Source organism: Scomber scombrus, chromosome 14, assembly GCF_963691925.1.
Source record: "Scomber scombrus chromosome 14, fScoSco1.1, whole genome shotgun sequence".
Classification (NCBI taxonomy): Eukaryota; Metazoa; Chordata; class Actinopteri; order Scombriformes; family Scombridae; genus Scomber; species Scomber scombrus.
The window spans coordinates 22,082,932-22,324,458 of NC_084983.1; the positions used below are offsets into that span (position 1 = coordinate 22,082,932).

At 39.6% G+C, this 241,527-nt stretch overlaps 3 protein-coding genes across 3 annotated transcripts; 2 read left to right on the forward strand and 1 right to left on the reverse strand.

Moving 5' to 3' along the window:
• Positions 1-8,561: 8,561 nt before the first annotated feature.
• On the forward strand, positions 8,562-19,144 carry ube2b (ubiquitin-conjugating enzyme E2B (RAD6 homolog)). The gene is made up of 6 exons (XM_062433154.1): positions 8,562-8,733; positions 12,865-12,945; positions 14,298-14,323; positions 16,284-16,373; positions 17,079-17,167; positions 17,941-19,144. Exons 1-6 carry the CDS (start codon positions 8,690-8,692, stop codon positions 18,067-18,069), a joined length of 459 nt encoding a protein of 152 aa, XP_062289138.1. The 5' UTR covers positions 8,562-8,689; the 3' UTR covers positions 18,070-19,144.
• Positions 18,154-22,736, reverse strand: cdkn2aipnl (CDKN2A interacting protein N-terminal like). Its single transcript, XM_062433155.1, has 3 exons — positions 22,511-22,736; positions 20,755-20,860; positions 18,154-20,610 (listed from the first exon to the last, which is right to left on the reverse strand). The coding sequence occupies exons 1-3, from the start codon at positions 22,720-22,722 to the stop codon at positions 20,602-20,604; spliced, it is 327 nt and encodes a 108-aa protein (XP_062289139.1). The 5' UTR covers positions 22,723-22,736; the 3' UTR covers positions 18,154-20,601.
• Positions 22,737-33,562: 10,826 nt separating this feature from the next.
• Positions 33,563-220,149, forward strand: jade2 (jade family PHD finger 2). Its single transcript, XM_062433828.1, has 14 exons — positions 33,563-33,823; positions 58,634-58,699; positions 63,049-63,134; positions 90,403-90,560; positions 135,607-135,761; positions 140,433-140,644; positions 143,392-143,559; positions 147,680-147,796; positions 155,984-156,484; positions 157,438-157,602; positions 189,831-189,948; positions 204,139-204,270; positions 217,016-217,161; positions 219,358-220,149. The coding sequence occupies exons 1-14, from the start codon at positions 33,724-33,726 to the stop codon at positions 220,147-220,149; spliced, it is 2,916 nt and encodes a 971-aa protein (XP_062289812.1). The 5' UTR covers positions 33,563-33,723.
• Positions 220,150-241,527: the final 21,378 nt, after the last annotated feature.

The following is a 241,527-nucleotide window of genomic DNA, read 5'->3' on the forward strand; positions in this document are numbered from 1 at the left end:
TTTTTTCACATCTCAGACTAAATATAGTGATACAGACATAAAACAAAAAGAAAGAGAGGGAGCTCTCACCTCTATCTCTCTCTCTCTTTCTCTTTCCGCCAATTAGCATCCAGTATTGTGTCTCCAGGATACCTGAAACCATGACAACAGCAGATTACTGTTACCATTTGAGATCTTGAGCACCATCTGCTGTAGACAGACAGGAAGTCTACTGTCACTTTTAACAGACACAGACATTGGAAAACAAGAGTAAAATGCTTTGTTAGAGAGAGAGAGAGAAAAAAAGCTTTTCCTGACCAGTGTATGAAGTTATATTCAAAATTATACTGTGTGTTTTGTTAACTGAGAGCTAGGATAGAAGTAAAGAAGTACTTCTATACTAATTAATGTAACTCAAAACCTAGTAGTAGCTAGTCCCTCTAATAATAGTAGCTATATTTTGATTGTTAAGTCAGTCATTTTGCACTTAATTTGAATATGTTTTGAAGTATTGCATTGGTCCGCTTTACTTCAAAAATATATTATAGACTGGCCATTGTTCAGGCTTTCTGTGAATATTTCACTCAGAAACTGGCTATTTTATGGTAAATTAGATCCAAGCCCATGGTTACAGCTCTGAAAGCACAAATTTAGTATATGATTGAATAAAAAAGACAGATATCCAGACTACCTAGAGCTCAGTGCTCCTACTCAGGCCGCATTATCATAAATAAGCTTTGAATCAAAGCACCAAGTCCAATATGTGTCGCCTGTCCTTACCTGCATATTTCAGCCACTTCTGACATTTGCTCTGTGTATTTAGTGATTTCAGCACATCAGATGCTGTAAGAAAGATTTTCAGTTTTGCAGGCAGGTTACTAACAACTGTTTTTATATGACATGCCTCCAAAGTTTTGTCTTATTCTTTTTTGTTCTGCCTTGTTTACTCCTGCTCAGTGCCACCTTGTAGAAAATGAAACCATCAGATAACTTGGTACTGAGTCAGAAAAACAAACACCTCCTTTTCATGAGGAGAACAATAATTGATTGAGACTCGATTTCGCAAGAAAGAAAATGGACAGAAGGCAACAAAGGTGCAACCTGCAGTTTGTATTTGTTGTCTGTTGCTACAAAAACAGTTAACTTATTCATGCATAGTAAAAATGTAATATCATCCTCTGCTTCTGATACTCTGTTGCCACCCTGGGTTGGTCTTCAAGATATATACTTTATGAACCTATTGCTCCAAAAAGCCCTGGTGTTGCATCAGTAATGAATAATGAACCACAACTCATAATAATCCACAGGAAAATATTTGATTTCGGTTTTGTGCATCTTCAAAGTTTAACATGTTTCCTAATTGTAAAGACTGTGAAAAGCTTTTGAAACAGTAATTATATATAAAAGGGAGCAACCACATTCCCTCCTTCTGATTTTTCCAACTGTCAGTATGTTTTCTTCACCAATGCTTTGTTTAAAAGGATGAAGTCAGTTAAAAAAATAAATAATTAAATTTAAAAAAAACATATCTTTGAAAAACTTCCTGTAGTTATGTTTATGCTATCTATCCAGTTGTAGTAATTATGAGAAGTGTTCAGGTGATATTAATATTAGGTTACATGATAAGATAATTTTTGCCTAAGCCTAACCAGACCACAGACTTTTCATTCCATAAAATATAAAATTATTTTTTAACAGTGATTTGTAACAGCTTTGGAAAACAGCATATTACGCTCCTCTGGTTATTCTTACTATGGTCACTAGATGGCGTAAATGTAACTAAGCTTATAGGTTGTTATTTGACAGCTGAATTTTAGACCTTTACTGTTTTTTTGTATTATCAGGATGTGCTGCATAAAACAGCTTACTTGTGACTTGTAGCAGCAAAAGCACAGGTTACTGATAACAACAACTTCTCTTTCTTTTCAGGTTTCCCAGTATAAGCCATGACAATGTGACAGTGAGCCAGCACAATACCAGGACGATGAAACTGGAGCAACTCAATGGAATTCAGATATCATTACTTTTATTTTTCATGTTTTCCTACTGACACGTGTCAAAATGTCTTCTGTGAAAAAGGACTATATGCGTCTCTCACCATGAGATTGAACAGATTCACTTGTTACAGCAGGGCAAAGTCATTATCAATTTTGTTGCAGTGTCTAAAAAAGAAGCTTGTACATAATTTCTTTGACCATAGACCATATTCAATTCTTATCTCTTTTCCTGTGTTCCTTCATGGAACACAATGTTTTATGCTAGATCACAGAAACTAAGAGACCTAGCAAGACCAAGATAAAGAACATAATAACAAAACCAAAAGTCTACAGCCACATTAGCGACTCTGTGAGGCTGCACAGCAGTGCTTTTAGCTAAATGGATGACAATGTTGATGTTTGGCTGATGATATTTACCATGTTCAGCAGCTTAATTTAGCATATCCTCCTGGTACAATGAATGTTTGTGGAAATCTTCATGGCTATCCATCCGATATCTGTTGAGATATTTCAGCCTGGACCAAAGTAGCCGATTGACCAACTGACTGCCATCATCAAAGCCAAAGAATAGCATAAAGCAGAAACTAAGGAGACAGTTAAGCATAAAGAACTTCATAATATCACATAACATATAGTCTGTTGTGAACATAGTCATCCTCAGGTCATCTTATAAGAGGATTCTGTATATTAAAATTGTGCAGATCAAAAAAGGGCATCATTTTGATCAATTTAAACTTCGTCACCACCACTGAAAGCACCAGTGCCCTTCACAGATCCTAAAACACAACCGAGATGCTCTGATGGGCCGCAGGCTTGACTGGCTGCCCCAACACTCGCCCGTTCTGCTGCTGTAATTTAATCACCATGATCACCCATGCAGATGTAGAGACATTGCAGCTCTAATGAGACAATTAACTTGTACCATCTTAAAGCTTCACTCCTCATTAGGGCTGACGGCTGCTGTACAGGTTAATGGCTCCATACCAGTCCCGCCTTAACACTCAGACTGGAGCCGCCGCCAGCAGGTTTCTGTGGAGAAAAATGGGTCATTAGAGCGAGACTGATGAGTGAGGTAAAAACCCTGAGTGATCTCTATATTCACAGAACATAGGGCAGAGAAAGGGTAGGAAACAATTCAAGACATACTAAGATTCAACCAATTCTTGAATTCCAGTAGAAACACTGCTTTAGGACTACAATTGTTCAGATATAGGGAACGCAACATTTGACTGCATAAATAAAAGTTACACCCAGCATTTAACAACATTTAAACAACATACATTTAAAATCCACAGACCATGTTAAGGTACCGTAGCAATAATTGAAGAAAAACATCATAACAGAGCTTGAAAATCACTAATAACTTCTATTACGTAGGGTTGACAAGTATTTCTGTTTCAGGGCCCAAAAGATTGAAATGTTACATATCATTGGGTAGAAAATATAGTAGCTTCACAAGGCTATTTTAATTTTGCACCAAGTTCCTCACTATTATACACTATATTATACCCTATAGGTTTTCTCTCTAAAGCCGTTTTAGGCTAGAAAAAGATAGGTTACACTTAACTTCAAGTATGAAGTATTGCAGTGATATTTATTTATTATGTATTTAAAGTTATTAATGCACAAAATAAATAATGATTTTCAATATGATGAACATTTTCCAATCTGCTAAACACAATAAAGAGGAAGCATAAGTAATAAGCCTGTTGTTAAAGCATTTAACAGTTCATACACTATTATAACCCCTGTTTTAAAATATACAGTATTTGTTGGTATATTATCAGAGGGATATATCAAAAGAAACATTCTCTCTTAGCACTATTTCTGTGCTCTGTCTATTAAAAGCACCTGCTCAACAGTGAATCTCTCTTCTTGCCTATTTTGGCTGAATCCAGGCCTTTGTCCAGCTCCTGGCAGGCAGACAGGCAGGCAGGCAGGCAGACAGACAGACAGACAAACAGACAGACAGACAGACAGACAGACAGAGGTCGCCCCATATAGCAGTCAGACAGAGAATTATTAAAACAAACTATATTAAAAAGAATATGTCCCAAAAAAAAGTTGAACCTGTCAGTTTTTCAGTCCTCGTCAGTCTTCCTTATTTAATATCCATTCACCAGCAAATAAAATCAAGTTTTTGCAAGTGCTGAAATCTCTTAAACAAAACCTGGTTCCTCTTCCAAGAGCCCAGATAGCCACATGTGATGATGCAAATGTGTTTTGCATCACATAAAGAACATGCTTTTCATTCCTGGCTCTTGGGGGAGCCAGAAAAGATTTTGTGACCAAGCCCTTTTGTGTGTGTGTGACCTACATTCTCACAATAGTGAAACGCTAACAGGGCTTCGGGTCTATTGATAGCTGCAATCTGGACTCGCCCCAGGGAAATGGTCAAGAGAATGATTAAAGTAGATTAAATAGACTGTTATATTTGCTGGAGCTTTGAGTGGGATTTTACTGAAGCTCTGCAATGAGACTGCTGGAGCTCGAACTAACTCAAAGTGTGACTCACAGTATTGAGCTGTATCATGTGATCTTGGACAATATCAGCCAAAAGTCTGCTGGACCCCCCCCCCTAACACACACACACACACCGAAAGAGGAGAACAGACAATGAAGTTATACAAAAGCCTCTGGTAACTTTACCAGATACTTAACATGCATATACAATACTGCTACTGCCAACAATCTCATTACAACAACAGTGTGATCTATAAAGTCACAGTGTGAATTTAACCCACCGGGCAGGTCAATAAAAACACCCAGGCATCACTGTAAGTATGAGAACAAGAGATGAGGAGGGCTGCTGAGGAGGAAATAAATAAGTAACAATAGAAAAGATTTTTAAAAAGAAAGAAAATAATTACATGAAGTTGTGAGGGAAACAGGACACGCAATAAAAACTCAAATAATTGGGATGCAACAACACCAAAAACAAGAATCAACCAATTAAAAACACATTTACAACACTTTACAACAGCACTGGCAGACAGATATTTTACTGTTTTTTCCTGACTGCTGGCATAATCATACTAACAGAGTGTTGAGTTTACATGGGGCCTGTTTTATTAGCAGTATTGCCCTTATATTATCATTGTATTGTCTCGTGTTATTCATAATGTTCATGGATGGCTGCTGTGCAAACACACACAGGTCTGTGATCAAACATCTTCAAGTATGATGAAGATATTTGATGCTTTGAACACTGCAAGATGAATATTCTGTTTTATGTTTTGCAGATGTGATGTACTCTAATGCACTTTAATGTTGTTGACATGTAATTTCTGTGCAATGATTTCCCGTGGCTTTTCACTTACTGTGCTCCTATTCAGATTAAATATTATTACTTATTCATCATCATTCTGTGAAGTGCAACACATTCCAGCAATTCCTTTTTTGATGCCATTATTTGGGATTCTCATTTTCCCTCAAATTTTTCCCATCCACTTCAACAGCAGTTAATGATTTATTTCATTTCCCATGATACATTTTATAACTCTTCTGAGCACATGTTGCATTTAGCTGTAGGTTATGTGTATGGATGGAAAGTGCAGTGTAGTGACAGTAACAGGGGCGTGAGAGATTTTTTAGCAGAGAATACTCAAAACAAAACTTCTACCTACACTGCATGCTGATTCATAATTCACTTGTCTTTTTTATGATTGCTGTCAGTCAGAGCAAAATGGGAGGAACAGATTGACAGTGAAAAGGGATTTGTCTGAATATCTTCCAGCAAGCTATAGAAAGCTACTGAAAAACGCTCTAAGAGGCTCATTCTGAAACTGACATCTAAATTGTGTTATTCACTCTTGAGTTCTTGTCACTGAAAAATTGTTGCATTTTTCCTTTAATACAAAGGTTGCAGCATGTGCATCATTCTTGTTTAAAAGTCAGTCCATATTTTCACTGACTTGTTAATCACTTTACAGGCAGGGCCATGCGAGCAGGTGCATTAGCTACAGATGGATTATGTAGATTTAAGGTAAACCACTTACAGCTGAGTAGATTATTAGACTGGTGCACATTAATTTTTATTTTCACCTGTCCTCCCTCCAAAAGTCAGAATGAGGAGATTGTATTACAGTAGGTGGATAGCAGGTTGCATCGTCTCCTCTACCCACGTCAGGAGATGGATGACACGAATGATGCTTTCATCAGAGCAAGATAGCCAAAAAGGAAAGGCAAAATAGAAATGTTCGGTGAGGTAAATAAAGCATGGTGTACTGGAGGAGGGCTGTGCAACAAACACTATTAATGTTGTGATAAATGCACTGCACAGTGAACTACTGAGTGCCACAGACCTATGAGAACAGTATCACACACTAGCAATAACAGTAGAGAGGAAAAATTGGCTGATACGGTTTTATAAACTCAATTTTAAGCAGTTTGCCACTATAGGAATTATATTAATGATACTATAGGCATGGGATCTTCTTGGCACAGGACTAGGGGCCCAAATGGCCAGGTGGCCCCTAAGAGAAAGTCTCTGTTTGAGCCTGTGTGATTGTTATCAACATTTTCTTTGGGAAATCAAAGGTAAAAATGGGGATCCAATATCAATTTTTATAATATTTTTGTACATTTTTGATAGCAATATAGCAAAATCACATAATTCTTTTGGACATTACTTCATTTTCAGCAGGAACAAAATTCTCAAGTTCAAGTGCAGTTTTTCAAACACTGGCAGAGGCCAGGAATAACGCCATAATGTCTCCTTATCTGTCCACGAGGCATAGGAAATGTAAAAATGTACCATTAAGCATCATTTTATAGAGGAATGTGACAATACTAGCAGCATGACTTTAGAAATATCACAGAAATACCTTCAGTTTCCAGTTGAATATTGAAGCAATGCAATCCTGTCTGTTGCATAAAGGAGCATCATATAAAGGAATGTTACAATGATACTAGCAGCATGACTTTAAACGTATCACAGAAATACCTTCAGTTTCCAGTTGAATATTGTAGCGATGTAAAGCCTTTATGATTAAATTTTACACAACAGGTTTTCAGAAACTATAATGACTGCATAGTTTATAAATTCAGGGCTTCTGGGATGACAGCAGACTGCAGGTTACCTTGACTTTCAGCATGTAATAGCATATGACTGTTTAAAATAATAGAGCTGTGCAGTATTGCACCAAACTGGACACATTTTCATATCTTCTATTGTTATTTTTTGAGTTTATGTTCTTACACTTTGCAGTACTTGCCTGCTTTTGTCCTCGTGTTTAGTGTTATACATCATCAGTCCAAAGCCTTGTATGTGAAAAAACCTATTTGGCAATGAACCTGAGTCTGATTAAGACAAGATAAGATAAGATAAAATGAGATTAGATAAGATAAGATAAGATAAGATAAGATAAGATAAGATAAGATAAGATATGATAAGATAAGATAAGATAAGATAAGATAAGATATGATAAGATAAGATGAGATATTCCTTTATTAGTCTCATGATGGGGAAATTTACATCAATAAAAAGTAATATTAACATTATGTACAAGAGTAATATTGGTGTTGAGTGATAATATACCTGAGTTTGATATTGTTATTGCACAGATTTAAAGTGGGGGGGAAATACATATTGCACAGTTGAACTTAAGTAGTAATATACCTGAAATAATAATATTGCACAGTCATGTACATTAAAAAGTGCAGTTTGTCAAATAGTTCAGGTCAGGCGTGTGAGATCTACTGGGAGCAGTGCTGATTGTACAGCTGCAGGGAGGAAGGACCTGCGATTAGGATACAATGGTGTTTTATTCTGATATTGTGCAAAGGTTAAACAAAGTTAAAGGGTTTGTCATACCTTGATGCCAATAGAAATATAGTTGGCTTTCATCTGGGAAGCGTTTCTTTTTGTTTTTGATTAACATGTTCAACATCAACATCCCGTCTGTGGCATAAAGGAGCATCATATAGAGGAATGTTACAATGCTACTAGCAGAATGACTTTAGACGTATCACAGAAATACCTTCAGTTTCCGATTGAATATTGAAGCAATGTAAAGCCTTTATGATTAAATGTTACACGACAGGTTTTCAGAAACTATAATGACTGCATATTTGATCAATTCAGGGCTTTTGGGATGACACCAGACTGCAGGTTACCTCGACTTTCAGCATGTAATAGCATATGACTGTTCAAAATAATAGAGCTGTGCAGTATTTTGCACAATCCTGCACAAAACCCTTTTTCACATCTATTGTTATTTTGTGAGTTTATGTTCTTGCACTTTGCAGTACTTGCCTGCTTTTGTCCTCGCACTGTGTTGTTAAATGCATCATTAGACCAAAGCCTTGCATGTAGAAAAAAACCCAACTTAAAACCTGATTCTGATTAAGATATACAATGGTGTTTTATTCAGCTATTGTGCAAAGGTTAAACAAAGTTAAAATGTTTGTCATGCATACCAACAGAAATACAGTTGGCTTTTTTTTTTTTTGGATTAACATGTTCAACATCGACATCCTGTCTGTGGCATAAAGGGGCTGTACCTCTGCTGGCAGCCCTGTAAGCAACCAACGTCACCATAAATAGCGAGCTAGCCAGTTGTTTTGATAGAAGAAGAAAAGGGACTCACACAGGCGGAAGAAACACCGGATTTGGTTTCGGATCGTTTTTTAAGGGTTTATGATCCTGATTTAGGTTTTTTTAAAGACAGAAAAGGAAAAACAAACCAACCCCCCCTCCTCCATTTTGAATAATGTCGACCCCGGCGAGGAGACGGCTTATGAGAGATTTTAAAAGGTACGGTCATCTCCTGTGTTTGTGTGTGTAGCTAAGTGTTAGCTGCAGCGCTAGCCGATGAAGCCTGTCGGTAGCTTAGCTTTTAGCTTTTAGCTGCAAAAGAAACTGAATATATATACATAAAGACAGACTGGAGCAAAACAAACGTCAATTTACACGTTTCTGTCTCTGCAGCTGATGTCTATAAGCTTGACATTGCACAGTTTGATGTTTTTAAATGTTACTACACGATATCTGAATAAGGCTGTCTTGTTGTGTGCAGGGATAGCGTTAGGTTTTTTTTAGTCTTTCTGCCTTTTCTCCTCTCTGGCTAGTTTCTATGCTATTGTAGTTTCGTGTAACTTCAGCTAGCTGAGGTTACCTGAGGTGGGCTGATCAAAAGACTTCAGAACAATTCATTAAAGCCATTCTTTCTTCTCCTGATTAGAAACTAAACACAATAGGTTTCATCTAAACTACTCAAGGCAGTCTGTGCAAGTTGTGGGGTTTTAATTCCTGCTGCTAAGAAAACAAAAAGGCACCAAATGTCACCAGCCTGCTAACATTATGGTTTCTATACTTCCCCCTGACAGCAACGTGGCTTGCAGGTGTTGCACAACTCCCAGTGTGTCTCTATATATATATGTGTGTGTGTGTAAGAGGTCCACCTTAATATTTAGGATGTGTGCATCCTTTTTAATCCAGTATATATTTAATCAATCTTAATGTTTCTTCATCTTCATATATGGTTATCTTCAAAACTCCTGCTGTGAAGAGCATGTTTAGGTTCATTCCTGATGGGAGAATCACACCTTGTACTACCTGCTACCCCCAATCTGTTGTTGTACTCCATATGGTATCCTACTGCGCGTGTGTGTGTGTATGTATGTGACTAACACACACAAACAAACACATACACATTCACCGGTCAGTTAAAAAGAAAAAAAAGAAAGATGGTAAGCTATTCTGCTGAGAACAGCCGTTGAAGCAGGAGGGGGGGGATAAGGTGTCAGTGTAACCCTACTCTGCTGGTCCCCAGGTCCCCAGGTGGTAAACTGTAACACACTGAGGCAGGGGGGGGGGGGGGAAACAATGGCAAATTCCTGGATCAACCTGACGTGTCCACGCCAAGGCTGGCTGATTGAATGCAGCCTAGCTTGATATTGCCTCACCTCTCTCGTTTGATCTGTAAGTCAAATTATTTGTGCAATGTCTCGAAACGGAGCCGTGTGATTGTTATAACAGCAGCACCAGTTGTGTGATGTTTTGTTAGCAGTATTTTTTTTTAGATGTGAAGTGACACTCGGGGGTTTGAAGTGCAGCACTAATTTTTTTTTTGGTTTTGTTGAACTGTTGACGAACTTCATCTTTTTTGTAATTTCCACAGATTATTCTCGATAAACAATCACTTTCTTCTCCCTCCTTTTTTCAAAATAATTTTTTGAAGTTGTAAAAACACACAAGCATCGCCTTATTCGTCAATACCTGCAGTTTCTTTTATCAACCATTTTGGTATGATAATGAGATATTTTAACATTTTATCTAATCTTTTATTAGTTTTTTCCCCACATTTTCCACAGTTTGTTTGCCTGTCATTGTGTAAACTTGGATGTTCGATTTCACTAAATGAGAATTTCTTTTAGTGAAATGAGAGTAAGTTGCGTCACAGAACTGATTGCATGGTGTGTAAGGTTTCCTTGACCACATTAACAGTTATTTTCATCATATATTATAATGCCAATTATATTCATCATTTATTTAGTTGTTTGGCCTGTAAAATGTCAGTTTCAGTCCAAATTTATGTCCTCAAATGTCTTGTTTTGTCTGACCAAAAGCTTAAAAAATCCCCCAAAATATTCACTTTAGAACGATATTAAATAGAGAAAAAGAAGCATCATCATTTTTAAAAGACTGGTACAACAATTATATTGTTGTTCTGCTAATTGACTTATTGATTAATCAACTAATGGTGTAATCTTTTAAATTTATACCAAATAAACCAATTAGACACAACGACCAGTTCCCCAAATCTGCTGTCCGCAAACTGGTCAGTTATCCCCAGTTTACCAGTAAAAATGAAGTAACTATTAGTGTATCTACTAGATGGGAGGTTCAGTGAAGCGGTCCTTTACCAGCAAAGAGCTCAGGCAGATTACAGTAAATGAGGTTAATTGCAGCGGGTCTGTATGCAGCTTGGGACTTAGACATGGATCCACACACAGACGCACAAATCAGCCTACCTTGTTTTGTAGCTGTAAGCTCTTATTAAACCAGCTTTTATACGATTGTACGTCTAAATAGTCTGTTGGGGTTGTGATCCTGAACTTGGCCTACATGCTTTAGGTGATTTTGATGCCAGACCTTGACCGTGGCACAATAAGGGACCCGACAGTCCCACTTTGAAGTGTGAGGCTCATTTCAGCTACACTGCTTTTATTTGTCACGTGGGCCGGTCGACTGGAAACCTGCGTATTATCTCCCACTGATCAGAAATTGAACAAACTGGTGGCTGTCGTCGGAAACGTATTTTAAAATGTTGACGTGCGACATGTATGTGGGTTTTGATTTGTTGACGTCCTTTGTTGCTAGGCAGTTGTTGCTGTGGCATCTTTGTACTGTACTTTGCAGAGATCACCTATCAAACAGCTTTTGGCAGGTTTCTTTGTGGAGCTGCAAGTTGTGATAAAGGTATCCATTAATGATACCTCCCATTAATGATTAATTAAGATATTATGATTCTGGGCTGTAAAAAAAAATAAAGATAAAAGCTCAGAAAAAGTTCTAAGAGCCCAAAGTGACATCTTCATACATGATAGCCCAGAATGTTCTTGTATATCATGTAAAATGGAAAATCTTAGGTATGTATGTAACAATGATTTCAAATTAATCACCAACTATTTTGATTTATTCATTTTTCTGAGTCACATTTTAAGAAAAACTACCAAACTTCTCCAGCTTCTTAAATGGGAATGTTTTATGTTTTTTTCAGTCCTTTTATGCTAGTAAACTGTATATTATTATATTGTATATTTGGGTTGTGGACTTTTGGTCAGAATAAAAAGACATTTTAGGTGTCATCCTGGGCTTTGGGAAACAGCTATCGACCATATTTCACTATTTTGTCATTTTATAGATTGGACAACTAATTGGTTAATCAAGAAAATAATCAACAGATTAATCAATAATGAAAATACAATTTAGTTGCAGCTCTCATTTGAAACAGTAGCATCTATTTAGCTTTTTAAGTACGCCTGAAAAGATGTTTTATTTAATGGATTAGCCATGTAGTCGATTAAGAAAATGAAGAGTAATTTTCTGTGAATCAACATACTGAACATTACTTCTTTGAATTTCATGTTTCTTTACAGTAAGGGATATTTCTTGCTAGCCACTCAGTTCCTCTGTGTAATCCAAGCACACCAGTATTGTTGCTGCTGCTGCAGATGTGAGACACATCACTTCCTCTGCACCACATAGTCTTTCCTGCTAAAGAAATTACAGACACTGAGTTCCCAGAAATCATATAGATCAGAAATGGACAGCAATAGATACAGCAACAAAACAAACATGTACAGCTCGACCATGACCACATTTTGTCAGAAGTTATTTGAGGTGAAGGGCGACTTGTGCAGCTCTGTGGCTCTCAGGTTCAAATCCTGAAGGCTTTATAGATGCTCACTGGCGATACAGTCACAGTACAGTAGTGCTTGAGATGAGTGTTAATGGTGTATCTTATGTAAACTGACATATGACAGCGGGATGGGCAGTGTGCAGTTGATCCTGCGAGCCCGGCCGTCTACTGAAGTCATGTTGATACCGCAGTTCGTGTTATGACTGATAATTATCCTGCAGTCAAGGTGTTAATTAAAATCCTCACGCTCTCTCCCATCCTTGCCTTTTTTTTTTACTGCCTTTCTCTCTCCCCTGTGTCTCCTTTTTCCTTTTTCCCATGCCACCTTCATCTTTTTTGGCCCCTGTTTTTCTGTCTTTTGCCTCCCTTTTTCTTGCTGTTTTTCTATCCATCTCTGCCTTATTTACTGCTATCTTTCTTTTCTGCATGTCTCTTTTTCCTTTTCTCTTTTTATTGTCTGTCCTTGCTTCTCCTTGCCCCTCTTCTCCCTCATGTCCCTTTTCCTCTCCGTCTCATCCTAGACTTCAAGAAGACCCTCCTACTGGAGTGAGCGGAGCGCCGTCAGAGAACAACATCATGCTTTGGAACGCTGTTATTTTTGGGTGAGTCATGCTCTAAATCCAACTCCGCCCTGCTGTCTTTACTGTACCTCTGCCATTGTGATGCACAGATTCCCTCAGCACCCACTGCATTTTGCTCTCCTGCTCCTTTTATATTGAAAAAAAAATATATATATATTTCTGATTGCGGCACAGAGCAAGTCTGGTCAAATCAGCAGCGGGTGATGGCAGGATGTGTGGGGAGACACTGTTAGGGTTGGAGTTGATGGGTCAGGGAAGGAGAAGTAAAGATAACGACTCAACCATAGTAAAAATAATAACTTTTATTTGTATTGCACCTTTTTATACAAGAAATGCAGCTCTAAGTGCTTTACAACAAAAGAAAATACATACACCAAATGTGTCACATTTAAAAGGGCCTAAGAGTAGTATAAAGCAATGTTTAAAAAAAAGACCAAAACCCAAAACATTGATTCAATATAAAAGGGAAAATAGAAATGATTTTAAAATAGTACATAGTAAAAGTGGCAAAGCATAGAATAATTAAAATAAATATAAAATCAAGTAAAATACAACATTTTTAAAGAAGTGCAGTAGTGCATCAGGGTGAAAATGACAGAGAAAGATCATTAAAGGCTTTAGTGAAGAAAGTTTTTAGCTTTCTTTTAAAAAGATTTAGCAAGCTGGCTTCCCTGATATCATCGGTAGTTTTTGGGCATATTTGACAATAAACCAGCAACAGATGATGGCAGTGTTTTCGGAGGCAAGTGCTTAACGAAGGAGTTAGCCATGTAACTTAGCCCTAGCCCATTAATGGCTTTGTATGTAAGAAGGAGGACCTTTTCAAAGTCATTTGTGAAAGTTACAGGAAGCCGGTGCAGAGCAGCTAAAACTGGACTTGCTCAGATTTGTGAAATTAAAAGGATCACTCATTAAAAATCAAGAACGAACCAGCTCTTTTTAAAATGGAGAAGTATGAGTTTATGTCTACCAAAAAAAATTAAGAAATAAACATGAAGAACACAAACTGGGCAGCCAAAAGTAACTGAACTGATCAAGCAGAAACAAGGAGTAACAAAAACAAACCTGTTGCAAAACACACAGGTTTAAAGTAAAAATAGACTCGCTAATAGTTCCACATCCAATTCAAAGTCAAAGGAGAAGCTGCCAGAAATGCAAAACATGAAGCCAACTGTTTTAATTGGCTGCTTTTACACAGACTGAGCGAGTGTGAAGAGCTGAGTAAATAAAGACTTTGGTGTCTCCGTAGAGCGAGTCCTTGAAGGATAGACAGTAATGATGTTTTCAACAAGCTGAGGCCTTGCTGGTAGCGGCGGGGATGTTTGAAAGTTGAAAATGATTTTTATTTCTCTGTTTTTTTCTGTCTTCCACAGGCCTGTGGGAACACCATTTGAAGATGGTAAGTTCTCCATTTTGATTTATCTTGTCCGTAACGTGCAGGCTCGGTGGGAGCACATTTATCCGAGCCCCCTCTGGATTTGATTGAACTTTTCTCCTGCTCTGTTATTATTGTAGAGATTCATTATCCTATCCATCTTTTACAGCCTTCTGAGCAGTGTGTTATATAAAATATGGATGGCAAAAGAGATAGTAGGTTACAAACACAAGTAATCAGTCTTACTAAACACAAAATGACACACTCAAAAGCATCCCCATGCTTTTTTAAATGAATGTTTTTAACAAAGTAATTAATAAAATGATTACAAATAGGTTTCCCAGGGGTATTAAAAAGTTTGAAAAAACTACATTTGAAATATTTTGAGTTTCTCCCCATATAATAACAATTTGACTCTCATTAAATGAACTTGTGGTTCAGTTTGTGAGTATGGACAGAGGTTTTGTCTCTCTACTCAAACACAGCTGATTTGCAGTGACATTGCGTTTAAAGAGCTGTGAAACATCAGTCAGAGTGCCTTCAGCTCGAGTAATGTTGTGTATTTCAGAGTGACGGGGCGTCGATACGAGACGGCTTTAAATCAAATCCTCAATTCAAATCTGATTGGATTGCTCTAAGGTGGGCTTGGCAAACGCAGCACTGATATCGCAGCTGTAGAGGACTGTCGGTTTGACCGCACGCTTTTATATCAGGAGGCAGAGGATGAGAGAGAAAATCCACATTCTTTGAAAATGTAAGAAAAAATACATTGCCTTGATACATACAGTGATGTTGAGTTGAGCAATTTAACCAATCTCAAGAAAAGTATTAAATAATCTACAACTCCTACAATTTTCACCCAATCTGGATTTAACATCTTCAAATTAAAGCTTCAAATCTGCTCTTTAAACACTGTTTCACTCTCCAAATACATACCTCCACAATATTTTCAAGGCATTTGACATTTTTGAATAAGGTAAATTAGGGCTGGGCGATATGGACAAAATCAAATATCACGATATTTTAGACCAAATACCTCTATCGATATTGCAACAATATTATAGAGATGACTGTCAATGCTTTCACAAAATATTTACACTATGAAATGTTGATAAATAATCACCAGTAATGTGCATATAATGACAAACAGGGTAAAAGGTACAGAACAGAACAGTCTGGTAAGTTCAGAAAAGTAAATACTTAACTGTGATGCAGCCTTTAAAACCAGGAAAAGACCATTCTGATGACATATTACGATATCCAAAATCTAAGACGATATCTTGTCTCATATCACAATATCAATATAATATCAATATATTGCCCAGCCCTAAGGTAAATACAGATCTATTTGTGATGAAGGCAAAGAGCCAGTGTCCTGTTTGTATAATCTTCTAAAATGATATGAAATGCACATATAATTTATCAAGTTATAATGTGTGCAATCTGTGCAACTAGCAGTTATGTTTTAATCACTTCTGTAAATAAATAGCTGACATGAATACCAGTAATTAAGGAGCTGATCATTGATTAGATTCAGCTGGTCACAAACTTGCAGTTCTGCAGTAAAATACATACAGTACAGTAGAGTAGACGTACACAAACACACACTTACACACTTTTTCTGGCTTGTAATTATGACTTGGGTCAGGCAAGAGAAGTGCTGACTCAGGGTTTATTGTTTTCTCTTGTTAGTCATCTCCCTCCTTTCTTTCTCCTTTTAGCCTGCAGAGTTGACATCTCTGCCTCGGTGAAAGATTAGTTTCTCCTCCTAGTCGAGCCGGTGGTATTTTTAGTAACGCAATTGTTTCTCTCGCTTTTCTCTGACCTCCTCAAGCCTTCACATCTGTATTCTCCTCACAAAATTACACGTGTGCACCCCTCAACACTCTCCTTCTCTCTCTGTCGTTCATCCTGCCTGCCCCCTCCTCACCCCACCCCGCCTCCTTTTCCCCCTCCCTCCTCTCCTCTATATCCTTGTGTGCAGGAACGTTTAAGCTTCTGATAGAGTTTTCAGAGGAGTACCCAAATAAGCCTCCCACAGTTCGGTTTGTGTCCAGAATGTTTCACCCAAATGGTAAGAAGCGCACACACAAACACACACAAACACAAACACACATACATACAGACACGTCTACGCTTTCAAACCATGAATTTCTTTCTCTTAAAACTTTGAAATATTCATTACTGATGTCTACAGTTTTCATTTATTGGTGTATAAACAAAACATGCCAAATTTACAGTTTGGTTGTGTCTCTTTTGGCACAGTTCATGCTCACATTATCTCAAGGTTTAAACTTCCTTCTTTCCTCCCCATCCCTCTCCATTCCCAGTTCACCATCATGAAATTTATCTTTAAAAAAAAAGGTCAAGCCCAGTAGTACATTTTTTTAATTAGGTTATAAGACAACATGATGAGTTTTTGACCAAAACAAAGTTTTGCATTTGGCTACGATTGCAGTTTTGACCCTTAAGGTAGAATTTTTTCATTTTGACAGTGTGTAGTTTTGTGTGTTTGTATTTGCTGGTTCCACCAGTTATACACTTTTTAAATTTAGTTTGGCAGTTGTTGTTTTTTACGGCGTATTAGTGACCTACAAGTACAAATTTAAATCATCGTAACTGTCCCCTGGATTCACCTGTACTGTCTGTTCTGTCAGCATCTTTTCAAGATATTTTATACACTCAGTTTCAATTAAATGTAGTGAAATGAATCTCAGTGACACTGTTGTGATGCTGATCTCTGTGGTCTGAAGCATTAACACGTCTCTTTGTTTACCAGTTTATGCAGATGGCAGTATATGTTTAGACATCCTTCAGAATCGCTGGAGCCCCACATATGATGTCTCGTCCATACTCACCTCCATCCAGGTTGGTTGTTATATCCGTCTGAGCCTTCACACAGAGCACGCCTGCAGTGTTCACATGGGCCACTTGGCATCTATAAATGCATTGGCCTGATTGAAATCCAAGGAATATTATCTGTTGTATGTAAACACATAACGATTCCAGAAATATATTAAGTATATTTGAGAATCAACGTCATTCATTAAATGTTTTAGATTGCTCTCATTCATTTTATTTCACTTTATTTTGCAATTTAGACAGTTATTGTGTTGTTTTCTAGGAGTCTTAAATTGTCTTTAGGATGAAATGTTTTAGGTTTGTATTGGAGATTATATTCATGATTTATAACTGCAGTGTTTCATTCTGATATTGCAATGTTCTTTGATACATGTCTCTCTGCCTATCAAGGCCAGGACACTATGAGGTTGTCCAGATTAAATTAAAGTTAAAATAAAATCTGACAAAATATGGGTGATGGGATGTAAATTAAACTCTTTTCTAACAATCCACATTGGATGGTTAAAAATCTAATACCCAGATAATAAAATGCAGCGTAGATCTTGAGAATGATATGAGCTATGATTTATTTGTAAATTCAAAACAAACTCAAGCTGCAATACCAGTTTTCTGTTCTTTTTTAAGAAACCCAAGGTGGGGAAAAGATGTCAGATCATTGCATACAAGTACATTTTCAATACTTCACCTCATTCAGAGAAATCTGTCCTGGTTGTTCCATGCTGGAAAATAGAAGATATATATTTTCATCACTTTTTTTCCCCCTTTTCTTTCCTCCACAGTCGTTGCTGGACGAGCCAAATCCCAACAGCCCGGCCAACAGTCAGGCCGCACAGCTCTATCAGGAAAACAAGAGGGAGTACGAGAAGAGGGTGACGGCCATCGTGGAGCAGAGCTGGGTGGACGTCTGAGCTCCTCTCTCGCTCTCTACTCCTTCCTCTCTATCACCCTCTCTTCATCATCCCAGTACTCCAGTCTCTCATTTTTACCTCATCAAGAAAAGAAAAAAACAGCAACTATATCAGAAGAACTCAAGTGCCACCCTGAAAAAAAAAAAGAGAACAACCAAACCACAATGGAAGTTAACTTGCTTGCCAATACATTTTTGAGGAAATCGAGGGAGGGGAAATCAATCTTCTATTTGTGTTTCTTGTCCTTAATTTTACTTTTTTTATTGCATGATGTGAAATAAGTTATTGCTAACAGAATTTGTAATATATCTTTGTTGTTTGGTTGGATTGATGCTGTTAGTGTTTGAGTTTTACTTTTTCCTTTGTACATTTTTTTTCTTTTTTTTTCTTTCTTTCTTTCTTTTTTTTTTGTCTGCTGGTGTGCATACAACTAGGCTGTTTGGAAAAAGGGCAGGTTGATGACCAAATCAGTGAATTTTGAAAGTCATGGAAGATTAACAACCCAGAAAACATCCTTATTGTTTAGTTGAATGTTCCACACATACAGCTGATATAGAACTATACCTGATCTGTTGCAACATATCTGTTATTTTAAGAGACACTGTAATTTTAGGCTTGCAGACGTCACAGGCTGAAACAGCGCCAAGTCTCCCTTGCACTTATGAATCATGGCTCCCTGGCAAGCTGGCTCTGAGCTTTTTTTACTTTAATCATTTCTGCTCCAAGGTAGAAAATGATGTTAGAAAGCAGGTATTACACCAGGAGGGAACAGGATAAGCTCGGACTGTGAATCCATAAGTGGGGAGCAGGGTTGTTTGGAAAAGGCTCTGGGAATCCCCCGGCTGAACTGAGGAAATACTGTATTCTTTTCAATCATTACATTTTCTGTAATTCAGCTTTAAAGACAATTACAATCAGCATGAAGTTGGTAAAAAAAAAAAAAACAACCTAGAATTTGAGTATACTCAAGCATCATGTTCTGCTTTAGTAATAAATCTGCCTTATTATTTTGTTTTACAGAACATAATGCTGTTTATATTCTGCTCATTTTCTATAATAAAGATTTTATTACTTGTCACAGTTCATAATTAAATATGAATAAATAACTTAAACACAGCATTTAAGAACAAGTAACAGTTCTCAGCTCCCTCTCTCGCTCTCCTGACAGCTCATCGTAGGCTCACACCCACATGCTTTTCTCTCCCGCCCATCACAGGAAGCAAAAGTCTCTGTTGCTCTGTGACGTGCGACGGCATGAAAGATGCTGTCGGCGCTTTTGAGCCTTCTCTTAAAATGACACAGCTGACATCTAAATTAATAAAAGAAGCAGAGAATAAAGGCAGTCACTGTTCTCAGCTGTAAATGACAGCAGTTAAAATAGGAATGACAGCAGACTGCTGCAGAGAAAGCCACACTCCAATGCAGGCTGCACGACATCAACTGTTTTCCCAAAGGCCGAGGTTGTTTTCATACCTGCGTTTGTCTTTTTATTTTATCTATGTGATGCCCAGTTAAAAGACCACTTGAGTATACATTTATGACTTAACGCTGCCCAACTACAGCTAAATAATCAATGGAAGACAGTCATCATCAAACACAGTTCTTTTCTGAGACAGTAAGTCATATTGTGACTAGTGATTTATTTCACCTAATAAGCAGAAGGGATATGTTACAACATTTTGTGAATTAAAAAAAAAAAAAGTGTATACTTATAACAATATGCTGTATAAACATAATAAAACACATTTTTCAGACTTTGAGACAGGTCTTGCTTTTTTTGTTTTACTTGTTCAGCTTTGCCCTCCCACTAAAATTATATTTTATTTATCACTATTTTCCTGCTTTTTGACAGCATCACTTTGCTTGTTCAAATGGTACACTAATTAAGTTTATATAAGGTAAAGAAACAACTCAATAACAAGTGTTCATGTTCCATTTATGTCACCTCTTTTTGGAAACAGTAGCCCAGTTTTCCCCCCACAGCTGCTACTGTTTGTCTGAGAATTGTGAAGCAGCGACAACAGAAGCAGTTACGCCCTTCATTGTTTATCCACTCACAGAAAATCTGAAACGGCACAGAATTACAATGAATTGTTTTTCACGTTGTTTTTAAAAGAAATAAGGAAAATGACAATCTCACAGGAAGAAAACACAAGTCCTTTATTCTGCATCAAATATTAGGTCAAGATCCAGTGACATCTTTGATCTGAATTTATTTAAAAAAAACACTAAAAACAATGAGTACACTTAAAAAAAAGCAAAACAATCATGCGTAAAAATGGCCACACTGCCAACTGCTTCTTGCGACGTCATGGTTATACAAATAAAAACCTAAAAATACTGTTCATCCTGCTTTTGATTTTTTTTTAAAGAAAACATTTTGCTGTTTGCACTCTCATCATATATGTAGGATAGTAATAAACCATACAAATGTGTACAGCTTTGGTACAAGCACAGCCTGTATGTTCAAATCCCTCCAGTCTTCAGTCACTGATCAGATAAAAACCAGAAGAGACGATTTGCCCGAGCCGGTCATCGACCCTGTGATGTAAGAGAGGAATACATCAAGAATTATCTCAACATATGTTAACAGAAACAGTATTTTATGACTCTGTGTGTGTGTGTGTGTGTGTGTGTGTGTGTGTGTGTGTGTGTGTGTGTGTGTGTGTGTGTGTGTCAATATACCTGTTGCTTTTTCATGATCTCATCTCTTGTCTTGAAGACCGGTGCGTCCTCCACCACGACGCCTTCTGCCATTTCTTTCACTTTGTCCAGGAGCTCTGTGCTATACCTGCCATCACAGACGACAAACGTCATGTCAATACTGTGACACACTTTTATTTAGCATCCTTTAATTCATCTGTGATTTCTAATAAACAAAGTGGTGTGGTGGATTAGAAGACCCCTTCCTCTCTTTCACTGTGGTAGCTTCTTTTGGGCTTGTTTCTCTCGTGAGATGTGGCAACACTAGTGACGAGTTATGACATAAGCATGAGATGAAGAGACTTTTTTTTTTAATCCACCCAAAGTGGAGATTCATGATTTTTTTTAAGAAGTAATTCAAAACAATATTTCTCACTTTTAGAGGAGAAAGGGCTTCATTGGTGAGGGCTAACTAATTAGATGGTAAATGTATCAAACTTAAATGCCTCAATTAAAGTCATTACTGTCATAATGATTGTAGACTCAGGAAGCTGTTTATCATCTCCATCTTCAGAAACTGAGAAACAAATCTACAGGCCATTATCAAACTGCCTTTATCTCAAAAAAAGTTGTTGCCAAACAGCTCACTGCTGACATGACGGCACGCAAAATTGAAAATAAATTCAGATAATTTTCCATCTGATTTGGTTTCCATCAGAGGCATGATAGTGGACTGGATGACACTCTTTTTATAGCTAAAGGCAGATAAGACTGAGGTTCTTCTCATTGCTTCAGATGGTATGGTTGCATAGTGTATTGAGTCCCTTTCTTCAGCTGTACAGGCTTATGTTAGAAATATCTACAATATTTGATGAAACCGGGTAGAAAGGCAAGACATGAATTTGGGAGGTGAAACGTGGGAGTGCCATAATGAATCTCAGCTCTGTTGAAGATTGATTGATGGGTGGATGTCATGACATTACTGGTTGGTTCAAGCCTACGTAGGGCACACGTCATATTCTGTTATACAGGTAGAAAACAGAACTGGACTTTGTTCTGCTACTTTAACTTAAGAGAATAATCCTGCAGAATATGTATCTCTAATTTTGTTATTCTTTATGCCAATTGTGTTATTCATAAACAGAAATATTCAAAAACACCTAGAATTGAACGCCTGATAAAAAAATCACTAGTAATAATTTAAAGAGCAATAAATTAATAAACCTCTATGAAACACTGTTCCCTGAAACCTCTCACTTAAAATAAATATGAACCCCCTTTTTTCTATTTTAATTATGTATTTATGTACTTAATTTATATTTTTATTATCTTTATATGTAATTTATTATGTCATATTCTTTATTCTCTCCTATATGTGACTGATCTGTGAACTGCATAAACTGTATGTGTGATGTGCCTGAATGTGTATTTCATTTCATTGTTTGTGGATTTTGCTATTAGAACACAAAGAAATGTTTTGTTTATTGTTTTGGGTTTCTTTTGCATATATTGTTAAATAGGTGCACAAGATGAACGGGGATGTAATATAAAAAGGTTAAAAGGACATTTTTCATTTCATCTCGACTGTATTGTTTGTAATTTTGCGTGTTTTTACAGTGTTTTGTTGCAGGTGTTTTATTTTTGTTTGCTTTTTTAACTGTTTGTATTATCTCTAACAGTGTTACTCTGGTGAAACATCTTGTGACCTTGCTCTGTGAAATATGTTATATTGAGTAAACTTACTAATGTATAGACTTGCAGTGCGGTGTGGTGGTCCTGAACACATGTGTTTACGTACCGACAGCCGAGGAAGACATTGTTGGCCCAGACCATGGAGAGAGAGAGCAGCTGGTCCAGCTGCTGAAACTCATAGTCATTTATGTTCCGCAGGACGAACTCTCTCCTCGGTTTCCAGTGTTTGTCACTCTCCCAGTAGCCTCGAAACTTTTCTACTTGGTCGGCAAGAACTCTATTTTGCTGAATGAAATCATCTACGTCCAGGGAAGACATCTTGCTCTTCTTCAACAGCCGAGTCAACAAAGGCAGTTTCCTGTCTTCAAAGCCGGAGAGGTTTGTGTTTTAAGCTTGATTGTTTCCAACAGCGCCGCACAGTGGCCGATCTGAGCGCTGCAGCTGACCTGAAACGCCCTCGGCACAGAGGCATCTGGCTGGTTGTTGCTGTGAAATCAGTTGGATTAAAATGATTAAAGATGCAACATGTTAATACACGCACATAAACGTTCATCCATCCATTTTGTTGAGGGTTGCAGGGGAGCTGGAGTCAATCTCAGGACGTTTCAGCATATAGTGCAGAGACAGACAACCATTCATACCTACAGGCAATTTAGAGTCACCAATTAACTTAAACTGCATGTTTTTGGTCTGTGGGAGGAAGCTGGAGGACCCAGAGAAAACCCACAAAGGCACATGGAGAACATGCAAACTCCACACAGAAACGCCCCAGACAGCCGGTGGGTTTGAGCTCAGCACCCTCTTGCTGCGAGGTGACGGTTTTAACCACTGCACTGCCTGCACATTAAGGTTTATACAGTAACATGATAGTATGTAATATACGTTGTTGGAAGGCCAGATTTGGCCCACGGGCTCCTATTTGCCATCTACTAGTGTTGTTTATGTTATATGCCCATAAATGTATATACTATAAAAGACCAGTGGTAGGCAAACAGCAGCTGTGGGCCAAATCTAACCCTCCAACAAAAATATATGGTCACCTTATGAAAGTTTAAGTTTACTCTTTTACAGATTACATCTATAATCTTTTACATGACTCTTCCCTAAATTCCCAGTAGATGAAAAACACAAGGCTCATGTAAATAAATATGAGGTTGAAACGTCTTATTCAGGTGTGTAACATAATTTGTCTGATCTGACCATAACAGATTTTTGTCGATAATATAACAGTACTTTTAAATATTATGACACCTGCTCTCAGATACAACACTTCACCTGTTTTATACAAACAAAAACATACAGTATAAAACATGTTTTCACCACAGTAATGAAGAAATCTGGTGCATTGTTGAAACTAATTGCTGACCCCTGCAAACCATCAGTGGAGCATTAATCAGTAGAGGCGAAGCTGTAAAAAGGACTGAATGGCAAATAATGATAATTGCATAGTTGATTTTTCACATTCAGTACAGGCACACAACAATAATAAAACATAAAGTTGCATTTATTATATTTATTACTATAAAAGGAAAATACAAGAGTGAGCACAACACAAACACAATACCACTAATTGCACAATGACTTGCAGATAATTATTTCCGGTTTTCAGTATTCTCTTAATGGAGAACATATGGTGATGTGTAAGCATGTGTAACCCCCCAGAAAACGCAAGAGTGGTATTTTTAATGGGAACATGTAATCTTTCAGACATTCTTGTTGTATTCGTGGTGGGTAATAAGCCTGATCTCATGGCACATTTGAAATTACTGTAACAAAAAATGACTGTATCTTAATTAGTTTGATGTCACAGAGCTGATATGCATGCAGCCTTTTGACATTACACTAAATGTAACCATGGCAACATAGCCCGACTTTACGAAAACTTTTCAAACATATACATACTATTTATTTGTTTTTATTCAACGAATGCTTTGTGGTAGGATATGATAAAGTAGGCTTACTTATAATGGGTTATATGCAGACAGCTATGAAGGAATACAGGTTGTTTTTCTTTTCGTAAGATATCATAAAATGTGTTGATGATATGTCGAGGTGGTTGTGTCATAGCTACATAGAAGAATATATAGGTGTGAGGAGTGCACATCATCACATTTAAACATTTGGATGTAATAGTCTTTTGAAAGTGAAACAGTTGTCTCTCACTGCATTTAATGCTGTCAGTGAGCAGCATTGACTGGCTATAGACTGTCAGCAGTCTAACACAGCTTTGGGCTTTTTCAGGTTTCTGCCTCCTCCTTTAGCTTGATCTATCTATGTTTCTTGCTTTGCCAGAAGATATAAAATTCACAGAGCAGGTACTGAGATGTTGAAATATCTCAAGTTCACCCAGACACACACACACACACACACACACACACACACACACACACACACACACACACACACACACACACACACACACACACACACACACACACACACACACACACACAGACATACTTTCATTTTTCTTCTTCTTCTTTGACCGGCAGCTCTCTCTGCACTTGACCAGCCTGCCAGGAATATGATCAGTGAGAAACACTGGACTTTTAACCTCCGGTCTATGTAAAGAGGCTTACAGACAGTCAGTCAGGCTCACAGATATGCACAAATACTTGAACACACACACACATACACATACATGCAGTCTCTTTCTATGTTCTCTTCACAGATGTGTGCGCAAACCCTTGCAAGATTTTCTTTTCCTTCTTACTTTCACTCATTCACGCACACACAGCAGAGCGGAGGATTTGGGGCTTGTTTTGACATGAAGTCATTGATATGCAGAGGGATTTCAGAGGAGGCAAGCCAACATGAAGTCTGACGGACAGACAGACAGATAGTAAGACAGAAAGGCAGACCAGCTCATTGCTCTGTTGCTGGTTTTGTTTCCACATCACAGTAAAAAACGATTTTACTGTAAATGACTGTCAAAATGTCTGAAGACTGCCATTAAAACAGCCAGATACATGTAAAAGAAATAGAATAAAGGGCATGGCCTCAGTGATTTACTGTGAACCCAAAATGGATTCACTTTGCACTAAATTGAAAGAATTAAGAAGATGGTTTTCTGCTTTGCCAAGTTACATTAGCAGTCATCTTTATATTCTGCGTTGAAATAAATAAACATAAACAGAGGCTCTGCCAAAGAGAAATTTTAAACTAGTAGACGAAATCAAAGTTTCCACATTAGGTATGTTGAGAAGATGATTAAAATGATGCATTTGTATGTCATTGTTATCCTTATTACAGTAATCTAAAGGAGCTGTGCATAATAAGCATGAAGGCAGTTAAATAAGACACATACATAGCAAAGGTAACCTCCCACATACAAAACAGATTATGCAAACACATCTGGTTTGAAAAGGTAAAAACAAGAGGCTTAAAACAGTCTCACAATCTCACAAGATTTAACCTCTGGCACCTTAGTTTCACAGCGATTTCAAAGGAGTAGAGGTGATGAAGCTAAAGAAAGACTCAGCAGGTTGGAACAACAGACAGACCTGCAGCGATGAAATAATGTCTGGGCAGATCAGGACAGGATTTCTTCAATGTGTGACTGAACAGATTCAATGAAGATCAAGAGCAGATCAGAGAGCTGTCTTATCTTTATACCTCTTCTGCGTTCACTCTCTGCACACACAGTGAAGTGAAGGAGCTGAAGAAGTGACACTCAACACTATATCTATATACCACTCTAGACTCCTATTGTATAGTTACCACCAATAGACAGGTCTGAGTTCAGTGGTGAGCTCCAGAAATGGATATTCAGGAATTAATTTGGCCCAAAAAAATCAATCTATTTTTGAAGCATCTGACATGAATTTTAGCTAAAACTCACACTTCCAAACAGAAAAGTTGGAATTTCAGCTCTCAGTCTCTCTAGTCTAGTCTGTTTTCAATATACTTTTTTTTTCATGGAAGACATTTTAATATGTCACAATAGGAACAAAAATATAGGTGTAAATAGTTGAATGAATGATGGCTGAATACTATTAAGCTGCTTGTGCATTCAGGCTCACTACTGGGACTAATGTTGTAAGTAACACCTGCGCCTTTCCTACTATGACAAATCAGTAATTTCTGCTGTGACACTCAAACAAATAAAACACTATGGGAAATATGTTTGAATCTTTAAAAAAGCACCCCATGATTAATCAGTCAGACTGACACTGTTTCTGTTGGCTTCATCTGAACAATAACTAAGTTGAAAAATCCTGTTGGTTCCCTCTCTGCCTCGTGAACAGATGTTCCAGCTTCGCCCTGTTTTCCGTGGAGCACAAAGCATTGTAATTCTATTTCCATGCAGTGTCAGTTTACTTTAAGTGGTTACAAAACTTCATCCCAACAGGCTGTACTCTCCTGATGCCCTGAATCGAGTGTTTTACTATCCAGCACCGCAGAGCAGTCAGACATGAACAAACTCAGTTAACACAGGAACACAATGCCGTCTGAATCTCCCCTGTGCATGCTACACACAACATCTGTGTACCTGACAACATAATATCTCTTAAAATATGCATAAAATGCACATATATGCAATTTTATACTTATGTTGCCATTGGTGAAAGAAGTTTTCAGATTCTGTACTTAAGTAAAAGTACTGATACAGCAATGTAAAAATATTTCATTACAAGTAAAATGAAAAATACTAAGTAAAAGTACTTGCAACAAGTATAAGCAAGTATTAGAGTAAAAGTACTAATTTCATCCCTCTGACTGATATATTATTATATATGACGTCATTAGTTTATTGATACTGAGGCATCAGTGTTAGAGCAGCATGTTACTGTTTTAGCTGCTGGAGGTGGAGCTAGTTTACACTACTTTATATTCAGTTAACTAGTTTAGTCCACTGGTTCCCAACCTAGGGGTCCAACCCCTCCAAAAGGTCACCAGATACATCTGAAAGGTTTTGAAATGATTATTGGGAGAGGTCAGAAGAAAAAACTAAGTTCTGATACACAAATCTGTTTTCAGTTTTTGGATTTTTTCTCTAATCGTTGTTTTTGGCTAAAATTTTGGATCATTTGAACATTTATTGAAATGAAACCATGTGAGACGTTTGGAGGGAAAAGTCACTATTTGGTGGAGCTGTTAACAACTCACAGACACCTGAAATGTGAGCCCGACTACACACTGCTTTTTGAAAGATGTCAAAAGCCCAAAAGGTTGGAAACTACTGGTTTCATCTTTAACAATGTGTTGTATTTTAAAAGCCTGTTATATTATCCATTGTATCAAATCTTCATCTGAAAAGTCACAAGAGCTGTGAAATAAATGTAGTGAAGCAGAAAGTACAATATTTACCCATGAAATGTGGTGAAGTGGAAATGTAAAGTAGCATCAAATGGAAATACTCATGTCTAGTACAAATACCTCACAGTACTTTAGTAAATATACTTAATTACAATACTGTACAAGACCTTAATTGATTGCATGAATATCATAACTTCTAACCTCTAACATAAACACTAAATCCCAACCCTAAACCAGTTTCTGTAAGAAGTGTGTCCCATAAAATGTTCTCGCCTCAGACATTTTTCCTGTTTTCATTACTCATGAGTCAGTCCTCATAAGTACAGAAAGGCAGGAAAACACACAAGTAAGCACACATAAAAACACACTTTCACCTCCTCTCAAATTCCCCCTGAGGAAAACCACCAGTGGCACTCTCGGGTATGTTATACTTTGGGCCGCTTCCAAGTCATACAAGTCGCCGCTTTATTGAGTGAACTAACCCATTAAGTTTATGGCCTCGCTCTCTCCCTCTCACTCAGCCTGAAATATACACTGATGCTGAAATAATACACTGCGTTCCAGCCTGCTTTGGCAGACGACCGCTCTTGATGAGTCACCTGATGTATGCTTACTCAGGAGAAAATTATAATCAGGAAACAACACAGACAACAGGTAGTCCTTTCAGCCAGAGTACTGGGGGAGCACCAGTGGGAAGGGATTAGCCTGTTCTGTGAAGTGTCTGTGAATACCAAGGTTACTGTGAGAAGAACAGGACAAGCAGGAAAGAAGCTTGTTAGATCATTATAAACCTGCATGCTATGAGTTGATGTGCATGTCAGGTTATTTGCAGGGTGTGATTTTCCACGTACAGAGTCAACTTTCAATGAGCTTGCAAAAGCTGACGCAGACTGTGTTGAAAAGTAAACTACAAGGAGCCAATTAAAGTTTCTTTCTTCTTCTTTTTTTCAAATCTGATATAGATCGGTTTTCTGGTATTTTTCTCCCCCTGCAGTCAGTCTTATTTGCTGCTTTTGTCCTCTGTGCATATTTTTGAGGTATGCTTTAGGTGTGGTCAGCTAGCCAAGCTTCCCAAGAAAAATGATAGAATCAGTTTTTCTTTCTGTACTTTTCTTCCTTTTGTGAATGTTGGTTTTGCCTTCATATATGTAGAATTTCAATCTCTAGAGACTTTCCTGGTTAAATAATAGGTAAAAAAAAATGTTCTGCTTCATTTTACACTAGATGTAATGTCAGGAGTTTCATTTAATCATTGTAAAGTTGAATAATAGAAAATGTAATTCTGGCTGCAATGTTACAGCTTTACTTCCCAGATCAATTATATATTATTAAAATACATTTTAAAATACATTTTGATTACAGCCTGCTGCTATTTTAGTTGTGAGCATTAGCATGTAGGAGGTAAAGCAGGTAAACTGGCTCATCCCCATGCAAAAAACAAATAACAAACATATTTTATATATCACAAAAGCAGGACGAGCATAGGGAAAAGCATTATAGTTTGGCACAGGACTATGAGAATTAGGCTACACTTGACATTGCATTGACATTAGCTCCCACAAAGGACCAGTGCTTCAACATTTTAGGCTTGGGACCCAAGTGATAAATGTAGTCTGTCACCCTGGGACCCAGACTAATTAAAACTAGTGCTCTTGACATGTAGGGATGCTGGGGCGGTAGGGCCTGCCAGCTATTTCAGGTCCTTAATCCTGACCCATTGTTTAAAAAACTAGGATATATACCCGTCTATTGGCCTAATTGCTGTTGACATGGATATCGGGGCCATGATACAGTGCATTCACCTCCTCGAGTCAGTAATGTCCCCACACCCGCTCCACTGTAGCACCAACACACAGCTGCCTCCAGAGGAATACTGTCATCTCTGTTGTTCACATATTGATCTTATTTGCTGGAATGTGTGGTTATGAAAATCAAATGCAACCTGCGTATGTCATGGAAAAATAGTGTAATGTTGGCTGCTGTGTGTTTGTGTGTGTGATATGTGTTCTGTCATAGGCTACTTTTGGGGACAGATTTCATACTTAGGACCAGGTGAATAGGGATGACTTGTCCAATTTAGGACAAAACCATGTCCATGTGAAAACCATGTGAAAAATATGATTTTTGGGTCAGTGGTTAATGTTAGGGTGAGGGTTAAATTAAGGGAAATTATGATGATTAGGCTAAGTTTCCAGGAAATGAATGTAAGTCTATGTAATGTCCCCATAAGTGACCATGATCTGACGTGTGTGTGTGTGTGTGTGTGTGTGTGTGTGTGTGTGTGTGTGTGTGTGTGTGTGTGTGTGTGTGTGTGTGTGTGTGTGTGTGTGTGACTGTGTGTGTGTTTGTTGTTAGTGGTGATTGTGGTGGTGGGAGGGTGTGCATGATAGACATTACCAGCAAGTTAACTGACAGATTTGGTTAAAGATGTTGTGAGTAATAAAAGAAGAAGGAAAATAAAAAGACATCAGTGTTTGAAACTAATTAACTAGACGAGAGAACTCTAAACCAAATAAACTCCAAACATTCAAAGTGATGGAGGGAATTAAACTTGAGAAGAATCACAAATTTCACATTTGTCCTTTGTGCTTTTTGACACATAGGACTATGAATCACAACACTTTTTTGATAACATCCTGGTTGTTTTTGGTTCTTAAATGAATACTATGTAAAAGTTGTTAAGGGAATCCAGAGATGGAAAAGACAAATTACATCCTAACAAAGTAAAATTTCTGAACATTTTGGAGCATGTATACCCTAACAATTGATTACTGAGTTGCAGCATGCACAGCAAACATGGTGAGTTAAGTTAATTATGTACTCAATATTATTGGTGAATTGTCATTATAAAAATGTAGCTTAACTTATGTTTTACCAAGAAAATGGCATGAATAGCATCTGCTTTTATAACTACCATACGGTTATTAATTGACATTACCAGCAAATTAGGCTGACCAATTTTGTTGAAGATTTCATGTCCAGTGAGTAACAAAAAAAGAAGGAAAACAAAAAGACAAAAAACATTTGTAACTAATTAAGTAGCCGGGAGTTCTCCAAACCAAATAGACTCCTGGCTAACATCCTGGCTTTTTCTTGGTCCAAAATCAAAAATTTCTCAGGGGAAACGTTGTTGAAAGAATTCAGAGATGGAAAGGGACAAATTATGTCCTAACAAAGCAAATGTTCTTAACATTTTGGATCATGAATAACCAAACAATTCAAAACTTCACCAGTGGACCTTACTGTTCTACAGCATGCACAAGCTAATTATTTAGTTAATGCCAGGGGTGAACTGCCCATTTTGATGGGAGTCAGAAAAACATTTGACCAAGTCTAATAATGATGAATTTTATTTATAGAGTGCTTTTCAAGATACTCAAAGACACTTTACATTAGTTAAAAGGATCATATAAAAATCAACACACTGTTTAGTTCGATGAACAGTCCAAAACCTAAAGAAAAACATATTATCATCATGTTTGACAAAGAAATGCATTAAAACATCACATTTGAGTTTAAATATTTGGCACTTTTGCTTAAAAAAATGACTTAAACGATGATTTGATTATCAAAATGGTTGCAGATTAATTTTCTATTGATCAAATAATTGACTAATCATTACAACTCTACAATAGTTACTAATACTAATGTCTTAAATTTGGTGTGTTTAATGATTAATTGTTGTGCTACATGTGGCACCTTTAACCACATATCAGTTATGCTCTGCTGCTGTAAACCTCACCCATCTGGTGCACCCAGCAGATTAAACAAACTACAACTACTATTTGACCCAGATCTGGGCGGATCTGCTTCCTAAATAAACAATGGGTGCATCTCATCAACCAGGAAATTGCATTAGCTCACATTAAAAACACTCACTGAGAGGGTCGCAGGCTGTTTCCTCACAGGGACACTACCTACATGCGTTAAGTGGAGGAGAAGGAGGGGAGGACAAACTGTAGGATGCTGCTGTTGCATTTGAATGTGTGCCAGAGAAATCCCTCCTCTGTGTCCTTCACCGCCTCATTTCACTTTGTGCAAAACAGCATCACAACCTCTTTTCCTCTCCCTCACCACCTCCCCTCTCTCTCCACTTTCTGAGTGACACCTGATACAGCTGATATGAGCATTTGTGCACCTGACATCCTCGCCTGTGTGTGTTCATGTGCGTGCAGGTTGGCGTGTTTGATAAGGGTGGAATCATCCCATTTGCTCATCTGAGTGACCTTAATTTCAGCATGCCTCCTGGCTCTGCAGACATTTTAGAAACCCAAAAAGCACGGCGAAGATGAAAAACAACAGTTGCTGTCTGTCGCTGCAGAGATGGCAGAATGTAAAAGCTGCACATGCTTAATGAGACGGAGAGTTTTCATGGAAGATGGATTTGTTTGCATGCACTTCACTTGTTATTAAACTTCGGACGGTGGAGAAACTATAAGAAAATGTTGTTCTGCTTGATAACAGGCAGAGGACAGTGATTTAGAGGCAGTGGAGGGTAGTAGATAATGCATTGATCAAGCACCCTCCTCCTCTTTAAATATAGATTTTAGAGAAAATGTGAGGGAAGGTAATTTACTTGCCAAGCATTCCCCTTTGGATCACTGTGAGCAAATCAATCACCGAGATATTATCACTTACAGTAAAGTGCAACTATGGGCTTTCACTTTGAACTGAAGCTCCTGCTGCCAATTATCCTGACAGCAGTTAATGGTGATGATGAAGCTGAAACATCACCTTCAAAAAATGGTAATAGGGATTGAAAATGAAATGGAAAAGGTGGCTCTAAACAAAATTACTCAGAAATAAAGAAATCCAGTCATGTCACTCATGTGCCTTTATCTTTAAATTTTAAGTGATGGAGTGATTTTTAAGGTGACATTTTTTACACAGTTTACAGTTACCTTTTGAAAACTGTACCATGTGAAGATATTGCTAAAATCTATCCACATTTCTATTTGTGCAGTCATATTCACTCTCTTTTGGGGGGCTAAAATAAAATATTTAAATTTTGGAAGATCATAGGCCTACTTCTGTTAAAAGGTTAGTTTTCTGTTTTCTGATCATTATTGGTAAGAAGTCAGACACCACATTCAGCTTTTTAATGTCCAATTTCCACACTTTTCCCCCTCACAGTGAGCCCTGTGTGCCTGGCAGAGAATTGGCAGGTGAAGGTTCAATCCCCATCCTCTCCTCTCCGAGGCGCAGTAATCTAGCATTTCTCAGAGTAGGAAGTGCAGCTTGCGGTAACAGTGAATTGAAAGTACGCCATAAATATGGCGCCAAAAGAGTTTTCAAGCTGATGATAAGAGCTGAGAGATTTTTCCTCCGTGTTGTCTTTTTTTCTCTCTGGGGGTAAGAGGGGAGGGAGACGTTGCAAGACAAGACCCGCCTGTGCATTATTTGTGCAGAGCGGCGTGCACCGGGCAGAGAGGAGTGGAAGCGAGGCGACGCAGCAAGTGAAGACGGCGGAGAGCTCAATGTTTTATTTCTGAAGGAGGGACATTGCGAAACTGGATTGCAATCTTTTCTCTGACTCATCGTTTGGAAATAAAGCATCCTTTTCTTTTCTTTTCTTTTTTTTAACACCCCTCCTCCTCCTCCTCCTGGTGATTCTTCCGACCCTCCTTCCCGTTCTGCTGGCACTGGAGAGGAAAACACAGCCGGATTTTGACACCACGTTTGGGGCTGCTTTTTGCAAAATGCGACATGCTTTCCTGTGAGTGGTATGTTGTGCGCACCTCACAGCCTGCTGCTACACCGTGAACAGCAGCAGGACCACTCCGCTTGTTGGTATTGACTTGTTTTAAAAAAGAAGAAAAAAAGGCTGCAACTCAAGTGTGGCTGCCCACTTTTGGATTTTTATTTCGGATTATTTGGACTCGGCCGTCGGTCTTTGCGGAGCTGACGAGCTGTCAACAACGCACCGTGAAGCGGAGGGGAAGGGACAGTCCTGTCAACCCAACGTGGATCCACAGTGTTTAGCAGCACTGCTAGCAGCCTGTCAGGGCACTGACTGGGCAAACTGAACTAGTGCTAAACCCACCACTGTAAAAAAACTACATGTGCCTGGCTCCCAATGATCTCCTAATCTCTGGGAATCGCCCGCCGTCCAGGACTGAGGACGTCTCTGCACCCGAAGCTGACTGCGTTCAAGGTAAAAAATACAGCTAAAAATCCAACTAACACACGGGTGTACATGATAAACCTTAAAGTGGGAGTGTTGCAGGACCTCTGAAGTCTACTTTGCTGCTGCTGCTAGTGCTATGTCAGTGCTAGGCTAGCAGCAGGGCAGCGGCACTGTACGCACTTTTGCAGCGGGCTTGTCAGCAGCCTGGATGGTGCATGTGGGTCAAGCCGAGGAGGGTGCACGTCGTTATGTGTTTTTTTTTTGCGGATGATGAAAAGGACAAATCGCCCGGGTCAAGCAAGCAACGCCTGTGCACGAAAGAGGGGGGGGGGGGGGGGGGGGTTGAAATAATAATAATAATAATTAAAAAAAATAAACCGGGGTAAACTTGGCCATGTTGTGCTCAGACGTGACGTGAACGCGCCCCCGGTGGGAATCAAGTGTGCGAGCGGGCAGTTGGAGAGTGTCCAAGTGTGGCTATTTTTTGCGCGTAATTGCAACAAATCGGCTCATTTGCAACAGTGTAGCGAGGAATGTGAGTTGTAATTTGCAGGCGTATGTGAAGGCAGGGAAGCCGGAACACACACACACACACACACACACACACACACACACACACACACACACACACACACACACACACACACACACACACACACACACACACACACACACACACACACATACGTAGGCTATATACATATATGGGGAGAGCAGGTGAAGTTGTGTGAGGGTTTTGGTCGTGCTGCAGGTTTGGGTGCAAGGTGGTGGCACCAAGCTTTTTTTTTTTTTTTTTTTTTTTTTTACAGTTCCTGGAAGAATTGCAGGCTCTTCCACTCCTCAGCAAATTTTTGGGGGGGGGAGCAGGGGGAGCAGCAGCAGCATTGCTTTTAGGAAGGCTGAGCACGCAACCACACACATACACACATCAAGGAATTAGAGCAACTCCTCTCTGCCTCCTTCACCCTCTCCTCCTCCTCCTCCTCCTCCTGCTTCGTGCTGTGCAGATCTAGCTGGCTTTAGAAGAGGGGGGAGTGGCTGTTGTTTACCTCCTCAAAGTCAGAGCTCTGTGTTTGTATCCATGGCTTGGATGAGAGTGGTTGTTGCATCACTACCTGGGACCCCCCCCCCCCCCCCCCCCCCCCCCCCCCCCCCCACACCCTCTCTCAGCCCCCCCAACAATAACAAAACCAGGACTTTGACATGTGGATGCAGATGCTGGTGCCAGACGTCAGATGTGAATAGTATTAATGGGGTGTAAGTGGGGCATTTGCCTCCGGTATGATTTTCAGCAGCGTGTTGTGGCCACCTACTCTTTGTAATTGCCTGGAGAACCTCTAAAGAATATTCCGTCTGCCAATTAGTGCTGATCATTAACGGATGGTGCAATTTATCCAGATTTTTTTTAATTTTTTTTTGATGGCACATGTGAGGCTGAGCTGGCTCCAGTCTTGAATCAATTAAGCAGGAATCGTCTGGGGACTTGTTAAATGTTCCCAGTTGTGACAGCAGCCCCCCACTCCCCCACCCCCGAACCCTCAATCCCTCAATCCCACTCTCCCACCACCATCACCATCACATACACACACACAGAGCGTCGTCATCATCACGCACAAGTACCAACAACTCTCTCGGCATGCCCCTCGCTCACTCTAAACACATATTCAAGATGCGTGTACCATGCTCGTCAAACTCTCTCTCTACCAACTCTCTTGCTCTTGCAGACACACGCGCACACATACACACACACACACACACACACACACACACACAACCCTTCTCCCGCTGGGTATGAAACCGGAGATGAGTCATGGTGTGTGGGGGCATAACGACTCTCTCTATCCCTCTATCCCCCCTCTCTCTATCTTCCCTGATGCAGTGCTATCTTGTTTTCTCTCTCCCTCTCTGTATCTATCTATCTATCTATCTATCTATCTATCTATCTATCTATCTATCTATCTATCTATCTATCTATCTATCTATCTATCTATCTATCTATCTATCTATCTATCTATCTATCTCCCTTGAGGCTTGCTTCTCTCGTCTACAGACAGTGGTTGTTTACAAGGCAAGTGAATAGGGATGAGAACTGTTTTCATTCTGCATTTGCTTTTTTTCCCTTTTTTTGACAGCATCCATCCATCCAGCCAGTCATCCATCTTTCAATCCCTCCTCCCTTCATCTCAACCATTGCTCCCTTTCCTCTTTAACTTTCACTGCTCTGTTCCTCCCCAGCCTTTTATCCATCCCTCCATCTTTTCCCTCATCATCTCCTCATCATCATCGCAATCAACATTTTACCATGATTTCTCTGTCAAGTCTTATTTAAGAGTGCAGCCAGGAGGAATGTGTGTGTGTGTGTGTGTGCCCAAAAGTATAGTATGTCATGTGAATCCCAAGCATGCAGACCTTTTAAGCCTCACATGTGTACATACACACACGTGTGTGTGTGGGCGGGGGCCTAGCGTAGCGTGTGTAGGAACTTGTATTTGTGTGTGCTGTGTTAAGCGCTGAGCTCTGATTGGATGGAAAAGGGGGTAAGGACCCCCACGTGGTGCGTTACATCGCATTAGCAGCTACGTAGTGAAGAGGAGGAGGAGGGGTGGGGGGTGGTGGTGTTGTTCATGAATGGACCGCCAACGTCACGCAAACTGTACCGTCAATCCCTCACACGCGCATGCATGCCTTCCCATGTGCACATACATGTTTTTACACACATAGCTAAAGAGGGCTGCAGGGCAAATGAGTGTGTGTGTGTGTGAGTGATTCAGAAATACGTGTCAGATAAGAAGGATAGGAACCAACTGAGCTGAGGGATTTATGTGTGTGTGCGTGTGTGTAGCTGCCTGCAGGCGTGTTGGCTAGCTGTCATGTCACCAGCTCTCTGCTGTGCTCTGCTTGCTAACTAACTAACCAGCATGTCGGCCACAAGGGTATTACTACTAGCTGAGGAGGATTTGTGTGTGTGTGTGTGTGTGTGTGTTCTTGCTGGTGTGTAGTTCCCTATATGCTGTGTGTGTTTGTGTGTTAAGAACAGCCTGATATTGGATGTGTGATCAGTGCTAATGATTCAGAATCGTAAATTTCTGCTAATTGACAGATTCTTTTTGAAGAATGACTGAGAAAAAAAATATCTCGACCAAGACAGAATAAGAAAGACAAAAATAGGCATGGGAAATGTTTTCTTAAACTTGATTGATTATCTTTAATAAAAGACAGTTATGTGTGGTATAACAGAACAGCTGTTAAAGACTATTATAACTTGTGTTACACTTACATAGAATATATGTTTTAAATAGACCTGCAACGATTAGTTGATTGATCAACAGAAAATTAATCTGCAACTATTTCAATAATTGAATAATAAGAAATCTCTTTGTCATACATGACGGTAGCCTGATGAAGACTGATGAAGCGCACCCTTGAATCAGACTAAATGATTTAACATCAGACTGACTTTTCTAGTAGATTATTCATAGAAAATGACAACCTTGAATTTACCTTTTTTTTTAATCAAGCTTTAAAAAAGTTAGAGCATGACATGTTTGAGTTAATTTGCCTTAGTTGACATCTTGTGTCCTGCAATGTGACTGTTTCACATGTGCACATTTCAGTGCCGATGCTGAAACGAAATATCATGCAGCCCCACTCCAGACATGCTTTCATGCAATAGCCTGTGTGTGTATGTGTGTGTGTGTGTTTTGTCAGTGTTTGCTCCCAGTGGATGACCCCGCTGTGGCCTAGAACCTCATTAGCTGGTTCTTGAGTGTGTGCATGCTAACCTGCTGTTCAGTGGGCAACAGATGACGTCAGACTTCAAGGGGAGAGAGAGTGTTTTAAATTCTACTTTTTTTTTTTTTTTGCTGTGCCACTGTGACTCAGACTTGTTTGTAAAGGATAATCACAAAGTATGCACACCTGCACACATCACTGTTGAGGAAGGAAAGCAGGACACACATTTCAAAGAAAGATTTTGCAGGAGTAATTGGAATGTGCTTCATAAGAACCTCTCTCTTGCTAACTGAATAGGAGCATTGAATGTTGTGGTGCAGCAGATGGCTTTATTGTTGTTGTTGTTACAGTTCAAGTCTATGGTCTTACCACAAAGATGATATCATTAGGACATGGCTCACCAAACTTATGTTTCGTTTCCTTTTTGCTTATTTCATGCATTTTCATTTCCCCTTGAAACAGCCATCCACGGACACATACACATAGTCTGAGGATATTTTTAGATGTAGAATGTAAAAAAACAGTTATTAGTTGCAGCCCAAGATTATCTTCATTTGAAGTATGTTATATATTATATTAAGTTTTGCCGCTTCCATTGAGGGACAGAATAAGGAAACTAGCTTTGACAATGGATGAAATAACATGAATTTATCAGGTGTTTTATCTCGATGGAAACATTTGTTATTAAGTGTTTGGTCCATCATAAATGTGTCACCACTTTGCCCTGAACTTCTGAATCTCTGCTGGATGTATAATGCTGTAGTTTAACTATATGAAACATACAGGCAGGCAGTAGAAAAGTGGAAGTTTTCATTCTTTATTAGTGATTTCCAATAAAGCCACTGATAAAAGTTGTTTTCCTCTTCTTCTATCTACCCGATAAAATCTCCTCTCAGGACTGTGTGAGCAAGTACAGACTGAGCTTGACTGACAGATTCCTGACTTTCTTGTTTTGTTGCACCTTTTTAGAGTGGGATAACATTTATCTTTGTAATTGGTACAACGAGTCTAGTGACCTCATGTAATTCCCCAGCATATCTCCGCCTAGCATCAACCTGCATAGACGTCTAATCAACTGAAAAAACTGTGTAGGTGTTAATCGTCTCAGAAATCAGTCCAAGGCTGCAACTAATGATTATATTCATTTTTGATTAATCTTCAGATCATTCTCAATGAATTAATTAGTTGTTCGGTCCATAAAATATCAGAAAATGGTGAAAAATGTTAAGCAGTATGTTTCTTAGCCCAAGATGATGCCTTCAAATGTCTTCTTTGGTCCTGTCCAACAGTTCACAACCCAAAAATATTCAGCTTACTGTCCTAGAAGAGTAAAGGAACAAGAACATTTTCACATCTGAGAAACTGGAATGTGAGTCTTAGGGCGTTTTTTCTTCAGAAATTACTCGAAACCTTGAATCAATTATCAAAATTGTTGGCATTTAATTTAATAGTAGGCAATTAACAATTAATCTACTAATCGTTGCAGCTCTAAATCAGTCTGAGAGAAATCTGACTTTGTCAAATGTGTGGCATTAAAAAGTAGGCTCCAGAAACATTGGTTAAAATGTGTTATTATCCATTAGACAGACACTTGAATGTCGGACTGTTCTCTCTCTGCCTGCCTGCCTTCTACCTCCTACTCTTCTGTAGTGGAAAAATAAAAAAATAAAAAGTCTGAAAGGCTGTAAGCACATTGATGGACAGGCTGACAGATGCTGCCTGAGCTCCTGATGGGAAGGTTTCAGGGGTGTGTGTGTTTGTGGGGAGAGAAAGAGAGAGAGAGAGAGAGAGAGGGCGAGTAAACAACAGACAGAAACAGTATGTCAGACCTTTCTTTGCTGTTTGAACATCCGGCAAACCAGGATGGAAATGAGCCACTGATTCACTGATTCACCATCCTTGAAGATTTCATTTGTGCTTAATATATATTTAAAGCCATCAGATATATCAAAATGAATAAAAGAAGCAGTGAAAGCTGGGCTTCAGAGGAGAGGGAGTTTGAGGTTTACATGTTTTGCCTTTTCTCATATAAAAAATGAGTGTTTGTTTGAGTTTTAAGGCCTGGAAAAGAGTTCAGAGACAAAGTTTGCAGATGGATAACATTAAATAATATAGTTTGGTATTGTAGAGAACTGTGGAAAAAGAAGAAATGAGGAAGAAAGATAGCGATGAGGTGTGGAGGGGAGATAGTTGACGAGAGGGATAGAGGCAGTAGAAGAAAAGCAACAAAGGAGAAGGTGAAGAAGGTGAAGCCAGCAGGGACAGAAGGGAGTGAGGTAGAGGAGAGGAAGAGGTGTAGGGAGGGCAGGATGAAGGATGACAGGAGGGGCGGAGGAGGGGAGGTGCATGTAGACAAACGGGGGTGGTAGCCGGGGTCGCTGGGAGTGGAGGGCAGAGTGTTCATCCTCCATCTCTGTCCTTTTCATCCCTCCTTTCCTCCCTTGCAGGAGCTAATGAACTCCTGATGGCAGTGGAGACGGGAGGGATGGATCAATCCTCCATCTCTGTCTTTGTTTCTTTCTCCCTGCCTCCCTCCTCCCACCTGTCCTCCTCTCTTCTCTCTCTCTCTTGCTCCCTCTCTCTCTCTCTCTCTCTCTCTCTCTCTCTCTCTCTCTCTCTCTCTCTCTCTCTCTCTCTCTCTCTCTCTCTCTCCTCCTGAGTTTTTGGCAGGGCCCCAGCGTTGCTGGCTCCGACTCACCTCCTTCATTGTTTGTCAGCAGATTTTGGGAGACGGAGTGGGAGGCTTAGTTAGAAAATTATTTGGACCTCTGCCTCTTCCTTCTTTTTTTCTTTTTATTCGTTTCTTCTCCCTCTCTCTCTCTCTCTCTTTCTGTTTTCCACTCTCTCATCCCTGCTCCCATAATGCAGCAGCAGCAGCAGGAGCAGTGGCAGCATCAATAAATATTGTGTTAATGTTCTGGTGGCTGGAGCCAGCAAGGTGATAAAGGAAATCTATTTGATTTCTGTGGCTCGTTTGTTTGGCCTGACGCCTCTCCGGTTGGTGTGCATATGTGTGTGTACATATTGCGTACCAGTATACAATATGTGCTTGTCAGGTGTAGTGCACAGTGTCTCTCTTAATTCTGTTTTATTTTCCTGACATCTGTTCACGCCCCTGTTTGTTAACTCTTTCACTCATCCTTTCCTACCTTTTTCCTTCCTCTGTCCTTTTTAATTTGATTCCTTCCTGAAGTTTCTCCCACTGTTGTATTGAGACAAATTCCCTAAAGGGTCCAATTCTTATTCTTCATGCTCAGCAGCATGAGGACACTCTTTCATAATATTGAGAGCCAACTACTGTATAATAGTTCTCTTGTAGTTCCTCGAAGTATAATACAAGGAAGCTACTTACTGTAGCACTGTGTACTGCAGGAAACAAACCGGCCTGTATGACATGTCGTCTGACCACATCTGCAGGCAAAAGTGTTTGTCTCTTACAGTCACAGTTGAAGGCGGGGAGAAACCCGTCCTGTCATGGATAACTTCAGTACTGATTGTTTAGATCGAGACAACTGTGAACATTTTTAGACAATCTGTTCTCGTGCATTCATTGAAGTTTAAACCCTGCTTACTTTCTCTGCACATCTGGCCAATTGTTGTGTAAAGTGGGCTTGACCATGTGATCGCGGTTATTAAAGTTGGAAAAATGGTCAGTTGTAGCACCCCTAATTCAGACTTTTTTTAAAGATATACAGTATGTGGGAAGGTTTCAGACACTGTTTGACCATCTGATAATCACTGCAGTTTAAGCATAATTATCCTTGACTGTTCTGCATTGCGGTTGGATAAGGATAAACATATCATATCATAATCATGTTTGGTTTTCATGTGTTTTAGCTTTGTTTCAGTAAGTTGGTGTTCATACCTTTCACCTCGCTGTTGTAAAATGAGACAGAAAAATAAAAAGGTTTAACATTTCTGGAAAATTTCTCTGTAACATATTTAAGTGAAAAAAAACAAGTTTCCTAAAAAAAAACCTCTACCAACTTGCTTCATGAAGATAGATTTGTGTTAGCTTTCCCCTGACAGCATAAGAAAACAACAACAGCCATCTGTTTTGATTGTGATGATCGTATTATTACATTCTGAGTGGATGCATTTCCATTAAGGACCCATCTGAATAAAGTTTCAGGGACATAAACATTTAGCACTGAAGGCAAACTCAATACAGAGACACGTAGTTTAGCCCACATGGTATGCAGAAGTGAACCAGAAGTGTAAATAAGTTAATTTTCCAAAGAGGTGGAAGCTAAATATTTAGCTGTTGTTCTAACACCAAGCTAACACGAGTCTCATTTGCTTATTTTTGATTGAAAGATTTAAGTGGTTGTACAAAAATTTGACATTGTTTTGCTTCTTGATTGAAATATCAACACAAATAGCCAGCTAAATAAAACCACCAGGGAGTGATCATGTCAGTGGAGGCTTCAAACAAAAAATCCAAAGTTACTAATCAGCTGTCTATATCTAACCCCTTCCTGCCTTAATAGAGGAGCTGGTGGGAAACACTGACATAAGATGTTTCATCTGGGAATAATCTCCAACGTCTTTCAGTTTCCCTCAAGGAACAAACTAGGTTCTTATCATTGAAGTGATCCTCCTTAAACCACGCTACAGCTAGCAGGGGGCATTTATTTTTGTGTATCTGTTATTTTACACTTCACTTAAGGAAGCTTCGCTCCCCTGAGTGCAATACCAGAAAACTAATTTACTTTGCAGAGACAACAGACTTCTGTATTTGACATGAGGAGCGAGCTTCCTTCCATCCAGCGCATCCCTGCGGAGTGTTCAGCGGGGGGGTCCACGGGATAGAGTGCTGATGGGAATGGTGATGGTGATATCAGCATCCGAGAGTGACTCATGACTGCACCTAAGTGGCTCTGAGCCTTCCAGTCAGTCGGAAGATGTTGATGTGTGTGCGCGTGCGTGTTATTGAGTGAGGTCGTTAGCACAACATTAAAGTTGCTGGCTGAGAAGTTAAGCACAGATGTACGCTGCGGTTTTTGTCTTTGCAGAGTAGTTTTATTTGTGGTTTTACACCTTTATGTTGCAGCTCAAGCTGTGTCAGTTGTGGGTTCTGATGCACAACAACTCATGTTGAAATGTATTCAGTGAAATGTCCAGCAGAGACCGGCTCTACTCTGCTTTGTTTTGCATTTTTCTCACTCCAAGAGCATTTCACACATTTCAGGTCTCAATTAATGAATATTTTCATCACTTATTCATCTGTGGATTATTTTTCAATTGATCATTTGTCCAGATGATGAATCCAAAAATCCATCCCTTTGACTTGACTAGACTTTGGAGATCCCCTGACTTCCTCGAGCACCTCTGTGAGGTTGGCATTTGTGGTTTTGAGTGAAATGTGTGGACAGCTAGTGATGGTTTGCCATGAAACTTTTGACATCCTTCAAATTTCCATCTAGTGCTGCCATTACTGTTTAAACAAATGTGTGTTAACATGCTAAAACACTAATCTAACATGGTGAAATGGTATTTGTTACACCTGCTAAATATCAGCAGTTTAGCATTTTGAGCGTCTTAGCATTTAGCTCTAAACAGTGTTGCGTTTAAGCCCAACCTCAGAGCTGCTAGTAGTAAATAAATGAATTCACTTATCAATTAATTGACTGATGATTTAAGCACACATTTCAGTTGTGATGTCATGTTGCTGTAGAGTCACCCACATTTTTAGCATTTTGGTATCAGATAAATTACAGATGGGAAATTTTATTCACACACTTTTAAGTGACACGTCTAAATCGGAGACTTACATATGAAACGTGTCCCCAAACCTCTCTGTTTCATCTAGACAACACACACACAAAATTAAATCTTCCTCTTGAACTGTCAGGGTGTTACTTTATCCATCCACTGAGTGAGAGGTGTGTGTGTGTATGTGTGTGTGTGCGCGCCTATCTATCTTTCATGTTTGGCTGTGTGAGTGGGTTGCTGTCTTCTTCTCCTGCACACCTGTTAGCATGGCCCCGATGACGATGTTTGATGTATGTGATGTGTGTCAAATGCCTTTCTCTCTTTTTTTCCCCCCCTTTCTTTTTTTTCCTCTTCTCGGCGAGCGTGTGCGTGTTCGCAGTGCGCGTGTGTACGTCCGTGTTTGTGAGCGCACACGTGTTTGATGTTGAGGTAAATATTTGATACCTGACATCACACATTCATGCACACACAGGAATTCAAAGACGCGTACGCACACACACACCCTGACATTTTGATTCTTTCAGCTCATTCATAATAGTTGCCCTATTTCTCCCTTTCTCTCCCTCTCTCTCTTTCTCTCTCATCTTTCTTTATTTCTTTCTGTTCTTTTTCTACCTTTTCTGTTTTTTCTCTCCATGGTCTCTCAACCTTACTTTTATCAATCTTTGTGATTGTTTTTTTCCCATGCTCTTTCTCTCTATATTTCTGTCAAACTTGTCAGTGTGAACCTCTCTCTTTTGAAGTTGTGTAAAATAACTAAGTACATTCACTCAAGCACTGAATTTAGATACAGTTTTGGGGTACTTGTTCTTAACTTTGAGTATTTCCAATTTGTGCTGCTTTATACTTCTATTCCGCTACATTTATCTGACAGCTTTATATACTTTCCATGGAGGTGAAACAGTCCAGGACATTACTGGGAAATACAAGAATTTCCCTTTAAGTAAAGGATCTGAATACTTGTTTCACCGCTGCTCTTTTGCCTACCTTCACTCTAGTGGCTCTGTCCAAAAATAGCTGTGTGTGTGAGTGAAAATAGGCTTGGAAGTGTGTGTATGTGTGTGTGTGTGTGTGTGTGTGCGTGTGTGCGTGTGTGTATGTGTGTGTTGCAGTCTTCCCTGCATGCCTTCTAGCTGTTGCAGTCTTGCTTGCACACACAGTGCTGCTGCTCCACACACACACACACACACACACACACACACACACACACACACACACACACACACACACACACACACACACACACACACACACACACACACACACACACACACACACACATACTCTGACCATCCCATCACATCTTGTCTGTCATTCTGTCTCCATATGAAGAGGAAGAAATATTCAATGTCAGTGAGATGAGAACAAACAGCAAGGCAGAGAGGGAATGGGGGGATGACAGGTGAGAGAGGTGGATGAGAAATGATGGACGGATGACTGGAGGATGTGAGAGTAGAGGTGGAGGAGAAAATCTGTGAGATTGGTGATGGGGAAAAAAAGATAAGGGAGACAGCATGAGAATGAAGATGGAAAAGTGAGTGATAGAAAGAAAGGAAGAACGAAGGGAAGTGAGAGCAGCTCTGCATTTCCTTGGTTTGGTTGTTGCCGAAGGCTTTTCAGACTATTTTTTTTGGGTTTTTGCTCCCCAGACAGATAGATCTTACCCTGTTCAATCAACACATACACATCCATCAGGATCATAGAGGAAGAAAGAAACACACACACACACACACACACACACACACACACACACACACACACACACACACACACACACACACACACACACACACACACACACACACACACACACACACACACACACACACACACAGGCGCATAAATAAACACACACACATTAAATGCACTGATGTACAAACCTCCTCCCTGAACACACACACAAACACACATCTACATGCACACACAGCCCTGCCTCAGAGAGATGACTTGTTATGAAGCAATTTATATGCAAGGATTCTTTATCAAACTGACTGACCTCTGGCTCCTCAAGGAGCTTCAAGCCAGCTGTGTGTGTGTGTGTGTGTGTGTGTGTGTGTGTGTGCACGTGCACGTGTGATGATTGGCAAACAGCTTGTGGTCGTTGTGTCATTTTAGTGTATTTGTGTGTGAGAATGCACTGCAGCAACAGAGAACCTTTATCACCTGATACCCTTTTTATGTGCTTGTTGTGCTTTATGCTTAAAAAACAAACAAACCAAAATGTGTATCGTAGTCGCTGTCTGTGGTTGTGTGCATGTGTGTGTGTGTCCAGATGTTCCAGCAGTCACTTAATGTCTGTTTATTGTTGATGGATCTGTCTGCTTCTCCTGACAGCCAGACTGCCTACTCATCTCTAGAGAGAGCTGTCTGTGTCTTTGTGTGTGTGTGTGTGTGTGTGTGTGTGTGTGTGCACGTGTGTGTGTGTGTGCGTGTGCATGTTGCCCGCTGGACCTCAGCAGCTACAATCTCTTAATAATAGATCACCATCATGGCAACTGGTGTTGTGTGCTGACCTTAAGTGCTGCAAAGTGCTGCAAAAAGACTACGGACCACAACACTGTTTCTGCACTGTCATCTCCAGGGCTGACTGAGACAGAGGACAGACAGACAGATAGAGAGACAGAGAGATAGACAGCCAAGCAGAGGGATGACATACTTGCAGACAGACAAACAGATGGCAGGCAAATGGGTAGATGGGCAGAAAGGCAAAGAGTCAAGCAGTCAGACAGACAGAAAGACAGATGGCAAGCTTACAGGCAGACAGACGGGTGGACAGAATGACAAATGGGACGCAGCCAGACAGACAGATTTGGAAGCTAGAAGACAAACGGAGAGACAGACAGAAAGTAGCCTGCCTTATTCATTTCAAAAATCAAGAAGATTGTTAGCCTGGATAATCTTTGACATTTTGCATTTTATGTCTATTTGAATGTTTCTCTTATCAATTTTTAGTCATGGTATAATTTACAGCTAGTATTATTGAAATGATTACCTCATAAATCAATCAGTCATAATTAAATAGTTTATGAAGTGGGAATGTAGTCAACCAAAGAAAATCTTGGTTGACTGAAATAGAGTCTACTCTTCAACCAATTGATTGGTTGATAGGGAAAAAATGCAACATTCACTTAATATAGTAAACAAGCCAAGTTAGCTTTCTGCTCTAATGTGTGCTGACTATGCTAACAACATAATGTAGTCAGCATGTTATGTGGTTATTGGATGATATCTAGTGTCAGAAACACTCACACAACCCACCACTTTTAAGCAGAAGGCGGAAGATAACGTTATTTCCTAGCTTGACCAGCCCGAACGAGGCATCTCGTCCTCTGGGCTAGGGTTTGCTATCTTCATCTCTTTCTTTTTTCCATTTTATGGCAGATTGCAACCAGTGCATTGTCACCACCTATCATGTTGGAGTGTGAACCAGAGTTATCCACCACCACAAACAAACACAACACTGTTTTCTCGCTAAACTTGGAAGCCCTGGATGCAGGGCCCGGGGGTGGGTCCAGGTTCAACCAATGAGATTTTGGTCAGACAGTCAATCAGCAGATTACAACCCTAGCAAAAATGCCAAAAACTCACAAAGAGGGATTGTCTTTCAGAGTTTTATTCCAACTTTGTATGCATATGGGAATCACAGTCTGAGTAATTGAGACAAAAGGGAAGTGAAACATTCAGATTTTATAGTCTTAGCCATGCCACAGAATGTTAAAGAACACTACATGACCCTTTAGATATACAACCTTGGCAGTTATTAAGTCGTACTATAGCTGGTCCTTTATGCATCCCATATTATAGTCTTCCTGAAAGGGGTTCTGTCCCCCCATCAATCTGCTGGGAGGATGGGAAGTGCACAGCATAACTAAAAGTTAAAGGTCGGACCACACAGTTTCACTTTTAATAACATTTCTGCACATTCCTCACACAAGGTTTATGCAAGTAAAATAAGTTTATACCATACATGCACATGTAGTATAAACATGTGAATCATAAAATGATATAGCATAAGAGGAAAAACACACATTCTCTGGTCTCAGCTTCTCAAATGTGATAATCTGCTGTTTTTGTCTCTTTTTTATATATATTTGTAAATGGAATACTTTATGGGTTTTGGACTTTTAATCAGACAAGGGGATATATCATACACATTTCCAGGTCTGTATTTATATTTTTGGTCTCACAATAAAAATAAAAAACTCTTTATCTCTTTATAAAACTTATTTATCTTCTACTGGATCTTCATGCAGCTCCTCAATTCAGATGGGCCCACTTGAGGTAGTGCACATGTTCAAAAGCCTCTGAGATTGTCACACATTCAAAAAGCAATGAAGTGCAAGTAAAAAAAACAAAAACATTCTCATGCAATTTCAAGTAATAAATGAGTAAAATAAATCAAATGAAGGTAATTACTGTTCTTATTGGCTATATGCAGACATGCTCTACAGGAAGCATTGTTGTAACCTAACAATTCATTCACATTATTTGCAAGAAACACCTGCAGCACCGAAAATTAACTTGACTGAAAATCAAAGGAATAAAAGGTAGGTCACTCAAATAAAAACCAATGTCTTTCTCAAGCCTATTTTAAGACCCCCCCTCCCCCTCCCTCAAGCAATTCAATCTTATGCATTTTCAAGTAACAAATGATGATATTTACTGTTCTTATATATGTAGACATTCTCTAGAGTGACGCAAATTACTGTAGCCTAAAGTTTCAATTTTGTTACTCGGGATATCAATGTTCTTCTCTGTAAGTTGTGCTCTTCTTTGACTGCCAATGAACCCTGATGTATTACATTTCTTACTCTGAGGCTGAGCTTGAAGCAGCGATGTACAAATACCTCTTAGCAAACGTTGCAAGGTGAGGTAAAGCTTCATCATTTATCCTCCACCATGTGAGTGAGTCCTCGTCTGCACTGAGGTCAGGCATCTTTTCATACCTGTGAACTCATTGTTGAGTTCTGCACCCTCTTCTCTGCATAATGCATCTTCTCCATGTTCACAATTTTTTCCCCTTGTATGCTTGTTAACAATCTTTCAGATCTGCTTTAGTTTTTTTTGCTGGTTGCTTTTTGGCTTCCAATTTCTGGTAAATGAACATTGTCCATAAGATTTAGTTCAACCCCATCTGTCCTTGATTCTTTGTCTGAGATCTCCTCCAATATTTTCTTTAAGTTGACATTTTAGGTTACTGTCACTTTCCTCAGCTGTCAAAATAGAAAATATCTTCCAACTTAGGGGCAGGACAGAGGAGAGAGTGGTGTGTTATTCACCCCAAGGGCATCTGTGAAAGAGCTGACAGGGCTCAGTACATCTTTCACAGCATCAACAAGTGTAATGTCTGAATCTTTAGGCATGAGGTGCCATTTCTTCTGATCAGCGGCTGGAATTGAACAGACCGCTTGCAGCTGTTGTAGAAATCTCTCCAACATTTCAGTCCCAGCGTGTGGGCTCAAATCTTTTTGTTTCTTCTTCAGCTGTCGGAACATCTTTGGTGACCTGCTGAAAACAGACACTCTCTTTCTCAATCTCGACACTGCTCCAGGCCCTCATTAATGGCAAGGTGCATGTTGTTCCCAAAGCAGAGCACCCATGTGAAAACTCGCTGAAATGCTTTGTTTGCAGAGGCATTATCAGTGGTGATACCAGCCATATTTGATATGTCAAGCTTTCATGTTTCGTGTACTATCTCCTCCAATGCCTCCCCATAAGCTGTCCACTGTGAGTTCAGCTCAAACAGCAGCTCTGCATGTCGCAGGATTCTGATATAAATTGCAGAGTTACTACCATGAATGTGGTTATGGCCCTGCTGGTCCATGGGTCAGTCTTGCATGAAAAGAAGGGTTTTCCCCCCCAAGAAGAAACTAAGAGGATTAGTAGAAAATTGAAAGAAAGAAAAAGATGTTCCAGTCTCAGTCACACAGTTTGATTGACAGTATGATCTAAATAAAGTGCAATACTTTTCATCACATTTATTCTTGCCTCAGGTTGGGTGTATGCAGCTATTAAGATGTTTAAAACCCAAACACAGGTACTTTTTATGACACTTTATTTCCCATTTTCATTTGCAGTGCCATCTGCTCACTTGATAATTACACTTCAGCTTCAGTGGCTGCACTAGTACAGCTGCAGGGTTTCCGCCAGTGTATTGCAAGCCTGACGAACCTGAGTTGACCTCCTGCTGGGCCTAAGCACTGGGCAGTTAAAAAAATAAAAGTATTTTAAGTATTTATACAAGTAGTGTCGCTCCTTTAAGTATAAGTTAGCAACAACTTCGGCCCAGACTCATTTAAGGTTGACTCCTTTAAGGCGCACCAGCTATTTTATTTGATATTTTAGTGACAATCTCAGCCACTCCTCTGAGTTTTGTTCAGGCCTAAAAACTTTTCTGATGGAAACCCTGAGCTGAAATGATAAATATGTTCCTATGATATGCTGTAGAAAACAGACTTTTCAAAATTGGTACTTGACTGGCATTGTTATCACCTGCCTAAATGAGCAAAACTAAAGGGAAGAAACACTCCAGAGTGCAAATAAGCTGCTATGAACATGCTGCAAGTGTGAGCGCACCCTGAAACCGTCATTTATCAAGGGTACGCTATTTCTCTTTGAGCAGTAACAGCTGCTCACACCCAGTGTTTTCCTCCAACATCCATACTGGGTTTCTATACTGAAGCTTACCTTTTTTTTTAATAGCACAAGGGTGTGTTACATATCCTGTGAACTTGTAAAATAGCTGACACATGATTTTCCTGCCCACCTGCAGTTTGGTGTCCAGATATTGCTGTTTGCTCAGGCCTGATCTGTTGCAGATTTTCAGAGAGCAGCCCCCTTTAATCGTTCAGTCAGACATAGTGCTCTCGGCAGTGTCATAGTCAGCCAATTAATTAGCTCCCCAGGCGGCTTGGCTTTCCCAGCATGCATTAGTCAACCTTCTCCCTGTTTGTCTTATTGTAAATGTTTTGGGCTGACACTAAACTATGCACAGAAAATGTGGCTTACACCAGCTGATAGTACGCAACTGACAGCTAGAGCTGAAAGGATCCTGTAGTCTGTGTCAGGTTTAAGTTTCAGGTTCCCATTTTTCTACAATGTTGTGGGGTGTTAAGTTAAATCTGCTGAAATATTGTTCCTTTTATTTAGGAACGGATTGAATGGAGTTCTTTTTTTCTGGTACTGTTGAAATGGGTTTAAAATGTATGTGCTGGTGATGGTTTCTGTTTAGCCTGGTTTCGGATCAGCCATCTGCATCTTCAAATTGTTCAGTTATCCAGATAGATCTGGTGTTCATTGATGGATGTTTCTGTGGATTGGAGAAACAAAAGAGTAATCAGAGCTTTGTAGCTAGGATTGGGAATTAAGGATTTCATCTTCCACTGCTAGGTAGCTACCAAGCTAAAACAGTAACACAAATGGCCACAAATATAGCAGCAAGCATGGATGTTGTAAGTCAACTCACAGAAATAACTCTTAATTTAGGCATATTTCATATTTCTTCAATCAGTGTGAAAACATTAACTGCTACGAGCAAATGCTGCCACAACCTCCATGTTCACTCACAGGGAAACAAGAAGGACAGATGTGTGATTTGGTTTGATTATTAAGATTAAAACTAAATTTAATCCTAACCCTCTTTCCACAAGTAATCGGCTATCATGAATATTCAAGCTAAAAGGATGAAGTGAAATGAAATGACAATTCAATCTGATAACCAGTGTTGGGTTTGTTTGGGTTCGGACATAATATGGCCAGGCTACAATTTGATTGGACACAATTTTTCAGGCCTATTTGATATTTTAATAGTCTAAAGTATTATCCAAATTATTGAAATTAAAAATGAACGTGTGCTAGTATAATCTAGATAAGATTAAATTGCAACCCTCTAATCAGCATCAGATTTTGGACCAGACTTTGTAAAATGGGACTAAAAGCATTCTGGGCTAGAGCTGCAACGATTAGTTGATTGATCGATTAATTGATCATCAGAAAATATTCTGAATATTCTGTCTTTCCAGCTCCTTTAATGTGATTATTTTCTGGTTTCTTTCATCTTTAGTGACAGTTAACTGAATATCTTTCAGTTGTGGATTGTTGGTTGTGACGAAACAAGACATTTTAGGTTGCAATGTGGGACATTTTAAAGACCAAAGACCTATTCTGGGCTAATGGTCACTTCTTAACTTGAAGCAGAGTGACGATTACCTCTGCATTAATCCTACAAAATCCTGCTACTTCAGTTATTAGCTACGCTGTTGGATATTTCCTCTGTTTTGTTTGCAAATGTGAGTGTGTGTGTTTGTGTGTGTGCGTGTGCGTGTGTGTGCGCACTTGTTGCATTGTCTGGCTACCACTCATTGCCCCTTGGCTGATGTGAGTCATGCATAAAAAGGAGGACACAGCTCGTCACATAGCACTTTAATGTAACACTGCCTGGCCACAGGGCAGCATGATTGTGTTTGTTTGTGCACGCCTGTACAGAATGTACTGTATACGTCTGCATGCTTGATTCTTCTATTTTTATACCCTGCCACCACGATCATGTAAGGCAGGACGTTCTCTCCCCATGGTGGCGTCTGCCTGTCTCTGGGTGTTTACACAATCCTTGAACAATACAGCACACGATATTAGGCAAAGTTGATGCTTCCATTACCAGTTCCTCGAATTAAATTTGCATTTTAACAAGGTAATACTGATTTAGCTGTTTGTTCTAGTTGCTTTAAGACACAGAGTTCATACACACACCATTAGCTTATTATTTAAATTAATGAGTTCATTAGCAAAGCTGGTTCTGTTTTATATAGCATGGTGATTACAGCAGGATTTAGGGAGCTTAAAGTTTCAGGTGGTTCATGTTTTTAGTGTCTGTTGTACATACGTCTACTTGTTTTCCAATGTGCGGGTGGGTATATATAGATATATACTGTGCATTTGTGTGCTCAAATGTAATTTTGTCTGTGTGGAGAGAAGAGCGTTTTTGTGTGCCTCTGTAACTCACTGGGCTTCCTGCTGTCTTTCTCTGGCTTGTTTGTCTTTGTTAGGATTATATAGTCTCCCTGTCTGGATGTTATTCCAGTCTAACTCTCATCTTTCTGTCTGCCTTCATCTTTTGGGACATCACTCTGTTTTTTCTTTGACTGATGATCTGTCTCCTTACTCTTGTATTGATCTCCAAATCTCTGATTCCTCCTCCCTGCTGCTCTCCAAACCTTCTTCCTTCATTTAGCCAGGAGACCAATTTTTTATTTGTCAGAAATGTTCGCATTATTTTTTACGATATGATTGTATATCATTCTATTTAAGTGTTCTTTCCCCTCATACAACATGGTTTCATTGACTCTGACAGCTGCTTGCCTCCAGCTATTGTCCTGCTTCAACTCTGACAAACTGCAGGGTTAGACAGTGTTGTTACAGTGTTGGACTGTAATACAACTGAAAACAAATAGTGCGAAAAAGCAATACAATGCCGCACAGCAATATTTTACTTCTAGATTATAATTAGGGCTGCAACTAATATTTGTTTGCATTATGGATTAATCTGCTGATTATTTTCTCCATTAATGGATTCATTGTTGGGTCTATAAAATATTCAAAAATAGCAAAAAACATCTCCCAGAGCCCAAGTTGGCATCTTGAAATTGTTTATTTTGTTCAACCAATACTCCACAACCAACATATATTTAGTTTACTCTCATTGACTATTTAGATAGAAGAAGTAATACAAATAATAATAATGATAACATTTATTGATATAGCACTTTATTTAACAAAGTTATGAAGTGCATTACAGTAAAACAAATAAAAGTGAGTTAAAGCATTTGAATTCTTGCTGTAGAGTCAAAAGCGTGCAACTCTTGTACCATCTGTTATAACTGTTTGGCAAGACAGTACAGAGACTGTCACAGACTTTACAGACTCTACTGATGTCCAAATCCAGTACTCATGCCCATCCCTAGTGCAGACCTGGAGTCTGGTTCACTGGACTGATAAAGATGAACTCGTACATTTGTGAATCTTTTCCGCCCCCCCTTATTTCACTCACTCCATCTCTCTAGAGAACAAGATATATCTCAATCTACACTCTGGGATCTGGTTCACTGGATTGATTGAGACAGGGGGTTGTGTGTACAGCGTGAGAGACAGAGGGCCATACAGTAGACATGGAAGCTAAGGATGAGAGATAGAGTGGAAGGAAAACGAGCGATATCAGGCGTAGAGAAAGAATAAGTGAGATATAGTGAGTGGTGGAGAGAGTGAGGAAATCAAATTAGAAAGTTGTCTTGGCAGTTGCAGAGCTAAAAGTCTGCCTCGTGCCGCAGGTGATCAAAAAAGAAGAGAGGGGGATTTTAAGAAGATAACGTGACATTTCCAATTACTGTCACTTCTTTTACCTTGAACGGGCCAGCAGTTCCCCTCTTACATATGCGTTTAGAAATGCCGGTCTACCACCAGGACAAGAAGTTAAAGAGACTGTCCTGTCAGCTTACAATCACAGGCTCAGTCCCCATGACAGCTCAGAGACATCGAACCTCTCGTCTGGTTGCTATAGATACCACTAAATTCCTAAAAAGAGCATACTGTAAATCAATTAGTCAGATGGATTGGAAACAGATCTTAGTAATTATTTTGTGTTGTGAAAGCTGGTAGACTAAACAACTTCAGCAGCCAAAATTTGCCCAAGTGGCAGGTGATGGTTTCCGACTTTGATGTTTGCAGCGAGAAAAGTGGAAGTGTTGCAGTATTGCGAGTAAATCATTGTAATTCTGTCCAATTTTCCTTCATAAGGAAGTATACAATCAAGCAAATGTTTGGCTACTGCTTGGAAGTTTTACACTCATCCAAACAACAGCCGGTTACTGTTGTCAGCAAACCAAATAAAAACCAAGTGTCAGCAGATAGCCACAAGCTCACTGATATGTTAGTGTGAATGAAACGTCAGTGTAAAAACATCTTCCTCCATTTGTAAAGACTAGACTAGGCCAAATCAATACTATCACGATACTTAGCTGCTGATTCGATATGTGATTCTTGTGATTCTTGTGATTATTGGGTGTGTGGAGAGATCACCTGTCAGCAGGCACTGACAGCATCAACAGTGTTTTGTAATTACTTATAATTTCAGAAAGGGGAGACAAATGTCTTGCATGACACCTTTTAAGTGAATCAATTTTTTTGCCACCTCAAGTAAAGAGAAAACAAAACAAAGTTTAATTCCAAACTATCAACCATTAATTAAATGTAAAAATCTGCCTCTGAATAATTGCCTTTAAAAAAAAAAGAAAAAGAAAAAAGCATAATAGCTACCACAGTGCTGGCCCAGATAAAAACTGCAAATGCAAAACTTAATTGGTTTATCTTTTTATTCTATCCAAAAGCACTTGAACCTTAGATACTGAGATGTTTGAAGCAAAATAAGTTAGCATTTGATAGTCAGATCTGTTAACCTTGGGAGTATAAAGATTGGGATTTTAAAAGAAGCTTTGTGTGTGTGTATTTATCTGTCAAATCGGCATGCACAATAAATGTGTCTGTGCTATTCATATTGCCTATGCATTATAGCAATATCACACTCATCTTGGCATATGCTGAAAGTAAAGCCCTTTGTGGTAGAACTTAAAAAAAAAAAGAAATTCCTCATTCAGGATGACTGGATTTAGACATGTTACCTAGTTTTTGTCCATCTTTCCTCAGTTTGTCAGTTGGTCTAGACGTTTGAGACAGCACGCTTCATGTAATTAAATTATTAATTTCTTTTTCAGATATGAGAGATTGTGTTACACAATAAGTAAAAGAGAATTTGCAGCAATAGGGAGACAGTAGGAGAGCACAACAAGCATCTTGAAACTTGTAGAAATGTTCTATATCTAGAAAAACTTGACAGTACAACTTGGATTGCAAACAAGTTCAATTCACACCTGTCAATTTAAATATATTTCTTTCTTGTTTTTGTCATTGTATATATTGTATATATGGCACATAGGTCAAGAGATGCTATTGTGCATGTGTTGTGGGCTGTAAATTAACCTGTAAATGTACTTTAGCATCTTTACATGGAATGATGGGGTGCTTTCTTTATCTGTAGTTAATACTTCCATAGTGTAGTGTGTGATTGCCCCCAGTTCATAGAGTCACCAGCTGCCTCCTTTAACCAAGCAGTTTCACCAGTGCAGTGTAATGAGTGTGATAGAACAAAAACCCGACCAACCAATCGCAGTCTGTAGCGCAGCCAGTCAGCGACACACCAGGTTTCACACGCTCGGACGGTGTCTGATCTACAGTATTTGATGGAGTGCCTTTCCAAACTGGAAGCACTGTAGTGGGAATTGAATCCTGTTGTTGTGTTGATGGGTGAGGGGAGGAAAGGAGACAAGTTTTAACCTCAGAGCAACTGTGGGACTAACGTAGCTAAAATTTCTAGCAGATCTTGTATGTCCCTCCTGTCTCATAAACCAGAACACTTGATGTTGCAGCATTTTTGGAGGATTAAAATTACTCTCAGCTCATGATAAATGCCTTTTTATAAACCTGACCTATCCATTTAAAATGGTGTAGGAGCTTCTTGTATCTAATGCAGCAAATCAAAACCATCACATTGATGGATGGAGCGCCACTCAGCTAAACTTATAATGAAAAATAACCCTGCACAGCTGTAACCACAGATAGCTGCCAAATACGTGGGAGACACCTGAGTAAATATTTCAGGCCAAAATGTTCCTTTTTTATGCTCGCTCAGTCAAGGGGTTAGCTAAAATCACAAACGAGGACCCAAAGTTCTTAAATTTGCGCCACAAATAACCCCTGTTAATGTAAATGCTTCAAATAACATTCATTAGACTGACTCCTTTGGAAATGTAACGTAAAGAATAGACCCTCAAAACTATTTTATGTGACAGTTTTCGTGAGAGTTAACATTTTCCTTTGGGTGGCCAGGAAACAAAAATTCACTGGGCTGCGTTTAAAAAAAAAAAAAAAAAAAAAAAAAAAAAAATTCGCTTGAGTGTAGTTTAAGTGGGTCGCCTGAGAGTTTAATAGGCGGTGGGGGGAAACCCTGAGATAGATACAGGCGTGCAGACTTGAAGTCAGACAGACGTAGCTGGAGGAAGTCAATGATGTACTTAACCGCTCTCCTCAAAGGCAGGAAGATGGGGGAGCGCTAGACAGATGGGAAGAGGTGGAAAGATGGAGAGAGAAGTGAAAGAGGCCGAGGAAGTCAATAATGTACTTAACCTTAGTCTGCAGACTCCCCGTGTCCCTGTTATTGTAAGGCAGGGAAGACGGGAAGAGGGAGGAAAATGGGAAGGAGGGAGAGGGTACGATGGCAAGACTCTGGAATGGAAATAGTCAGCGGCATTGAAGAAGCGGTGTGTTTTTCTGTCAGCATAAATGTCAGAGTAGTTAAGTGTGTGCAGGGCAGGCGGGGAGGCTGGGGTACAGGAAGAGCCCCATATAAGAGGGAATAGCCCAGTTTTACGGCCACATAAATCTCCGTTCCCCACACTGAAGGTTGTAACCCTCCTTCTCCTCCTCCTCTTTTGGCTTTCCTGCCTTAGTGTAGCACACGCTAAAACCTCCGTTTGACTTCTTGACTCTATATGCCGCTGTCTCTTTTGCTTCATTTCTTTCTCTTTCAGACTCTTGACCCATGCCCTCCACTTTTTCTTCTTTCTGGCACGCTATATATGTTCTTTCCTTTGGACCTCAAGCTACAGTACCAGGGCACGAGATTAAAATGTTTTTTCAGCTTTTTTTCTCTTCACTTTAATCCTTGTCAGGGACACTTCTATAATAAATCCTCAATTTTGTAAGATTTATTTAATGTTGAATCATAATGTAGCAACCTATTAGCAAGGTGAATTTGGTGGTTTGCTAATCAGAGTTCTTGTTTTCTCGCCTGAAAGTGCAGCTTAAAGGTTCACAATTGTTCAAATCTGTCCAAAAACAATAGTCAGATGCCCAAATTAACATTAACGTTTTTCTTGCTGTAATCATTCCTCCTGTTCACGCTGACCATTAAGAGATCCTTTCATGATGCACGTGCAATGTAAGCGATAGGTGACAAAATCCACACTCATCCTTCCATCCAAATATGTATTTAAAAGTCAACAGGGTCTTATCGTGCTTGCACAGTGTGTGAGTGAAAGTCATTAGTAGCCCATTGATATTTATGTATGATGGTGTGAAATTTTTAGCATTGACACTCATAATTCTGAATATATGGGAAATGCTGTTATCTGTGACTGAACTGTCAGCACTCCATTAGCATTGTGGATAATGTAGGCACCAGGTTTTGACAAGGAAGAAGAACGCATGAAATAAAATAAAAAAGACTATCTCAGGCTCTGCTGCACCGCTTTTGATACTTTTGCCCATTGTGAGTCCCTCAATGTATAGAAGTGCAATCATACATTTTTCCTGCACAGTGTTGCTTTCTTGAGTAGTTGATGAGTCGTTCGGTCTATATAATGTCAGAAAATGGTGAAAAATGACCATCACAGCTATCCAAAGCCTGAAGGTTCAACCCTAAAATGTCTCCTATTCCGACCAACAGTCCGCAACCCAGAGATAAGTTGGTTTATTATCCTAGAAACCTAAAGGAACCAGAATATATTCACATTTGAGAAGCTAGAACCAGAACATTTGGGCACTTTTTTTCCTAAAAAATTATTCACAACGATCAATGATCAAAATAGTTGATGGTTAATTTCCTGTTGATAGACTTAATAATTAATCGCTGCAGCACTAATTGCATCACAAGCCTGATGTATGTAATGAGTTTTTACGATCTCATAAATAGCAACTTGTTAGGCAACAAATGCATTAAAATGTCATCTGTATTAAATACGGTGCCAACCATGCAGTAGTTGCTTTAAAAAAAAAAAAAAAAGTCCCCTGTCACTGTAAAATACCCTGTTGTCTTCAAACTTGAAAAGGTGGCCTAGTTATCAGCTGGTTCAGAGAGTGTCATGCTTTGTTTTGCCGTTTGTTGGTTCTGTTTCACTCTATTATGATACAGAAAAAGGCATCTAGAGTATTAAAGCGGGGCAGACACATAAAGGGGGACTTGTACAATAGCTCCCAGTGAATACAGCTCTAATGCAGGATGAATTCATAGTCGACTTGTACAAGGACTCCCACTGTATGTGAAGAAACAGAACAACTGTATCATTGTGAAGTTCCCAGCAAGTCTAAAGCGCTAATGTGTAACGGTGATCAAGTCAGTTTATCCTGGCAGGCTGCCTGCTGGAGGCTCTGACAGATTGGTGCCATCAGCGCATTATTTCATTAACACTTGTGTTTTCATGGTGAACATCTTCTCACTCGTCATTTTTCTCTCTTTCTCTTGCCCCCCCCCCTCCTTTCCCTCCCTCCCTCCTTCCCTGCCAACCCCCTGACAGATGGAGAGCGAGAAGAAGAGGAGAAAATACTCCACGAGCAGCAACGACTCCGACACCACTGACAGTAAGTTGGAGAGAGAGAGATTCAGGGGTGGAGAGGGAACGTGTGTGTGTGTGTGTGTGTGTGTGTGTGTGTGTGTGTGTGTGTGTGTGTGTGTGTGTGTGTGTGTGTGTGTGTGTGTGTGTGTGTGTGTGTGTGTGTGTGTGTGTGTGTGTGTGTGTGTGTGTGTGTGTGTGTGTGTGTGTGTGTGTGAAATCTTGAAGTATCAGAAAAGTGAGTTCCTGTGCTGCTGTTGTGTATGGTGTTTCTGCCTGGTTTTAGTCAGCTCTTGCAGGGTATTTCTCATATTTACTGTCCAAATAGAATCTCTTCCTGTCCCTCCTCTGCTCATTAACACTCCTCCTTTTTTTAAGCATAGCTATAATAAAAAATATGTACATGTAGTTCAATATTACACACAACATAAAAATATAATGCGCTGTTTTCCAAAAGGCAAAATAAGTCATCATTTAACAAGAAAACTCATTCTATTTGGAAAAAATGTTGCTTTTAGAACAACATTTTGCATTTCCTGACTGTCCATAAACTATACAGTTACTTTTTCCTTTTGCAAAAGGATTTTGTTTGTGTTTTCGTCACTTTCTTATGACTTGTAAACACTTTTTGTTCATGTCTGCAGGCTCTGTCATCTAAACTTGTATTTTAACTTGACCATCAGTATCTGTGAAGTCATCACAGGCTGCAGCTGTGCTCTTCTTTCTGTATGTAAGACATTCATATTGTGTGTTCCGCTGCCATTACATCAATATTGTAGTGCGACATCAACCTTATTAAATGTTGCACTCTGAGCTGCTGGTCCTGCCACTCTTTCCTTCTCTCCACCAGCTTGTGTTTGTTTATTTGTGCCTTTTCTGTCTATGTTCAATTCTTAAAGACCTAAAGATTTTGATATTTTGAAGGAAGTAAATGAACAAAGTTAATGTTTTGGAAGATCACACTACATAATGTTTTTCCTGCGCTCACTTACATTGAGCTGACTGTGTAATGAGCTGCTGCTTTAGTAAATCAGAAGCTGAATAAATGCAGATTGTGGTAGAAAATTCAATAAAACTTGGATGGCACATTTGTGCTGTGCCATGTTCTGAATAAATCTGAACCCATGTGCTTTGGAAGTAATGTTAAGCACATGAAATATGCAATCCAAAGTGGCAAAAATGAAATGAGTGCATGTTTGTGAAATAAAAATGGACTGATTGATAAATGGATTTTAGATGTTGCCTGTACAAATTGATAGACTGACAGTTGTATTTCTAACACAGTGTCATGACACAAACTCAAACAACCAATCAGATAAACAGACACAGCCATGGAGAGATACAATGCATGCTGGTGGGAACATCTGGCCAGTCTAACACATCACTGACATTGGCGGCTTCTGCTGGAAAATCACCTTTCTAATAAACAGCCGTTAAACAGCGGTACAGTGCACAAGCACATTTGGCTCTCAAAGCTGATCACTGTCTCCAAAATGTGAAGATTTAGTCATAGCCAGCTTCAATTAACCGCAGCTTTAATTGTAAATATCATTCTTCTTGGCTTTTGGCAGTTCAACATGACTAATTCTTGGAAGTGTACAGTGTGCATTATGCAATAACAGGCGAATGCATTTGTTTGGCCATTCCTGTGTCAGGCTAGCATAGACAGAAAATTAGATTAATCAGTGAACTACAAAACAAACTGCTGAGGTCAAGAGTGGATCTCACTTTTGGTTTTGTGTCTCCTTAAAAAGCTGCTGCACTGATTGGGTACAAGATATGCTGATGCCAGGCTAAACTGGTTTAAATGGCAACTAATAATTGTAGGTGTAGGAACCCTGTGTAATATAAGAAACCTTCTTTAGTTATCTTTATTAAACTGTCTCTTTTGCTTGCTCATACATATCACTGTGTTTTTGTTTTGGAATCAATGCAAAATCAAATTTTCTATAACAGTGTAAGAAAAACCAGAAAAATGGTACCTCAGTAATAGAGAAGGATAGATAGAAAATTGAGTTGATTTGTCACAAACAGTCCAAAACTCAAACTGTTGGCTATCCTGATGAGGAATAAATAAATAGATATACAGAGTTACAGATCTTTTAAATGGAACAAATCAGCAGAATACAGTTGAAGGAAATCAGGTCACTAAAAGTGCAGAGAATGGAATAGGATGAAGTGTCCAACAATTAAATTATATAAAAAGGTGAAAATTGTGAAATAATCTAATAGAACAGTGTTCTAACCCTCTGCATATAAAATCATTTTAACTAAATCAAAGATCTAAGGAGAGGTGAATTCTGGGTATTGTAGTCGTTCAGTCTTAAACTGTTAACTGCATTTCAACCAGTGCAGGTCGAAATGTGTAATGTATTTTACAGCAGCTTAAACGGGCTGTTTTTTTTTTTCTTAGACCTTATTGTGCCACCCTGTGCTGAAAGCCATAAAATTAGCCGTTAGCCGTTAGCTTTCATGGGCTCCAGCTGCATCTGTTGACTAGAGGTTATCAGGTTTCTAATTGAAGGATGCCCATGATAATTTTGGCCGCCATGCACCGAGCAGGGCTTTTAATTAACACACAGCCATGATGGTAACCTCCAACTGTGCTGCAGTCTTTTTGGTTATCTGGCCTCAGTGATGGAGTGGTGCAGCTCATATGGTCCTATGAATGTAACATATACACACACACACACACACACACACACACACACACACACACACACACACACACACACACACACACACACACACACACACACACACACCTTTCACCAGGTGGTTATGATGTGTTAGTTCTTGGACATACTAGAGTCTCTTTAGCTCAGTGTACTTTTAAAGGATAGAGACAGGGTCACACACACACGCACTTAGAGCACACATTGTGTCTCTCACACACACACACACACAGACACACACACACACACACACACACACACACACACACACACACACACACACACACACACACACACACACACACACACACACACACACATTGATTAAATTGAAGTCTTCTGATTATAACCCACTCATGGCTGTCAATTCACACCATATTACGTGTCCCTCTGTGGCGGTGGCAGTGTGTATGTGACTATATGAGCATGCATATGTGGCAAGTACATGGATGTGTTAACAGCTCTATATACAGTGTGTGTGTGAGAGTTTGTATGTCTGTGTGTGTGTGCGAGGGAGCCAGTAATTTTCAAGACAATTCTGACAGCAGTTCTGCCCTCAATGCTAGTCGTTCAGATGTCACAAGTAAAATTAGCATGGCGCAACTGTGGTGGCAAGGGAAATATGTTGAGTGGGAGGCATACGCACACACATACACACAAGCGCAAACACACACATGTAGTCACGGTCACAATGTGCTATATTACATAGTATTGGCGAATCTATGTTTTCCATTATGCCCTTGTGATGTAATTTAATTGCCAGTATGATGCAATTTTCTTCACAGCGCACATATGAAAAGCATTCAGCTATATGTGTCGCAATGGTTTTATGATTTAAAAAAAGAAATAGCATAAATTAAATTATACACACACTCGTGCCCTCTCCTCTGTTCTTATCAGCATGGCCGCTGTTTACATACATGGGCACAGGCGCGCGTACACACAGGGCAGCTGATTGAAGCGGCGGGTGGGATATTGACTCCAGCGTCTGGTTAATTGCCATTAGGTTGCGTATTAATGAGGTTGTAAAAGACTGCAGTGGACTAACTGCTTAACAAGATGCTATTTATACTGTCATTACTTATTAAACCTCTTAATAGATCATCATCAGTCTGCTTCAATTAAAGGCCTGACGCAGAGTGGTAGTAATGCTACGGCTGTCGGAAGAGTCACAGGAAAGGTTTTTGTTGGCTGCCTTTCTTTAGTGCTTCTCTAAACTGTTTGAATCATCAGTGTAAATTACAAAAGGTCTTGAACGCCATCTTATGCTCGTTTAAAAACCTTTAATGAGCAGCCTCTTTGCTTTCTAATAAGTAACCGATCCTCTGGCGGGCCACGATGGCTACAGTGTTTTGTTTTTTTAAATTGTGTTTGTATTGTAAACCCTCTCTGCACAACAAATTTCTCCATTGGGACAATAAAGTTTCTTTGGAGTGAACTGGAACGCACATGAAGTCTGATCTACAGCCAGGGACCTGCTCTTTATTTTCCCCTCTTTAAATCAACATTCACACTCAATAACTCAGTCTTGACAAACAAAGCACAGATTAAGTTATTGTTTTAGCAGAGAATCAGCTGCAGATGAGTGAATATTTGACACTCTTTGTCTGTACCTATTGAACTTACTTATTGCATTTAGTAAAAAAAAAAGAAAGATGTTTGTTAGCGTTAATTATACTGATTATGGTTTTTATTGCTGCAGGTCAGGTGACGTCATGGTCCAGGTCATCCAAGAATACAGGCACCAGCAGCACATGGGTCCGCCACCAGCACAAGAAACCATCAGAGGTAAGTTAGTGTGGCAGCTTGGTTCAGTGACTCGAGTACAAACAGTAAACAGAAAAGTGTTTAATGCAACACAATCTCTGTTTGGCCATTATGAGCTCACAGTTTTGCTCCACTTCACAGCTGTCTGTTATCTGTTGTGGCTTCGCTGAATTGTCATGAATGATTGGATTCCAACATTTTGTTTGTTTGTTTGGCGCAGCTGAACGCTGGCATGATCTGCATCTTTTATTCAATTCTTATTCAAGAAATGTATCAGGAAAAAAAGAGTAGATCAGTAGCTAATCTAAATCCTGTAAGTCTCCCTCCGCTCAGAACTTTGTTTTGCTCATTGTTGGAAAGTGGGAAGTTTCTTTGTGCTCATCAGAAATGCAATATTTGTGACATCAAAACTAGTTTGGAAGCTAATCATGGTCCATTATGCAACTTGCACAAGTGTGATGTGGAAATTTGAAGCCTTCTGTGCACATACACTGACAATGGACTTTCCAGTGAAGCAGGAGACATCTTTTGTTAAGCTGTTAAACTTTGACAATGTTTGCATGTTTATTGAGCCTGAATTTTCCAATGAGGGAGAAACATGAGCTGTCATGTTAAGGATTTTAATGAGATAATTAGCCTTCATTACACACATTATTCCAAGCTTAGTATTTTTATATATATGTTACAACATGTCTGGAGGGGATCTTAAAGGCACAGAGTTGCTACTTGGGTGTGTCGACTTCTGCGGAGGTGGTTTCTGTAATGTTTAAGATTTGTATGCAGCAAAATCCTGCACATCGTAACATGCAAAAACAAGATCCTTCTCACGCCAATACACACACAATTAGAGTCAAAAATTGAGTTACTCAAAACGCGAATCAAGTGAATAGAGAACAGTTCCCTACCTTGTTTTAAGACTGAAGGCCCTGATCCAGCCGGTGCAGCCATATATCAGTTTTTAACTCCTGTCCAATATAAATACAGCCATCTCCGCCACCACAGCTAAATCAACCAGGCGCACGGATGGCACAGATCGGTTGGCTAAAATACCACATTGGAACATCCATATGGTCATGATGAACGATCCCAAGGGCTCTCAAATGACCACCCTGGGGAAGAAACTGGCATAACCCAGTTGGAAAATGGTGCACTGTACCAGTTGTGGCAAAGCATGGCCTGCCACAATCACACATTCCTCCCACTCTGTCAGTGAAGTGGGTTCAAATCTGTTTAAGGAGAACTTGTCTCTTGCTGTTGGAAGAGTTTCACTCCAAAAATAACTATCTGCCATTTGGAACAAATTACATCTACTCTGAAAAATTAGCCGGGGTGATTTTTAAATAAAGAGGAGTAGGTAATAGCCTCTGATAGCACTTCTCAAATTCTCAAGATGTTCAATGAAACATTTTAAACAAAGATCTTTTTTGCAGAGTGAATTAATGCCATTTTAGAGGGTAATTTGCACTCTCCACTGCTATGATTTCTTCCCTAAAGTGTCAAAAACTGTTTAAATTGTGAGAGCACAAATGTTTCTTTTTTATTTTTTTTTTAAATTTTGAAAGGAAAATGCATTAAGCAAAATGCCATGCATGCCCCCAAACCACCCTGAAGTACAAGTCATCAGCACAGCATCTGTCATGGCTGTGCATTGGAAGCTTCCTCTCCCTCAGCTCCATCCAGTTAACCACAGGCTGTTGGAAGGTCCTGTCAGCAATCAGTCTCCCAGTAATTACTACTGTAGCTCTCTGCTCTGACCCGGGCCTCAGCTGAAGAGCCAGGGGCCACGTTCCTTTTCATAAATGCTGCCTCCTCTCCTCGCTCCGGGGCACAGTGCTCTTTCGCAAAGGATGGTGTTTTGCAGTAACATCTCTGCTTTTTGGGTAGCAGTGATGGACAGGAAAGGTGGAGCAGAGAGAGAGGGGGCGGGTGACATCTGACAAATGTTCAGTGCAAAGTTTTGAAGTGAAGAATGTCGTGAGTGCGTTTGAACTGATGACAGAAAAGCTTAACTTGTTGAATATGAAAAGTGCAAATTCATCTTGGTGCTGCTGGAGAGATGTTGACAGATGATACTGTACATTATATTTTATATTATTACAGTCACACTTGCACTTTGCTGGGGGCTTGCTTGCTTGCTGACTCTTTAGTCTGGTTTGATGTGTTGTCCATGTTACGTTGATTGATCCCTCAGAAAGATATGCCATTTCATTGAACTGTGTCCATTGTATTGACCCGAATATGAGATGCAAAATTAACTATAATATTATAAGATTAACCTTTTTGAAGATACAACACACTTTCACACTCGTTCTGTTAAAAATACAAATGAAATGCTATTAAACCCTTAGTCGTCATCCTTGAAGTTTTTGCTTATAAAAATAAAGCAGTATGTAAATCCCACATTTATTTAATGTAAGCTTGTCTATCAATCACATAATTCACACTCTCCTTTCGGGTGCTTGGGAGTGGTCAAAATGATTTAGTCTGTCTGTTTGAACTCCTTATCATCTGTGATAGCAGTAATTCTTGGCAGCTTGAAAGATGATTTGGATTCCGGTCTGCTTTCGACTTGTTTTCACTCATCATGAATTTATTTTCCCCATGGCTGAAAAAAACAATACATGAGCGTTCAGAAACTGCTGCAGGTTAAATTGGGCTAACAAAAACCTTTTAGGGCTGACTGACTCTAACAGACTCAGCGAAACTGACCTGAAGACACTCTCTACACTCTGTGTAGGAGCTGCTGTTACACCGGTACACAAAATGTAAATACAAATATATTCAGTCCAATACTGAATATAAAGATCAGTGATGATAAACCTGATGATCTTAAATTTGAGATTACAGCATGTATAGTTTCATTAATCACACTGACACACATTTAATCGCTGATATAAAGGTGCAACTCACAATGTATTTTAATTGAATTTCTCAGTTTTGCTCAGCCATTGACAGAGAAAAAAAGACATTTTAAAAGATGCCAGAGTAAGATATTATATACGGTCTGACCCTCAATATAATAACAATAAAGTTACTAAACTAAATTTACTAATTTACTTAGTAATTGGAAGCCCATTATACTATAAATATGTTAGCTGTTGTACATTGAGTCATTGGAGTATTGGTAGAGCAGGAAAGCAGCTTAGTTACGTTAGTTAACTTGTTTCATAGACTGTCTGGAAATGTGTGTTTGTTGCCATTGATTGTGTCAGGACTTGAAAGACATGCAGAAGCTGCTGAATTCTTGGAAAGAGATAGGGGAGGAGGTGGGACGCAGCCAGGATGAGGCTTTGAAGGCCTTCGAGTGTAGCCATTCGGAACAGATAAGCAGTTTTGCCCTTAGACGTGGTCAGGTGACCCGTCCTTCAACCTTATTCATTTGAAGCACACTGAAGCCGTTAGTCAAATGAGCCAAGAAAATCTTCGACTACATGTGCAGTTAGTGCTCTGAGTGCATTTGTATGTTAATTGGATAACTGCTCTTATTTCTGCTTCTTTTGACAGCAGTTTGTTTTGTAGTGACATAGAAACCGTTTGCCTTTTAGCCCAAGTGTTTAAGTCCTTTAAAAACTACTGGTGGTAATTCAACACGTCAACCAAAGGTGTTGCGAACTGCTGTCAGTGTGTGAAGTGCCCCGAGGCAAACAGCTTTAACTACATGTTGTATGTTTTACAGGTCAAAGGTCCTGACCCTGATTAAATGGCATCCGTCTTTTACTAACAATACTTAAGTTGGAGCAGGCGGGCAACGGGTCACTTTTCTCATTTTCACTTGCAATTGACTGTTTTGAGCTTCGCAGGGAGGAGTGGTGCTTCCTTTGCTCACCTGCCAAGTGCCAGCATCTCAGCACTTCAACACTGACACCGTTTTGCTTTGTTCAACCTGCCAGCTTTTTTTAAAACTTAAAAGAGAAAAGGCAGCGGCTATGACACAAACAGAAAACAGACACTCTGGGAAGGTTTAACCCCAGCAGCTTTTAAAGGAGAGTGGGAAGCTCTTTTTTTTACCTGACTAATCAAAGGGATGAAGAGGCTTTCTTTGTATCTAAGAAGCCGATAAATTAGGCTAATATAGATCAGAGACCCATAATAAATGTCACGTTTGCATGTGGAATTTGTTATGAGGATGAATAAACGTCCACATGTGGGTTGATGATATGATGCTTATCGTTTTAACTTTGCCGATTTAACCATCCATCGTTGACATTTATTATAAAGCCGGTCTCATTGGAAAAACATGCAATACTTTGTAGTTTTGTCAGAATGAATACTGATATGTATTAGCTGTCATTGTGGAGTTCCTCGAGAGTGTTTGAGACATGTTTGGACATAAATGTTTGTTGACGGTAGCAGCCCGTCATCGCATCGACGAGAAATGCAAGAAAGCTGAAGGAAGGGTGTTATTTTCAGGCAGTAAAAAAAATCCTCATCAGTGCAACTCCGCCGGGAAGCAAACTGAACAGTGGCTCAGAAAGCGGACACGTTTATGGAAGGATACTCACCCTCGGTTAAGGGAGGTGTGGCGAATGGTAAACACTATGGACTCGTAATGACAGCGTAGCGCTTTGCTAAAAATGAGCCGGCTCTATTTGCGCCTTTGCAAGTCTTTCACTCCGGCTTTGACTTTTCTCAGAAGTGGTTTAGAGGGCTTTACTTGGCGGAAGGAGGACACAGTCAAGTGCTTCCTTTTTTGCGCAGCTGTTTTTATCTCCGTTTAGATGAGGACAGAGATTGAGGATTTTGAAAATTTTGTAGACAAACAGGAAGTCATTATGACATACTGTATATACACAAACGGTACATATTTGGTCTTGCGGTTAATGGTTAAGGGCCGCGTTTGAGAACAAGAAAAAAAAAAAGACGGAGGCAGTAAACAAAGTGCGTACATCCACCGTTTCAACATGAAAAAAACCGACTTTAAATAAAATGCATTTTAATGTAATGTAGCTGCAGCGGTACTGAGTCACCTTTCAGAATGAGAACTCTTTCTTCAGCATCTCTCTCTTCTGACAAAAGCAAAGCTCCCCTTCTTCAGAGAAATCCCCTCTGCTCTCCCCCAGGGGATTGTGTGACACTTGTCAAAACACTGCAACAACATGGCCAGAGGATACTCACTCACACTTGTTTGAGGGCGCTTGTCAGACTCTATATTGAGACAGAAACATGAACGCACACACCCGCGCACATACAATCACACACTCACTCATGCACTCATGGGGTTTCTTCTTCCAGGCTTGTGTTTTTGAAATTTGTACTAGCACATAGACGAGGGACTGTCGGTATTCAAATCTATTTCCGTCTGGTGATCAGTTACTTCTCAGTCTGGAAATCAGTCTCGTCATGATCAGGCAATATATATGGACTTGCCAGCAAGTGTTTGTTTTATGGTGTGTGTTGTTGTGTTTCTTGTTTTTCACAGATCAAACTAGATACTGAAAAAAGGGCAGCATGATTAACAGCAGTAATTACAACCAGCATCAATGTGCCAACTGCACCTTTTTTACTTTGGTATTTCGGCTACATTGAATGTGAGTTTTGAGGAATATACTTTATAGCTTTTCAGTTACTATATTTCTCATTAATCAATTAATAATTTAAGTTTCAAACATAGAAAACACATGTTTTTCCTTGATGAGGGTTTCATTGAAACAGTTGACAAGATCTGGTTAGTGGCACAAACAATTGATTCAGGAATTGAAGCATAAGTAAATAAATATTTGAATCATAAAGTAAATAAAACAAAAGTAATTCCTTCTAACAAAATGTTATGTTTCACTTTTCACAAGACTAACGACAGTTTATTGTAATTCTGTTAAACATTCAGGCTTTTCTGTGAGTTTCATAGAATTATTAATGAACATCAATTGTTGTTGGCCAGATTGGATGCTTTGATATAAAAATGATGATGATGCAAAATGGGTCATTTCCTGATCCTTGATGATGAATGATGGGATTGGGTGAATGAAATGATTTTCGTGGTTTTACTAGATGTCAACGTTTCTGGGGAAACCCTTTAAAAGTGGTTTTAAGTACAGAATCTGTTTCAGTACCAAATGATCTGCTGGCATCTTCTGACATATATCACAAGCTCAGCACTAATTTCCGTCATTATTCAGCTCAATTTACAAGTTGGCAATTTAGCAGAAAGGTGTGACTAGCAATTAGGGCAACATTTAATAAGTGGTTATGCACAAGAAGGTGTTAAGTATCTTGCTCAAAGCAAAAGTAGAACTCATTCACTTCCGTTTACTTTCCTTTTTTTAAGGAGCTTTGGTTGAAGTTTTTTGGGAGTTTTGTATCACAAGTTTTGGTATCACAGCATTGTTTATGTATTTGTTTGCTGGAATGAATGTATAGAGTAATATCATCTAGCTGTTTATTGTAACTTTATTTAACCTGCAGTGCAGACCTTTTACATATAAAAGAGTTTTTAATGTGGTGTTGGGTTTGACATTCCCACGCTGACTGGATGAATGCATGAATGCAGACTTGAAGTTAGCTCTCTGCTAATATGAATGGGGATAAAACTATTTAATTAAATGGATTCTAGACTTTCCAAATGCTATCGGATTGATCAAATTCTCATTCTGAGTCATTTTGTGGGGGCTGTGTGACGCTCAAGACATTTTCTCCACTGTTTGACAGCCGCAGTGGATGCGATGGAGTGGGCTATAGCAGAGCCTATGATGTAAGTCACATATGTGTCACAAGTGAAGAGGCTGTGTAGCCCTGCTCTGGCAACTAAGAGGCTATTCAGACTTTACAGTTAGTTCTAATGCAGTTCAGAAGAGGTTGTTATTTAACAAGGGTTACTTGAGAACAAGCTACTGCAGATGCACCATGGGAGGAAGGAAGTGGTATCGATCAGTGGGGATGTCTGAGCATGTGTGAAACTTTCTCTTTGTTTACTTCATTATATAAGTGTGTGAGGGGGTGTGTGCGTGCGCGTGTGTGTGCGTGTGTGTATGTGTGTAGGTGCAAGGCAAGTGTGTATGCAACTGTTAAAGTGATAATACATGACGAGATGTCCTGATATAAAAGATTAACTGCATTGCACTGTTGTATTTTTTTCTTCATATTTATTACTCTAAATATGAGACATTCTGTGAATATAATGTAATAATACAAACTAGTCTTATCTAGGTTGCCAAAATGGGAAGTTCCTTTGTATTAATTTGTATTATTTTTTTTTTTAAATCATGGACAGAAATTGAAAACAATCAATTTGACAAGAAATCACAACAAATGAAAATCATTGTGCTGTGGGTTTAACATAAGAATTAAACAGTGGATATCAGTAATAATAAAATAGGTAATCATAAGTACAGTAGTTTCTACAGAAACTAAGCGCCAGAAAAGTCACAGGGGACTTTTGTTTAAAAGTGCTGAAATTCGAAACAGCAGCCAAATGATAGAAGACACAGTGAGCCAGTTGATACTTATCTCATTTTTGCCTGCATTTGTTGGGGTAATATTGCAATCATATCAAAACCTCTGGATATTCCCCCGGGCTCCTGACGTGCTCTATGAACCATTCTCAAGTGTTTTTTTTTTTTGACAACTTGTATGCTAAGCTTAGAGTCATTGTTCCACGGCAGCTGTATATGCATCCAGATGTGCAGATGTTATTGGTGGATCACGGTCAGTGGTGATATTTATTATGTAAACTCATCAACATGTTGAACGCCACAAGCTCAAATTTACTGGAATACTGTCTTCCAAGGCCATATGTATTAATGGTTAAGTAATCAGATACATGCATTCCCAAACGTGTGTGTGTGTGTGTGTTAGCAGGCTAACAGCTGCTGTAGCTCATTAGGGTCTGGTCGAAACAGCTGTGAAACTCCATGGCAATCAGATGAAAACAGCTACAGGAATGCATGGAGTTGATGTTCAGTCTCTCTCTCTCTCTCTCTCTCTCTCTCTCTCTCTCTCTCTCCCTCTCTCTCTTTCTCTCTCTCTCTCTCTCTCTCTCTCTCTCTCTCTCTCTCTCTCTCTCTATCTCTCTCCCTCTCTCCCTCTCTCTCCCTCTCTCGTACACATACACACCTGCACATACAGACAGACACACACACACACACACTCTCACTCCGTGTGCCAAGCCCAATGAATGGATGAGCAGCCTGGATGGATGGTGGAGAGCTTTGCATGTCGACACATACCAGTCGGTGATGAGTGCAAATAACGTATGTGCACACACATGCATGCACTTGAACACACACACACTCATTTACAGAGCGAGCCTTTGTATTAAACTGTCAGTATTGCTCCGGTTGCCAACCTGCCAGGTGCTCAAAAAAGAAAAAAAAAAAAACCTCACATTATTAATACTCAAAGGACAAACAAAATAAGGATGGATCAGAAAGTATGGATGTTGAAAAGGTGACTTAAATGGACAGAGGGACAGGTGATTAGAGGGAATAATGGATATAAAGATAAGAAAGCGATACAGTGAAGCATAAAGAGGTGAAAAAATGGAAGGGGGAATTAAGGAATCAATGAAGGATGAGTGAAGGACAGGAAAGTGCATGGATGAAGGACTGGATGATGATTAAATGAACAGACCAATGACAGCAGGAGGAAATTATACAGCTGTAAGTGGATGGAAAATACCAGTTTTATGATTTTAGTATTGTGAGTTTTCAGAACAGGCGTATTTTAAAGTACATGTGTGATGCGTCATCTCTTTCACTTTATTCTTACATCAAGCATTACAGTTAAGTATGATTTAACCTTAAAGAAATATAATACCATGGATCTTTCTCACCATTTGTCCCTCCTGTAAACGTTGAAGCCCTTTATGTCCTCATGTGATCACAGTCCAGTTGTTGATGTCTGTTCCCCATATGGTCAAGAGTGGGATATTTTAGTTCTGTATTTACAGTTTACACTTGAGTCATATAGTCTTTGTGCAGGTTTAATTAAACAGTGTTGAACTCAGAATAGTTATAGTTATAGTCATAGTCATAGTCTTTTTATATCAGGTAGTTTTACAAACTTTCATTGGGGATTCACTTCCAATAACCTGCTGTTACTAGTGAATGGGGCCATTTTCAGTTAACGTTAGTACTCAAGGAGTTATTTTAAACCCAGAGCTGAAGCGTTTGTTGCCACCAGTGACTTTGGCTTTAGCGCAGGCTGTGTGGCTGGGAGGTTCCTGACCAGAGGGAGAGCATTTGTGGGACAGCACTTAACCAAAAAGCACAGCTTAAGAGGCAATTGCTTCAAGGGGGACAGCCACAATGCACAAAAGCTGCTTTTCAGCTTAGAAGTGAGTATAATAATTGCACCAAACTCCATTGATAAAAAGAACAGTTTAACATAACCATGATTGATGATGGATCGCTTGTTAACTAATTATTTAAGTTACATTTTTACTGAAACACTCAACATTTACCTACAAAATATGTGCTGAATTAAACAGTGGCTCTTAATGTCACTTTATCTTTAAAAATATCATCCATGTTGCTTGCCTTACATCTATTAACAAGGTCTACTGAAATTCTGTTTAGTTGGGCTTTGCTTTCAATGGATACACATTTCAGATTTTGAATCCTAATTTTATATACTGGGCTCAAATTTGGCTAGATGGTTAATAATTACACAGTTTTCTGTGGTGTTACACAGTTACACATTTAAGACTTTAAAGAAAGCTATTTTGTCAGTTGGCTCTGTGACTTCACACTTTATTTTGTTTGTGCTTCCCTCTCCAGGCTATAATGTTTGTTGTTGACACATAAACTAACAGAAGCAAAAACCACTTTGGGGAAAAATGAATAATAATCAGATGTTGTGTATGTTGTCTGTGTAGGATAGTGAATATCTGTGCACCCATGAGCATTTTTCTTTTTGCATATTCTTTATCTGCCTGTTGGTTTTCAGTAAACTAACACCAGTATGGGTGTGTTTGTGTTTCATGGGTGAAGTTGCCCATATTTCCCCTTCAAGTCATGTGTGATGGGTTCATGGCAGCACATCAGAGGGCTGGATGCTGTACTGTACCTGGCTGTGGTGGGGTGGTGAAATCTACAGAGTGAGAGTTGAATATGGAAAGTATTGCATGGAAGGAAAAAGTGGAAATATGCAAGAAAGTTAGAGGGAAAAGACAACAAAAAGTATAAAATGAAATAGAAAAGCTCTGTAATACTCCCCTGGCTTATTAATTGTCGCACAAAAACAGCTTTTCCACTGTTTTTTCTTAGCTGCACTACACTTCAAAGTGGTGGTTTTGAAGTCTGACCTGCGCTGGCTTCACTGTCTGTGCTGCTCAAGGTGTTTGTGTGTCATCATTATTCCTTCCTGGGCATTGGCACAGTGTGCCTAATTGATGTTCAGGATTCTTCTAAAAGACTTGTGTAAATCACGCTGCAGCAGCCAGCTCTGCATTACCTTTGCTGCCCCTGCACAAACACAGACACACAACATGACCTTCATCACTAGAGGAACAGAGACAGAGGGGGAGCGATAAGTATTCAAATGCAGTTAACTAATCACTTTATGAAACGCTGAACTTATTTTTTTTTTTGATAGTATTTGTTTAAACCTGCAGTTTTTTTTTTTTTGTGGGGGTCAAATGCCTGCTTCAGCTCAAAACTATACTATGAGACTGACTAAGGTAAACCAAAACAGTGATGTTTTTAGTCTAACAGCTAAACAATGAGCTGAAACTCACTATGATGCTCTAAAAAGCTGAGTGGAGCCAGATGACAAATCTGGCTCCACTCAAATCTGTAGGTTCATCACTACGAGTGACACCTCTCACATTTTTGTAATTTAATACTATAGGATATAACCTACAAAACTATGGATTGTAGCCACTTTAAATATGCCCTGTGGAGTATTAATGTAACAAAAAAGTTCAAGCTTACATTCTGTATTACTCACCGGAACGTATGTGTATCCTTTAGGTCTATCAAACCTGTAAAAAGCCATTTCTTGAATAAGTATCTTAAATCCTGTATTGTTCACATCATGTTGTCTAACTTGCTGTTAACTTCTGCCATGAACATGCTAGAGCAATGCTGCATGTATTGGAGCATTGCAGCCACTTGTAGATCATTGGAATAGTTTGAAATCATCGACAGGCGTGTATATGTATAAGTTTGAACACATGTGTATTTGTGCCCACGTGCACATGCATGAAACAAACAAAACAAGAACCCACTTGTAGAAAATGTTATCAGCCACTCCATAGATTACCAATGTTTTTTTGGTTAGAGAGAAGCAAATCTACCAGCAACTTGCATGTTTTACTAGTATTTGGCTGGTAGCTGGTGCTGATTTTGAGTGCTGGGAAAACCTCAACAAAGATTCCAAAGCATTCATAATGAGAGAAGTGCAGTGAATTTGAATAGCAGGGTCAACCACAGTAGTAGAATACTGGTCTTAGTAACACTGTGCAATCAAAGATAACTTCAAACATTTTCTGACTACACTGCAGGATGTTTTTTTTTCTCATTTTGTGTCATTCCTCTCATCTCATGGATAACTGACTGTTCAGCAAAAGTTCAGCAATCTTCTCATCAACACTAAATGTCGGGTTTTCGTGTAAGTCCCTCAGAGAGTGAAAGCTTTATTTTAGCCCTCAAGCTGCACTGAGACTCAGCTGTGAAACTCCATCCACAAGACATGTTGAGTACTGAGCAACTAGAAAGATAATCACTCACACTTTGACTACAAAACATTCATGAGCATTTTTATGGGAGCTGTGAAAAGTCATTCTTTTGAATGTAGTGCAGTGCATTGGAGTAGAAGCAGATGAGGCACCAACAAAAAAAGGTGAAGTACCACAGTTGAATATAAAATGACTCCTAGAACAAACTGAACATCACATATTGATGATATATTACTGAAGAGTGTATGATGGTGGGCCTTTCCTCGTTTAAAAAAAAGGATCTTTTGATGAGTGCTTGTGACTTAAAATGATTCAGACCCTCTCAGCGTTGGAGTGGGCATTAATATGAAGCCAGCTAAGAAGTTGGTGTGTTATTATTGAGCTCTGCAAACGGATTCCAGGTCGTTTATATTAGCCCACACCCCAGCAGTGGTTGCATCAGAGCAATTAACAGAAAAGTCTATAAAAACTGACTGAAAAATATTGTTCTGAGTGGCAGATATCAGCCATCTGGTGCTAATGGTATTTGTAGTTTTGATCTTCTATATTGAGTCTTTTTTTTTGGTTATTCCAGAGAAATATACCTTAGGTAAACCTGCTGTACATCAGAGCAGACAGCCTCAGATTGGGTCCCCTTTAATCAACTTAGTTCTTCCCTGTTAGTAATGTCTGCTGCTAAAAAAGCCTGACTACAGACTCAAGTTGCAGTAGATGCACACATGCATCGCAGCATTAATCATGTAGTTGTTTTGGTTGTTTTTCAGCCATGCATATCCAAAACTAGGTCACATCTCCCTCCAGCCTTTTGTTTGCCTTTTTACCAGATCGTGTGCCTGAGCCCGCCATACGAAGAATGATATTTGCATCGGACTCTGTGGGGGGAAGTTGACTTATCGCTGCTGCCTCTTAAGTCTCCTTCACTCTTTCTTGTCAGTGACCCAGTTTTTTAACCATTTTATTTATTGAAGGACGGTTTTCCGAGTGCGTTCACTGTTTATCTTTTCCTCTCCCAAAAACATCTTGCTTCATATTCATGATTTTACACGCAGTCACACCTGGGAGATGCAGAGAACAAGCACAACGTCTGGTGAGCAGTTCTGCTGGAGTGGTTTGGGTTCCTCCATGCCTCGCTCGAGCCAGTTGTGTAAAAAGCTTGAATTTTAATATAATACTAAAACTTTTCTTCTTCTTTCTTTTCTTTTATAGTTTTCAATATTCCATGGAATACTATGCACTCTATCTGCAATGTTTAGCTTAAATTTCATGCTGTTGTATGATTTAGCACTTGCAAGCTACCCAGTACAGTTAGTGCCTTTGACATATGGCCATTTAGTAGCTCCATTGATGCAGACTGGAGGGTAAAACTCTTGTCCAAGGACATTCAGACTCCAGTCCAAGCAGCTTCTGGCTCAAAATCCAATTTACTTAACCTCTAAGCTACTGTAGTCCTGCATATTGATATTTGAATTGACCTTTGTGAACTAGCTGCACGGATCATTTCTGCCTTTAATTTTTCTTAAGGATTCTTTTGTCTGTGACTCGGTTCTTTGAATACATGATTGTGAACATGAACGGAGGGCAGAATCTTAGCTCGCTAGCGGCCAAAAATCACATCTGTTCCAACGGAGGAGCGCAGTCAGTCAGTCAAAGCCTTATTCAAGCGGGAACAAAGCTTAATTGCGTGACCTTTGAGTGAAGCCTTGGCAATCAGCCTGCCCTTGGCGTGGAGGGGAGCGCCGTCGCTCCACGCATCATTCAGGCCGGAGGCTTGTGATGAGGAGCCAGCGTTCAGAGGAGTCTCAAAAGGACTTGTTCACTGTCTCGTCTCACGCTAATGAGGGGCATAAATTGTAGGCTGAGTGCCTTTTCAGAGCTCGGCAGGACGAAGCTAGGCTAAGAGCTGCGGATGTGACATTTCAGATCTAAGAGGAGAGAGGGGACTGTAGAAAAGAGCAAGAGGAAATCCTATTCACATTTCTATCAAATCTTTTATGCGTTATTTGAAAAGTAGCAATGATGTGAGTGATTCAGTTGAACATAAGGTTTCTGTGTAATAACGGTGACTCCCCTCACTGTTGCTTTCGCGCCTCTTTCCTCGCTCTCATCCGTCCTGAGCTGAAGCAGGGTGCAGCGAGCACCCTGAAAGGTTTCTTCAGGCCCGCACTCGCTTTGCCCTGCATGGTGCCTGTTCTGCAGTGCTCACACAAAGAACAAGCTGCCATCTGAACTATGACTGCCGCCATAAATGGTGAAAAAGAGAAGAAAAAAAAAAAAGCTTTTGAATTGCACCTCAAGGCTCAGCTATAAAAATCACAGGTGGGCTGTCAAAGAGTTTGCATAAATATAACCGATTACAATATGAAAAATATGTGATTTTTTTGATATGCTGTGAATATAATTTATTTTATTTTAACATACCTCTGTGTATGCTTATCAAGCACACCCACCAGTAAGACTTTTTGGTGGTTCTTTCTTCGGAGATTTTGGCATCGGATACTGTTCATCATTGCTGCTACTTGTAATGCAAAGTGTTTGTCCTGAGAGGGACAGTAAGTACTTTTAATAGCAGAGAGAGAGAGAGAGAGAGAGAGAGAGAGAGAGAGAGAGAGAGAGAGAGAGAGAGAGAGAGAGAGAGAGAGAGAGAGAGAGAGAGAGAGAGAGAGAGAGAGAGAGAGAGAGAGAGAGAGAGAGAGAGAGAGAGAGAGAGAGAGAGAGAGAGAGAGAGAGAGAGAGAGAGAGAGAGAGAGAGAGAGAGAGAGAGAGAGAGAGAGAGAGAGAGAGACTTTTCCAGTGTTGAAAACTCAGTTCAGAGAAACTCAGAGAAAATAGAAGATCCAGAATAAAAAGCTTCTCCTGGAAGAACATCAGGAAAGAGTGCGGGCCAGTTGAATTTACACGTTTTTTTTCTTCTCCATTCCTCTTTCTGCTACTATGACTACTGCGACAGACGAGCCAAATGTTTTTTCCTCTCCTTGTGTTTTGATCCCATTTCATCCTGTCCGTCTCTTAAATATATATCTTTGCCTTTTCTCACACAAAGCTCTCCTTCCCTCTCTCCTCCTCGCCATCAAGCTTGGTGAGTGGAGAAAGTTATTTAAAAGGCAGCTATTTAAAAAAAAAAAATTAATATTTTAGTTACATGTACATATTCATGTGCTTTATGTGATCTTCTGGTAAGTTTTTGATGATGTCACGCTAACCACACATGCTAATCTTACATTGGAGGGACTTCAGATTCAGATTTGTTATTTTAGTTCTCTTGCCAAGTACAGAACTTTACTGTAACATGCTCAGTTCTTCCTCATACAGCTGGCTGTCCTGAAAGGGAACATATCATGTACATTTCAAGGTCTATATTTATATTCTGGGCCTCTACTAGAATATGTTTGCATGATTTACAGCTAAAAAAAAACTCCATATTTGTCTTATACCGGCCCTTTATGCAGCCCATCAGTTCAGCCTCTGTCTGAAACAGGCTGTTTTAGCCCCTGTCTCTTTTAAGATCCCTTCTGAAGAGCCCGCTCTTTTCTGATTGGTTAGCTCCAGGAAGCTTCCCCTTGGCAGACGGTTCAGGAAGTGATTTATACAAACAGTAGTAATAGGATTTTGCTTCTTTTTCTCCCTCTTTACTCGAAATGGAAACTTCTCAGAAACATCTGTATGAGTTCAAGCTGAAATGTGAACAACCAGTGGAACAACCTAAGCAACAAAGGCTACAGAATGGATGGCTGTTTGGGGGCATGCATGAACAATCATGCCACATCATGATCAGGAAGCAGCGGTAACATTTTAGATTAATTATTCAGAGCAGACTAAAGCCCTGGCTTTTGACTTGCAGGAAGATTTATTACATACATTTACCTCAAGTTTTGGACCTTTGATTGTGTTTAATATAGACACCGACATCATAAAAGTAAAATAATAACAGAATATCACAAAAAGCATGATATGGCCATGTGCCTGTTCACCAGCTCCAATTATTTTTTTTTTTTTGTGTTGATAATGTCATATTATGTGCACACATATATTGCATTCTTGTGTGTGCATTTTATTTTAATTGTTGAAACTAAATTTTATTCACCAAAAAATGCAAACATAGCTTTGGGCACCTTGAGGGAAGAACATGTTAAAAATGCTGCTCTGGTGTTCATCCTTTTGCAAGAGAGCAATATTCCTTGTTTCCATACAGACAACACAGACTCTGTAGCAAAATGATGTACTGTATCAGAGCTGACAGGCCATATGTGCACTTGTAGTGTATTTTCTTTGGTTGAAGGCTATAATTAGTTATATTCATGACACTCTGTTGGTATCAAGGCCCCAGATTCCTGTCTGTGTGCAGGTTAAAGTGTCTGTGTCTGTGTGTCTGTGTGTCTGTGTGTCTGTGTGTGTGTGTGTGTGTGTGTGTGTGTGTGTGTGTGTGTGTGTGTGTGTGTGTGTGTGTGTGTGTGTCCACTGAAATCAGTGAGTCACTGTATTAATGCACTGATCACTCCTCTCTCTCATTCTGTTACTCTCTCTAATCAACCCCTTTCTCTCTTTGTCTGTCTTTTACTCACTCTTAATCACCCACTCAATAGTCTTACACACACACACACACACACACACACACACACACAGACACACACACACAAACACACACACACAAACACACACGCATGTCTCTCCGAGTCCTGTGGACCTTCCAAGCAGCCAATCATTAGAAGCCAGTCCCTGTGCTGTGGTGTGGCTGCTAAAATTAGCCTCCTCTCTCTGTGAGTCGACATCTGCCATGACGCACTGGAGAGCCAGGTAGCCATGATGCCCAGAGGAGAAAAAAAACTCATCTTCTGCTCATTCCTTTGCCTCTGTATTCCTCCTTTCCATTCTTTTCTTCTCCTCTGCTCTCCTCACTTCTCCTCTGCTCTCCTCTCTTCTCTTTTCTTCTCCTCTCCTCTCCTGTCCTCTCCTCTCTCTCTCTTTATATCTCTCTATGACTGCAAAAGTGATGCAAGCAAATAGTATTCAGGGTTTAAAAAGAGTGCAATATAAAACCTTAGTCTTGTTTACTCAGTCTGAAATCTATATTTATATTTCCTAATGTAAATCAGGAAACTTAACTCATCATCTTGTCTTGGCTTCTTGTGTTAAGACAACATGAAATAGTGATGCTTGGAAAAGTTTGGCATGTTTAGTTTAATGAAAAACTGAAACTAAGGTGCTTATTTGGGACTTTTCAATACCGGTACTTGTTTCAGTGTTATTTGATGGATTTATAATAATCTCTAGTCGAACAATAAACTTCTTATTGACGAATGTTGTGCAGGTTTCTATTTATTTATGTCTTCTTTTCTTCCCATTCATTTCTGCGGACGGTGCTTCTTCACTCTGTTTCACTGCATTCATCCCTCTTTCTCTGTGGCATGTTTGATACCTCTTTACCTCAGTTTCTTCTCTTTAGTTTTTAATCCTTCAGCAGGGATATATAGATATGGACACTCCCCTAATATTTTAGTTTAAGTCAACAGTTTAATGTCATTTTCTTGAACCTGTTTGAGGTATGAGGTCTAACTAACTTCATGCTGCTGTTGTTTCTGCTTGTATTATTTTTTGACAGTACAGAGTGATTATGATAAAAACTTTACCTGGCATCGTTACCTTATTTGACAGTTATTTCCTTGCAGATGAGGTGTTCTGTGTTGGTGTTGGACAGCTAATTTCCCTCATTCACTAAAAGCCGTAAGCTCGGCATCTTTCACTGTTGAGCCTGATTTCTATTCTTTTGAGTCTGCACAGACTGTGTTGAGGGCTGAGATGTATCAGCATTTCTCTGGGCTCCATTTACAGTGACAGATCTTTCCATCACTGCTCTGATAGTAGCTGCTTCTGAATGCTATGCTCATGGAAAACTCACATGCCGGAAAGTGGGCTGTGTTACTATGACAACCAGCAACCGTGAGCTGTCATGTCATTAGCTGTGGCTTAAATGCATATTTAGCATTTAGGGTTTGTAATATAGTGATGTCCATGTTTTGAAATGTTAGATGGGTTTTATGTGATGAAGCCTCATGGAAAATATATTAAGCTAAACTCATTTTCATCACCCCTGGCCCACCCTTATGGTAACCCCCTTTGGGAACCACAGATTTATAAATAAATAAAGATTCTGTTAAAAGTCTTAAATATGACTTTGTGAAACCTACAAATATCATCATGGAGAGAAACTCGGTTTCCTCTGTGACCTCCCACTCTGTTAACATGAACTCATTTTGTTCACATGGTGGCCTAATTAAGAAAAACAGAAAAACATGCTGGTTGTAGGATGTCAGCCAGCTGCAGCAGCAAACTTTGCCCGCAGTGATTTAAAAAGTATGTGAATGTTCAATATTTCATTTCCTTCCTAAAAAAATTAATTTTTTATTGTTGGCATTGAATATATTATTCCCACTGAGACAACTGGAATACCTCAGACAACGCAAAACAGATAAAGTTTGTCATCATTAAAGAAACATGTATATTTTCAGTATATATTATATCAATATCTAAGATTTTCACTTTTCAATTCAGTTTAGGGAATTGAAAAGTGAAAAGAGTAATTTAGAAATTCAAAAATGATTTGATCGACAGAAAAGAAATCGGCCACTATTTTGATAACTGAAAAATAATTTAAGTCATCTATTAAGCAAGTATGCAAAAATAATTGCTGGTTTTCTTCTTTTCTATTCATTTTATTTTTACCAGCTTATGTTAAGCTATGTTGCTTGATTTAGTTGTTTTCCACTATAATTCAGTTTTATTTACTTTAAAATTGACTATAAAGTTGTTGGGTTTTTTTGTTTGTTTTTTTGTCAAGAACATGGCAAAGTTAATTGTATAGTCATTATGTTAACTTTGACTCACCACACCACCCTGCTGTCCTGATGGGATGCCCATTAACACAGTATAGAAGGCTCTGGGAAAGTTAAGCAGTCAAATAATAAAAGCGGAATGGGAAGTGAAGGGCAAAGCATCCTCCCTCGCTTTCTATCAGTGCTCTCATCCCTTTCAAAGTCACACATGAACAAGGCTGATTGTTTTTCAAGATAACCAGGGAGTCAAACGATAGTGTGTGATGTCAGCTGGCCTTTAAAAGCTCTTAAAGCACTTTGTCACTGTGCTTCAGGGAAACTGGCTCAGCAACATAGTTATAACGAGGTCTATTGTTTGTGTAGATATGAGGTTGTGTGCGCAGTGCCGTGTATGGATGTATGTGTGTGGAGTGTGTTTCTATGGGGTTAAAAGCGTGTGTGTGTGTGTGTTATCATATTCACATCCATGTGTATGTCTCTGGTTCTTCCCTTGTTGTGAGTGTTTAGTTGTGTTAGTACTGTGTATCTATGTGTGTTCACATCTGTGTGTGTGTGTGTGTGTCCAGGTGTATCTCTATCTGCCTTCCCGAGTGTGTGTTTCCTGGTTTGAAATGTCAACTTTCAACAGTCATCATCTGTGGTTTCTGTTCTGTTTGGCTCAGGGGGAAGCAGACAGGGCTAATCTATCACGGCTCCGCAGATGGTCAGAGATAACAGTGAGTTCACAACATAAGACAGACAAGCAAACTTCATAATACGGCATATAGACAAGCTGAATCAAAGCAGTGCGGGAGCTTATAGTTTATAAAACAAGGTGTGAATTGTTCCTGGAAGATTGCAGGTTCAAAGTTTGGAAAATCGCTCATGGGTTTTGTATTTTTTATCTGTTGTAGCAATTTATTTTTCCTTTGTGACTGTATAGAAGCATAGTTGTATACTTGTGGTAGTAGTGGAGGTTACAGCAGCAGCAGTAATTATAGTCGTGTATATAGCAGCAATAGTACTTTGGGCACAGTAGTAGTGTTGCCAGCCCAGTATTAGTATATGTGGCAAATGGAGTCATGGTAATAAAAGCACCAGTTGTGGCAGAAATAACACTAGTGACTGTACACTATTAGTAGTATGAAAGCAACAGAGCAACGGATCACAAACCTCATGCTTCAGATCGTATCATGGATCAGATCCTTTTTCCATTTATTCTGTAAAACACTTACAGCAAGGGGCGTGCAGGTGGTCGAGTGGTTAAGAGCGCATTACTAATATAAGCAATGGCAAGCTTTAGTAGTTGATTAACAAATATTAATCATTAATAATTGTTACAATCGAAAATTCATTTGCTCATCCGCTAAAATGCCAAACATTCGCTGGTTGTAGATTCTCTAATGTAAGAATTTGTCACACATCGTAAACTGAATATCTTTCGATCTTGGTATGTTTTATCAGAAAAAACAAGACATTTGATGTCACTGTGAAATTATATCAGGAATTTTTGACTCTTTTTATAGATTTAGAATTTATTGAATAATCAAGAAAATAACCGGCAGATTATTCGATAATGAAAAAATGGTCAGTTTCAGCCATAGGTAGTACTGTAGCTGTATTGGAATCTGAGCAGTGGTGATAGTCAACAGTATAGTCTTCATAGAAGTAGTAATAGTGGGTGTAATTCTAGTAGTAGTAGTAGTTGTAGTTGTTCAGGACTTCCTACACATACATGCGCTGTCCCATAGACAGACACACACACACTCTATAGACCCTGCTCGTGTCATCAGTCCAGATCTAGATTGGACTTAATGAGAGCTCTGCTTGCATACAGTCCATAACACGGCACACTGACCTACTGACTGGGCAGAGGAGTGTGCATGCATGCGTGCATCAGTGTGTTTGTGTACACACTAATTTTTGGGTCAGTGGTTAAGTTTAGGGTTAGGGGTAAGTTTAGGTAAGTAATGGTTATAGTTAGTGTTTTAGAGTCTATATAAATAACCTAAAAGTGACTTGATTAAACGTCTTTGTGTGTGTGTGTGCGCAGTGTTTATTGGAGAGTATGCTTTTTCAATTTGAGAGCATGATTTATTGATTTCATGTTCAAATTTTGTAATTCTTTCCCTCGAACCCCTGCCCTCGCACTCCAATAGCCCCAGCTTGCACGTAGATTTGCTCGACTCCTGCTCAAACTGTTTGCTTGCACAGGTTTCCTGCTCCAGCTTCAGCTCTTCTCCTCGCACTCAGGCTTCATCTGTGCGCTCATGAAACATCTGCTCTCAGATTTCTGCTCTGCTCTTGGATCCTTTATGCAACAACCCTATCAAAATTCCTGAACCAATAGAAGCCAGTTTTAATGTTGACCAATGAAATCATCCCTGCCCCCTTGCGGGCATGTTCGCTTTACTTCTTAGAGTCTCCTGTGTGGGCCATTACTACACTTGGGTTTGTCCATTTCTGCCCTCCAGTGCTTTATTTAAATGTACATCCTTTGCTTTCTTGTACAACTTATGGGACAAAGGGACATTTGATATATATACCAGCACCTGCATTTTTAACTTTAATAGCTACATATAATAGTAGTTGTATACCACACTGGCCTACTGTCCATGTGCTGGAGGGAGACTCAGGAGCAAGAGTCTAGCGGATCGCCAAGTAAGTTTTTTATTTTAACAGTGCTATTACTTCCTTCAAATTGTAACGGTTAAGTCATATTTGTGGCACAAGATCACATGACTGGCTCTGAAGTGTTGTGCGTTATGGGAACATGTGTTTAAACAATGAAATACAGATAAAAAGCCACGCACTGGTGTCCATTTTTTTTTGTAAATTGCCTACCAACAGGGTTCACATAATGTGCAACACTTGAAAGCCAAAGGGTAGGAGTGGATGACCCTGGCTAAAGAGTAACTACCTATATGGGACGCTCTGAGGGCCTGATTTACTAAAGGTGTGCGTGTGTAAAAATGTGTGCAAACTTGACATCACCCGCAAAAAAATGTGCAAGCTGATCTTCTAACGCGGCGCACTGAGGTTTGCATGTTTCAAATGTGCTTCTATTGGATGGTGAATTCTGTCAGGGTAACTGCACAAAAAATCCAAGAGCAGAGCAGAAATCAGAGAGCAGATGTTTCACAAGTGCACAGAGGCAGCCTGAGTGCGAGGAGAAGAGCTGTAACTGGAGCAGCAAATCTTTTCAAGCAACAATATAGCCTATCTGAGACTTACAAAATCTGAACGTGAACTCAATAAATCATACTGTGATAGTGAAAGACCACACTCTTGAATAAAGATTCGAAAAAAGCCCCTTAAATCTCATCCATTCATAGAGAGGTCATCGATCACTCTGCTTGTGATGTAAATCAAACTGATGACTGAACAAAAAAATTTAACTTGAGTTATTGAAATGCAAATGAGCGTGATGTTTGCAGCATGACAACCTGTCACATTTGGGTGAATGAGGCAGCGTAGGCAAGATTTTTAGGATCCAGCTCTTGAGATCTACAGAAGCTGCACAGAAGAGAGCGACAGATGTTGATGATGTCTCTGGTGTGTAGATAATTGTTGAAAGAGTAAATTAACTACAGTAATTGCCTTTCACCTAACCTCACTATGGCATTTTTACTAACTAATTAGCTGCTTTCACCTTGTTGCAGCAGGAGCAAACACATTTGGTGAGCAATGGACTGAAATGGCCACAAGCAGCTGAAAACAATGGATGATGGCGATGACATATGAATTAATTGCTTGCTGAGGGGGATTTTCTTTCTGTCTGTTGGAAATTTACAGTTTCATTCCCTCCCCTGTAAGAGTTGGGCATCCACTCAATATTTTCATTTGCAAATTATGATTTATCATATTTGGAAAGCTGAGTGGAAATGGCAAAATTCAATCACATGTCCTCGGAACAAAGTTATTACGAATGATTGATGTGGAAAATCTTTCCAACGATAAATAAATCATGTGATAAATGGAAAAAGAAATGCACTTTTTGAATAATTACTGACAGAGTTTCTTTGGCCGCTCCGGGCTCATTGCACAACACTCTCTGTCCACCAAGAGCAGCCAGAAATGACATTTCTCCTGTCACTCGCAAACATAACTCTTCATTAGAGGCTCCATTATAATACAGCCAAGTGCATTTCTTTGTTTTTGTCTTCGCATGAACTACAGCAGACATTAACAGACTCTGCAGAAGATAAACAAGTTACTTAAATCTAATCAGGTTTTTAAGGACTCTGGTTTTCCATTTTCTACTAGATTTTTTTTTTTGACTCAATGAATATTAAGGGAAATATTCAGAATTTGTTTTAAATTTTGTGTAAAAATGTGCGTGATTTGTTAACAGCGACTATTCATCGCTCCTCTACCTGACTGACTTTCCGCCTGTCTACTTGGATGCCGCATCTTTTTATAATGCCCCTTTTCCATCTGTTTGTCTGTCATCCATCATGGAGGCTGGGTGACTCCCAGCTGTCTGTCACTAAAACAGTCAAGAGGACAAAGCGGGTGGGCAGAGGAAGAAAGGAAAAGAGGGACATAGAGAGGGAGAGGCAGAGAGAGAAACAAGGCAGAACATAAAACTGCAGGAGCTTGTAATAGTGTTTCCTAGACATTAATTAGCTGCAGTCATTCCTGTAAAAACACACAGTAATAAAACTGATATACTGAGATTGTCTCCTCTCCTCCATTTTCTTCCCTTCTTCTTCCCTCTCCTTCTTTTTCTCCCCTCTCCCATTACATTTCCTTTCCTTTTTCCTCACTCTTTTTTTCCTCCCCTTTTCTCTCAACTCCTCACTTTGCCTCACCTCTCTTCTCACCTTTTCTTTTCCTTTTGCCTCACCTCTGCTCATCCCTTTCCTTTCCTCTTCATACTTCTTATGTGCTCCTTTCCCCTATTTTTTCTCACTCTCCCCTCTCCTCCCTTTTCCTTCCTTTTTCTTTATCTCCACTCCTCCTTTTTCCTCTCCTCTCCCTTTCTTTGACTTCTTTCCTCTTTTTTCCTCATTTTTTCTCCCGTCTTCTTTCTTTTTGGCTGTCCCTGTTGTCTGTGAGTGAGTGAGTGATGAAGTCACACCACTGGTTGGCTGACCGACTGTTGGAGTTTCCCCATTGGCCGTTGCTCTTTCAAGAAGAACACATGTGAAATGATAGGAGTGGAGGACAGTAGCACAACGCAGAGTGACTGTGTTTCCTGCTCTGAGCTCTGACACACTTAACTTAAAGATAATACAACTAAACACTGAACACAGTTGAAGCCAGAGGAGAGAGGGTGACTGACTGCTAACCAGTTTATATAGAAGTCTGTCTGTGCAGATGAGCTGAAAATACCTGACGACCCAACTCCATCGACCAGGCTCCTACAGGTAGAGAATGAGGGTCATCACACACCCCAAATCATCCCAAGCATCTCTCTGACTGAAAAAAACTCAATAGAAACAGATAAAAGAGCTGGGGGAGTTAGCAGATAGGTCATTATAATAATAATTTGGAATAGCCCTTTTTTTTAACTCAAAAGTAGCTTAACAATGTCACACAATAAAGAAAACTGTAGATGAACATTTAATATCCAGGAATCACATTATACACGCAACCTCTGACTGTCCGTGTAACAAATTGGCCACAATTTCACACATTGACCAGAAGCGGTCCAGCCATTTACGAGGTGTTGACCTAGTCTTGTCTTCTCCTTTTACCTCTTCTCTCCTAATTTTTTCTGCCCTTTGTCTCTCCTCTTTTCACTTCATTTCTCCTCTCCTCTCTACTACTTTTTCCTCCCTTCTCCTCTCTTCTCCCGACGAGTGAGAAGAGAAAGTGAGATAATGAAGTCGGGACAAAAAAAAGAGAAAGATTAAGGAGGAGTGGATCGCCCTCAGTCTCTGTCTGTCCTCCTCTTGTATTGCTGGAGGCGAAGGCAATATTCATCATGGCCTTGGCTCACTGGCTAACACACACACACACACACACACACACACACACACACACACACACACACACACACACACAGACTTGTTTAAGCACGTGCACACACTCTTTCACGCACATAAAAACATGCAGTTGCACAGTCACTAACACACACTGAAATGCACACAGTTGCAAATGAACGCACACGGTCAAAACTTGACACGCACACAAAAAATGAACACATCGTTTCACATAAACATGCACGCACACACACGGTTAAACCCACACTCGCAGTTGTACACACGCGTGGCCTCTTGCTCCATTGCATTATTTATTTGTGCTGGCTGGCAGACAGTAGAGGCAGCCAAGCAGCAGAAGCAAGTATCCTTCTTTTTACATATGGCCTTTTCATATACTGCTGTGTCTCACACACACACACACACACACACACACACACACACACACACACACACACACACACACACACACACACACACACACACACACACACACACACACACACACACACACAAAAGTCAGAAACCTCGTCTGTCCTTGTCTTTCATCTCTCTTCCCACTTAAATTAATATCACTCCTCTTTCCTCTCTTTCTCTCTCTCTCTCTCTCTCTCTCTCTCTCTCTCTCTCTCTCTCTCTCTCTCTCTCTCTCATTCCTCTCATACTTGGTGATTTGTCTTCTCTTTCTCCTTTCTCCTGCTCCCTTCTCTCCCTCCTTTCTTCACTTAGTCAAAAATCAGTCTCTTCTTCCTCATCTCCATCTATCCTTCTACATCACTCTCCTCTCCTCTCCTCTCTCTTTTTCTCAAAACTGTGTGTTTTCCCCCTACTTTTAAACAAATAGTATGCAAAGTTTTAAAGTGTAGGGTAAGAATACGGCACGTTATCAAACCTTAGTCTTGTTTACTTAGTCTTTAATCAGATGTGTCCTGTATTAAATGAGGAAACTGATAATCTAATGATCTTATCTTGACTGATTGTGTTTAGAGCTGCAACGATTAATTCATTATTTGCCAACTGTTAAATTAAATTACACAACTATTGTGATAAACATTTCCAAATTCTCTTGATTCCAGCTTCTTAAATGTGAATATATTCTGGTTTCTTTCTGGATTCCTCCATGATAGGGAACTTAATATCTTTGCATTTTGGACTATTGGTTGGGACAAAACGAGACATTTGAATGACTGTGAATGACATTCTGCACCATTTTCTGACATTTTATGGAGCTATGAAGTATAATTGATTGAGAAAATAATGAATAGTGGCAGCCCTAATTTTGTAAAATGGAAAATGTTATCGAAATTTAAAGGAGAAACTCCCTCTCTGTCTTTGTCAATCTATCTCCCTTACTAGATCATATAATTATTCATTTTCTCCCCATTTTACCACATTTTTCCTCTTGCAAGTCTGTTTTTGACAAATGTTCTTCCTTGAGTCTCTTAGGTACAAACTAAATAAGGTGAAAAATCCACATTAGTGGATTAAATGAGTGAAGGAGGGAGGAAAAATGGAGAGGTTAATGGAGAGATGGAAGGGGGAGCTAGGGAGTAGGTTGGAGGAGAAGAGCTAATAAAGCAGGGATAAGGAGGCTTAGAATGTAATGATAAAATGTAGAGTGAAGTCATACGGTTGATTTGGCACTGCTGTGTGTGTGTGTGTGTGTGTGTGTGTGTGTGTGTGTGTGTGTGTGTGTCTGTGTGTGTGTGTGTGTGTGTGTGTGTGGGGGGGGGGGTGGGGGGGGGCTTGTTTTCCTGTGTGAGTTTGTGTGTGTGTGTGTGTGTGTGTGTGTGTGTGTGTGTGTGTGTCTGTGTGTGTGTGTGTGTGTGTGTGTGTGGGGGGGGGGTGGGGGGGGGCTTGTTTTCCTGTGTGAGTTTGTGTGTGTGTGTTCTTGGCTGATGTCCTTGACTATATGACTGATAATATCATTGCTCCAGGAGCAGACATAGAGAGAGAGACTGTGTGTGTGTGTGTGTGTGTGTGTGTGTGTGTGTTTTCACATAATGTGTGAGACTGATTGTGTCTGCTTGAATAACATCCAGTCCCTCAGGTCCTCTAAACACAACCTCACACACTCACACACACTTTTTGTTTGTTTTTATAGAATTATCCTACACATGAGCTTACACACACACACACACACACACACACACACACACACACACACACACACACACACACACACACACACACACACACACACACACACACACACACACACACACACACACACACACACACACACAAGCATATGTGTTTTAATGCCAGTGGGTGCTTTTCAGCATTTCATTGGTCTTAAATGTCTCTCTCACTTGCATCTTTTCGACCCTCCAAATAAGACGAGATGAAAAGAAAGGTGTGATTTCTGATGACAGTGGCACAGCTGGATCACCTGTCAACACAGATGTTGCTCCTTTGACCTTTGAATTTGAACATAGAATGTCATGCTCGGTCCAAACAGTAATAAAGGTGCACAGTTAACAACAGCCAGTGAGAGTGCTTCTTTTATGTCGAAAACCGCGCATAAAATTTTAGTGTCTACACATTGTCTCTTAAAATGAAGTGTGTGACAAGCATCCACACATGTACAACAAACCTTTGTACAGATCTGTCAAACCACAGTTTGTCACTATACTTACCGAATGATCCCAAAATTGATGGCAGCAATACATTTTTTAAATTTGAATTTGAATCTTTACGAACCAGATTTTGATGAGAATGTCTTATAATTTAGTTGCTTTTTCTTGCGTCCCGGCTTCCCCACCTCTTCCCGCCCTTCCTCACTTCTCTCCTCACCTCACTTTTACCTTCTCCTGATGCTCAGAGGCTGAATTTTGCCCTGCGAACACCCCCAAAACGAACAGATCAGGTATATGCCATCACTCTTTTTGACTGTTTACTAAATCTTTCTTTCTCCTCTTCCCTCCTTTCTCTCTGCGCAGGTGTTCCGTACCGACTTCATCACGGCCATGAAGCTGCCGGATTCGGCCCAGCTCGGCCCGGACGACTTCTATGTGCTGTCGGACCCCTGGAGACAAGAGTGGGAGAAGGGAGTACAGGTCCCTGCCAACCTAGAGGCCATACCAGAACCTGTGGTCAGGTAGGACAAACACCAAAGACACACACACACACACACAGCCATCAACTCATGTAAGAGTTTGATGTCAAGTGAATGACCACAGGCATTTGTTCTTTTGATCTCTAGTTCGTGTCAATTGAAAGGAGAGTCAACCCACATTGTTCCTTTAAGACATAAAGACAAAATCTGGTTTATAGCAGTAATCGCTGCACAATAGCATAGAAGGTATTGCTATCTGTTTAATAGTGATTCACTGCCAGTTCATCTTTTGGCTGCAGTGTGCTGTAGTGCACATAGACATTATGTCACCATCTAAACACTGGCAGAGTTCCCTCCTTTGCAAAGTCTGAACATTTATTTTCCATGACTAAAAGTAGTTTTGGAAAATTTTCAAATTGTCAGTGAACTTTTGAAGCAGTTGTGAAATGTAACATTCTGTTACAAAGTTGATAAAACCTTGAAAATTTGATTTATTGAAGCAGTTTCAAGAAAATGTGTTTGAGTTACAGATTTACACTTTTGAAATAATTGCTGTAAAATTGAATTATACTTAAAACATTATATTTTTGTTAACATGCACAACTACAGACAGAAATGTACATGCACAGAAACTGAGTCTCTGCCTTCAACTGTCATTCACACACACACACACACACACACACACACACACACACACACACACACACACACACACACACACACACACACACACAATTCAGATCATGGTCACTTTTGGGGACATTGCATAGACCTACATTAATTTATTTCCTGAAGACTTATCTTAACCATCACAACTGCTTGCCTAACCTTAACCACTGACCCAAAAATCAGCTGTTTCCCAATAGGGCACATGGGTTTTGTCTCCAGTTCGATAAGCCATCTCCAATTTAATTGGTCCTAAGTCTGAAATCTGTCTCCAAAAGTAGCATATGACAGACCACTATGGGAAGAAAGTGGGGATGCTCATCCAGGCACTGAAACACACACACACACACACACACACACACACACACACACACACACACACACACACACACACACACACACACACACACACACACACACACACACACACACACAGACACACACACACACACACACACACACACACACACACACACACACACAAACACACACAGAAGCAAGCTGGTAGGCAGATGTGTGCAGGCATGCACTTCGACCCACTTATATTCACTCACATACTGTAGATTAGTCTGGGCTTGCTCTTTCTCTCTCACTCTGTCTCTCTTTCTTTTTTTCTTTCTCTCTCTCTCTCCCTCTCTCTCTGTCTCTCTCTATTGCTTTCTTGCTCGCTTGTCCCAGTAGGGTGTTGTGGATCTGTAGTACTGCCGCAGCTGCTTCACATACCCATGTGGTTTGTTTGGCGTTCGAGGAACTAATGAAAATGCTCAGACTGCCTGGTAATGCCTGTTAGACAGACATGTCATACTGGGAGGCCACACACACACACACACACACACACACACACATACACACACACGCGCACACACGCACTCATACACATGTGCACACAAACACAATATCCATGCATTCTCATCAGGAGACAGGCAAATTATCCGGTCATGTGAGATTTGGTCAAATGTTGTGTATCCATGAACATTTTTTTTTTCCTGCCTCAAGAAAACCAGATGACTCGTGCAGATAGAACACAAGTAACACAATGTTTACACAGGCTGTGTAGTGAAAACAGCAGCTTCAGTCCCTAACTCTGTCTACACAGGATGCGTTCAGTCACAGTAGTGAGTGTAGGTCACCCAGGAATTGGCTGCGCTCAGAGTACAACACACAATCCCAGTAGTTACATGTGTAAAATGGTAGAGAATACACTTCGGGTTGCAGTTGGGGGCGTACAGCCAGAGTGAAAGGCGAGCTGATCCGTTGCTGTGTAGACAGCTGTATTGAGCAAAAATATTTAATAGTAAAGCTACATTTTCTTTTACTCAAAAGCTATTGAAGAGCTGAAAATAAAACTGCAGAATAGCACTGTGATAAATATTTTACACCTCTTTCATTTGAAGAGATGTTGTGTGAGCTTCTCTTGATTGGACTTTCAGGTTCAGTCTTGAAGGCGTCCCCTCAGTCTTTTCAAAAATTTGAAAATCCATTAAATATATTCACTCAGTTAGTCAAGTTTGAATAACAAAAAAAATGCTTACTTGATTTTAGAGGGTCATAACAGAGGGAAAAAATGGCTCGGTCGGTAACCAGATATGCTTAAAAGCAATATTGTGCAGTTAGATATAAGAAAGTCCTTTTTAGATCCAATATCATGAAAGAAATGCCTCAGATATCAATATACAAAACATAAATCAAATCTTGTGTTGTCAAGTAAAATAGCACATCTTGAATCTTTGACTAGCAAGAGAAATTGCTTGCATGAGCATTTTTAATTGTGATGAGAAACTTTTCAAAATAGAAAATAAACAAAATAAAAACTGACAAAATTCCACATGTGAAAAATGAACGAATCCTTCATAGTCTTAATGAGGCCAGAAGACAATGGTTATAAATAATAGAGATGGAAATACAAACAAGATTTGAATTATCTTTTATGTTTCAAGGATTTGAAAGGATAAATGCTGTTTACATTGTCTAATAGGTTAATATCTCTGTAGACACACACACACACACACACACACACACACACACACACACACACACACACACACACACACACACACACACACATAGAGAAGCATTATGGAGCTAACAGATTGAATAAAGCCTGAAGGCAGAGAGATGGACGAGCAGATTGGGAGAGAAAGAAATGACATAGATAGATAAGGATAGATGGATGAATGAGTGCTTGCCTTTTATCTTATATGTGATAGATAAAATGATGAAGTGATATACAATGATGTTGAAATGGAGTGATGATGGATAGATGGAGAGATAGAGGAGAAGAGGGGTGAGTGTAACTGTGATTGAGCTGATGGTCTATGTCAGAGTCTCTGACAGCGGTTTGTTAATCTTTTTTCTCTCGTCTGTCATCTTGACGCGTCTCTCTGTCTCTGTCTCTGTCTCTCTCTGTCTATCTCTGTCTCTGTCTCTCTCTCTCTCTCTGTCTCCCCCCCCCCCCCCCTCTCTCTCTCTCTCTGTCTCTCCCCCCCCCCTCTCTCTCTGTCTCTCTCTCTCTCTCTCTTCTGGTCATACAATACAGACTTGCATAGTAACAAATCCAAAAGTGACGTTACAAATGATCAGTCCACAGCTACCTGCTCCAGAAGAAGAGGGTCCTGTATTTTAAAGAAGTGGAACTGGTCCTTTAAGGAAAAACCTAAGGTTTCCATAGTCACAAACACCAGAGTAGATTTGATCCATTGTGTTATAACAGGATGTTCGGATATCCGCTGTGACGTATACATCATGTAGCAGAGGGCAAAAGATTTTTAGGAACTGAACTTTGTTAAAATTGAAGAAAAGCAGTGGGAGAATCCCCAGGAAACAGGCAAATGGGGTAAAACTAAGCTGCCGTTCAGACCGAAAACAGCTGCCTGCCTGCAAACTACGCAAGTGGCTACTGCATGTGTGGGAGAACGAGGTGTTTCAGGTACTAATGACATTTTACAAGTAATCTGCCATGAATGTACACTGCATTTTTTTTGTGCTTTTTTTTTGCGTTGGTAGCCACGCACTGATAGAGTGGTGTTTTTTTCACACATTGCTAAAGTTGGTCTTAACACTGCCTAAGAAATGACAGTGATTTGTGTTTGTTCAGTGCTATCTCTGCTCTCTCCATAGAAAAACAATTTCTCATGCTGATACAAAAAACAAAAAACTGGCCATATCTGCCACCTGCACCCATAATGTCAACCAAGTCTTTTCCTTCTCTCTCAGAAACTCTCGCTTAATTTATTATGATGTGAAGCAGTGCTCAATTTTTACAGCTCATTTTGATTTTTTGGACAGTTGAAAAAAGGAAAACAAGTTGAAATGGGAAATGTGGAGCGACAGAAGCCTTTTATTCTAAATGTTGCTTTGATTAAAGAGACTTTGTGAACCCAAAAAATAAGAGCAGTAAAAGCATGAATTGAAGTTGTTGTCCCTCTCTTCCCCTCTCACTCTTTTCCATTTATGTCATGTTTCTTTCCTTTTTCTTATTACATATTTTCATCCTCATCCAACTCTAATGTTTCCTCTCATCTCTTTCTTCCTTTTTCTCCCTCCTTCTTCTATGTCTTCATCTCTACATCTCTCCCTCCCCCTCCTTTCTCTCCCACCTTCCCCTCTTCCCTTTGCTCTAGTCAAGCCGGAGGCGCAGACACATTTTTCTTTCTCTATTTTTTTTTTTTTTTATGAATAATGACATCATCTCCAAAAATTGTTGGAGAGGAAAAGGGCTGTGGGCCCCGTCTGGCTTTGACAACACTTCTCTTCTCTCTCTCTCTCTCTCTCTCTCTCTCTCTCTCTCTCTCTCTCTCTCTCTCTCTCTCTCTCTCTCTCTCTCTCTGTCTCTCACTCACTTACTCTCTCTCTCTCTCTCTCTCTCTCTCTCTCTCTCTCTCTCTCTCTCTCTCTCTCTCTCTCTCTCTCTCTCTCTCTCTCTGTCTCTCACTCACTTACTCTCTCTCTCTCTCTTTTTCTCTTGGACTGAATTTGGCTGCTGCGGCATGATTTTCGGTAAAACTGTTGTGGCGGATGGTGAAGAGGTCATTATGGTTTGATGGTTTTTTTGTGTCTCTTCCTACCAAAACACTGCAGGAGAGACCCAGAGGAAGAAGATGGTCTTTATCTCTCCTTCCCTTTCTGTTTCCCTGTCCTTCTCCACTCCCTTGCTTTCTGTTCTTTCCTTTCCAGTTTATCAGCCCTTCATCTCCTTTATGATTTCTCTCTCTGACTTTCCTCCTGCTTGAACCCCTGTCTGGCCATCTCTTGTCCACTCTGTCAATTTTATTTCATCACCCCCCCCCCCCCCTTTCCCTTTCTCTCTTTCTCTCTCTCTATGGTTTTGTCGGGGCCGAGTGGAAGTAATTAGCCGTTGCGTAACACCAGCTATGTGCAGACAGTGAACAAGGCTTTGGCAGCGACTCAACAGCCTGGGTCCCCAATGACAATGTCGAGCTGGAGAGGGAAATAATTACACATACACATGAGAAGAGCTGCACCTTTTCATAAAACGAAAGAAATGAGATACCTGTCATTTCATTTATTGCTCCGACCCCTCCGCCCCCCCACTCATCCCCTGTCCCCAGACTGGTGGCCTAGATGGTGAACGGGAACCCGTTGTTTGTGGTTTAGCTAAACACGTTGGCCCTCTGAATGGCTTATAAAGCTGCGGCCACGAGAAGCGTCATATGGAGAGACTCCCTACCAAAGTGGTTTATGTACCACTGGACAAAAAGATTGACTGTGCAGACTGAAAAAAAACAAAAAAAAGCACTTTTTTGGAACATCATTCAACTGCTTCGTCAGCGTACAATTTGTTTGACGTGAGATTTTTAGTGATTGGTTGGCAAACTTAAAGAATGCATGGCACTCACCAAATGTAAAGTTGATGTTATTGTAGCAGCACAATGGGAGTGGTTACCAGTCATGGAATATCTGTAGGTCAGGTTTCTCGCAGCTGTCATCAGATGCAAAGCTTAGGTCGGATACGCACTGATGCTATGTAAAACCTTAAGTCAACAAGCTTGAAGCCCTGCCCAGAGGAGATGGAAGGTGTGAACACTGACAGAGAATTACTGATAAGGCACTAAAGCCTTTAGTGTGACTTCAAAAAAAAAGAAAGAAACATCTGTTTCGGTTAAACTGCTGCTAACGATCAGACAAACAAGAAAACTTTGCTACAGGTTGAAAACAGAGATGCTGCACTTTTAAAACATTCAGCTGTTGATTGTTGACGTCTCATCAATTTGGCCAGAGATTTTTTAAGATGCCATCTGCAGATGTGTTTGGTTCTCGGTACAAGTAGTGTACATCATCTAATATAGCAACTGAAAGACAGGATCCAAAGTCCATTTCAACTATTAGCCCGCATGTGTTATGACAATCTGACAGCTGCCAAACACTGAACACATTACTACATTACGGGGATGTCAGTTTAAACTGAGTGCTGCTGAGAAAACATTAGGTAATTTGTTACTTTTTTTTTTTTTTTCTGTGTTGGACTAAGAACTGTGGACTTGGCAGGTTCAGACTGGATGAAAATTATAATTGCCCTGGACCTTCCCCAGTAAAACTGATTGAATTGGAATGGAGCTTTAGAGAGAGGAGGCGCATATGTCAAGCTTTGCATTCAGGTGCAGGTACAGAGAGGAAGCGCTAGCCAACACAATTTGAATAGATTCATTTCTATGGAGCATCATACAGTATGTAAAAATCATGGGTTGCTATTAATTAAACAGATGGTTTCTGTTTATTTGTTTCAGCCAATCTACACACATACACAAAAACATACACAACACACCCTTTCACTGGATAAGTCAGACAGTGTTGCAGTGGGTCAGAAGGCTAATCGGCTGCTTATAACTGTGACTCACACACACACACACACACACACACACACACACACACACACGCACACACACACACACGCACACACAGATAATGGCTTGAGGACAGTAAGATGGAGAGAGATGGTTGGATAGTGAAGATGGAGGGCTGTCTAAATGTCATGTATTGCAAAGCTTCAGCTGCATTTAAAGCTTAGAAAGTCTACCTTGACATTTTCAGTTGTTGCCAGTTATTTTTCTGCACCATGCCTCTTGTCACATTGCGAGTTTAATCAACTTTATGTGTTCGCCCGCTTGCCTAAAATAGTTTTTTGGAATAGTTAACATTCTTCATTGAAATCATGGGACACAGCTAGCCACAAGTTAGCTCATTAGTGTGTTAGTGTGGTTTTAGTGAGGAATGCTAAGAGGACACTCATATTGCATTTTTATTATCTGTTTTGAGAAGACTTTGCATGACTTTTCATCACCAAGTCTGAACACTAACATGAAACAAAAATGGTCCCTGCTGATTTTTAAATGTGAATTTCAGCTCAGAAATGTCTGCTGTTAAACTGTAGTGAGAAAAAACAACAACTCAAGCCACAGTCTAATACAGTCAATGTGTGCAAGCAGATTTGAAAGACAGTAGTACATTCCTTCATAGTCAGCAATTATATATAAAAAAAAATCTTTGCTATTCTGTCACTTGCTTGGAGAAATCATTACATTTTTAAAAACTTTTCCTGTCTGGAAGAAAGAAAGTTAAGAACGCCCGGATTAAAAATGACATTGGCTTTTCTTCCTTGATATATCTGATGTAGATAAACAGCCAGCTAAAGGTCATGACCGAATACAGTACATCAATGACACATAAAACAAAAGGAAAACCAGGAAGGAAGTGTGAAAGAGTGGTGGTTAGATGACTAAAAAACTGCCTGACCCAGCTACAGCTTTGTTCACTAGCGCAAGTCCCTAAGCGTTTACCGTTTATACACGCGGTTAATCTGTGTGTGTGTGTGTGTGTGTATGTGTGTATATCTGAATGTCCACAACAACATCTGGAAATTCCCCAAAGATACTCTGTGCTCTTTCCAAAACAGCTTTTCATCAAATAAGATGACTAAGAGCAACATCATCAGCCTCATAATGTACAGGGTCAGAGGGTTCACATGGACTAATAGCTTCCACACACACACACACACACACACACACACACACACACACACACACACACACACACACACACACACACACACACACACACACACACACACACACACACACACACACCTGATGTTTTTTTGGTAATTTAATGTACCGCTCTTTATAAATGTCTGAGTGCCCTAAGTTACATGGATAAATGAATGACTAACAGGCTGAAACAGTATTTGATCCTCTTGCTCTGGGATTTGCTGCCATGATTATTTTCTCAGTTAATCATTTTGTCTATAAAATGTCAGAAAGTATTAAAAAAAATGCCTGTTATACTTTCCCAGAGTCAAAGGTGATGTAGGTAAATGTCTTGTTTTGTCTAACTAACAGTCCAGAATACAAATATAAAGAGTTTACTATCATATATGACAAAGAAAAGCATAAAATCATGATATTTGAGAAGCAGAAACCAGCAAATATTTGGCATTCTGCTTTAAAAATGACAAATGATTATTTGACTATCAAAATCTTTTCCCCCCTCACAATCAACTAATTGATTAAATGACTAATCGTTGCAGCTCTAGATGGGACATCATACTGTGATCTCTATCTGAAAGAGTTTAACACATACTGCCTCTCGCTATGTGTTGAGAACATTTTATCACAGATTCCCTGCTGAAAAACATAAATTGAGCTGCAGAATATGAAGCATTGTAGGTTCATGTGTTTAATTGATTTTTCCCGCTGCAGCTAGAAACTGGAAACTCGTGTGGCCCGACCTTCATCTCGTCACGCTTTTTAGCTTTAGTTCATTTTTGGTTAAGTTCAACCAAGTTAGGTTTTTAAAATTATTATGATTATTTTGTGGTTGACATTCTCCAGACGTCCATCTTCTCATAGAGGTTTTTGGTTTCCTGAAGTGGTCATTTACATTTTTTGTTTCATTAAAACAGACTATTGAATAGGTTTTCTAGACTATAGTAGGCTTAAGTATACTTGAATATACTTTTACTATTCTTGGTTTTGAAGTATACACATTTGCTATGTGCTGTTAATACTATGCCAACCTTTCTGGTGGAGTTTCCCACGCTAGGGCTGTGTCAGAAATCATTCCCTCATTCACTCATTCACTCTCGTTTACTCTATAGTGAGCATTAAATTGAGACTTCAGGCATTTGATTCAGCGTATATCTGACAGGTGTAACGTTTGCCGACTGTAATTATCAGATTTTGAGATAAGATGTCAAGAAATCCACGTGACATGTCGGATACATGCCATGAACAACTTTCTTTTGGGCACTCTACAGTACATATGTTTTACGAACACTCAAATAAAATACTATGTAAATATATTACACTATTGTGACTGGAGTGTTAACAACCGATTAGCTAGTTAATCAGTTAGTTGACCTATGGAACTCACTGCAACTATTTTGATAACTGAATAATCACTGTAGTCATTTTTTAAGCAAATGTGCCAGAATTGGCTGGTTTCAGCTTCTCAAATGTGATGATGTAATGCTTTTTTTTGATTATCTTTGGGTTTTGGACTGTTGTTTAGACAAAATAAGTCATAGCAAGATGTCACATTTTACTCTTGGAAATTATAACAACACTTTTTCACTCTTTTCTGGCATTATATAGACAAAGCAAATAATTCATTCATTAACAACCTAGCAGATGATCATCATCAGATGACTTGATAAAAATAACTGATTGTTATAAGCTGCCCTAATTGGATTGTATGACAGTATTTGGTCCCCTCTTTCATGTCCCTCCTGATTGCTTGACACCTACCACTTGGTTTAGTAAATATACAGTAAAATGGTTGATTATAGCCTGGTTTAGCTGAATTTTTAACTGCTTCCCTAGATGTCTTATTTGATGAGTGACTGATGGGATAACCTAACGACTTTATAAGTACAAGCTGAATTCCTTGATGATGTGAATGGCAGCCAGGCTGGAAGAAGTGCTGAGTGAATGGATTGATTAGCTGTTTACTGGATGAATGAAGAGATGGCTTTCTAAATAGAGAGAAGATTTGCATGGAAGACTTAGTGACCTGTTGATGGACGGTCAGAGCTACAGTACAACAAAAGCCAAGTTTACCCCATATTAACTGATCACTACATTGCTATGCAGGGTCAGTGGGTGTATTTCTGACCACAAGCTGATTTGGTTGCTTTTGGCTGGATGAGTGGGTGAATATGAGAACTGTATTTCTGAAAGTATGGGCTAAGGGAGCCAAATTGGGCCCTTGTGCTTGTATCTGGTAGGTCCCCATGACAAAACTAATAACATTATTCAGTGAGGAATAGCTTTTGATCTCTTTCCTCGGGGAAGGGGCTTAATAAACTTCTCAGTGAGGCTGGAGGAGGACTGTAATGGCAAATAAAGCAACATAATAATACATTTCCATTTCTGGCTGGGTTCACCAAGTCACTGGGTACATCTTTAACCACAGTTAAAGGAGACATCTTTTCTGACTGAACCATGCCTGGTTGATTGAGTCATTAATTGGCTGAGTGACTGACTAGCTTATTTACCGACTGGCTGAATGGTGGACCATTGGCAGAACTGCTTGCCATTTGGGTGACTGGTTGCCTCACTGGCTGATTAGCTGACATTTTAATGACTTAATGAGAAAATGTATGGTGTTACACGCTCTTTGTAGTACTTGCCATTATCCAAGCACAAATGTTCTTCTTCCTTACTACTTGACTGGGTCAGTGGGGCTGTCATTTACCACATTTCAGGCCTGCTGCCTTGACTGGCTGACCGACCACAGTGACCGCTTGCCTGGGTGGCTCACTTGTTGACTGCCTGGCAGAACAGCCTTTTCCCTGACTGACTGAATGGATGAGTAAAGGGTCAATGAGGGGTTGAATGAAAATAAGAGCAAAATTCTCTGGCCTCTCATCACCGCCAGCATGTGGTTTGGTCGCCGGGTGCTTTATTAATCGCATAAAAGAAAAGCTGCCTTGTTTGATGACTGATTGCAATGACTGTGTGACTGGTTTGCTAAATGGACATCTGACAGTATGGGTGACGGGAAGGACATGAGAATAGGGGTGGTTTAAAAGATTCATATAACAATCTCAACTTGTATCTCCTTTGATTGTGAATTGATTCAGAAATGTCAAAAATCTAATTTCTAAATGTTAAAGTTAATAACGTGATGTTGACAGAACGGGAAAGGCGGAGTTAGAGTTATCTTGTAGTTCATCATCAAAAAAGGCAGCAGTTGCAATAATGTTTTGACTTAATGACTAAATTATTATATTTGCGAAGCCCACAGACTAACGTTAGCGGAGCAGCAAACTCCGGCAGTAACAAACGAGACCGGTTGACCAACACATACTGCAGCATTAAACAATTTAAACCAACTCTGAACAGAGGAAAATAACTCTGAACAATCTGTTTAAACCTCAAAAAACCCTGCGCCCGCTCAGCGTGTTGGACAACAATGGCTTTCCCTGTAGCTAACGGTGCTGCAGAGACCCTGCTCTCCATTGCTGGAGACATGACTTTAATAACAACACAGCAGATCACTACGCATTCCCCTCAGTTTGTTATTCTCATACTGGCAGGAGATTGTAAGATGCTTTCAAATTAATTAATTCATTAAATAATGCAGTTAACTTTAAAAAAAAGAAAAAAGGCTGTGGACCATTTATCTTAATTGCCAGTTATGTTTCATATTGTATTTCAGAGGAATAAGGACACGAGTGAATGGTTTGGCACACAGTATACTAAATCAAGAGAAAATAGTGCCCCCTTTATTCAACTGAGAATCAGTTTTGAGTTGATAATTTATTCTGAATCGAATCATGACATTCCCAAAGATTCACATCCCCACAGAAGAACTTTTCTCTTCTGTTTTTGGCCACTAACCAACCAAAAAGCACAATGGCTGTTTGAGTGGTTCATCTCTTAACAGATTTTAGGCCGGCTGCCTGATTGTATTGACTGACCGGCTGGATGGTGACGGTTGGCTGACCTCACAAAAATGACAGAGAAGTCTGAACTGGCAGGCTAACTGAATGACTGGTTGCCTGCCTGCCCGGCTGGCAGGCTGACTCTCTGACCGCAGTAACTGAGTGTTGGCCAGAACCGAGCCGGTTTTCTGGTTCCAGCGGGTGAGTCAGACTCCAGCTAAACCCATTCACCTCTGGATGCTTGCGGGCAAAGACTGGCTTCAGCCTGGGGACTGGAACCTGCGAAATTTAAACATTTTATCTCCAAACAATACTTGTTAACCTGCTGAGGTGTGTGTCTGTGTCTGTGTATGTGTGCGTGTGTGTTGGAGTTGGCAAAGCAGCTTGCCAAAACCTAAATGTGCTGGCATGTGCCTACTCCACATTCCCCACCCAGAGATTCAGTTGGCAGTTTTTGATTTATTTAACCTTTATTTAGCCAGGGTAGAGTTATTAGGTGCCATTGACAAAAAGAAACTAATTTGGAGACTTGACCAAAAAGCCAAGTAGCTGATGTTTGTGCAGGGAAGAAGTATGAAGAGGAGGACTGGTCTGAGTTGATAAATGAATGCGGCTTTCTTAAATTACATCGGGAGAAAAACAATTCTGTGTGTGTACTTGTGTGTAAAAAGCAATTCCCCAGTTCACAACCCAGCATGTGTTGTGTGTGTGTGTGTGTGTGTGTGGCTGGTGGTGTTTAGGTTAGGCTGGTGGTACAGGCTACCCCTGAGCTCAGTGTGGGCTGATTTTGTGTGTGTTCAGTGTGAGCGTGTGTGTGTTCATGTGCCTTTGTTGTTCCCCACATGGATGTCATGTGTCATGTGAGTAAACCCAAGAGCCATGTGTGGGAGTCTGGACTGTGTGTGTGTGTGTCTTTAGGCGCCTGAGTTCATGAATGCATAGTAAGTTTATGAATGTGTGCTTCCGTGTGTGTGATACATGTGTGAGTTATCCCTCGGGTATTTTCTCGTAAATGCTGGATATCATCCACCACTTTTTTTCCCTCCTCTACATGAAAACTCTCTCTTATTTAGACACACATATACTCGCACCCATATTTTCGCTCTACTTCACTCCCTTTCTTCCCTCCTTCATCTAAAGCCTTGGTTAGCATCCACTCCTCTCCTCGTCTACATATCCAGTTCCAGTAGTTCCTCTGTGGTATGGCAGATCAAAGCCCTTTGCCTTCTGCACTGTGGGTTCGGCAACATCTGGACCATGCCGTCCGCCTTTTACCAATCTACCATCTGCCAGCTTCACTTGACTGGTGTGTATGTATATGTATGTGTGCGTAACGGCGACAGAGGGAGAGTGAGACACAGGAGACGATAGTAGATAGATAGTGAAGTCCCCCTTCTTCCCTCCACTGATCCCTCGGGTGCTCGTGTGTGCACGCTCAATTTGACTAACCGTGTCACAATTAATGTGTCAAGCAGCAACTGACACTTTCCTTTGTGTCTGTATCCCTTTCTGTTCTTTCTCTGCCTTGCTTAAAGTCTCCCTGTGCTGTCAATACCAGCCTCTTATATTTGTGCTTCTCTTTAACCTCATCTCCCTGCCCCTCCCCAACGGTCACATAAGGGAGGCTAGTGCACCCTGGCTGGCCACTTAAACTCAACCGCCTCCAGGAGAGTAAACACTTTTTACTGCTGCTTTGTCTCCCAGTGGAGCCCTGAGGCCCAGGCCCCACATAAAATCTCCTCCCTGGATTTAGATGGATGGATATAAATAAAGCAGATAAACCGACAGATGAATAGATGGAAATCGAATGACACACAAGACAATTTCTCTGTCGGTTTTAAACAGTAAGACAAAAGTGCATCTGATAATGTGACTTCCTTGTTATTTATTTAAATGGCAAAGACTTCAGGAGGGAAAGTGAACTCTGCAGATATCTCTTATATAAACAGTGATCTGATTTTATGTTTTACAGTGGAGATACAGCATAAAGGAAGGTTTTTAAATGTTTTTTTTCTGGTAAATAGTGTTCAAATGTAGTCAGGGTTTCCGTACAGGTGTTTTACTTTAGCTCCAAAGTGAAAGACCAACACAAGAATATCAGTCTGTTATTAAATAAGCAGCAAAACTCTTGATTTGGCACAGTGCAGCTAAAGAGGAGCAGCAGCAGGCGCCAGGAACAGAACTTTGTAACTTGTTAAGCAGAACAAACTGCAGCATATGTCTTTTGAATTTTGGTTTTGGAAAAATCATTCTTCACTTCTGTTTGGCTAAAAAGGAACAGATGTGACCAAAGTGGTAATTCTTTTCCATGATATAGCAACTTTTCTGACCACAACTTATTCTCAAAAGATCAATCCATATACAACTACTTGTAGGGAGTGCTGGGTCAGTGTTAATATGTAAAAATGGATTACCTCAATTAAACATATTGAAAGTCCCTAAACACAGTTTGTGGTTTTTTGATTGTACTATTTATTTTCTTGGTGCCAGTCTGACAAGTTCCAAGCAACAATGATTCAGTGCAAAGGAAGCATGCATTATACTTTTCATATCCCCCAACATGTCAGGAAATTGAGTCTGCCAAAAAAAGAAAACAAACACAGAAAAAGCATTAAAGCCTTTTTTAAAGTTCAGTTTAGTTCATAATGCAAAAAATGAAAAAACTATTCAAAAGCAAAATAATAGAAATAACCTTCTATGGAAAAAATGTTACATTACACAAAGCTAGAATATATTGATCTTTAATACACTTTAAAGGCATATTACACCATATTACAGCAACAGGAGAGGTTTTTGAGAAACGAATTCTTTTTGGAGGATTAGATTAAACTTTATTGTCATTGCACAAACTACTGAGAAGCACCATTCTAATATCTGTACAATAAACATTAAGCTACAACTAGCAGCACATTAGCATGATTTAGCATAAAGACTGGAAACATGGGTGGAAAAATGGCTAATCTAGCTGTGTCCAATGGTGACAAAACCCACCTACAAGCACCTTTAAAGCTAACTAATTAATATGTTACATCCCCTTTTTAAACAATCTGAACAAAAACCAATGTGCAAAAACTATAAGTGTAAAATTATGGATAAGACTCCAAGTCTTCTAATCTAACTCACAGCAACAAAGTCATGAAGGGTATTTCCAAAAATGTTGAACCATTCCTATAAAGTTCTTGATTTATGGGTGTACAAATGTTGGTACAAGTGGTTCCACTAATCCACAAATTAGCATAGGATGTCCCCTGTGACAGAAGCTTTGCCAAGTACGTATTTTTAAGCAGGGAAAAACCCTCAAATAGATATGAACTAACTGCCTTGTCTGTCCTCTTTCCCTTATCTAACACGAGTGTTAAAGATGACCTTTTGAATGGCCTCTATCTGTCTGACTCTATATTCACCGCCATAAGGATAAACAAAAGTGAGGGGGAGAGAAAGAGGAAGTGATGAAGAGAGAGATAAATGGGAGGGAGATAAATCGGGGAAGGAAGAGGGGGCGAAATGGAGGGATAGCAACGGAGATAGTGACGATGGAGTGAATTATCCAGAGAAGGAGGCGTAGATAGAGACACTGCGGGCAGGAGGGATGTTGATGGTGGAGGAACTGAGGGAATAAGTAAACAAACAGGTAGATGCGGCGGTTGAGTGGAGCGGTACGACTGCAGATCTGCTGGGAATGACAAAGAGAGAGAAAAAGAGAGATGGACAAACAAAAGAGCTTTGCCATTGCTTTAACAAATAACAGTGGTACCCTCATCCCTCTCTCTCCTCTCCTCCCTTGTGTTGCATCTCCGCTGTTGTCTGCTGTGTATGTGGGTTTAATCGAAGCTTTCAGGCACAGAATTAAAGCAAGTGGGAATGTACCTCTGAGGAGCAGGCATGAAGCAGTGTACTCTGCTAATGCAAAGGAGAAATTGAAACAGTGCTAATCAAAACAGCCCTGCAGCAGATGAAGATGATTTTTAAGAAAACGGGGTGAAGTATTTTCCACTACAATAAAAGAAAAAAAAAAATCCTTAATTTCCTCACAAACAAGCAAAATGAAGATGTGGGACCTCATTCTCATCTGTTGTTGGGAGTGCCGCATTAAAGATTCAGCAACCCAATTTACAGTTTACACTTTTAGGAATCACAGATATGTTTTACCTATGCTAGCTGTATGGCTCTATGGATGGCAGTGATGGTCGGTCAGCTGTGTAGTTTCCCTCCAGTGCCACCATAAAGTTGACATTTGGTGCAGACATTCAAGTCCCCACAGGTTGACTTTTTGAATTTTGATTTGTCCAATAGCATGCTGATGTTAGCATTTATTTCAAAGGTAGCCTCACAGAGCCGCTAGCATGGTTGTAGCCTTGTTTCACTTTATAAATCCATGGCATAATGTACAGTAGGGTTGCAACTAATGTCTGTTTTCATTATCAATTAATCTTTAGATCAGAATTAAAATATTAAAAAAGCTTATCACAATATCACAAAGCTTTTGTCCAGCAGTCCAAAACCCACAGATATACAGTTTGTAATCACATCAGACAAAGAAAAGCAGCAATCCTAACAGTTTAGAAACTAAATTTAGGGATTGATGAATTGTTTCAGCTCTAATGTTTTCTTGCGGAAACGAAAGTAAATTAAAATTCACCTGACACTATAGAACAGCTTTTACAAGCAGACTTGATTTATAGAAAGTAAACTGTCGCTGATGTCACAGTTGCTGGAAGGGCTTACAGATGTACCAAACCCATCCGAGGATTTGGCTGCACCTGTGGCCTGTTTTTCTCCTACTTCCCAATAAGAAGGTGATGTTTGTGTCTTGGTGTGCGACAGAGCAGCGCATGTTTTTAGCAGGCGCTGTCGTCTGGAGGGCTGGTGGTGGTGGTGGGCTGTTTTTGAAGTGCTGGTGGGCTTACTGGAAGTGTGTCAGACAGGGGAAGAATGCAGGAAGAGGGTGGGAGTCTGTGTGTGTGTGTGTGTGTGTGTGTGTGTGTGTGTGTGTGTGTGTGTGTGTGTGTGTGTGTGTGTGTGTGTGTGTGTGTGTGTGTGTGTGTGTGTGTGTGTGTGTGTGTGTGTGTGTGTGTGTGTGTGTGTGTGTGTGTGTGTGTGTGTGTGTGTGTGATGTATGGAGACAGGGTTAGGGTAGCCCCTTACTCTTGATGTGTTCATATGTTTAGTATGTGTGTTTGAACATTCCTGTCTGCGTGCGTGAGTGTGTGTGTGTGCATGCCCAAGGCTTCATTGCTTCAACCCATTATTCCACCGCCCTTGTCTCAGTTTCAAAGCCCACAGGGGTTTCCCACAATGTCTCTCGTAGTAAAGTTGACACTGGGGTGATTTTAGCGTCACAATAGAGCAATATTTTCGGGATATAAAGAAAAATGTTATTCTAAACACAGCTGGCAATTTTAGAACCAATGAATGAAGAGGAACCACTGTGTAGTCTGTGACAGTATCTTAAAAATTTCTACATGGTAAAAAGGAGAATTTTCCCATGACAACCTCAATTAAATTAAGAAAACACCGGGGTCATCTTTACTGTCTCCTGAGAGGAAATTAGTTTTACAGCGACAAGAAGAAAAGGAAGACAGACAATAGCAAACACACTACACCACAACTGATATCGCTCCCGTTTATAACTTGGTATGTAAACATCCTGGCCTCCCCTGGGCCTGCAAAAAAAAGAAGAAAAAAAAAAGAGTGATGTGTTAATATTCATGTTACTAAAAAGCCGGTAAGCTACAGCGAGCGTTTATTGTAGCTCCCTGCGGCTCAGATTTGGATCAGTTTCCTTAAAATTTGAAGCATCACAGTCGATGGCATCAAAAGAATCCAAGCTTGTGCAGATTATTAGCAGATCATTTCTAATCTTTCCTCAGTCTGGTCGGGTTGACACTTTCTTCTCTTGGGACCATCAAGTTTATCTTAGAATCCAAGCCAATTATTGGACTGTTCGGCAAAGCAGTTTATAGGAAATTACTTTCCTTTCAGCTGTTTAATACTCTTCCCAAACCCTTTCAGGAGGAGAGAGAGGTATGTTCTACCAAACGTATAAACCTGCCAATTAATAATACTTCATAAAGCCTTATTTACACTGAAGAAATTCAAGAAGTTAAAAAAGCACATTTGTCAAGCCTGCCACAAAGGATTCTGGCTAATCCTGCTAAATTAAAAATACTCCTACTTTGCAGTATGTTCATTTAAGTAGAAGTATAATTACGTGTCAAAATGATTTTAAACAAAAGTAGCTACGTTTAATCACATTGAAGGGTATTGAGTTACTGTTTAAAGATTCTTTTCAGCCATTTATTAAGTCATAAAAGTACTCTGCTTGGAACAATAATATGTCTGATGTGGTTTTCCACAAAAAAAAGTGTAATTACCATTTCTTATAATGGCATCTACTCCTTCTCCCTCATTAAGAATCTCTGAATATGTAAATGTATTACATTTCAGAAGTTTAACTGCTGGATGCAAGATGTCTTCTACTTCACTGTAGTCTGAAGTCCATTCTAAGTGTACCTGCACTAGAGGCTTTAACTTCCTACATCACACTTGTGTTAGTTGAACATTGGACCAGGATTGAATTCCAGACTAGTTGTGATGTCACAAATCATGCTTGTTGGCCCGCTTCTTAAAATTGGATATTCAATGAGCACAGACAAACTTATTTTTAGTAGATGAATCTGAAAACGGCCTTCTAGTGTGATAGGTGAAACATATTTTTAAGTGCAGTGGATCTTTAACTAAATGTACTGAAGCATATCTTTTTCATGCATTATAAAAACACCAACACCACACCTCTAATTAACTTGAACAAATGAACACAGCATTGTAGGTTCTGGGGAACCTCCAATAGTTGAACCCTGTCCCAGATGTCATTTTTAAATTTTAATACCATCTAATATTTCTGTCTGGACATACATAAATTACAGAAATATTCCAAAGATTTAAAAAAGTACCTCCAAAAATCTAGCTCAAAACCATTTCTGGCCCTCATTTCGTCATTTTATGTGCTCCTGTGCTACTTGGATTAACTGCATCTTTCGTACGTACAAGATGAAGTTTTTAAATTCTGACTTTCTAAATTGTTTCACTGTATCTGTCTGAATATGTGCCTTCTATCCTTGATCTCATCCATCATTTGTGACAGCACTTGAAGGCAGAATGCGGCAGAGGTTATTTGTGAATGTGTAGTGTCACAGTAATGAGGTTAAAGAAGTTTGTACTGTAACTGGAATACCGATCCTATCTATGAGCAGTAACTGTGATTAGATTAGACTGAAATTGGAAGAGTAGTGTCTTCCTTTATGCTGTTACGGGAAAAAAGTAATATGATCATCACAGAAACATTTTTCCCAACACACAAAACGACATCTACAAGTGAGTTTTTCATGTCAATCAATCACCAACAAGTTTGGCCTGTGCCAGTCTCCCTGTCGTATTTGAGGGTTTCATATTCTTTGTGGATCAGAGGGAACTGGGATCAGTATATCAATAATAACAATTCCTGCTATGTTGATGTTAAGACAGGAGGGAAAACTCAAGCTGTTGTGGCACAAAACTGAGTTTCCTCTTTCCAGTAACAAATATGTGTTTTATAAAGCAAAGTATCACACTGAGATCGGCTAAATGTTTTTCTCTTTCTTGGAGTGATTTCTGCTTTACTGCTCCCTCCAGCCAACTTCCAAACCTCCCAATATTTTACTGCAGTTTTCATCAACCCCCCTCTTATCCTTTAACCACAGGCCAGGTGTGTGAGTGTTTGTGTGTGTGTGTGCGCTCTGGCAGCTGCAGAGAAGGAGGAGGTGAGGCACAAACAGAAAACTGCAACCAGTCAGCCTTTCACACATTTGGCTGCGACTCCACTGTGGTCTCCTTTGTAATTAACAGGGGAAGAAGGTTAATGAGGAACTGACATTAAAGTAAAAGACATTAAATTAAAGGACTACGAAAAGCCACAATGTTTTATTTGTACAGATTTATTTTAACCTGTGACTGTTAAAGAAAAGTCATCAGTAGGACACCACTCTGATGAAATGTGTTTTAAATATGATCTACAATACATTACAGTATTATGTTGAAAGACACTCCACGGGCATTTACAAACATGAAAATTCGAGACATCACACATGATAAAGCAATCCAATATTAGCCATGTCATTTCACTTCATTCAGCCTGGCATTGTGTTCTTGTTAGTCAAGTTTTTTTTTTTTTTGCCCGACCAATCAGTTGGGATTGATGTATCTATGCCACTGGCATCAGTTTCAGTTGCTAGGAGCTGTTAATGTTTTTGATATAAATCATCGAAATGTATCATGTAATAGTTTCTTCTCTAATTTGACTTACAAATTGTACAGCTGTGTCAATTTCATCCACATTTTTTTTAGTTGATATTTTCCATGAATGTTGCTAGGTGGCTAGCTAGCTATTAGCTTACTGAGGCAGCTAGATTTGCGAGGTCATATTACAAGATCACACGAGAACCCATCTTGTTTAGTTTCAATTGATGTGCTTGTGTCCGAACCACCGGACCAATTAGCGAGATGCCTCGCAAGTTAAGAGGTGGATAGATGAAGATGCACAGATGGTTCATTCAATCACCTGCTACTTTCCATGGACGCCTTCTCACATGGTTTGGTGTAAAGTTAAGCTAACAATGTTGGGAGATGATGTTTCTTTTCTTGATCCCGCCTTCTTAGCTCTGATTGGTTGGCTATTTCGCCAACTGACTGCACACACACACGCACAGCTACTGTATATGATGTCTGAACAAATCAGAGATGTGGGCAGCGATTCAGAGAGAGGGGATCAGGCTAATCAAACACAATAGCAACTAATTAGATAGTAACATAACAATTTAATTACAGTGCATCTCTGACATTTCATCGCCTGCACCACTTCCTATTTTGTGCTGTAATACAATAACGCTTTTTGTGTGTGTGTGTGTGTGTGTGTGTGTGTGTGTGTGTGTGTGACATTTGTCTCAGTGGCAAACAATGCAAAGGCCAGTAAAGGCGACCGCAGGGGCCCTGTTTGTATGGTAATTAGACTAATCTCTCAAAATGAATACGCTAATGCTTTAGTGATGTTAAAAATGATATACTTAGTGCCTTGGATATACTAGATTGCAGGTTTGGCCTGTATTTACTTGAGAAATGTTGATTTAGCAAAAGTTTTTAAAAAAAGTGAAGGTGAAAAAAATCCCATGCGTTGGCAAAAAGACAAATTGCCAGCAGCGTTGCTGGAGGCTCTGCACTGAAGCAGCTCTCAGTGTCGGGCTGCTGGAGGAGCATAGGCAGAAATTTGGCCTATTAACTTTTGTCTTGGGGTGACACAGAAGAGCAGACATAAAGAGAGGTGGGAGTAAGTGCTCTCACTCTGTCTGTTTTAATCACCCCTCCCGTTCTCTCTCTTTCTCTTCATCTTTCATGCAACATCCGTACTTCTCTCCTTCTGCTTTCAGCGGCTCTTTGGCTTTTGTCTCTTGTAGGATTTGTTACAATTAACCAACAGACGGGATCGGTTCAGGTCAGGTTCAAGAAGGGCTCAAATCTGATTGTTAGAATATGAATTTGGCAGGACTCTGTTGGCATCCCGCTGTTTTGGAGCGACAAAACCACATCCTGAGCCAGACCTGTCCATATCAAATGTGCAGTGCTTGATATCACCGTGTGTCACTTGGGCCACTGAAATTTCAGCAATGTCTGTCAACAACAGTAAGCCAGAGTGTCATTGCAAGTTTTATTTCTTCTATCTTTAATTTTTATTTGAGTCAAAAGTCTAGACACACATTCCCATTCACTTGAATGAGGAGGTGTGCCCAACCTTTTGACCGGTACAATCTAATAGTACATTCATTCATTTTCTTTACCTCTCATCCTCTAGAGGGTCATGGGGGGCCTGGAGCCAATCTCAGCTGACATGGGGCAAGAGGAGGGGTACATCCTGGACAGGTTGCCAGTCAATTACTGGGCAAACATAAAGTATAAAGACAGACAACCATTCACGCTTACATTTACTCCTATGGACATTTTATAGTCACCAATTAACCTAACCTGCATGTTTTACTCCACACAGAAGGGCCACAGTCGGTGGCTGGGTTAAACGCCTCATTATAAAGGCTTTCCACCTGATTTTGGAACCTTTCTACAGAGATTTGCTCACATTCAACTAGAGCTGATAGGATTAGTAGGTTAATTAGTGGATTGACAGAAGATTCATTGTCAACTATTTCGATAATTGATTAATTGTTTTTAGCTTTTTTTTCTTTTCTTTTTTTTAAAGAAACAAGCTAAAATCTTCTGGTACCAGCTGCTTAAATGTAAATATTGTCTGGTTTCTTTAGGCCCCTATGATAATAAAGAGCCTCAGTGAGGGAAGGCACTGATGTTGGACAATAACACTGTTGGATGGAGATGAGCATTTTTGTGCAGACCAGTCAAGTTCTTCTGCACTAAACTGGAAAAATCATATCGTTATGAACGTGACTAAATGCACGGGGTATTGTCAAGTTGAAACAGGATAGTCTTCCCCAACTGTGTTGGCACACAGTGGGAAGCACCCTGTTGTCTCAGATATCATTGTGTGATGTAGAAATGAGAAACAGCCATAAACCAAAAGTACACTAAAGTATATGATATACTTTATTTTATACATTTTGCCATATAGTGTATATGCCTACAAACACACCTTATGATGTCCATAGTATACAGAATGTGTTTTGGGTATACAGGTTACATTCAGAAAATGGGACATGGCTTCCGACAAACATCAGTTTGTCCCCTGTGTGTTTATGTGTTGGTCTGCTACCCTCTTACACCACTCTTCCTCCCTTTTCCTTTACTTCTCTCCTACTCCTTCCCTCTTTCTCTAACCTTCACACACTCTCTCTCTCTCTCTCTCTCTCTCTCTCTCTCTCTCTCTCTCTCTCTCTCTCTCTCTCTCTCTCTCTCTCTCACCTTTCTCACATTCTATTAGACAAATTGACTACTGCGGTTTATAGACAAACTGTAAGTGTGTGTGTGTTTATATCTTTGTGCACTTAAACGTTCACACTTGTCAGTTTGTGTGTGTGTGAGTGGTGTGGAAAGTCAAGCCTAGAGGTTATTCATCTGCTGATTAGCACTAGGAGTGTGTTAAAATGCAGAGCTCATGACTCTGTCTCACCAGTGTGTCCCCCCCCCCCCCCCATTGTTAAGAGTGTTGACAATGAACCAGTTTAGGACAGTTTATTGCAGCTAATTGGTTGTATATTTCTTCCCAGAAATGGTTTCTCTCAAGTTTCTCTCTCTCTCTCTCTCTCTCGCTCTCTCTCTCTCTCTCTCGCTCACACTCACTCACTCACTCACACACACACACACACACACACACACACACACACACACACACACACACACACACACACACACACACACACACACACAGACACACACACACACACACATTACTCCTTGCTTGACAACATGACAGCAAAACCACATCTCTCTCGCTCTTTCTCTCTCCCTCAGCCACCAACTGGTTTGTGTTAATATTCATGACCTGTATATGTTTCACAGAACTGAAAACACTTGGCTGTCTGCTCCCATCATTTTTTCTCACTGGGTGTGTGTGTGTGTTTGTGTGTGGTGGCGTTTAAGACGCCAGGGGAGCGACAATTCTTCATTCTGTATTTATACCCATTTTTCTCTGTATTCAAGGCAGCACACCGGGCTTTGACAGGGAGAAGGAGGGAGTTAGGAGACTCTGCTGGCTGTTCTTCTGAAATAGTAGATAGTGGTATTATAAATCACTGACTAGATTAGATTAGATCTGATTAGATTAAGTTTGATTAAATCATCCCTGTGGGGAAATCGGGTCATTTCTGGAGCAGATAGCTGCCCGCAGCAGAAAATAAAAACAAAAATGAAAGCATTCAAATGAAAAGAGTGCAAACAGAGGATTGAGAATGGATGATTGATGGATGGAGGACGTGAGCTTAAGAGCACCCATCATTAGATAATAGAGTTGTGTTTCAATGGCTGCTTCTATTTTGGGTTTGGATCCAGATTGCTAAAGTAGCCAGATTCGCTAAACTCTGGGGCTGACTAACTTCCTTTTGAATCTTTTGTTTCAATCAGGTTGCAGGTCTCTCATTTTCTTGAAGATGTTTGGCATCTTGACTTGATTTGGTAGTGACATAAAAGATACAAAGAGGAAATTAGCGGAGCAAGTGAGAGAGAATCACATTATGCATCAAGGATCTATGGGTAGAACTGAATGGCAGACGTTGCATCTTAACCTTCAGGCCACCAGGATGCTGCAGGCTTCCTTTTTTTTTTTGGTGCTGCTGACCGTTGTTTTCGCCAGTTAAATGATAATGAGAAACGCAGCCACTAGCAGATTGTATCAGCTATGTCAAAGTAATGTTAATTGCTAAGTAACTTGACTAAAGGCCAAAATTAAACTTTAGACTTGTCTGGTTAAAATGCTCTCTACAAGCTGATGTCTATACTTGACTAAAGATAACTTCAAGGAAGAAGCACCACTGTGCAACAACGCTGTACAATTGTGCATGAACAGCCCCAACACAACCAATACAGTGATGAGTATTGAATGGTGAAACAATCAAGTCAACCATCAGGATCTCCAATAATTTGAGAAGCTTGTGAAAAATATGTTCTGCAAATATAGGCTACACTTGTTACAGTGCTTCAGGGTTTCAGTTTCATATTTAATTAACATTTTATAGCTTCTCCTCCCCATCTCAGTTTCAGGCTGCAGCTACATGTAAATAATGTGAATAAACCTTATTGTCCAGCCGAGGCTGGAAAATTGTCTTTGGTCTCACCCAGGAAAATATAAACATGTCCACAAGATAAAGCATCACATTAACAGAATAAAGATCTGTCATTTCTACAACACCAGTGCATTCATACCCATGGTGTACAGCCTACACTCTCATATTTAAGTTTACTGCCATTTCTTTTTCTTTGCCAGGGTTATTTTATAGCATCACCTTGATGGGAGCATCTCATATTCGGGATGTTTTGTCATTGATGATTGACAGGCTTTCCTGTGTACAGCTGTGCTGCAAAGGTCATTTAATGGCTTTTGTTGGCAGCCTACTATTTTCCCTGCCTTCTTTGCTGTCTTAACAATCCTTGTCAGCTTGTTTCTATTTATTAAAGTCAAGTACCCATGCCAGACAGATATTAAAAACAACGATACACTTTTTCCAAAACATCAAGATTGACCTCAAACCTCTTTACTTTCCTAATTAGAAACAGTCTCTGACTAGCTTTCTTAAAAATTAAATCAACATTTTCTGTGAAACTCAGCTGGTGATCTATGTGTGTTCCCAGATACTTAAAGCAGTTGGCCGTTTCCACTGTTTGGTCACACAGTATCAGTGATGAGAATGAATCTGCTGGGTTTATAATAAGTTCCTTTTTCTTTCCAACGTTTATTAACAACGAGCCAGAGTTACCTGAGCAAAATTATCGAAGATCATAATGTTTATGGAAATGACCCACCAAAGCCATGTCATCAGCATATTTAAATAGCTTGTAATTGCTGTTGTGTGATGTTGTTTCATTGGTGTGCACAGAGAACAGTACTGGAGATAAAACACTGTACTTTGAGGCTCTTGTGTTTAAAACAACCTCATCAGAGAGTACTTCTTTAACACTGACTCGTTTATAGGCAGTCAGTTAGAAAATCCTTGACCCCAGTGCAAGGGCTCCATCCACTCCTGAAGTCCAGAAGCTGTTGCAGGAGTACATGAATTTGTGTTAAAAGCCAAACTAAAATCATCAAATAAAATCCATACAGTCATTTGTAGGTGACTGACAGCCATGTTGACCGTAGTGAGTGTGGCGTCCTCTGTGGGCTTTATAAGCAAACTGTAATGGGTCTAGTTGTTGTGCTGTGGATTAAATGTGAAATGTCTCCATGCACTTGGCCGGTACAAGGGTTACAGCTACAGGGAGGAACTCATTCAGATCTTTGGACTCTGGCTTTTAATGGTCTGGTAATAGCTGCCTTCCATGTATTAGGTACAGATGTGCAGTAAGAAGTGGAATAGTTTGGTTAAAACTGAAATTCCTGGATGGAGTATGCTTTCAAAACACTTCCATGTAGGCCATCGGGTCCAAGCGCTTTATTGGAGATAATTTGAGAGAGACAGGTACCAACCACCACCACAACTGGATTGTGGGATTTTTGGGTGTGTTGGTACAGATGTTGTTGCTCTTGCCTTCCCAGCCTCAAGATTTGGCATCAAATCTTCCATAAGAACGATTATGTTCATTTACAAATCAGAGGCTGTCCATAGAGGGTATCCTCTTGTCTTTTGGGCATAACCCATTCTGTTAAGTCCCCCTATGCTTGTCAGGGATTCCCTGTGAAGAATCGGTTCTCTACTTTGTTCCTAAAATCAAGTTTGACTTTGTGTATCTTGGCCCTGAGCTCCCTTTTTTGTCTTTGACACCTTCAGTACCACCCTTGAGGAGTGCCACCTTTTTGTCATAAAGGCATCTTTTCAAGTGTTTGACAGCCAGGGTTTGTTATTGGGGAATACTTTGACTTCCTTGGTGTTGGTTAGAGATTCCTCACAGAAGTGTATATATGAAGTGATACAGGCTGTCAGTTCATGGGGGTCTCTGCATGAGTCAAAAAACATATCCCAGTTGTAGTTTCAGAACAGCTTGTCCTCGCTTTCTGTCCCAGACTTGAATTGTTTTAATGGCAGGGTTTTCTCTCTGTACTTGCTGTCTGTACGTTGGTAATAAGTGGACGACGCTATGATCTGATTTGCAAGTCGGACATTCCATATTGCCTTTTTGTGCATCCTTAGTAATGCTATAACAGAGATCCACAGTGTGTGATGAGCAAGTTGGACAGTTGACATATTGCTACTAAATTGGGAGGTGTGCTGGTAAGGAGAGTGTTAAAGTCCCCCAGAATGGACACTGGTTGGTCAGCTGCTTGTGCAAGTGCACTGTTAATTCATTCTAATATGCATTTAGTTGCTTCTTTGTTGTTAGGTCCCAGTACATACACCATTATAATAGCTGATCAAATTTACAGGGTAAATAAAAAAGTCTGAATGATACGATAAGGATCTCATCATCTCTTGTGCATATTTGTTCAAAAATAGTGCTGACTTTTGGTCAACCAGAGTACAGAGGCCACCGCCAATTTCTGTGATTTTACCTAATCTCTGTCTGCTCTGATTAGAGTGTATCCATCAGCGTCCACAATGCAGTCCTATTTTAACGGAGTTTCAGTTAAACAGATGAAATTTCTGCGTTGATAATCCCCCTCATATTTGATGCAAAGTATTACCTAATCCAGCTTGTTGTTATACAACCTTATGTTTGATAAGGTTTCATAATATCATCGCTGGTAGAGGATGACGGCTTCCTCACCTCCTTAGCTGGTTTTTAATACCTCCTCTGGAACCACGCTTCTTGGCTTTTTGTTTCTATGTTGTAACCCTTAATAAACCACGGGGTAAAGTAATATTAGCGCCCCAGCTGTTTGCATAACCCTTACAGGAGAGAAAAAACTGATATGGGAGGCTGGATAATCCTGTTGTCAGTATTGTCTGTGTTACATCCAGGTATCAAAGTTAATAAAACTGCCAAAGGAACATAGAAACATGTTCCTTTGGCAGTTAGAACATAAAAATGGTAGGACAGTATTTAACACACTTTAAAACATAAATCAATTAACAATAAAAATGTTAAGAGAGTGGTGAGACATTCTTTCTTGTTACTTGCAAATGTTGAGAGCTGAACTTGAGATTCATTAAGGGATTCAAAAAGATTCAATGAGTGACTGAATGAATTCGATACTGAATTCAGATTTGATAAAATGCTATTGAACTCCAACCGTATTACACACGACAAGGTCACAGGTGTGAAAAGTGTGTAACTAATGGATTGTGAGGCAGAGAGGTGATGAAAACACAACTCGTTCTGTGTGTCTGTGTCTGTATATTGATGCCTTGTATAGAAATGTAATCCTTGCTATCAAGTCAGTGTAGGAAGGGCTTAGTGGTGTGTGTGTGTGCGCGTGCGTGTGTGTACGTATACACATATCGCATATACACACACACACAGTAGATTGCATTTATTCCTGAGAGAAAATTGACTCATCCTTATCCCACAGCGGGTGAAAAGTAATTTACACACACACACACACACACACACACACACACACACACACACACACACACACACACACACACACACACACACACACACACACACACACACACACACACACACACACACACACACACACACACACACACACAGAGAGAGAGCATGTAAAATCATAACTTTCATGACATCATCCAAAACAGGATGGAATATGAGGGGTGAAATCATCAGCCGCTCTCTCTCTGTGACCGCTCTCTTTTTCTTCTTTTTTTTTCATCTCTCCTTCATCTCACTGCATTTTACTCTCCTTTCGGTTTTTTTTTCTCCTACCTCTCACTCAGTAGCCCCCTATCTCTTTTCCCTTTCTCTCTGGTCTCTTATCTTTCAAGGGAGCTTTTTAAAACAACTCCCACACGCTTACTCGGATCTGTCTTACAAAAGCAAAGAAGAGAAACACACGCACACACACACACACACACACACACACACACACACACACACACACACACACACACATGCAGTTTGCACTTTGTCTCATGCATGTAATGAGGGCCCAAGCCCTCAAAAACAAAACAGCTTGCGTATCCATACAGACACCTATGCTCAGAAAGGCCCTCACTGCAGATGTATTTTGCTTTTAGGGAAACTTGCATAAGCACTGACACGATCTCATATTCATAAACACTGCAATATTAAATACACAGACAGACAGAAGAACTGAGGCGAGGCGGTGCTATCAGACTGAAAGCCTGTCAACATGTTTTTCCACAAGACCTTTTATTTGCTCCACAGTCTATTTTTCCCCAGCGTTTTATTGAATCCGAATGAGGAGTCACATTTTTAAACCCCAGGCCGTAATCTCAGAGTGAACTAAAAGGACAGTTGAAGCTGTCAAAATATGGCATAGCAATCGTCTTGTTTTCATCATCCTCACATTGATCTTGGGACTGTAGTGCATCCTCAGATAACATGTGACAGTCCAACGTGTTTTTTTTTCTTCTTTTAAAAAAAAAAAAAAGTGGTTTTCAGCTGTAAAAATGCATTAATATGTAACAGATCTGTAGTTTCAGTTGTGGGGAATGAAAGCTATTTTTTGCCATTTTCAACTCAAAACGCCTCAACAAGTTTAAGAAGTTATGTTATATTTGGGTCATATTGGCTTGAAAAGATGACACTGATTATGAAACAACCCCCCCTTAAGTCAATAAGAACAAAATAATCAGCAAAAGTAATTTAAAATGTACTCAAGGAGAATAACAAGTGAAAGGAGCTGTACTTCAGCTGAATGATGACTGAACAGTTCTTTATTCTGGTTTTCAGTCAAATTACTCACACATACTCAAGTCAAGCTCTCTGAAGTGGTTGTTGGGGGAGTTTCTGACAATTTTAGAGACTTTTAAGACTGCGCCACCCTGTTTCTTTTCTGCTTGATAGAAATCCTTGTCGGCATCATCTCTGTGGTGAAAAGGTCGGGATGCTTCACTCACAAGGAAATTTCAGCAAAACATTTAACATCAGCCGTCAGTAAATGCCTGTGGGTTATACTGTGCTAAAACTGCGGCTGACTCAAAGCCCTGTCACACTGGGAGGTGGCGCAGCAAAATTCATATGCGCAAAATAGGTGGTTCCAGATGCTTGGTGATGGAGGGACTACTCACAGGGCTAGCTGGTAACTACTGTTAGTGAGCTAACCACTATCACGCAAGCCTGTCGGGAACAATAGATCTCCAAGCTTCTTTCTATTTTCTCTGTGCTGGACCGTTTACTCCCCTCTGGTATTTTGTTCTCAGTATTGTACATCATTTCATACAATAAAGAGTCACTGCAGTATAGCTCGTTAGCTTGGTCGCTAACAGGACAATAAGTTTGCACAGTTGGTTCGAAGGATGTATTTGTGTTATCGCTCCTGTAAATGTATGCAAACAATTCCTCTATTGTGGAGCAGTTTGTATGTCCTTCCTTAAAAGGTCAGCACTGTCAAGATGACCTGGTGTTGGTCAAAGGAACAAATGTGTGTGCCCAAAGTTCACCAATGTTAAAACTCGATGCAAAAATCTGCACAGATCTAATTCCAGTTAAGTGAATTATGGCGCTTGGTGTGACTCAGCCTTTAAGTGATATTCAGACTGCCATTTGAGCTGTGTGAAAATATACAAAGATTGAATTGGCACAGCCAGGGTGCCAACTTGGAAGCAGTGTGCTGTGTTTGCTGATCAAATACATGCACATTCCTGGTAGACTATTTATAACAATTACATTGTGATTGTCCACACAGAGGATAAAATAACTGTAGCCTCGATAACTTTTCAGAATTGTAAATGATATCTTATTGTAATGTAAACTGCTGTGGAACGTGTTCATGTCTGAAACGCATTCTTTAATCTGCTTTCTTGGATCATGTTTTATCCTTTCGCCAAGTCCTGTAGCAATACGCCTCCACCAACGCAAACATTTTTTTTGTCTACACTCCTCTTTGTCTGATAACCCACCAAATCTTGCAGATACACTGTAGTTGGAAAGATAGAAACCCACTACCACAGCAACGTTAATCCAAATAACTCATAATTCAACACCAGACCACAATTTTTCCACAAGATTTCCTGGAATAAATATAGATCTTCTTACAAGCCAATATATTAATCAATGTGCCCAAAGTTAACATTAATAATAATATTTTCAGTTTAGGGTTTTTAAATAAACCGGTGTGTCTGTAGAGTGGAGAACTGGGGAGGAGTTTCTGTTGACAGAGCTGCACAATGAAGGCGTCGCCCGTCAGTGTATCTGTCCCATTCATTGTGTCTGTGTGTGCGTGCTGCTGTCAGTTTGTGTTTACTTGTGTCTGCATTTTGTGTTTTTCCTTGTCTGTCTGTGTTTTTGTGCGTGGTTGCCTGTGTTTGTTTTTCTGCCATTTCATGTGTTTTTCTATGTGAATGACTGTGTGTGTGTGTGTGTGTGTGTGTGTGTGTGTGTGTGTGTGTGTGTGTGTGTGTGTGTGTGTGTGTGTGTGTGTGTGTGTGTGTGTGTGTGTGTGTGTGTGTGTGTGTGTGTGTGTGTGTGTGTGTGTGTGTGTGTGTGTGTGTGTGTGTTTGACTGTCTGGGTGTGTTTCAGCCTGCTATCCCACTTTCTAACACACACACACACACACACACACACACACACACACACACACACACACACACACCACACACTCTCTAAGCATTGTGTAATCATTTATATAAAGAGGTATTAGTGTTTCCTCCCAAAAGGAGCATAGAGAACATTGTGACTCAGTTGAGTGACATTCCTGTCCTGCCTTGAGAGGATGACTGCGGAAAGCTTTTTAAGCAGTTTTTTTCTTTTTTTAACTTGTTCATGATCCTCAAAATATACAGTGCACTCTTTACACAATGAGATGTGGTTTTTCTGTTGTTTTTTTTCAAACATTTTTGTTCCTGCTATCTAAATATTTCAGTTCATAGAGGTGCTTAAAGTGGGCACTCAGTAGATATTCATGCTCTGATTCAATAACTTATACATAATGGCATTAAAGTGAAGAAATGTGTTCCTGATTTTCCCTGAAAAGTGCCTGCAACCCTCTTAAAGTGATAGACCACGCCTTGAATAATGGTTCTGGCTTTTTTTTCTTTTTACACACCCTCCTGGCAATGGGAAGTCAATTGAAATTCATATGGCCACCCTACACGACAAATGTGCTAATGCATTTCAGCCTCTCACTGCTTTCTCTTAAACTATTGAAGCGAAAGGGGTCTGGTTCCAAAAAAGGAATAAAGTGATAATCTAATTTCTCTTCAACAGCTTATGCAGTAACCAAGCACTTGGCAGCTCCTTTTTCCTGCCAAGGAGCACAGTGAGAAAGTTACAGTTTCTTCTTCCTGGAGATTTTAATATACATTTTTCTGCAAAAAGCTTAATAATAATTGTTTGTCGAATAGCACTGTGGAGCAATGCTTTTAAAACCTGGGTCCACATTTTGCTAATTTCTCGCAAACCTGTAAAGATACTCACGCATGCGTCGGCACATGCACGAGAACCATTGCTTGCAAACAAACATGGATGTAAACAATGTAGGTTTAAATATCTTCCAAAACTGGTTCTGGAAATTCCTGCAAATGTAGTTTTGGCTGTTGCTGTCAGTTTATTTTGTTGGATAAAATGATAAACGTTGCTGGCTGCAGATTATGTCAGCTGTACGTAGTTAACTTTAATCACGTAACTTAACAAATCAAAACTTGGCTAATGTCTATATAACAAGCTGGTGTTTGTGCTCGGCCATTGTTTGTTAGAGTAAGATGAATCACTCACTAACCTCACAATATGATGCAAGTGGACTGTGTGTTTTTACATTTAAGAAAGACCAACAGAGTGGGTCCAACCTAACGATCGAACTGCTAATGTCAGATTTAATAGTTCTGAATCTGGATATCTAGTATTTGGGAAAAAACATAGGTGTAAGTAAGCTACATGCGTTATTCTAATGTGTCAAATTCATATTTCACACACATTTAATATGTTCTACTGCTCATTTAATTTATTCTGCTACCATTTTAAATCTGTAGTGTTTCTTCCTTCTTAGGCTGTAGACCTCATCTGAATCTGAATTTTTAGTCAATGTAAGCTTTACTAGGATTAGATACCAAATTCCGATTTGAAAAAAGGGGGAAGGGGGGGGTAAAGAAGGCCGCAGGGTAGAGAGAAATACTGAAAGAGAGCTGGGAGAGCTGAAGTGGAAGTGTGCCACAAAACATAAAAAAAAAAGAATCTTTGGTGTCTCCTGTCAGCGCTCGCTTCCACTTTTTATCTTCTCTGTCTGTGTTTCTTGCCCCTCTCACTGTCTCTGTCTCTCACTCCTGTGCCTCTCTGGCTCCCAACTAACTGAGTGGAAAATATGAATGAAAACATTCCCCCCGCCTCGTTTGCCCAAACCCTGCTCCAGGCACTAACACACTACTCCATCTCTCTCACTCTCTCTCTCTCTCTCTCTCTCTCTCTCTCTCTCTCTCTCTCTCTCTCTCTCTCTCTCCCCTCTCTCTCTCTCTCTCTCTCTCTCCCTCTCTCAATCTTCTCTCTCTCTCTCTCTCTCTCTCTCTCTCTCTCTCTCTCTCTTTCAATCTTCTCTCTCTCTCTCGCTCTCTCTCTCTCTCTCTCTCTCTCTCTCTCTCTCTCTCTCTCCCTCTCTCAATCTTCTCTCTCTCTCTCTCTCTCTCTCAATCTTCTCTCTCTTCTCTCTCTCTCTCTCTCTCTCTCTCTCTCTCTCTCTCTCCTCTCTCTCCTCTCTCTCTCTCCCTCCACTGCCCCCTTCATTTCTTTTCCTCGTCTCTTTTGTTTAACATTGTTTGCACATTTCTGAGAACAGGACTGAAAGAAAAGGGGCTGGGGGGTTGAGGGGGGTGGGAGTTAGTTTTTGTGTTTCTTTTTTTTTGTACTGTTTGTGGAGGAACTGTGGGAGTTTGGAGAGGGAAGGCAAATAGGGCGACAAACCAAGAGGTGTGTGTGTGTGTGTGTGTGTGTGTGTGTGTGTGTGTGTGTGTGTGTGTGTGTGTGTGTGTGTGTGTGTGTGTGTGTGTGTGTGTGTGTGTGTGTGTGTGTGTGTGTGTGTGTGTGTGTGTGTGTGTGTGTGTGTGTGTGTGTGTGTGTGTGTGTAGCAGTGTTTATTTGTGTCAGCATTTATTTAGGAATGTGTGGTCATGTGTGTTCGCTGTCGGTAAGTTTAGATTGTGTGTGCCTGTCAGTATCTGTTTGTGCACTTGGCAGTATCTGTGTGCAAATGTAGTGTTTGTGTGTGCGCGGTAGCCTGCAGTGCTTTAGAGTAGTTGTGTTAATAAGTCTGAGTCATATCCATGACAACGGGCAGACTGTACTGGCATCTGAACCACAGACCAAAATGGCAGCTCACTGTAAAACACACACTGGCACTGACTTCCTGTGTACAGAGAACCCCCGAAAAACAATCCCCTTAACTCCATGAGTGAACATCAATTCCTTTAAACTTTGACCCAGAAGACTTAGAATAAAGTATTCAACTATTTAAATTCTCAAATTCTATCAAGGTATTAGTGATATCCAACAACGACACAGCCAGTACTGGATTTTCAGGGCCAATACTGACATTATGGACTAAAAAAAAAAAGAATCCAATATTTATGTATTATACAGAATATACATAAACACACTTTTTTTTGCAGTGATCTGGCAAATATGGTTATCAAACAACAACATGTAACAAAGATATGTTATGGAAGCATGATGATTAACTGTTTAACAATCAACTTTATTGTATAAAATGATACTTCACTAACTTATTTAAGTTTGAAACATATCGGACAACATATCTGCCAATACTGATATGTCCTTGATAGTCCAATAATGGCCTATAATATTGGCTGATTTAAATATTGGGCTCTGTGCCAAACTACAGGCTTTAGCATAATTCCTAAAAAAATAAATTAAAAAAAAGTCTTTACTCTAAAGGAAAAATTCTTGTAACCTCTCTTAAACTTCACATACAACTTTTTAAATTTAGGAGGTGGAGAGAGTGAGAGTGGCAATGACATTAAGAGAGAGAGAGAGAGGAAGGCGGTAAGAGAGGAGAGGCCATAACAAAGTCCCATTTTTCATTCATGAGCTCCTACTTAAAATGGTAATTCTCTGTATTCTCATTTTTAAACATGTTCTCTCGATCTTTAGTGCTCAGCACTCATTACTGTGATGTTTCTACGCTGCACACAGATCAATTGTCTGTCAAACAGTGTGGACAGCTCTGTAGCATCCTCTCCTTGGTATTGAGTTGCACATACTAAGTATTCTGATTTTCCTCTTTTAATCACGAAAGCAAACTGTTTTTGCCAGAAGAAAACTTGGTTTCAGTATATTTTCTGTATTTCAGTTATTAATATTTACAATCTATTCTATCTTCTGCTGCCTGTTGCTGTATTTTTTCCCCCACAGGCGTAATTATCATTTCATTAAATGCAGTCGTCAGATCGGATCTGATAACTGTTTTATTAAACATCTGTGAAGTTGTAAAGAAGAAAAGGTTTTAAATTGACGCAAAAAATGCAGGGGGATGCTAATGAGTGGTTTTAAAATAAAGTCTGCTTTACATGATTGTGTATGTGTGGTACTCTAGCTGATTGCTCTGAAAACAGCACAGGGGTGAGTCATCTCTAAAAGGTCACTGTGCAAATTATGTTTGTGTGTTTGGGGAGATGATTGATTTTATTGACATGAATATGACATGAAGATGACTCATTGCTCCCGAGCGACTCACAGCACAACAATTTCTGTGCGTGTGTGTGTGTGTATGTGTGTGTGTTTGCGTGCCTTGGGGATATAATTACATTATTTATTTCATATAGATATAACACAGATGATGCTCTACACTGAGGGGCTTTTTTCATATAAATATGACATAAAGATGACTCACTTCTCAATCCGGGAATGTGTGTGTGTTTGTGTGTGTGTGTGTGTGTGTTCATGTGTGTTCATGTGTTTACACAAACATTTCTCTAACATCCACCTGGTTCTGTCAGCTTAATTCCTCTTCCACCACTATTTGTGTGTATCAGTATTGAGGACAAATAGACTGATCCGAGTAGAACACGGAAGTAAACAAACCGCCATTACTGGATTGGCATCCCACTCTTGCCGCAAAAGGCATGTTGAAAATAAACTCCTCAGCCATTGAAATAAGTTATAGTGTTAGAAACAGACTTCTCAACTAAATTTAGTCCAATTTGAATGAACTGCTAGATGAACACTAAAGACAGATGCTGTCTGCAGTGTGCTGCTCATTTCTAGATTAAGTACATGTTCCCTAGAAATCCCACTTGTAGAATTTCTAGTCTTTCAGATTTATAATAAATGATGATGTTTGATGATTTTGATTATGATCACAAGCTAGATAGAAGGTAAGGATTACAGAGCAGGTCCCATTCAGACTGTGTAGGCAGGACATCAGTTTTACTTTAGTGTTTCACAAAAGCCGTTGTCCATTGATGATTTTTTAACCACGATTAGTTCAAGCATTCACTGTCAGATTTAAAGTGGTTACTATCAATATTCTCAGATTAACAATGGATCACATTACGACTTGCATGTGAAACGTGTCGCTGGTAGTGACAAACCCCACAGAGAATAATCATTCAACCCTGCAGATCTTCGTCTGGGATTTCAGCTCATTGTTTTGTTTTTCTGGTCTGCAACTTTGCTATTTTGGTTCAATCACACGTTCTTAAAGTGTCATTTTCAGCCGCATCAGGCGGCTGGTTTCTGTACGAAAAAAAAGCTAGCAGCAAAAAAGCTAGATATTTCCCTCAGGAATTAGGACTGAATATTTAACTTTCATCCACCTTATCAGTGTTGAACTCACAGCTTGTGTCCTCTGCCTGTAAGTAGCCAAAACATCAGTTATTGCAGGTTTGATGCATTCTGTTTGCTCAGTTCATTCATAAGGAGCATTACACTGGTCAGTCGGGGGTTGGCTACTTATAGTTTTATCAGTAGTAAAGCCGGTCACACACACACACACACACACACACACACACACACACACACACACACACACACACACACACACACACACACACACACCCTCCAGCACCACACAGGGTTACCCCTGGACCCTTGGGTGGGTAACCCTGTGCCCTGTTGGATGCTGGCCTGATTCTCCCGCTCCAGTCTGCATGCTGATATGGGGAGTGTGTTTTAGAGTAGGGGATTTTGTAGGGGTTGCCCAAGGATAAGGGGCTGTTGGCACAATGCACTGTCACACACAGACACACACACACAGTCTGGTGTGAAAACTAGGGGAAGAAAGAGGGGGATTACAGGGAAGAAAAGGGAATAGCCGTACTGTGACAGTGAGGTATTTCAAGAATGAGAGATTATTTAAACCACACACACACATTCAGACAGTGTGTGTACACACAGGGAAGCGATTATTTGAATCTGACAAGAATGGTATGTTTGAACAAGTGGTTTTATCTTGTATTCAGAGTAACAGACTTACCTTCAAGTTATTTTAAGCGTGAGGACATGTTCCAGGTTTTTATTAAAAGAAACTTCCTCTTCTGTGATGTTGGATGTGGTGCTGTTATCGTGCCGCTAATGTGCTCTGCAGCTTTGTTATCAGCTTTTACATTAATTTAACATGTGTAGAAGGTTAGTGTATCTCACTGGAATAATTTAAGAGAACAGAGGAGCTTCTTGAAATAATTTTAAGTCTTGACTTCAAGTCAAAATCAAATACTGAGAGAGAGAAAAAGAATCCTTCCATCTCTCCTTTTTCCTTTTCCTTCAATTTCTTCCATCATATCTTGTTGCCGACTTTCCCAGCTGCACTCATTCAACTTTTTCTCCTGCTCTTTTGCTTTCTCCGTCTCTCCATCACTCCTTGTTCTTCCTTTGCTCGTGCCAGGGCTTCTTTATTTATTTGTATTGCTATGATTCTGATTCCCTTTTGTATTCTGCCCTTCCTTTCACGTGGATTGCTTAATTGTTCCTATGTTTCACTCAACACTTCCTGCCAAGTGTGAAGTCAACTGGATGAAGGGTTATTGAGATTCGTGAAGGACATACAGACAGACAGAGATTTCTTCTTGTTATAAAACAGTTTGGGGAAACCCTAAATTTGCAAATGCTATGCCTTTAATTGTAGCTTGAACTATTAACAATATATTCAGCATGTTATGAAGAGATATATTTTTTGTTGGCAATAGTCAATATTCGTAATTGCACTGACAGCTGTTGCTGATGTTTTTGAGTGTGAACGAAGGACAGACTGTGATCAGTAGTCTATGATCCGTAATCTCTCTGGAGTCAAAATTTTAAGTGTATTATATAACAGTCCTCATTTTCTTCCATTCTTTCTTTCTTTCTTTCTTTCTTTCTTTCTTTCTTTCTTTCTTTCTTTCTTTCTTTCTTTCTTTCTTTCTTTCTTTCTTTCTTTCTTTCTTTCTTTCTTTCTTTCTTTCTTTCTTTCTTTCTTTCTTTCATGAGATCATTTCTTAATTCCTTCCATCCTACATTCCTTCCTTTTCTCCTTTCACCTTTAAACCCTAATCTCTCTTTTTTCCCCTTTCTTTCCCCATTTTTGTGGCTTTCTACCTGATGTTCATACCCTCCTCCCTCCAGTTGCTGTTGTTTAGCTTCAGATATGTTTTCAACCTCGTTTAAGTGGGACTTCCTGCTCTTCATAAATGATCTGTCAGGAGTGGAAGTCTGTTTAAACTAGACGTGTCCTGTGTGGGCAGAGTCAGACTGAGAGCTGAGCTCAGCCGCTGTCGCTCTGCCCACACTGGAAATGTCTTATGTAAACACCATCCACTTCATCCCTCCTTGAGAAAAGATTATTATTGACGTTTTATGAAAAGGAGGAAAGTGAGATTTACACAGTGGTGAGAAACATATGGGAGCAAGGAGAGAGGGAACAGGCTTGCAAGGCCAGGCTGACATTTTTTTTAACTCTTTTTCTTTCTGTTTTTCTTTAATCTATCTGAGTTTTTTAATCAAGCTGTATATTTTTCTCTGCTCCTGTTGCATGCTTTGTCCTTGCCCTCTGAATTTCACATTCAGGGCTCAGTTTATTAGGCTAGGTCAACTTAGCTAAAACTAACTCACAATTATCACCTCTCACCTAAAGTGTATGAGACAGGACTAGTCTTACAACGTTTCACTGAGAACACTTAGTTTTCTTTCTTGCAAAGGTCCTTGGCTGAAATCAAACCAGGGATGCTGCCTGCAGTTATGTGATATGCACAGTGACATTTGCTTTCCTTGCGCTTCTGGCATACTTAAAAGTAGTTTTTTTTTCATTATCATAGAGTTGCAAAGAGGGAGGAGCTGTCTGGTGCCCCGGTTCTGGAAGTGAAAGTCCCATTCATTTTTTTTCTATAGACAAAGTTACATGACTCACTGTTTGAGTTCTTCTACAGATTTGATTGGCATGAAACTCTCCTGGTTAAATCATCAGTACAAAAGATGAACATCTACATTAGAAAATATCTGGTTCTTTGATAAAAAAAAAGTCCAGAGTACAAGACTGTATTCATACAAATTTGGGTGCAGTTGTAACTCTTGCATTATGGCACCACATAGTTAACCATGGAGTATAACATTAGATGAAAACACTTTCTGAGGCTTAGATGAATTCCTTTTTTAAAAGTTGGTTCAATTGGGGATTAATTCAGCAAATAATTGCCATCAAACGTTTTAAATTCACTATCGTTCAGATTTTTGCTACTGACTGGCCTCTTCTCCATTGAAACGGCGGCAGTGGCTCATGGGTATTGAAGTATTTTGAGCCATGCCAAAATGCTGGGCTGTTGAAATAATTAAAACTGATGGCTGTAACTTAAAACTGTAGGAGCGTCACATTATCTAGGAGAGTCCTGAGCTTCTGTGTTGAGTAATATTGAGTGATTGTACGCTACACTACTAGTATTTCCTCTCAACTGTGAAAATATAAACACCTAGAAGCTGAATTAGAGCTGCAACGATTAGTCGATTGATTGATTGATTGGTGATCAACAGTAAATTCATTGGCAACTTTTGGTAATCAACACATTTGTTCAGGTAAATCATCCCAAAACTTGGTGTATTCCATTAAATCAAAGGCTGAGGAATTATTTGCATCAGTTATTTGACCTCTCTCATTCCCTCACTTTCTTTCTCTTTCCCTCTCTCACACACACAAACACATAAATCACATGTCCTCCCCAGCCAAGCTCATATAACATCCTATTCAGCAGTGTTACGCCACAAGATATACTTTACAGTTCCCACTCCTCTGCTCCCCAGAGGCACATCGCGTGTAGTAAACCAAAGACACTTCTGCTCAGGGCCTCAGAGCTGGCAGAGGGATTTGGGGGGGTGTTTGGGTTTCATTGTTTTAAGAATCAGAGCCCCACCGTGTGTAGTTCTTCCTGATAAATATTTCATGGGATGCACCATTAAGATCAAAGCAAACTCTGCTGTTGTATTGTCATGATTCCGAGGAGGGAACATCTAAATATTCCTCCTCTGCTGCTCCCCTCATTAGACTCCTCAAATGTAAACAGAAGGGATTTCTAAGGTTTCTTGATTATTATTTTTAGCTTAAAAACATTCTTTCCACATCCCAGTAATGGCTTTTGAAAGTTACTAAAACATTTGGTTGGTAATGTGAAATAATCAACGAAATATTAGATTCAGAGTTTAGAAATATTGCAAAATCTCGGAAATCTTTCGAAAGATTTGATCTTCTCTGGTATACGTCTAGGATACATTCTTCCTTGTTTGCTCCTTGAAAATTCTTTACTGGTTGTCTTGTTCAGTATTTATACTCCCTTTTTCCAATATTTCTTCAGTCAATCCCCAACAAAGTTTTATAATGCTGTATGTCATAAATACATGAGGATGTTATATATCAAACCACTTAAATTGACACACATTCAGTCTGCACAGATGTACCTGTAAAAGTGCATCAATCTAAATTAAGAACAAATACATTGAGAGACATGTCTCATCCTCTCTAGATTCACTCTGTCCAGTGAAGTTTGTGATCAGGGATGTTGCAAAATATGTCAATTAAAAAGTGACATTTTAAATCATAACTAGCACAATACACTACATAATTGCCCTGGTGCAGCTTTATAATGCATTGCATTGTTAAAATGCAAATATTGAGAGTAGAGCTGCAATCATTAGTTGATTAATCGTATTAAGTCATTTTTGCTAGAGCCACAATTCTCGTGTTTGTTCTTCTGTGACAAACTGTAAATCCTTGGGAAAACAGTGATCGACATTTTTCACTATTTTAACTTTTTATAGACCAAACGACTAATAGCTAATCTAGAAAATAGTTTACAGATGAATCAACATTGAAAATAGTTATTAGTTGCAACAGTTGACAATACAAGTGTGTCGTATGTAGTCTGAGCAGCAAATGTTCTAAATGCTAATTCTGTAAAGTACAGTTTTAAATCTTTTGGCTCCTCTGAACTTGTCAGGTTTGATCTAAACCCCATAAAAAGACAGGACATCTATTTGCAGTTTCACACAGAGCTGTAATTGTTTTCAGTATTGACTGATGACTCTGTGTTTTATATTTACCTTTGTTGTCATGATAAACCCTGGACAAACAGGAGACCTTTCACACATAGTTTAGTTTGCCTACATTATGTAAGATCTCTCTCTCTGTGTCTCTCTCGCTCTCTCTGTGTGTGTGTGTGTGTGTGTGTGTGTGTGTGTGTGTGTGTGTGTGTGTGTGTGTGTGTGTGTGTGTGTGTGTGTGTGTGTGTGTGTGTGTGTGTGTGTGTGTGTGTGTGTGTGTGTGTGTGTGTGTGTGTGTGTGCAATGTGTTTACGGGATACATGATACTTACCAGTGGAAGAACACATTGTACTCTGACCTCCTATTCACTCACTTCCTATTCGATGGGATGACTTGGCATTATTATGAGGTGACGCATGCCTTTCATGTTTCACTTCATCTTCTTCCCCTTTACCTCTGACATCCAAACCGGCTCACCTCAAGTGTCAGCACACTGGTAATAGAGAGATAATACATTGACATCTGACAGACTACGTAGAAAGACACACTAAATTGACATAACACAATCTCACGCATCTTTAAAACTTTTTGAAAGCTTGTTCCAACTGTTCTGAACTGATATCAGTGAGCTTTAAAGGGTCTAATCTCATAAATAGACAACTGGATGACTTCAGATACAGTGTCAACTTTTATTTTTGCTCTAAATCTATACAGGTTTTCAGTTTTGTTACAGGTATCATCTACTCAGTGTCATAATGTTGGCAGGGAATCTCTCATCTCCTGAGCCTCCTCTATCTTCTTTTCATGGTCTTGTTCTTGTCAGTATTTTCTTTTTTCCTTTTCTCTTCTTTTTTTACCATCCCCACGTTGCTAAAGCAAATCAACATTGCCAGTCACAGTCATAAAACTAAATGCAATAAAGCCCATATTAGAATAAACAAAGCTAAGAATATCTTACACCAACAGCAGTCTGCAGTAACATCTCAGCACTGTATATTACACCCCTGTGACTACCTCACATTATTAAATTGTTAATCAGTTTTTTTCTATATTTTTCTTACTGACAACAAATCCCTTGAAAAGACCAACACAAGCAATGACTGTATCCTACAAGTATTAAAAGTAGTACAAGTATTGCTTTTGTAGAGAACAGCAACAATTAGTCGATTGACACTAAATGAATCAGCAACTACTTTTGATAATTAATCGTTCAAATTTCAGATATTCTTTGCTTCCATCTCTCATACGTAAATATTTTCTGGTCTTTTCTCCTTGTCTCACATCTTCTATGATAGTAAATTGAATATCATTGAGTTGTTGACTGTTGGTTAGGACAGAACAAGACATTTGAGGATGTCACGTTAGACTTTACGAAACATTTTTCAACATTTTTGTGACATCTTACAGTTAATAGATGAAACACAGTATTGAAAGACATATGATTTGATGACAATGACCAAAACTATAGAATATCGCCAGCTTTGTCCTTCAATAATGCAATAATACCACCCTCTAATGTAATAAGACACTGAAGCTGCTTTTAACGTTACATAACCGAAACAACCGGCCCAGTGTCTCCAGTTTGAAACCTATTCTCCTCTCTCCCTGCTTTATGTGTGTGTCTCTCTTGTGTGTCTTTGTCTTTCTCTTTTTTCACTCTCTTCTCCCCTACCCGTTGACTGGCCAGGCCTGTTTGTCCAGTATCAGATATCAGCCTGTTCCCTGGCCAAAAAAAGGCTCAATTTTCTGCCTTTTTGTGTCCCCACAGAAAGATAGATGTTTGGATTTATTCATGATTATACATTTGCCTCAATGGATCCTGTACTGGTGGTCTAAAATAGCCATTCGCAGACATAAATTGAGCAGATTTGTGCTTTTTAGCAAATGAATGGATGCAGTATAAAGAGGGAGAAAATACTGTTGATCGCTGATGCAAGTCACACCAGGATGGTGACAGCGACTGATCTAGAAATGAGTTGATACCAGTGGAGCATGAGCAGTTAATACTATATGTGTTCATCAGCAGGGACAATTTCATGTTTTCAGTGTTAAACATTAAATAAGAAGAAGAGGAAGAGATGTGGGTTGAACTAAAAATGACCGGAGATGAAGAGAGGAGAAAATGACGAAATAGATAAGAAGAAGTGGATGAACAGAAAGGAGCTAAGATGTGAGAAAAGTCAGAGAAAAATGAGAAGAGGATGCAAAAGTGAGGATTAAGGTTTTATTTCACTGAATCAGTAACATTGCACCAATATTAACTCCTCTCCTTGTTTCAGTCTGTTAATAACGATGAAAATTACTTATTTGATTGTTTTTGTTATTTCCACTTCGTATTGTTACTGCTGGCAACACGTGAAATGTAATTCAAGTGAAGCTCACTGAATTAAATTGTGGCAGCTGTTGTGAGGATGACAGCAGTAAGGGCGATGATAATGGGGAAGATAACGATAATGATGATAATGACGAGGAGGATGATGATGATGTTGATCACAGTGCTGCTTGATGTGAGGGCAGTGATGGAGGATGATGATGATAATAACTGAGAGGTATGATAATGAGCTGCTGAAGATGGGAGCCAAACGGAGAGGGAAAAGGTTGTTTTGTTGTTGTGATCGCTGATGTACTTCACCTTTTCACACAAAGGTCACAACTTCAGTATGTGAGTGTGTGAATATTAGATGTGTCTGTCTGTCTGTCTGGTCTCGATAAATGTTGTGTGTGATGTGTACAGTGTGTTGGTTTTACTCTGATTACTCGGGTGTGGTGTCTCCCTCCCTGATGAGAAGTGTGTGTTTGTGTGTGTGTGTGTGTGTGTGTGTGTGTGTGTGTGTATGCCTTATTTTGTGCTTTTTTGGTGTATGTGTCTGTTAGCTCGTGGAGTATCCAGATGTTTTATCCGAGCCTGTATTTGTGTGTGTATAAGTGTGTTTGAGTCTTTATTGGTTCCCAGTGGGTCGAGCAGAGTTCCTGACCCCATTTCCTGCCGTTGTTGACATGAGAGACATTCAAGCCTGAGGCTCCGGAGACCAGACACTGCCTGGAGGAGCTTCCTGTCACTGCTGCCTACAACCATTCGATTTGTCATTGTTCCAGTAGCTTTTTTTTTTTTTTTTTTTTTTTTTTCATGTATTCTTTTGGCATTCATCAAAGTCTGATTCAGTCTTTCTGGAGCATGAGGTCGAGGACCTGACTGTATGGGGGAGCCTCAGACATGAAAAGCAGCTCCTATTAATTCCTGTTGTCATGAGTGGTGCAGGATTTTGAAGTTTGTCACAGAGCATGTACAGCTTTTAATAATTAGAACACCAGAGTGTGCACATGCAGTTTTTGAAAAAATATAATGAAGACTTCATGATTAAAGACTTGCAAGTGACTGGATTATCACTCTAAATACTGAAACAAAGGTTCCTCTTTCTTGATGCAGTTTCTTTGTATTTGCCTTGTGTTGTCAGGATTTTCCAGACTATTAAAACATTTAACACTTTTGTTTAATGTATTTACTATTTGACTGGTATACCTGAAATGTGGGATTAAATGATTTGGCCTCTGTGTTCTATGTTGCTTGAAAACTGTTGTTTTCCAGACTTCTTTTATAGCTGTCAAATGCTGCTGATATGCGTTAAATTTAATATGTAGCAGTATTTGTAACTGTGATTTAGTTACTTCAGAGTAACTAACTAACCCTAACCCTAACACTGCAACTAATAATTACTGTCATGATCAATTCACCTGCCAGTTCAAATAATCGATTAATCAGTGTATGAAATGTTCAAAAACAGTGGCACATTTTCTCAGAGGTCACAGTGGTGTCTGCAGTTGCCAGACTTAACAGTTTAAAAAAAAATTCAATTAACTGTCACCTATGACAAGAAAACAGCAGTTTCACATTCAAGAAGCTGAAACCATCAAACTGTTTTGCCTGAAAAATGACTCTAACAATTATTCAATTATCAGAATGGTTGCTGATTCACTTTTTGACAATTGTTGCAGCTCTACCTCGGAGTTCAAATTATTTTATCCAGTCCTTAAGGTGGAAAATAAAAAATAGTCAAGCTATTGATTCTCTGTAGTATACTCGAAGGAACATGAACATAACAAACTTGAGGTGGTGCTGTCAGTGCCAGCAGTGTGCAGATACATGACCGCAGCTGCCATTAAAAGCAGCACTTGATGTTGTATCATTATTGCTTCATAACTGTAAATCTGTCAAAGGTTATGTAAAACGACGTGCCAGCAGAGGCTTTTGAAAAAAAATTATTTAGTAAATTTTTTAAGGTGTCGCAACAAGCTTTGTCATGCTTCCAGGACGCATATTAACCTGTCTGTAAACCTCTTTGTGCTTGATCCAGGTTACTGCCGGAGTTAACAGGTGGTCCATCCCACACCGGGCAGGAGAGGGATGGTGACACCCAGCCTCCCCCCCCTCAGCTCTACAGCTGCTATGACCTGGATGACCTGGATGTTGCCTGGCTGGAGCTGGTCAACCCAGAGTTCAGACAGATGGGTGAGTGCAAACTGACTTTCTGCATATTTTGATGATAATATCCAGCAAACATTTTGAACATTTTACAGACAAAATACTCAGGTGTTAAATTCATATTCTTGGGTCAGGTTGCAACTGATTATTATTTTAGTTTACAATAATCTAGTAAATATTTTTCTGATTAACTGATTAATCTTCAGTTTATAAATATGAAAAATGACAATCACACTTTCCCAGGTGTCTTGGGTGACTTCTTAAAATTGGTTTTCCCCAAAAAGCAAATCTTCCCATTTCAGATCTTGAAGCAGGAAAAGCATTTTTGCCTTGTAAATCACTTGAAAGATAAAACAATTATCACAGTTATTTAGTTTAGTTTGAACAACTAATTTATCATGCACTTGTTTCAGCATTATTATATTGAGGTAACACATAAACTGGTAGCTAGAAACATGGCAGACACCACACAAAAAAGCCACAATTTCTCTCATGAGAACCTATTTTACCATTAAAGCTGCAGAGGTTTGCATGCTGAAAGGTCCAGTCGCCTTCAGGAGAAACAGGGATTGTTTGATTCTTTTACAGGACTTAGGTATTGAAAAATCACTTTAAGTCATATAAACTCTCTTCATATGAAAGGCTCCCAGAGGCATGAGACTAGCAAAGGGTGGTTTTCAGCCAAATGAGACTTTTTTCCACCCTTGGGCACTATGTTAGATATGTCCCATCAAAATAGGAAGAATTTCCAGCGATGTCTTTCAATTTCTAAATTGAAAACTAACCTCTAAGTTACCAAAAAAAAGTCTCATAAGGTCTGTTTTCTGGCTCACTGCCTCCCTGTTTTCCTCCCTCCTCTCCTCCTATGTCATCCCATCCTTCTTCTGTCTCTTCCCCCTTCCCTGCTTTGTGACATCCTCCATTTTGCCATGGTGACAACTGCTGACCCCGAGCATCTCTCCCATCTCCACCATTTTATTAAATTTCTGATCGGGTCCTTTCAGATAAAGCGTAGTAATTGTGTTTATAAATCCCCGCTGGGGTTTCAGGCCTTATTTCTGGGATTCATTCTCCTTAAATCACACACACACACACACACACACACACACACACACACACACACACACGCACACACACACACACACACACACACACACACACACACACACACACACACACACACACACACACACACGCTCTTCCTGGAGCTGAGGCGGGTTGTTTCTCATAACCTTCAATGCTAGAACAAACAAACAGACGGTTGATTGGTTCTCCTGGGCGAGGCTGTATGTCTGCGGAGTCATGATAGGATGACTCAGCACAAACGCTGTGGTAGCAGATTGGTTACAGCGCATGCCACTTAACCGCAGCATCCCTGGTTGGACTCGGGTTTGGGAAATTTGCTACACGTCATAATCCTCTCTCTGCTCTTGTTTCCTGTCTGCTTCTCCACTATCAGCTGTTCATAAAAAATGTTATTTTAACATTTCTAGTTGGGTTTTCGAGATGGGATTAATTAGATTTTCTGATTATTCAGCTTAGAGGAAACTTGCAGAAAACTAAATAAGGAATAACACTGTCAGCTGTTAGAGAGAAAACCCCTGATATTACAGGATAGGTTCACAGTTTTTCAAGTCCGTCCTGACACAACAGTCAGGTGCCCAAATTAACGCTGGAACATACTTTTCTCACTGTAATCATACTGACCATTAAGAGATCCTGTGATGGGGGACAAAAGCCACAGCCATCCTCCTCCAAATTTATCTGAAAGTTTTTTTCTGAAGCTAATATGAGGCTTTAGCCATCCAAATTCGTCGAATCCAGTCAATATCTTCTAAAGTTAATGTCTTTTTAGTGTCACATTACTTTACCTTTTTGTTACAACTGCAGCTGAAGAAAACACTGTGTGTCGAGACACAGAGAGGGTCTACTTCATTGGAGTAACTCAGATGGCTGAAGCCTCATATTATCTTCACAAAATGTTCAAATACATTTATTGTGTCTCAGAACCAGACTGGGGATTTAGTCTCCCTCCACTTACATTCTCAGCACTTTTATAGGGGATCTTACAGTTAGTGTGAACAGGATGATTCATTACAGCTAGCAACACCTCTTTCACTGCTCATACGGGCGCCTTTCTTTTGTTTTAAGATATACTTGGGTAATTGTGAACCTGTCCTTTAAAGATCACACATTATAGTATTATAATGCATTCAGTGAAATCTGTTTAGTAGAATTAGAAAAGCACATGAAAGGACAGAATGCTATACTGTATGTTGTGCAAAATAAAAGCAGCAGAGCATAAAATATAGAAAAGTGGAGAAGAGTTGAGTTTGTGTGTGTGCAGTCATGACGCACACATACAATGATAAATTTGCATCTGCGTGTTAACACAGCCGTCACATCTACAAACACAGAAACACACAGAAGATAAATACACAGACACACACTGTGTACATAGTCCTGAAACGTATGAATAATGGTGCTGCTTCCCTCCCTCCTGAGTGTTCAGCTCATGATGTAAATGTCACAGCAGGTTAATATCTAACTCTACTTCGCTTTTCTCAGCTGCTCCAATAGCAGCTTCTAAATCCTCAACAGTTACCATTACATAGTTTTCTTTTCTGTCTTCAATTAGGCAAAATTATGACCAAATCCAAGATTAATGTGTGAATGTGTGATTGATTTTCTTATTAAAGTTGATGTTAAAAGTCTGAAGGTGTTTTGGTTGGATTTGCGTGCATCTTAGCTCTACTTCTTTATGTGAAACCTCTGGTGAGAAGAGGCTCTAGAATCTGTTTCTGTATTTTTTATTTGGTTTTTGGTGGGCAGGGATTCAGTGACATAAATAATAGATAATAACACAGGATGCTCATCTCCACATAAAAAAAAAAAAAGAATTCTAACTGAGAGCCACATCCTTCAAATAAATCAATAAATAATCTTTAAATATAGAATCAAGGACAGCAGGAGTTTCTTCATTGCTGCGTGGAGTCGGGCAACAGTAATGTGACAGATTAGATGTATTTTATTTATTAGTAGGAAAGAAATGATCTGGAATACTGATAACTTCCTGCTGAAGTTTTCTGTAACTTTAAATGCAATATCCAGAGAATGTGGCAGAGCTAATGATTTACTGACTGACTCATTTAATTCATGTCTTCATTTGCAGCTAGCAGCCAGTGTCAAAGTAACATTATCTAAAAGGCTTTTTGTTCTGCTTTTGAACATTTATGCAAAAAATCATCTTCAATTCAGAAAAAAGACTCTTTTCACACTAGATTTAATGCCTTGCTATTAACCACTTTGTATAATCATTGTAATCTTATTGCATGGAATGAGATAATAATATGCCACATCTGTTTGCAACCGTCCTGGAAACCATTCTGTTTACTTTCTTTCTGCCTCAAATTTTGTATTTTTTATGGGGACGAAAGCTCGCATTTGCCAGTAAAATCAGTTTTCATCAACTATTAACCAGCCTTGGAGCAAGGCATTACTATGAGATGCAAATAGAGCAGGAATACTAATGCTAATGCCGACATATACTAGCACGGTGAACTGAGCTGTCAGCAAGAAGGGCTTAATGGCAAATGTTGTTGTTTTTCTTGGTTTTGACTGCACAAGTGCTTGTAGTGGAGCACATGTCGCATTTCTCTGCTTTTCTCTTTTTTAGCAAAGAGTCAAATACAACTCCACATCCTCCCACACGCTGCAGCTAATTTTCAGCACATTTCATCCTAAACTTGCCCAAAGAAAACAGAAAGTAACCTTGTGAGGTGTACAAGCAAAGGAAAGATGTTTGCATTTCCAATTAAAGTGTGAGACAAAGTGTTTTTCGCCAAAAATAAGTTGAATTTATTAAATTGGCTCGCTCAATTTGAATTTCCTTGTCGATAACAAGAACTGAAAGAAGCCTCTGAGTGTTGACCCTGTTACTGCACTCAGTTTTAATTGCTGTTTACAGGCTTCACATTTTCTCAAATATTCATCCGTCCTCCCACTGGTCATGTCAATTCATGCTTTCAACACTTTTTTACATTTTTATGCCTCCATGCCGGTGACAGCCGTGGCCATCCATCCTATTCTCCTGGATGCAATAACTCAGGAACACTAAAAGGAAATGTATTCAAATTTGGCACAAATGTCTGCTTGGATAAAATGATGAAGTGATGGTGTTTCATATCCAAAAGGTCAAAGGTCAGCTTCACTGTAACATCATAAATGCAAAAACACTTGTATGGCCATTATTCAACACCATAGCTCAGGAACAGAAGGGGAGATTGGGACCATATTTCACATTTGTCAGATACTGAATTGGTGACGCTAATCTTGGGTGTCCACTTTGAAACTGTGTTGATTGTTCAGATCCTTTGTGCTGCAGGGTTGAAGATTTGTGTGAAGCATCCATTTTTTAGAATGTGTAACTTATTTGCAGCAACATCCATATCTGAAGCATCATCTACTGTCATGACTACAACTTTGTGCTCTGTCAGAATCAGCTTTTTATTGGTCTAATTAAATGGGGGGCGGAGTCATACAACCACGAGGCAGTATTTCTAGTTTGAACAAGGGGTGGAGATTTGCATTATGGCTCGTTTTACTTGAAGTGTGATGTTGTACAACAGAAGAGAAAACACCTAGGGGACACAAAAAAACCCAAAAAACCCTAATAAAGTTTTACTTTTTCACCTCCAGCCTTACCAGAGCTGGACGAGCTGACGATGGAGTGTGTTCTGGTGGAGCTGGAGAGCGTGTGTGAGGAGAAGATGCGGCAGGCCATCGAGACAGAAGAAGGCCTGGGAATCGAGTACGACGAGGACGTGGTGTGCGACGTCTGCCGCTCGCCGGAGGGAGAAGACGGCAACGAGATGGTCTTCTGTGACAAGTGCAACGTCTGTGTTCATCAGGTCAGGAAGGATTTATTGGTTGATCTCTCTCTGAAAAGAAAAGAAAAAAAAACATGTAAATGCTGAGGGAGTAAAACACGAAATCAAGGTTGTTCAAAAATGAGGTTTAGCTGTTCTCTTCGGAGTTGCGTCACATGTTGTACTCATAATTTTCTCCCCCCCGGCTTCATTTAACAACAACATGAAAGAAGCAATTTCACAAACGGTGCCTGTGACAACCTGAGGCTTGAGGGACTCTGCTGTGTTTGTTACACAGTGACACAGTGTTAATTATTGTGTTGGCACTAACACACTTTCAGTGTCATCATAGCACCTCTGCCTCTGGAAATAGTTTCCTCCGACTGCAGACCAAATCTCATGTCGGTCTGTCAACTCAAATTTCACTCACACCTGGCACTAAAATATTATCTGTTGCCCTCAGGAGGTGCTTGTTAGATTCATCTTCATTCCGTCTATATATGAAATGAAAAGAAGTGGAGGAAAAAAAATTGGAAAACTGAATCATTCTAGCACGCATTTAGATGAAAAATGTTGTGGCTCTTTAGTGTGCCAATTACTGAAGACAGCACAAAAGAAGGACTTCAACTTTTATTTCTTTCCCTTTATGGATTAATCTGAATTATCTTCTCAGTGAATCACCAAAAATGTAGAAACAAATCAGTTTCCTAAAGCTGAAGGGGGCGTCCTCAAATGTCTTGTTTTGTCCTGACTGACAGTCCTTAACCCAAAAATATTCAGTTTACTGTCATAAAGGGTTAGGGTTTAGGGTTTAGGGTTTAGGGTTTAGGGTTTTGGGTTAGGGTTAGAATTAGGGTTAGACCAAATAATAAATGCATTTCAGAAGGTGGAATCAAAGAATTTGGACATTTGTTTCTTTAAAAAAAAAAAAAAAGACTCAAAATGATCAATGAATTATCAATATAGTTGGTGATTAATTTTTTGTCAATTGGCCGATAGATAAATCGACAAGAACATCTAGACACATCAACCCTGTGTGTACATTCAAAGTTTTCTCACTAAAGCATATTGTCTGTATGCTTGGAGTCTAGAAACATGGATGGACGGACTCATTTGCCACCTCATAAAACATTTCCAAATATTAAAGCCTTTTCTGTCAATGTTTTAAACCTGCAGTGTTTAAACCACCTTCACGGAGACTCACTCAGCTGGCAGACGTGTGTATGATGTCAGTTTCTTATGTGTGTCCTCAGTTCCTTCAGTGTTTTCTCAGTTTTTATTGAACACAGAGGTGTCACGGAAACAAAACGTAACCGGCAGTGAAAGAACCTGCTGCTCCTGGGGAGTACTAAATGATATTATTGCTTTTAGAGTGTACTGTAAACATCCAACACTGTAGTAAGGCGGTCTATCTTAACCTTCAGCAGGGGAAAAAAACAGGCCCTGCTTACTGAAGCGTTTTGTTTGATCAATAAAATCCTTTGATCAATAAAATGCTTTAATTGCTTTTAATGAAGACAGAGTCTTTGATGTCTCACTTTGTCTCCTCCTGTGCTCCTGTCACTCTGACACCATCCTGTTAGTGTGAAGTGTGTGTTTTTTTAATCGAGCTGTATTCGTCAGGACTGCATATTGAAGCCTGTTTTTGAATGTCGCAGCAGTGGCTCCTGAAGTTATGGCGGGGAAATCTGTGGGGTTTTTAGCAGGGGAATTTCATTTGGTAGTAGAAAAAAAAAAGTTTGATTTGACTCTTTAGACTTTAGATTTGATTAATATCACACTGAAGTGAGAACGTTGAAGAAGAAGAATAAGAAGAGCCTTTAAGAATGACTGTCTCCAGTAGAGTAGACAGTTCTATTATCTTACAATAAAATCATTTTCCGTTGGTAACATTGAGGATTTTATTCAGTGCTAGTGTGCCGTTATGTTGGCCAAAACTAATACACTGTCCAGCCACCTCTGTGTTAGCGGAAGGAAAAAATGGGTGGAGTGCAGATGATACAATAACCTGCTGTTTTAAAACAACAACAAATGGCATTTTGAAAATGTCTTGCTTCCGTAAGTTGATTCCGGAGGAAACAAACGTTTTGGCCGAGATAATAATATATGGAGGGGTTGTTTGAGGGTGTTTTTGTTTGTGTTATTGGAGGGTAACTTTCAAGAGCTGTGAGATGAGGCAAAGGAAGAAATGATAAATGTTTGGCTGTGTGTCACTTTTTCTGTGTTTTGTGTGTCACACAAATTTGTGAATTTGCTAATTCTATCTGACAGGGGAAATAAGTAGCAGATTGAAACTCCTTTTTCAGTTTTCTTTTCAGAAGCAGCAATCATTAAAAGTATGCCGTTTCCAAAAATCAATGGGACTCTGATGTAAAGAAAAAAACAAGACAACTGGGTGGCCTTGTGGCACAGCTGATTAAAATCATTTCTAGGTTCAAATCCAGCCTGTTATAAATCATCAGTGTCCTCCAGTCTGCCATCTTCTCTTACTACTGTAATAAAGTTCATAAAGTGAGAAATGTTGCTCAAAATTATGAATAAATGAAAACTAATTACATTTCCATGTATTTTACAATCCCAAAAATGATTTGAATTGACTTTAGCAGACTTTGTGTACACATTCGGCAGAAATCTTCTCATCTGTTTCTGCTCCTGACAAGAAAGCAAATGAGTCTGTTGTCCAAATACTGCTTTAAATCAGGATGTAAAAAAGTCTTCTCACATCATGACCTCTCATAACTCTCTCTCTCTCTCTGTCTCTGTCATGTGTCTCTTTCTCCCTATCGCAGGCATGTTATGGCATCCTGAAGGTACCCCAGGGGAACTGGCTGTGTCGGACCTGCGCTCTGGGCGTCCAGCCCAAATGTCTGCTCTGCCCCAAAAGAGGTGGAGCCCTCAAGCCCACCCGCAGTGGAACCAAGTGGGTCCACGTCAGCTGTGCCTTATGGATCCCTGAGGTGAGATTCATGTGAAGATATGATCGAGATGGTCAAAAGGTCCAAATATGTACAGTCAGTTAGGTTAATCATCAGTTTGTGATGCATTCAAGGATTTTCATGTACAGTCAACTTCTTTGTGTTTTTGTGCTCAAAGTCCTATATTGATTGCACATTGGTACAGTAGGTCTTATTTAGCTGTTGGAGCTCCTGAGTGTATTTATGATCCCAGTCAAACACCACACTTAGTAATCAAGACGTCTCGTGGCGGCACTTTACTCCGCTTATTGATGGAAAAATTTACATTTCTGTCTCCTTTTTTACCCCGTGAGGGATTAATATTGGTGGGAAGTGGCTCTAGAAAGTGAGTGGCTGTTGTTTACATTTGCACAAGTACATACAGCTGTTGTCAAAATTAGTGCAAAATCCATCTATCCTGCATTAGCTTAGGTCAATGGAGTCAGTGACTACACAGACAAGTCACCGGAGGCAAAAAACCTTGATCCACTGTGTGGTGAATGTTAGTAATACATGAATGTAAATAAGTGGATTTTCAGTCTACACCAAAAAAAGATGGGAAAATTGTTTTGCCTGAACTTAAATTTTCTCAGCTTTCCCTCATATGACAGTGCATCCATCCCAAGAAACACTTCACTGCACACTCCTTAAAGGACTGATAATCTTTTTCACCATTTTCAATAAACAGAAACATGCTGTTTCTCAAAAGGCTGCTCATGATTCTTTTTCCTAAATCTATTTAAAGACAAAGAGACAAAGACAGTCCCTCCCGTTGATAACGGCACATAAATAAAGTAGTAGCAGAGCTAAATGTTATGGAAGATTTAACAATGAAAGCTGTTTTATCCATACTCGCTCACTTAATTAGGCAAATATACTGAATGCAGCACATACATACAAATAAACTGTTATTCTCTCTGCATGCATAAAAGATTCATGCACTGTGTCTGTATGCGTCAATGAGAAACATTTGTTATGTTGGAGAGTTTATCTTCATACAACACTCATTTGCTGATATGTGTATTGAAAGAGTAATGTGTTTCTGTAGTCATCTCTCCTCTTTATATTGGACAAACTCCACAGCCCTCGTTCCGTGCAGAAATGCAAAGTGATACGAGGCGTCAGCAGTCTGAACTTGACAAATCCAATAAATATCTTCATCCCAACAGTCATGTGCAGGTTTATTGTTGTTGTTCTGTCCTAGCAACAAGCCTACATACAATGCTGCAAGTCATCAAGGAACATAGAAACACAAGGATGGAATTTCAAACCAAAAATGTTGGAAAATGCCCACTTTATAAAAAAAAGAAAAGAAAATCCAGACTGGTAAAGCCTCACATAGAAATGCATTCTTGAACAGAATCATGGGAACTGTGAATTTTGTCTCTTAGTTTTTATAGTGTAGCTGCTCAGCGAAGCGTGTATCACTTCACAATCAGTACAGAGAGGAGGAATGACAACAGCAACCCATAACTCTTTCAGCTTTCATATGTCTAGTGAGTGCACTTGGAAACAATCTGAAACAATAGTTTTATGGGAAATGTGGCCTTGATTTTAAGAAACACTTACACCTTCCAGTTTTTCTTCCCTCTGCGGTTTCCTTGTTTACAGTAAATGCTTAAAATACTTCATGTAGCTTCTTCAGTCAAGACCTCACTCTTAACAGACTGCAGATAATGTGAATTGTTTCATGAGGAATCTGTTTGTCAAGCGTGCAGCCAAGCAGCCGCTCATTTTGATTTGATGTGTATCTTGATGATACCTTTTTGGGAAAACGGCTCTTCTCTGAAAGCTCCAAATGGGCAGCCACTCATTTCAGACATTCAGGGACGGATGTTGCTTCACGCCTTGCGCACATCTTTAAACGTTAAGACAGTCAGTCATGTGTCTTCAGCCTATTCAGCAACGCACGCCACCAGCAGATTTCCCAGTAATGGAGTGGCTTTTGGCACCTCAAACCTTTTACTTCTAATTGCCTTCTGTCACCCTTGATTGGGCTAATTGTTTTCATTGCTCAGTTCGCTTTTGTTTTCTCTTCCTATGGTGGAGGGGGGAAAAAAAGATAATTTGCATGTCAGTGCTGTATGTGCATTTGTGCACATGTCCTCAGGTGTGTGTGCTTGTATGAGCTAAAGAGGTGTTAATACCAGATGTGCACACGCCACACCACACACATCAACTCTGGATAGTAGCTTTTTACAGAATGATAGTAGAGGAAATCTTCTGAAAAAGAGGCTCTGTGTTTGAGGTTGTAATTTATAGAAAGTGCTGGATTGTGTGTGTGTTTGTTTGTTTGTGTGTGTGTGATCAAGCTACCCAGCCTTCATATGATACAGCCCCGATATAGCACTGTGTGTGTAGCTGCCCTCTGCTTTCAACCCCTAGAGAGAGGTCTCTCTTAAAGGGCTTTCACACACACACACACACACACACACACACACACACACACACACACACACACACACACACACACACACAGAAAGACGTGGGGCCCCTTTTAAAATGCCTTTTCATTTTAAACTGTGATTTTCTCCCATTTCCACTCAAGTGGTTTCAAATTTCGTCAGTTTTTCATCTTCCAGCTTTGAAATGTAAAGTAATTGGGGCTAAGATATCAGGGAATGAGCATATTAAACATATACACAACATACACTGAAAGCTTCCCTGTACTGTATGTGTCTCACAATCCAACTGAAGAGGAGAAAGCAGAGGCATTGTGTAACGTGTAACCTCCCTGAACGTGTGTGTGTGTGTGTGTGTGTGTGTGGGCATCAGGGTTAAGAGCAACCAATAGATTAACTACAGCATTTAAAAGCTAGAGATCCTTCTGCTCTGGATCAGTTCTTACATCAGTTGTATAAAAGAAGCAAACATTGACGGTGCCTGCTGTGGCATCATTGTCTGAACTGCGCTTCCTATTGACATCCTCATTGGAGTAAAAATTGACCCCTACTCTGATTGAGTGGTTGAACAAAAAAACACCAATGAAAACAGAAAAAAAAAGGCCGTGGGCTTGTTCTGTGGATGATCAGATGAGAAGAGAAAAAGAAAAATCAGATAGAAGGACAAATGGATGAAGAGAGGGAAGGGCGTGACCTGTGGAAATCAGTCGTCAGCTTGTTAATGTGAGCGTGAAGGACAAGCAAGAGAAGGCCATTCGGCAAATATGAGATTAAGTGAATGTGAAAGAGGTGGATCGGTTTTTGGAAAGAAATAGGCGGCGGAGGAAGGAAGGAAGGAATGACACTTAAATGATGAGAGCTCTCCACTCTATTCTGCATGACTGGTTGGCACAGGTCAATGACTTTTTGGTTGTATTCGGTGCAGTGAGGTTTGGGGGCCAAAGCTGTTCTGAATAGGCCACTCAGAGAAAGAGAGTCACACTGGGACTTACAATAACGTTCTTCTAAGGAGAATAATAGTGGAAGATTTGGTTTAAAATTAGATTTTTTTTTTTTTTTTTAATCGAATGTGGACAAGGGTTCATCCAAAATTTAGTGTTGAATAATAATAATACTGTAAGTATGAAGCATGGCCTCCAGCTGGTAATCAGCAAATAACTGTAATAATGAAATAACTGTGCTACTTGGCATCTTAATATTTATTGATTAGTCATTTGGTCTAAAAAATAGTGAAAATACCCATCTGAAGCTTCTCAGAACCCAGGGACACATCTTCAAACTGCATCAGTTTTGATATAAAACCGAGAAAAGAAGCAAACGCTCTCATTTGAGAAGCTGAAACCAACATCTGTTTGGCCTTTTTTGCTAATGAGTTAAAAGAGTCATTCATTCTCAAACTTTATGTTAACAGCATCTTCTGTCAGTGGACGAATCAGTTAATTAACTAATAATTTCAGCGCTTAAAATTATGGCTGCATTCTACAAATAAAAAGGTGAATGTGTCGGCTGTGGCTCAGGAGGTAGAGCAGGTTGTCCACTAATTGGAAGATTGTCAGTTTGATTCCCGGCACCTACAGTCCACATGTCGAAGTATCTTTGGGCCAGACATTACTCCCACTGGTATTGAGGGGTTTTAATTTTCTTCTGAATGTAAAAAATCTCAATTTGAAAGAATAAAATTCAAATAAAAAATAATATTACTTGTTATGTCTTCCCTGCAGGTGAGTATAGGCTGTCCAGAGAAGATGGAGCCCATTACCAAGGTGTCCCACATCCCCGCCAGCCGATGGGCTCTGTCCTGCAGCCTGTGTCGAGAACACACAGGAACCTGCATACAGGTATGTCAGATACGCTCTTCTCACTGCGTTGCCTTACAAAATACAATGAAGTAACCCCAGCATCTTAAAATTAAGGAAAACATGAGAAAACATGATGCATAATAATGATTTTTTTTATCCATTATTCTCTGCTGAGTCGATTAATCCTTTGGTTAACTTACCAATAAATATAACCATAACTTCTACCATTCATCTTTCAACCTTTTATTCAAGCATTTTCTCTTAAAATACTTATTTTACAAATAAAAAATTCTGACCAAAGTGCCAAGAATTAAAGGCATCTATCAGTAATACAAATGTTCATGACTCCATCATAAATTCAGCCCATCATAAACAGTGCAAAAAAGATTTAAGCATGTATTAGTAATTAAAATGTTGAACAGTTCATGTAAAAGTTTGATTGATAATCTTACCATAAATTCAGCACTGATCTTAATAATGAACATTTCTCAATACTACAGGGACAATAAGAGTTAATTCAGCATAATTTAGAGGAATGTAAGCCAGTCTATATGCACTGCAGTCAGGCTTGCTCTTTTATCGTTACAATGTTTCCTGCAATTGAGAAGAGGCATTTGGATGGGGTTGATGTTGAGGATGGCCAAGGTGGGAAACCAGAGACATTTTCCTGCCACCATTTGAGTGGGTTCTCATCCTTTAGGATAGGCGGATCTCCAAAGTATATGAGTACCTCATTCTTCACCAGTTCACTGTTAGTCATCATCTTGAACATGTCCATTGTCTTCCTCACTGCTGCTGTGCTCATCTGAATCTGAGCCAAGCAAAGTGTCCAGCAGAGACGCTGGCCTCCTCTCTGGAACTGGTTGTTTGGCACTTGCTGAGTCATCCTGTTCCACACTGTGATGTTGTTGTGTCTCCTCTCTTCCTTCTTTTTGCTTGCAGTGAAAGAGCTTGAACTTTGACTTATGCTTTAAGGCCCTCCTCTGCTGGCAAGAACTTCAGTGTGTGAAATCTTGGTTTAAGGGCAGATATTTTGTGGATACATTTTGTGCATCATCTCTGAATGTGGTTTTCCAGTTCCCATCTTGAATTCATCTCTTGTGCTGCATTAGCCTGGAAAGCCCTGAAAGGCATGGACTCAAACGATGTGCTCTGTGTTGACTTTCAGAGGCCCTTTCCCAGCGGAAGTAGAGAATTAACAGTGACACATTCAAAGGGTTTTAGGACTTGTTCCAGTTCTTCAAGTACGATCCACTGATCACTTTTCAGAAACTGGGAAAAGCTTCCCCCTGCTTGTGACCTCAGGGTTTGAAAGGGCAGCTGTCATGGGCCACCTCTGTCCCAGCAGGCAACTGATCATGTAGAATAAACTGTAGAATATAACAATATTACTTTAGTCATGGATATCCCTGCTTTTTCCACTCAAGCAGCAATATTTTCAGCTGTATGTCATTCTTCAAGTGGCATTGTGGTTGGGCTATATGAAGTCAGCTCCAACTCTAGACTAATAAAGTGGCAGGTAACGCCTAAGTATGCCTCAGCAGTAATACTTGTCCATGCATCTGTGGTGAGAGTGATTTTTGTGGAGCTTTCACTCTCTCAAGAGTCTCCTCATATTTCATCTCCATCAGCTTAGTGAAGTAGACCCTGGAGGGAAGTGTGTTCCCTGAGTAAAATGTGTTGACCATCACACAGAAGCCCTGACCCTTCACAATAGAAAGGAATCTCATATGCTCGACAGTTACACTGAGAGTGCTGTCAGAGAGTCCAGCAGCCATGTGGACAAAAAGACACTAAACAAATCAGTGATATATTATACCATGACATTTGTGAATGAAGTAACCATTTCAAACTTGAACTTTTACATAATGATACTATTCATCACAAAAGATAAGATTTATTTGGCAAGTACTCTAAATCAAAATGAAGCATAACAGATTTAGTTTCATACTTTTCATGAACTACTTCATTGAACTTCTTCATTTTATAGTTGTCAGTCAATGCTTTACACTCTTCAAATCTCCTTGAATCCATTCTGTGTGAAACTCAACAACACCTTGTATTGAAACGTTCTTGCTAAGCAGACAATATGACCGTATCCATCCCAGTACCAAACAAAGAGATTTTCAAAGCTTTTTCCATCTGTGTCGTCAGCCATAGCCAAAACTGGAACTGAACACTAATAAAACAGATGTAGTCGCCTCCTCTTAACCACTGCTTAAACACTAATCTTAAGTTAGAGTGTCTGTGATTGTTAGCTTTGCCTTTTATCATTTTAAAATGAATTGTCCAATTCATTGTTGGCACTAGTTTCATTCATGGAAGAGGAACGTTATCACTTCATTAGTGTTTTTTTTATGATCTGCTTTTCTGGTGAAAGTTTTACTTGTGTATGAAGTTCAGTATTTTCTGTCACAAAACAATATAAAACCTGCCCATTAGTGCAAACAAATAGATTCTGAAATAAAACATTACATATACAAAAAATAGAAAACCTGCAGTATAAACTCACAGGAAAACATATGTAAAACTATTTTAACATGTAACACAAACACACACACACACACACACACACACACACACACACACACACACGCATATTAAATGTCAACAACACAGATTATAATAGTTCTTAGCCTCCCACTGGGTGCGGGTGGATCTCTTTGAACCCAGCGCCTCTTTAACATGCTGCAGAGTACGCAAACAAAAACCCCCGCTGACACGCTAACACTAACCCACTTTATAGCTATTAGCCTGTACACCATTCAGTGTTAAAGTTGCCCTCAAGGTGAGCTGGATTCCTGAAGACCCCTCGCTCCAACTGTGTATGTATGTGTGCTGTGTACACACATGTGTGCTGGATGTGTATAAATGTGTGTACATGTAAGAGTGTCCACACACTTGTTTGTGTAGCAGTGAGTGCGTCCGTTGTCACAGTATTGATGCTGTAGATTAACACTGAGTCCTTGAGCCAGAAATCGCCTGCAGGGAAAAGTCTCTCTCCCCTGTTTCCATAGCTGGAGGCAGCCGGCTGTACAAACACACTCACTGATCAGCTGCCTCCTCACACAGAAGGAAAAGATGCAGCGCTGCACAGCACCACCAGCAGCAGTCCAGTTTAGGTCTTAATGCACTGTAGGGGAGAGTATGAAATAAAAAAATTGGTTTTGTCTTGAAAAGTTTACGCCAAGTAGAGTCTGACAGATTAAAAAAAATATGTTCTCAGTCTTGATTTTCACATTTTTCTCCATACTTTAACTGTGGGCTGTCCAGTCAGAAGTTTCTGAACACAGCTGAGTATTTGTGTCTTACCACTAATGTCTGTCTGTGTATTTTTTTAATGTACAGAAAGTCAAACAGTTCTGACCTTTCAGTTCATCTCTCTTGGCCACATTCACAAAGATAGTTGATTAACCTTCAGTCGTTTAATGTTTTCATAATGATAGTGGAATGTCTCAGTGTTCAGGCCTAAATATTTGCATTTAATGACCTGCTGTATGAATTGACAAGTTCCTCAAGTGTAATGAGACTCTTCATTAGTGTGTTATTAATTGAAGGTACGTTGGAAAGGTCAGACAGTCAAGCCTGTACTGTATTTGTTAAAGCTCCTAGAGAGTCAGTCTGTGCTGTGACTGTCTCCAGCAGTAAGGTGACATGCACAACTAATTAAGAAAGTACCTCTGCTTCATGATTAGTTTGTCTTCTTCTCAGATTTCAGAGGAATATGGTAACCTTTTAGATATGAATAACTGCAGCTGTGCCATATAATCAGCAGGCGAATATGTAAGAAAGAATACTGAAGCTAAAACAGCTTTTTGACTTGTCATTGCAGAAAAAGCACAGGTGTTACTAATAACATTAACAAGGATTCAGGTGTGCCAGTAAACCATGACGGTGTGACAGTGAGCCAGCATGCACAATACCAGGACCCTGAAACTGAAGCAGCTAAATGGAATTAAGCCATTGTAAATTTCATTATGTACACCTGTAGTTTTTATACTGTGACAAAATGTCTTGCGTGTAAAAAGTACTGACTTCTGCTTACCCATGAGAGGTAATGATTTGGCTTTGCTGACTACAGCGCACTGTTAGTGTACACCACATGAAAGACTAAAATTCAGACAAATCAATGAAAATGAAAATAGAGAAGTCTATATTCCCACTGGGCACAAAAATCCTTGAATGTTTGTGGATTTGAGGAAAATCAAAGGAATGAATATGAATAAATACTGCACCCAAAAATCATCAATATTCTACAGGTGTCAGGCTCTCCCTCCATCCAATGATGGAGACTTCACATCCTCAGGAAAACCATTTGAGGGATATTGGTACTGATATACTGTAGCTGTGCTGTCGAGTCTTAAAAGTCATTATTTCATCATGTTTTTTTTTTTAACAAATGTCTCTCTTAGTTCTTAAATTATACCAAACACAATATGTAGAATAATCAAAAATCCTCTGAAATTGCTGCTGTCCTCGTTAGCCTTTGTCGAGTAGCCACCTCTTAATTATGTAGTAGTGCTGAACAGATGCTTGTGGGAAGTAATGGTATTGTTTGTTTTTAAGAACAAAACAGTTTAGACTGATGCACTCTTGTGCTTCACATACTGCACATTAAAAGATTACCATTCTGTTAAAAATTATTAGCAAAATACTGTAGCAGTGTGTGTGTTCGAAAGCTAATATAGATCAAGAATAGGAATCGTGAAGGGGTTTCTGGCCAAGGAATGAAGAATTTGTTTTATCAAGCAGCTTACTCTGACTTACAGTGAAGTGTAGGAAAAACATTAAAGAGCAGCTTTTAAGTGATCACATGATTAATCAGAAATGGTCTTACATCTGCCTACATTTTCTCTGTGATATTATTCTACAAAAGCCTGTATAACTTAATTGTTTTTAAAGTTATTTTTATTTCTGTGAAGACTCAATAAAGGAATTAACATAAAATTAAAAGCAATCTCATATATTTACAACATTAATATATATATATATATATATATACATATATACATGGATGAAATCAGCACATGACGGCCGAACAAAAAGAAAACCAAACTGGAGCAGTAGGTAAAGTCTGCTGTAGATAAGCTAACATTACAAGAAACTGTAGGATAATACATAGAATATAATCAAATGAAAGGTTGAAAATGACTCCTTAGTCAAACAAACATGTTATTATCCACCAACACCTTACCGTACTCAGAGTCAGCGTGGGCACTGATAAAGCATTATAATGATTTCCCACCAGAACAGAGCAGGTGCAGTTGAAAAGGCCAGATGAGTATTTTTTTGCGATGACTCGGCTCCTACCAAACAACACATCTAGCATACTCCACGCTGTGTTCAACCTTTTGCATTTAGACACCACATAAGTGAGAGCAGCTGCAGAGGGCTCACTTTGACATTTAGGGAAATCGGTAATAAAATGGGCGTACGGTTTAAACCTTTGACTGTAGCTCTACTTTTCAACAGGAAGATGTATCTGGAGCAGCATCTCACACAGGACAGATATATGATTATTGGATCTTGACTTCTGCTCCTCTGTTGCTGACTTAATGTACTCAGGGATTTGGTGGTTTGAAGACTAGTATTTTAAAACACAGGAGTTGACAACATCTGGAGGCTTAAAAATGAATTGTACATTTATAGGCTGTGAAATACAATACAATACAATACAAAAATACATTTGCTATGTTAGTAGACTAATATAGAGATACAAACATAATTTAGCTCAGTTCTGGTTCAGGACTACTTCAACCTATTAAGTTAAAATATTGATAGATGTGTTACTCATTAAAAAAGGAATGTCAAAAATGAGACAATATTACAAGAGACTAAACATTGGGAGAGCATTAGTAAGACTTTGCCTCATGGAAACTGTCCACCCAAATGACCAAAGACAAAAAAAAGTCTCACTTAAGATGCCTTTACACTCAATGATCATGTACACACATGAACACTCGCAGCAATGATTATGTAAGTTTACTGCATGTCACATTGTGTGATACGTACGTGTATAATAATAATAATCTGTGTCAGACTGGAGGATATCCATTTGAAGCATGTCAGATTGTGGACTGAATGTGTGCTGATTCATAGTGCTACAAGGAACATTTTAAAAAAGTATATGAAAGCAGAGGTGTGCCATTAATCTATGAAGGAGAGTGTTTTTTTCCCCCCATAAATTTGTGTCATGCTGGCCAGTGTACTATCTGTTGTTTCATGTTGTATTCTTATTGCTGTTTTTGTTGATGGGGGCTGTAGCAGCAGTCACACTGGGAATTTTGTCCATATTTCTGACACTGTCAGCATTTTGCCTCAGGCTGTCTTTGGTCACTAAAGGCTTTGTGTGCTTGTCTCACAGTAGGATCTAGGATCACCGTGTTAGATTGACGGCCGAAGATTTTTTACCACGTTTCCTTCGCCTCAGACAGCCCAAAATCGCACAGTGTAAAGGGGTCTTTACAGTACTTCAAGTGGTATCTAGCTGTGTAGACAGGTTTAGTTTTTGTCCAGGTGTTCTGATGGCCATCTGACATTTCTGCCTCCTCCCTGCTATAATGGGGGTGAACCAATTTTTGTTTGTAGGCCTCGGAGCATTGAAAACTACATTTAAGTGATTTAACAGCAGCATCTTTGCAGAAGCAGTGTCCCCATTGCTCTGAATAATCTACAGAAAGGCTTTCCAACCTTTTTTTCAATTTATTTATTTATTTATTTTTTTACAGTTTCATTATATATATTTCAAATATAGCTGCTCTATATTTTTATAGAGTTGCTGAAAACAGTTGAACTGTGGAATGAAGAGAGAGCGAAAGGAAAGGTTGTGAGTGGAAACAGTAGAAGTTGTTTTCCACACAGTGGAGTCAGTAGGATCAGTCAGGTTTTTGTCACCATGCTCATAAACAACACAGCCAAGAGAGTCACCATGAACTCCTCTGAAAAGTACAGCCACCGACTTGCCCGCACACACATGTTTACAAATGTGTACACACACACACACATACGCACACACACACACATACGCACACACAAACACAAACACACACACACACACACACACACACACACACACACACACACACACACACACACACACACACACGTAATCAACCATACATTTTGACTTTGTGACAGCAACACATAGCCACAAGGGCTCACACACACAAAATCACACCACGCCTGGAGGGACTCTGTGGGAGGCTGCCTCTTAGTATGACCTGTAATGGATAGCACTGAGAAACACGCACACACACATACACACACAGATATCCCATGTTACCAAAATGTCAGCAGAAATGGGGGAACTGTTTTTGTTGTGACTTGGCTTGTCTTTCTACTTTGCTGCACTTGTATTGGGGCCTTGATAACATAAGAAATGGACCGAAAATGACACTTTGAGACTAATAGTTGTGACAAAGTGTCTGAGAAATTGAGAACAACTTCATGTGTGTGTGAGTGTGTCTGTGTGAAAAACACAGAGAGAGAGCAAGCAGAGTTAAGTGGTTCCAAGCTAAGAAGAAAAACTATTTGATTTCCATCAGTCAATTCACTGCTTGTCTTTTTTAATAAAACCTAATACCTAATAAAACCAAAGACTGATTTAACACTCAAACAGGATTTCCCTTTCCCAGTTTCATCCTCAATCATCCTTTCATCTTCCTTTATCTGTTTTCTTCCTACTTCCTTGTCATCCCTCATCCACTCTCTCTCCTGTGTCCCCTTCCTCATTTGTTTATTGCATCCTCACATTTACTAAGTTGTTTCTCTCATATTTTCTCTTATTCTGCCTTTAACTGTATTTCTTCAAGATTTTATTTGTATAGCCCAGTATCACCAGTCACACATTTGCCAGCGAGGGCTTTACAGTCTGTACGGCAATATAACATTGTCTGTCCTTAGATGCTCAATTTGAATACGACAAAACTCTCCAAAAAAACCTTAAACAGAAAAGAAAAATGGAGAAAGGTCAGGAAGAGCAACAGAGGAGGGATCTCTCTCCCAGGAAGGACAGATACTGCACTGAACAGATACAAAAAAATTATAATCAAATTATAATGTGTGTTAAGGATGTGATGAAGAGGATGCTACGCAGCTTGCATGCACCACCAGAGTGGGACTTGAGCCACTCAGCCTCCATCACCATGGAGATCTGAGGATAGACTACACATGCTCAAAGGGGAGATTCACACCACACCATTCACTCTCTCTCTCTTCCTCTCCTAGTGCTCCATGCCCTCCTGTATCGTGGCCTTCCATGTGACATGCGCCTTCGACCACGGCCTGGAGATGAGGACCATCCTGGCCGAAAACGACGAGGTGCGCTTTAAGTCCTTCTGTCTGGAGCACAGCTGCACCGCCAGCAACAGTAGTACAGCCACCAACAACACCTCCAGTTCAACCAGTGCAAGCAACGGTAACCACACCACCACTTCCACCACCAACGGAGCACACAGCACAGCCAGACCTGACTGGGCCACTACTGGTGTCAGTTCTGAGCTCCGGCCAGACCAGCCGCATCAGCCGAATGGCTGCAGTGACCCAGAACAGAGGTCAGTAGTACCGTACCCGATTTCGGTGTCTGCGTCAGAGCGAGCTGAGCGGGACCAGCTGGAGAGAGAGAAGGTGAGCCAGAGGAAACAGAAGCTCCAGGAGCTGGAAGATGAGTTTTATCGACTGGTGGAGCCCAGAGAGGTGGCTGAAAAGCTGGCACTGCCCATCATCCAGGTATGTAAAGCCACAGAACTCAAACTCCTTAATTTTTGAGTTGAAAAGATAATGTTGGCAAATAAGACCATACACTTATTCACACTCCTCCAGACAGAGAGTCGGGTACAAATACATTTTAAGTATGAAGCACGCAGACAGAGTCAACAGGTTGCATCAAGAAAATGGCCTGATCTGACAAAACTAGATTTTTTTGGCATAAAAATCAGAAATTCATGGATACACATCTGGATTTAACAGCAAAATACAAACTTTCAACTTTACAGCATCCCTAAACATCAGTTTCCTTTGGATTGGATTAATCTCACTAAAAAGTCTATTTAGGAGCTCTTCTGCAGATTTCAATCATATCATATGACCTTCATCAGCAGATGGACTCACTCAGTTGTCATGGATTAATGTTAATTTTTTTTTTTCTGAGCACTTTAAGGAATTATTTTCCATATTGGCTACAAAACATACTACAAATAGACCCAATCAGAGTAATAAAAAAATTAATAATGATTAATTAAATATGATTAGTCCACTCCTTTTGCCTGCATAGATTTATTCTGATATATATTCTGATATTTCGACTGCACAGTTAATCATAATTCAGTCAAGATGAAGACTTTGGCCTCCACAATTAATTAAGTCTAATCAGATACTGGTACTGTGGTACTGATGACTTGCATTTAGAGTGCTGGCTCTTGTGCATTAAATAAAGTGCTGCCTATTCGCAGGTAAACTGTCTGAGTCACAGGCATTTGTTTAGAACGTGCTGTGATTAATTGATCTCTGCTTTCCAAACATGGTTGTGGCTGAAACCCAATATATATAATCCACACTGGATTCATACATTTCAGACAAAATACCAATATAGTGATGATGCTGAGACGGATTTTATATATCATACAATTTTAATTTTAATTTTAATTTTTTTTAATTGGGTATATGTAATTTTTTTCTTCAAGGTGGACTTCCTCTACCAGTTCTGGAAGATGAAGAGAAAGTCCAACTTTAATCGACCTCTGGTGACCTTAAAGAGGGATGAGGTGGACAACCTAGCACAGCAGGAGCAGGACGTCCTCTACAGACGCCTCAAACTCTTCACACACCTCCGACAAGACCTTGAGAGGGTGAGTGGGAAAATCATATTTGTGTGTGTGTGTGTGTGTGTGTGTGTGTGTGTGTATGTGTGTGTATGCTTGATCAAGCCTGTGTTGCTAAAGTAATATCCAAGAGGTAATTTACATATTTCAGAATGTTAATTAAAAAGATTATTGACAGTATCATACGAGGTTTATTTTTGCTTTTATGAATATTAATGTTAAATGAATGAACAGCCCTGAGGGTTAAAGGCATAATGAAATGGCTGAATGATATAATGATTGATTGAATGATAGAGTTGAAAATGAAAGTGAAAATCCGTACACCGCACAGAATTCATTTGAGGGTTTTCCTGTGATCTGTGTTCACTGCAACAGTTTGGTCATTATATGTAAAAGACAGTCGTCACTCCTGCAGCAGACCTTGAGAAATTCTCTCAGACCTTTGTTTCACAGTGAAATCATCAGGAGTGTAATGGTCCTTGTGGCTTCTGGCTTTTGGAAAGAAAAATTGATCTCAGGTGACCCAGAGCAGAGAAATAGCACCTTTATGTCTCTTTGGAGATCGAATGTTACCTCTCTAATGGGAAATTGTTGGAGGTAGAGTTGTGTCAACCAAGCATGGTTGGGTTCACCTCTAAAATGACACAAGCTGTGCAACCAAACTTTTCTTTTTTTTCTAAGAGGCTCAGGGTATGTTTGGAGATACTCAGGAATCCCCTGCTTAGCACCACTGTGTTGGAGTTCCCCAGATAACGAGATGGGAATATTTGTACAACAATTGTGTCTAAGCACCGGGCAGCAGTTCGGAGTACTGTGTCTGCCCTTCTTGGATTCCGTGGGTGGTTTCTAGAGAGGGTGTTCCTGAAGGACTCCATAGTTATGGTAATGAACTTGGTCCTGCCTGAAGAAAGAAACAGCCTGCCTGATTAAAGTCCAGGTGGGGTTTTAATTTTTGAGCTTCTGTGTTAGTCATGGGCTGTCCATAATTGCCACCATGTTCAAGCATTAAGTAGCAGAGCTCAGTGGGCCAGAGATCTGATAATCTGTTATGTAGTCCTATTTTCAGATCTTCAGCTGTCTGTCTACGTGTCAGCCGGTCACCACCTGTGTTTGGGCTGAATCAAGTAGTGTAGGGGTGGCTGCCAGACAGACCTGGTAAACCAAATGTGCAGTTTATGTCTGCAAAGTCTTCGACCCCCACCTCCAGATGAAGACTTGAAATCTATGTAAGTCATCTTCATAACCTGCAGAACAGCTGCTTAGACTTGTGGTCATGTGTGCCTGTTGGTGGGTGAAGGAAGCTGTCGAGCTCAAGGAAGAGGTTTTTCAGGCTTGGCTAGAAAACAAAAACTAATGTGTTGGAGCCTTGAATGAGTTCAGGGAGGCCATGAAGAAGACATAGGCATAGACCTGTGAGAAGAAACACTGTGAGGATCTTTAAAATCTGATTGAAAGGGAAGACCATTGTCCATCCCTCTGCTGGAGGTCACAAAGGTAACAAGGTGGTAAGGGTTGATGAGATTGCTACAGATATTGTAAGGAGATCTTGGTTGACATCTTCCATGTCACCAGATGTGTTTCGCTCTAACTCGGACTTGCTCAACTTTTTAAGGTTTTTTCGGTTAAAAAGACTTCCTCATTTACTTGGAAGCAACAACATAGAATTACTTCATACAGCATTTTTGAACAATTCGGTAAATATTATTAGAAAACACTTATACAGTATAAGATATTTAATAAATCGTCTAGTACTTCAGTCTAAGCCTGAATTATAGCAGCACAAATTTTGAGGTCAGTCAGAATGGTAAAGTATTCTCACATTGCCTTTGGTATCATAGCTCACACTTGGCAGCTGAATGCTAACCACTATGTAAATTTCCTTCCTCAGTTTCTTGTATTGGTAGTGCCCATGCCCATAACCTCACTCCAGGCTTATGTTCGCAGTGCTCAGATAGTTGATTGGCATTCACTGCAGCGGTGCTCTCAAAGCCTCGTTCTGACCCTGCAATCTACACTGCAGAGTCTGAATGACAGTGGGCAGCCCACAGCCAAACATCTACTGCAACCCAAATTTTGGGAGATATAGTTAACTCTGGTTTGCCAAGGACAGGCGGCTAGACTGCTATGTCGCTTCTTATGTTCGAGAAATGTTTTATATCTTTACCACAATCTAAAAAAACATGGGATTCTATGGTATTTGCTTACTTTCTGACACTTAATCTAACATAAAATAATTAATGTTGAAATTCTTTCCCCCAGAAAGCCAGTTAACAACCAGTTTTAGTGTATTTTCTTTCCGGAGACTGTAAGATAAATCTGGTGTCCTAAATACTTCTTTCCCTTACGTTCTTTGGCATGTGATTTGATACGATGCTTGCATTCGTTTGGTTCAGCTTGGTTGATTTAATTTGGCTCACAGGAGGACAACCATTCGGCAATTATGCGGCTGCATATCAACCAAATGACCCACTATTCTGTAACAAACCAAGACAATAAAATACAAACACAAGAAATAATTGAATGAGATATTTTTAATTGCTCTATGGTTTTCCCATTTAGCCTCAGCTCGTAAAACCAGTTGAGTGGATTTAGGATTAGGCCAACCGACCAGCGTGATTTGCCCTGTACTCCCACAGGGTTAATGTGGCTTTTAGATAACTATTTCTCACCTGTTAACTTGAAATGATTGGGTGCCAAATAACTTCCCACAAAGCAATTAGTCACCCCTTAACTATTGGGTTTTTAACAGTTTACAAGTGGCTGAGGATGCCATCAATCTGCATGTTTTTTTTTGTTTGTTTTTTTCACTTTTTCCGTGGGTGGGCAAAATAATGGAAAGGCCTTATTATAATCTGTAGGTACACATTTGGTTATGAGGTTGTAGCAGTGCAAATTACTCTCAATATATAGTATTTTCTGTGATGGAAGCATTACTTCCACAGAAGTGTTTGTTTCCTGTAGACTTGTGCAACTGTAGCCATACCACAGCGGTGTACAGTGGTCAGGGTTTATTGATTGTTGCTGGGCTTGCTAACCTCCTGACCAGTCAGTGTATCTGTAGACTCATAACTCTTCTCCCTCTAGACCTCCCATTATTGATGTGTGTTGTAGAAGCAGACCAAGTCTTTAAGGTTAACCCTGTTTATCCCAACAGTATAAAGTAAAACAATGGAAGTCAGTAGAAAATAACAGTGTTGTTCTGCCAGCACCAAAGCACCACCAAAACCTCCTTTCATGGATCTGCTCATTTACTTTATCTGTCTGTCATTTCATATTTTCACCTAACCTGTAGGAATGATATATGTTAATTAAATAGTAAGTCATATGTATCCACAACACAACTTAAGTTTTCAGGGGATGCTAAAAACTGATAAACATGCTCGTAATCAGTAAGAGGCTAGCAACTACCTGCTATGTTTCCCAATAACCACTTGAGCACTTAAATCTGCTTTCACTAGCCTCCAGGTGATAGGCAAGCTTATTTTATGACTGACAATAATGGACATGAAGAATTTGAAGTTTATAGCATGTTTCAGGCTGAATATTATTTATCATGCTGAACACTACACAGTTGAGGCAGAGCTTTCTCAGATGGTTATAACTTGGAGTAATATCGAAAAGCTATCCTTTTTGGTGAGACTTTTTTCAATGATTTTTGGATGTATGCTCCTCCCCTAAAAAATCATCCAACAGAAACCATTCAAAATAATATATCTGACAAATTAATATAATGACATGACTCATGTATAGTAGGTCTTTGTACTTCTAGTGAACTCAATTCATTTGCTTTATCAAATGGATTAGTCCTATCAATCCCTGAATATGCGTCATTTGATTATAACTGTTACACTGTATGGTTGATCCTACTTTTTTGTTCATTATGTAGAAATGAAACAAATTATACCGTGTTTTCACATGAGTGATAGGTTAATTTATCAAGTTGGTCCCAGTGAGCTCTGATAAACTTACCCACACTTGCACTGTTGGAAGTTACTGAAATATATCACTGAATTGGGCACTTGAGCACTCACAAATGCTGTGGGTGTGGGTATTGGAATACACAGTAGGTGTAAACTAATACCTCCAATAATACCTTGCATCACATAATTTTGTTAAGCACTTATTAGACCAAAAGCGGGGGTTACAATCGCAGATGAAAACATGGTGACGGTTGTTACTGACGGCTCCACAGGGAGGATATGGTCATCAGTGGGTGACGACATGTTTACCATGTTCAGACGTGATTTGAACTGAGGAGATGACAGCAAGTTGTCCAATCTGAGGCTGCTCCTAATTGAGCAGCGTTCCTCTTTAACATCGCTCGAAGGTCTGACAGAAAAAGGAGGATTGATTGTTTGCTGCTGGCAGGTTGCCCCTGAGGAGGATTGATCATCAGCTGGTCACGTATTGGCAGAGTGAGTGCTGACAGCTCACCGCTACTGATGCTAGTGGCTGTTGATATACAGGCTCTTTTTCTCTCCATCTGTCTCCTTCACTTTCCTTCCCCCCTGTGCTCCCCCCTCTTTTACTATCTCTTTTCTTTCCCCTGATCCCTGCCACTCTTTCTCACACAGATAACAGATTTACCACCTGTAAGAAATACGGAACCTTATCACTCATTGCTGGCCCATATTTAAAGCCCATACTGAATTTGGCCTCCATTCAGTGATTTTTGGGCAAATGTTCTTCCTGTTTTTTTGTTTTTTTGTTTTTTTCTTCTAAGGCGTGAGGTCTTTTCTGTGGAGATGAATTGTGTGTATAGCATTGTGTTTGTGTGTGTATCAGGACGAGCGTGTGTATCTGTGCACGAGAGAGTATTCCAATCATCTCTGATTTGCTGGCAAATTGAAAAATCCCCTCCATCCTTCCATCCCGTCATCCCTAGACCCCAACCCAATCAGACCCCACGACCAAGCCCTCCAGCCTGCTGCTTTTGTGAATAAATGTGTGTATGTGTGTGTGTGCATGTTGGTGGTGTGGAAGATTCTGGGGGCTAATGTTGGGGTGGATTATCCCCCTCCTCTTCCTCTTTGAAGTGCTGCCAATGGAACGAATTGCACCGTGCTGTCCCTAATGCACTGGTGAGCTTTCTCCATTTCTGTACTCCTCTCCTGAGTGCCGCCCCAAACCCCCCCCTTCATCCCCTTTCCCCCACATCACTCATCCAATCAGCATGCAACATGTCTTAGCAATGTGTGGCACTGTGATTGGGTAGTCTAAGTTAGCTGCTAAATATTGCTTCTTTCTTTTTTTGGCTTGTGTGGTGTTTTTTGGATCGGGCTAAATGTGTGGTGGAGGTGCAGCAAGATCACAGTGATGGTTCTGGACCAAATTAGAGGCTGCTTGTGTTGAGAAGGTCATCAGTGCAAATCCCTGCACCAGCTGGGAGGGCTTCATGTCGGGAGCCATAGTTCACATTGAGTCAGGCTTATCTGATTCTGCTGTACCTGCCGGTATAAATATTTAACCACCCAACTATTTACACCTAATTCATATTTTTTTTTAAAGTTTAGTAATAGTAGTTTTTTATGTTAGACCTTTTAAATTGGCTCAGAAACTGGTCAGCTATAGCCTTCGAGCATCTTATAAGAACAGTTCATATTCCTCTCCCTTTAAAACCACAAATTGTTTTTTGTTTTTTTTATATTTCCATTTGTGTACAAATTTACACCTAAGCGAAAGTAGCCCACTGTGGCTCCATGTTTAACCAATGGTCTCAGCAAAAAAGTGAATAAGCATATTTCCCAAAATGTCAAACTATGCCTTTAACATAACATTGGACATGAAAATGTGAAAAACTATCATGAAGCAATCAACACTTGACTCTCACTTTAAACTTTGATACAGTAGAATAAATATTAACTGATGCAATAAAATTTAAACTTTACCATACACCAACTCACTGACATATCAAGACACTGAAGTTCATAACTGATGCGTTTTGGATTGCTGCCTCATCAAGTTCACTCGCAGACATTTACTCCTTACTGGATCCTCTACAGAGGAATAAAACTGCCAGTAAATTCATAGTATTCTGGGAGATGAGGCAGGGCTTTGGAGAGAGTATTGGAGTTGAAGTCCAAGGTGAACAGGTCGGGGAAGAATGAGAAGTGGTAATGGTCGGAGCTTTTTGCTGAGGAAGTCTGCAGAGGTTGAGGAGAACAGGGAGAGAGCTGAAGCTGGGTGAAAATAGGTCAGTGCCAGAGAAGAGGAGGGCTACAGGGTGGAGGCTCTGGAAACACACAGAGAAAGGAGCAGGACTGGGTTTTAAAGTTGAAGGAAAGGGCTAAAGACTGAAGAAGAGGGGCTAGAGCCTGGGGAGGAGGTGGATGAATCAGGGGAAAATGCCAGGGCTCAGCCTGGGACAGGAGACAGGGCAGAGCCAGGGCTGACGGAGGGAAAGCAGGTGTGAAAGAATCCCTTTTCCTTGCTCATTTCCTCTCGTATGTTTTCACATCTATAACTACTTGAGGCGAACAATTGCAGTTAGTCTTTTCCCTCCCGTCAGTACATCAGTTCTCCGGCCAAGGCTGGCAAAGCGTCTGATGGCACAGTGCCGTTCTGTGCCCTGCCCTCTACTCTCCCTCGCTCTCTCACGGTAAAAACTTGGCAGCACACTCCGCTCAGCAGGTCAGCAGTCCCACACCCAGGAGGCCCTCAGAACAGAACAGAACACTTATGAAACAGTCCACTTAAGGAAAGGGAGAGTGAGGGAAAGTTTTGATTATGAGTAGATAGCAAATGTTTTATATATATCGTCTTTCACAACTGAGCACTCACAAGCAGGGAGTGCAGAAGGTTAAGAGAAGAGAAATGGTATGACATGAGAAGGGACAGGGAGGCAAAGAAAGGAAAAGACAAGACTCAAGAGGGAAAAGGTAGGTATTACGAGTGAAGTTTTTCGGCAGTCATGCTGTAGAGAGCTGGTCAGAACAGGGTCTTTAGCTGCAGGTTTGGAAGCAGCAGGGTGGTTGAAGACTGATATCTGTCAGGTAAGCTCTGCTGGTACACTCTGTGCTGAGGCAAGGGAGGGTGAAGGGTGTGTGTGTGGGGGGGGTGCATTAGCTGGTTTTCCTTGGCTACAGGTTACAGTTTCACAGTTTGTTTTCTTTCCACAACCCCCCCTCTACCCCCCACCCCTCAGTGCTCCATTCTGTTTAAACAGAGTAGAGAGGAAGTTCGGAAGCAAAGCAAAGAATGAGTGGAAAATATATGTATACACCAACATGTGACCAGGAGTTTGCAGGGACGTGGGCATGGAAAGGTTAAAGAGAAGAGCTTTTCACATCAGAAGAAATTAAAGACAAAAAACTTATTTGGCAGATGAGGCTTGCTTTTCATGAGAAGTATTTCTTGCGTCTTTATTATCTCAGACTGCCAATATCTATGGATGTGCTACAGTTTTTGTGGCTTGTGTTGACTCATATCCACAATTCATAAATGCCAAGTGGGAGATCCACAAAACCCACCAAATAAATCTTCCAACTTTTACAATTTCTTCTATTTCATTTTTTTAGGAGATTGTAGTTGGAAGAAACCACAAAAAAACCTTGGATTCTTTTCGTGACTTTTATTTCTTTACTTAAGTCATCTGTTTGCTATACTATCATCCAAGGAGTACAGGGTTATTTATTGTCATTTGTTAGTTTTTATGGCTCCGACCTCTCGCTCTACTACTGGTAAACTTGTAGTTTTCACTAACCTTCTGAAATGCTGGCTTACAATAAATGCTTTTTCTCCGTTTTTCAGAAATGACTTTTTTGCTTGCAATGTGTCATGAATCAGTTAACACAATCCTCAACATGTGCAGAGTCTAAACTCCTAGTAAAAGTGAATTTGTGCTGAAATGAAATGGCTGGGCAAACAGATACCAAGCCCAATCACTAATGTTAAACATGTCATTAAACTTACCAGTGCTTTCTTGATCTTGATGTTCCTTAAGATATGAACATTTTTGATTAACAAAAGAAAGAAACCCTCTGTTTGATCTTTAAAGGTTCAAATTCAGTTGGTTGTCCTTCATGTACATTCCACCTTGCTCTTGAAAGAACTACAATGAACCCAACTGATGTATTAAGTTGAGGGACTTTTACCATCTTTTTAGACGATTCTTGCCAGTTACACATCCATGCATGTCCTTCAAACTCTACATTCACAGTTTGTAAGGTTTCTTTTATAATATAGTCTCTGAGCCCACGCTGAGATAACCCTGATATGACACCATCAGCAATACTTTTTCAGACTTGACAAAAAGATGAGCTAAGGAAGACATAATACAACTGTTTCCATGACCTGAGTAATACTCTGTATGACAAGTAAACTGTTTTTGATATGTGAAGTCAGTTGAGTGACCCTTTTAATACAAAACATTTAGAAGATATGGATACAAGACATTTAAGTTTAAAAAGGAAGAGGCTCTGTTCTTTGTAAATGTGAAGCAAAATTGTAAAATGTGATTGCTTACATGTTTGTTTGTGTAATGTACCACATGACCTTCCCTTCTAGCTGCAGCTTCTTTTCATAGTCAGCACACCCTGTTCAGTATGAGTTGAAGAAAAGAGAACAGACAACAAAGAAAGTAGGAGGAGGAGGAAAGAATTGCAGGTGTTGAGGGATATGTAATTTGACTCTGCTTTTTAAGTTAAATTCTTGTCATTATGTTCATCTGATTGTTTTAGACGTCGCCACCCGCACCCTTCTGTAACCCTTCCAATCCCCCAACCCCCCCCCCCCCCCCCCAAAAAAAAAAAAAACCCCACCACAACCACCACTGAGCATTGCACACCCACCCAGTCTCTCATTTAGCATGAAACTGTCTCAACTGTTATGCAATGAAAGGTAGGGTCAGGGAGAGGACAGGGACATGGAAAGAGCGGCACACCAACTCTGGTGCTCTGCCTGCTTGGTTATGAGATCCCTCTGTCTCTCTTGCTCACAAACATATACATATATATAGATATACACACTTGTAATGTCGACTTACATGCTTCACTACCACTTACATGTAAACACATTCGTCCACACGGCCCACATACAAAACCATTCATTGCCCACACGCATACTGACAGAGGCATGCACACATGCATCACTTTCATACACACACACTCTTACACCTACACACTCAAACACACATAGCTGCAGGGGGGGCTTCTAGCTGCGGGCCAGACGGGCCGAGTCATGCAGCAGACAGACCCACCCTGTTGGATCAGCGTCAACCTGGCTCCCCACACACAGCTCTGCTCCAAACCTAATACTGGGTCACTACACACAATGCCTTCTTCTTTTTCTTCTTAGGCCGCTCTCTGTTTCCAAGATGCTTCAAGGTACTCAGAGTGATCCAAGACACGGGTCTTAACTGTCCACCAGTAACAGTTACTGTTATATCTCAACATTCAACAGCCCCTTTTAAGTGTTTAACCAGCCAAGCAGGTCTTGTTGGTAGATTTAGGAAGGACCTGGAAACCATGGTTGGCTTGCTCCCAAAGTGACCAGTAGACTCATGAGGGAAGTAGTCTGGTTCTTGCTGTAGTTTACGAGCTCCCTGCTGCAGGATTTTGGCCTATGTTCGTGCTTGCTGATGGATTCTCCAGAGAGACTTCTAGACATCAAAAAACTTTGATTGATGAGGTATGGACGTATGCTTTTTGAGGAATGATCAAAAACAACACATCACTTGCTTTGTCTGAGCTCATTCAGACTGTACTAATCCAGGGGATTTATCAGTGCATTTAAAATTGTGTCACATTGTAAATCAAACTAATTGGTAAAAACATCAGGGTTCCTTTGTGTTTTTTAAAAGATGTGATTACAGGTTGGGGGTGTTGATTCCCACGCTCACTCACATTTGGTCAGGAAATACTGTACCGTGTTTACTTTTTAATAGGTAGATCACAACTTCCCTGGAGTGTAATGTGATACAAACAACTTTAAATGAAATTCCATATCTTTTATATGTTATGTCTAAGCATTTTGGAACTGAAACATTTTTGGTGTTGATGTTCCTTTTTTTTTCTACATAGCTCTGAGTAACTTATAACTGCTGTAAAAATACAAGTTATTAAATTAAAGCCACAGAATGAAGATATGTTGGATTTTGAATGGCACTAATGGATTCCCTGTTCATTGAAACAAGCCCACCCATTATGCATCTCACTTTTTTGTATTGTTTTTTGTTTAAATTTCGACCACCTTGTCCAAAGTTTTTTTTGTGATGCCATCAATGCATTATATTTTTTTAGTGTTTTGCAATCAACACTGAAACTTCTTTCATGAGCCATTATTTGTGTTGTAAAGGTATGTTAAGACTGCTCAATAACTATTACATTAATTTGTTTAGAAAGTGATTAATGAGGAAAAGAACATAAAAGATGGAATACAAATGCCAGAAAGAGTTAAACAGAAAAGACCAAATGTATTAAAATGAGTTATGAGTAAACTCACAATCAGGTTTATTCTTCACTTTGGAGCAAAAGACTAAAAGCAGAGATTTCTTGGGAAGATTGGGTATGTTAGCAGAAGTCAATCTATGGTGTTTTTAAAGGTTAAAAGATGGTAAAATAAGTAAAATCCATTCTAAAATCAATTGTCAATGAGAAGATGCTCCTTTGCTCTCTCAGGACCTACTTAGGAATCTTGCTACATCATTCTGTATAAGCTCTTGGCGAGAACAGGCTTTACACCTTCAGGTACCCTCAAGCTGCATTCACTCTGATAGAAACCGCCTGTTGAGATCCACTGCTGTTTAAAATTCTGCATGCTAAGCTCGACTGTGTAACACAGCCCTAAGGCTTCGGAGCTTACAGAGAGCCCCTCCTTTGGCTCTGGCCTTTGCTAAAGCTCTGCCACAAGGTCACTGAGCTGCTTTCCAGGGCACAAGGAGAGATCAGAAACACTTAATTATGCCAACTTCAATGAATGTACACTGTGAAGAACTAGATCTAGAAGTTAGGGATTCACAAAACGTACTGAAATAGTAGGGGCAGTACAAGACATAATTCACATGAGAACATTTTAAAGTAAATGACATAGAACAAGGTTTGTCCAGCTAAAATCAGAAAACTGTATAATTATGGCAAAAAAGCTCATTTTAATTGTCTTCTATACTTAATCATAACTACCAGCTGCAGTTAAATATCTCAGGCTGAATAATAATCTTTTTTTTTATTTTAATTTTAGGTTTTTGTTTTTCATTTCTTCTTCTTCTTATTATATAGATTAAAAGTTACAGTATAGATGTTAAATGTGTTACATTTAAACTGGCCTGACTCAGTTAAAACTGGTTTACAGCAGGTTCCTATTCTGCAGCACATAGAAGACAGAAACTCTTGACAAAATAAAAACAGAAACCGTGACAAAAACAAAATAACAACAAAATAACAACAAAACAAACTACACACACACACACACTACAGAGGAGAGGACTTTAGTGGAGTGAGTAAAATGTTGTATGTGAGTTGGATCAGTTGTTGTAAGCGTGTCCAGATAGTGTTTATATGCCTTTTTGAAGTGTGTAATAGAGGTTATTGCTGTAATGTAATATGTAATATGCAATATCTCATTCCAGATTTTAGTATATGTCTGAAAAAATTATCTCTGACCATAGTTGTTTTTGTAAGTCAGTACTGGAATAAGTGCATGTGAAATTGATCTGGCGATGTGTTCCTGTCTTGTATTGTGTTTTAGACTAGTAAATGTTGTATGTAAAGTGTTGGAGGGAAGTTATTACTCTGGATCTGAAAGTAAAATGTAATGCTTAGATTATTTGTCGTTTTGAAAAGTCAGGGCAGTAGACTGTGAAAGGGCTGTGCAGTCGTCCAAGGGGGGAAGGATGGATTTTATAGCCTCTATTGTATAATCTTGCTATTGATTTAATGGTTTCCTTTGTGGTGAGTGACTAAATTGGGAGACAGTAGTATATTGTTGAAACAATGATTGCAAGTAGATGTGTGTCTTGTCCACATGAGGAAGTGCCCTCGGGCAAGATACTGAACCCCAAATTGCTCCCAATAGCTGTGCCGGCATCTTGTGTGTGTGTGTGTGTGTGTGTGTGTGTGTGTGTGAATGAGTGAATGTGGGTTTTTTTTGTGTAAAAGCGCTTTAAGTGGTCAGAAGACTATCGCTGTATAAATGCAGTCCATTAACTATTTTTTACCATTTAAATTTATGAATGTAGTTTTGATAAGTGAGATGTGAATCAAGAAATGATACAGCATATTTGTAGGTTTTCTATGATTGTTAGTGTTTGATTTGTAAAATGAATGGGGTCAGACATAAATATAGATTTCTTTGATAATACATGCGTTTTGTTTTTTTGACATTGATAGTTTCATTATTATATTTCCATCAGCCATGTAAATAGTGAAAATCAGAAGAGAGTTTTCAGTTGAGGACACCAGGGTTTGAATCAGAAAGATAAATTACAGTGTCATCAACATATAGTCGACAACTGGAATAATTACACACATTGGGAAAGTCACTGACATACAGATGAAAGCATACCCAGAATGCTGCCTTGTGGAAGTCCCATATTACAAGTTATAGGGGGAGATGTTACATGACCGATTTTAACCACTTGGGACCTATTAGATAGATATGAGAAGAGCATCATTACCACAGGGGAGGAAACTTGAAATGAACTGAGTTTGTTCAGCAAAATTTGAGGATTCACTGTATCAAAGGCTTTATGAAAATCAATAAAAATGACTCCAGTGACATGACCTTTGTTGAGGCAAGTATGTATTTGTTCAAAAATAATAATAATGCAGACATGGTTGATTGGGTAGAGCAGAAACAGTACTGAATGTCACTGAGGAAGTTGCTTTCAAGATGGTCGTTGAATTGGTTAGAGAGATTTTTTTTCCAATCATTTTGATATTACTGGAAGAATGAATGAATTGGCCTGTAGTTCGAAACAAGAGTTTGATCCTCAGATTTACTGATTTTAGCAGTTTTCCAGCGGGCAAGAAAGATAGAAAGCCTAATGCAGATATTGATCAGATGATGGAGGAGAGACATAAATCTGTCAACATGGGTCTCAACATGAAACTTTTTTTTTCAACTTTCGGGAAACAGAACATTTGCTGGCGGACTTCGGTTACATTTCTACTTACACATTTTTAGAGTCAGGGTGATATTTTCCTGACATTTACTGCCTGGCTGTTGTAACTCAGTGGCCAGCCTTTCCCAGTCAGAGCAAAAGGCCAGGCCTTCAATTGTGCACCTCAATGGCTGTGATTTATACTGCTTGATAGTAATAACAGTGACACTCCATAGTGGCTTCAACTCTCCGTCCACCTCCTTCACCTTCACCTATAACCTCTTTATTTTCTCCTCTAAACTTTTTTGTTTGTTAGCATCTCTATCCTAAGTCTTCTATCTACCTGCTTCCCTTTCTTCATCCATCGATTCATACAGAACTTTCATCATGTCCCATTTTTGTTTATTGTTTTGCTCACCACTTCCTCTGTTTTAACACCTTTCTTTTTCCACCCGCTTCTTTATTTACATTCGTAAAACTTAAATATTCACCTGGTGTCTCATTTTTTCTCTTTTTTGTTCCTCTTCCATCTCTGCCGTTTTTTTCTCTCTCTATCACCTCCTCCTCTCTCCCTCTTTCTCTCTGATATCCTCACCATCCCGCTGCCCCTCTGATATGAGCTCTGTTGGATGAAATAAATATGAGGCATGAGGTATAAATATTTATAGCTGCTTCGGCTGTATAATTCCGCGCGGCAGTGTGTTGTTGCACTATGTGTGTGTGTGTGTACATACATGTGAGATGTGTGTATGGTATATGTTTTCAGACCCTGGGCCAGTGCAGGTGCCAAGGCCACTGCAGAGATAAATAATTCACTGGAAGTTAAAACTTAAATTCACATCACTTTGATAAGACAAAGGGTGCACAAGGACAGCACAGACAAACACACACACATAGACACATACACACACCAGCTGGCACTGAGCATATGTGCCCTCACACATGTAGAAATAAATGCCTGTGAGTGCACATCCCTGTTACACACATACTTGACATAGATACTGTGTCACAGTGATACATGAAAACCCACACATGCTTATACTGTAAACATGTATATGCATGAAATTAAATGTGCACATTGGCACACACTGATAAGTTTACATGCAATTTTAACACAGAGACACACATGCACACTTGCCTAGTAGTCTGTTGAACTCAAAACACTGATGCGCACACTTAAGTAACTGTAAATGTAAAACTGTATTATATATATTGCTACTGTACTTAACTGCTGCACCGTCCTGTATGTGTGTGTCCATGCTTGCGTGCATTTATGTTTAACATACAAGTTTATGTCTACCTGTGTGCATGCATGAGCACGTGTGTTCTTTTGTGTGGTGGCGACTGTTTCCTCTTGTCAACCATCTCTGCTCTGTCTTTCATAACACACTACAGGCTCACTAGCTGCGTTACACACGGATCAAGGTACATAAATAAGTAATGAGAGTGATATGAGGGCCCCCCAGTTGACCTGGGCCTTAAATATTTTACAGTAGGGTCTCTCAGATGGTACCAGAGCCGACATACTGCTGTAGCTCATCTGTAAAATCTCCCTTCACAGGGCTCAACAGCAAGCACCGCCCTCTAAGGTCCAATTTAATAACATCCTCTGAAAGCTCGTCAATGCAGTCAATTTAAATAGCACTTTATAAGACTCTCTTTAAAATCCTATATATTTAAGATTAAAAGCTACTTTATGAGGCTTGTGTGAAAGTATAAGCATGGAGCCTTTGGGGAAATGGGACTTGCTATTGGGCTTTAGGTTGTAATCATTTTTTAGCATGAAACTCTGAGCTGTATTGATGCTTTTTGTAGGGTATTTGCATTTTGCTGTATGAATATTGGCTCCCTGTAATGTTGGCAATCAAGAAACTGAATACTTCTCTGCGGGTACATTAGTTCATCTGTCAGCTACTTCTCTTTGACTTTTATATTATTTTATTAAAGGAAGGTTTGGTGAGGCCGTTTTTTACAGGAACACTGCTTCACACTCACACAGTTATACACATCCACACATGGATGCTGGCGAGTACAACCACAGTGTAATCTGTTGAGCAGCTTCACTGGAGCAATTCAAACTTGAGTACCTTGCCCAAGGGCACCTCAGCAATTGTACTAAGGGAGGAGCAATTCCTGGTATTTTACTTAAGCTTAGATTTAGGCTGCTGCTGTCCCATCATTCAGGCCTAAAGTTTATAATAAACTTGGTGGTAACGTTTCATGCTAGACGCAGTGAAATGTGCAAAATATCATAATAATTAGTCATCAGAGGACCTTTCTGTGCTGTTTTGGGGTCCTCAGTTAGTCATTCAACAGAGCATTCAATGACTCAAGTACTCTCAAGGACTTTAATTACAAGAGAAGGACGCAAGACAAAAAAAAATCCTGTACGTTTTCTGAAGAGAATGGTAATGTGTGTGTGTGTGTGTGTGTGTGTGTGTGTGTGTGTGTGTGTGTGTGTGTGTGTGTGTGTGTGTGTGTGTGTGTGTGTGTGTGTGTGTGTGTGTGTGTGTGTGTGTGTGTGTGTGTGTGTGTGTGTGTGTGTGTGTGTGTGTGTGTGTGTGTGTGTGTGTGTGTTCCCTCCAGAAAGGAAAGGCAGTATTACACGTGCGAGGAACAGAATTCATTAGATTTGGATGTAGAATCTGTTTCGCTTTGACTGTTTTTATTGTGTTTTTAAGTCAAATTTCTAATAATTGTTTCAGCCATGGAATTAACCACATATCTCATAACCAAAGACAGACTGATATTTTTTATACTTCAAAACCAAGATGTTATAAACAAACTTTTCTCAATAACAGGCCCAAATTTATTTAATTTTAGAGTTAACTGCTTTCTGTGTCCAGTTTAAATATTAGAGACCTAAATTACATTGGCAACATACTTCAATGATGTTATGATGACAGCCTCAGGCACATTTTAGTGGTTTTGTGAGCGCTTTTATGACCTGTAATGCAAACAGTCTCTTGACCAGGCATTTATTGGAGACAGGTGTTTATTTGCTGGAATATGAAGCACATTAAAACAGGCATTTATAAGATGGCTCACAGTATTTCTGTTTAGAGTGGGGGTTTTTTTAGAGCAGGTATCAATGCAGTTTGCTCAGGATGACAGATTAGTATCATACAGTTTGCAATAAACCAGTTTTCCAGTTTCACTAGTGTTTGTTCAGTCAGTACAGAAGCATAAAGTGAGACGCAGTTTCTAGTGGCTTAGTTTTGCATGCTGTCTTGCACATTTGTGGTCTCATTTTTGTAATGTTGGTGTAGTCTGTTATGACCCTTTTAGCTGTCTTACAGTGGGCTTCAGTGAGTCAGCAAAAGAAAAAACAGCAACAGACAAAAAAACACCTCAAACAAACAACTGCTCAAAAATATTGGTATAACTCACATACTTTTCCAACCCATTACCTATTATTGTCAGTTCTTGGATTGGTAATATCTGTTTGCTTTATCGTCATCCAGTCTGGCAAGTCCCTTGGCTATGTTAATACCAATCATATAGAAACAGGATCAAAAAAGGCTTACTGCAACTTAAACAAATGTGTTGAAAGTAGTGTACCATGCTTGTTTGTTCACAGTTTTAAATCTTTTCTAGCTGTGTCACTAATGCATAACTTTATTATTTTACTTTTTTTTTTTATTTCACTGACAAGGGTTGGGGTTTCTTGTAGTTTGAATATGCGACTTCATGAGTCTTTCAATCTGGTTTTAAATGGGCAGTAATGGTCTGATGCTGAAAGAGGTGTAAATATCAGTACGGATGTGAGCAGAGCGGTTAGTGTTTTAACATGATTGCCTGTTTAACTTGCTTTTATGGTCAGAGCAGACCAAACTATCTGCCAGCATACAGTACAGTATCCACCCTCCTCTCTTTCAGCAGGGAGGCTTGTCCGCAGTCTGTAAATCCAGAGTACAATAAATTGAAACTAATTGGGAGGTTACACAGATTACAGTCAGCTGGGCGCACCCCATCAGTGCCAAAGAATCCATCACTTCCCTAACTGAGTTTCACTGTAAAGCTCTGAACACAATTTTGCCAATGCTTCCGCATGCTATAATTTTGTCCCAGCCATTATGGAATAAAGCTTCCCTGCTGAGCCCCCTGTAGCATCTGCAAACACATTTCTCAGACCTCCACTTACCCCTGGCTGGCCGGGCAATAAAACATAGCCAATTAGGCTTTACTCCTCACTGTGTGAAGCCCTTCTCCTGCTGCTGGGTGTTATTTGAGTCTGAATAACTTCCTTCCTGGCTCCCCCTCCTGAGAAGAGGTGGTTGGAGTAGAACCTCTCTACCTTACCTGTCAAATAGTGTGAAACTTCTCTGGAGGTGCTACTATCGCTATACCTGTTCATTAGTGGTGTATCCAGTATCACCTGTTGTTCAAATTGAATCATCCTGTATTTTTCATTTTCCACGTTTTAAATATGTACTGGCTTCCTCTGTCTACTGTTGCTGTCCTGTAGTAGCTAATGTTGCAACTTTCTAAAAAAAAACAACCTCCTATATAGCGGAATATTGAATATTGAATCATTGACAACCTCAAAACATCAGAGCATTAGTGAAAACATGAAGAGATGCCTAAATTTAAGAGACACAGACATTATGTAATGCCCTTTTAGATTCTAACAAAGTCAAAATGTATGGTTGATTACGTGTGTGTGTGTGTGTGTGTGTGTGTGTGTGTGTGTGTGTGTGTGTGTGTGTGTGTGTGTGTGTGTGTCTGTGTGTGTGTGTGTCTGTGTCTGTGTGTGTGTGTGTGTGTGTGTGTGTGTGTGTGTGTGTGTGTGTGTTTGCTAGATTTAATAAAATCTTATAGCAGTGATATTTAAGGAAAGTTTGAAGAATATCAGCCATATTTGGCCCTATCTTTTGGCTACGCGTATAAGTACAACATGTGGTGAAGAAGCATTGTTTTCCAGGAAGTTCAAAAGCCAATTTCATGGGATTTTTGAGTGGTAAAAATATAAAGATCCCCCGATCCAACTACTTCTCTCCTAATGCTAATTCCAATACCTACTGGTCATGACCCACTGCATTCAATTAATTGGGATCAGTCTGTAAGTTATAATGAGGCCATGACTGTAACGCATAACTTTTGAACTACAAGTGGAGATGTGTGAACTTTTTAAGCTTGTATATATTTTAAGTATTTTGTTATATCTGTTAGATCATTTGCATCCTTTGTACAAAGTGAAGCATTTTGTAGTTCTCAGAGTTAAGATGCATTTACCATTAATTTTATTTTAATTCCAAAGAGGCTGTTGCTGATTGTTATCCCTCCCTTTTAAAGAAATAAAGCATCTCTGAATTTCTTCATTAATGAATCAAAATGTGATATTTAAATCACAGTATCTTGGTAATACAGTATTATAATCCCTAATTACAACAAATGCATGTTCCAACTAAGTAAGCTACCTTGAAACAATGCGATGCATCTGGAATTATTTTGTTTTCACTTCAGATTAAAAACAATAAGAAGAAAAAATATATATATATATATATAATACATTTATATTTATATATACATACAATGTCATCCCATCCATTTGATAGATAAAATTTAAAAAAAAAAAACATCTGCAAATCAGTGCAGTACTTACATCATAAAAGCAGTTCCTACTTTGTACCTCAAACCTGTCCTGATGACTTCCAGTAAAAAATGTAAAATGTAGTCATGATCTCCTGTGTTTATAGTAAGTGCAGATACACATCATTTAGCAGTACACAAAGTAATGAGTAATACGTGTGAGGAAAGTGCTTTTGGCCACTGGTAGAAGACAGTATATATATATATATATATATATATATATATATATATATATATATATATATATATATATATATATATATATATATATATATATATATAATATAAGGAGCTGTGGCAGGAACAACTAGAAATTTCCAAAAGCTCAGACCAGTCTCTTCTTTAATCCTGTCAGGGCTTATGCATGCCGCATGCAAGACAGCCGATCCATGCTGTCTGGATACATTGTCAAGTGAGATTTTGGAAGCAATTTAATCCCTCCCCAAATCCTGTTTTGTTTGCTGACATGAAACAGTTTGTCCAATAAAACCTCAATCCAATGGAGACGAGGGCTTTGGAGTAATAAGGTTTTCATAACCAGGATTTGATCTTTAAATATTTGCTATTAGACATGGTGTGGTGTGTACATGGTTTCCTTTCAGTTTAATTAAACTGTGTGTGTGTGTGTGTGTGTGTGTGTGTGTGTGTGTGTGTGTGTGTGTGTGTGTGTGTGTGTGTGTGTGTGTGTGTGTGTGTCTGTGTGTGTGTCTGTGTGTGTCTGTGTGTGTGTGTGTTCTCTGCCTGTCTGTTGCTTTCTGTATTTTCCTTCCTCTTCATGTGCCTTTCCTGCCTTTATCTCTGCATGGACAGAGTGCATTAGGAAAGTGGGGAGGGAGGGGAATGAAAGACAGGAGAAAGAAGAAGGTTGGAAAAAGGGTAAAAGGAGAGGATGAAAAAGAGGTGAGCTGGATAAAAGGTAGTGCAAGAAGGGAGGGAGAAGGAAGAGACAGAATAGCAAAGAGAGGATGGGTGTAGATGAAAAGAAGAGGAAATAGAGGGAAAGGGAGTGCACATGGAAAAGAAAAGGAGAGTACATGATTGTAAAGGAATGAGAGGAGCAGAGTGTTGGTGTCACAAGGTTTATTTAGAGTTTATTGCTTTGGCACCGCTCCAGACGCCCTCCCATACTCCTCCAGGAGGCACGTCAGTGTGTGTATACAATATATATTATGCATATAAACACTTAATATGAACAGATACATAAAGAAGCTGTGAAAAGCTGTTTTACACAAACACAGATTAAGAAACTTATATGAAAAACATTCAGAGTAAGAGCTGTGAATGCATGAATACACGTGAGGAAAGCACACACACACACACACACACTTTTATACACAGCCAAAAACTGAACATCTGAGCTCTGACTGGAGAATGATGTTGCCATGGATCCCATATGGGCGTGGCTACAGTGTCTGTGACTGACTAGCGGGAGCTAATAAATCATGTAGTTTGTGCGTGTGGAAGTGATAGACTTTGGAGTGTGTGTGTGTGTGTGTGTGTGTGTTTATGTGCGTGCGTGTGTGTGTGAGAGAGAGAGAGAGAGAGAGAGACGGCTGCGAGCGCTGCACATCAGGGAGGGTTTCACAAAGCTTCAGTCTGCCGAATCCAGCTGCAGCAGCCTCCACTGTCTGTCTCCCTGTCTGACCCACTTTCTCCTCTCTCCTTCCTTCTCTTCTTTTTTATTTCCTCCGTCAGTCCTTTCTTCCTTCCCCCCTCCCTCCATCCTTCAGTCCTTTCTTCCTTCCCCACTCCCACCATCCTTCAGCCCTTTCTTCTGTCCCTGCATCCCTCCTCCTTCTACCTTTATACCATTCACTCCTTTGGCATGTCTTATAATTTGGACAACTGCCACGTCATTCATTTCCCCTTGTGTTTATTCTTTTCTCTACCTGACTTGTATCTCCTTTCTTACACACTCTCTTCTCTTTCTCTGTTCTCAGTTTATTTGTGTTTCACTGCCTGCCTCTCTTTGAATGTCTACCTGCCTTCCAGCTGATCTGTCTTTACCTACATAGACTTTCTCATATGCTATTCATGAGTTACCCATCTTCTGTTTTTAAACCCTTATCGACCAAGATCCAAATTCATTCTCACCTTTAGCTTCAGGTCCATTAAAAAGTAGTCCTGCTGATGCTTGGGAAAACATCGCAAGTAACAAACCCACAACATATTCTTAGTTCTTTATTGATAGATGATAGAAGTCAAAGCATTGATAATAAAGGTATCCACGCTTCCAAACAAACTGAACAAAGTCAATGGGGCTTAAATGTGTTGCTTTCAGTAACGTTTTACATGTACACAATGATTCCCTGCCTGCTGGAAAATCTTTGAAAAAGGTGCAAAAAACCCTCCTGACCTCGCCATGAATATGTCTGTCAGGAAACATGTTTCTGTAAGCATTTAGAAATAAATATAATTTGTTTTTCTTCTACTCAAGTTCAGCTCTACTGGAGAGTAAAAAGTGAGGTGATTTATATTTCCAGCAGCAGAGGTAAGATTGAAATCATCACAGGAATAATAGGTTAATAGCTGCATTTCTTTCTATGCAATGTAGAGCAAAAACCACTAAAGCAAGAAAAAAAAGAGAGACCTGAGATAGAAATTTAATATCACCCTCACATCCTGGCTTATTGAATCAAGATATTGCTACTACCTACCCTCATTGTGGTCATCCACTCACTGTACATGCTTATGATCTATTTTAGGTCGTGACCAGTAGTTAAAAAAACAAGATAATGCACGTCGGCCAATGTTTCCTACTGCGAGCAGTGTTATTACTCAGTGCTCTCACAGCGTCAGTGGGTGAAATCGAGTCACAGACTGTTTTAGGGTCCTCTGAAGGGCACTATGTGGGGAAGGTAACAAATTCACACCAAGCTACTTTATCCTCAGGTAGCTGATATTATCTGAAGGTCTTTACGATTCACAACACGAATATTTGTGTTCCCGCTGCCAAGATCTGCTTTTATGGCAGTGATTATTTCAGCCCACAGTATTTTATACAGTCTGTTTATGTTGTAGGGACTTGTGGAGACTTTGGCAAGCCAAAGCAAGTCAAGGCAAGCTTATTTCTATAGCACCTTTCAAACATAGAGATATTTCAAAGAGCCTTACATATGGCATGAGATAACACTGAAAACAGTATGAGAAGGAAAAATTAATTAAAATACATAAAAAATGTAAATACAGTTCAGGAATTAATAGCATGTTCAATTTTAAAAAATCTGCAATGAAGAAAAAGGTCTGTCGCCTTGATGTTAAAAAGTTACTGTTAGTAGACATCACCTCATCTGAAAGTTTGTTCCAGATGTGTGTTAAAGGCTAAAGGCTGCGTCACCGTGTTTTATTTTAATCCTCAGAACAGTAACTAAACCAATTCCGGAGGATCCAAAAGGTCTGGAGGGCCTGTAACAGAGAAGCGAACCAGAGATGTATTTTGGCCCTAAACCGTTGTGTGCTTCATAAACAAGCAATTGTATTTTACATTGATCCTTTTACACACAGGTAGCCAAACAGCGATTTGAGAACTAGAGTATTGTGTTCTTTCAGTTCAGTGTTGTGAATCAGCTGATAGCAGTCTGATATCCACTTCATTCAGCCTGCCAAAAGGAAAATGTTTCTCAAGGTCCTGTTACACAGAGATCCTTTAGTGCTCACCGAAAATTTAAGGTGGTTATTAAAATGTTAAAATCAATGTTTATATTTAGGTCTGAGGCCATAAGTTCAGAGATTTTAAAATGTGATTTTAATTATAAGCAGAAGTGATTCAAGTTGTGGCTTGATACTTTTGACCTTTCTTCTTTGGCACTCTTTTGAATACATTAATGTAATTGACTTAGTGCAGGTAGCAGTGGGCTACATAAGTTCTTCATCACAGGTCTGTCATATGGCACCAATACATGTTCAGTAGGTTTATATGTCTCTGGTGTTTGCTTGTCCACCAACTATGATTAAAACATATCTTATAATGTGTGTTATGGTTGCAGTATTTGACAACCATGGACTAAACTTCATTTTTTTATGTATTTAAAGTTTATTTGTATCAGAACATGTATATAGCATGAACTTGTGCCAAATACAACAGCATTAATAGCCGAAGCTAGCTTGCAATGCCCGTCCCAAGATGGGTTGTTTTTGCCTCTGAAGCTGCAGCAAATTCACCAAATTTACGTCTGTTAGACAGGTATTTATTTTCACTCATAAATTCGTAATGTTGTGACAGATGAGGATGCTAGGTGTGGGAGTTATCTAACTGTCTCTGTAGGATCATGAAAAGTATTTATGAGGTGCTGCACAGGCTTTTTGTTTTGACGGTACAGGTCACAGGGGTGTTGTATTTTTGAGTGAGGACTAGTGAGGAAAACCTTTCAAGGCATCTTTTTGTACAGATGTGCTACAGAACGTTTGGAGATGGTGTCTTACTGTAAGTTAGTTGGAGGTATTTTGATTTTGTTTGACATATCAGGCAAAATCGAATGGAGAAATCTTTGCTAAGCAATATTCCAACTCAAAATGCTGATTATGTTTGTCTAACTCTAAACAGTTTTTATGCAATGCAAATGTTACATGATGCTGCATCATTGTCTTTGCATATAGGCAACAAAGATTCAACCAAACAAAAAGATAAGATAAGTATAAACCACGTGGGAACTATTTTCCATGAAAAGTTATTGAAACTCAACAGTGAAACAGCAGAGGAAAAGTTCTTCTCTTCTGCCTCTACAGGTTTCTCATTATTCATGACATAAGTGGTCAAGTTGCCAGTGAAGATAAACACATCGGGTTCAGTAAAGTGCAGCAAGACTTGCTGTCGGCCATCAGGATTTAATTTCCCCCACAAGTTCACGTATCACTGATGATGATGCAGGATGACAGTCGCCTAAAATGTCTAGTTAATGAGTCAGTGCATATAACTTGAAGCTCACTGTAGAGCTCTTGGTTCATTTGTTAAAGGTCAGCTGAACATGAAATAGACAAGAAATACAAGGCAGGTGTGAAAGTAATCTTATAAAAGTTATATGTGAGGGTTGTATCAGAAGCATTTCATTCCCAACTACACAATTAAAGATACGTTTCAACTTTTAACCTTCAACTAAAAATGTTCAACCACAAGTTTTTAACTCTTAGATGTTTTGACGTCACCTCTGTGATGTTTAGCGGCCAGGTAACGCCACACAGTTTGCGTTGATTGAATGATTCTTTTGTAGTTGTCTTTTATAGTTATTGATAAAATGCAGATGTGAATAGCAACACACTCCCACTAATCCAGACGCTGTAACTAATAGATGAAGTACACTTGAGCAAAATGTGACAAATTGATTAACTGTTTGGACTTGTAATCACAGCTGAGCTCCTGCTATATAACGAGCTGTCTGCATTTAAGTGCACACTCCAGTTTAATTATTCCAGTTAGGATTCTCTTGTTAGTAATTAACCTAGGCCTCTCCATATTGGGTTTGGTGTGATATTGGGCCAATTAAAGATCAATCCTGATCTTTAGCTGGCTGCTTCCTCACTGTTCCATCTGTGTAATTCAGGGCCAGTGAAAAGTCGATGGTGCTCATTAGTAAGCAGCACAGGTTTGAAGTCAATATGCTGAGAGCTGAGGGGGTCAAGTCAATATAGATCTGGAGCTTGAATTTGGTTGGAGAAGTAAAAAAAGAAAGTAAGAAAGAAAGAGACTGTTATCTCCTTAATTTCATTTTTTGCTTCTTTTTCTCATTGGTATAATATAAAGTGTCTCTTTTGTCTAACTGCCTTAACTGTATCTCTTTCTCACTTTCTACCTCAGGTCAGTATGTCTTCATAGTAATTTACCACATGTGCGTCATTTCACTTAAGTCAATACCATGAAATCCATTTGTAGTCACACACACTTAAACACACACTCACTCACTTGGTATTTCTCAGAATCACACACACATTCGCCTCAACATACTGACACATGTTCCTCTTTTCACCGAACACACACACACACACATTCCCTCTCTGTCCGCACTGGATTTATCTCTATCTCAGAGATCAGTTCAGGAATTAGTTCTGACGCACCTCCTGCCTTACTGCCCGGAGCAGTGCACACTCACACTCTTTCATTCGAATAAAAAGTCACTTAAACTCCACCTCCTAATGGAGAGATAGTGGCAGAAATACTCATTAACCAGTGTATATTTCCACCTGTTTTATATGGAAGTTTTGAAATTGTGCAACAAACAACTTGCGTGGAAATATACAAAATTCAAATCTTGAATATTTAATCTTTGAATGTATCTATTAAATGAATAAATATGTCAGTGTAAATGCAGCACTGACATATTGTTGCCAAATGGCAGACAAAAACATCAAAAAGGTTTGTGTGGATAGAGGTAAATAAATGAGTTCAGCATAGTAGCATATGTCATATTATGTCAAGCAATAAAATGCCTTGATATGACAGTTTTATCCAATCTGACCAGTGTATTGGTAGGATCAATACTGTCAGCCAGTATTGACTTATTGACTATGTGCATCAATTCATTTTTCTTAAGCTTAATGTTATTCTCTCTTACATGTGATTTTATACAGATTTTATTTATCATTAGTTTCCAAGAGAGTGCACTGTTGAAATTGACTGTTAGACTTACTGTAACACTTATCTTGGTTTAGGTAGGGTTCAGACCGTCAACAGCTCCGGATTTCCTAGATTGTAATTCATTGTTTCACCAGTAATTTAAACAATAGGCCCCCACCACACAGCCCCTTGCATTGTTTTAATGCATAACTCAACTGTAAAAATGTCCTGGCCTCAGTATCTTTATCACAATACTTTAATGCAACTCTTGAACAGTCAAATGTGTGCTTAAAACCAAATATTAACTAGATTTTATGTTTGTGTGTCCCCAAATAGTCAGACTAAATAGGGATTGTTGACCTCTTGAAAATGCGCTTAAAATGTATGCAAAATGTGGATTAAAAAGTACCCAATTTACCTCTCACCCTATCTCTCTCTCTCACACACACACACATACACACACAGGACTTGGTGCCCTGCTGCCAGACACCTGTTGATGTAATTAGTGGTTGATGACAGCTAGTGTTCTGCTGATCGCTCTGTGTGTGTGTGTGTGTGTGTGTGTGTGTGTGTGTGTGTGTGTGTGTGTGTGTGTGTGTGTGTGTGTGTGTGTGTGTGTGTGTGTGTGTGTGTGTGTGTGTGTGTATGTGTATGTGTATGTGTATGTGTGTGTGTGTGTGTGTGTGTGTGTATGTGAGATTTGTGTATCTGTGTGACAGAGAGAGTGTGTGCTGCCTATTATGTATCAACATGCCACAACCTGAGGGACAGTGAATGACACACACACACACACACACACACACACACACACACACACACACACACACACACATATACACAAATGCATGCCCAGGTTATATTTTTACTATAAACATAATTAATATATATCAATCTTAATGTGGTGTAATGTTCAGATTACTGTCCAGCTATTTGGACAAATTGTATTTTGATGGATATATGTAGTTTGTGTATGGTAATTAATGTACATGTTAGTGTGTGCTAGTGTGCATTGATTGTAAGAACAAGACTGACTTAATGAGTGCAGAGAGGTGATAACACACGCTAACCTAGAGAGAGAGACAGAGGAAGAGAGAGAGGGGGAGAGAGAGAGAGATATCGACGGACGGTGTGGTATGGGAGGCATTGGTTTTGCTCAGCACAGTTAATACACTTGTAATGCTGATTATCTCCAGCCTGTCGTGTCATGGATGGATGAGAAAGAAAGGAGGTGGGTTCAGTCGTTGAGGGATTAAGGGAGGAGGGAGAATGGATGAACCAATACAAGAAGTGGTAGATGGATATAGAGAGTGAGTAAAGGAGGAATTCATCATTCAGGTGTTTTTGTTTTCTTGCATTTTCGATAAGGTTCAGCTTTTTTGTCATGTTAGTTTATTTAGTTATTAGTGTATATTACCATAAATGTTCCACAATTGAGTCCATTAATGAACTTTGCTATTTTTATTTTATTACTTCAATCTCAACCAGTGTATTAAATGAGCTCTTTGGGTCACCTGACAAAAGGCAAATGACCTGTCAAGTTTAATTTACACTGGCCAAAATTACTAATGTCCATTTTTCACAAATATGTCATATTGACTTTGTCACAACCAGCCGTTACAGCAAGTGGCCATTAACAAGCATATCAACAACAACAACATACCACCTGATTGGTCAAGAAAAAGGACAAAATAAGTCAAAGGAGACAGAAATGAATTTACTAGATTGTGTCCATTCTTCTCTGAGATCAACATGGCTGACTTTGCGAGTTCGCAGCATTCCTATGAAAGTGGCTAATGCTCAGCGGCCCAAGAAGCCAAAAAGCTGATAGTGAAACAAGTCAGTTTGTGGGGGTTTTGAGACTCAAAAACGTTAACGAGCTGATTTACAGACAACTCTTTCATAATGTACATTTATGGGGAAAGGGGCCCAAAAGCATCATATGACATTGTAATTACACAGTTTGGCCGCTATGGTAGATTGGCTTCAAAGCCCGGCACTGTTCCTGGCAGCTTGATCTGCAGGCAATGTCCCCAATATTATTGTAGAGGTTGTCTGTCCATCTCTGTTTATAAAATGAAATCCAATTAATAGTAAAAAGGGAGTGTTAGTATTTCTTCAGGCTGGTGGACATAGCCAAAGACAAATAGTCTTCCGTGATAACCACAATTGTAAAAATATTGACACTTTTATAAACAGCAACTAGAATAACATTTAATTTTATCAGAAGGAAAACAGTGAAATCTCATCTGCTCCCTTGTCCTGACGCAAAAGTGCTGTTTTCCTTTGGTTTCATTGTTTCTTTGTCAGAGACACACTGTACGTAACTGAAGCTTTCAAATATTTTTGTTGAAAAGTTAGTGAGACTGAGTAATCTTTGCTGACTTATCCACCAGAGGATTTAACTGCCTTTGGTGCAGAGCCTCCCCGTGTAGACTGTGTGGAATCTTCTATTAAAACAACTTCAACGCCAGTGCATGTTCTCAGATTTGTGTCTGGAGGTGAGTATGTCTGAACGAGAGAAGTGCTACAGTGGATAGCAGCTCAGGATAAATGAAGAGACTCTGACAGAGATGGGGTGAAAAGACAGATGGGGTTCAAGAGAAAGTGAATAGTTGGACAGAAGTACAGATGGGTGGATGGATGGGAGGGAGGATGAAGGATTAAGTTGTGGAGGAAAGAATGATAGAGGAGAGCATTTGTAAAGGGCAGGAGGCTCTAACAGACAGAGGAGACAGCGTGAGCAAATGTCACAGGCTGTTTGTGCCAAAAAGGCAAGAAATTCAATTCAGGTCATTTTATTTCAATTTCATTCCTTCCTTGTGACAAAAATCTGGTTCAAAGAGAGGTGCTAACATTAAAAATCCCAGTTAAGTATGGAACAAATAAGTACAACATACACTTTTGACCTCACTGATCTTTTCAGAATTAACTATATAGTGTATAATATTTTGCAAAATTGGTTGAAGAAGTTACATTTGAGATAGATCCAAACATGTACAGCAGTTTTAATGAAAAATGTAATCATAACTCAATTATGAAATATACATTTGAATGTTAAAATGCCACTCTAACGGTCTATTTTTCTAGGTTTGTGGTTTATATTTTGGCACACGTTTGTTGGAAAATTGCTTTTAACATCTCATGCTTCTAAATGTTTGTCCTTGACTAGAATTTGTTTGCAGCAAAGCAAACAAAGTAAGAATGTCTTAAAATTCAACTTAACTTTTCATATAAAATGTCTTGAGGATATATTTAAAACTGCAAAGCTTGAAAGTTAATTAAATCTTCTGGGTCTTTTGTTATCACGACTTACAAGTATCCAAAAAAATGTAGTGGAAAATGATGTTGGCTGAACAACACCCATGAGTTAAAGAAAGTCATTAAAGGGTCAAGTAGAAAATTCTTTTTGAACAAATTTAATTAACTTGTACATTTGCTGGATTATAAAAGTACATTTCCACCAGCTATGAGACTTTACAACATTTGAGATTCATCCTTTTTTAAATTTAAATTAGTTTTGATTCATTTTCAGTATTCTCATTTGAGAAAAGAAAAGTCTGCTCAGCTCTTAGGTTAGCCATCCATGGAATCCAGAGTTTGGAGGAGTCAGTGAAAAGTAAAGGTAAAAGGTGAGAGCAAAAAGTGGAGAAAAAGTAAACCAAAACAGAAAGATTCAACAGAGTGATACTTCCAACTCCCCTCCTTTCTCATTGCTCTTCCTCCTCTTCCCATCCTGCTCTCTACTCCCCTGTCATCCGTCCAGGCAGAGGTATTTGTTTTTGAAAACGGTATACACATACACACACACACACACACAGAGTGTCCTAATCAAAGCCAGGCTCTGCACATTGTGTCCCAGTTGAGCGGCTATTTTTATCTGCAGCGCTCTAACAGGGATGGAATGGGTCAGATAGGCCAAGCTGACGAATCCATCAAGACCAACAGATAAACGGTCAGCCTGCTGGACAGCCAATGCACACTCAATACACACACATGCACACTTTCGCACACACACACCTACACCTACACACATGTACTGCTCAAGCAAACAAATAAACCAATTCTGTTTCTTTATCGTGAATGTTAACTCACACAGTCCTTTCTCTCTTCCTGTCTCTTTATCTCTCACTTTCCAACACACATACACATATGTATGCACACACAGAGGTACTTTTAGTCTGATATCAGTAAAATACTTTTCTAGAATATATGTTTATATCTGTATGTCCTTGTTTGTTCTACCTCTTTAATACTTGAATCAATTACAGCCTACACACACACACACACACACACACATACGTACACAGTCTGTCTTGTCCCATTAGCACCATGGCAGATCCTCAGCCTCACACATGCAAGATGTTGCTACACGCACAAACACACACACACACACACACACACACACACACACACACACACACACACACATACACACACACACAGATGTTGTTAGAGACACATGATTACTGATTTGCTGTTGTGCAAGAGATCCAATTGGCAGGGATCCAGTTTCTGGCTTGTTAGTTTGGGACTCAAGTGTTCTGGCTTGGACCCAATTAGTACCTCCCTCTCTCTCTGGTTACTTTATTGTCATGACTGTGTGTTGGATATGATGTGTGCAGTATATCCACAGCTGTACACAGATGGTAAATCTTCACAAAAATTATGTTCTATACATTAAAAAAAATGTCAGACCATGAAATATTTGTGTTACACATAAACTTGTGTGTCTGTTATAGCTCTTACTGTAACTGTTTGCATTTAAACCAAAATACAGCAGCACCTATGAGGACATTAAACAGCTATAAACCTGGGCTGTGTTGTACATGGTGTTATAAAAATATTTACAGAAAAGTAAGGCTACACATTGTACAGATGTGGTAGGCAAATGGCAGCCCTACCAACAAATGAAAGCTGATTTTTTCTCTTTATAGATTACATAAAATAATTTATATGATCCTGAAATCTATGCAAACAATGCAAACACAATACATTTTCTCATTCAAGTGGATAGGAAAGATCATACATACAGTATATATAATGATTAAAGAAAACATTATCAGTTTATATATTATAGTATAGTATAGTATAAACAGGATTATGAAACCGATAGAAGGAGCGTTCCGCGTACTTCTAGCATTTCTTGAATGAGACATACAGAAATGAATGGAAAGTTAATGTTGGTCTGATAGAACATTGACTCTTTCTCTCTCCTTATAGCTGTCTCTTTCCATCACTTTCTGTCCCTCACCCCGAGTTTCAAGAACTTCTGATGTACAGAAACTAGTGGAAGTTTTTTCTGCCAGTACTTTGAGCTAACATGTGTATCTACTCTCTGTAATTGTTACTTTATCTGTAGGTGAAATTACTCTGTAAGCATTTAACAACCACAGCTGTTACACTTGACAAGATCTTTCAATCTGGTTTGCTAACGCTTCTACACTGGTTGACTTTCTCTCCCTACCTGTCTCCCCATTTATCTATTTCTGTCTTCTTATTACAGTCTCACTCTGAGTCTATACTTGCTCCCTTTGCTTCTCTTATATGTTACCAATTCAAAACATGCACACATTTACAACCACCACTTTTCTTTGAACTTCCATATGTGCTTCACATAGACATGCACACACACACATACACATTAATCTCTCCAGCTCTATACTCTCTATTCACACATGTACACACTCATATACTGCTTATAGCACCATGTGATAGTAATTTGGCTGTATGGAGGAGCAGGAGGGCTCAGCTGGAGTTTGTGCCTGAGTGGAAGAAGAGTCTAAGATCCAGTTTATTGGCAGGAAGCAGAGAATCGCCTCTTCATCTCATTACTGGATGCACATAAATCTCTGATGTTATGTGTTGTTGCTCTGATCTTTTTTTAACCCTAAGATTTTTCAAAAGTTCCATCTTTTTAGAGCCAAGAACAGAGCAAGACTGTTATGATTCATGGAGTGAATAATGATTAAGTCACTTATACAGTTATTCATTAAAAACAATATAAAGCAATATACGTCTTTTCTTTTTTTTTGGTCACACGGAGCAACATTATCATTGATGTGATGTTTCTTGACCACCTGATGGGTGTAAATCCAATAACCACTTTTGATTTAGCTCTAGTTTGGTCTCCTCCAATTTCTAGACAAAAATATCTGGCTCTTTAGCCAATAAATGTTCCACTTTCTTCATCACATTATTCAGTGACTTTGTCTGTCTGACTTTGGTGCTGATCAGGTACAGTAGGGCTGTCAGACCTTGTTCGGTTTATGAGAGAGGTGAACCGAACAGTTACTATGCCATAAAACCAAAACAATGAACTTAAAGGGGCTTAAAAGGTCTACAAAGCTGCAGAGTTTGGTGGTAAATAGAGCTGCAAAGATAAATCGATAGGTTTATCGGCCAAAAATGAATGTGCAATTCATTTGATCATCGAATAATAATTTAAGTCATTTTTTTAATCAAAAATGCCTGCTATTTGTATCTTCTCAAATGTGAGGATTTCAGGCTTTTCTTTGTCATTCGGGATAGTAAACCAGAGCTTTGGACTTCTGGTTGACAAAACAAGCTGTCACCTTTCACTCTGGGAAATTGTGACAATCATTTTGACACTCCTAAAATGTTATAAACCAAATGACTAAACAAAAGAGAATCATCAGTTGCAGAGCTATGGGTAAATTCATCATTACCAGCAGCTCCTCATAATATAAAGAAAATATGTATTTCAATTGTCTTAGCTGAGCGTGTCTGTGTGTGTGTGTGTGTGTGTGTGTGTGTGTGTGTGTGTGTGTGTGTGTGTGTGTGTGTGTGTGTGTGTGTGTGTGTGTGTGTGTGTGTGTGTGTGTGTGTGTGTGTGTGTGTGTGTGTGTGTGTGTGTGTGTGTGTGTGTGTGTGTGTGTGTGTGTGTGTGTGTGTGTGTGTGTGTGTGTGTGTATTATGATGTTGTTTATGTGCCTGTAAACCTCACTGTCAGGTTTATGTTTGTCTCAGCACTAAATCATGACGCGATGCAACAAGATGAAAGTTGCTGCCCTTCTTACACCAATGATCTGTTGTGTGTAACAACGATGTAATGTGTTTCAGGTGCGTAATCTGTGCTACATGGTGACACGGAGGGAGAAGATGAAACACACCCTGTGCGACCTCCAGGAGAAGATCTTCCACCTGCAAATCCAACTACTGGAAGAAGACATGGCTGGAGGTAAGAGAACGTGTATGTGTATGTGAAGTTCTTTTCTGTGATGGTTTTCTAATTCCTGGGGGTGTGACGATACACTCAGCTCGAAAGACAATACGCGATATTGTGTTCATGAGAACGAGACGAGATATTATTATATTTTTAAGAAAACTTTAAAAAATATTTTTTACTTGACTAAAAGTCACAAAATGCAAAACAATTCAGGTACATTTTTAAATGAATCATCTTGTAATGAATGTCAGTTCAGTTCTACTTTCTAAGTATGAATTATCATATGCAGTATGCAATATGCAAGCACTGTAAAAGCTCGACCCCACCGTATAGATAGATATTTAATCGATATTTATGGAAATTACAATCATAAATATCAGAATTATATACAATCACAAATACCAAAAATGAAGTATGATGAATAGAAACAATTCCAGTATATAAATATAAATGAAATAAAGAATCAAATTATAACATACTGCAAACAAAAACACAGAAATCAAAGTAAATTGTACAAATCCCATTTCACACAAATACACAAATAAAACAACATAGGTCTACTTATAAATGGTGGTTTATTTGGTAGTGTGAATAATTTTACTTTTTGCATCATTAGGCTACCATAGCCGCACTCCCCCGCTCTTCCTACCTCAGGCTTTCAGTGTAGAGACCTGAGGTCAACCTCCCCCTGCTCCTCTCCTCATCTCCTACTTCTGACTGTGAGATCTTCGCAGCAGGTAGAAGCTGTTATTTCACAAACAAGAACAACAAGGTTAATGATCTCGTCACACCCCTACTAATTTCAGTCCCCTAATCACTAATATAAAACCTTCACCTTTCACCCACTTCGGCACTGTAGTCAAGGCCGCCAACACACACTCTGTCCACCCTAAATAAAAGTACAATTTGGAAAGCTTAAGTGCTTAACAGTTACATCCCAAACCCTTGTTGACTGAGTGTGGTGGGTGGACAGGTTTGGAAATGGCCTGTCATCATTTTTTTCCCAGTAGGCCATACTTGACAGCTGCACAGCAAAGAACACTGTCCACCATCACCATCCACAGAAATGGAGCTCGATTTCCCATCTCTACACAGGTGATTGACCCTGATGAATTTCATGCAGCTGCTCTGCTCTGCAAGTATGAATCTAGCTGTTTGAGTTGATGCTTCTGTTTTGGCTCGATTTCTTCTGAAAAAGAGTAGGGAGATCACCAGATTAACATTTTTAGGATTTATTATTTCAATCATTTATACATTTATTTTTCACCTTCCTGGATTATAAGCATTATTTTCATTTCACATGGAAACAACATTATATCTCATACATTAGCTTGAGGCATTTGTGGTCCTTGTAAAGTCATGATTGTTTAATGATACTAAGAATTATTTAATATTATTTATGTAGCGCCTATCTAACAGTATTAAAAAGTGCATAACAAATAATGAACCAACTATACAAAGCAGAGAGTAAACAGAGGCAAGAAGATCAATAATAGTAGAATAATGAACTTAAAATGATATATGAACAGTACAGTTATAAACAATTAAGGTACTGACTGATCCATGCCTCTTTAGTAGACTGTTCGAGAGCCCGGGGACTTCTCCCATTTGGACACCAATCTGGACCTTAGTTCATCTAGTAGGATTGTATTGACTGTAAGGACCAGGTCTGGTGTACATGGGGTCAGTAGTCAGAGGCCGGACTTTGAAAAAGCCTAAAAATGTTTCAATAAATTCTTAAAATCAATTCTACAACAGACTGAGATGTCATACCATGTATGAAATGACAGTGTGTAATATCGGAGGCGTTTCTAATTGTGATGGACCTACAGAGAATTACCACCTTTCAGCTCATCGTTTAGCTGAACATAGTGGAGCATTTAGTGGCCAAAGATGGATAGAGGGACCAAAACAGCTAAAAAAGAGCGAATATTGGAATTGTATTTATCAGAAACACTGAACTGCAGCTGAATGATAATGTTGTTTTGTAACTGCTGGATCTGTAAAAAAAAACAACTTCTTTGCTGATAAGTTCACCTTAAAAAAGTGATAACATGTCAGTGTTGTGACTTGTTTCTGCACTCCCAAAGTGATAAATCATATCATCCAGGTTTAAGTCATTAATAGATAGACAGAACCTTATGTTAGAAATCTGTGTCGGTTTAATTAATTAAGATTGAACAACTGTCTAAGACTTTTAGCTACCAAATTCAAATCGACTGCCAGACTTCTGAGCTGTTATTGTTTTAATAATGATGGTGAACTGTAGTGTATTAGTGAATCTGAGTTATAAAGATAATTGTTGAGTATAGTAGTTAAGAAATGACAGTGACCTGTATCTGTTTGTAAGAAAAGATGCCAATTGGTTAAAGTAGTCGTGACCTGCAGCTGGCATGATGATGACAGCGAAAGCTTGTTGTCATGGTAATACCAGTGATGTCTTGCTGGCAGGGTAATGATTGTGTGTGTGTGTGTGTGTGTGTGTGTGTGTGTGTGTGTGTGTGTGTGTGTGTGTGTGTGTGTGTGTGTGTGTGTGTGTGTGTGTGTGTGTGTGTGTGTGTGTGTGTGTGTGTGTGTGTGTGTGTGTGTGTGTGTGTGTGTGTGTGTGTACGCTCAATTTGTGGAGCTCCTCATTCCCAGGGAAGGCTGCACACACACACATCTCTCTGCTTTCAACTAATCTTACAAACACTTTCACTGTCGCTTTAACTCCCTCTGTGTTTCTCTCTCTCTCTCTCTCTCACACACACACACACACACACACTGCAGGACTCCTGACTCGGCAGATTGCTGCCATCAGGTACTGGGAGCTGTGCTGCTGGCACTAAACAGCCATATCTATTCACACTGCCACAGGAGTTAGATTAGAGAGGATACTTGTGTGCTTTTGTGTGTGTGTGTGTGTGTGAACACCAGCGAGTGAAGGATGAGGTTGTCTTCCATAATGATTTGTCTTGTCCCTCACCTTGTATCTACCTCTTTTCTCTGCCTCTTTTATCTTATTTTCCACTCTTCATTCCTCTTTATCCTCTTCTTTAATCAATTTTCTCCTTCATCTGTTTCTTTCTTTCTCTGTCTCTCATTTGGGGTGCCCTCAAAGGCTTATATTTTCCTCGTCTTTCTTCCCCCTCTGTCTTATTCTGGCTGGTCTTGCCTGACACCCTGTGTGCATCAGTTGTTTCCTCACTTTGTTCTTTTTTGTTTTTGTCCTTCTGGCTTTTCAATCTGATTTTAATCCTAAAACAATGTTTGAGATCAAAATGTGACACTGAATGTAACTAAAAAACATTGATTCAAGTTTTTTAGACAATATTATTGGCAAATTGTTTTCAGGTGGTTATATTGCCAGGGTCATAAAGTAAGGTAAGCAAAAAATTATAAATCCTGTCATATAAATGCCTCCAAATGCTGTCATATTGACTTTCAAATGCATATTTACTCATAAAATAGAGAAAAATATATTCTCAGTCTTGTGCCGAAATCAGGCGACACAATATTTTTGTCTTTCACAATGGTCACCATGTCACAGATTAGGCAATCATAGTGCTACAAACTGGCAACACTACAAGTATGACCCCGATCAGTCATCATTCATGAACTTGCGCAAGTTCATCATCACAGCAACAGAAATGCTATGTGTGATATCAGAGATCTTGCGTCCCAAAAAGAAAAAGAAAAAGACAGCAAAAATGATTTCGTATATTCTGGAAATTAATTTACAAAGATATGTTATAATTTTAGGTGGTTTCACAATCAGTATAACTGAAGTGACCTCTGGTGTACATATTTAAACAGCAACACAAAATAGTTAAAACTGTCCGGCCGAGCTGGGCCACATGTAGGGTTTCAGAGAGCAGTGGCTCATCTACACTTCCTCCACAGGCTTTTCTTGATCAGGTTCCACTACACAGCTTTGACTTTCTGTGTTCATGTTTACATACAATGACATTTGCCATGTCATCCTATTGGTCAACTTCAAGGAACGGGTCAATGTAGATGTCAAACTTGCCAGGAAAATACAAAAAATTCTGACATGCTAGAGTATTCATTGAGGTGCCGTCACCGCTGTGGGACGCCGTATCCCTGTTCTTCAATAATGGCACACTACAAGGCCCGTTCTTCGTTCTTAACATCCATAATCGGGCTTGGCGCTTGAAATTTGTCGGCGACAACAAAATTGTATCAAAATCGACCTGAATCCGTGTAATCTAATCCCGACATTACAGTATGTGTTTAAAAAACGCTGTTTGGCCACTGTGTCTAACTTTTTTTGGCTTTTAAAATTGGTCTGACATCCAATTCAAGGCAGCACAGAAATGTTTTACAACTGTAAAATCAGATTTTCTGATACCTGCAGATACCCTGAGCTTACCCTCCACCAGCACCACTATTTTCCCTCCCCTCATTTCCCTCCAGGCTTGTTTCCATGTGAAAAGCACACACGCGTCTCTCTTCTTACCCCACCTGAAACAGAACCACTAACCTCTGTCTGCCTGTCTGTCTCTCATAGTTCTTCATCTGTCATATTCCACGCTCTGTCTGCCAGTCCACCTGTCTGTCTGTCATGTTTATCTGCCTGTCTGTCATGCTGGGGGCTGCTCTCGTCATGCTTTGTGAATGCTAGCATGTTATCAGCGGGGCGAACAGGAAGATGGGCTATATCCCTGTAGTCCCACATGCAAACAGAGAAGCTACATAATGCTTAGCACAGAAGAAGTGAAATGCATCCAGCATCTAGTATATTTGTAGTGTTAAAAGCATGTGGAAATTTAGCCAAAAACCTAAAACTATCTCAAATTGCTTGAAATTTTTAAAATTAAAAAAAAAAATCCTAGAAAATGTATATTACCATTGTTATGCCCAATTGACAGTATTCATGATTATATCAAAGTATCATAAAAAGAACAAATTACAATAATATATGGCATGCCTAAAAGCCTCTAAATAGTGTTTCAATTAATTACAATATCATCCAGTTAGCATTAATCACCATTTATATGACCAAGATTAGGATTTGATCTCACTCAGTGAGTATCAAGAGTATAACTACACCTAATAAATGTCCATTGAATACTCATGACGCATAGAATAAAACAATTCAAGGACAAGTGCAATAAGACTTGTCATCAGGCAGGGAAAAGTTATATGCTCTGTATAAACACAGATTGCTGAAGGCGTGGATAATAACTTGGCAAGACCATGATCTGCTCTTGTTTTTTAAATTTCACACTAAGTGAAACCAGACTTTCAGCAGGAGACAAGCTGTTTTCCATTCATAATTTATCAGTTCTGCAAGGCTTTTGTACAACTACCTTGCCTGAACTGCGGCTTTAAGCCATAGTTGGAGACCTCTGTTTCTAAGCTGATTTAGTGTGGCTTGTAACAGTAATGCTGTTGGTAATGTTAACCTTTATAGACGTTGGCGAGGGGAGCAGTTGTAACACAAGCTTTTTGTCTCTTCCGTGGCAGTAAATACAACACATAGGCACGCTGATAACCGTACTTCAGTCAGAGTCACAGGGTATTCAACACTGACAAACGCTGACATTAACTTCAGTGCTCTAAACTGAGCGGCTACATCTATGTACTGACACTCTCCACTCACACTGGGAGAGTTATGTTACAACACAGATACCCACACTCAGCTATTCTCTCAAAGGCCAAAGGCTGGCCTCCCTGTATTTTATTGGAAGCTATCTATGCTTACATCCCACCTGCGTTGTCACACGTTATATAGCCACGAGGCCCCACCTCACACAGACATTTGCTGCCCACCCTCCCATATTCACCACTCCTCTGTTGGATTTTTGTAATGTGCTGGAAGGGAGGGTCCCAGCAGAATTTGAGGTTGTACTCACCCTTTAAACTTGTGGTGAAACCTGCTCCATCCTATCTGAAACACTTTCATCAGTTTTTTAAAGGCTTTTCCACACTGACAGAAATTCAAAAACTATGATTTGTTGTGATTTTTTTTCTTTTTCTTTTTTTTGGTAAAAAGTTGACTCATTTTAAAAGAAAGGATTAAATCTTATTGGCTCAACAGGAACTCTTATCACACTGTGTACTGTGTAAACCTCCTCTCTGGCCCTTAAGATAACAGGATTTCCACTTTATCAAAATCAAAGGAAGGACATGGTGGTGAAACCAGGTTTTTGTTGTTGGTACATTTTGTTACATTTGTCCTAGATTAATGTTTTTGATTATTTTTCTACTTTCAACCAGTTCTTCTTATTCATACCCACCTGTGTGCACACATTTATATGCACATAATCACAGTATTCTGCAGATGATCTTTCTTCATCTTTGAGAAAAAGACACTGGCACACGAACAAGACTAGGGTCAAGAGTGTACAGCCGTGCTAGCAGCTCTGTGAGGCTGTACTTTGACACAACAGTGCTTTGAGCTTAATGCCAACATCAGCATACCACCATGTATGTTTAGCAGGTATGTTGTTGCAGTCAAAACTATGCAAATGATGCAAGGCAAAAATGTGCCTCTTGTTCTGACCATAAACTAAAGTATAAGCCAAATGATTGGACAAACTGAAAATTTTACCTGATGATGGCACTACAGAAGGAGTCAGGGGATTGCCAAATAGATTACATTTATCCCAAGGGGAACATAAATGTGTGTATTACATTAAACGGCAATCCATCCTACAGTTGTTCGGATATTTCATTCAAAACCATAAAAACAACGTCACCAAAGAGTCAGTAGGATTAATCCTCTGGGCACCATGAATATTATTAAAACAGTATTAAAAATATTTCTGTCTGGACCAACAGGCTGACACTGTCATCCCTACACATACACCCCCCCACACACACACACACATACACGCACACACACACACACACACAGAGTATTATTGTTATGCAGGAAGTGCACCGCATTTAAATTCTGGCTCAAACCGAACCGTGACAAGCTGACAGTGGTTAGTATTGGCCTCTCTGATCTGCTCTCAGCAAGTGTGTGTATGTATGTGTGTGAGAGTATGAGGAAGACAGATAAAATAAGGACAGAGGAAGAGGAGGATGAGAAGGGACAAGAAGGTAATAGGATAAGGGGAAGAGTGGAAGAAGAGAGAAATGGGAGTAGTAACGATGAGAGAGAGAGAGAGAGGAGGAGAAAGTGTATGTGAGAGGACAGAAGATAGGGAGGAGAGAGGGAGGAAAAGACAGTAGGGGGGGAGGAAAAAAACCTTTTCACATTGCACTAATGAGCTCAGGTAAGAAATGGGACACAGTGGCTACACACACATATACTCACGCTGCAGTTCAGTGCACCTAGAAAGAGGGGAAATTAATCACACACTTCAAAAAGACGAATCCCCTGGTGCTTTTGCACCTTCTAAACAAGAGAGGGAAGAGGTTTGGAGGGAAGGAGGGAGGGATGGATAATATTGCAGATGGAGAGGAAGGTAACATCAGCATGTAAAGACAAAAGAGGGGGAAAAAAGCTAAGATCTGACCAAAAAAAGTGTTTAAAATGGTTTCCACTGCTGATAGTTGGATTTGTGCTGAGATTACAACCTGCGGGGGGAAAGCTTCCACACATTCAAGCAGAGCCTGCAGGCGTCCTTGAAAACCCAAAGACTAGTTTTGCTCTTTTTTCCAAGCTGTAGAACATATAAAAGAACAAGATCAGATTAGGAAAAATGTGGAAAAATGTTGAAAAATGGTCCCCGGCAGATTAGAGGATAAGATGGCCCTCCTGTCAAAACAAAAAAAGAAAGAAATTAAAATGTAGGAGTTCTGTGAAGAAGCGTTCCCTCTGGGAGCTCCCTGAAAGATCCCTGAAAGATCCCTTGATGCTAATGGCCTCTGCAATTTCAGCAACTACCGTAAAATAAATTAGAAAAAGGGGGAGACATGTCTGTTAGATATACCTGCACTCTTTTATAATTCCTCTTCATAAAAAAATGCTTGTCACCTTTACACTAATTGCACATGTCAGATTTTAGTTTGACCATGTTTCAGTAGGGTCACATTACACTTTAATGCCAGGTATATTTGCATATTTTTCACACATTTTTGGTGCGATTTTCATCTGATTCACACTTCAGAGTTCATACTTGTTCAGCTTGTGAATGTGCACAGACGGCCAATATAAACACTAATGCACTGTTTGGCAACGGACTGTCATTATTCTAGTGTTTTTCATCACTATGTTTAGTACAAAATCACACCACCGCTATTTATTTATTTATTTATTACTTGCATCAGAACCATGACATCATTCCCCTTTTCAGACTTTGTGGGGGGGGCAGTTTTGTTTTATGAAAGACTAATGTGATAACCTTTAAACTCTGACAGCAGGGGTTCAGAATTGTTTTACAGTAGCCATTTTTGTCCTGATAGTATAAATCAGGAAGATCAGGAACTAAATGTAGGAACTAAATCAAGAGCTATTTTTAGAATTTTAGTTTAAAACACTCAGAAATCAACTTAAATTATCAGCAGAATATTTAGAAATAACAGTTTTGATGTTATATCAAAGACGTCTGCGTATTGTGTTACAGAGATATCAACTGAAGTTAGCATGCCAACCAACAAGCCCCAGCCCATCCTGTCTCATAATATCACTTTGTACCTCAGGGATGATAGTGAGTGATTGTAGCATCCAGTTTGCATCACTGCACGGCAGCAGTGGCAGAGATAGCTACAGTACTGTAAGTTTCGCTGTAAGACTGAAAATGTGTCACTTAATTCAGTTTTAATATTTTTTCAGGCAAGAAAGTAACCATGTAGATTCCAAGATCTGTGCAGCACTTAAGTAATTTACTGCTGGCTCTAATGTCTCGGAAGTATTTTGATATCTTGACGACACCATAGCACAAACAAAGAGTCAGATGAAAACTAATAAAATCTAGATTTTTGTTAAAATTCATGGTTAGCAGAGAAGATTTTTTTTCATACGATGCACAATCGTTGTTTTCAGGCTCCGAACACAGTAGACAGGAAGGATGTTGGCTTTGTTTCTGGTGTACAGATACAGCAAAGCTTAGGGAAGCTGCAGTTGCTGAAGATGAAACAGCCTTTCTTCCACCCTTTTACACCATGGCAGTTTCCTTGAAAGAAATTAAGTAGCTGTGAGGATGTCCTGTCAACCTCTGACCTCCTTATGAAAGGTTCAATTTGTTTGATTGCGGGTGTCTTGAAAATCAAATATAGAAATTAAGCAAAAATCTATTGACCTCTCAACGCTTATGACTTTAACACAACTAACATGAACAAAAATGCCAACTCTGCCAAAATTCCCTCAAAAACCGTTCTTCCAACTTTAGTTTCAAATGGGTCACAGTCACATGCGTGCAGTGCATGTTTTGAGGCTCAGAACAGTTTGTCAAGCTCATAAAACCATTACAAACTGCTGCCGTTTTCATTCTACATAACTTCTAACAAGAATACACTTCCTACTTTCCTTTTAACCCTAGCAGTGATCCGGCATGGAAGTGGAAATAAAACCCCTCCACTTTTTTCACATCTCATTCCATCCCATTTCATCTTCCTGATCAGCATTCGTGCTGTCAGTTTCCATAACGTTCCCACATGGTTCATTCTTCCACTTTTTTCAGTCATGAACATACTGTACAGCACAAATGTCCCCTTCCTCATTCTTTCACTTTTCTGTACTTTTAAACATTTTAACGCAAGTATTGTACTCCTACTGAACTATACTTTCACACTATCTCTCTTCTGTTTTGCTCCTTCAGTCTTCATTCACACACACACACACACACACACACACACACACACACACACACAGACACACACACACACACACACAGGGGTCGTCTCAGTGTGAAATCTCTCTCTGGTCTCTCTCAGCTTCATTCATGCATGTCCTGCTCCTCCGTGCTAAAGCAAGCATGAGGACAGCCCACTGCTGGCTATGACAGCCACGGACACACACACACACACACACACACACACATATTTAGTAGGCGTATAGGCATGTTGTACTGACCAACACACACACCGATTTAAGTCTATTCTGTACACTACAGAACAGCTAAGCGTTCACTTAAGAAGCAAAGTTTTGTGGGTTTTTTTACAGATTTTTACCGATCTAACAGGAGGAACACATTTTCAAAAGCTTTACTTTGAATATTATAGTAACAGTAAAAGGTTCTTGAAGCTTACATAAACTTTACTATGGCAGCTGAAGATACTTGTCCTTTTTGTTCCTTGAGTGAAAATATGTGCGACGTGAGTGAGAGCCTTAATGTGATTCATCCATGTGATTGTATTACTTTTTTGGATAAGTGTAAGCAAGGTAACTGTTAATTATTTATCCAAAGGACTAAAATGGACATGTTATTCTTTGTCTGGTGTTTCTTTGTAGTTACCAGTTACAGCCTCAGGTGCATCTGGACTGGAGTAGCACCGACCCTGATTTGCACAAAGAAAGGCTCTTTTAATGCCCAGTATGAACATAGGGAATGATTACAGAGAAGACAACCTCTTTCAAAGTTTATATGGGCACCTGATTATTGGTTTATGGTAGACTTGAAGAATTCCATCATCCATGTCGACTATTTCACCCTACGGTGACTGCAGAACAATACACACGCATGTACAGTGAAACAAATAAATTCCACTTTCCTAAACCCCAGCATAACTGTAATAAAACTGCATGTGCCACCTGCTGTACAAATCCACACACACACACACACACACACATAAACATGATACACAGCAGCAGGAGAGTTAGTGAGCCGTGCAGTCAGGACTCTGTGTTTGTGTAAACAGCAGGAGCCTGTTACAACAAGACATCCCAACAATACAGGCTTTCCATGTTATAGAATGAGAGAGAGAATGATTGTTTATGTGAGAGTCAGTAGAGTGTGACTGCATGTGTCTGCGTCGTTTCCTTACATGCTGTGTGTGTCTGTGTGTGCAGACAGGCCAGGACTTTTGTCTCCCCCTCCTGGCAGTGAGAGTAAAGGGGGGCACCCCAAAAGTCAGGCACACAGAGAGGGCCGGTAAAAACGCCCAAAAAACTCTTTTTTAACGGTCGATGAGCTCACCAGGATTTGTCCCAGATTGCCAATGGCTAGTATACCACTGGCTGTAACCTACTGTTGCAACTGTAAAATGCTGGATAAATACTTTTGAGTGTCACACAACCTCTGTGAAATGACTTGTTTCACTATCAGAATTCGGTCTATTTGGTCCAAAAACATTTAGAAAGTCTTAAAGAGCCACACGATTGATGGCCAAACAACCAGCACGGGAATGTTACACCTGACATGAGATTTATTTAATACAGAGAAATGTACCTGGCAGTGATAGGCTTAAATGCACAGTTGAGCAATAGTCTGTTTTATTTTGCCTTTAAGTACCATTGTGCAAAGAATAAGAACAGTTGAACAAGAACAATAAAAGACTGGCTGCCATCATTACACGCAAAATACAGGTTATAGTACACAGCTATTGACTGTCAGTACCAGATGCTTCCAGTTTAATAATCCACTTCAATACAGATAGAGCAGACAGGTTTGCTCACTAATTGATCTGCTGCTGTTTGTGTTTCTTTATAAAACATCAGCAGCAGACATCTGCAGACTGCTGCTAGCTAGTGTTAGCTACCCGACTTTACAATGTAGAATCTGGAGACTGTTCAGTCGACTACCAGCGTTTCGACGCTTGTAACCAAAGTTGATACCTCGTCAACTAACACAAACAAGATCAGTGTGCACAGTCATTTACAGTCTTTCCTTCTCGTAGATGCGACCATTAAATTCGCTATGAGATAACCAGACAGCTCGCTACCTGGAGTCATGACAGGACATAACAAAAAATCATATTAATTCTATACATCGCCCAAATCTAGTTTGAGTGTTCATTAAAAATCCAGTTAATTTGAATAGTCACTGTGATTTAGCATGTCATTAAACTGTATATGATTAAACTATTACATTTTTAAGTTTGGTGATACAGCTTCGCTTTAATTAGCCTCTGACATCTAATTGAGTAAAATCTGTATAAGGTGTATAATGAACAATGTACAATGATTTTTATAAATGCCAATATTGGATTTCCATCAGTTTTCCATTTCTATCAGTTTGTGGATGCTTCTCTTGTTCTTTTTGCCAACTGGTAGATATGCCAACTGGTAGCTATATAAACAACATAATGTAAATGTACAATATGTTGATATCTCACACAACTTCAACATACAGTGACATTAAAATCTTGGCTAAGTTAGTAGCACTAGTGTATTGGACTCTATTATACTGTCAGGTGTTCCTATCTTGTATTGTATCGTGTACATATCAGTGTTTGTTGTGTTACCTGCCACACTCCCAGCTGGATGGAGCGGGTAAGGTCTCCTGGAGTGAGAGGACAGCTCGCAGCGGGGAGGCGCTCGGCAAGGCTCTGTTACATGTCACACAGTGTGCGTGTCAGCATGCTCCCAGACCTGAATACCAACACGCAATAGGTGTATGTGTATCTGTGTATATGTAGTATGAGCGTAGTCTTTTGCCTAAAAGTCAGATTGTGACAGAATATCTGACAGCGTAGCAGTTGTGTTGTTTTTCTTTCCAGAAAGTCAGAGAGGTGGACAAGACATGTTTTTTTTTTTGCTGTTGTTTTTTTACTGACATTCACAAAAGAATGAATTCTCAAACATACATTCACACACACATATAACTGGGAACCCAATGACTAATCTTTTTGTGTTTTTAGGTTAAATGAGCTGAGCTGTTCATCAAGGCTCATGGGCCCTGAGTCTGACAACCTCAGCCAAAAACTTTAACTAGAATACTAAGCAACCTTGCTTAAGGGAAGAATTAATTGGTCGATTCCTTATTCTCTTATGTCTTTGTAATTATGAAGTTTCCAGACTGAGAAGCAAAAATATTGTTCTTATCTGACAGACATCTTAACGAACCAGCTGTTTGATGCATCAGAGTGTGAGTAAGATCCACATTTTACTTAAGTTTTCAAAGCTACATGGAAAACCTTTTTTTAAGGGCATTCCTACAGATATAAGCCTTTTACTCAAAGCGACAGAGTAAACCTCTTCATGTCCTGGTAATGTGATTTTTGGGCCGAATGAGTCGCTGTTTGAGGCAGTTTACACCCTCACACCAGGTCACGTTCTCTCTCATGCAACCACAAATTGGCTTACAGCTGTTATAAAGCCTTTGAGAATGAAGATGATGATTCACTTGGCATGATATCTGTATGAAAACATTGTTTCAATCAAAACATGAACTGTAAGCTCTGGAGGTGCTGTGACACAACACAACACAATCAAGAAGAGTATCTCTAACGTGTGCAACCTCTTTTTCTGTCCTGTGCCCTGTCAACTTTTCTTGTAAAGAATTGTAATGTTTACATTCACTGCTATTCACCTAAACACATTGTCTATATCCTTGAAGCCTGACAAACATGTCAAATCTATTTCCTTCTTCGGGAAACTTTAGCAAAGCCATTTTAATATCTATTTTAAATCCTGTACAGTTTTAACCCATGTTAAATAGCTAGCACTCTTCTTCTTCCCTGAATTTGATAACGAATTGCTGTTTTTTGGGGGAATTTTTTGGTTTGTTACAGCTGCAACTGTTGGTCAGTAGAATCGGACGAAACCAATAACAGAATGCATATCAATGTACTTGACACAAACAAATGGGGACCCACTGATTAAGACAGTGCTCTGTAGCATTATTAGTGTTTATAAAAAAAACTCCACAGAGTATCTTTAAATTCATGTCTACCAGAGAGTTCTCCCCAAACTGTCCTTCTGCTAAACCTTCTGCTGACAGACTGATGTTATCTTGCAAAACTAAACTCCGGTCCAGTTGTAGTGAATAAAACAGTTTCCTGACAACAAGTAATCTAACCCAAGAATTGATAAGTATTGATAATGACCAAGGTTTCTTTCAGTTTTTGAGTCATACAGCATTTTTTAAGTGATGAGCTACTGATTTATTCCATTGTCCAAGTAAGGAAATACATATGAATATAACTATTAACCTATAATTAACATATGAATATAACTATTAACTTATTTGCATTGTATTTCTCCAACTTTGATATTAATTGTATGATGTTTTCTTACTCAAATTCCACCTAAAAGAAAGAAGTGTCCCACACTCAATGACAATGTGCAGCTAAATCACGCTCAGTTTGAGTAAATAAATCAACCAGAATCCTTAACCTGAGCCCATCTTCTGTGTCTCCCTGCAGAGAAAACCCAAAAGGGAGAAAAGAGGAAGCAGAATGGAGTGAAGGAGAAAGGGAAGGAGAGAAGGAAGAGTAGCCCTGAGAAGAAAAAGGAGAGATGGAAGTCAGAGAGCGGCTCCCTGCTTAAAGAGCTAGGTACATTGTGTGTGTGTGTGTGTGTGTGTTTGTGTGTGTGTGTGTGTGTGTGTGTGTGTGTGTGTGTGTGTGTGTGTGTGTGTGTGTGTGTGTGTGTGTGTGTGTGTGTGTGTGTGTGTGTGTGTGTGTGTGTGTGTGTGTGTGTGTGTGTGTGTGTGTGTGTGTGTGTGTGTGAGTGAGTGGGTGTATGCCCTGCAGTGTTTGCAATGTTTCCAAACTGATCAAATGCACCTCATTGGCTGAACATATGCCTGTGTGTGTGTGTGTGTGTGTGTGTGTGTGTGGTGTGTGTGTGTGCATGTTTGTTTGTGTGTCCTTTTGAAAGATCCTGCTGACAAAAGGTTGCAGCACATTCATAGCTTTGACGCATCAATAATTTATTTGAAGTAGTGTTTTGAAATATCTTTGCACAAGGACAAAATGCAATAACAAAACAGCAAGACATTATTAAAGTTGGAAATCTCATAGTAATTTTATTTTATTTTGCCCTGATAATGACTTTATACGTTGAAACTTTGGTTTAAAGAAATTATTGATGCATTAAGAGTGCTGCAACCTTTAACAAAATACTGTTTCATTCTTCTGTGGTCAGCATCCTTTCAATACCAGTGTACATCTTCCTTTTGTTTTTTGTTCCACAGACTTCATGCCTCCATCATCAATGTTGTCATACATTTTCTGTGTGTTGCTCAAGTGTCAGATATGATGGTAAAGTCTTTGATAGGAGTTGACTGCAGCTCATCTCAGCAGGTCTGATCCGATACATCTGATAAATGTGTTCGCAGTTTAATGTTCTCCCTGAGCAGGACAGGGGAGCTACAGAGAGAGTGGACATCAAGGCCAACAAGGCAACAATAAAAATGTCATTCCCTGTAAATGATGCAGACCCCGGTAAATTTTCTGTAACAAATAAATCATCTTGCTTTAGCCTGGTGAACATTTTGAAAGCCACCTTATCAAACAGTAGAAAAAGCTAGTCAGCCAGCTTTTTGCCCACTTTCTGTGATATACAACAACAAAGACTTCTGAATATGCTTGGCTCTGGCTTGCAGCCTCTCCATAGCAGCCTTTGATAAGACTTGTGGGTATTGTAGTATATATTTCATTACAACATACAGTACCCAACTAACAGAGAAAGTAACATGTGGCCACTACATAAACCTATAGTATATTTAAAGGAAATCCCATAAAAAGGCAAAAACGACAATATTTTGGTTTAGTCAATATTACAACTTCCCCTGACCTGTCTGTCACTCTGTGGGCCTCAGGCTCCATTTGTTCCTACTAAAGATTAGTCACAAATACGTAGTTTGTTTTTTAAAAAGAATGTTAAATCATTTCTTGAAATAGCTGGGCTCTTTTGTACTGTGTTTTGGATACACAGAAAAATGCTTGTTAGTACGATCAGCTCGTTGTTGGTTTTGGTTTTTTGTGGGATTTGTATTTGTTACCAATAAATATGTCAGCAGGAGGTTTTTCTTGTTTGGTGTGAAGTGATATTGATGTTAATGTCAACAAAAGACTCTACAACAGCTTATTTCCAGAGCCAGTGGCTTTCTTCCACTTTTCACTATCCAGAGTTAATGTAAAATTAATTTGCAAAAGCAGTCAGTGGTGAAATATCATTGTTACGACCCCAAGCTGCTCTTGGGTGAGAGGGGAGTAACATAAATAAAACGAGCTGAAGAATCTGAAGAGTCTTAGTGTTCAGTCTTGAAATCTTTTATTGCCAAATGAGGACCTTAAATGAGGACGTTAAATGCAACATCAGGGAGAGACTTGGCCAAAATAACAAACAAACGAGCCCCGAGTAGGAATAAAAACAATACTAAATAAACTACCCAAAAAGAAAAATGACTATTCTAAACTTCCTGACAACACAAGAAAAACAGGAGAAAAGGGGAACATAACAAAAATGGCAGCTCTTCCCTACTTGGTTTACTGGCAAGGAATTAAAGGTTGTTACAATTCAGAAACCACAGGTAACAATCTTAAATGAATGAATGAATGAAAACTAACAGCAAAATCACTGTTTTTAACCAATACCAGATGACATCAGGCAAAAGTAGTTCAAAGAAAGTGTTGGTAAAACTGAAAAGAAAGAGAAAGCACAGCTCTGTCCATGCTAATCTTTGTCATTAATGAGGCCTGTCACTGCCAATCCTAATCACTGGTGAAGTGAGGATGGATGGTAATGGTTGTCTGTCCCCTAGAAGGTGATCCATTCCACGCTACTGATCATTACAGCTACACATGATGCTCAGCACGAGATGACTCGAAAGACAGATATTAAATGGAAATTGAGCATGCAGATTATACGTATTTAGATATTTATTCATAGCATTGACAATTTACAGGCATTTAGCTGCCACTCACATCCACAGTGACTTGAAGTGAACCAGGAGATCCAGGCTCAGTGTCTCACTCGAGGACAAGCTGTTGATGGACACACATTGGCGGCTGTGGTGATTGAATTTGTGGCTTTTAAGTTGTCAACACGAGACAAGCCACCTACCTGACTACTGAGGTGCAAATTAACGTTCCAGTGCTCAGACATGCTCATAAAGTCAAAAAGATACTCTACTCTAAAGCAGTATGTCCATCACTAAGCAGGGCAGGAGGTTTGTTCCTAATATTCCAGAGCAGAAGTGACATATTTAGCCTGGAGAAAGCCATGAGTAACTATTTATTGTGGCAGAGAGGTTGAGTTTCTCAGGAAATAACCCAAGTACATGTTAGCGAGTGTAAAAGTGTGCTGACTGATGTGTTAAATCAGGCGCAGATACCAAAGCCTCTCTATACAGAAACATGGGAGTTTCACATTTTAAATTGAACATCTTTCCATCTGTTCACGTCCATCTATGTACAACTCCATCTGTATTCATTTAGGTGGACAGGCTTGTTTTAAAAGTTGGCCCACACCGACGTTTCTGCAGCGACTGTAAAGTCATATTTCCTGACATCCTGAAAACATCCTCAGTTTATTTTTTCAGATGCGGCTGCTTCATGGGACAGTAGAGCTGTGACAGTTTGATGAGAGCTGGTGCTGTCGGTCATGGCAGAACCAGAGCGCACTGTCAGGATCAAACACGGTTTTTCCTCTCCTTTCAGGTTATATCTTTCAGGCAATCAGGTTTTGGTTTGGAGATGTTTCACTCCAGAATTACACAAGCCGTTCTGAAAAGGTGACAACCAAGCATCTGAAATGATAGTGTAAAGAATTTTCTTTTTAACAACAACAAAAAAACAGTGGTGCTTTTAAGGAAAGTAGGAAACCTTATATTTAACCAAAAAACAGCCTTTGCACCCAAGATATTGTATTATAAGCTTCACTGGCAGATTGAGTCCCCTAAAAAAACATCTAAAGAGACTTTTGTGCCCAAATGAAAGTGAAAATTATCAATTTGTTGATATTTGATTAAACTATAAATCTTTTTTTTTCTTCTTAATGTGCAAGAAAACAAAACACTTATTAACATGCAAACATAGAACAGAAACACAAAGTAGTGATATACTGTATATTTGTGTGGGTGCATAAAATGAAAAACAAAGTCCTCCATATCTTCCGGCTTCCTCTTAAAAACAAGCTCCTCTGCTGTGAATAGCCTCTATATGTAGGACATCAAGTGGGTGGATGTGTATCATTACATAATCCTTGTTTATATGTATCCAGATCTAATAAGTTATGAATATTCCTGCTATGACATTGTGTAAAACAATGTGGGCTGCACAGACAATTAAAGAACATGATTAATATCTGAGAGCCTAAATGAAAATGAGTTCTGATGACTAATTGTGCTCTGTGATATAATTTATCCTTTAGTCTTTATGTGTATGAGTAGAAGCTGTTCACCTATATGATGGATAAGACCTGTTATAATTTAATGCTGAATAGATATTCAAAGATAAATTCTCATCTCACTTACCTTCCTCCCTTTCACCACTGAGAAGTGAGAGGTCAAGTCAGCAGAGTCCTACATCTGAAGACTAATTTGTCTATTTATGATGGGGAGTTGCGACATGCAGACCAGACAACATATAAACACTGATACATGAGAAGCATTAAAAATACATCGGCAGGACATCTTGGTTACAGCAGCACTAGAGTGACATGTTAAGTGTGAAGGGCCCGCTCTCTTACTGTGATCTCAGAAAACGAACATGACAGAACATTGCTCAAAGCTTAAAAAAAAAAAACACCTAACAAAGACTCCACGCTGTCATCAAAGGACAAAAACTAGAGCTGCTCTGTTGATACTGGAACGGGCTTTGAGTTTGCAGGATTATAGCACTTTGGTAGGAATTATATACAGCTAAACTTAACCTCACGCTATTGTGAACATTTCTGCAGCCTAAAATCCATCCATACATCCAGAAAGCTTCAGTATAGACTTGGAGGAGTTTTGGTTTTGTGTGTCAGCTGCTGCCTTGAGTTTTGACAGAGAGGTTTGTCATTGAAGGTTGAATTTCTTGCATAAATGTGAAATAGTTGTGTTTGTTTCTGGGCTATAAGCTGGGCTTCAGATTACTTCAAATGGATCCCGCTGTCTTACCTCACCTCAAAAGGGAATTCCAAATTTTTAGCAACCAGGAGTTTACTTTGGTAGTTTTGACCATCTTAACTGTTGGTTATCAGTGGTGGGAATTTTTGAGAATCTCACAAGTTAATTCAATTTGATTCAGATTGGTCTCTCGATTCAAATGTGGTTTTTGATTTTAAAGTTCTTTCGACAGGGTGCCAGGCCAATGTCTCGTGTTTTTAGTCTACTAAAATAGAAACATCACCGAAAACCACACCAAAAGTTTTTATATTGGGATTTGTTTCCAATTGCCGCCCCCCCCCCCCCCCCCCAGATATCTTAGGTGGGTGAGTAAAATGTTACCATTACAAGCAGGAATGATCAAAACTACGAAAATAAGACCCACAAAAATGTAATTTCCCAAAAGATGCAAACCTACATTGAAATATTCTAGTATGATGATTTAATAGTTTCTGTGCTCTGATGGTGGTCTGAATGAGGTTTAGATTGTATTTCATCTTGATAGGAGTATGACTAAATACCAGTGGGAGGGTTATGTGGGAACTGAAATGGTCATCATACATCTGATCTGTACAACCACATATGTGTAGTATGTATTATATAGAATATTATAGGTCCAAAATTTTATCTGGATTTATTTCTTATAGAGACGTTTTTCAGCTGTTCACCCACACATACACAGTGGCTATCAGCTGTGACGCAGGACTCTCTCTCATTTCCTAATTTAAGCTGAGCTGAGTGTCACGGAGTGTTTTCCCTTCGAAGTGAATGTGATCGATAAACAGAGAAGTATAACGCAGGACAGGAGATGTACAGAGCAGACAGGAGAGTCGTTTGGCTCTGCCTCACTTGCTTCCTGTTATGATTTTATCTCCCTCTCCTCTTCTATTTATCTCTTTCAGTTTTACCCCCTCCTCTATTTCTCCGTTTTTCACAGTGCCTCTTTCTCTCTCTCTCTCTCTCTCTCTCTCTCTCTCTCTCTCTCTCTCTCTCTCTCTCTCTCTCTCTCTCTCTCTCTCTCTCTCTCTCTCTTTTTCTGGCTCTGTGTTATAACACTCTCTCTTTCTGTTTATCTTTTCGTCTTTTCTTCTCTGTGTTTCCACCTGACTGCTGGGGGATAAGGACTGCAACTTGATGTTGAATAAATGCCCGGGAATCATCACTCACATTGTGTTTCCATGACAAACAAGCCCTTCTGTTTATATGACGTGCTTTTGTTGTGTGCAACCGTATCATTTGTGTGTGTGTGTGTGTGTGTGTGTGTGTGTGTGTGTGTGTGTGTGTGTGTGTGTGTGTGTGTGTGTGTGTGTGTGTGTGTGTGTGTGTGTGTGTGTGTGTGTGTGTGTGTGTGTGTGTGTGTGTGTGTGTGTGTGTGTGTGTGTGTGTGTGTGTGTGTGTCAAGCCATCTGTTCTCTGTCGGGTCTGGTCCTGACTCCCAGGGCTTTGTCTTCCTCTCTGTGTTCTGGGATCAAGAAGACAGACATGTACCATAACTCCCTCTCAGATGTACTGTCCCCTATCCCCACTGTTTATTAGTGGGGTCCATATGCCAGTGGTGATTGGAAGGGAGATTATTTTTAAATTGTATTGGCGATAACCTCACAGGCACAGAGTGAGTTTCATCCTGAAAGTTAAGATCAATAAATCTCATTTTAAAAAATATAATCCAAAACTAAAATGTACATCCTATAAATGGAGTTTTTTCAATGACAAGGTGACTTATTGCATTCCAGTCTTCCAAACCTGGTTCAACATTTCTTTAAACAAGCCACTGTAGAAATTAAATATGACTCCCAAAACCTGCTGAAGGTTTATTCGATAACAGAAATTTGATTGCCTGAGCAGCTGTTATGTTATTCCATCTTGAGAGGCAAAACTCAAGGACATTTGAGCAAGTTTATTCCTCAGCAATCAAACTTTGGTTGAAATGATGAAGTAAACAAATCACCTGCAAGTCTGCGTTGGACTCATGACAACCTTAACCCAAGCAAATACCCTTTGAGCCCTGCCAGACTGCACTGATTTGTGATTTGTGGAAGTTCAGCAGATGTATGATATAAAAGTATCAAATATAATAATTAAAAGTAAGAAGGGGCACATCAGAACAATATAAAAACACAAATCAGATAAAAACTATGCAAGCCAAGACAAAACTTAAGCTGTGTAGATACAGTATAATCCCTGCAAAGCTGAATTTAGAGGGGGTTTTGAAAAGTGGTTTTAAGGGAGATTACATAGATCTCATTTCAAACTGAATGACCACTGAGTTTCCTAAAGAGATTCAGTATTTTTATTCTAGTGTGAACACTCACCACGCATTGTAACAACCCTCTGTGCTTATAGTGACCTTAAAAGACACAAAATTCCAAATTAACTGTGATATTAAATCTTACTGAAACTTTATTTATTTTTGGCCGTGACTCTAGGGATGGCAAGTACTTGGTCCAGGCTGAAGTACCTCAACAACTATCAGATGGATTGTCATTAGATTTTGCACAGATATTCATGATCCACAGAGGATAAAACTGACCAACTTTGGTGATTCTCTTTTCCTCCAGCACAACCATGAGGTTGACATTTGTTGTTTTGAGTGTTATATCTCAGAAACTGTTGGATGGATCGTCATGAAATTTAGTACACATGTTCATGTTTCCCTCAGGATCAATTGTAACTTTATGATCCCTTAACTTTTAGTGGCACAGTCAGGTCAAAGTTTAATTAGTTTATGGCGAAATACCAGCAAAACTAGTAAGTCCCATCCGCCTCAACTGTACTTTGTGTTTTGTGCTAATTAGCAATCATTAGCATGCTAACGCACTAAGCTAAGACCATGGCTGTATTAAGAGAGGCTCAGCCTTGCTGCCAATTTTTAGTGGCCATTTATGGTATTGCAATGGAAAAAATCCCTTATGACCCAAACAAGAATTTAACCCCCAAAGACCACCAATATAAAAGAGGCATCTATAAAATAATAGACTCTTTGTTTTATGAATTTTACACCACAAGGCTGTCATATTTGTAAAAGCTTCAGAGAGCCTATAAAAGCAATTTTAAAATTTGTGATTTCATCCCAATGTAAAGTCATTGACCTGAGTGGGAACTGATGGACAGGGCCAGCAGGGGGGAAAACTCTTAAAGCAAAATTTAGTGGGCCCCACAGTGCAGATGCAAACCCAGAAGTGAGAAAACTTGTTTGGCTTATGTGCTATGCAATCAATTATCATTTGATTGAATAGGCACCATCTTTGAGTCCAGTATCCAGTTCCTATAATACATTCATTGCTAAGACAATGAACGAGGTAAACATTATACCTGCTTAACATCATTAACTCATCGTGAGTATGTTGGCATGTTGATATAACAGTGTTTAAAGTACAACCCCCATCACAAATGATACTTTAACAGACATTTAGATAATACTGCAGCGAGGAGTCCTAGAGAACAACCCAGCTGAGCTGAGGTGACATAAATGTAACAAAACAAAAACCCTTTAAAATACCAGTCTTAATTTGATCATACACTGTTAATTATTCAGTGATGCTCTTTGCATATAAGGTATTTTTCACCATAAGTGATGATTTCCCTGTTTGTTGTGACCACCTTTTTTGTCCAACCTGTTTTCTCTCCGTGTTACTGTAAAAGCAACAGAGTCTTCAGCTCTTAATAAATAAGAAAAGTGCCCTTCGCTCACAATATGAAGTCTTGGCTGCAGTGCATTCTCATGTTTTCTGGCTGCTATTATTGACAATATTGGTAGCTCTGTGTCCTGCATGATGGCCTTTCGCTATATTATTGCTGAATTTCAGTGCAGAAAAGCCTCTCTAGAAAGAAGCATGTGCTCTTTCATTCTGACTGAAAGCCAACAGGCTCAAAAATCCAAGGTTGCATCGTTTTAGTAGCCGTTCTAATCCTGTAGATGTTAAAGGTCCTGTAGCATTGAGTTAAAGTAAAGGAAAGAAACCCGGAAAAATTTAACATTTCCTCATTATACTGTCTGATACAATACAATAAGAGACAGTTAAAAGTACAATGCTGCTTTTGTTGTAGAGAACAACTGACAGTTTCATTTCGGTTGATACAGGCTGAGCTTTTTATTCTGCTGCCATTATTGTGACCTCGTCTGTGATTTCATCCCTTTTTTTTCAAGTATTTAGTTCACTCTTTTCTCTCTGTTGTACTTCTTGTCTTTCCTTTATCGCTCTGATGGGGCTTTAGATCGCTCTGTTGCTCCTCCTTTACTATGTCTTAGTTTCTCTCTTTTTTATCTGTGTCTTTCTCGTGGAGTTTCCAGAGAGACGGTTGGCACCCGAGAACAATCATCAGACTGTAGTGAGGGCTTTAGACCTCGCAACACACACACACACACACACACACACACACACACACACACACATTCTCTCATGCACAGGCCTGGTCTTGGCCCTGTCCTGCTGTTAGTGAATTCCTTACCCTGCACTGCCTTAGCAGCGCTGGCTAGCAGATCACTGCTTGCTGCTACAACATCAGCTGTTCTGTAATGCCACCCTAGGGCTTTTTGTTGCAATGAGGCAGTTAAGTGAGCACTTGCACCAAGGCCAGCTGTTCCACAAACTGCTTTAGATGGCTTTAACTGCACCGAGACATTTGGGTGAATAGCATTAGCCCACAGTAGCATTCGCATGGGCTAACAGGTATAGCGTCGAGATTAGCATCAGATGTGGTAGACGGAGGAGGAGGAGCCAGCATCGTCATCTGGTTTAAAAGATACAGCTCCTCTATCAGTGCTCTCCCTCTGCAAATGAATATTGTTTAGATGGCAAGTTTATTATCAAATTAAACTCTATTACTCTTGGGGATGTTTGTCCTCCAGCATGTGACAATTTTATTATTATCATTATTTATTCATTCATTCATTCAAACCTTTAAGGCTCAAAAATCAATTATGTTTAGATACATAGTTAAAAAAAGAAAATATGCAAACTTAAATAGATCAAAAGTGAACAATTCTCAGTGGAAATAGTTGCACACTGGGGTGAAGTGGTGTCCAGAGTAAGCGGGAGTGTCAGTGTTGAAGATGAGTTGAAGATAATCCTTTGTTCCATTAGTTTTTTTGGCTTTTGCTATATATTTTCCTGATAGAGTTAATTAAATACATTAAGAACAATCCCCAAATATGTTTTACCCCTCTGTCTTTTGAAAGAAATATTCTTCCCACAGACAAATTTATATCTAACCCACCCTTTTAAGATCCTGATTCCTTAACCTTCAGGTCCCAAATGTGAATGAACAAGCACAAGAGAAAAGAAAAAGGGCTGTAATGTCAGGATGTCCAGTATTTGATGGAATTTGAACAAAGCCACAGACTACACAGTTTGCTACCCTCCTCTGTCTCAACTCTGCTTCTCTTCCCCCCCCCCCCCCCTCTTCACACTTCTTCACTGTCTCCCTTTTTTCCCCTCCGTCACCTATTCCCTCCCTCAGTGCTCTACTGACTCCTGCAGAGACATGCTGCGTCATGGAAACGACTGCCTCTGTGTGTGTGCGTGTGTGTGTGTGTGTGTGTGTGTGTGTGTGTGTGTGTGTGTGTGTGCGTGTGCGTGTGCGTGTGCGTGTGTGTGTGCGGAGGATAGCTGGTGTTAAAGCCACCCTAACAGCACCTCCTGCTGTCCTGCTTGGCAGATCATTATAGGCACTGAAGATTTACTGGGAGTCTGCAAAGACAGTCGAGAAAAGAAAGAGAGAAAGAGGCTCAGACAGGATAAATCTGCATGCACACAGTCCATTTTATAATGTGCTTCTGTGCAGGTTTTTTGTCAACATTATCGGCAGCTCTCATATGCGGTTGTTAAGAGGCAGTTGTTCCCTAAGGTGGATATGACAGAGTCCCAGTGTTCTTGTGCAGAGGTTAATGGTTGTTCCTGGCAAAACAAGAAAGCTAAATTTCATTATTATTCCATTCACTAGACGATACACCCTCTGGAGTTTAAAGTCATTTTGATTTTGCTGCACATAAAAATTTGCCTGCAGTCATAGCTCTTTTTCTGAGTGGTCTAAAACAACTAAAGGTTGATTTTCTTTAGCACAAGATTTTAAACAAAATACAGAATTTTCTCCAGAGGTTGCAGCTCCACTTCTGGATGTTCTATGGACATTATGAACTGATGGGAATTTAGGCAGTTTCTATGTTGTTTCTATGGGTTATAGGTATTTATGAAAATTAAGAGGAGGCTGGTTTTAGTAGAAATTTGTGGTGTGTGTGGTCTTCCTGTTCACTTGCCGTAAACACCCACTTTGTAAGAAACCAGATTCTTATCAGGGTTTCTTGGTTGCATCTATCTGAGGTTCCATCAAGAGAACAAAACATTGTCATTTCTTCTTAGTAGTAAGTTCCAGTAGCTGGTTCAGTCTCAAATTTGGGTAAAAATATCACTTTAATCCCCTTTCTATTCTTTATTAGCACTAAACGATGTATAAAATATTTAGGTAGTCCTTAAGAGAAATATTCCACATGTAATCTATCCGTCAAAACATATGAGTTTGTTATATATAGAAAGTATATATGTATATTAAGTTATTTATAACTTTTGTTAGTGAAAATTGTCAAAATTAAATGATTGTAGAGCATTTCACTCATGTTCAAAAATGGGATTTGACACAGCATTCAGATTTGATGAAAGGCTATCAAATGAAAGGATGTGAGGAATAAAAGACAACTAAGCCAAAATGTGGGCACCCTCTTCTGTGGGAACAGAGGAGAAGAAGTGTATGAGCCGATGGATCCCACCCCCATCCTCTGTTCTCTTCTTTTCGAGCGTCTCTGTCTTTACTGCATTGTGTATGAATCTGTGTGTTTTGTGTGTGTGTGTGTGTCAGTGTGTGTCAGTGTGTGTCAGAGTAAGAAAGACTAAAATGCCACAGACAGACACACAGTGCTTTGGCAGCACTTTCACAGCCCACAATGATAGAAAAGGAGCCATGAAAATCTCCTAATTATACAGACACACACACACATTTAAAAGGAGGGAGCTTTGTCTGTAGCCTCCCACATACACACACATATTCAACACACACTCCTGATACACACAGTCCTGTACACAGACCAGAGTGTGGAGAAAGCGGTGCTGGGAAGGAGACAGGAAACAGGATTTCTGCTGTAAAATGGGTTTATATCTTCATTATTGATGAAGCCACAGAAATGGCATGTTTGGATTTGGAGCTTACTGGCTGCATACTGTTAACGTCGCTGGGAGACCAGAAGTTTCTCTTTTTTTTGACAAACCTACAGTGAGCTCTGTGTTTCTGTTTGTGATGCAATGAGACTTAAATACAATAAATAACATTTAGAGGTACCATGTGAGAGATTAACATCAATTTTGAGATGTTACTTAGCAATTTTGATTAGATTTGTTCAGTGATGTCGGTATAATTAACATTAGACAAACAAGATTATCACAGACGCAGCCTTCTCTTAACTTCAAATGTTTTCTTTCACCAATTCTTGATTCAACTGAGGAACCTTTGAAATTACTATATGCTTTATGCTGTTTTTACTTTCTGAACACTCCGACATGTCCTCATCTGCATCCTCTTTTTGGCAAGGAGACTTTGCAGGTTTTGCATGATTTTGTTATAGATTTGTGCTTTGACTGTTAAACTTGAGAAAAGTCGACCCAGTTGCTTCTCTTTCACATTCAAAAACTGTGAATGTGTTTCATAGCTAGTTTTTAACGGAAAAAAATCACAGCCCAATTATTACTATTTGAATTAAAGTGTCACTTCTGAATGGAGTGAACAGACAGTGAATTGAAGCTGTATTTAACAGATACGGGGATATTCAGGCATTTGGAGCTCCATTTGTGCCTTTTACTTCTTGACTTCATTTGAAAAACAATTACTTTCATCTCCTCATTCACTTTTAGAGCATCTTTTTTTAAGTATGAAAAATGTTCAGCGCTCCTTACCTGACTGCTTTTGTCTCTCTCCCCCTTTTCTCCATCTCTCTTTCTTCCCCTCATCCTTACCAATTTTCTCCTCTCTTTTTCTTTGCATCACTTGCCACTACTGTTCCTCTCTCTCTGTCTCTCTCTGTGTGTCTCTCTCTCTCTCCCTCTCTCTCTCTCTCTCTCTCTCTCTCTCTCTCTCTCTCTCTCTCTCGATATAATCTATAATCTGTTTCTCCCTGCATCCTCCTCTCCCTCTGCTTATGTCCCTTCCACCTCCCCTAGGTTTGTCAAAGTCCTTCCCATTGGACAACTCTTTGTTCGACAGCTGGCTCGCGCAGTCGGTCCAGATCACCGCTGATGACATGCTCAGCCAATGGGCTCTGGGTGCCCAACATCGGGACAAGAGTGGCAGCCTGCTCTCCGATCAGGTAAGGCTTCAGTAGCAGGAGGCCTAGAGAGTTACACATTGATTGTAATGTTGTGATAACTTACATACAGTAGATGCTACTTGGATAATGCAGCCATAGATTGAATTCAGTTGTGATTTAAAGTGGAGAGCAAGCTAAACTTCATCTCACTCTTAAAAGGGTCAGTGCATGCAGACAGTATACAGTTAAAAGAAGGGGTAGGATTATATTCAGCAGAGCTGCAGTCCAGCTCTTGGCAGTGAAGGAAAGCGCACATGGCAAAATTAAAAATCAGCAGCACAGTCAAACAGTTCATCACCTCTTGAACTGAATCCCAGTCTACTTCATCGGTGAAGTGAGCCAAAAAAAACAAAATGTCCTGCCTACAGACCTGATTGAGATGGACATCCAAAGTTAGGTGGATCAATCTTTGCAGGAAGTAAACTGTTTCCACTATCATAATCAACAGTATCAGCTCTTTCTGCTTGTTAACCTGCATGTTAACCAAGAAGAACATGACTTTTCACATATGTGCCTTTTCAAAATGAATTTCCCTCTAGCTTATGTTGTCAGTGTTTACAGTGGAGTAAAATGGGGCACTGCAACAGTCATAGTTGTGCACCACTTTTAATAACAAACTAACCTTAAAAGTCTGTCTTAAAACAATAGTCAGATGCTGAAATAAACACTGAAATATTTTTCTTGCTGCAATCATTCTTCCTGTTCATATTGACCATTAAGAGATCACTTTATAGTGCATTTTAAATGTAAGTGAGGGGGGGCAAAGTCCACAGCACTTCTTTTGTGTAAAAATGTATTTAAAAGGTCATTTGAAGCTAATACGATTCTTCAGTCGTCCACATTAGTCAAATCAAGTCAATGTCTTTCACAGTTAATGTATTCTTAGTGCCAAATTCTCTCCTTTTGTTATCCTTCTACTGCAGCCAGAAAGAAAAACACCGTCCTTCGACACACAAAGAGGGAATTTTATATTAAAAAAGACTAACTGTGAAAGACATCCACATTATTTTACAAATCTGATAGCTAAATCTTCAGATAAACTTTTAAGAAAAATTTAGCTCAAAGCGTAGAGTGTGGATTATATCCCCCATCTCACATTGTGATTTGTTTATCAAAGTGATCTTCTAATGATCATTATAAACGGGATGAATGATAACAAGAGGAACCTGTGCCAGTGTTCACACAGTGATTGATGTTTTAAGGCAGCCTTGAATAATTGTGAACCTTCTTCTTTTAACACTTAATTTATGGACATATCCTACTGTATGAGTTATGCTAGCCAGGATATGGTGCATGGTGTACAGTAGTTTGCTGAGATAATCAGATCATTCTAACATAGATTAGAAGAAAAGACTCGAGACTTTTAGATTGAATCTTCCTATGAGTCGAGTTTTAAGTCTTGGTCACATCTCATTGTGGGTTGATCAGTTGAGCGAGAGAGCTGATGGTCGGAGCAGAGCTGCACTGTGGCTGACCTGCTGTTCTCCTGAGGAATGTACTGTTTGTGTATTGATTGGCAGGGGGCTCCAGCCAGAATACATGCTATAACTTCATTGTTTAGGGACAAGAAAATAACAGGAACACAGTCATTTTTCAATAAAACAAAATGAGATTTTGATATGAAAACATGATATCCCGATGGTGAGAAGTCTTTAAAAGGGCAATCACAATAATGTGGTTATTGTTTCACAGTGCAGCAGAGAAAATTAGACATTTTATAATAATAATAAACATAAAATAACAAATTGCCACGTAAAATCTTTTAGACTACTTTGACTTTGTCTTTTGCTCTTTTGTTCGACAGAAAAATCCCACTGTTGCTCACATCTACTGTTGAGCAGCAGTTGGAAATGTGGGTAGGTGGTGGTGGGTGGGGAGTTTCTGTTCCAAAATATTGCAAACAAGAATGTGAGGTTTGAAAACCAGAAACCAGAGTAACAGCCGAGTTAATTGTTGTATTGATCTACGACCAGATTTCCAAATATAGCATGAACATTTTGTGTAAAACTTATTTATTGCACCTTGAAACATGAACTGCTTTCTTTTCTTCCCCTCTGATTTACTCTTATTGGCCCTCCTTTTAATTCTCATCCTCTCATCTCCTGTCTCCTCTTTCCTTTCCTCTCCTTACCTCTTTCTTTTCCTTTCTTTCTGTTAACCTTTCCTCGCCTCCTCTCTTGTTCTCCTCTCATGCAGCTCCTGCAGGGCGAGGAGAGCCTGCTGAATCTGATGATGGAGAACTCCATGCAGTCCACCTGGAAAACGCCCCAGCTGGGCCGCAAACCACGAGGGGGCAACAAGCCTCGTGCTCGTGGACATCAGCAATCCACTGCCCCCGCCCAGCCGGACGCACTATTGTCTGCTGCAGCAGCCTCTGCCGCTAGCAGCCCTTCCACTGCAAAGAGCCTTTGGGCGAGTGTGGTGGAAGAAAAGCCCAGTCAAGCAGCCCGCAAAGGGGAAAGGCCTAGGTGCTCCTCCAAGAGCCTACACCACCACCACATTCATCACCACCAGACCAGGAGCTCTGACCTGCAAAGGGACCCGGCACCGCAACCACCCATCTCCAAAATGGATTCTTGTCACATCTCGGAGGACCGTGGCCCATGGGACAGCATCCACACTGGGAATGGTGTTGCATCAGGCGCAGGACCAGGTTTTAGTGCAAGCTCGTCCCCGTATCCAGCCTCCAGCCCAGGAGTCACGGTGCCCATCACAGGGGTGGTCCTTCGTGGCAGCACCCCACGGCTCCGTCTGTCCCGCCAGGGTAAATCCAGAGGGAGGGGCATCAGTGGAGGTGTAGCGGAGTCCATGGACCTACCCTTCACAGCAAAAGACGTGTCCCTGCTGGACACAGCTGAGACTGATGGGTATTTCTCTGATGGCGAGCAGAGCGATTTGGACACACGCTCTGGTGGGCGCAAACTCCGCTTGCCGCAGTTGCATTCTGGGAACGAGGACCTGCTGAGAAGGAGCGTGCTGGCATCCTAGAGAACTGAGACTCAAACAAACACACACACACACACACACACACACACACACACACACAGTTATCCAAGCAGAATCCCAGTCTTTGAGTCCCGCTGACTAATTGTTTCTCCATCTGTGCCCAGTATACAATATACAAAACATGGCTGGATGGCTTTGTTCAACCAAATCCCTGTCATGTTTACCAGTGGAAAATCTCTTCAGCTCTTACCTGCTTTGTTTTTTGGGGGAATTTGAATGTAGCTGTTTGTCTGTCGTACAGTAAAAAGCTTCTCCACGGGATCCGTAGTTTGTTAGCTCACCACAAGATGCGATACGTTCAGCAAATAGGAAATGAACATTACCTTTAGTCTTTTTGTTTGTTTGTTTGTTTGTTTGTTTTGTATTTCAGATTAATTTTGTTTCTGGGCGTTGAAGTACCCAGTTCTGGCCTCTTGTCTGTGGTATCTGCCAGACTCGGGAACAAACACTTCGGGGCATTATTATTGTTATTATTATTATTCAAGCTGGTTTCAGGGTCTGCTTCACTCCTGGTCTACATGGCCTGAGATGCATCCAATGAGTCCTTGTTTTCTTGAATATGTTCAGTGGAAAGACCAGAGTTGGTCTGAATATGTACAGAGGGTGACATGGGACAACATGTATTCAGCCTTGAAAAGCACAACTAGCTAGTCATAAGAGCTGTAACGTAAGCAATTGTGTGTATAATACATGCTCATGCAGGGTTGGGGTCAATTCTCATCACGTCAACTCAAAATATACACTAAAGCCTTCATTCTCAAATTTATCTTCACAGACTTAAAAAAAAAAAAAACAGATTTCCAGATTTTCCAGTTTTTGAAAAGCAGAACAATTGACCCCAACCCTGATGCTCATTCTGATTGTCACACAGAGACACAAACACACACATACTGACACACATACTACTATAAGCAAATCCCTTTGCTCACAGCCGTTGTTGAAATATTTGATCTGACTTTTTTCAGCTGCTTTTAAATTCTTCCTAAGTTTTTTTTCTGAATATTTGGATAAAAAAATCATCGTAGAAACTCTGTGCCTTCTGTCGCTCGCCCTGTGCCCCCGGCTCCCCCTCAAAACCCCCCCAACCTTCTTCTCAAACAACCAAACAATCAGTAAGTAGATCAATCAGTCGTTTCTCAATCGGATTTGTAACAATCAAACTGAAAGGAAATCCTGTTGGATTGGTTCCAGAGTGTAGCCAGCATCGGGCTCCTCGTCACCTTAACAATTGTCTAGTGCCTGAAAAAAGGATGTAAATGCAGCATTTGCCATTAATCAACAAAGCATCTGCAAAAATTAGCAAAGCAGAGCCACAATGTACTATCAGCGCAAAGAGCTGCCTATTGTTCTGTGCCCCACTCACCCACCTGTGACTAGATCACTGCAGTCCAGAGCCATTGATCAACAAGAGTTTGGCCAGGTTGCACTGTGAGCACCATGTTGCTGCCTCTGCTGGAGAGCTTCTTTTTTTTTTAGATGGTGGCCAAACAAACGTTATCTTTTTTTTCGGTCAGAAAGTAGTAGTCAGTAAGAATCGATAACTTGATGCTTCATTATTTAAGTTTCTTGTGTATTTGTATCTCATTGAGTCACTGAAAGCCAAATACAGTCCAGAGTCAGATATGGTCAAGATCATCCTTCTTCGTTGAAAATCATCTCAACACAGGTCTACCCACCAGCTTTTTCTGAGATTTCAACAGAATTGGCTGGCATGTAGGATGTTCAGCATTGTTTTTATTTAGTCATGCTGTACATAGAGCAGGTTTATGGCACAAACATGGCTGCGGGTGAAGTTTGACGTGGCCACGCTCCTGTAATTGATGGCTCTGCTGCACCTGTTCTTCTTGTTAGATGAATGATGACAATGTAATGATCAGCTTCAGAGGCCTGCGCTCTTAAGTTCTTGAATTGAGTTGTTTGTAAATTTTTTTTAATACTTTTTGTTCTCTCAGAGAGTTGTATTTTGTACTTAAAGCAGTCCGTGGTATTCTCAGGGGTTTAAAAAAAACTTTTAAAAAAGAATAAAAGGCTTAAAAGATTTATCGAAAAAGCGACGCAAGGCGTAGATACATATATATACATATTTTATATCATACAGTATATATATATCTATATATATATATATATAGTGATGTGTGTATGTCTAGAAACTTCCTTATTTGGCAAACTTCACTGTTCGAAATCCTACATGATTACTACTGAGCATGTTTCTTCTCTCAGTATGACCATATGACCATCAGCACTGGGTTTAATAGTCTCTACCAATAGTGAATGCTCATTTGAACTTCTTTAAGTTACCAGATGAGTGGGACAGGTCGGATAATATTAGTCCCTTCTTGTATCAACTACTAGAAGGGACTTTCCTTTCATTCTTTCAGCCTTCTTGGAGCCAAGACCCCACCCATCTGGACCCAAATTAGGGTGAAATGAAGCATCAAAAATGATCTTTAAGGGCTGCTTGATGCAGGCCTGATGAACAGACACTTAAAGAGAGCTGCAGGTCCAATCTACTTCCTCTGTTTTTTTCTGTATGGACAGCTTCTAACCTGCCTGAAGTGACCACGCCAAAGAACAGATCCGTGTAATCAAGGCAGCATATTTACATCTTATTTACACACATACACATGCTCCGTCTCGGGTTTTCAAGATGAGGAATGTTAGACAAGGAACTCTGCGAGCGCTGCCCAGGTCAGGTCAGTTTCAATCCGGTTTCCAAACCTGGGTCGACCTAGCTCAATACGGTTCAGTCAGAAACACCGTAAGCTCAGGCACGGTGGCGAAATGTTATATAACCTCCTCTACTGCAGGGGGTGCTGTTAATTAATCTACACCACCACCAATAAATCCAACCTGGATTCTCCCAGATCTGCATTCACTGGGGTTCACATAGGAAAAACCTGTCTGTCGCCTCAGCAACAGGCTGGTAGTGGTCATTAAACACAACATATTAACCCCCTTCAGAATAAGCCAAATGCTGCTGAACTGAACTTGCCACATACAGCTCCCACACACACAAACACACACACACACACACACACACAAACCAGAGCTGGTATAACAGGGTTATAATGTACAAGATGACTAGTTTTTTATGTATATGTGCGGTCCTGACTGCATCAGGAAGTATGAGCTTACTCAGAGTGAATTGCCCTCTAACAGCAGGAGAGTATTATTACTGGTGACAGCGAAGCTTCTCTGTCTCCTTTGTCCTTCAGGTGTAGCCAGCGTAGAAGATTCACTTTGTTGGTCCTCCACACGAGGCTTCCTTCTCTTTTTCGCAATAGAGAGGCAGAGTCTGGAAAACCCCCTCTTTTGAAAGACAAGAAATGCATAAAGCATTGTCTAAAGCTGAAATTGTAAAACAGCATGAATACATGACAGGTGGAGGATCCTGGACTTCTATGTTGGCTACCGCTATTACAACCCCCATGGAAACTGACCATAACGATACATACAACAACAATAACAGCAACAAAGCTTGTGTTTTGAGGCAAGGATGTGGTGAAGTCATCAGTACATCCCACAAATCCTCTGCTGGGTGGTTGTTACCATTCATGTGTTGCTAAGACAGAAAAATGTAATGTTGGTTTCAATATTCAATGTTCAGAGTAGCCTGACTTTGTAGACAGTGGTATTAGACAAGGCCTCACATGTATGGCCTTAACATGTAGTAGCAATACTAAGGTTGCACAGTACTGGCAGAAAAAAAAATTGGCTGAATTTCCTCCACAGAAATTTATGAAAGTGACATTCTGAAGATTCTGTCCTGTTTGAAGTCACTTTTTAACCCAGCACTGTGGTACCTTGTCAGGAAAACTGCCATTTTGATGATTGCAAGAATTTTTTTCCCTAGATATTGTGCAGCCTTAGTAAACACAAACTGGTTATTATTCTATATTTACAGTGTGGCTTCAATGCCCTCTCCTTCCGCTTCGTAGATACTGTAGACTGGAGTCTTTTGCAGGTTCTTTTTATCAATATCCACTAGAATACAACTTCAAAGCATCGCTGTCCTCTTAGTGGTACGCTGGTGTGGGTGTTGGCTGACAGCCCGAAATGTGCTCTGATGATCTTTGAATTTTGCAACTCTGTCAGGTCAGATATCCACTATATGTGATCCGGATAAGCTGGGTTGGGTTTTTTTTTTTTTTTTTTGGGGGGGGGGGTTCTTTTCAGGATGTAATCTGTAATATCAGTCATAAGTGCAGCGTAAGTGTCATTATCAGCAGAAAATTTAGTGGAATATTGGAGGTTTTGTTCTTCTGTGCCAGCTTACTGTGCAATTAAGAGTGCATGGGCAAGATATTATGCGTAATGGATAAATATACAAATATACCGTTTTCTAAGTGGTGAGCTGGTGCATGTGTCAGAGCAAAACCCCCTCCTCCAGGTGTTGGCATGAATCCTACTCCAGTGAAATAAGCTGGTGGGCATCGTAAACGTAATGGTAGGTCAGAAGCACACCTACATGCACAGCCAGCAGTGTGCTGCATTCCACCTAGACTGCTGCTGAAAAGCTGGTCAAAGGCCAACACTGATTGCTGCAGGTAATTGGAACCTCGCCTACAATTCACACAGCTGCTGTCTACTGTACCGACACTGTTGTAAAACTCCTTGGAAAGACATCACTGCACAAGTAGAGCTGGGTTCCTCAGAACTTCTTCAGCTGGGCATAGATCATGTTCAAAGCAGAAAGGCAGGTTAGGACCATCCACTGACAAAACCCTGGTACATTTTGTTGTACAAGCCATTTATGCAACTCAAACATCTGTTTGACTTGCACAGAAAAAACTAAAATGGTTCCTCAATTCCAGATGTTGAACCTGGTGAATGAAACCACAATTTTAATACAATACATGATTATTGCACTGAGGTGGTTTTGAGGAACCAGAAGGGCATCAGGATGCTGTTCATAGGCTGTTTCTCATTCTCTGTGGTTGCTCCTTCGTCCAATAACAAAGTGGTTTGAGGCTGTCGTCAGGTCAGTGAAGCCAGGATTGGCCAATACCTTGTCTCACTCAGACCAGGGTTTTTTTCCCCCCACAAAGCACATGTTCAATTAAAAAAGGGTGATGACATAAAATGCCTGCTGAGCTCAAGTGACAGAAGTCATTATACCTGTGACAAAGACCAGTGGGATTATTAATAATAAGAGATGATGTACATTGGATTTTGATTTTTTTAAATTTACCTAGAACGGAAATCTCTAATTCTTGATTTAAGTCAAATTAAGAGATGGTTTAAAATGACAAAGAACTTTCACTGTTTAATCCATTTGGAAACAGACTGACTTTTAGTTGTATCACAGTGTGAGACCCACTGACCGCTCAGTGCTTCCTGTTTGTGATATCATTGTCTAGTCCTTGCTCTACTGCCCTACGCCAGCCATACAAACCCACCCACCTACCGACCACAGGAGTTTATACACATTTACAATAATGTATAATACTGTTCAACTACTACTACTAGACATTTTCCTTTTCCGTGTTTTGAAAAAGCCTTTGCAAGCTGTTTCTTTTCTCTTTTTTTTCTTTTTTTTTGGTAACGCTTTAGCTGGCCGTCGTGGCTCGTATCAATCTAGAGAGCTGACTCATTATCTGCTTCCTCTGTTTTAACTGGCACTTTGCTCTCCTCTCTGTTACAGCAAAGTTATGGCTTCAAGGTCTCAACATCCACAACCCAGACACACTGCACAGATCGGAGGTTTAGTCATGCAAACTCTTCTTACAGGCAGAGCTGCTGTGGAGGCAAAACAAGCTCAGTTATTGAGTTAAATCTGAATCAATGAAAGTGATTTGAATCAGAGGGCTTTCCCCCCCCCATTCATTTATGAAGTTGCAGGGTAGCTAACTGGCACACAGAGATTAACAGATGCAAATCCAGCCAGTCTGAACCTGGCAGGTTAGTTAGGAAAACTTTGATATTTTATATACCAAACAATTAATGAAGTAGTTGCAGCCCTGTAGAGATTACTCATTTCTGTTTGAACAACACTCTTTTTAGCATTTTGTTTCGCTATTTTTGGCTTTATTGAACAATGGAGAGATGCCATGAGATGAGAGGGAAAAGAGATTGGGGAATGACAACGAAGTAGCTGTTATCCTCAGCTGGGGATGTTGCACTTCTTGATTGGCACCTCCTCTACCTCTAGGCTACCAGGAAACCCCAGAAAGTATTTGATAATATTTGCTAAGCCACTAATTTCACCATTTCACCACTTGATTTCTAAGAAATATATGAATCACATGAGGGCTGCGACATCCAGTAATTTTCAGTATCGGTTAATTTGTTGATTTTACAGCATCTCTGGCTCCACCCTCGAAGGTTCAACACAATCAGTGAGATTACTTCAGCCTCCAGAGCAGCTCCAGGAAAAGTTTTTAAGATTAAAACTCCCATCTGCACGAACTGCGCACCTTACTCTGCCTCCCGCCATCTAACATCCTCCTCCTTCCACCAGCAGCAAATTATCCTCTTCTGCTCCATCCTGAATCCTTAAAGACTCCCCCTCCTGTTGTGTCCCTCCTGCCCACAACTCCTCCCTTCTCCTCTCCAGCCCGGTGATCGCCCTTCTTGGCTGGCACGTGGCTCTTTTCAAATCGCTTTTGAAGCATAGGATGATCCAAAAAAAAAAAAAAAAAAAAAGTCAAAGAAGAAAAAGGGATGTCTGTAGCTTTAAGGACAAATAATGACAGGCACATGTTGTGAAAGTACGTGTGAGGAGGGGAAAACGTTGCACTCTGCTTTGCTCTGGCCTGGAGAGAGAGAGAGAGAGGGAAGAGGGGAAAAGAGAGATGCACAGAAAGAGAAAAGAGGAGGGAGATGTTTACTGAACCGAAGCCAGAAAGGCAGACAGAGAAAGAGTACAACTTGTTCTTTCCCCTGTGTTCTGTTTGCAGCGTGTCCGCACAGTCAAGTTAACAAGCAGCTAATATAAACAACACCAGGCCCCTTCCCTTCTCCTTGCCGTCTCTCGCCTCCTCATCTCCCTCCCTCTCTCTCTCTCTCTCTCTCTCTCTCTCTCTCTCTCTCTCTCTCTTTCTCTCTGTACTTTCTCTGGTCTCCATCTCTCCCCAGCCGGGTCTCCATCCAAATATTTCCTTTACGAACTGTAACAATCGAATCAGGAAAGCAGAACGGAAACAGGTCAAATTTGCATGAAATGGCATAGACAGCCCAGAAAACAATTCAATTTTGTTGCAGAAATGTTGTAACATCTACCATGACTTTCAATATAAATAAACCTCTTATTTGTATTCATACAAAAGCAACAGCATAGATCAATGACAAGTCTTCAAAGAGAATCCTGGCAATGTTCTTTATTTTTCCTTCTGGGTGACATGTTTCTTCATTATAATGGACATGGCCACTGCAGTTTATTTTGAGTCAATCCCACAGACAGAAACTCATCTTTCATTAAAATATGTCGACAGTACAAGAACTATCCCCAGCCTTATTCTTTTTTTAAAAATCAACCCATCCAAGCCAGTTTTTGGCTATCTAACTTTAAACCTGGATGGAAACATAGCTTGACTCTGCTCTTTTTCTTCTCTTTCATTCTCACAACATAATCAGTCCAATTTCTGTTTCTTTATTTCCATCCATTTACGGCTCCTCCCTCACAATCTGAGCAATTTATTCAACTGCCCTTTACATCTGGTTTTACCATTACACTCCTGGGAGGTTCAGACTCAGCTCAGATGTATATCATTGCAGACAAATTGAAGAATAAATGCAACCAAGACCCACTGAAGAGCCAAAACCTGCTCTCTCTCCCACTGCTGGTCAAAGCTACATTTGGTCACATTAAATTTAAGTGCTGTTAGAGCTACACAAACGAGCAGTTCACACATTTCACAGTTTAAAAGCCATACCTTAGTGCTGCTTGTCATCCTGCTGCAGGATGTAAATATAACAAAAGGTTGTGGGTGGGAATGTGTTTTAAGACGGAAAGAGTGATTTCAGTGCATGCACTGGAGACACTTTACTTCCAGGTGTAAATGTAATCTGGATAAATCACGTCTAGACACAGTCTGGATTTAAGATGCATGTTAAGAACATCTGTGCTGTATTTCTGTCTCTGCTCTCTCCCATTTGTAATTTCACCGCTCTTTCTATCCCTGATTTGTTACTCTCTCCTGATTTGTTATTTCTGTTTACCCATATCTGTCTCCCTTCCCTTAGTGGTCTTCTTTGCTGCTTTCATAAACTGACTTCTCTCTCACATACAAAACAAGCATTTATCTTCTTCCTCTGAGGCAAATATGTATTTATTTGCCTCCATTGTCCAATCTTTGATTCAAGCAGGGAAGGATTATGTGTTTTGATTACATAAATTGGGGAAAGTGCAGTCCCTCTGTATGCTTGTTTGTGTTTCTCTGATAATACTGGTTGTGTGTAAGAAGACAGTCGTGTGTGTGTGTGTGTGTGTGTGTGTGTGTGTGTGTGTGTGTGTGTGTGTGTGTGTGTGTGTGTGTGTGTGTGTGTGTGTGTGTGTGTGTGTGTGTGTGTGTGTGTGTGTGTGTGTGTGTGTGTGTGTGTGTGTGTGTGTGTGTGTGTGTGTGTGTGTGTGTAGGAGGCAGAGGAATGAGCAAATGCACACTAACAATTATCCTGGGTTTGTGTGTGTGAGGCGAGAGAGACTCTGGGTTAAATGTAGTTTAAACTGTACAGCAGTTGATCTGCTCTCCCAGTGAGGTGTCCGACCTTTGTTCTCCTAACCTCCTTTTCTTCCTCCTCCTCCTCTTCTCCCTCATTTACCTCTTAAACTTTGTCCACACTACGCTGGCTAAATTTTGTAAAACACTTTTTACATGTTAAGGTCATGGCCTTCTAGATCTGTCTCTACAATGAAACCAAAAAAAGGGGGGGGGGGAGGGAATTGGCTAAATTGCCTCTTCATCATCGTCTTTCAGTCAGCAAACAATAAAACTTTGCATCCCAGCCAACATCTGGTCAGCAGTGGGGCAGACGGTCTGGTTAAACCTCCTTTTCTGTCCCTTCTTTCTCCACATTAAAACTTACACAACAAGTTATTCTCATTGAAATGTTTCTCTGTTTCTGTTGAAGTACAGCAGACATCAATTAAAACAAAATCAGACTTAATCTGTACAGCACGTTTCCTACAAGTTTCAAATTAAAGTGCTTTACAGATGACTAACAAGCCGATAATAATATAGCACAACTGCAAACAGTAAAACGATTTGAGACTAATGCACACAAGAAATAAAATGGTTGAATATTAATTAAACCAACAATAGAGATTCAAAATAAAAATCAGATAAATGACAAATAAAACAAATACGAGAGAATAAAACATGAAAATATATGACTAAATAAAATAAATAATGACCATAATAACAATTTTGTGATCCTCTGACAAAATCAGCATTAATACAGGCTAATAACAGTTGTGTTGAGTGATCAGATGTATTGGCGTCTCAAATTATTGATCATAAAGGAAGGTTGCCTCCAACCTTCTCTATGTTGTCACACAGCTCCTTATCAGGCTTAGATCATCATTATCCAAAAATATTCATCCACCGTGGTGACCATTTTCAGTCTAGTGAAACACCAAGTCAGAATGGACGAAGAGCAAACATTGAGTGTTTTCAGATTTAACCAGTTTAACTGTGGATGTATCCTTGGCTTCTCTCCTCCATCTTTCCACCAACTTTCCTTAGCTCTGATGCTTTCTCATTTTCTGCTCCACTTCATGTCTTGCTTTACTTTTTTCTTTCACTCTCCCCCCTTTTTTCTTATTCCATCTCTCTTCCGTGCAGAGCAGGCAGTTTCTGACGCTCATTAATAACAAATAAAATTCTTGCTCCCCTCTTCTGACCTACGATTCACAAAGTTTTCTCCCTCAGGTTTAAAAAAAACAACATTATGTTTTTGCAAAATTTCAGCAACTTTTTTGTTACAACTTCTCCTCGGTACTTTCTCCAATAAGCACTTATGAATATCCTATTTTTATGTTAATCTGTTATTTTAAGCACTTGTATGTCCTTGTTCATTGAAATAAGGTTAATTAATTGAGCTGCTTCTTGTTTGAACAGTCTCTCCCTTCTCTCTGCTCTCTCATGACATATTTAAACATTATTGGGTGTCATTGTACAACACCAAATTGTTTCGGCACTATTTGACTACCAATCAGCATCGTCCAATCAAAGCAGAGCTGGACACAGGCTTCACCTCCTCCTCCTCCTGTCTTTATTTGTCCTTATAAAAAGGTGTTAAAATCTCTGCTGTCGTGTCCAGTTTCTCCTCCACTCTGCATCAGTTCTTCAATACAATAATATGAATGTTGCAGGAGTTTATCCTTCTGTATTCTTTGTTTCAAAGAATGTTGTGCCATTTGTTAATAGCAAAGAGAACTATTGAACATATATGAAAAAGAAGAGCTATTTTAAATTATTTTTTGGCTTTTTTTGCTATATTTATTTTCTTGTATTAGAATCTTCTTTGTAGGAGGGAAAAATCAAAAAATGTATTTTTCATTAGTGCGAAAAACCTATTTTCTTCCTTTTTGTACAATTTCGATGTTTTAAGCGAGACTTTGAAAAGCAATATGATGATGATGACGATGTTTCCTGTGACTGTATCTGCATGCTGTTTGTGTTGCCTTAATGATGGCTGCATCCCACTATGACCCCGCCCACCCACAACCTGTCTGCCCCTACCCTACCCCCACCCCTTCCAACTCTGACCACACACACCCTCTAATTCCCACCCTCATCTGGTGGAGTCCCAGTCCCATCTGATCCAGTCCAGACCAATCCAATCCAGTCCAGTCCAGTGCAGTCAATAAAGCAGTGCTTTCTGTGTAACCAAAACTCTCTGCCTCTCTGTTCATCACACAAACATACAAGCTGAAGTCTCACTGATAAGAAAACACAACTGTTTTTTTATTTGTAGTTAACGTATATATTCATACATAGATCTGAATGATCTTAACAGATATCTTTATAAATTCACCATTCATTAAGAGTTTAGGTACAATATACTGCATGGAGACAGTCATAATTTGTGTTTGTGGTTTCTTAGTTCTGAAAATGAGGATATTAGTCATAAGATTTAAGGCTAAATAAATTAGTATTCAAGGTGTTTTTACTGCTCTCAAATTTCTAAATGAGTCAAATCTGACCTGAACAGAATGTAAAGGTCAAAACATGAACAAAAATTAAATAACCAGGAGTTTTCTGGACCTTGTTTTTGACCAAATTAAAAAAACGCAATGGCTGCCAAGAATCTCAAAACCAATATAACATGACTCCAGTGTTTTTCTTTTTTTTTCATAGTCGAAAATCTTTGCTGGAACACAAACTGTCAGCACTGCCCTTCACAAGTTGCAGAAGTCAGCCTCTCCTTGAAAGCAACACATGGCAGCAGCCTGGAGTCGTGTGAAAGACTGAGAGCATGACGCAGAAGATTCTGAGATCTGATTAAAGAAAACTCAAAACAATTCAGTTGTAATGCTTAGTGTGTCAGTGAACCGGACAGAGCTTATCAACCCTGTAACACCATCTATACCTCAAAGCATGATCAGACTTGGCCCGAAGTGTAGAGGAACAATGTGGGAATCCAAACAGGCAAATCTCGAGGAGAGAGCATGTTTCTAGGTGCCAAAGGCCTGAGAGTGAGGCCAACCTTCTCTGCTCCAACAGGACTCGAACATGCTGCCAAATAAACACTGGAGTGGCTTCACAACAAGAATGTGTAAGTCCTTCAGCAGCCTCAAAGCCCAGACTTGAATCCCAGAGAAAATCTGTGGAATGACTTGAAGATCGAGCCATATTGGCAAAATCCAAATGTGCCAAGCTAATGCAGATGTTCCCAAGAAGAGTTAAGGGTGTGAATTATCACTGAATCAATACTGCCTTACAGTTTTTGTCTCATTTCCAAAACCATATTACATTAAGGAATATTTAAAGTAGATGCATTTTAAACTATTTTGGAATCCAGGCTGTAGCATTTTAAAATGCAGGGAAAAGGCTCGGGCGTTAAATACTTTATGAAGACCCATTAAATTCAGACACTACTCTTGTGGGTTTTCCTCAGGGCCTAAAAGCGAAAAACAAGGGTTGATTAACTATCTTCTCATCTATTTCTGTTCTTCTTAGTCATGCTAGAGAAATAGCTCCAGGGATGTCAAACGGTCGGTCAGCCACATCTTGACTGAAACATCTCAACAATTATTGGATGGATTGTTATGAAATTTTGTAAAGAGAGTTTTGGTCTTCAGATGATGATTTTTACTGACTTTGGTTATCCCTCAACTTTTCCTCTAGTGCCAAAATCCTGTCAGAATTTCAACTTGTCCAATACTTTTAAAACTACTATTACCACAAAGCAAATGTTAGCATGCCAACACAGTAAACATTATACCTCATTCAAAAAGGTTTGGAGAGCGATTTTTAAAAATATTTCTTCTTATTGTCAGCAAATCACATGTGTGAAACCAACATTGAACTCATCCTACTTCAGGTATTGTGTGTGTGTGTGTGTGTGTGTGTGTGTGTGTGTGTGTGTGTGTGTGTGTGTGTGTGTGTGTGTGTGTGTGTGTGTGTGTGTGTGTGTGTGTGTGTGTGTGTGTGTGTATAGAGTCTGTTATATTGTATTCCTCTGTGCTGTAGACATTTGCTGTCCAAACAATGATTTAAAACATGTCACTGAACCACTCTGCTGCACTGAGTGACATGTTCCTTCACCACAAAGTTGACTTAACTTTGTACTACATTGTACATTTCAGAAAATGGGTCGCTGTTATTAGTCTTTTTGAGCCGTTTCTAAGCAAACCATTGTGCCCACACTCTTTGTCATGAAGGAACATTTCACCCGGTGCAGCAGCCTGTCTCATTGACACGGTTTAAATCGTTTTTACGACAACAACGGAGGTCTACAGCACAGATGAATGCAATATATCAAGCTTCAGATACACACACAATACTTAATCTCATAAGCAGGATGAGTTCATTGTTGGTTTTGTTTTGCTCTGTACATGATCTGTTGACAATAAGAAAAATGTAGAAAATCGCCAGCCATATCCTTTAAAATCACCATGCTAGAATGTGAATTTATCTCAAAGCACTTTTGTACAGCCTCATAGAGCAGCCAGCATGTCTTCAGACACTTGTTCTTGTTTATTTACCAAAGCTCCATTTTCTCTCATAATCTGACCGTCTCCCCTGGACTCTTTCTATCTCACTTCTGACTGCCTTATAATCTAAAACCTTCCATTGTATTCAGATAGACCTCAACTCTCCCATCTGTCATTGATTCCCACAAACACACTCTGGAAACCAGCCATACAAACAGACATATTCAAAATAATAGAGATAAATTTAGCAGCACAAAGCAAAAACACCTGGCTCTCCTCACAAAGGCCTCATTTTCATTATTTTTCCTCGGGGGAGCTTTTGAAAATCATTTTGTTTTGCAATATAAATGTTATTTTTCCAGTCCATTGTGAAGGTTTAACAGGCTAAATCTACTGCATAGTTACACTACTAACCCACTATCAGACCACAACTTCAGGGACCCCAAAATGGAGCTTTGGATTCCATTTTCTTTCACATAAATTAGAGGTTTTCCAGCTTCACATGCTTGGATGGCGTTTGGGAAACAGCAGGACACATTTTCAGAGTTGAGTTTGCCACAAGGACTCAGTAGTAGTTTTTCATCCACCTGCCACAGCGCCTGGTGTTTTTACAAGCGGCAGTAATTTAAACTGTGGTAGACATTTCCTTTTTAATGTGAAAATGCACCTGTGTTATCAGCCTAAATCACAAAATAAGGCTGCAATACAGAAGAACATCTTCCCCAATACCACACACTCTCTGGTGTCTGGTATGAGTATTTGTCCCCCCACAGTCTCCTATAACAGTGATCACAAACCTATTTCCTTTTGAGTAAATTTGGATTTCTTTGGCATTTTATTACAAAACAATAGAAGAAATACTGTATGCCTTTAACATGGACATGCTGTGTGCTGGCTATTTTGTTTTTGGTGGTTGGATGGTTCTTTTTTATGGAGGTCAGTTTCCATAATTTCATAATTGGCTTAAGTCAATACAACATCTAAATCTTCTATCTTAAATACTGGGACCCTTTAACATCTAGCACATGCATCAGAGCAACACTGAAACTGGTACAGTATTGTGCTGAACTCCCATTTCCCATTTGTAAAAAAATAACAGACAGTTCAGCCAAATTTTCAAAAAACATATTGTATTACCTAGCTGTAGTAATGTGTAGCCATTCATGTAGTTTTGGTTTTATTTGGCCAGGTTTTGAGATTACAAAATTATTTTAAAAAGAATTTAACAGCAACATCTCTCACCAAAATCATCTGGAAGAACCTATACTGAAAATAGTCCCTTTAAAAGCTCCAGATAGCAAGGATTATGGATTATCTGTAATAACAGGGGCAACCTGTCTGGAAACAAATACCAATGTCCAAATGTTTAATGATGTGAGCCCTACAAACAAAATCCCATCCACTCCTCTTTATTGAGGTGGAAGCAACATTCTCAGACAGGTATCTCAAAACCTGGGCAAATGAAACCAAAACCATCTACATGGTATATATACTGTACTACTAGAGATGAGGGGAAAAATGTTTTTTAATTTGTATTTGTATTTAAATAAAAATTTTGATTGGTTGCAGCTGTTTCATGTATAAATCTATATACTTCATGTGAACCTCTCCTCTTATTTGCAATGTAGCAATGTAGCAATACCAAGTAATTTTGCAGGTTTGTCGAGTAAATTGACTTATCATTCACTTGCGGGAGCTCTCACTCAGTCTGTCAACTGATCTTTTATCCCTGTGGTGCAGAAATTTAAGCTTGATTGACTGAAGTGACAGAAATCCATGAGAGAAATCCACTAGGATCACCGGCTGATAACAGAAGATTGATTAAGTCTCTTAAATTCTGAAGATGGTGAATTTACTTAACTGACCTGCATCCTGCACAGTCACTTCGCTCATTTGGTTCACTGCAGGCTAAAAGGATACTGCAACATTTTTCATTTCAGATAGATAGACATTTTTTCTTCACCAGAAATGTGTTGTATTATGTGTATTTCACTGGTGAATCCCTTCTGTTTCCTGACCTCAAAGAAGAGATTGCAGTATTTTTGGGTTCCTGTCATCATATAATGCTTATAGCTAACTGTCTTAACATGTGTCAGTGAGGAATGCAAAGTAAGAACGATGCAAGGCAGGAACTAGTTTCCTCCATGATGTGACAAGTGGCTGGCAAGAAAAAAATGACAGATGAAAATTCAAAATGTCAAGGCATCCATTTAACAGCCTTTTCATGCTAGCAGCCAGTTAATCTGACACATTGTTGAAGAATCAATAGAGAACAGAAAGCTGTTTGGATAAACTGTTGGCAGCTGACATTCACCACTGTGAAAGCGTGAAATCCACATCAGTTTCAGGACATCCAGCAAATGACGAGGAAGGAGGTGGGCAGCTCTGCTTGTGTTGGGGGGGTTGAACAATTCTATCTGTTACAATCTGATATACTGTCCTACACGCATACACACACACAGCAACTCCATATACACACCACCATAGTCCTCATCATAGTCCTGACACAAGCACTTGAACTCTTTTCTCTCCTTTTCATTCCTTTCTCCCTGGAGATCCTTATCGAGTACAGTAACACATCCACACCAGACCAGTATTTTCACATGTCAGGTGTTGAAACCATCCAGTACAACAGCAGTCTGAAATGTCAAGAGGCCACTGGGGTCTAGTGTGTTCCTGATGAATTATAAGTCATCTAGTTCCTCTTAAAGCAACAAACAATGGACTCAGCAGAGGTCTTGGCTTGAAAAGGAGAAGGGGGGAAAAAAAGACGCCAGACTCTGTGGACATGAAAGATAGTTTGTTTTTGTTCCTCTTTTCCAAGTCCAGACCACTCTTCAGTGAGTGACGCAGTGTTTCCCGTACAAGATCCCTTTTTAATACTTAGTAGAGTCAAAGGAAGGTGGAGGTGAGTTTGGAAAGAGAGATGGCTATCAAAAAATAATACCAGACGGAGAGAACAAAGTTGGATTAAAAGGCGACCGTGTCTGCTAGTTTTAGTTTCTTTACTACAAATATATTTGAATGAAGATATGAAATATATGCAAATATATATAAACACAGTCCATAACACCTGAGAACTGAGTAAATTGAGGAATGCAGACTAAATTGCAATGAATTTATTTGCTGCTTATGCCAATATATTTATGAAAGACTATAACTGGCAAAGCTCTACTAAAAAAAAAACTTTACACGGCAGATTTTTGGATATATTTTCCTTCAGTTGTTGGTCATGATTCATTTCTGTTCAACAAGGCACTACAGTTTGTGAGCAGATTGATTTTTAAAAGTCTGCTCTGCATTATCTCATGATAACAATCCAGTTCAGACTAAAATAAAATAAAACCAAACTTTATGTTCACTGGGATGGATTACATAACTCTAAGCAAGTTTTAAGAGTCTGTTTATAGATTTTCATATTGTACGGAAAAGAATTGTAACCAATGGATGCCAGAAAAGAAAAAACAAACTACATTCAAATTTTTAAAACACAGCATCATGGTCTACAAAATGGTTTGCAAGTCTCTTGGGTACCTGAGCACTAACAATTAAAATGACAGCATTTGGACATTTGCCTTTCAAAGCTGTGTCATTTGTGTTTTTATACATAAACTGACAGCTGGTCGTTTCAATTTATAGGCCTAATAATAAAACATTTTAGGTGTGTGAATATGCAAGGCCTGTCTATGACTGTCTCGTTTTTTCATTGTTCCAGGAATTTTACTGGATCAAAACCTAAAACTTGGATGGTTTTGTAATCAAGTCTCAAGTTAAGTCAAGATATACGGCCACCACCAAGTCAGTTCTTTAAACATAATTTTGTCTGACTGGAGTCCAACACTCAAATTTACTGTTACAATTCCTTCCTGTGTCCTATTATTTTTGTTTCTTTTTCCCCCATTCTACCAGTCTCTGCCTTCAGCTCCCCGCCATTTTGCCGTTCTCCACCTGTCCACTACACCTACCTGCTCACCTGTTGTCACTCCTAATTATCTTCACCTGCTGCTCATTACCTCTCTAGTCCTGTACCATCCATTCCTTGCACACTGTCAAAGTTGTATACTTGCCCTTCACCTGTACCAGTTATACTGTTCCTGTCTATTACCTGTTTCTGCCTCTACCTGTCGTTTATACCTGCCTGTTTACAAACTGACAGCCTGCTTTGCCCCTTTGGACTTGTTTGCTTGTTTGGACTGCCTTCTCATTGCCGGACTGAAAAACTGTTATTTTTTATATTTTTTATACGTATTTATTAAAGCTTCTTTTCTTCAACCTGTTCTGCCCTGGTGTCTGCAACTGGGTCCTCCTCCTATTTGTTTCTGTACACAACTGACATTTACAGCTCTGGTTTCAAGGAACTCATAAAATTTAAAAAAAAAAAAAAAAATTAAAAACTACTACTGCACAAAACAAGATGATGCTGGATATGAAAAACAGTAAAGAAAATATCAAAACATCTGCACACTTTCAAATGCTTATTTTTCATTGTTAAATGCACCTAAACATGCACCAAAAAAAGGATCACTTAAATTAAAAAGTGACAATAAGAAACTTCCATCTGTTCAGAAATGGTGGGTGATATGCACCGAAGTGGGGAAACTGGGTGGCCCTCATTATATAGCAACACAGTAACAAGCTAAATGTGCTGCATCTCAGTCACTGCCAGCCACCTCCAAATAACCTCCTGAAAACTAACTGCACTTTTCAAAGTGAGAGAGGCTCGGACAGCCAAGTAACATCAGCACAAAGAAGTACCCTCAGTCCCAGGAAAGAATATAATCAGTGCTGTTTACACTGCAGTCGCTGATACTGTACACATGCAATGTCTGGAAAAATGTTTACAACAAGTTTTACAAACATACAGCAGCACATGGGAATAAAAAGAGAAACAACTTGGGGATAGTATTTACTGTGTTTGTATATTTTGATTGGCATAACATCAACTTTTGGATTGAACTCCATGGTGGATCATCACCTTCCTTACTATTATTACTTGGTTCGATAATCTCAAAACAGGTAAGAAGAACAGGTTGCAACATATAGTCAAAGTGGCTGGTAAGATCATTGGTATTAAACTGCCTGATCGGTCCCATCTTTTCTATAGGAAAGCATTTTCAATGGTTCAAGTAATTTTACAGTAGCCTCTTCATCCTCTGTAAGAAGAGTTTGAGCTTCTCCCCCCGAGGCAGAGATTTAGACAAGAAAAGGTCGGGTCTAACAGGTGGAATAATTCTTCTTTCTCTCAGGCCATTGAACTATTAAATATTAATGACGCATCAGCTCTTGATGAGTTTTCCATGTAACTATTAGGGGGTGATGACACGCACTAGGTTTTATGTTGTCATTGATGTACACGTTTCATTAACTTTTTTTATGTTTTTGCATGTTTTATGCACCTTAGTCTGTGTGCTTAAATCTCTGTGTGTTCTATATTTTACCAGGCTGCAAGACAAATTTCTCTTCAGGGAAAAACAAAGTCAAAGTTGAATGTTGATCATAAAGATGGAAAAAGGCCAAAATTTGCTGCAACAGACAGATTGGGTGGAAACTTCAGCCATATGAAGAATCGTTTAATTTCACCTAAAGCATGTTGGAATAGCATCCAGCTCGCCAAAAAACTCTGAAGAAGACGACACAGAAACAGAATAGAAAACCGGGTTAAGAGATATACCATTATTTGTTATTAATTATTATGTCATTCATTGATTCATATTAACAGCTATTGCTGTAAATTTGAATCATTTCCTTCATTGTTCTTCATTTTATTTAAACTACTACTCTCATGACTTTGGATGACTACTGGTTATGTTATTTTATCATCATATTTCATTCTATAGATAATATGTTGTTCTAGTTTGTAGATTAAACATATAAATATACTCATACATTATACTGTGGCTGGCTCACATGCTTTCACCCTTCTATAGTGTATAACGAATGAGTGAACAGGACAAATAACTTATACCTATATATCTTTTATTATGGTCTTTTACATTTTAAGTGCACATGCTGTGAATCACACTGGAACAGAGATAGATTAACACTTGTGAATGAGGCACATAAAGATTAATTGGTTCCAAGTTTCATTGGATGCTTGGACCCCAGTATATTTGCTTGCAAGTCTACTTTCTTCTGTTTTTTGTTTAGTTCACACCAGCAATGAAGAAAGATTTCCAGTCAATTCATTGGTTACTGTTGTATAAAAGCAATCATGCCCTTAAGAATATTCCTTGCTGCAAATATGTGTACTCAGTTGAACATTGCAGGCATTGTCTCACCTCTGTATATGACAATACTACAGTAGAAAATGCCCTCTCAGGTCTTCTTTACATCATAGTAATTCTTTGCTGTGTAGCTTATTCTCAGAGAGGCAATCACCCTTTTAAAAAAAGGACAAGAGGATGTTCTGCTTAGATACAGCTTGAGAGGAAGGAGCCAGCCATCTAATGCTGCCTACAGTGAGTGTACAGTTATAATTAAGGGAGAGAAGGGCAGACAAATATGCACCTGAACCTCATTTGTAATCCAGCAGATGACTGTTTGTTTCCCTCTGGTAAATAATTCAAGTGAAATCGAGTTTTAAAGATGCACATGTATATAAAACAGCTCTTTCCCTGCAGGCATAATGCTGAGTAAAGAATCTAAATCATAACAAAGACAAAAATAAAATCTGCCTCCACAGCCCACAGCAGCAAACTCAACCCTGATATCAAATAAATGCAATACTCTCAATTAAAAAGTGATTACAATAACGTTCAATAATGTAAGTCAGTCTAATAGCATGTAGAGAAAAGATTCCTGGCATTGTTGCACAAAACACACAAAACCAAATATAACACAACACAAGCTTGTGAGTAGAACATTATCATCATGGTTAATGATTTTTGTGATAAGGAAGATCAAATTTGTCATGCATGTTGCATGTTTGTTTGACTAAAGGCCACATGACAGTCACAACCAGAACTGAATAATCTTCCATGACTGATGGCTGATAATGTTATCTCTACAGTGTGTGCTTTGTTACCGCTTTCTATCAACATAAAAGTACAAAGCAGCGTAGAGAAGAAGAAAATATAAGACTACAACAAATCTTAATCGTTGATACAGAATGTCTTTTGGCTGAACATGGCCATTTGCCAGGTTATCTCCGGTGTAGTATACAGTTTAGCAATAATCTGTGCATGAAAAGATATATTAGATAGTAGTCCTACTCTGGCTCTGGCCTCAATTTAACACTGATGACATCATGGTGTTTAAAAAGAGGGTGGTGCTGCAGAAATAGGGGCATAGTGTCTTTCCAGCTCATACACATACACTGAGCTGAATACAGTGGACAACGACACTCAAAATGGCAATGGGTCAGCAGTTAGGGACAGTTTTTCCCACCACTCCTTACAGGGACGCCGACGTTGCAAATATGCGCAGTGAAAACCGCCAACCGTGAAAAACCACTCATGTCATGTCTTTTGATTCATTCAAGAATAAAAATTGTTTGAAGGTTGATAAGAGTTACAGAAGCTTGTATTAATGCTCATTAGGGAAAAAAAGACTCATACATGAAGATATCTTTTACACATGTAACTGATATCTTATTCACACACAATTATGTTTGAAGCAAAGTACTGTTATTGACACAAGTCTGTTTTGGTCAGATAGGCCATATCGTGTTATGTACCTGTGTTGTACATCTTGTAAGTTTATATATTACAAGGTTGTTTGGAGTTATATGAGCCTTGTGTCTACATTGTTATCTACTGTACATTTATGAGGAGTTATATAAACGATTTCATGTAATCTATAAAAGGGAAATATTCAGCTTTGGTTTAGTGGACAAATATTTGTGTTGGAGGGTCAGATTTTGTCCACAGGCCACCATTTTCCTATCACTGTTGTAGGGGTTTTCCGCAGTGCTGTATGGAGGAGGTGGTCATAATTTCATGCAAGGTGGACCTTCGAAAAATTCAGTACACTTTTAATGAAATAACACATTAACCTTTACATCACAGAGAAAATGTAATGTGTATAGTTAAGTGTGACTCACTCAGATAATTATCTACTAACTAAATTGATCATGATGAGACATCAGAATCAAGATCTGAGTAATTTATTAGCTCGTCCTCTGCTTTTGATTACACTTATAGGGGAAAAAAAGTTTCCACCTCCAATCTGTATGAAGGAGAGAAAACAAAAGAACAAAATGAATAATGATGAAGAGATTGTTCCTGTTTCCATCCCAGGCAGCTTTAGGGACCAATATTTTG

Bases quoted from the DNA above. Each gene is read 5' to 3' on its own strand.
- ube2b (XM_062433154.1), top strand. From the start codon at position 8,690: ATGTCGACCCCGGCGAGGAGACGGCTTATGAGAGATTTTAAAAG. The intron at 8,734-12,864 runs GTACGGTCATCT...GTCTCATCCTAG, and splicing joins CTTATGAGAGATTTTAAAAG to ACTTCAAGAAGACCCTCCTA. The intron at 17,168-17,940 runs GTTGGTTGTTAT...TTTCCTCCACAG, and splicing joins CCATACTCACCTCCATCCAG to TCGTTGCTGGACGAGCCAAA.
- cdkn2aipnl (XM_062433155.1), bottom strand. From the start codon at position 22,722: ATGTCTTCCCTGGACGTAGATGATTTCATTCAGCAAAATAGAGTTCTT. The intron at 20,861-22,510 runs GTACGTAAACAC...CTGTGATGGCAG, and splicing joins AATGTCTTCCTCGGCTGTCG to GTATAGCACAGAGCTCCTGG.
- jade2 (XM_062433828.1), top strand. From the start codon at position 33,724: ATGTGCCTGGCTCCCAATGATCTCCTAATCTCTGGGAATCGCCCGCCG. The intron at 90,561-135,606 runs GTAGGACAAACA...TGCTTGATCCAG, and splicing joins ATACCAGAACCTGTGGTCAG to GTTACTGCCGGAGTTAACAG. The intron at 204,271-217,015 runs GTACATTGTGTG...CACCTCCCCTAG, and splicing joins CTCCCTGCTTAAAGAGCTAG to GTTTGTCAAAGTCCTTCCCA.